This window comes from Astatotilapia calliptera, chromosome 3 (assembly GCF_900246225.1).
Source record: "Astatotilapia calliptera chromosome 3, fAstCal1.2, whole genome shotgun sequence".
NCBI lineage: Eukaryota > Metazoa > Chordata > Actinopteri > Cichliformes > Cichlidae > Astatotilapia > Astatotilapia calliptera.
The window spans coordinates 14152549-14430136 of NC_039304.1; the positions used below are offsets into that span (position 1 = coordinate 14152549).

At 41.1% G+C, this 277588-nt stretch overlaps 2 protein-coding genes across 28 annotated transcripts in view; both read left to right on the top strand.

Moving 5' to 3' along the window:
* LOC113018655 (adhesion G protein-coupled receptor L3) overlaps nucleotides 1-3357 on the top strand; it is a 265269-nt gene extending 261912 nt beyond the window's left edge. For 20 of the 26 annotated variants that reach the window (XM_026161921.1, XM_026161925.1, XM_026161923.1 and 17 more), the window contains one exon: nucleotides 493-3357. In XM_026161921.1, the coding sequence (XP_026017706.1) occupies nucleotides 493-1442 (950 nt within the window). In that variant the 3' untranslated portion in view covers nucleotides 1443-3357. The remainder of the gene's footprint in view (nucleotides 1-492) is intronic. The other 6 variants (XM_026161934.1, XM_026161936.1, XM_026161935.1 and 3 more) reach the window with 1 other exon arrangement.
* A 56442-nt stretch (nucleotides 3358-59799) lies between these two features.
* Nucleotides 59800-243280, top strand: LOC113018657 (ATP-binding cassette sub-family A member 1). 2 transcript variants are annotated; one of them, XM_026161949.1, is made up of 50 exons: nucleotides 59800-60053; nucleotides 69741-69870; nucleotides 77721-77814; nucleotides 77967-78108; nucleotides 78537-78664; nucleotides 80692-80810; nucleotides 81453-81650; nucleotides 86041-86127; nucleotides 86221-86416; nucleotides 100841-100980; nucleotides 101712-101828; nucleotides 106356-106553; nucleotides 109058-109263; nucleotides 113636-113812; nucleotides 122331-122553; nucleotides 127014-127235; nucleotides 130251-130455; nucleotides 130726-130842; nucleotides 131378-131549; nucleotides 134168-134299; nucleotides 134923-135062; nucleotides 135669-135806; nucleotides 143315-143535; nucleotides 144503-144578; nucleotides 147160-147365; nucleotides 149600-149648; nucleotides 150260-150367; nucleotides 150520-150543; nucleotides 151094-151233; nucleotides 155175-155302; nucleotides 160050-160148; nucleotides 160749-160938; nucleotides 173719-173813; nucleotides 177096-177201; nucleotides 181474-181548; nucleotides 184576-184745; nucleotides 191421-191598; nucleotides 192725-192840; nucleotides 195514-195658; nucleotides 201104-201227; nucleotides 204336-204465; nucleotides 204864-204984; nucleotides 215572-215634; nucleotides 217000-217106; nucleotides 220680-220821; nucleotides 221773-221907; nucleotides 223474-223577; nucleotides 225330-225422; nucleotides 235994-236237; nucleotides 241889-243280. In XM_026161949.1, exons 2-50 carry the CDS (start codon nucleotides 69805-69807, stop codon nucleotides 242015-242017), a joined length of 6735 nt encoding a protein of 2244 aa, XP_026017734.1. In that variant the 5' UTR covers nucleotides 59800-60053; nucleotides 69741-69804; the 3' UTR covers nucleotides 242018-243280. The 2 variants fall into 2 exon arrangements, with proteins under 2 accessions (XP_026017734.1, XP_026017735.1); XM_026161950.1 differs by lacking the exons at nucleotides 59800-60053; nucleotides 69741-69870; nucleotides 122331-122553 and adding exons at nucleotides 77280-77342; nucleotides 126133-126355.
* The last annotated feature ends 34308 nt before the right edge of the window (nucleotides 243281-277588 follow it).

The window sequence follows — 277588 nt, forward strand, 5'->3', positions numbered from 1 at the left end:
TATGCATTTTTACAATGTTGTTTCTAAATGCTCACATGGGACAATATGGTTGGGATCCAAATTCTACAACTGGTGTTCCGGTTTGTGTTTCACTTTTAAGAGTTAATTGCATGGCTTCGATGTGTCCGTTGTCTCTGCCTGCACGCGTTTTGTGCTTTTGTGCCGTGCTCGAAGTTTGGTGCTGTCTGGTATCGCACATGTATCAATGTCTTCATCACTGCCATCATTTAATTGTTGATTTCCATGAAAATGAAGTAAGTCTTGGTATTGAATACAATTTTTAAAAGAAGGTAAGTGTGAGCTCATAGGATTTTACTGTAAACTGTGTGCTTTAATTAAAAATGCTAATCCAGGCCTTTACGTCCGAGTGCATTTCATAGAACTGGGAGGGTTGGTGATTTGATGGCTGCTGATAAAAACAGCATTTATGTCTCACAAGAGTTCACTGTTCTCATTCAGCTGCTATATCCCTACTCATCTTTGTCATTCCAGAGGGAATCCTGAACAATGCCCGGGATACAAGTGTCATGGATACTCTACCACTGAATGGTAACCATGGCAACAGTTATAGCATTGCCAGCGCTGAGTACATGAGTGACTGCGTCCAGATCATTGATCGGGGCTATAACCACAAGGAGACGACCCTGGAAAAGAAGATCCTAAAAGAGCTCACCTCCAATTACATCCCCTCCTACCTCAACAATTCCCACGAGCGCTCAAGCGAGCAGAATCGGAACCTCATGAATAAGCTGGTCAATAATGTTAGCAATGGCGGCAAGGACGGCGGCTACGGGATGGGCTTGGGCGTAGGGATGGGCATGAATGTCGCGCTGGGCCTTGATGACCATTCCACCTTTGTCCCCCACCACGACGAAGGCCTCGGTTTGGAGTTGATACGCGAGGAGTCGAACGCCCCGCTGTTGCCGCAGAGGCCGCCCCCATCCCTGCAGGCGGTGGACAACCTTCACAATCACCTCCACCAGTCGGCACCCCCACCCCTGCCGCTGCCGCACCACCCCTTCTCGTCCGCCAGCGCTTCCTCCTCGTCTCGAAGGAGGATCCCCCAGGAGAACAGCGAAAGCTTCTTCCCTTTACTCACCAACGAGCACACTGAGGACGAAGGCTCGTCGCCCAGCCACAGCCACCAGAGAGACTCCCTCTACACCAGCATGCCCATGCTGCCCGGCCTGCCCAACGTGTCCGGAGAATCGGCAGATGGCTCCAAGGATGGCGGCGACGCCAAGAGCCCGGAGGCCAGCTCGGACGACGTTTACTACAAAAGCATGCCCAACTTGGGCTCACGTAACCACCTCCATCAGCTGCATTCCTACTACCAGCTAGGGCGGGGCAGTAGTGATGGCTTCATTGTTCCCCCCAACAGAGAGGATCTATCTCCAGAAGAGGCCCAGCAGGAGCCCTCGCACCTAGTCACCAGCCTATAGGCCCGAACCCCCTCCCACCCGTGCCCATTGTATTCTCGCAGTCCTCTACTCTTCCCCCGTGTGCCCTTGGTCCATCAGTCGTTGGAAGTGGTAGCCTTTATTCTCTTTATTCTGTGTCCCGAAGACTGAGGCGGAGGAAGGAACTGTACCCTCGCTGTAACCGACCATAAGCAGGATAATAATTGCTACGAATGCGGTGGTGGGGGGCGTCGTCGGCAGTTAATATGTGACTCTATTTAGTTAGACACTGCAGAAGGTTGATGTTGTGCCCCCTCTCCTCCACTCGTCGCCCCCAACCCACACACCGAACACCCCACAACACCACATCCACCCCGTCCCCTCCCAAACCCTGTGTGGTTTGCCGTGTTTTGTCTCGTTGTGAAAAGAGACAATTACTCACACAGGATTTTTAGGTCTCAGAGATATAGTGTTGACAGTCTACAGGAACTGCATACCCCTAAAGTTTGAAACTGAAGACTTCACCAGAATTAAAACGAAACAAAAAACAAAAAAAAGACTATTTTATTATACTTCTGTATCTATATTGACTTTTTGAGAGATTTTTTTCCTCTTTGGTGAGTTGCAGCACATTTTGTTTGCTGAAGTGTCCCTTCAATGAAAAAAAAAGACAAAAACCACACATATACGCACACACACATTTTGGACAGTTACCATAAAGGAATTATTGATTGTATGCTTTTAAGCATAACTGTTCTTTTTTTTTTTGTTGTTTGTTTTTGTTTCTTTCTTTGATTTTACTGTAATTCCAGTTGTTAAAAGAGGGAGAAAAAAACTAATAAGAGAATTGCGAGATATTTCTATGTAACTGTACAGATAACTAGCATTGCACATAATAGTATGCTTTTTTTCCCGTTCCAAGCGAACCCTTTTGTCTCTGTAAATGTAGTGATTAGGAGCAATTTTGTTCTCTTGTGCTGGCCCTTCTGGGCTTTTGGTGCCAGTCTGTTTTTTTTCTTTCTCTTTTATCACTTTCTGAGAAATGACCATCGAAATAGGAGCAAAATTACACAAAAAATACCACAAGAACACACTTATCGTGCCGCATTTTCGTGAACCGTATTCACCTTTCTTTTTCAGGTCTGTTTTTTTTTTATTATTATTATTTCCGCCTGGTTCGTTTTCTCTTTCGTTTTCTTTTTTTTTTTACTGTGTAGATAGCAGAGCTCTGATTCACAGATTGTCAAGGAGACAGAATCAGTCCAATTTAATCACGAGGTGTCCCTCAGAAAGTTTATAGTGCATCCTGCATCTATATTGGCATTCAGAAAACACTTGTGCTTCTCAGAAAGAGAACAAATTGAACCTTGATGAGCACTAGACACTTGTGCAAAAAAAACAAAGAAAGATGGCTGTTTTACTTATTAAAGAAAGAGCTTTTGAAGTGAGAAAAACTGGAAGTGTTTTTCTTTTTCTTCCTCAAGGAGAAAATCTATTTATTTATTTGTTAAATAAACAGTAATAAAGGATGGGAGCAAGTTTAGCAGCAAAAAGAAGTTTTTCTTATTGGCTATAATTATGGCTTCTTATTTATTCTTTTTTTTTGTATTGGTTTCCGAGTTGAATGACCTCATAACTAATATTTGTTGTAACAGTGAAACTTGTTTGCCAACAAATAAATTACTGATTAAGATTTATCATGTAGCTATGACAAAAGTGCTGGTGTTTTGTCTGAGTCCCGGGACACTTTTGTATGGATAACAGCCGAAGACCTCCAAATAACGGAACGATCGAGTCTTTTCTTACTTCTGAGTTCGTATTCGTCATTAGCCCTCTGTCCATTTTAGTGCCAAGTCAGTTTTGGCCCCGGCATCAGTGGATGTGCTCTGTATGCTCTGGTCTGCTTTATAATAGAAGCAGTGGTTTCATAAGCTGTAATAAATATTTCAATATCATTGCTGTTGTAACCAATGGATTCTTTACAGATACGGTGTGCTTGATGTGATATTGATAAGCTGCGCTGGAGTTGTGAGAGTAAAGTGGACCGCAGACCGCTTGAAAACAAGTGAGCAGCCTTACCTCTGAGTAACAGTAGCAACTGAAGGCAGTCGATGTTTATACACTTATTGGACAGGATTTGTTGGTTGGACTTTACTAAGAGCTTTTTTGTATTAAAAAAGAAACAAAAAGGCAAAAAACCCTTAATGACCGTCTAGTCAACCTTAGCTTGTTTTATATTTGATTTTAAAGGTTAAGCAACTCTTACCTGAACTTGTGGCATTATTATGAGATCATAGAGCAGAGTGACATCTGTGAGATCACACATAGAGCACAAAGACAAAGCACAATTAAGGCTGAGCATTTATACTGAGGCAGTAGGACATTAGGTAATGGCAGGATGCTTACATGTGCGTTGATGACTCATGCACTCACTTTGATAGGTACACCTTGCTTTTATCGATTCAAACCCCCTTTTTGCCTTCAGTGCTGCCTTAATTCTTCATGCCACAGATTCAGCAAGCTGCTAGAAACCTTTCTCAGAGTTTTTTGCCCATATTGACACAATAGCATCACACAGTTGGTACAGATATGTTTGCCGAACATCCATCACACCAGTCTTTCATTTCAACACATCCCAAAGATGCTCTATTCCATTGGAGTACAGGGAACTCATTGTTCTGATCATGAAACCAGTTTAAGATTATTTGACATGGTGTGTTATCCTGCTGGAAGCAGCCACCAAGCAGCTATAGGTACACTTTGTTCATAAAGGCATGGACATGGCAACAGTCAGGTAGGCTGTGGCATTTAAATAAATCTCAGCTGATACTTTGGAGCCCAAAGTGCAGAGAAAATATCCCCCACACCGTTACACCACCAACAACCTGAAACGCTGATACGTAGCAGGATGGGTCCGTGCTTTCATGCTGTTTACACCAAATTCTGACTCTGGGACTCTTCAGACCAGGCATCGTTAATTTTGGTGAGCTTGTGTGAATTGTAGCCTCTTTTTCCTCGTCTTAACTGATAGGAGAGGCAGACAGTGCGGTCTTCTGCAGCTGTAGCTAATCTGCTTCAGGGTTCGATGTTTTTGTGCTTTCAGAAATGCTCCTCTGCATACCTTGGTTCTAACATGTGGTTACTTGAGTTACTGTTGTCTTTCTCTCCGCTACAAGCAGTCTTGCCAGTCTCCTCTGTTCACTGGGATCAACTTTTTTTTTTCACTGGATGTTTTCTCTTTTTCGGACTTTTCTCTGTACTCTAAAGAAGGTTGTGTGGGAAAAATCCCTGATGATCAGCAGTTTCTGAAATTCTCAGACCAGCCCGTCTGCCACCAACAACAAGTCACCTAAATCATCTTTCTTCCCTATTTGGATGCTCGATTTGAACTTCAGCAAGGAAATGTGCATCTTTTTAGGCCTATGAGTCACATTTATTTGCTAACATGTAGCTAACTGTAGCTTTATAACAAAAAAAAAATCAAAAATGGTCGTCTGGTGCAACGAAATCTCATATTTTTAACATTCTGAAGGCATTTTCTTCAGTTTGAGCTCGCAGTTGCATATTGTGGGACCTACTGTTTCCCCCTCTAGTCAGAGATGGCTTTCAGAGTATGACTGTAGCCTTCAAGTGTCTGAAAAGTGAAGCCAATACGGAGATGCATTCTTACTGATGGCTAGCAGTGGATGATTCATCTTATTTAAAAACAGAAGTCTGGTTTTATGGATGTCTATGAGAAGATGGACTCAATGGACACTTACTTGAGTTCATGATCTATATTGTTAGCTTCAGGTTTGACCAAATACAAAGGTTTATTTTTTCCCCAGTACAGTCAAAAATTAAAGTAGGGGATTCTTTAGGGAGGACCTAAAATCCAGTTGACAAGTTGCTATATGTGTCCCTTCTCAGAGATTTCCATCTCTGGCTTGTCACATCTGGTTTCAAAACACCAGGATGACGATAGCGATAGCTTCCCCACAGGATTTCACCAACCAGTGGATGATGACAGGTGGTTACATCTATACCTGAAATGGCCACTGTTCATCCAGACAACATAACAGTGCTTTCTTTGGGTCCTCAGCAATACACACACTCCAAGTGTGACGAAATACTTGTTAGGTAAAGTGATGGGCAAACAAACATACAGCCGTTCCTTTGCTTATCAGATCAGATGATTGGGTGTAGTGAAAATGGTGTTGCTCATAGTGACTCACTTAGAGGATTATTACCCAGCTCTGCAGTTTTGGTCATTTTCTTCTTCAGAAAAACTCTGCTGTGCTGCAGCAAACAGCACACCAAGAGTTAAGAACTAGCTTTTGAAAGCAGCAGAGCCATTAGTTACTAAAAAGCCACACTTTCCCTCGAGATTCGGTTAACACCTATAAGTAAATATTGGACTTACATTAGCTGGCCTAAAACACAACTCCTAATGGATGTTAATGGCTCTGTGTGTGCTGCTTGTGTATAGGTGGTGTGCTTGCAGCTTGTTTCGTGTGACAAAACAAACAAATGTTAGCATCAGATAAAAACATACCACAAGAGGAAACTGAAACCTGTCGGAGTGTGTCAAAGAACTGAATGATGCTTTGATATTGATCAGATTTTTAGCTACAACATGCGGGAAAGTGGGATGTTTTAAGGCCGTGGAGCGATTATTGACCACGCTGGGGATAAACTATTCAGAAACATGCATCTCCCATGCACTGTCGGCTTATCGGTTTTTGACACTTAGCTTGTTAGCTAACATAAACAAATGTTTTCGATTGTTTCTACTTACATGAAGAATTTCACTCTTTCACATTAAACAAATATGTAGAAACATCCTGTCTCAGAGTGATCCTGACAATTAAGGATGAATTTACTATTTCTAGGTTGGACTGCTGTTATTCGGTATTCATCATTAACGCCTTGAAAAGCCTTCAGTTGATCCAAAATGCTGCACCGAGAGCACTGACAGGGATAATAAAGAGAGAGCATATCTCTCCTATATTGGTTTCTCTTCATTGGCTGTCTGTTGAATCCAGAGTCTAATTAAAATTCTTTCTCCTCACATACAAGGTCTTGAATAATCAGGCCCCGTCTTATACCAAAGCCCTCATAGCATGCTTCCTAGGATATTTAAAAGCAGAATGGGAGGCTTTCAGGCTCCTCTTCAGGGGGAACCAGCTCCCAGTTTGGAGAGGCAGATAGACCGACCTCACTATTTTTAAGGTTATGCTTAAAAGATTTTGAAAAAGCTTATAGTTAGGACTGGATCACATGACCCTGAATCCTTCCTTGCAATAGGCCTAGGCTGCTGGGGGCTTCCCATGATCCCCTGATATGACTGTTGGTGTTGTTTTTTTAATTCATTCACTTATTTTCAGTCTCCATGTATTTATACACCATTCTCCATATAATCAATAGTAATCATTCGTGTTTTGTCCTGTCTTACTACCCTCATCCCGAACTGGTGGTGGCTGCTCCTCCCTGAGCCTGGTTCTGCTGGAGGTTTCTTCCTGTTAAAAGGAAGATTTTCCTTCCCGCTGTTGCCACGTGCTTACTCATAGAAGGTCGTTTGATGAGTTTTTTTCTATATTACTGTAGGGTGTTTACCATCAGAGATGGGCAGTAACACGTTACTTGTAACGTGATTACTTTTTTCAAGTAACGAGTAAAGTAAGGGATTACTATTGCAAAAACAGTAATTAGATTACCGTTACTTTCCCGTAGGAACGCTGCGTTACTAAAACCGTGATTTTTTTGCGAGAATGTCTCATGACAGTGATGTAAGCGAGTGCGCTGTTAGTGACAACAGCTGTGTGCAGATCAACAGTGGATCACATATCGATTGTGGGAGAGAGTATGAGTGTGCAGCGTTTAAAGCGTGGAAGTACTGACCTTACTTTGAGTTTGATTCCATAAAAAGTGACAAAAACATTAGCGTCCGTTGTGCGTGGGAAGAAAACTTCTTTTTACAGCGAAAACAACCCCTAAACTTCCAAGCAAGCACCGAGTGCGCAACGACGTAATGGGAAACTCAGAGAAACTCGAGGATTCTTCCACTGACCGCTGCGGCACACCTGCACCAGGGTAAACCTCCGCCTACCGCAGTCCTGCTTTACAGGTGAAAATAGAGCAACAGGACCGCTGAGTCTTTGACTTTATTTTTCTGCTGTGTTTTACTTGCATCTATTTGAAAGAGTGAGTGTAAACACAAAAAATATTTTATTTTATGTGCTGGAATGTGCAGAAAATAGGTTTAAATGTTAAACTAATTTATTCCAGTCAGAGAATGTTGCATATAATTAAATTTTTGCTTGATGCATAAAGTTAAAAGATTAAAACTAATAAAACAAGTTTAAAAAGAGACTTTTCCATTTGATTACATTTTGTATGATGGATTATGTAGAAAAAGTAGAATTGGGCTGAAAGATCTATCGCTTTATCACCTCTTCAGGTTGTAAATCGTGTTTTTAAAAAGTAACTAAGTAATTAATTACTTTTGAAAATAAGTAATCAGTAAAGTAACGGGATTACTTTTTTGGGGAAGTAATCAGTAATTAGTTACTGATTACTTTTTTCAAGTAACTTGACCAACACTGGTTACCATACAATATAAAGCTACTTAAGGTGACTTTTTTTGTGAATTGGTGCTATATAAAGAAATAAAACTGCACTAAACTGAAAAATGTTAGCTTGTTGCAGTAAATGTACAACATCCTTTTATCCCTTATTTAATTCAGCTCTCTTGGCAGGGCTGGTTTGTGGATGCCTACAGTTTTATGTGGCTCAGTTGGTTACAGCGGTTAGCTAAACCAGTCAGTGTGTTGGAAAAGTAAAGGGTAAAAATAAGGAGACAAACAGGTGCATCCAGCAGCAGACGCTGATAATGATTAAAGTTTCATTTTTCATTATAAAGAGGCATTTGATTGAATGTTCATACTGAAAGCAAAACTTAATGCACATTCTAATATATTCTTTCACTGGACTATTTACAAACAGACAGGTGACTTTGTGAACATTAAATTAAGACTTAGATCATTTGCAGATTCTGTAGAATAATTGATTAAACCAAACCTAAAGATTGTATAACTACAGTTATTAACAGATTCTTCAAATGCAAGTTTTTGGAGCTGAAGACATTCCCACTGGGGTAATGAACTCATTAAATTACCATGTGATAAACAGACCAAGGCTTATTTCTGTCTCACCATGTGTGCTTATTATATTTTACTCTGTCCTGCATGTAAAGTAGCTGTTGCAGGGAGACTGTGGGGGGAGATCAGCCTATTTTCACAGAGCTGGAACTGTGATGGATGGCTGAGTCATTGTGAGAAATTGCCAAAGATGTGGCGCTCCTCTTATTACAGCCAGGATCTCGGGTCGCAAGATAAAGGATGAAGGGGGCTTCAGCTCTAGCACTTTTGCAAGCCCGCATGCTTAAGCATGGCTCTCTTTACTTGGAAATATGACCGAAAGTGCTCTGGACATCACCGCCGCGTGACATTGACTGGCATTTGCAGTCCCCGCGGAGTTCATGAAATGTGCTGAAGATGTGACTGGGCCCCTACCCACTTTATAAACGAGCCCTGATGCTGACCAGGGACGTGCTCACGTGGCACAAAATGCACTGTGGAATTAGCAGTGGCTTGTTCCCCCTGGCTTGAGACACTCGTGCCCACAGATATTTAGTGACACATGCAGAGATAGAGGTTTCTTTCGATTTTTGTTTTGAAGCCCGACATTATGCTTTGTTAACACTGTTTACCCAAGTGAGAATATTTTCTGCCTGCCACAAATGTATATTGATTTTGCCGGCTAGGCCATCAGACCTTAGATTGAAATCTTTAATTGCTAAATGTTTTCTGCTTACCTCCCTAACTACAAAATAAGTGTTGACATGTGCTCACAGCTCTTAAAATAGGGCACTTTGGAGCTTCTACAGGAAGATTCAATATACACTGTAAGTGCTTAGAGTTTCTTTTGAAAGCACCGCACAGTTTTTAAATTACTTTTAAATGAAATGAGATTAAATGATACATACGTGCTGTTATCATTTTTGTGTTTCACAGGTTAAAAGAGGCTGAAAACACTGACAGATGTACACATCTTTTAACCTCCAGGGGATGTTTCATTGGCCAGTCCATGTGATTGGAGGTATCCTTGTTGCTGACGTCATCCTCCTCCTCCAGCTCTTACCAGCGTTCCAGTTCTCCTAATCGCTTCATCCATAGCTGATTTATTTTATTGTTAGCATAAATGAATTTCAGCAAATGCAAATCAGTAGCCTATATCCTCATTTCTTCATTTAGCTGCATACAGTATATTAAATCTCCCAGTTTTGGCCTCTCTCATGGTTAATGTTAACTCTACAGCAGACAGGAAAACGAAGAATACGTTTAAGTGTACCTTTTTTGCTTTCTGTGGTCTACTTTTCGTTCCGCATCTTTTAAACCAGTATTAACTGAGGAAGGAAAGGTAGAGCAGAAACAGTGTGGCTGCACTGATAAGGACAAGTGTCCATTTGTGAGCCGTCTGGTCGAGGAGATGGTATTGGAAAACTTGTCTGGCGGCTCGTGTTGTGTCATTACGAGCAGCCGTGTATGTGTGAGTTCACGTCTGTGAGCGAGGACACAAGCCTGCGTGGATGTTTGCTTGTGTGTGTAGGGGGGGTAGAAACACCTGCATGCCGTGTGAACAACAGCATGTGAGTAGCTGAGATGTGATAATATAAAATGGCACATTTCATATCTTGCCTACTATTGAAAAATCAATGGCTGAATGCCTGGCAGAATTCCAAATGAAAGGTGAATCAATGTCATCTACAGCTATGTGTATTGGGACGACCTGACAGCCTCAGCACATAAAATAAAATAAGCTACTTCTTCTTCTTCTTCTTCTTCTTTTTAGCAGCCCACATTGATTTAAAATAGGGTGTTTGGAACGTCTCAGCTTCTGGACCTTGGTGGCCCAATGTACAATACTGCAAACTTTGGGGATTTTTATTAGCAATAGGGGAAAGGGGTTGTGGTCTTCAATCCACACAACCAAGTTTAAGACACCTTGATTAATGATCCTCACATGAACATAATGCTTTCTACCAAATTACTATGTTCATTTTAATTTTCAAATGTTAGTTTTTGTTTAGGATGAGCTCTTATCAGTGTTGCAAGTAATTTTAGAAGAAGAACAGTTGTTCAAGGGAAGAAAGATTATCTTGGGAAGTGTTAGAAATATTACTGGTCTTTTTTCTCTCTTAATTTGTAATTGAACTAAACAGGCTGAATGGCTTAATATCATTAAGTAATGAATATGAAATCTTTGGAGATGATAGTAGCACAAATGCTGCTAGCAAGTTTTAATTTGTCGTCCTGCCCACCTGCTCCTGTTGAGCTCGACTCCAAAAGAAAAAGAGTTTATCACATTATGAGTTTTCTGCTGGTTTATTTTTAATATTGTTTTACAGGATGTAACCTCATCATCTATCCCGCTGTTTAGAGAGAGAAAAAGAGATGGAGATCCTAAATTGTGGCTAAAAACAAGCTAACCTAGCTTGTTGTCCTCGGGTCAAAAATGACGACTAGGTGTATGGCAAACAAGTGTATGGGACAACACAAGGGTTATAAACAAGCTAACCTAGTACATTGGGCTAAGCTAACCTAGCTTGTTTTTAGCCATAAAACTAGCTAACCTACACAGAAAAGTGTTTTAGCACATGGCTGTCACAGCACATATGAAAAACTTGCATGTTTGAAAACTAATTTGGGCAAGGTGTATGCTTTAGTGAAACAGGAGATAACAATATGTGTTACTGAGCAACCAGGTCTCATAACAACATGTGAAATAGTCACAAAAAGGCAGCCGGTTTTTCATGTTCATGGACATAAATGGTCAAGTTCTTTTGTGTGCGAGTGCACAAATTTGTAAGTAATATATTTCAACTAAATTTTCTTTCCCGTCTGAACCAAGCCAGCAATCGCCATAGCAACCAAGAAAGCAAAGATTTGAAAGAGTGGCAATCATTGTATTTTATGCTACAGTAACACTGGGGAAAACAGTGGTTGGAGACCATGGCAGGACCAAAATTATTGTGACCGTTTGCAATGGACTTGCTGCCTGCTATCAGTCTGCAGCTGAATGGGGTCAAAGAGCAATTAATTCAATCTGTTTGTGATAATATTGTGACATATGAGCCAGAATTGTATTCAGATTCAAAACAAAAATTCAGACATTTTTCCACAAATAGTGATGGAGTTAAGGAGTTATGGCAATGGCATTGGTTGTGAACATAGGTGGTGACCCTATTTTGGAGAAAAGTAAAACTGAGTTGTTGTTGTTTTTTTTCCTTGTTCCATGACTGCAAAGACTTCGAAAAACAATTTAACATCAAAACCAGAATTAAATATTCTGAGTGACTGGGGTCAGAGTTGGGGTTAGGGATAGGGTATTGGCACAGATGAAGTGAACAAGGTCAACTTTCTGGCTCAGTGACATGAATGAACTCTCTTGTTTCTCCCTCTGCCTCCCTCTAAGTGTTGTTTTAAGGTCACGTTAAAATTGTGGCTACAGTTGCTATAATTAAATGTAAACACTGGAAGCTGGCTAGCAGCAGTTTTAAATGTCTGTAATGTGCTAGAAAGTAGTTAAAATTTCCTATCACAATTTCCCAGGGACCAAGGCGACATCATTAAGTGTCTGCTTTGTGGAACCAGCAGTGAAGATATTCAGTTCACTGTCATAGAAGAGGTTGAGTCATGGTGCTAATTAGCATTAGATCTGCTACAGCAACCTTTTACATGGGTGCTTTAGTCACTTCAGAGTGTGTTTCTGTTATTTTTATTTTCTTGTGTATCCTGCGCATGTTTTCATAAATCACATGGCGTCATCTTTGCATATCCGTATGCCCTTGTGCATTGTTCCATATCTTAAAGTCACTCCCAGTAGCTTTACTGACTTTTGTTCACTCGTAAATACACTTCATTGTGTCCCATCATTGCCTGGCTTTATGACTGAAGGGATAAGCAGCAAAACCTCTTGTACCTCTTAAACGCCTGACTATATCACAACACTTACTCGCCCGGGAGAAGCAAACAGGCCCCTCATGCCACGGGCAAACAGGTTACGTGACATTCACGAGAATCCTCTGTGAGTTCATTTGGAAGATCATTTGCGGTGCGCAGGCCACAGGAGGAGAAGCACGCGAAGCCTGGAAAGCGGTAATGGCTGCCCTGGGAATTTTTTGAAGTGTTACTTCAGGTCGCGGGATGAGTGTGCTATACATAACCGAGATGACTACTGCAGCATGATGTCGTTTTACTTAATTCTAGGTATGGTCTCAGTGGTCTGAAAGCTTTTAGTTCAGTTCAGCTGCAGTGCTGTTTACACTCAGGCTGGCTGTGACTTGAACACGTTGACCTTGGATAACTGAACTGGATCACAGATAGCAGTTTATTATTATAGTGTTTTAGATTACATACTGTACAGTTAGAGCTGGGATTAATAAATGGACTGTATGCAGGCATGCTTATGTTTCCTAAAATCTTATTATAATCCACAAACTGTATCTTTTTTTGTCCGCAAACTCCACCCACGCAATCACAAGTTGACCGACCAAAACTGCCACACAGGTGCATCTTAGGGTTCTGAAGGTTCTCATCTGTATCAGATAATATGACATCATCATGCTGCCTAGCAACCGCATACCATCAGACTAGATTTGTAGCATTTGTTCACCTAGAACACTTTAGAAAAGAACCTTATCCTTTTAATTTCACAACAGTAACATCTAATTTAGCAAATACTCAATACTCATTCTTGATATCTGCAAATAGCAGTGTTTTTGGCGTCAGTTTTACAGCACGTTAACTGATGAAGTCAAGTTTACGGTTAAGATTTAATGGCTCCACAGTGTAGTGATTAGCATCATTTTCATAACATGCAAAGGATCCCTGGTTTGAGACCAGGAAGAGCCACACACCCCTGGGACAGTTATTCATTTTTTACAACATCAGCCACCTCACATTGCTCTGTAAGTTAAAAAAAAACAAACCTACAATAACAGAGAGAAAACCCATCAGATCAGACGATCCAATAATGAGCAAACACTTGGCAATAGTGGGAAGAGAAAACTCCCGTTTGACAGGAAGAAACCTGCAGAACCAGGGAGGAGGACGACCGTTTGGGGGTGTGGAGAGGGTGACGGGACAAAAGAACACACCATGGAAGAAAGCCAGAGTTTCATACTAACTAATGACTAAATGCAAAGTGGTGTATGAACAAATAGGGAGTGAAGAGGTGAGTGAAGGCAAAAAGTATTGTAATTTGACAACAGTAACATCAAATTTATCAGATGAATGTCAGGAAGAGCATCTGGTATAAAAATATGTGCCAAATCAATTATGTAGATCCATCTGCTGTGATGATATGTGAGAATGCGATGTGAATAAGGCAGCAGCTGAAAGAATAAGATTAGAAGTTTTATGTCTGATAAATAACTGTGTAAATGTATTGATGGCACTGGAATATCAATGTGAAATAGCCCCCACTTTTCCCCGCATCATATCATCTTCCTGCTTTTTTTCAGATTAATTTAATTTACAGGTACAAATAAAACTTAACCTCAATGACAATGAAGTTATTCTATAGTTCTTTTACTATATGGGTGTTTATTGGGCTGAACAATTGTATACATTTTGAATTATGCACTTAATCGGAGTGTTGTAGTGCATTTATGTTATAGACAAAGGAGCAATGGTGTAGTCTCTTAAACATACATAGGTGCAAATACATTTTGCAGCTTATAAACAAGCAATCAGCAGCATAATTATCTTCCATTCATTTATATAAACAACATCTGCTACTTCTATTTTTTTACTTTTCACAATTAGTTCAGTATATCTGTTCACCAAACGGTGCAGTAGCACAGGCACATACTGGTAAACATAATCTACACACTAATTATTTGTATTTAAAACTAAACACTTCAATGTAAAGTTTTATATTTTAAATATATTTTTCAAATGATATTTTTTAATATGGAATATACTCCAATACAGTCAATTAAATTTTTTTGAAAGCACATTTTAGCTTCTGTGAGGCCGAGATGGCATCAGATCAATAAAAGCTGCAAGTCAGTGTACTCTGCAAAATGAAAATATTATTACAGTTTTCTGTCATTTGAAAGACCAGATTATTAATTTTGAAAAACTGACATAATCACTTAGTAATGGATCTGAAACCTGCTTGGCCCCTGTTGTACTTTGACAGTGCGTCGGTAGAAGCGGGGGCTTGTTATAATTTTTGGTGGGTCAGTGTTACAAATTTTGTTGCCGCAAGGTTGTGACAGCGATAATGACAGTGTAATTATGCTCTCCTGCACCTCCTAGATGAATGATAAAAAAATCCGGTGATAAAGGTAAAATAGTTCTGTCTCCAAGCCAGATGGCGCTCTGTGATGAGGTCTGGCTTGCAGTCAAGGTGGATAACAGACAAGCCAGTGCTCTGAAGAGCCAATGGGTTCCATACTCATCATCGCACACCCGCATCCCCCCCCCCTCTCCCGCCTCCATCCATCCATCCCACCTCTATGGCCAATCAACAAAGATAATCTTTTGAATTAAGAGAAAAAATCCAGGGTGAACACTTTGATGAGATAAGTACCCTTTGTCAGTGCAGCCAATGGTATTTTAATTAAATATATGAACACATGGTCCTGCCCCAGATGCTCAAGTCTAAACAAAAGATAGCATCATCTAATCAAAGCATGGCCCTGAGTGTTTCAAGGGCAGAATTATTTTCTATTAGGGCCCTTCTCCTTAGGGGCTGAGCCAATTTTCTTTATTATGATAGAATCAGCATACTGTAGATTGAATGTGGCGATAGTGTCACGGCAGGCTAGGTGGCCGGTCCCAGATGCACCACCAGCATTTTAAAACCTTTGAACATACAGCCATGTCCACACTGCAGATATTTTCCTTTATTGTTTTCTATCTTTGGCCGAAAGGGAAAGAAGAAAGCGGAGAGTTTCCTGATGTTAGCCAACACGAAGGCCATGTGTAGCTTAAATAATCTTACAGATCCATTAATCTCTTGACCTAGCTTGATAATAATCAGCGTTCCTGGGAAATATGCTATTGAGAGCCCAGATAAGGCAGTCTGCTGTTGGAGGTCTATGTTTCAATGTACTAATCACTGGCATGGAAACATTTTAGAGCCAAAAATGAAGGAATAATTAAATAAATGTAAAAAGAAAGGACAAATCCCACCCAAACTATTATTTGCAGCCCCAGCTAGAATGCTACAAAATATTCCTCTGGATTCTCTGTGGATACTGTTGATTGGATACTGCTGCGATCCAGCAATTTAATGAGATCTCCTAAAGGGATGCTCTCACTAATGTGCACACATCTGCTTTCATCACAGGGGCTGGATATGGCTCGATGCTAATACCAACACCGTGGTATATCATGGATGCTAGCACATAGCGGCACGCAGTTAGATACAAATGATGAAGTTGTAAAGTGCCATGTTTTCTAATCTGGTCACCGGGCAACCTGGTTCAGTCTGCACTTCTTGGATGAGCGAAGGTGAACTCTGGATTCTAAAAGATGAAAGCTGCACAAAAACAGGAATTTCCTGATTTCATATCACTTAGTGTTTGACTCTGTTATGCTTTTAGGTTCGTTTGGTTTTCTTTTTAATAAATGGTTACACATTCTTATAACACAGGTGTAATTTTATTCAACTCTAATTGCGTTTTATGATTAAGGTAACAGTGCAACAGACTCTGTTTTCACAGCCTGACAGGGAAGTATTTTAGTATAAATATGCAATTGCATTCTGCACAATAGAAGACGATTGCAGGGAGTCAGAGGATTTGTGCAATGATTAAGCAGTTTGATTTCAGATGTTGAACTAAGAATTCAAGACTAATTGGCTGCTTCTGGTTTTCTTTTTTCCTTTTTGGGTTGGCTTAATTTCAATCAATGGCTCTCTAGGAGAGGACGGTGAGTCAATTGCTCTAAAGTCCAGGTATATTTAGAGTGAATGTACTTGAGAGTGCAAATATATGTTTGCATTGGATCTGCTACAAAAATGCAATTATCCTACTCTTAAAAATCCAGTCGGTGCAGTATTTAGGTACATTGCTATACTACAGATGTAGTAGCTCACTACTACACGAGTGCAATGTTGCAAAGAGGCAGCAAGTATCCAATCAAAGCCTGCTTGGTGTTAACATCTAGTTAACGTTCAGATGTTTCATTAACACAAATCATCTTCGCACTGTAAGGTGTCCGTGTTCGCATACAGGGCTATGCTGTATTTTGGTAATCATAGAGAAATATGCAGTGAAAGTGCTAGCGACGAAACCAAACAATGAATATCAGTCTCTCATTTGGACTTAAAATAACTCTGCTGGCATTTTACATTCAGCTCCCGCGCTGGGTCACTGATGAATGTTTGGCTGTCTACTTGAGTGAGACGCAGCTGCTAATGTGAAACAACAGAGCTGATCCAGATATAAATATGGCGGAGAGGACACAGGTTTTTCAGCAGTATTAAATCCCCTTTGTGTCGTGTTTAATGTTGTTTCCTGATCAGTGTTTCTTGTCAGAACTGCCGCTGTTACCACCTTGCCACCTTAGAACACACATGCATCAACACTACAATGAGCGGGTGGAGGGAGGTTTGGAGTCTTCTCTCACCCCCATTCTCTGTGGCCTGCTGGAGCGGGGGGGCTAGGAGGAGGAGTTGGCCGTCCGATTGGGGTCTGGAATGTGGGGCCTCCCTGCTGCTGCGGAGTCGGGGCGGTCTGCTTCTCCCCACCGCAGGGAAAAGGGTAACACTACCTGGGTCTGGGTGCAGTTCCCCCCTCCAGGGGCAAGGGTACCTAGACCCGGTTTGTAGAGTACGCTTGGGGAGTGTGATCGTGTATACAGCGTCTCTTTATGTCTGTCTCCACGTTGGTTGAGTGTGGAGTGAGTGCATATGAGAGCATGAGGGTGGGAATGGATGTTTGTGTCTGTGTGTGCCTGTATGTCTGTGTCTATATGTCAGGTTGGGTGTCAGGCGCCACCTCTCTGGGGACATCTCAGGCCCTCCAAGGTTTGGAGGCCTATGTCCCCCCACCACTTCCCCTTCCAGTGGCAGACACCCTCAGACATCGGTGCGTTGGTGGTTCTTTGTGTCCGGGGATGGGCGTCCAGGTACACACCGGCTCACTCCTTGGTGGCTGCTTATGGGTGGGGTGCCCTTGGCCTCTCGGCCTGGGGCTCGGTCACTCAGGCACGGCTGGCTGCCGGCGGAGCTCATGGGCGCGTCACTGCAACCTCCCCTGGCTTCTGCTCCGCGGCTGCTGAGTGAGCCCTCATCTGGGACTCTCCTCAGCTCTTTCTGGGACAGTGGCGCGGCTGCCCCTCTGTTGGTCTTCCTTGGTCTCTTGTGTTCTGGGGGCCTCTGGATGTCTGGAGTTTTGATCTCCTCCATACCTGCTTCATGCCCTGGAGGACGGGGCTGTGGCCCCCCCACACCCTCTAGCAGATCATTACATGAAGGAACCTTTTAAATACAAGCGCATTCATGCTCACAGGTGTACACACTAGAGATGGACCGATCCGATATTACGTATTGGTATCGGTCCGATACTGACCTAAATTACTGGATCGGATATCGGAGAAAAATAAAAAATGTAATCCGATCCATTAAATATCACGAAAACACCTCACAAAACTTGCAACACGCCGTAACTCACCTCAGAACGTTAGCACGTCGGAGCAGTATGCATCACGTGATAGAGCGGCTGTGGCATGCGGGACCTGTCGGTGGTCTGGATAGCATGTGGAGCTTCGCTAGCAACCCGGCATTTCATCTCCGACAAAGTTATCCCGAGAGAAGTAAAGCAAGTGTGTAAGTCCATCTCTGAATGTTTGTAAAGCATTCCTGCGTTAAGCTTAACAAGCGACTGCCTCTCCTGCTGCTACTTCAATCATGAAACTGCTTAATGATCAGCTGATCGGCTTTTCTGTCGGGAGTCCGTCTCTCTTGTTTGTTTTTGGCCCACTTTGCACCAGAAAGAGGAAACCAGCGGCTGAACAGCAGCAGCACGTTTAAGCTTGATCAGCTGTTGTTAGAATTTATTTAAAATTACTTTCTACTCGAGGATCTTTTTCTACGCAGCTGACGGCTGTAACTGTGCAGGGGCGGATCTAGCAAAGTTTAGCCAGGGGGGCCGATAGGGCATGAACAGGGAAAAGGGGGCACAAAGACATACTTTTCTTTCTTATTCTCATTTAAAATGTCTAGCTTTTAATAAATAATTATCTGACACCCAAAGTTTTAATCTGATGTAAAATGAATAGAAGTCCATTACTGTATATAGTGACTATTAAGTCTAATATATACCCTAGTAAGCTATAGTACTTTTTCCTTTGTGAAGGTACCATCTGTGCCGTCTGCAATTTTGTTGAAGAAAGATGTTGAATCTATTTAATATTTCTTGAAAAATAATTGATTTCTATGCATTTTTTTTCACACTGCATCAAATTAAAGTTGATTACGTCGATTAAGCATCATGAGATGGAGCGTGAGAGGTGGTTCCCTATTTTTTATTTATTTATTTTTGTTGTTGCTGGGAGTTGGAACCCTATTAGTTAGGTTGCTTAATATTTACGCTAAGTACTCTTTAAAATACCAGAATAGGGAGGATGGTGTAGGTTTAAGTTTATTAGATTGATCAGTATTGCTGAACTATGAAACATTTTTTTTTGCAATCAGGTATAACAGAATAGCTTTAGTGTAGTTGTTGTTTTAAACTTGAGTATGAACTTATACAAAATGCAGCAAGATATTTAAAAAACAGTTTTGTTGATTAAAAAACACTATATCAGATTCATATCGGTATCGGCAGATATCCAAATTTATGATATCGGTATCGGACATAAAAAAGTGGTATCGTGCCATCTCTAGTACACACAGGTGCTCGCACACACAAACTACACCCTTTTTGGCTGCTACCTCAAAGCACACTGTGCGCTGTCGATCTTACGTGCTGCACAATAATGTTTAACATTTAGTATTTACTGTTATATTCCCATAGATCATTGTGATGTTGTTTATTATGTTGCTCTTTTTTTTTTCCTTCTGCTTGTTTTCTTTTTTCTTTCTCAACGGGTGATCCAGGTGATTGATATATGTATTTTTTGTCTGCTTATTTTGTTGGCTTTTGTTTTTTTTGCCCTTTATCCCCGTCCCTCTTCCCCGCTGTTTTTCTTTCCCGCTTTCTTTCTCCCTTTCTTTTCCTCAGTCAAGTCTGTCCCGTATGCAAGTGAAAATAAAAAATAAAATAAACAATGAAAGGTGAATCAAATAGACCATTACGGCAAGGCTGGGATGGTCCATTTGGTAAAGTAAATCCGTTGGGCATCTTTCTTTGCTTTTAGACAATAATTCTGATGGCAAAAGAGCCAAACAAAAAAAAAGACCCCCACCTACGTGGCCACTGTAACAGCAGGAGCAGCACTGAGCTCACAGTGAAACAAGAAAGAAGGAAAAAGTGACGGAAAGTGCTGACTTTGTAATTTTGAGGTATTATTTAGATGTTAATATACTTTTGGTTAATCTCTGAAAAAATGCCCTAACTAAATATTACTCTCTGTTGTACCGAACATTTATTTTCCACTGTTTTTATCAGTCAGCTCAGGTTTAACTGTGACTTTTTGTGGTGACATTATCTTCCAGCAAAACATAATTACATAATTAGCCTTTTTTCATGTTTGAATGTGATCAGAAGGATGTGATTAAATCGGGATTTAGTTTTATTTCCAAGTCTTGAATAAAACTAATTTCGAGGCAGAATGCCAGCGTTAAACTATTTACCGCAGTTGGACAGTGAGCAAAAGAAAATATCCCGATGGATTATCTTTCACTACAAATCCTATTTGTCACTAGTTGGGAGAGCGCCCTGTAATCTGCTACAAAAGGACAAACTTCCTCATGCTTACATGCAGTTATATTGCACTGTCTGTAGCTGATGTGTAGATGAGAGGCTTTCGGAGTTATATAAAAATAATAATACATAAAAAGAAAACTCAAAACCTCATTTCATGCACTTTTGGGATGGTTGTGCAATGGAATAACGTTAGCTGGTGCTGTTACGCACGCACAAGTGAATGTTTTCATATAGATAGCGTGCGTTACCGTATCTACGCTGGGTCTTCACCTTGAGGGTAGCCATTGATTTCCATTCCAAATCTGTAAAGCATGAAAATCAACTTGAGACCTCACGCGTGGCTTTGGTAATCCTTTACAGGGGTTAACGCCTCTTTTTTATTACTCTTATCAATTTTTTTCCCATTAGCATTAATGTGATGCAGCACTAGTTTGCTGAAAATGATCCAGTACCTTTTCTTTTTAATCCGATGCTACTTCCAAAGGTAGATGATGTACTATGCAGCAGTAATGGAACATAAACAAGAGTGGATACGAAGGCCGCTGTAATCGAACTCAAGCACTCACCGTGCTGGCTGTGCAAATGAATGGGAATCTAGTGCTGCCGCTAATGCAACTGATACTATGTAATTATAAGAAAAATAAATCTGCAGTCAGGATTAAATGATAATCTGGTTATCATGATGCACGAGTGTTTTTGATATGAATCATCTTGCACGAGACATGCTTAGTTCCTACTCATCACACTTCTGAAGGATTTACTGCGTATCGAGCTCTAAGTCATGTTCATCCATCCTGTCGGAGACTAAATGCGTTTACAGGGACTTGCAGGCAAAACCAAACTTAATTCTTGTACAGTGTAAAGGGCAACGAACACAGTTATTTTTTATTTCAGATCCATGGGTCTTGTATCAAAATGTCACAGGGTGGTTGTGTGTGTGTGTGTGTGTGTGTGTGTGTGTGTGTGTGTGTGTGTGTGTGTGTGTGTGTGTGGGAGGGGTCAATAAGTTTCTCTGAATGACTGAAGCAGAAGTTGTGGTTCCCTTTAATGAAGCAAGAAAACAGTTTATCTGGCTAGATTGACTTTAGCCAATTACTTTAAGGGTTTTCCTTAATCAATAAAATACCACTAGTGTGTGTTTATGTGTGTTTGTGTGTGTGTGTGTCTTTACCAGCTTCTGTGGTTGAGCAGTATAGATTTTATTATACTAGATTTGCCTTAGAAGTGCAACACTTTCTGCTCTGTGCCACCGCCTCAGTGGATAAGAAGTGGTCGAGTGGACAGCGTTTTCAGCGTGTTCGGTACTTTTTCATTATGTTTTGTGAAAGTGTGTTTTGTAACCGCTCTGTTAGCTCTAAGCAGCAGCTGTCAAAACTAGATGCCCGCTGGCTCTTTTTATGAGAACACATCCATAAGATTAAAGTGCACCCCCACCCCCCTTCCTACCCCACAGATAAGCTTTGTTTTGCTCAAGAGGTGCCGTGGCATAAGGGTAACATAAAAAAAAAAATCACATTTCATATGAACATCTGCACAATAGCCCTTTCTTCTCTATGCAAGGATGACCTTGTAAGATCGAAAACCCCGATACGGCGCAGAGAGGATGCTCCAAATTAAAGCTTTGCACAGGAAATTGAACTGTCAGACGGATGGAGAGGGAGAAGGAGCTACTTTGTAATATAGTTGATTGTTATGCTGAGGGCCTGCTTGTGCAAATGTCACACTTAATGGCAGTAATACTGTATGATATACTGTACGTGAAAAAGAAAGATACAATGCAGACTCTTATCGCGGCAATTCATTGTAGAGATGCGCTTGTGTATTCTTGTTTACATTCATGATATCCAGTCGTGGGAACAGGAATATTTTTGCAGTTTTGCAGTCCTGTGAAAAACTAGTAAACATGTGAATTAATAGCTTATAGATCCAAATTTAGCAGCAATAACTTGAAGGAATCATTTTCTGACTTAATCAGTCTCATTTTGGCTTCAGTTCATTGAAATTTAAGGGTGTTCTTTTGTGCACAGCTCTCTGAAGGTCTTACCACAGTGTTTTAATTGGGTTCAAGTGTGCACCTTGACTGGCCCATTGCAGCCCCACAGTTCTAGCTTGGACAGATGGCCTCACATTTGAGGAAATTTGGTTTTATATAAGAGTTGTTTACAAACCTTCATGTATTTGTCAGGGAGTGATTGCAGTTTCAGAGTTACGACTGTTTGGAGACAGGTTGCCTTCCACCAGACATCCTGTACAATTGCCTTGCTACTTGCAATTGGTTACCCCATGTGAAAAAGGTTGATGTAATCACTGGACAACCACCGATTTCTTATTTACCTCATCACAAATCGGGTGCTATCCTGTTTGTACTCTAGTGTGACTGAAACATGAGGCATTTCAGTGAAAAATATCCTCCCAGTAACTGCTAAAGGTTAAAAAAATAAGTCATTTATTTACACTGTAGTTTTGCCTCTGAACTGTTTTTCTTTCTGAAAAAAAAAGTTAGATTGGATTTGGACTTTGTTAAGAGACTGCATCATAGTGCCAAGTGGCTCTTTGAGGTGACAAAAATGATAAGAAAATATCACCAAAGTACAATAATCCAATATTTGGAATTACCCAGAAACACAGGCTTCTGGTGCCTAACAGTTTATCTGTGCAGTTGTTGAAGCCATTTGATTTTTGTCAGCTCCCTGGTTGATACTCGTCTCTCTTCTGTTTTTGTGGTTTGTGAGCCTGTCAGGTCAAATCCATCCCGTTTGACAGTGGCAGATAAGAAAACAAAGAGCAAAAACAGTGACAATGATACTTTTCGAAGCCTTTTTGTATTTTCACACACTGAAATTAAAATCCTCAGCCAAAATATAAAGTTTTGGATTGGTTAATATAAAAAAAATATGTTGCTTCTTCAACACTTTGTTGAAGATTTTTCATAACAGTGCAGCTATTTACCCTTCAGTTTGGACATGATGTTTTTTTCCCACGTGCCTTTTTCATTTACTCCACTACTCCATCAACTTCTGCAAAAGTTGCATTGTCTTAGAATAGCTATATCATTGTATCATGTATATCCTAATGACTAATTTTTATCTTTTTCTGCTAGATTTTGTACACATTTTATTATTTAGATTTTTTCCCTATTCAACTAAATTATCAAAACAGAGCAGAACACTTTCAGAAATCGTGATATTATATGACCCTGTTGCCGCAACATTAGCACAACTGCCATGACCTTACATTGTCTGCTGAGATACGACTTTAAGTCAAACTCACCTTTCTTCCATCTAACTTGAAGTAATGACCCCAAAGCTTGCAAAGATCTATTTCAATTCAGAGCCATGGCCTCATTTATATCGTAGACAGCTGTGGTATTCTCTTCGCTAAGATAACCAAACCATGACAAGTCTCCAAGCCTCTGACAATACAGCATTTGTAGTAGACCATACATGAGTGAACCAAATGGCCTTGTCTTGGGAGCAATTTAGGGCAACAAATGGCCCACTGGATGGAAAGAGTTCCAACTATTATTATTGTGGAAAGTACAGCCGTAGTCCCTGTTTATAGTGTTTATAGCAATACAAATATATTTATGAAATACAATGTCTACAATTTTAGCACATAGAAGAAATTGCACTCCAATGTATAACTCCTACAACAATATAATAATTTTAAGACCTTGAGTTGTAAACTAAAAAAAGAGTCAAAACCTTGAGAGATGTCCTACAGTGCATTTTGTGTAATAGCAATTCTGGCTTGTCCTTTATGTAAGTGATGACCGAAATTAGGATCTAACTAAATCTGCAATAAGCTCCTATATTAGGATGAAGCTCCCATAGGACAAATGATGTGCCTGCATTAAATTAAGAGCCTTCTGATGCCATCATATCACCCAGAGCATCTGTGTCTGTGTTTCCATAATTATAAATGTGCCACTAAGAGAGTTTTAAAGGCAATCTATGCTGCTGCTCCTTCAGTAGTTCAGTGCAAATAGTGTCAATTAAGTGTGTTTCCCAACAGGCCACCTAGATGATAAGTGAATTGATTAAATTGTACATTTGAATGCGTTTTTTCATTGTTTGCTTGAAGCATGGGCAATTATAGCCTTATTCGGTCCTTGGACTTGCTAGGAAGAAAATTGCATTGTTTATATCTTTTCAATATTGTCTTCTTAAAGTGTTAACGCCATTTGGAGAGGATCAGAGTGGGGAAATGATACAAAGTTAGCAAACTCAAAGATGAACAATAGCATGCATGAAGCTGGATTTGTAGAAGCATAGCTGTTGTAATATTAACTAACCCAATAACCTAACCTTGAAAAGTGATCAAAGGCAAACAAAATTATCCAAATAACTAGCTGAACAGTGATCAAAGTGAAGAAGTCCTGTGCTTTGACATGTACTCTGTTGCTACAACATGCTATGCTAATGCTACGCTATGTCTGGCTATGGGCACAAGGGAAGGCTTTGTCATTGTCCTTTTTTTTGGCCTTTGCAGTTTGGAGGAAATGGTCTGTCCTTTATTTTCCTTGCCCAGTTAGCTCTTAAACCTACTTTGTTTTCCAGTGCTTGTAAAGTCTGATGCTGGCTCAAGCTACACTTCTTTACACTTAGTTAGCATTGTGTACTTCGCTAATGAGGAGTCGTGGATCGCTGCCATGAGGAATCAGTTCAGTGTGTCTGTTCCTAGCAGACCACATAGTTAAGGCAGCAAGACCCTTCGCCCAGAGGTCAGAGCTGATTAAAGGCTCCAGCATGATATTGCACTGGTTCTGCATTAGTGCTGCTCAGAGCTTTGCGGAATCAAAACTCTGTATGAACATCTCCATCTATATATTGTATCTGTCTACTGTTGCGTTGGGTCAGTGTCAAAAAGACCAAGAAATGTTAAAGGACCTTTTTGATAATGGGGTGCCACAAGCTGTTAAAATGTAACTTAACTCTGTTGATTTTACTGTAAACCTTCTACCATTCAGCAGCTCACTGCACATGGAGTATCACCCAGACGTAACTCAGAGCATGTTGGTGGACTGCTTGCATAAACACTGAGGAGGATTAGAAGTAGTCATCCTGTAATACTGCTCACATAAGATCAAAGAGTAAGTTTTTCTTGGACAGTGTTGCTCTTGTTTTATTTATTTATTTATTTTATTTATTTATTTTTTAGAAAGAGGGGCAATACATATTAATGAACATTTTAACAAATGTAAATATGCCAGATTATCGCCTTGGGCTAATTTCCATCTGCAGACCCTCTGGCAGGTTGGTGTTAAACACAAGTTAGTAAAAACATACAGAGACACTATTTACAGGTCATGTGACAAGGACAAAAACAGTGATCACATTATACTAGAACAAACAATGACAAGGAGAGTGGACACAGAGGACAGTATAGATAACAATAACGGAAACACATCAATTATATTGCACAAACCCCAGTATTGTACATGCCCAAACCATCGTGATATTGCGTTCACCCATTGCACTAACAGTTGTTTCCCTTTTTGTAATACACTAACTCTTTTTCCCGTCCAATATAAAACATGATTATTAAACATGATTACATATTTGTGTGTCCCTCAGCCGCCCTTTTAAGTGACTCTTAAAGATGGGTAGACTTGTACTTTCCCTCACTGACAGTGGAAGACTATTCCAGAAGCTCACTCCCTGATATGACAGAGCATTCTGTGAAAAGGTGGTCCGCCTGAGTGCCAGTTCACAATCACCTCTAACAGTGGCTCGAGTCAGTCGAGACCCGGCAACACTGCTAGACTTTTGTTTAATAAAATCACTCATTGGTGGAGGCGCCAGACCATGTATAACTTTGTATATTAGACAGGCAGATTTAAATAATTTGAAATTAGTAAAATTTAAAAACTTGTATTTTTCTAAAATTTGACAATGGTGATATGAAAAAGGTTTTTTATCTAATATTTTCAATGCTCTTTTGTAGCATACTTCAATTGGCCCAATAGCAGCAGAGCTCGTATAGGACCAACTTGTAATACAATATTCAATATGAGCCAGTATCATAGAATGCAGGAATGTAATCGCTGCTGTGTCTGTTAATGATGTGCGGATATGTCTAAAGTTCTGTATATTAACATTTACAGTTTTCACTACTTTTTTAATGTGTTTTTTAAAGGATAATTTAGAGTCTAGTAGCACTCCCAAATACTTAAATTCCTCAACATTAATGAATTCTTGTGCACCCAAGCAGACTTTTACTGCAGCCACGGTTGTTTTAGGTTTACTAAAAAACATTGATACAGTCTTTTTAAAATTAAGGCACAAGCATGAGTCATTCAGCCATTTTTGTAAATCATGTAATGCCAGTGAAAGCTGATGGGCTGCATCATCAGCAGTTTTGGCTTGCGTAAAAATTACCGTATCATCTGCATACATAATCCTGTCCACATTTTTGCACACATTAGGCAAGTCATTTACATAAAGTGAAAATAACAGGGGGCCTAGAATTGAACCCTGGGGGACACCTTGCGTACAGTAAAGATAGGGTGACTTGCTATTCTTTATTTGCACGCATTGTTTTCTATCTGATAGATAAGACTGTATCCATTTAACAGTGTGATTACTAAAGTTAAATGTCGACAGTCTAGACAAGAGCTTAAGATGATTCACAGTGTCAAACGAACGCTTGAAATCAAGAAAAACAGCCGCAACATAACTGCTCTTGTCTAAGTAAGATTTCACTCTCTCAACAAAAACACAGACAACCGTTTCAGTTGAATGAAGAGTGCGAAATCCGAATTGCATAGGGTGCAAACCCGGATTGGAGTCATTAAGATGTTTGATGATAGAGTTAGCAACCCACTTTTCTGCTATCTTTGAAAAGATAGGGAGTATGCTAATAGGTCGATAATTAGCAGGGTCTGTTTTATCACCCGATTTATAAATTGGTGTAACTTTTGCCACCTTCCAACTCAGAGGAACGACTGTCTGCGTGATTGATAAATTAATAAGATGGGTCACAGGCACCAAAAAACAAGATTTATAATGCTTCAAGAAATTGGTATCAAATCCAAACTCATCCCTTGCTGTGGGGTAGAACATTTTGGCATGTTTCCATCAAACAAAAAGTTCTTGGTGCTTGGTGTTCCTGGATGATCTTTTAATAACCTATCATGACACTACTACCCTAATTAGTTGTTAGACTTTCTAAAAAGTTTTACACTGTTATTGTTGAGGGTTTTTTTTTTTAGGCAGCACACAACATTTCTAATCTTTTCCTGCCCCTTTGCCATCCTCATTGATACATGCTGCTTGCTGTAAATCCAAAAAAAGCATATCTTTCTTAACATAAAATATCCTGAAGTAAATTTTTTTCCCAAACATTTAATATGATGCCTCTGTGCTATTTGAATTCTGTTTTTATCTACATTTTAGCAGAGCTTCCAGCTTTTCCCCCCCAGATATTCTGTACCACATCAAACAGGCTAACCGAGCCGCAGAGCCACTTGACACATTCAAAGTTTTACCTTTTTTTGTGTGGAAGTTTCAACTAAAGGTGTCCGTTATCCAATATCACATAAATAATTCATCACTGTGATGTTCTGGGTAATTTGTCTGTGAGTTCAGGGTGCCACTGCACAGACATTAAAGGCAAGCATCCAGCTATAATAAGTACAACTTCATTGAATTCTAATTTGTCATTCCGCCACCAAACGCGACCATTAGAGGAAATGGATAGCTATTTAATTGTCCTACTGTGGCTATACTTCAGTACTTTCACTGACAGTAGTGTCCAAAGCCTTGCTGAATTACCTCCTCTTGCTTTATTTTGATTTGACATCACCATTAAACTCGTCACCTTTTGCACCCTTCTTCCTTTACCTCAAGTCTCTGCCGCTCTTACTGGTATTTCTCTATAAGGATTATACAAAGGTGTGAATCTTATGTCCCTTAAGGGATACTTACTGTTATTAGCTGAAAGCATTTAAGGTGAGCTAAGACATGTGCACACGCTTTAGTTTTTAGTGCGGTTCATACAGTAGTGTCTGTGTAGGTTCTCAGTCATCCAGGTCATGGTAGTCCAAGGAGCTTGGAAAGAAAGTGGCTGGACTTCTTTTTGACGTAATCTTTACGTTTTTGAAGATGAAGAAGTACAGAACAGAGACTTCTCAATAGACTTTTTAAAAAGAATTCTCAAAACAAAGTCTTATTTCTACCTATCATGTGTATTGCTTATTTCCTGGTGTTTTTTCTCCTGATTCTCAGAAATTATTTGTAGCTGGAACATAAAGTGTCCCAGGACACAACAGTGTTCCAGTTTCTTGTGGAGAGAGATGATAGACACCCATGCCCACATCTACATAAATGGCACAGCTCTTTAACGGGTCTCCAGCTTCAAGTTCTTGGGGACCCACATCTCTGAGAATCTGTCCTGGTCAACTAACATTTCCAGCCTGGTCAAGAAAGCCCATCAGCGGCTCTTTTTCTTGAGGACACTGAGGAAGAACCGCCTGCCTACTGACATACTGGGTAAGTTCTACCCCTGTGTGATAGAGAAAAAACTGATAACAAGCAAAGTCACATGAGATTTTGGTCCACCATGACATACTATCTCGAAAGGCTTCATCTTTCATGCATGACAATAATCCCAAACACATTGCAGTAAAAATATACTTGGATAGAAAAACACACAATGCACTCTTTCAGTCATAGACTAGCCTCTCCAAACCTCAGTGTTATTGAAGCATTGTGGTATCATCTTGACAGAGAACAGAACAAACGGCAGCCAACATCAAGGAAGAACTTTGAATGTCCTTCAGAAAGCTTGTAGAACTATTCCTGAAGACTATAGGTGCATCTATTTCCCATATTTCCCCCAAAATGAAGGGTGACTTAAGACTTTTGCACAGCACTCTAGTTGTAATTCTTGTTCTAGAAGCATCATTTACAGATGCCGCTTTGGGTGTCTAATGTTCCCAAAACATTTTATTTCCCATTTCTTTTTTTTAATTCATCGAAGTTAAGATTAATTTGTATGCAATATCATGTTCTCCACAGCGTCTGCTGGGAACTCTGAACGCAATCATAAGCCAGCATGATCTTAATTATTAAAACTCCATATTCTTTATTGGCTTAATAGTCCTGGTTCAGACCCTGGCATCCTCCAACACATGAAGCCAATGAACAGTTCATCAAATTGACCGATCCGGAAAAGGAAACGGCGTTTAGCAGCATGATTAACAGGGTCAATATGCAGCTGGCAGGGGGGACGAGCTAAAACGTCATTCTAATCGTGACGATACTCGTGCGAGAAATGAGAGCAAATTATTTCATTAGGAGTTTTGAGCATGCTGCTGCAATGCATTTAATAAATAAATAAAACTCTCAAACCCTGTGTTTGTAAGGGTTCCAGGCACAATCGCTGCTGTGCAGGGAGCTCAAAAGGAAGAATGTCTGTCAGTTCACACGGCTGTTTCCCCAGAGGACGAAGTCATAATGGCAGAGAATGTACAATGTTTTACTCTGGAAACAGCACGCCATCAGTGTCAGTGCTTGTGAACTTTGCATTTTTTATACGCTGTCATGTTTTGTCAGTGTCTCGGGATGCAGGGTTTGGTTTTGTGTCTCTTTGTGTGTGCCGAGGCAAGTTTGTGCATCGGGCGCTGATTAGGCAAGTCCACGGCTAATATAACCGCATTGGAAAAATGTTTTTGTTCACAGACCGCCTGGCAGAAATGGCAGCTCATCCAAGTGCCGGTGTATTTGTCACAAGTAATTAATTTTTCTCCCATAAAAAAACGCCCACTGGGACGATGGAAAAGGTGGGTTCATTAACCTTCCTCACCCGAGCTTCCTGTGGCACTTTACAACGCATTGGCTGCTGGTTCCTCCAACTGCCCGTAGCAGAAAATGTGCAGGAATGAAATGCTTTTCTTCCGAGACGGCTGTTTTTTGCTCGGGGAATAAAAAGGATTTGCTTGGCATCGTGGTCCAAAATTTATGTATTTATTTTTTAACATTTTATTACAGCACTTTCACACTTTCTTCTTTCTTTACCGGAGACACGACCGAAGACATTTTGGACCCCACCCTTTCTCTTTTTTTTCCTGTTTTCTTATCCTATCATGCCTCCCCAGTTTCTCTCTAATCTCTCTTCTCTCCCTGCACCTTCACTTCCTTTTGCTGGGTTTGGATTTTGAGTCACTTTTTTCCTCCTAGTGTTTATTTCAAATTGACATTTCGTGGTGTTTAATCTCCAGGGGGGAACAATGGGTACATTCTACTACACAGAGTGATATGAAAAGCCCCAGAACTTGTGAATGTGAAGTGAGAGACAGAATAAAACAAATAAATGAGTATCTCAGACTGGCCCAGGATTCTGGTGACAGGAAAACCACAGTGGTGGGCAATTTTGTATTTCAGCTTGAGAGTGTTCTCTTCTTTCTGTAACTTTATTTCATTTTTTCCCCTTTTTGTCTTTTATTGTCAGCTTGCAGCCTGCCTGCTCCAGCGCTGCTGAAATATTCACAGATAATATCAGAAGCAGCAGAAAGAACTTTGTTAAAAGGAAAGGCAGGGGCACGTGCACTTGTGCCCTCCCATTGTGCATGCATGTAGATCATTATTTGACAGGCACCCTGACAGCTTGACTTGCTCTGTAGAGAAAGAAATTGACTTGTTTATATATTGTGAGCAAACCAGATGATGGGTTGCAACCAGTGTGGCTGCCTGTGAGCAGTGCAGGAACCTCTGAATATATTCTTGTAATGTAATGTCAAGCTGCAAGCCAGTGGTCAAGAAAAATTAACCGTGTACACATGAATTCCCTCTGTCCCCTCTGAAATGTTGTTGTTTTAAAATAGAAATCAGAATTACCTGAAAATGTACGTATAAAAAGTTCCAGTAAATGTACGAGTTACTTTTGGAACCTGAGCAATTATTGACGGATCTAATTGCTTTTGTAGAGTGTGCCTAATTAGAAGAATAAATACGCTCCTGGCAAAAAGACAAAGCCAGTCCTGCGTTTAAAGACTTTAAATGCATGTGCACATTTTATTTTTCAAACTCAGTGCTCCCTCAGTACATCAAATACAGAATTCTTACCCATTAAAATAATCCCTTTTTTCATCCATACCCATGTTCCTCTTTATTGCCCACAGAGCTGCAGTTCCTGTGGCTATAATTATCATTTCACTTTGACTTGCAACATGGCAATGAATTCCTCGCTGTGGTCCGACCTTTTTCTGTTTCAGTGCAACAGAATCTCTTTTCTGTGTGTGTGTGTTTTTTTTAAATTAAGTCTTGTATTCATGGTTTTCACATGATGTCACATCATTATAGGAACACCCACCCGGAGGGGAAAACAGGGCCTTTTTCGCCCCATTTCTCTACATCTGTTTTTACTGCAACTGTTTCGTGCAAGGCAAAAACTATCGACGCGCAACCAAAATCCTCCTCGTCTGCAGTGAGTAAATTCGACCAATTCCCCCTTTTCTTCACAGAAAGGACGCAAGTAAGCCATTGACTGTATATAAAAAATGGCAGTAGAAACAGTGACATCACACACACACTGGATCTGGATGTCTATTTTAGTCTTAATAGTCTAACACACTGCAAGCGATTTGCTCGTTGATTCGCTCCCAGTTAGTAGCATTCCAGGCTCCAGTTGCCTAGGTGACCCTCTACTTATTATAGGGTGACCTGCTAGTAAATACATTAAAGTATAATATATTTACTGCCGGTATTCCTCACTCTCATTGGTAGTCTCTTCAGTGACTAATCTAAAAGGTTATAGAGAGAGTCCCGCTCACTTAGCGTCAGCAGCAGTTACCTGTAGTCGCTGGGAATTGCCAAACTTCAGTCACTTTTTATGCTCTCTGGTCGCCGCAAATCACTCCTAGTGTGTACTTGGCTTTAATATCAAGATTCTCGCTATCACCAGGTTAGTTTTTCTGAGCTCAACTTACTTGGAAGATAAGGTGGAGTACTAAGTTATCAGCAAACTGCTAGCATTAGCTACTAAAAATAGCAGCTACTAAAAGGATATACCTGCAATGCCTGCTGTAGATAACTGTTAGCTACAGCAGGCATGTGAAATAAGTTTTATTAGATTGGCAAGCAGGTATTGTGTTAACTAAAGTATTGCTGCTCCCTACTACAATGACCATGATACAAACCTTGGCTCAATTTAGACAGCTAATGTTAGCTAATTAGCTCACACGCATGCTTTGTCATTCAAGAATTGTCTTGTCTTTCCTGAGATGGAGTCATTATCAACTGATCCATTTTCGACATACTTACTCAGCGTACTTTTGTGGCTGTTCATTTTGGCAGCAGAATATGAGGTGGGATTCTCCACAAGATATATATAAAATATTACCAGCACAGAGGTCTGGCAGAATAATCTACTGTGAACTGCCGTGATTATTTCTGTACATGGATTACAAAAGCTTGAAGTTTGTTCACATATGTTTTTTTCATCTTTATTTGAAGACACAATCTAAATATTTGTGGTGTGAAGCATATGGAAAATAAATTGGCAGGCCTAAGAAGTAGTTCAGTGGAGTGATGGACCACTATTTTTGCCTTCCAGGGGTCTGCAGTGGTTAGGTTCACAGCAAGAGAGTCCTCGGTTGAAATCCACTGGCCTGTTGAGGTTTGTATGCTTTCCCTGTGCTCGTGTGAGTCCTCCCCCGGTACGTCGGTTTCACATATGAAATTAGAAAATAAAGTTTATTTTTTGGCAAACACACTTGAGAAGTGTCATCTTGTTGTATAGTGAGTATGAGAAAACGCTCTCACTTTAATTTTATTAGTGTTACCAGGCTGTATCTCTCCATATAGCTTTACTGGGTATTAGCACTATTAAATTACAGTCGGTTTAGAAGTCTCTCTCGGCTGAAGTGTTTATGAGAGTTGTACCTGATGGCATAATATCTGAAGCAGATGGGCTGATCTTGGCTCTTTTACTTGGAAGACATATTTGAAGGTGGTATATTAAGTCTCTGTGCACTACTTGCAGCTCAGACTTGGCTCCACCGAAAGTCATTCATCTTCACAGTCATCACTCACATCATTCACAGTCATCTCACTACCCCTAAACCCCAAGGGTGTTGAGGGGGAGACTCAGAGAGATTCTGAAGGCTCCACGCATGGGACCATTATCAGAGCACAGTAATGGATTACCTCAATGGTCAGCCTGTCACGGTCAATGTTTGCCCTGACATTTCATGTAAAGTTCTCGTCCCCTGGTGAAACATTGCAGCAGCCTGGATTGTCTTGCCAAATTGGTTGTCACAGTGTGTGCACTATAATCCCATCCTTTTTCTTTTTGCCTGTCTGTCCTCATATCTTGCCAGTAAGGTTACATGTTTTTTTTTTATATTTATTTTGACAGTGGTAAAGCTGAAAGATAGCACACAGTAATGTCATCAACAAAATGCGTACGGAGGCACCAGGTAATTACTGGCACATCTTCACTGTCTGTGGAGGTCTGCTTGTTTGCTCAGCGTGCAGCTCTAACTGTTAGCTACAGCAGGATGAATTTTATGGATTTTGGTGTGGGGTTTTTTTCTTATGAAATAGAAGGAATAAATTCAGTGTTACGTTTAAAAATACGTTTAGGTAGATACTACCATGATATCTAACATGACTTATGTTTGACATGCATTCAGAAGTTTTGTCCACAAGCTAAAAATGCAAATCTTCAAAAAAATCGAAGGTGACACCTTACAAATAATGTATCATACATTAATATTGGCATTGTAGTTTTTCTGTTAAAAGCTTTTCATTTTGGCTGGTCCAACGAGGCAATAATTCAGTGAAAGTGGTGGATATTCAAATGCTAATAACGTGAAGGATGTGCTTAAAGATATTGATGACAGATAATAAAAGAGAAGAAAATTGGCTTTGGACAGATGAGGTATAATGCTGTGTTGGTTATTTTCCCATTAAGCATTTGTGCCTTTTCTTTATAATGTTGGGTAACACTTTATTTTTTGTGATTGGTCAGGAGAGAAGAACTCTAGCATGTGCTGTAGCATATATTTAGCATGCTAGCACATGTTATTTCAGGTGTGATTTCAGAAGATTTGGCCTGTGCAGCCATGCTAATGTTTATCAGTCTCTTAACTGTCATAACTGTGTGATGTGTGCTTCTCATGTGCATTGCTTTTTTTTTAAAGAAATGCACAGGTAACTTCCCTTTACCATTTAGAGCTAACTCACCTCTGTTAGCTTTAGCATTTTCATTGCTACGAGCTGTCATTAGTCACTGGAATATGTGTGATGGTAGCTAGGACATGCTGACAGATGTCAAATGTAGATATTGTTTACAAGACTGTATGATACAAACTTATCTCTAGCATTTAATTTTATTCATTCACAGTAAATTGCTTTGTTCCCAAATATTGAAGCTATCTGTATCTAAGCTCTTATAACATTGTGGGAACTTTTTTCTATCCTCTTTGCAGCAGGTGCATCCTCAGCTGTTTGTAAAAATGGTTAATTTCAAATCCATTTGCTGTATGTTTCAGGAAGCTGATAATTGGTATATGGATGGGAAAGGCATTTTATTTAGGTGACGGCAATGATGTGAGGTAATCTAACAGGACTTGTCATGTTTTAGGTCTTAATTGAAACTGAGGGAGATGTCAGTCTAAGACTGTGCTAGTTGTCTGTCAGTATTTAGGGTAAGATTGGTTCAGTGAGCAGACATCAGCAGGCCGGTTGTGTGTAAAGCAATTTATATATTTTCACTAGAGTCTGTTAAATCGCCTGTTTGCATCTCTGTGGCAGGGCAATTCCAGAAATGGCACCCTTAGACTTTTCCTTTTTGAAATTCTTCTCATGGACAGCATCATCTCCAGGAAAGGTATTGTGCAGCTCATGGTACAGAAAATCACCACAGGCAAAATGACTTTGACATTGCTCCATAGTACAGGCAATGGAGGGTGACATATCCAATATCAAGAGAGTGGCAGGGCTAAATATTTTTGTCAGGCTAGTGGCTTTACTGTGGAGAGATGTGGATGAAGGGTTCATTTGGGTGCGGATTTGAAAACAGCATTTTGGAGACCAACTCCAGGTGAATGTATGTTTTCTTTCTATGGTCCTTGTTGTCTGCAATGGCAGGTCTCTGGAGGACAAATGTGAAGGCTTTTGTATTATTTCAAAATACACTTGATAGTTTGAAAGGTAAAAGTAATGTCAATGTCACAAGCCTTTCATGCCTCTGTTATCAGAGATCTAAATACATACATAGTACTTACACCACAGCTTGTAACTTTAAAATTAAGTTTACATATATATTTAATATGTGGTTTTCTACACAAAATATCGCATCTAATGTATTAATTTCATTTCCATTCGTTATGAAGGAAGAATTGAAATCTTCACTTCTTGAAAGTCAAATTTAATTCCGACAATTTATTTTGTTCTGAATTTGAAGCACAAAATGTTAAACCACAAAGAGACTGACTTACTTAAAAAAAGGAAGAATCAATCCATCTACCCAGTTCCAGCTTGGTAGAATTTAAAGATTTGCAAGTTAAATACTCAAAGTCTTGCCACTAAAATCGAAGGAAGCCACATTATTCTTCAGCATTTTGATAGCACATTAATACAAATGGAAGTAGAGTTGTTTTAATCTGCATTGTGTAACCCAAATGAAGTGGAACTCTAGCATTTTACATGTTGTTGAGTGATGTATCTGTACACCGATCAGGAATAACACCTGCCTAGTATTGTGTTGGACCCTGTTTTGCTGCCAAAACAGCCCTGACCTGTCGAGGACCCCACTACACCCCATAACGTGTGCTGAGGTATCTGCACCAAGCAAGCTACAGATCCTTTAAGTCCTGTAAGGTGAGGTGGGGGTCTCTATGTTTGTCCAGCACATCCCAAACACTCGATCTGATCGAGATGTGAGGGATTTGGAGACCAAGTCAACAAATCAAACCCGTGACCAGACCACCTTCTTCCATTTCCCTGATGCCCACATTATTGGTCATAAAGTTAGGCCTGATCAGTGTTCACAAAACAGTGATATAAAAAGATTGCTCTACAGCAGGGGTGCCCAATCCCGGTCCTCGAGAGCTACCGTCCTGCAGCTTTTAGATGCATCCCTACTCCAACACAGCTGAATCAAATGGTTTGATTACCTCTTCAGCATGCCATCGTGTTTGGCAAAGGCCTGATAACAAGCCATTCATTTGATTCAGCTGTGTTGGAGTAGGGATGCATCTAAAAGCTGCAGGATAGTAGCTCTCGAGGACCGGGATTGGGCACCCCTGCTCTACAGCATTGTTTGAAACTCTGTGTAACTCTGTTTCTTTCCTTAGTGTTGTGCTACTTGTGACCTGTGGTTTTGTAGTACGCAAAATGGCTTGAACATGGCTTAGTGAATCATCCTGTAAACCAGCGGCCCCCCAACCTTTTTTAGGCCACGGACCAGTTTAATGTCAGACAGTATTTTCACGGACCAGCCAAAATAAAATGATACAACCCATATGGAAAAGATATATATAAATCTTATAAAGTTTGTATCTGTCTTGTGTGAAACTTGTATGAAAACCATACAAGAGTGAAAACAGATATAAGATCCCTTGAAAAATTATATAATGAAACTTGTATGTTTTTGATACTTAGTAAAACAATGTATGAAAGTAATGAGAAAGTGGCCACTTTCATGAGTAATCACATATAAGTTTTTACTATTTCTTTTCCATATGGGAACCAAGGGAAAAACTGTGGTATTTTGTAAATATAATAGTAAACGTGAATTCACTGTGTAATTGTGTAACTTTATTAGTAGGATCCTCTTGAAATGCGCCAACAACATTGACAGTAACATCTCCGTCTCTGCCCCTTAATGCTCTCTGGTTGCTATGGTAACGTGTAAATATTTCTTTCAAAATAAGACGCACAACTACAACACGGGAAAAGTCCCAGGAAAACCGAGTTAATGATAAAAACCCTGAAAATCATCAATTTCACACCCGAGCCTCAACTCTCGCGACCCGGTACCAAACAACTCATGGAGCGGTACCGGTCTGTAAACCATGATGACAGTACCACTAAGCTGTGTTTTTTTTTCCAAAGAGATGAGATGAGAGACGAACAAGGCAGATCCCTGGCTTCATAGATAAAGTGTTGTCCAAGTCCTGTGGGAGATGGGACAGCATCATTAGTCATTGTTGGAGACCCCTGTGTATACTAAGGCCATACTGCCAGAGGAGATGTACTATCACTCTGGTGCCCACGCTGGGTGTTACTGGGGCCTATGGATTTTCAGCACTTTGTACACTCGGTGACTTTGGCATTATTGGTGTTTTTTTTCTTTTCTTTTGAATACAACTGTGTTTATATATATCTCACAGTTCAGTCTGTGTTAGTGTACTGCTCTGCATCTTCGCCATCATCTGTCCACCTCTGCTGTGCTTGAACCATAACTTGTTACATGGTGGTTTCAGCCGGCTCTGCTTTTTACACCGGGCCACAAGTCAACTTCCTGCTGGGATAACAGCCCGGAGAGTGTGTCATAGTGGAGGAAATAACCTGGACAAATCGATGGACTTTTCTTTCTTTCTTTTTTTTTTTTTGAAATGCCAATCAGACTTTGAACAGAGAGCAATTTGGATCAGCCCGAGCTGTCTCTGCTGTGAGGTGTGAGGCCAAGGTCAAACCTTTTAGATATCCTTTGTCACCCAGAGAAAAGCAAGACAAAAACATGACAAGAAAGAACGCTAGTAAAAATGTGTAAGAGAAAATAAAATATATACTGTGCGGACCTTTTGTTTCACCCTTTTGTGCTAGTTTGCCAGCCTCCACCACAGTTAATTTATAGCTTTAGGCGACGTAACCTGCACGAACAAGTGAACCGTGAGAGTGTAACAGCTTGCATGCTAGCTTTCTTTCCACCAAAGTAAATTAATACAAATGGTGTAAAACTTGGCTTAATTTCCTTGTGCTGCCCTGGTGCGTTGCAGATACACCATATACTTATATTGCTGGGAATGACTTGTCATTACTCTTCCTAGTAGGAGTGCCTACTTAAGAAATCCAGGGAAAACTGCATCCGTGCAGACACTGATCCAACCAGTGTTCCAGTGCCGGTCTTTATTAAGAGACTGATGCAGCTCCTGCAAACATCCTCCAGCCAGTTTATCCACCTGTTATCGACGTTTCCCTCATGCAGAGAGGCGAATCTGAGAAACCTCTTGTTCTCAAATACAGCATGAAAAGATACAAGTCAATTTCCCATATTGCCAGCTAGAGCTCAAGGCTGCAACATCGCGCTGAGATCAATTTATAACATCTGTGTTTGTGTGAGCCTGGTCCCGTTGGAGAACATTATGAATACGCAGCATTTAAGATGACTTTACAGTTTATTTGCAGCCGGGCCTCAGCGAGTCTCCTTTTCACACATGAAACCTGAACAAATCTTGCTTCGCGCGGCAGATTAGGACGGCAGTTTTTGGCAATCATTATACGTGTTCATGTGTGGAAGAATTCCACGTCTATTCACACATAAAATGTGTTCAGGGTAGATTAGAGGTTTTTACACATCACCTCAGTGGCAGCACAGTAGCAGCGCTAAAGAATAGAAAATAATAATTTAAAAAATGAGAACTACATTTTCAGATTTTTCTTTTTTCCTACTATAGTCTAAATGTAGATTCTGATGTTTGCTAATAGTTCAGGACTTTTGTGTCGTCAGATCTTATTCTGAGTTGGTGTATTAAAACTAAAACAGTGCTTCGGTAAGCTAGATAATTGTTCAATGTGAGTATGTTTTTATTGTACCAGACATATAAACTGTTACTGCTTTCAAAAGGAGCGAATTATCATTTCTCATTCATATTTATTAAAAGAATAAGGATAATCTTACTGCCACAGACTTATATGCAAAACAACTTAAAAATGAAATTATTTTTAAACACTAGTCTGAAGAGATGTGGACCCATTTGCTATCTTTTCTGTCTGTATTGTTTGCCACATAGTGCAATTAATATAATCGTGTTTTGCGTTGTTTGTTCTATTTTTTTTATTTTTCCCAAAAGCCTTTCTCATTTCTAAATTCCCACTTTCGATGGTCCTTATCATATAAACTTTATCAAGGCTAGACTTAAAAGCTCCGGCGGCCTTCGGTTAAATCGACCACAGCAACAACTTGATCTTCTTCAATTTATGTGGAGAGAAAACGGAGGAAAGTATCCTCGAATATGCTCTCACAAAACAAGTTGAACTCACAGTTTTTTGTGTGCGGTGCATTATGAATTACCGTCAAACAGAGATCATTATTGTAGTATGATTGTGCGCGATGACATAGCGCGTCGGTCCTGTTAGCTGGAGTTCAGTGCGCAACACCTATTTGCACAATGCCCAACATGCCAGACTGTATTAGTATTTCATAGTGGGTTATTGCAGTGCAGATCAATTTGACCAGTGCTGATGAAAAGCCCATGCAGGCTAAGGAAAAATATAATACCCTCCTTTAGTCGTTCTCCTGGCGGTACAGCCGCTGTGACCTGCTCTCTGCCATTTCCTGACACACAATTAAATTCCAGAAGAGCTGTGACTCTTGCCTATATAGACAGTCGTGCCTACCATTACAGGAAATAGCAATTAAGTGCTAAATTAACTTATAGCAGCACTTAGTGTAACCTATTATTCAAAAGGTAATTGTAATAAGTTAACAACGAGAGAACGTAAGTAGTTCTATCAAAGATAATTACCTAATGTCTAAAATCCCGTCTTCATACCAACTCAAAGGAGGGCTCGGTGGATTTTGGACAGGTGAGAAACAGAAACAAATGAATCAAATACCCACTATAGTGTTTTTAGGCTGGCTGTCTTTGGATTTCTAAAGGTGTGGCAAAATAATAAGAAACACACAATCACATAACTTGTTATTTCCTTTTTTGATTGTTTTCAATTGACTTTTACTGCTAATTAACTGCCAATAATTCACTGGCTTACATCTGTATATTTTTAAGTAGTTTGTGCTGCAATCTCTGTGGCAGCTTATTCTTTGTGCAGCACATTGTGCTTCCACAAAGGATGAAATGTGCTACGAACGAAATTTTGCAAGCTTGCTTCGGTTGTTTCTTGGACATAGTCCCTATATATGCATCTCCTTTCTACCCAGTATGAGCACTCAAAGAGCTTTCTGTTTCAAGTCTCATTCACCCGATCATCTATATCTAACATTTTTATCTAACAATCACACTCTGAATGATGAACTGGGGGAACTCACGGTCTTCCATCTTGTCTGAGGATACTTTGACACATGGATACTGTAAGAATAGCGGGGGGATCGATCCACGACCAGTGAAGTGTCCCATTTAAGGACCTAGTGCCAAATCTGGCCTTTCACAGTTTTGAATCCAGCATGCAAATGACCTGTAGGTTCTTAATACACTTATAGATCTGCTCTATTTTCTGTGTTGGTGCATGCACTCTGTTCAAAGGCTAAGCTAAACAAACAGGTGCTTCTTCTGAGCAGACGCTAGCTAACAAAGTGCAAAAAAAAAAAAAAAAGTAACGTTAATGCTGAAGGGAGGCAGTTTAATGTGAAGATGGAGATGTTTGTAAAGGGAGGCCTGTTTGTCCTTTTGTCACTAGACAATTTCTGTTTTTAAAAGATCGTATTGTCGTTTTGGTGTTTGTCCACACACTCAAACGCCGATATGAAGACAGACGAGGCGCTGATGCGAAATGAACGGAGGTATACAACTGCAGCACGGCATGTTTATTCAAGTCAAATCTCAAAGTGATGTAACTATAAAGGCAGGCTTCATATGTGCAGCCAGTTGCATGGCAGACGTAGAGGCTTTATGGTACAGGTGAAGTACATGATCAAAGCTCTTTCGCTTTAATGAAACTTCCTACACACCTACTGAGTTGTCATGTTCACACCCGTGAAACAGGCTCGGGAAGACTTGTAGATATATGTGCATATAAAACATTCATTACTTTACTTTCACATCAGGATATATTTGGGTTTATCGAGTGCCCTATACTACCAGTAATGTCATATTCATGCTTGGAAAACAGGTTGTTTGTATTGGCTGTATGGTAGCTTCCTGCAGAACTCTAATCAGATGCTTTATTCTCAGATACTGAGATGCATTTCACTTCCTTTAAGCATACTGATAAACCACTACAAGTTCCTGATTTCAGTCTGTGTTGGACTGTAAGTATCAGTTTAATAAAGATCAGATTGTGTAATGAACGCCAGGCCTGCTTCAACTAGTGAGCTAAGTATAGGCAATGCCGCATAGCGTGTACCTTTGTACGTGTCTTAATGAGTCATTTAAGTGCCAGCGATTACTTTTTTAATTCATCAGTTTAATTTATTTCTAATGAATGAGTAATCAGGGAATGAAAGTGACTGACAAGTTGATCTGAGTAGCACAGTTATGAGAGCTTTGAAATATTATTTCTCTCTAACTAATTACATGTAATGACCACCTTAATATCAGTAATAGCGTTCTGACTTATTATCGGTTTGACAGCTTAAGGTTTCTGTGAATAAAGGGAGTAATTGGTGCAAAAATGTGAACAGGTTAAACATGTGAACAACAACAAAAAAAATCACTTCAGAGATTTTCAGTGGAAATTACTTTGTGTAGTTCATGAAGTCAAAAAAAAAAGTTTTCAGAAGAAGTTGTTAAAAGAAAACTTTTAAAACTGCAAGCCCGCTGTTGCCATCATTTTAAGCCATCTGTGTTCGAAGTATACACTCACCAGCCACTTTGCTCTCTGGTGCAGAGTTTTGCCTTCAGAAATGTCTCATTTCTTTGTTGCACGGCTTCAACAAGGTGCTGGTCCATATTGACGCGATAGCATCACACCGCTGCTGCACATCCATGATGTGAATCTCCCGTTTCACCACATCCCAAAGGTGCTCTATTGGATTGAGATTGGATCTGGTGACTGTGGGGGACATTTGAGTACAGTGAACTCATTGTCATGTTCAAGAAATCACTTTGAGATGAATTGAACTTTGTGACATGGTGTGTTATACTGCTGGAAGCAGCCATCGGAAGATGGGTACACTGTGTTCCTGAAGAGATGGACTTGGTCAAAAGCAATATTCAGGAAGGCTGTGGTGTTCAAACAATGCTCAGGCACTACTAAGGCACCCAACGTGTGCCAAGAACACAAAACCACCACCAGCAGCAGCTTGAAGCACTGATACAAGCTAGGGAACATCCATTATTTTTAAATGCTGTTTACTCCAAATACCCATCAGTTTTCTGTTGTTTAAATTTGGTGAACCTGTGCAAACTGTAGCCTCAGTTTCCTGTTCTTCTCTAACAGCAGTGACACCCGATGTGCTCTTCTGCTGCCCATCTGCTTCAACGTTTGACATGCTGTGCATTCAGAGATGCTCTTCTGCATACCTTGGTTGTAACTAGTGGTTATTTGAGTTAGTGTTGCCTTCTTACCACCTCAAAGCAATCTCATTTGAACTCTGGCATCAATAAGGCATTTCCACCCAGAGAACTGCTGCTCTCTGGATAGTTTCTGGTTTTTGGACCATCCTCTATAAATGCTAAAGATAGTTGTGTGGGAAAATCCCTGTAGATCAGCGGTCCCAAACCTTTTTCGTGCCACAGACCGGTTATGTCCGACAGTTTTTTCACAGACCGGCCTTTAAGGTGTTGCGGATAAATACAACAAATAAAAACAGTACTGGTACCAAAAAAATACGATTTATTCATAACACACGGGAAAAGTCCCAGGGAAACCGAGTTAATGCTAAAAATCATTTAAAAAAAATAACAATAAAAGCCCTAAAAACCATAAATTTCACACCCGTGCCTCAACTCTTGTGGCCCGGTACTAAACAACTCACATTGGGGACCGCTGCTGTAGATTTTTCCAATCCTTAGACCAGCACGTCTGGTTCAAAGCCACTTAAACCACCTTTCTTGTCCATTCTGATGCTCAGCTTCAACTTCAGCAGGTCATTGTGACCATGTATAAATCCATCAACTTGCTGCCAGATGATTCAAAGTATTCATGAGCAAACAGTTGAACAGGTGTGCCTAACTTAGGGGTCTGTGACTGAACATTACTCACCAAACTGTTTTGAAAATACTGCTATGCAGCTTTTCATGTGTTTCATTCATGTAGTCTTCATTGCATAATGCCTTGGCCAGTATATTCTGTAATCACACACTGCGGGTTTATTCGCCTGGTTTGTAGACTTTTGATGTAGCAGCTCCCACGCTGTGAAAATTTTCCTACAAAAACCCTTCAATACAACAAATATACAAAGGTGTTTTTTTGTTGGCTTCACTGGAATAGCTGCAGATGTTTTGTGCTGCGACCCAATTTTATTTATTTTAACAGCACTTAATGAAACATGCGACCCCTGCAAGGTTACACAATTTAACTCGATGAACACCCCTGTCTTATCTCTGCCTCATTTCTATAAAAGCATAAAGTTGCAGTTTAGAAGCTAATTTGACGGTTGTACTAATTGACATTAATACATGCCCATTTGTGTCTGAGTTGGTGCAGAGCTTACTCCGGGAACATGGCCTACCATTAGCACTCTGCCATTTTCTTTGATGTGGAATCATAAACAGCAAGCACGGCGCACTACTCACCAAATTAAAACACTAATTCTCTTTGAAGGTTTTACAGTATGATAAATAATTTTGAAGTTGTGTATAGTGTCCAGAGCAAGCCCCTAAATTTCTCTCCGTCACCACAATGGCCTCTTACGGTTTGTCTACTTTTAAGCAGTTTGTATGCTGAGTAATGGGAAAACAGAGATGTACGTATGTGACCCTTTCTCACCTCAACAGGGTGCCCCATGTTTCCGTGTGCGAGCCTCTTACTACTTTTAGCAGTTCTGGTAATTAGATATTGAACCAAGGTGCTCCCACAATAGCTGAAAATAAAGCTGGAGATGAAAGAAGATTGAAACAGCAAAGGAGTTGATTAGTGATGGGTCTGTAACCAAAAAGGGGACTGTGGTTCCATCACTTGCTTTTCTCTTAGATGTTTGTAGGGTTGGTTAACTTTTGGTTTTGTCTCTTAGAAAGCCTTTTCTCGCTGACCTACAGTGATCGCTCAAGATCTCAGAGGATATTGTTCTTATCCAGGTTGGTTTTATTTGAACAAAACACGGGTTGATCCCTGAGACATGAGTTATAAGCATTGCTCATAAAGTTCTGTGATGAAGCCTCGGTTACGTGGGGACATTTAGTGCAAATGCATCCTTCTCCAGACCGAGACAGCCTTTGTCTGCTGATCCAGTGTGAAAAAAACAACAAACTTCTGACAGTTTCTTCTGTCCGGGTATACTTCAGCGCACAGCACTGCTTTATAGATTCAATAAGGCTTGTGCAAAATGTCCAGTGATCTCATTATCTTTTCTTTTTTATAAGGTCCTTTGAAGAGGCTCTAAAAAATAGCTCTGTTATCAGCACTCATAATGAGCTCCAGGCTTACTGGAGAGAGATCGGAGCATGAAGCCTTTCTCCCATTGTTTCATCTAGAAGTAATCGATACCCAATCAAATCTTATTTTTATTTAGTCTTGTAAAGGAATGATTTGGTAGTACTTTCACATTGTTGGCAACATGACCGGAGGCACCTATTGCAGGGTGGACATGAATAGGATGTTCAGCATATAGTATAGTATGCTATACAGTTTGCTACCTAGCTTAATCATCATTGTTATTCTATATTTACTTTATTAACAGGACAGTACAAAGAGTTGCCATCAATCTAGGAAGAAAATAAGCGAAACAACAGTTAAGATTAATATGAATACCAGTATGCAACCACTCTGGTCATTGGCATTGGGGTCACCTGCCCAGTAGTGGTCTGTGTTACTGCAAACTTTAGTATGGATTTGATACCAAGTAAATACAGGGCCAGTATTGCTGACACTAATACTGACACTTTTAACTTAAAAACCCAGCTTATGCATAGGGGAAACCAAAGTGCAACACAAAAACTAATCTGCTAGCTGCTCCCAATGTAGGTCCAAACCACAAGTTTTGCAGTTTCACGACAACAGAATACTTTATTTATCGTTAGAGGTAGGAAACATCAGGTTGGGCACAGCCAAAAAAAACCCAAAACAGTCTAGAAGGAAAACACAAATAACTTGCCTATCATGAAGAGTACTCAACTAAACACACAGCCTGATTGGAAACAGGGAGTTGGACCACTCGAGTCCTGACGGGTCCCAATTTTCAGCCAATGATCGGAAGCGAAAATGAACAATGCTACCCTCAGGTGTGAAAGAGCTGAAGGAATACACAAAATTACGACCTGGCTCTTTACAGGGGAGAGCATTGACCACTAAATCACTGTGATTTTTTACTCTCAACAATAATTAGTTAAAACACTAAAACACACCATCCATTCAGTCGCACTAGTACTGGTCCGATACCATTGGTCTGTGTCGGTATTGCCAATATTATGATTGACCCACCCCTACTGCTCAGCCAGTTGAGGTATGCTGGCATCCATCTAGTTTTATTATTAGCCATAGCAGCTAGCCTCCACCTTAATCACAACAGCTAATGTGGCTATCGTTAATTAAAACAGCTCACATTAACTGGCTAGGGACTTGGTGGAGTTAGGTGTTAAGTGGAGGAGGCAGAGGCAGCGTTGTTGATATTAATATCGCTGGAAATCTAATAGTTTTTCAAATTCTTCACTTTATATTTAACAGTGATTCAAATTTCACTCACCGATGCAAATTTGACAAATATATGAACATATATACAAAAATGTATATGCTACAATCAGCAGTAATGGTATGAAGAAGAAAATTATGATTGTAATTTTTCTATTGATCGATATCAGCCCAGACTGTGATACTCCAGATCGTCTGGTTTTATTGAGTTTGCTGTCTCGACACATCGGCAATCACACATGATTTCTGATAGCCGAAGATGTTTATTATGATTCATGTGATATTTGTACACTGAGAAGCATTTAACACTTGTTTTTTTTAATGGCGTGATGGAAGAGTCTGAACCCGCGAGCAGGTTTATTTGTGGGGCTCCATTTGTTTTGTGGCTTCAACTGATTCCTGATTCTCTGTCATTCACAACCTGGGGGAGTCATTTTAGAAGGCAGAGGCTGATGAATGGGATATCAACGGGATGCTGTAGAAAATGATTATGTGTTACGCAGCAGAGACAGCAGTTGTATCTCAGCTGCAGCACAAACTGGAAAATGACAGATTTACCAGATAGTAGGAAAAGACGAAATTATAAATTAAAGATCTTTGCGTTTGGGGAAGAGCCCACCACTGTCCACATTTTCTACACCTCTACTCTGGAGAATACACCAAAGGAGACACTTAATAAAAGCACAATGATTTTAATCAATGAAAGTGATTCCCTGTTGTTTTTACCTTTAATAATAAAAGTCAAAACTGTCAAAACTTGGTGGATTTCTTTTCCCACCTCCACTCTAAAAATCCCTCTAATATCTCTGTCACCCATCAAATTCTCAGAATTATTCAAGAAATACCAAATTAGCTGCCGAGAACTTGGATGTCATCTTTCATTCAACTCCAAAGGTTTGTGCAATCCTATTTTCATCAAGACTGATTCAAAAGGCATGCGAGGCATCTTCAAATTGGGCATGTTTTGACAGGGAACAAGTGACTTCTTCTGCGTAATAAATCTTGGATTGAGTGTTGTAGGTCTTCATATCCTGAGCCGTTCATTCCCTGCAGCTAATTCAGCATTCAGCTGCCAAGTTTTTGACAAGATGTTGAAAAAGAGACCAAATTAGTCATTTTTACAGCACCGTAATTGGCTTCTGGATTTAGATTATTTTTTAATTACCTTCAAACAAACATCTTTTTTTAGGAGCTTCTGCTGTTTATGACCTCAGATAAAGACGCGTACCCGAGCTGCCTGCTCGACACTTAAAGACGCTGAAGCATTAATGATTGTTGTCAAACCTAAAGAGTATTGTTTTCAATCTATTTTTTAAAAAGTAAAAGTGTGGCATGAATGAAGACAGGAAGATGTCACCTGTCACCAACAAAACAGCCACTCAGTGTCTATGCTTAAACTTTTTGGGGTGATTTTTTATTCTTGTCCATCTGCCAAAGGTTTTTTTTCACTCACATCTACAGTGCTGTGCAAAAGTCTTGAGCCATTCCTGATTTCTTTATATTTTGCTTCCAAGGTGCCACTTTTTTGCATTCGTAAAGTGGTGTTGAGCAACAGCTTCCAGTTTTTCTTTGTTCACTCACTTTTAGTCCAGTGCTTGTACCCGATCATTTTCAGAGGAACGGGGTTTGTTTGTTTAGCTATTTGAGTCATTCAAGCCTAAACATGTACCAAACTCAAGGGGTGAACCAGTGTTGTGTCTACACAAAACAGACAACTTGGCAAAGAAACAATCCTAAATTTTATCTTTAGGCATTTTGTTACTGGCAGCCGGTCAGAAACACATAATTTGTTCCCATTTCTTTAGTTGAATTTCTGGAAATTGCCATTTTTTTCCTGAATAGTATATTAGTATAGTATAGTACTAGTTGAGTATATTAGACCAATGGCCAATATTTATGCCACAGCTGCCCTGAATTAACAGTATTGTTAATTACTAAAATCATTGTCGGTGTTTCTTTAATGGAATATGTGAGATCTTTAATCAAAATTATATTTTTAATGCTAAAATATAAAAGTTGTTATGAACGTAACGTGAGCGTTCGCTGTGTGGTTTGGAATCGCTCCGAACGATTAGAAACAGCAAGATGGAGACGGATAACTTTCTTAGCAGCCTCTTTACTCTCAGCGCACCGCAACAACGAAAAACACTTCCTGTGTGCAGCCCTCATGAATACTTCACTGGCCAATCAGAAGCCAGGAAATCCTATACTTGGATCAATGCAGGGAAAACAACTAGGTAGATTCAACACATACTCATTACTGCTTTGAACATGCATGTGTAAACATCCAGATGTGTAAACATGTAAATATCAGAACTAGGGCTGCCACGATTAGTCAACTAGTCACGATTACGTCGACTATCAAAATCGTCGACGACTGATTTAATAGTCGACGCGTCGTTTGAAGCTTTGTAAGATCACAAAAGACGCAGGAATAAGTAGTAGGATTTAAGAGTGTAATAATTATTACACAGAGAATTATTTTCTCAGAGAAGTCCAGTGTGCTGCTTCAAATTTGGGTATAAAAAAGGGAATTCATTCATTTTTTGTTAAACTAGATTTTTAAAGAATTTGAAAATATTTGCGTTTTCTCGTTACCTGAAATATCTCAGCACTGTGCGCAGTTTGTCCTTAAAAATGTTCAGCATACCGCACAAATGGAGGACAAAAGAAGTGGCAGACTGAAAAACACATATATATACAGCAGATGAGCAGTATCTGAAAGAAGAAACAGAAACAGGAAAAACAACCCAGGAAGGACTTGAGAGATACACCTGGGCCTTGAGCTGATTTATCTACTGTTCACTGAAGCCTCATCAGAAATGGTCTCAGTGGAAGGGTGGCTGTCAAGAAGCTACTGCACATTTGTCTTGCAAAATATAAAATAATCAGTGATGCCTCAAGACTCACGTATGTATTTAAAACCAACCAAACACAAGAAACTAAAGCTATAGTGCAGCGGCTCTCCAAAGCACTTCATATTCTACGTTTTCCAGGTTCATTCATTAGCCTAGATAAGGTCAAAATCCGTGCGTCTGTGCCGGATAATGACTGAGAGAGTTTCCACCTGCAAGCGGCATAAAGAGTGTATTAAGAATAGTGCTGTGATGATTATTTTGAAAACAGTCTGGGACAGAGAAACCCATCTGTCAGTTGGGCCCTGGTGAGCAACTGTTTGGATAATGCAGATAAGGTTGACGGATAAGTATACTAAGGTAAATTTACTTTCAGACCCTGTGTGGGGTTAAGAGTACCGCGTGGAGCTCGTAGTGCTGCTAAGTATATCTGTTTGTTGTCTAAGTGTCTTTGTGTACGGATCGTGTGAAAAGATTAATAATGTAGCGGCACACGGCACCAACACTTTATACAGTATGGATGTTAATATCCTGATAAGTGAGCGGCAGGTGAATTTCATTTCTGTGAAACTAAAACTTCTCTTATTTTCAAAATTGTGTAGTTAGTTTTGGGTTTTAATGTCGTGTGCTTTCCTCTTGAGTTCCCTATTTGTTTCTTTTAATGGTGAAGATTAGATATTTTCAAAAAAGGCACAAACACTCCACAATACAAGGAGGGATACAGATTTAAAAACAAAATTGTATTCGTAGTGCAGCTTTTAACTTTAATGCATGGTGTATTTTGTTGCTTTTTGCTTTGAAAACTAAGATTGTAAATTGGCTCGATGGCTTTATTTTGGAAAAATGAGAGAATAAAAAAGTTTGGATTGTATCACAGAAATCACACCTGCTTTGCAAAATACTCTTTAACAAGCTTGTCTGAGCGACTTACCCAATTTGCAGATCTTGTAAATCAGTCAGCTTTGACAGTTAGCATATGCAAAGCAATTCAGCGCTGTGTTTCTGGAGATGGGCAGCACAGCCTACAGGTTCCCAATGTGAGCTGAGCCCCCTCTGTGACTACGTGGGTGTCCTCTGGGTGAGTGTAAATTGGCCATAGGTGTGTATGTGGGAGTGTATTGCTGTCTGGCTGTGGTGGACTGGCAGCCTGTCCCAGATGTACCACACCTCTCACCCTAAAGTCAGCTGGGATGGCCTCGAGCTCCCCGAGGTCCTGAACTGCATAAGCGGTGAAGAAAATGGGCAGATGTACGTATGTTTCTTGAGTCAAGATGGGCATCAAGGCCATCAATAATAAATGCAGAATTCACTTAACCCAGCTATTGATAACACTCTGACACTGATAACATCAGCATTGCATCCTGCATCCCGAAAGACTTGTTAGCATCGTTTTAGTCTGATGGAAATATCCACCCGTACATGTGGGTACTCTACCTAGCCAAGCCGGTGGGGCAGAACCGTCTACTGCAGATGATACCTGTGCTGACTTTGGCCCCATCAATACTGCTGGCACAGAACAGCCTTGGCATTGTTGTTCCTGTCGTTTCTCCATGCCAGTGTAGCAGCAGGTGTCACACCTGGCTGTGGTCTGGCAGTCTATTAGCCCATTGATCACCGGCTGTCCGCATGCGCAGAGAAGGAAAGTCCCTCTCAGTTTTCCTATCACTGGTTCCTGTTGCTGCAAACATGCAATCGTACACTTCCTGGAAAACACGGACTCACTCAAAAGCAGTTTTCATGCAGGCGTGCACTGAGAGTAATGCTTGCCCTTTTTTGACGATGGCTGTAGAGTGGCAAAGTTATGAGCCCTCACTGGTTTTCCATGATGAGCATAAACATAAAAGGATGTGCAAATTACACAGTTATGTTTTGGATACAAGGACAAGAACTCATAGAACTCATAGAATGCTTTTATCTTTTACTTGGGCACTGAAAGCATGTTTCAGTGAGCAACTCTGGATTCAGTATTTTGCCCCAGGCATGCACGACTGGGGTTGAACCATTAACCATCCTATTAGTTGATGCCTTGCTCTACCCTCTGAACCCCAGCTACCACAGTGAGCCACAGATGAACGTGAAGTCATAAAAACCAGGCAAAATGTATTTTATATGCCTTCTATAATTCTCAGTTTTAATTCTGATAATTTAAATCCCTATTTGAACACTGAGGGGGAACAAAAGACAATCATCTGTAATGATCCGTTTCAGTGTAAAATTCCCGTACTTGCTAACTTTGTGGAACTTTAACCACAAGTCAGAATTAATTTCCATTTTGAAGAGCTAATTATGAACATCGAGCTGAATGAGGTTTCTCAAAATAGCATCACAACAGAATCGCAGCTACCTGTTATTTTGCCATTCAAATGATGTGCGGGAGCGACACACACACGAGGCTTTGCCCAGATCAGGATGGATGTTTCTGCTTTATTTTACAATGGCCCAGATTTCACCATCCATACAGCAGCCATTCAGATCATTGTCAGTTCAGATTAACTTTATTTTTTCAGGATGAAAGAAAACCTGAACCCTTGAGCCCACAGCGAGGAAATCCCACGGCTATATTTGTTTTCTTTCTTTTTGCTGCCATGGTTTTTTGTCCGCCTGTCTCCTCAGATGGAAGAGTCACTGTAAATTAGTACATAGCTATTCTGGAGCATCACATTTATGTCATGATTAACTACAGGAGGTGGACTCAGAAGGAGGCACTCACGAGTGTGAAGGAATTTCTTGTAAACCAAAGATTACCTAAAGCTTCTGCATTTTTTTTTTTTTACACCAAGCCTGACACACCCTTCCCAGGGATTTTAGACTCTTCCCTGTATTAAATAAGGGATCTTTTGCATGTTAGGCAAATGCTTTAACCACTACACTAGGATGCCTCTCCTTCCAAAATCCTAAATGGCAGGTGATTCTTTAGGCTAGAGGAAGGCAGACTGTACATAGTGGAAAGTATCTTGAGAATCAAGGGGAGCGAGTGACCTGACTGGGGAGTCTTCTGGATGCAGACGGGGAATAGGCAAGCAGGTAAGTAAACAGGTGAGAAACCTAATTTTCTTTCTTTTCCTTTGCAAGTTTTTCGGAAGTCACTTGTAACAGGTGTGTTTCCTAAGACAAAAATATTACTCCTTAGCCACAAGCACCGGGAGAGGAACCAGAGAGAGAGGACGAAAATCCATATTATGAAGCTAATGATAAGTAATGCACACAAAAAACTAGAGCCTGATTACTGCTACTAGAGCAATAGTGGTCTGCATGAGCATGGAAGAATGAGTCGCTGTGGATGATCAGGAAATACGGGAGACAGATATGGGGACTAGAGCTGTGCGATACTCGAAATTTTGGTGTTGATTCTACACCAAGTAAATATAGGGCCAGTAAAGCCAACGCTAATACCGATACCAAGACCGATACTTGACCTTGATACGTGGCCTTATAAAGGCAGTGTATGTAGGGGAGTCATGATTTATGAGACACATTGTCAGTTTGCTGAATCTGACCATAAATGAATGACCACTCAGATATTTGAAGTTTACACAGCTACATTCTTGAGTGCAAATATGCTAAAAGTATATTTTGCGACCCAGAAAGAGTAATAAGAGTAATATTAAAACTAAGTAGCTGCAGTAGTAGTAGCTATTGTTGAAAACTGGAACTGGCTGGACCATTCTGGGATATGGTGGGTCCGGGGGATTTTCGGGAGGGGCACTGAAATTTGGGATTCTCATGGAAAAATCGGGAGGGTTGGCATGTATGTATATAATTAAACTTGACATTCAACACAAAAGGCTTATTTTGCTGTAGTTCATATTTGAGGCGAATTTGAAAAGAGAAACCTAAAATAAAATCAACTCCGCCCATCCCTACTTATGACTGAAGCACGGGACGACCTGCTGATGCCCCTCCTCCTGATCCAGCAACCTCCAACCTATAGAGAGGGAGGGAGCACATCGGTATATGTGTGGCGCCACAATGACACTATTCATGGGGTAGGAAGGGGTCACTTAATACTGAAATTGATATAAATCATGTGCGTCCACCAGATCTCATTCTGGTCGAACACTTTCTGTACAGGAGTCTTATTTTGGAGGGGTGAAGTGTTGTACAGTGTTTCCCTACTCATTAAAATCATTAAAGTCCTAAACAATCAGTGCAAAACACTGATTCAGAAGCTTTATAATACTTTTTCCTTTAATTCACCGCCTGCTTGTTTTCCTATTCACAGCATCTTCCTCTGATTTGGTGGGAAAAGGTGACATCACTGAATACCTGAGTGTCCGAGTCCTCGTTTGACTCCTCATGAACAATAACGCTGCAATCTCACCTTGATCAAAAATGTAGCTTTAAAGTACATGGCTGATGTAAAAGTGACCGGCGTCCTTGGTGTTTTTCCTCACACCATGTTCCCACTGTGGCGATGTCAAAATAGAGCACGTAAGTTGTTTTTTCTTTTTAAATCGTTGCTCTGCCTCTGCACAGTCTGTGTGGGCTGTGCTGGCTAAAGTCGAAACAAACACAATTGTAGCCATGGCCAGTAGGCAGGAAGAGGCAACAGCATCTGTCGAGTGAGGCTGTTATTTGTTTACCTCAACTTCTCTGGTTTTTCGTCTCCCCAGGACACTTCTCCACCTGCTTGGAAGGAAGAAATAACACAGGATGGAAAGCCAAAAATGCCAGCTGTGACCCTACGGGGCTGTCAAACATCCATCCGTTGCCGGCCTTCGTCGGCTGTCCGTTTTTGTCCAGATTAGCGCGGTTAACAGTCATCTGAGTGCATACTACTCACCTCATCAGCCAGGAGAGTTGGAAGCGTAGTGTGAAGAGTCCAGGCGATATCTCTCAGAGGCTCTCAGTCTGGCTTTTCTCCCCCCACGAGTCTTTAGTAAGCAGCCTGAGCTATCGACTTGGGCATTCATCTGTAATCATTTCTCTTATTTAGCTGAAATTGATTGAAATGAAGCACACACACAGGGGTCTAGCCGAGTAAGAGTGCCAGCTTGAACTTTGATGCACATAAAAAAAAGTCAGTGGGTGAACTTTTCTGCTCTTCAGTTTCCCCCGGGGCAATACAATCAATAAGGGTTGCAAAGCAGCTTGTTACTCCATCCACTAGGTCGTGTGGTGACGAATCATTTTACTTGGGTAAATCACAGCAAACATTACCTCTCTCTGAGTAGTTGGATGGTATAAAGCAGAGAGGCAAGGATAGTGGGAACGTCTCGTCTCTCTTTAATGTTCATTCTCATTTTTGAAGGGGGGAAAAGGATTTCTTTCCTCTAAATGCCCCATTAGTTTTATCATTTAATCCGGCCCTGTTTCATCTGTTCCTCTGCATTATTTCAGAGTCTGCTCTCCGTCCATCTTTCTGCGCAGACACGCCAAAGACGGTAAATAATGCACCGGCACAGAGCTCCTCGGAGATGAAAAACCATTCAATTAATAGTTTGCTACGCTGAATATCTGCTTTCATTATTACCTCTTCCACTACTTTTTGCTTTACTTCTCGCACACCCGTCGGTCTGAGGCCCCTGGCTCATTTCTTCTTGTCAGGTATGGATTGTGTTCCCATTATCATTTTTGCTCCTTAAGGTATGCAAGAGGCAAATGACAAGGTAACGCTGTTGCAAATGTTCCCCGTGTTTTTCATTAGCATGGCTAGACTAATGCAGGGTTTACTGACCTGGGAACAGCAGGTGTACTCCACTGCGCTGGCACCTTCAAGCGGCAGCACTTCATTAGTCGAAGCAATTACTTTTGGGCAGTCGGTGTTTCACCTGGGTTCCATGAGTGTGAATGTCTGTAACTAATTGAGAGTATGGACCTACACGGACCTACACAGGCAAGTCACACTGACCCTTGAGTGATTGTGCGGGAAAGAAAAGTTTTCTATAGTTTTAAAAGACGACTGAGGACAAAAGACCTTGATCACAGTAGTAACAAACCCTAAAATAAATATTTTAGGCACCATTTATATATACATATATATATATATATATATATATATATATATATATATGTATATATATATATATATATATATATATATATATATATATATATATATGTATGTATGTATGTATATATATGTATGTATGTATGTATATATATGTATGTATGTATGTATATATATGTATGTATGTATGTATATATATGTATGTATGTATGTATATATATGTATGTATATATATATATATATATATATATATATATATATATATATATATATATATCTCTACCAAGGAGATGCTCTGTCCCCACTGCTATTCTGCATAGGCCTGAACCCCCTCAGTGAGATCATTAACAAGACTGGCTACGGATACCGACTACGGAACGGAGCAGTTGTCAGCCACCTCCTGTACATGGATGACATCAAGCTGTATGCCAAGAGTGAACGAGACATCGATTCACTGATCCACACTACCAGGCTATACAGCAATGACATTGGAATGTCGTTCGGACTGGAGAAGTGTAGTCGGATGGTAACAAAGAGAGGGAAGGTAGTCAGAACTGAGGGGATTGAACTACCAGAAGGCAACATTGCAGACATAGAGGACAGTTACAAGTACCTGGGGATCCCGCAGGCAAATGGGAACCATGAAGAGGCCGCTAGAAAGGCTGCAACCACCAAGTACCTGCAGAGGGTCAGGCAAGTCCTGAGGAGTCAGCTGAATGGTAAGAACAAGATCCGGGCCATCAACACGTACGCCCTGCCCGTGATCAGGTACCCTGCTGGGGTAATAGGCTGGCCAAAGGAGGAGATAGAAGCCACTGTCCAGCACCCTGAGGCTGTACGCTAAGCGGAAGGAAGGGGGCCGGGGACTGGTGAGTGTCAGCACCACAGTCCAGGATGAGACAACGAACATCCAAGAATACATTGGGAAGATGGCCCCAACTGACCGAGTGCTCAGTGAATACCTCAGGCAGCAGAAACCCAAGAAAGAGGAGGGAGACGAGGAACCATCATGGAAGGACAGGCCCCTGCACGGTATGTACCACCGGCAGATAGAGGAGGTGGCTGATATCCAGAAATCCTACCAGTGGCTGGACAAAGCTGGACTGAAAGACAGCACAGAGGCACTAATCATGGCAGCACAAGAACAAGCTCTGAGCACAAGATCCATAGAGGCTGGGGTCTATCACACCAGGCAAGACCCCAGGTGCAGGCTGTGTAAAGATGCCCCAGAGACAATCCAGCACATAACAGCAGGGTGCAAGATGCTAGCAGGCAAGGCATACATGGAACGCCATAACCAAGTGGCCGGCATAGTGTACAGGAACATCTGTGCCGAGTATAACCTGGAAGTCCCGAGGTCAAAATGGGAGATGCCCCCAAGGGTGGTGGAGAATGACCGAGCTAAGATCCTGTGGGACTTCCAGATACAGACGGACAAAATGGTGGTGGCTAACCAACCGGACATAGTGGTGGTAGACAAACAGAAGAAGATGGCCGTAGTGATCGATGTAGCGGTTCCGAATGACAGCAATATCAGGAAGAAGGAACACGAGAAGCTGGAGAAATACCAAGGGCTCAGAGAAGAGCTCGAGAGGATGTGGAGGGTGAAGGTAACGGTGGTCCCCGTGGTAATCGGAGCACTAGGTGCGGTGACTCCCAAGCTAGGCGAGTGGCTCCAGCAGATCCCGGGAAAAACATCGGAGATCTCTGTCCAGAAGAGCGCAGCCCTGGGAACAGCTAAGATACTGCGCAGGACCCTCAAGCTCCCAGGCCTCTGGTAGAGGACCCGAGCTTGAAGGATAAACCGCCCGCAGGGGCGTGCTGGGTGTTTTTTATATATATATATATATATATATATATATATATATACATACACAGGTCCTGAGGAATGGCTTCTTAGAATAGTGTAATAAAGTCAAATGGGATCCTGCACCTTAATTATCATTATAAGTTCATTAAATGCTTACAGTTGATGGTTTGGAGCATTTTTTTTACAATGACAGAAGTACTGCCTTCAGCTTCACAGAAAATTACATTTTATCAGATCCTTTCACATTTTCTGATCATTCATTAGTGTTTTAAAGTTAAAGTTTACTCCTTTTTAAAAAAAAATAAATAAAAGGTCATAATTAAGAACAATGTCGGCAGTAATTAGCAGTTACAGCCAGAAGGTATACATGTTTTATGTTTTTGAACTGCAGGGTGTATCAAAGAGAATCATCCGATCTCAGAGTGCTGTAACTCTGCAGCCATTCACCGGTAACAATCGAAACAGGAAGCAGTCATTCCGGGCAGACATTCCCAAATTTAATTCCATTACAGTCTATTTCAAACTCCAACAATCTTCATCCCCCCCTAACCCTTTGATCGCAGTTCCGATTGTGACCTGGACTTAATTTGAAGTGTTTGATTTTCCATTAAAAGCCTTACTTCCACTCCCTGTGTGCCAATCAGAATTGTAAATATGTCAAATCTTTAAGTGCATGAATTTGTTTTATTAGTTAGATTTTTCTATGTGAATATTTAATTGAGAGTATAAACTAAAAAAAATATTTTGAAGTGATTATTTTTTATTTGCTTGCTTAAACAGGTGACCTGCTGTATATACTGATAGGCTACTGGAGGGGCCTGGGATTGACATTATCATAATGAATAAAATTATGAATGGCACTGTGCTGTCAGGTTGTGACCCAGTGTGCAACACCATCTGGAAAGTATCTGATTGCCAGTCATGCATTTTTCAGCATGGCAATGATCCCAAACACACTGCCAGAGCAGTGAACACACAGTAGAGCACCATCATCATTTGTATCGATCTCTCGTTACAGGTGCTGTTTGTTTTGTATTAGTCTGTAGGTTTTATAGTTACAGCTCTCTGCTTCCCTCATGTTCCCTTCTCTAGCATTAGGTGTTCCCGTTATGTTACTTCCTGTTTTATTTTGATAGTCTTTATCTCATGTGTTCGTTTTAGTTTTACTTTCCTCAGTCTCTCCAATTGTTTGCACCTGTGAGTTCCCCGCAGCTGTGTGTTATGTACCCTTGTTTCTGCTTGTTGTCGCTTTTACTGTGTTTGCTGTGTTGTTCTGTCGTCCCCTGTGGTTCCCAAGTTCCTGGTATTTCCCCCAGCGTTTCCTCTGCTTATCCACGGACTTGTTATTTAGTTGCCTGTTACGCCTACGATTAATGTTCATCTGTATTTTGATCCTAGCCAGCTCACGACTCTGCTCTGGGCGTCCTCGTTCACCATTAACCATGACAACTATCAGTCATGGACTGACCTTTTAAGAGCCCGGACCTCAACATTATTAAAGCAGTGTGGGATCGTCTTGACAGAGAAGTCAACAAAAAACAGCCAACATCCAAAGCTGACTAAGAGAGTTCCTAGGCGATGACTTTCAAGCTTGTTAGAGTCGTACAAACTTTCTTTTGTTTTATATACTGTACTTCCATCTCTGTTTGCACATGTGCCTTTAGATTTCTCCATCTGTTTCTCATGTTCCTAGCAAAACCTAAGGAAATGTGGGTATTTTAACTTTTGCACATAGCCATAAACTAGGTTATTAAAATATGCAAACAGCAGATGCACAGACATTTCAAAAATCACAAATCAGTCAGATGGGCTAACATTGCGAACACAGAAAGGAGCACAGTTCCTACTTCTTTATTTTTACTTTTTTGGAATCAGATTTGGCTTTAGGGTCAAAGCTGTTGAATTATCACCTCAGCGGTGAGTGAATCCTAAACTGAGAGGCTGTCGGCTAGGGGCCTGTTCCTGTAAATGCTCTCACTCTCTTGCAGTAGTGCCGTGTCATACTCCATACCAAGGAAACACAGGGGCAGTAATGCCAATACTGATGCCGATACTTTTAACCTGTAATGTAGGGGAGAGCTTTTCAGATTCTGAGCACATTTGACAAATAAATCACTGTGAGCTTTACTTTCCAAAATAATTAGCTAAATGTGCCTGCCTCTGAAGTACCTTGGGTCAAATGTGTGTTTTCCGCCTGTGTTTAAGGCAATAAAAAAATAGACATGACAGTCATTACAAAAAGGCTCAGACATTTTTCATCGTGCATGTTTAAAGTACAGTTTTTCATTCCCAACATTACAATTAATTTAACACAGTTCAGTAGGATACACGCTGAACTAAGAGGACAGGGTCAAAGTATCGACCATCTAGCACTAGTATCGATCTGATACCAATATCATCTATCTTACACCCCATGTTATTCAAAAACCTGACTGGGCATCATGTAGTAGCTGGCAATTGTCTGACATTAAAACATTACTGGACAGCAGCCTTCACATGAACTATATATAATATAATATAATATAATATAATATAATATAATATAATATAATATAATATAATATAATATCTTTGGGCTACAAGGAAGAAAAAAATGTTTTGCTGAGGTGTTTCCGGATCAGTTATAAAATATCACCCTCTATATTTGTCTGTGAGACCTCTATATTTATTTCCTGACTACCTTCTCGGTAAACACCCATCTCATCTCCGTATTTATATCCTCCCAGTGCACCTTTGGCATTACTCTTTATCTACACAATAATAAACTCTTACGTCTCCTTGTTACCTAATTATATGGTTGCTGTAAAACCCTACGGTCGACGCGCATAGCTGCATATCCCATGTGACGCCTTCGGCTGATTATCAACAACATCATCAACGTTTTCACTTTGGCTCTGTCTCGGTAAATAAATGCTCTCCCCGTGATCCCATCTGGTCTCAAACCGCTCTCATCGCAGCTCGACTTATTAAAATAAAGATGAATGTTTCCGACTAATGAGATCATGAATAATTTCAGCTCAGTCAACAGGTGACCAAATTTGAAAGTTTGCTGCGAGGCACCCCGCGAGACAAACGCGCACAATGCCACAACAAGGGAAGCCAAATGTAAGGCCAGTGCTCCCGTTCACCTTCTCTCGCCTCTCCGGGTGACTGAGACAGGACTACAAGACGCAGACATATGCGCTCTGCTGCGGGCCTCGGCTTTAAGGGAGCGCGCTGTGCAATGTGCACCACCTGTGCGCTTACCGGCTGTAGCTACAGTCGCTACGACAGGCTCAGCGGAGGTCATTTGCATACTTTATGATTCCAGGTAAAAGGGGACAGCGATCATGAGAGACAGGCGGGGAATGAGAGAGAGAGAGAGATTGCAAAAGGCTTTCTGCGTCAGTCATAAGGGCTGCCAGTTAAAACTGCTCTTAATCCATCTGTAAGCCCCAAGATGTGCTGATGGGTGAAAGCCAAGCAACTTTGAGGTAGGTTGTTCTTCTTCTTTCTGAGAGGGTGAGAGTTTGTTTTTCCTCTAACAGGACACGTGTTTTGTGATGCTGTCTTTCTGGTGTTCTTCTGCGGGTTTTTTTCTTTTTCTTTTTTTGTAGCTTGCTCTCTCTACTCCCGAGGCTAGCCCAGGCTCAGACTCTGGGAAGCCAAACACACTCCTCTCCTTTTTATTCCCCCTCCTGTCTTGCCTGCAGCGGATAAAACAGAGCGCCCAGAGAAGCGATTATCTTAGTGGGGAAAAAATAATAATAAACTCTTCTGGAGGCTGGCTACATTTAAAATATCAATAAAGAGGGCTGAGTAGGATATAAGGGATTACAGTTTATACCTATTTGGGGGGTTTTGTTTTACATAATAACCAAATAACATGAAATACTTGCTGTTTAGTGTTTGGTGTCAGGGAACTTAAACGTCCTCATCCTACAGGTGGACAGATCGAATATCATAGTATCGATACCACCACTGCTATTGGTATTATAATGATCAATACTTTGTTTGTATACTCCAAGTTCAGTATGTAGCCCACTGAAATCATGGCACACTGCTCTCCGCTACATAAGCTGCTTTTATAAAGAAAAAGTATCGGTATTGGTATCAGCATACTGACCCTGCATTTATTCTGTATTGATGTCAGATTGATACCACAATTTGCAGGATGGCACAGCACTAGCGTAACAGCTGAGTTAAAAGGGAGTCAAAGTGAACTTTAACCCATGCTGAGCAACCTTACTCCCATGCTAATGATTTACTCAGTGCCAGGGCTGCTTCGACAGCCAGCGAGCTAAGTATAAGCAATGCCGCATAGCGTGCACCTTTGTACCTGTCTTAATGAGTCATTTAAGCGCCAGCGATTACTGTTTTTTAATTCATCAGTTTAATTTATATCTAATGAATGAGTAATCAGGGCCTGAAAATGACTGACAAGTTGATCCGAGTAGATGAGAGCTTAGAAGTATTACTTCCCTCTAACTAATTACATGTAATGACCGCTTTAATATCAGTAATAGCGTTCTGACTTATAATCAGTTTGACAGCTTAAGGTTTGTGTGAATAAAGGGAGTAATTGGTGCAAAAATCAGATGCAGGTTAAACAGGTGAACAAAAAAATGTTTTGTCCAGCGTGCAGATCACAAGGACGTAAAAAAGTTTTCAGAAGAAGTTGTTAAAAGAAAACTTGATGTAAACTAGCACTGCAATCCCACTGATGCCATCAGCAAAACCCCTGATTAGGCTGATCATTTCAATTTAAGCCATCTGTGTTAGAAGGATACACTCAGTGCCTACTTTGCTCTCTAGTTTACAGTTTTAGAAATGACTTGATTTATTGTGGCACAGATTAAACAAGGTGCTTTAAACATTCCTGAGAGATTTGTGTTTATGTGGACAGATGTGAATCTCGTGCTCCGCCACAAATCTACCGGAGGTTTCTTTCTGGTAAAAGGAAGTTTTTCCTTCCCACTGTTGCCAAAGCGCTTGCTCATAGGGCGTTGTGTGATTAATAGGGCTCCTTTCCAATAATGTAGCGTCTTGACCTTGTGATAAAAGGCACCTTGAGGTGACTCGTCTTGTTATTTGGCGCTATATAAAAGACCAAAACACAAACATCTTCTGATGATGCAGAGCTGAGCTCTTTCTTTGAAGTGTGTGCTTTATTTATTCTCAGAAAATAGCTTGTCAAGCTAATTCTGCAACAGCATACTCATGTCAAACCATCTTCTAAAGCAAAGGCATAATGGGTAGATGTCCTTGTCAGCCTAGTAAGTAAATAGATGTGTAGTGCTTTTTCTTCTTCTCTTTATAATAGATTCTCTCTTTACAGTGTGCCGACTGTAGAGAGAAGTATTTCGTTTATTTAGTGCATCATACTGATATTATCTTATCCAGAGTGTTCCAGAAGGGCTCATTATTTACATCTGATGTTGAGTTCTTTTCCTAACATCTAACGCTGTGCTGCGTGTAAGAAGACCGACCTTGCTGCAGTTTTCAGAAGCTTATGTGTACAACTGTGAGCAGTGGGGTCAAGAATCTCTTTTAATACCACATCCAGTAGGGCTCTCTACTTACATTGCTGAGATTTCTATGTGTGGCTCTAAAAGAAAATTAAGATCCATTTTTGGGTCGCTTGGCAGAGCTGGCACAGGGACAGGCAGGAGACTTGCCTGAGGGAGAGCACAGGGAGGGGACTACTTGCTGGTGAGGTGCAGTGTTAGAGTGATAGCAATGCAAAGAGAAATGGCAGATTCTTGCAGCTTCATCACTTCGATCCTTGTGTCCTACAGCTGGATATAGGTTAACAGGTGAAGGCCAGATGGGTCTTCATCCTTGCATCCGCACGTTATGCCGTTTGTATTGGAAATATGCGGAAATATGTACTAGTTATTACAGCAGGCAGGACTAAAAGCAACAAAACTAAGGTTTTGGCATTTGCAGCTAGTGTTAATACATCAAGCCGATTGGGAAAAGGAAAGATGTATACATTTATACATCTGGCTAAACGTAATGCAGTCTGACATAGTAGTTCTCCGGAAGCTAAAGCAGCCACCTTGAAATTATTCCAAACTCTATCAAGGTTATAATGTTTTAAACAGTTTTATAGAGGTGTTAATTCCATTTTGCAAGATGTACTTGCAAGACGCTGTTAAATTGCATTGCATTACAGAGAGAGGTAATATAAATGGGATGGCAGAAATGTTCGTCAGTGCAACACAAAACACCTGAACAGGAATACAAACGATAACCTCCAAAGCGTGCACAGAGTTTGATAATGTGCATTGATCTGACGAAGGTGTTTTGTTTTGTTAGTGTTTTGAAAGACAGTGAGATCATCAACCTTGAGCTAAAATGACCAAGACTGGAGACAAGCAGCTTGAGAGCCCAGGGTTTCTGTGACTCTCAAACTCACAATGCAACAAATGGAAGCCCTGCATTTAGCAGCGTTTTAAGGGGAGAAAAGAGGTTTTGGAGCATTCTGAGGATATGAATGGACCAAGGAGAAGTGGATTATGGAGTGGCTTTAAAAGTTTCTGTGGACATTTTAATGTTGTCTTTTACCGTGAAACTGGGTCTGAATCCATTGTAGTCGCCATGAATTCAAACTGCAGTTTTCTGTGAAGCAGGTAGAATAAAACGTTTCAGTCCTTTTATGGATGTTGAGTAAAAGTTGAGTGCACCTCAAGTGCAGAACTGTTGATAAAAGAAACCGTTTACCCAGGTTACTTTTTTGGGCGGGGGGAGACTGACGTTATGATGCTACTACATGTGATAATGCTTTCCTCAGCTATCAGTAATGTAGGTATTGCAGTATGATACCCACATTAACGAGATCACCACAATATAGCTATTCTGTCATACTCGATACAAAGCAATATCTGTCATGTCATTGCGCCTTAAAAAAACAGGAACCAGGTATTGTGTATGCATTCACTGCCAGCTGGGTCACTCTTTTAAATGTTACCCTCTTTCATCACGAGACGTTGTGACTGGCAAATCAAATTGTGTGGGAATTTATTGAGCTTGTGCATGATTTAAGAAAATCACAAGTGTATTGACAACTCCATCATAACAGCAAATAGTACAACATATTTTCTAGTGCTGTCAGCGTTAATCTCGTTAAAATGACGTTAACGCCATAGCCGCATTAACACGGCAAATCGGCGCTAACGCATTGACGAGCTAACTGAGCTAACTGCGCTAACGCATTGACGAGCTAACTGAGCTAACTGCGCTAACGCATTGACGAGCTAACTGAGCTAACTGCGCTAACGCGTTGATGCCGTGCAGCCCCACGCACCGGGCGATCCACGCTAACTCGCTAACGGAGATTTGCCGTGTTAATGCAGTTACGTCATTTTAACGAGATTAACGCTGACAGCGCCAGTATTTTCATATAACAAATAATAATTAAAAACAATGTGCTGCAAAATCTGAATCAAAGCAACACATGCATGTTCAAAATGTGTACGTGTAAAGACATACAAACAAAATCAGCCATATAGTTAGACATTCATTCCAAACTATACACTTCCATACACACAAACAGATTGAAACTATAGCTCATAATTAAGGGGAAGAGATGGAAATGGAAAGTAAAAATTCGGCTTTGTGAAGAAGGACATAAATTTTAGACTTTTAGCTGCATTTTCACTAGTCTCAAATAAATACAGGGCCAATACTTTTAACTCATAAAGGCATCTTATGTAAAACGGAGCAGTGTGTCGTGATTTATGAGAATCGTCATCAATTTGCCAAATCTGAACACAGTTTAATGACCACTAAATCACTGTGATTTTTAATTAGTTAATACAAGAAAACTCAGCTTTCAGTTTTCATGCATTTTTAAGCTGCGACAGAAAGTGCCTGTCTCTAAAGCACTTTCTGTTGTTTAAATGTGCTGTATAAAAACATTATTATTATTCTTTTTTTAAAAGTTCATGTTAGACATATTTTTTTTATTATCAGAAACTAATAAAAATATTCCATTAATTTATTTGGAATATATTTATTCATTTTTATTTTTATTTATCTTTCTTGACCTCACTGTCTCTGCCTTTACCTGCAACAATGCTTGTGATCAGTGTGTGAATAGGCAGTGCACGTAAGCTGTAAACAAATTTCCCTTTTGTGGGATGAATAAAGTTATCTCAATTTGAATGTTAGTTATTGATTTGGTATCGATACTATCAGTAGTTTGATCGTCCTCCCACCCTAATAAAAATGTGTTTTGAGGAGTTGTTTAAAACAAATCAACAAGCTCAGAGTGTGATCGCCTCTGGTTTCAAAATCAAAGCGCGGGACGGTTAGGAGATAGAGCGTCAGAGAGGTCTCAAAAGCTGTGAATATGAACAGAGGCCTGTCCTTGTGGAGCTTTATATGTTAATAATCCGATTTTCATAAGGGGGAATCTGCACCAACTGGAGACGAGCCATGGAGCACTGAGAGATCCAGGCGGGAGAAGATTAAAATGTACTAAATCAATACTTTCCCCCACTCTCAGTGTTTTGCATCACAAAGCTGTGATTATGAAGTCAGAGTTTTTTCTTCTATATTCAAATGTGATCCAAAATTGCAGGTGTCAGTTTTAAGGATCCTTTGAACACCTTTGATAAGCTTTAATTGAGTGCTCCCCTGTTATCTTGATATAGCGCTATCTCTTTGAACACCAGTGATTGGTGTATTGGTGTCTAATGGAGTAAAGCAGCACGATTGAGGCGTCGTGCTTGTCGGTGTAGCAGCTGCACTTAATACAAATAGTACCTTTTCCCCAGACTTGCCTTCTCCGCTGTATGATTTCCCGCTGTAGCAAAGTTGTATGGAGCTTGCGATCGAGATACTTGGAGGGGAAAAAAGACGGATTGGACAAAGGAGCGCAGGGACCATTATACCCTTCACAAGGCTATGGCGACCCCCTTGTAACTGATGTTGCAGTCATTTGCTGCTGTCCTCTGCTCTCATGCTCTATGACAAATATCTGTTTTCTCTTTCCATCATCCTAAGGGCTGAAATAATGCACTTTGCTGTCCCTACTCCCCAAATGCCAGGCATGCATCAGCACTTATATCCTCTCAATACGCTCCTTTCTTTTTCTTCTTTTCCTTTTTTCCCCCAGCGCTGTATTCTTTCCCTTTTCTCTCATTCCTTGATTTTTTTTCTTGGGGCTTTCTTTGGAGCTAATGATACAGCGAAAAGCTGATGCCGGCGCCTGATGGCCGTAGTCTTGTGAAGACAAAAAAATAAAAAGAGAAAGAACTCATTTCAATTATTCTTTGTGCTCCAAGTCGTAGATTAAAATGATGATCTGGAAAACACTTCACTTGTATGGTTTTTGTTCTCCGGAGAACTGTGTTCGCTGTGTTTCGCAACACTGCGGCTGCAATGCAAATCACAATCAGACTCCTCTCTTGTTACTTGTTATCTCTTCTTTAGATGTGGGATCGGAAGAGACTCCTTGAGCTCGGGCTTTTCCACAACGCTCACCCACACACGCCGTCTTTCACAGACAAATCTCTCTCTCTTTGTTTCTTTTTCCTAGATACCAATGCAATTCACACACACAGATTTTTCTGACATATGGCTCAAGTCTATTCTGAGAGATGTTGTTTACCCTTCATGCCTGACGTGATTTCAGATTGGAGGTGGTGCCAAGCTGTCCTTCTCCTGCGTGCTACATATGAAGGCGAGGCTTGAAAGCTGGGCGAGACAAATCGACAGACCAATTACGAAAGCATTTGATGCACTCAAGTGCCCATGCGTGCTCTAGGCCTCCGTGTCATGACCGAGGTCATCGGGCGCTTGTAGAGGTCCGAAACGATCTCCTTAAAAATACACACGAACCGTGAAATATTGAGCAGCGCACTACAAGAAAAACTGCTTGCGTGTCTGATCGTAACCCATTTATCTCTGAACAATATGGATAGTTTGCCAGCAGCAGTAACGGCGTGATTCACTTAAATTGCCCTCTATAATAATATAACTTGGCATTGGTGGAAAAACTGAATTTAAGTGAGGAGATTCTGTGCTTCCTCTCACCAATATTCTCTAACTGATTATCGAATGGCCTTGAGCGCTCCCATTCTTTTGCCCATTAGAGCACTTATTTGGGCGTTTGGAAGGCCGCATCCATTTTCTCATGACGGTAAATAAAACATCCATGAAGTAGCATTAAATAATGTAGACGCATGTGGAGGAGATGGAACCTGTGCAGGAGGAGGAACTGGAGCGTTAACAGGTGGCACATTTGTCAGGACTACCCGTGGGCTAAAAGGCTCATCCGAATCCCTGCCTTCCTCACCTAGGGCAGGTGCCTGGGTCTTAAATGTCTTCACAGAACATGAGATGAAGTGCTCGGAAACATGTTTTGAGCACAGATGGGTAACATAACATGGGTGTTAAATATTAATACATTTCTCTGACTCAACACGTACAGATCTGTGTGTGTGCCTGTCGTTTAACTGGCAAATACGTGTTTGGAAAATGTCATTTCGGGCACAAGGATAGGAAATTTGCTTAGTTTTTGTATTTGGTGGTTTGGACTGCAAGAATACAAAACTAAACTAGGAGGTACTTGAAGCTAAACAAGCGGGCAGAACAGGCTGCTGGTGAATGAGAGATATCGCGACAAGGAAGAAGTGAAAACAAGGGGCTTAAATACTCACAAGATCATCAAGACACAGCTGGGAAAGACGAGGCGCAGCTGAACAGAATCAACTAAGAAGCAAGAGGGAAGCAAAACTGGACACAAACACACTCAGAGCGTGAGACTACCAAAATAAAACAGAAAACACACATTGAATTTGACAAAGTAAGGTCAAAGTAAGCATGAAAAGGCAAAACTTGACTTAAATATTATATAACAGAAACACAGACTGGGCATGGGGGAACAGAGAGCCAGAAACATTTGAGAATAACAAAGAAAAATATGAATACAAAATGATTAAAACCTAAACAAAGCAAAGGTAATATTTACACTGAAAACTACAACAAGGTCAAATGGGAAACATTAAACAGAAAAATGAGTCAGAAAATGCAGGACAGCCGGGAGTCAACTGCTTAAGATTAAAACTGACACTGAAACGTTTAAAAGTTACATTTTCAAACAGTAAAAACGAAACCGAAATAACAAAGTCCACTCTGGCAACTAAACTGAAAGTAAACTGAAAACAAAAGAAATTCAAAATTAAATTAAAAAAAAGAAAACTACGTTGAAAATCCAAAACTATAGCTTTCGGGCATCAGGATACGTCTGTCTGCTGTCTTCTTTTTTTTTTGGATCACCCGTCACTACTTATTCTAGAGCAGGGGTGTCAAACATAAGGTCCACGGGCCAGAATCGCCCTGCCAATCAGCCCAAAGGACACCTTTGGAAAATGTGAAGAATGACATAAATTTTAGACATTTAGCTGCATTTTCACAAGTCCTATGCAGTTAAAGCAGTATTTCATTGCCATGTACAAAACAACAACAACAAAAAAATCTGAGATGCTGAAATTGCTCTTCTGTCCTTATATTAAAATATCTCAGGTGTTAGTTAACGTTTAGTTAACGTTCAGTCATCCGGGCTTCTTAACATCAAAGCGGACGTCACAGGGTCCACAGTGCAAAATGACTTTGACGTCCCAGTCCTAGAGTGTTGGTCGGGTTTTACTCACACGTAACAGATTTGTACTCGAACTGTGCTCAAAGTCAAGGTCACATTTGTGGATTTACAGGCGATTTATAGGCAGTTAACTTGGATGGATTGCGGTCCTGATAAGATGTTGCATCGCTGCCATTCTGGTTTCTTGGTTCTTTTGTTGTGTTTTTAAGTATCTTACCCACATATTTTCCCCATGTTTTCGACATCTGGTCATCTTCATCACTGCTTGTCTTATCTTGATTTCCCATTTCTTAAACTGTGTGCCCAGAGTTCATTCAGTTTCACCTGTAAAGTTCTGTTTTTTTACTATCCTACCTTTCCACTCGTGGCCTGTCAGTCCACCTGTTTGCTTATCGCCTGTGTTCATCGCTCATGCAAACAGTCACACCAGCGTGATGGAGCAAGTTTGTCATCAACACCTGCAGAAAGTTTTGCATATGGGCCCTTACCTTTTGTAACTATGATACTGTAGGTGTATAAGTATTAAATATGTTTGCATTTAAGAAAAATGCAGAATAAATAAATTATTAATATATTATGGAAAAATGTTACATGTTTATTTCATGTATTGTTTGTAAATGTTTACAGATGATGTATGACTTCATCAGTAAAGTTATCACATTTTGCAGTGTGCTCTCTAACAGAAAATCATGTATGTGTGAGTCCTCCACTGTTTTCTTTTAATATATTATAAATGTTTATGTTAAATGTGTGCGTGCCCAGCTGCTGCGGTTATATGTGTAGCCAAATTGACCATTCTTACATTAATTGCTCGCATAAAAACTGTAAATTGATGTAGAAACGCAGGCTAATGCCCGTACGTAGGAATCCGTAGGCATATGTTACACCTGAGCATGTGCCTTTTCTTTGAACGCATGAAACTAAGCGGACTGATTCGGATGCCACGACGAGCAGATAAATTAACTGTAGTCAGTGGGAGGACTGTCAGCTGTGGAGTTTTTAATAAAGGTCATACTTGATGTAGCAGTGTAAAAATGACACAGCAGACCTATTTGTTTATTATCTGTGTAATCAGGGGTGAGTAGATAGTAAAATATGTAATAAATATTTTATGGCAGTCTTTGGTCCACATGAAAAGTGATGCAGTTGCCCATGTATTTTTCCCCCCTGACTTTTATTGTTCTCTGGTCACTAAAGAGACTGATTAATAGACAGGGAATTTGCACAAGTGTAGTCAATGAGGCAAAGACTAGAGTCTACGTTCCTCCTTTAAAGGCAAAACAACAGCAAAAAAAGAGATTTTGCTTTGATATACTTGTTTAATAAGCAGTATATATAAAACACCCTCACGGTCCTTAATAAAGACTCTTTGACTGCTAGACCCGAACTGCGTAACCTCCACGAGCTGAGCCCCCATCCTGAGATGTGCTGAGTGTAGGTGATAATAATTCTTAGAACAGGTGCTGCACCATAAGCCCCAAGGCCTGGGGAAGTGAATGATTAGTGGCACTCCCCCAAGATGCATTGCTCTTCTGTATTAAAACCAAACTCTGCCTTTTATTCCCTCCAGGGTTTATTAAGTGGGCCAGTTGCCATAGCGACGCTTTGGCAGGATATTGCCAGGATAAGCCGTAATGGGTCTCCTGACGCAGTTCACTCTGCTCCTGTGGAAGAACTTCACTCTACGGAAGAGACAAAAGGTACACTTCTGTGCACTAACACCACCACCACCACCGCTTTGCAAATCAACCTATATCTGCTAAAATTGGTCAGCAATGGAGAGAAAATGAGGATGTGGTCCCAGGGTTGTGTTATCAAGGGCGACTAAGTTATTCATGGGAGGGAAAGGTAATAGGAGGGATTTACTAGGAAAATTGTCTACTATAGAAGTAAGCCCCTTTAACTCTCCCCTTAGAGAACAAGAACAATCTTACCTTAATGCCGACCAATTCAAAGTGTCACCTTCAATTTTTGGTGATCCATCTCCTGTGCATGTTATGTCACATTGGCTGGATTTTACTTCTAACAAAGCCAGTCTTTGGCCCAGTGGAAATGAATAGGGAGTGACAAATGTTAAACACTTTGTTTGAAGGGCAAATTTTCTTTCTGTTCTCCAACGAACGACCTGACCACTGTTACCCATAAAGAGTAGTGTCATTACAGTTTACGAAAACATGACCACACAATTAAAGGTTATTCATTTTCACTTTTCAAGCAATACGCCAAATTTTCTTTCTCATATCTCTGCTGCCCTCGGATTTAAGTACAGAAGGGAACTACTATCACTGACTACAGTTCAGCTGACATTTTTGCTGTTTTCATTCCTTCACTGACAGACACGTCCACCGCTTCACCTTAAGCTGTTAGGTTTTTTAGGTGTTGTGCATTCATGAGCATTTTCAGCACTTTAAGTGCTCATAAAGGGACTCAACTTAACATCAGATGTTTTCAGCAATTACACCTCGTCTGATTTCACCTGCTTTTGCTTCTTATGTTAAGTCAGCACTTCAAGCTTGTTATCAAGTTATGATAACAACAAGTGTGGCCAGCTGTAATGTCACTATAGAGACACTATAGAGACCAATTCCAATTTCCAATTATTTTCCAAGTGTGTCATGCCAATAAGAATTTGCCACTATAACAAAGCAAAATCTACTTTTCTTAAATGCTAAATATTATTTTCAAATTAAAAAAAGTTATGAAACTTAAACTTTAACTGTTACAGGACTTAAACTGTAAAGTTACAGGATCTTCTCTCATTGAAACAACTCAGTCAATCAATCAAATCTTTATTTCAAACATTTATGTAACAAGTGCTCATACACATTAAAAAAAACCCCACATAAATGCCAAGTCGAAGACGAACAACAAAATATTGACCATTTCCTGTTTGAAAGGGACGAGGAGGACGCAAATGCTGTTTCCTACCCCTATCTGGCTCATCTTATATATCTGTTTTGTTTTGGCACTTACCACACAAGACACTTTATCCATTTCAAGAGTTAGCAGCTGAATTTTTCTTGAAAATTGTGCACACTTCTCTTGAAGCATTTCTAATTTAAGTAAAAATAATAAAGCTTTAGATTTATAAGAAACAATATCAGAATTCTTTTCATATGAATGCGAGCCTAGTAAATGTATTTCATTCAGAAAACTTTTTCAAACAATTGTCCCTTGCTCGCGTACGTGGGCGGACATAATTGCCTGCCGTATCACCCGCACTGACCAGCAGTTCACATGCTGCGGGAAGATAACAGTTGCAGCGGCATTCCAAGGGCCTCGACCGGTTGTCAAGGAATCTTGTAAGCCTTGTTAGAGGCAGATATTGCTGCTGTAGAAAGCTGCAATGTGTTTGATTTATACCCTCGCAGTCGCATCCGCCCACTTGTTTTGTTGGGGGTTCGAGCGCAGCGGTGTGCCTGTTACCTGAGCAGAACAAACGACATCTTCAGACATTTCATCAAAGTTCGTACTTTCTTGGAATAACTCAAGGCAAAGTCATTTGCAATTTTACAACTTTATTTCTGGGAAACGTTCCTCCCTTGTTAATTTTACAAACCAGCAGAAAGAACAGTGTGGGCTCTTTTTGTAACAGGGAGAAATATGCAACTACTTTTCCTCAATAATATGTAAGAGGACAGCAGCGGTTTTGTGCATGGGATGTAGGATATTTGGCCAATGTCAACATGAAATATTGTTATTAGACAAAACCAGTGGGAGTTAGCAAGGACAATGGTGCTTCTGGAGGGCTTGTGGAGGTTAATGACCAATTATATGAATGCCTCACCAAGCATTTTAAGATTTTATAACAGGCATGAAACTGATTTTATGGTCCAGCATTCCACATAATTTCATAGGAGAAGATTATCTATTCACAAAGACTCTAGTGTCCGATGGCAAATGCCTGGGGAGCCAGACATTGAGAAAGTCCCCCATGATCTGTGTTCCCTCTCCCGGCCTTTTCTTTGGCATACATTATGATAATTCACCCTCTCAGCAGAGCTACATCCTCACTGGCACATAGACTAGAAGGAATTAAAGGTCTACATTTTAAATTCTATCTAGTTTCTTTGAAATATATGCAACGTGATTTTCTGCAGTTTTATTCATTGACAAATTCTACAACTGAAGATTCACTATATCCCTAAATGCCAAGTGAACTAAATGAAATGTGCTCAGACTCACTTATAAGGTCTCCATGGTGCCACGGCAAAGCAAGCAATATATATTATTGCATTTTCTTCACCTCTGCCTGCTCTGCGCTTTAATCATGAAGATAATAACGGATGTCTTCACTTATTATCTGGATGTGCTGTCAAATACAAAGTCCGAACATTTTGCAGAAGCGCTAATAGGGGGGAGTTTGCTGACTGAGGCTCTCCAGCCGTTTGCTCTAAGCTGGTTACTTTAACAGAAACGCTGGGAGTGCATGAAGATTGGGAGTTGGTGAGTGATGAATGTAACAAGGGCCATGCAAACCCCAGCTGGCAGGAAGTTGGCACTTACAAGTCAAGGAAGAATGAGCTGAAGTTTTAACAGTTCGATTTTTATATATGCTGTGTAATTATTTGTGGAGAAGCATATAACTCTGCTGAAACCACTTCATAGCAGGCTTTGTGTTAGAGCGTGTGTTACCCTCACTTGACACGTAAAGAAACGTTCACATTGACAGCACTGTAAGAGTTACCGTGTAGGTGAGTTTGGTAAAGGTGTAAGCTTGAACCTGTAATAACTATAATAAAAAAAGACTAGGTACTGATCAGACACGATATTAAAACCACTGAGAAGTGAAATGAATGACACTCATTATTTTGTTCCAGTGGCACCTGTGAAAGGGTGGGCTGCATTAGGTAGCAAGTGAGTAGGCTTGTTCTTGAAGTTTATGCGTTAGAAGCAGAAACAGGTGGTTGAATCATCTGTAAAACACTAAAACAGCTTCTTGGCTCTCTGGTTAGTGCGTACAAAAAGAGGTGCAATGAACAACCAGCAAACCCATGAGGGTTTATTGATGCATGTAGGGAGCAAAGGCTGTGCTGTGCAGCTACTATAGCACAAACCTTAAAGCTGGCTATGATGGAGCCATGTCAGAAAACACAGACACATATGCATGTCCCTGTGCACTTCTGATAGTAGCTACAATGGAGAGCAATGGAAGCAGGCATGTTTTTTAAGCAGGGAGGGGTTGGCGAGTGGCTGCTAGCAGAGGCAATGCAGTTCAGTGCAGTCAGTTTTCTGCTGAAAAACATTAGGCCATGATGGTTTTAATGTTGTGGCCGACTGGTGTATGTATTATACTAAGTTAAAATGAAAAGCTGTCGTGTCACATGGGGCACTTTCCTGCTAGCAGGCATAAAGTGGTTGTATTAAAGTAAGAAAATGGTTGACATTCTTCATCCAGGAGAGGATTGAGTGGGCAAGGCGATGATAAGGAGTGAGTGATAGCTTAAGCTTGGGGAGTCACAAGCAGAGACTCCTCTCTCAATCTTATGCTTAGTATCTACATTGTAAATATACTGGGAGATGAAAAGTCTCACCTATTCAGGGCATGAAGTTATTTTCTGTCAATCTTTAATGGTTCTTGACTCAGAAATCAGCATTATAGGCTTTGCAGAAAATATATGTATATATAGCAATAGACATGTACGTCTTTGAATAATAATTTCAAATTGTAAACAACTCGGTAGCTTTGAAGTTTTAATTAATATAATCAGTGTTTTTTCTGCAGAACACCGCCAACACCTGCTGCTAGTCACTGGCATTAGAGTGTTTTTATGATTGAGTTAGACAGCTGGTGCCCTTAGTCTACAGCTCAAACTCCAATTAGCTAAGCTTGACATATAGATTGGAAATAGAGAAACAATTAAATTCAATTTTCAATTCAATTTTATTTATATAGCACCAAATCACAACAAAAGTCACCTCAAGGTGCTTCATAGATACAGAGAAAAACCCAACATTCATATGACCATATGGCCATCTGCTGCGACCGGTTGGGGTGAGAGAAGGAAGACAGGATAAAAGACATGCTGTGGAAGAGAGACAGAGGTTTATATCAGATATGATTCAATGCAGAGAGGTCTATTAACACATAGTGAGTGAGAAAGGTGACTGGAAAGGAAAAACTCAATGCATCATGGGAATCCCCGGCAGCCTACGTCTATTGCAGCATAACTAAGGGAGGATTCAGGGTCACCTGGTCCAGCCCTAACTATATGCTTTAGCAAAAAGGAAAGTTTTAAGCCTAATCTTAAAAGTAGAGATAGTGTCTGTCTCCCGAATCCAAACTGGAAGCTGGTTCCACAGAAGAGGGGCCTGAAAACTGAAGGCTCTCCCTCCCATTCTACTTTTAAATACTCTAGGAACAACAAGTAGGCCTGCAGAGCAAGAGCGAAGTGCTCTAATAGGGTGATATGGTACTACAAGGTCATTAAGATAAGATGGGGCATGATTATTTAAGACCTTGTATGTGAGGAGCAGGGTTTTGAATTCAATTCTGGATTTAACAGGAAGCCAATGAAGGGAAGCCAAAACAGGAGAAATCTGCTCTCTCTTTCTAGTCCCTGTCAGTACTCTTGCTGCAGCATTTGGATTAGCTGAAGGCTTTTCAGTGAGTTTTTAGGACATCCTGATAATAATGAATTACAGTAGTCCAGCCTGGAAGTAATAAATGCATGAACTAGTTTTTCAGCGTCACTCTGAGACAGGAAATTTCGAACTTTAGAGATGTTGCGCAAATGGAAGAAAGCAGTCTTACATATTTGTTTAATATGTGCGTTGAAGGACATGTCCTGGTCAAAAATGACTCCAAGGTTCCTCACAGTATTACTGGAGGCCAAGGTAATGCCATCCAGAGTAAGAATCTGCTTAGATACCATATTTCTAAGCTTTTCAGGGCCGAGTACAATAACCTCAGTTTGATCTGAATGAAGAAGCAGAAAGTTAGCGGCCATCCAGGTCTTTATGTCTTTAAGACATTCCTGCAGTTTAACTAATTGGTGTGTGTTATCTGGCTTCATGGACAGATAGAGATGGGTGTCATCTGCATAGCAGTGAAAATGTATGCTATGGCAATACATGTCTATGTTTAAACTGTGACAAAACTATCAATAAAAATTACAGTGTCAAAAAAAAGAAAATGTATGCTATGTCTTCTAATGATACTGCCTAAGGGAAGCATGTATAATGTAAACAGAATTGGTCATAGCACTGAATCCTGTGGAACTCCATAATTAACCTAATAATTGTGAAGAGGACTCTCCATTTACATGAACAAACTGGAGTCTATTAGATAGATATGATACAAACCACTGCAGTGCAGTACCTGTAATACCTACAGCGTGTTCTAATCGCTCTAATAGGATATTATGGTCGACAGTATCGAATGCTGCACTGAGGTCTAGCAGGACAAGCACAGAGATGAGTCCACTGTCAGAGGCCATAAGAAGATCATTTGTAACCTTCACTAAAGCTGTTTCTGTGCTGTGATGAGCTCTGAAACCTGACTGAAACTCTTCAAATAAACCATTCCTCTGCAGATGATCAGTTAGCTGTTTGACAACTACTCTTTCAAGGATTTTTGATATGAAAGGAAGGTTGGAGATTGGCCTATAATTAGCTAAGACTGCTGGGTCTAGAGATGGCTTTTTGAGTAAAGGTTTAACTACAGCCAGCTTGAAGGCCTGTGGTACATAGCCGATTATTAGAGATAGGTTGATCATATTCAAGATCGAAGAATTAATTAATGGCAGGACTTCTTTGAGCAGTTTTGCAGGAATGGGGTCTAAAAGACACGTTGATGGTTTGGAGGAAGTAATTATTGAAGTTAACTCAGAAAGATCAATTAGAGAAAAAGAGTCTAACTTAACATCAATGGTACTAAGAGTAGCTGTAGATAATATTACATTTGTGGGATGATTATTGGTAATTTTTTCTCTAATGATAAAAATTTTATTTGTGAAGAAGTTCATGAAGTCATTACTAGTTAACGTTAAAGGGATGGTTGGCTCAAAAGAGCTCTGACTTTTTGTCAGCCTGGCTACAGTGCTGAAGAGAAACCTGGGGTTGTTCTTATTTTCTTCAATCAGTGATGAATAGTAAGATGTTCTGGCTTTGCGGAGGGCTTTCTTATAAAGCAGCAAACTATTTCTCCAGGCTAAATGATGATCTTCTAAACTTGTGACACGCCATTTCCTCTCCAGCTTACGAGTCATCTGCTTTAGGGTACGTGTTTTAGAATTATACCACGGAGTAAGGTACTTCTGATTAGAGACCTTAGTTTTCACAGGAGCTACAGTATCCAGAGTCGTACGTAGTGAGGAGGTGAAATTATTAACAAGATAATCGACCTCTGTTGGGGTAGTGTTCAGATAGCTGCTCTGCTCTATGTTGGTACAGGGCATTGAAGATGATAACAGTGGGTGGATTATATTCTTAAACTTAGTTACAGCGCTTTCAGAAAGACATCTAGTGTGATAAAGTCTACTCTCCACTGCTGTGTAATCAATTATTGTAAATGTAAATGTTATCAGGAAATGATCAGACAGGAGAGGGTTTTCAGGAAACACTGTTAAATGTTCAGTTTCTATGCCATATGTTAAAACAAGATCTAGAGTGTGATTAAAGTGGTGGGTGGGTTCTTTTACAGTTTGAGAGAAGCGAATTGAGTCTAATAACAGATTAAATGCCATGTTGAGGCTGTCATTTTTAGCATCTACATGGATGTTAAAATCACCCACAATAATTATTTTATCTGAGCTGAGCACTAAATCAGATAAAAAGTCTGAGAAATCAGAGAGAAACTCTGTGTAAAGCCCAGGTGGACGATAGATGATAACAAGTAAGGCTGGTTTCTGAGTTTCACAGCTGGGGTGGACGAGGCTAAGCATCAGGCTTTCAAATGAATTAAAAGTATGTCTTGGTCTTTCCTTAATTAATAGGCTGGTGTGAAAAATTGCTGCCACAAACGCCCCCCTCGGCCTGTGCTTTGAGATTTCTGGTAGTTAGAACGACTCGGGGGTGTTGATTCATTTAAACTAACATAATCATCCTGCTGCAACCAGGTTTATGTAATGCAGAGTAAATTGATTTGTTGATCAATTATTAAGTCATGTACTAACAGAGACTTGGAGGAGAGAGACCTAATATTTAACAGCTACCTTGGTTCTGTCCAGAGGTAATAAAATAAGCTGGTATCTCATTAATTTAATCCATACCAAACCAGGGGTAAAAAAAAGTTTGTATTTTAAGCTTTATTGTCTTGCTAAGCTAAGCTAACCTGCTATAGGTAAGCTAATATACTTGCTAAGCTAAGCTAACCTGCTATAGGTAAGTTAATATACTTGCTAAGCTAAGCTAACCTGCTATAGGTAAGCTAATATACTTGCTAAGCTAAGCTAACCTGCTATAGGTAAGCTAATATACTTGCTAAGCTAAGCTAACCTGCTATAGTTAAGTTAATATACTTGCTAAGCAAGCAAAGAAATCAGTAGATTTAGACACGCTATCATTCACAGCAAATTAATCAAATGAAAATACCTTTTCCTTTGTGTAGGTGCGACTGGTCATTGAAATACTGTGGCCTCTGTTTCTCTTCTTCATACTGGTGGGGGTGCGGACCACTACGCAACCAATTTACAAAGGCCAATGTAAGTACAAGCCTAGTTGCAATAATACATTTTGTTTTGTGAATCCATTAACAACTTTTAACTCGTCAACTTTTTGCAGATTTTGGACAAGAAAAAAGAAATGTCATGAACACGGTTAGATTAATAAGTATTCATCTCTATTCCTTTCAAAGGTCACTACCCTAATAAAGCCATGCCATCAGCTGGTGTGATTCCCTGGATTCAGGGTATGGTGTGCAACCTTGAAAATCCCTGTTTGCCTTATCCAACTCCAGGAGAGACACCAGGCCAAGTCAATAACTTCGACAACTCCATGTATGTACTGGGATGTTCTTTTTCTGTCTTTTAGGAATTTATAAACGAGGCATGATTACGAAGTTTTGGGAATGGGCCACTAAAAATCTAAAGCTCAGCTGATTTGGCTGATATTCTGTTCAAGATCATCTTCTCGTGCACCTCTGGACAGTTTTCTGCACAGCAACTATTTTTAGATAATTCAATCACTCCGTAAATGTCCCACATTTTGAATTTGCACACGTTAGCATACTAGCATATGTCGCAGTTTTACCGTCACATCCTGGGGGACAATTTCACAAGACACTACCACGTAGATGTCAAAAAATGATGTGCATTCTTCATGTCTCTTAGCGTGATGCACTGCGCTTAGATTAGAAACTGTTGATATTGATATTTTTAAGAACATTTAGAGTAAATGTTTGTTTTTTCTCTTTTCAATTCACCAGAATTTCTGGGATGTTGATAGAGCTGCAGACTTCCCTAGTGGACAAATCTATTCTCAGCAGGGCCCAGCTGCTAGCAAATGGTGTTGACCAGTGGGCTTCAATTTTGTCACAGCCTAACTCCGCTAATGGTAAGTTCAGTGGTACCGCTAATGGTCATTTGATTATTGAAATCTTGATGAGCTATATCAAAAACCTATTTTGAAGCCATTATCAGGAAATACTGCAGAAACTGGTGACGAGCGACAAGGTCAAGGGGTGCATTTTTCTTTTTAGGCATCAGAGTTTTGCTGGTACTGACTAATGCTTCAAAATATAATTGATATAATAAATAATCAGCATCAGCAACAATCACTCTGCTTTGCCTTTGTTAAGTACTCTCCATCAAGAAAAGTATCCCCTTCATGAGGATGACAAGTTGGAGGATTTGTTATTCCCCTTTATCCCTCAAAAACAATGGCGTGTGATTATTTATGATGCAATTTGCCATCCAGACTGACAGATCGTTTGTCTTGATAAGTTGCTGCTTTGCATTAGGCTCATTTAGCCTGATGATATTCAGATTTTCATACAGCACCTAATTTGCAAAAAGGCAAAGCGGGGGTGGGCGGGTGAGGGGGGAGCGAGGTTTCTGCTGTTCAACAAACGGCTCGTGGGCCATTTGCATTTAGGGGTCGCTGGCTTGTAATATACAAGATTAAATCCATCAGAGATCTAAGCCGGGGTGTAATTAATGGGACTCGCTGTCTGAGGCGGGAGCACAAAAGGTCACTAACAAGAATGGGGAATGGAGTACTATCAAAACACTACGCTAGCAAAGGTGATTGTGTTGTCCTCCTCTTTGTTTCTTTCTTTTTTTAAGCCACGGGTTGATTAAAAACACTCCGGTGGTCTCCTCAATCAGAAAGCCAACGGTGTTCGGGAAGAGCGCGGAGCATGTTCTGCTTCCTCGTAATCTAACCCTGTCAGTCCCTCCTGATGCCCCTGTAGTGATGGGGAGCATAATAATATGTGCTCAGCGGGGGTCGCGAGGCCTTGTATAAGGTTAGCTTCGTGTATCAAAGTGTGTAATTATTTCCAGTTATTTTCACCAAACATTCATACTAATTGAACCCTGAATGGCCCGGCACAAGTGACTTCCTCCCTTTCCTCCCCCATCCAGATAATTGACTGACTTGCCTGTAGTACAAATACAAAAGTGATCATTTAATTACATTATGTCCCCCTCCCTCACCCCCCCCTCCACCCCCGGCCCTCCGCGTCAGTCGCAAATGTTGGAGGCCCAGCAAGCAGAGAGTGCATGCTGAATAGTATGGTGTTGTTAGCAGGATCCCTGCTACGGTGACTGTCAGCGTGCAGCGAGGACTGGTTTAGAAACGTCCTCTTTTTTTAAATGCTATCTGTTGGCTGCTAATCAGGAGAAAATGGCTGGTTAACAATCTGGTACATGTTTAGCAACAAATTGTCTCCCCTCACACACTCGTGCAGCTCAAGTGTTCACCCCCTACTTGTGCCAGTGAAGGATTTAATTGCAACTGTCATCTCATTTAAACTGAAATTTATCAGGCTGTAATGCCACTCAAAGCAACAGGCATAACAAAACCAAATCAGAGTCTTCGCTCCTGCTTTTCCACTTTGTTCTGAGACCTGCACACATAGAGATACACAGGAGGTTTTCTTATTTTTATAGATTTAATGTTGTAGTGTAACATTTTCCTCACTGGCTGCACTGCAGTGATTTTGAAGACAGAGACTTAAGCTTTAACCTTGTCCTTTCAACAACAGAATAAATCCTCTGGTGCTTTGTGTGGACTGACCTTCCGTGGTGAAAGGGCTGCTACCCTGTTAGGTTTGGCTCTCCTTCATGTTTGGCATTGGTGTCCATTAGGGCAAATGGCACACTCGGCGCACAGATTTCTGCATGCATTCCCATTTGTTTAGAGTAGTATAGAAACCAAACACAGAACGGAGGCAGAGACATACAGCCTGTTGGCTGCAGAATATCTGCAGTGCAGATGGTGAGCGAGGAGGACTCATAGCCAAAGCTATCAAAACAAGGCTTGTGTCAAAAAGGAGCCAATCAAATGTTGATGCATATAAAACAGCAGCTTTTTAAAAAAGTAACACTAACTCTATATTTCTCTTTAAACTCATCCAGTCATCCTGAGGAATATTCTACGAGACAATGAAACTTTCTCCACACATCTGAAACAAGATTTATCGGTGCCAACAGCGGTGGCTGAAAGCCTCATGAATGCCCGGATTCAGATCAATCCAGTAAGTATCGCTACCAGCACGGTGGTAGTGTGTTAAGAATCCCAGCTAATTAGGAATATGGGACAACAGCTTTTTTGTGTAAATAGAGGAATTTAGATTTTACTAAAAAAGTTCAAAACAGCAAATGCGCTGCAAGCGCTGCACTCGGAAAGATGAGGGTGAAACAGCAGGTGGCACTCCTTCTGACATCGTAATCAAAGTGTTCTCAAGTTTTTGTTTGACAAAATGTAATTTAAAGCCGGCTGCAGTAGAAATCACAGTTGTCTGCAAATGTTCTTCGTCTGATAGCAAGTCTTATCAAAAAAGATGAAGTGGGCTCCGGTAGCACCTGAATACAGTGTGGACAGGAAGATAAAGATCTTACAGAAGTTTACGTGTGCTTGCTATTGTTTGTGTCTATCACACTTTTTGCTTTTGCCACTGTGGTGCACGAAGTTCTGCTTTTTTTGTATAAATATCTGTGGATTTAAAAACACATTTAAAATCAAAGCAGTATTTTAGCTCCTGTTCCGAAAAGCGATTTAGCATACCATCTGCTTGCACAGCAACCCAAAGGATACTACACATAATTAAATAAAATATGGTCAGATCCAAAGTTCTTCTGTTTGCCAACTTTTGCCGAGGCTGTTATTTATTTTTCAGATGATGGGCATCCTGAGGCCAGACAGCCTGAGGAGCATCCTGTGTGAGGGGACAGATCTGGATCAGTATGTCCAATTTAGAAGCCAAGCTGAAAAGAAGGCTTTTCAGAATGTCAGCTGCTCCCTGACTCCACAGCAGCTGATTAACACCCAGCAAGTACTCCTGCAAAACCTGGATGCAAGGAAAGTGCTCTCTGAGGTGAGCTGTCCCCCCACAGGTCTCACAACTTTTAAAATTTCTGTTTGATGGGACTTGAAGAAGTTTTTGCATAGTAAGTTGGACCCAATTAACAACAACTGAAGGGATAGTGCATTGTTGGAAAAGTATTTACACTGATTGGGCATTTAAAAAGCCCTAATTCCTTCTTTGCAAGGTCACCTACATCTAGCATTCTTACAAATTATGCTGTCTGGTCTAATGAAGGTGCCATTAAAAATTTAAAATGAAGCTTTTGTAATGTGTCAGCCACTGCTGGTGCACTTGAAACACAATTTCGGATGATGTATTTTGACCTCTGTGTGCTCACCTTATATAAGGAAATGTTAATACATGTCTGATCCTGCATCTGTTATAAATACGTTACATTTATAAACAAGTATTTTGGGACAGGAACAGTGTCAAACAGTCAAAATTGGCATTTAAGAACTTTTTGCTGTTTATTTTTGATGTAACACAAACACTCATGATGCACCACATCAACGGGAGAATATTGTAGCCCTTCATTCTCAGAATACTTGTCCCTTTTAAAGACTAATTACTCCAATGGATCATTGTTTGCCCCAGTCACACAGACCTGACAGCCACATGTTGCTAGGGATAAACGTGTATTCCTGCGTGTTACTGGTCATAAAAAATGCACTCCGGCACTCTTTGCAATCCGGTCGTTAAGTGATGACGTGACAAATCCTACTTCCGGGCCTAAAGTAGTCTGCGTTTAATATGGCTTTTGTGTTGTTAACATGTTTAATGTTATGTATTTTCTTCTATTTAATCTCAAAAAGCTCCTAAAACAATCAGTGATCACTGTTGACCTCCCTCGGCTTTTATTACCGCTAATCATTTATTTAAGCTCAGTTTTTAAAACCTTAGGATGTAACTACAGCCCAGCCCATGCAGCAGTATATGAATGACTAACCTCGTATTGTGGATGGATTATCTCAGTTGTTCTCCTGGCTGAAGTTTGGTCCTTTTACAGCATCCTGCCATGCGATTACATTTGTTCCTGACCACCGAGAACACTCACGTTAACTTTTATCGAGTGGAAAAAAAGTTAGCTTGTTTATATTATGCTAACATAGCTGTGTCGCTAGCGGTCACGTAGCACATCATTATATACCAGCTAGCCAAACTTCAGTAACCCTACAAACGTCACTGCTGTTTAGTTTTCTGTCTTCATTTATGCTGGAAGTGATAACAGAGCTGTACGTTTTAATTTGTTTCCAAAACCCGCAGTCAGGACATGCTATATTGTATTTAGATAGAAGCTAGCGAGCTAACGTCCTGCTAACTTCTAACTCCGTTAAATGTCATAAATTCCGTTTTCATGGATGCCTGGATGTTAAACTCAATTGTTACACCTGGTAGAGCAGAACGCTGATCATTTTATTAAAGATGAAAGACTTTAGACAGTTCTTAACTCTCAATAATGCCATAGACGTCAGACTTAACGACCGGATTGCTTTGGTTGCTAGCAGCCGCCTGTATTTCGCATGGTCGACATCAACTTGTCTACAGTCACACACTAGCTGCTCTCTGAGCAGCAGTCAAACAAGTGTGTTACCAAATGAAAACGGATACAAATGTGATAGTTTCAACCACAAACAGCATGTTTGCTGCAGGAAGGCACAGCTTTGTAGGACTCAGTTCCTGGTTTGTGTCACACTTTATCAAGTTTCAATACAACTGGAAGAAGTTGGTGTTGTCCATGCGCACTATGAGTGACCACAGTAATCTGCACCCCTAGCAGTCAATGCCCACTCACCAGGGAATACACATTGTTCTTTAGCAACTGGAGATTGCCATGGTATCACCTTCTAGGCTGCATAGCTATTGATTGGTGTAGCTAGTTTTTTTCCTTTTAGTATGTCCAGATGTTGTTATGGCTAACAGGTTACATCCAAGTTTAATTTAATGCCCACCCACTGGGACATCATGCTGACATTGTCAGTTAGAGCCAGACGTCACTCATACTGAAGATCAGTTGCGTATAGCCGTAGCAAAATAAAATGAATATAAAATACTTGACCTTATGTTACATATTTATTATTAGCAACTTCTCAAGTAAAGTTAGACATTTATGCACCAAGCTGCTGTTTTACAAACTCTACAGTTTATTTGTAGAGGGTGGGAAAGAAAGGTTTGCCTAACCCCCCACCGCTGAGTTAATCTTTCTAATCCACGAGGCTATCCTGTCCGCCTGTGTTGGTGTAATTGATGGTTATGGTCATTAATTATTGGCTGTGATGTTGTGAAGTTCATGCCTAAGCAAAAATGAAATGCCAGAATTTCCCATTCTTCCTTTTGCATTTTCCGTGTGGGAGTTGAACTCAATACTCGCCCTAAATTGAGACCTAAGTAATAAAAAGCAAACGTTGAAGGACAAGATAATATTTATGGATATTCTTTCTGTATGTCTTATTTGAGTTTACTTTAATTACTGTGAAATTGAAATAAAGACAAATATATTCTGTGTCAGCCAGCTGGGTTAATTTAAAAGTTAAATGTTAGGTTTCTCCGACTGACTTTGAAAGATGAAGAAAATGTAAATCTCGCTAATAAGTCCTTCAAGGCCAAATGTAGTTTCATGCCTTACGTTCTGAGGCAGAGCTAACTGGTGAAATTGGTACATGTAATCTTTAATAGTTAGTTACAAAAGCACAATCTAGTAATTAACATGTCACTCATAAGCACATCCCTAATAACCTCTAAACTGGACTACAATGAATAATAGTAGATTATTTGTTTGAGATCCAGCCAGTAGATTAATGACTCATAAGGTGATGATTATTATGATTAATAATGATGATAATGATTATTTTAGATTTAGCTATGAACTTAGACAATGAGCTACTTTTTCATTATGAAATATATTAGTTTTACATGCTAAGTAGTGACTCAGTAAGTTCCTCATTATGTTAGGATTACTTCTCCGTTCGCCACTGCCTTTGAAAACTGTTGCGTTTTCCAGCAATTTCACTGGAACACATGTGATCAGATGAGACTTTGTTTGAAACAATGTTTACTTGAATTCTATTAAATCTTTCTGTTCCCTTTTGAGGTGATGAAAGTGTGCACTTTTCTTTGACTTTATCTTTGAGAGAAAATGCTGTATATGGGACAGCAAATCCAATAAATAAGTGATAAGGCAGGAAGTTCACAGGAGAGAGCATTTGAACAATTTAAGCCCACGGGCACTTTCAGACGTAGAGAAAAGAAGAGGCCGGACAAGATACGGTGGAAAAGCTCTTTAGTGCCTCAAGCAGATGGATGGGAAAGAGCATCAGGCCTTCGCACTTAAGGCTCGACGTTGCTGATTGATTGCGATAACAACAGTAACATAAGGGAAAGAACGAGTGAAGAAGTCAGAGTTTATCACTGAGGTAGTGATTGCCCAGGGGTAATTTGGATGTTTTCTTTTTACAAGGTTGAGGGTGGATTTTTTTGGAAATAATATCAGGATGTAATGTGCGTGAACGACAGTGAATGAAAAGCATTCCTCATTTTTGTCTTGGTGTTTTGATTCAATCCGAGTACGTGTGGTTTCTCCGATGGATGGTTGGATGGACCATCTATCCATGTATTTTCTTACCCTTATCCAATTCAGGGTCACTGGGGTAGGGCTGGAGCCTCTTGTTTTTAGAGTCAACTCACCATCTGAGACTTCAGAAAGACAGAGAGCTTGACAAATCTGTTTTGTTGCTATGGCTCACCTTAATGTGACACTGTTGTAATCTCTCCCTCTCACTCTACCATCACTGAGAGGGGGATTTTCAGACGTTTTTGCCATAAAACAGTCTCTGTCTCGTCTCCGTGCCTCGTCCTCCACTCAGTCACTAACAGTAAAAGTGATCCTCGGCGAAGCACTCGAAAATCGATGAGTAGGCAGGCTGCTGCTGACGGTGAGCATCAGACCACTTCTTTTTTAGCATTTGAGTTTTATTTAGAAACTCAGCCGCAGCGTTGCGCCTTGATGCATGAAAATGGCAGTGGTTGAAAGGGCATGCCATTTAACTCTTCTAATTAGGCTCACACTGGACACCTTCATAATGTCACTGAAACGCACAGTAGCACTTGTCATTTTAATGTAACTTTTACTAGCTTGAGCTAGGATGGTGATGCTCGGATTCAACTTACATGTCAAAATGGAAAGAAATGGCGCGTGTTCCCAATATAACGGCACTTAAATTAAAAGGGTTGATTCTGAATTAGTGTTTTTAGCTAAAATGTGGATTTCACTTAAGAGTCGGGGTGTAGAAATCATGCCCACGATAGTTGGAGGACTTCTAAAAGTACACTTTTTAAAAAAGTAGTGCTCAATATTATTCCCAGCACATATTTATATTTATTGTTTTGTTTGGTCCTTTTTAAGCTTCCAGCAGCTTTGAACCTGAATGCAGCAGACGCGGCGACGCTGATAGGAAAAACCACTGCAAATGCTTTACCGCTGATTGAGGAGGTTAGTGCTTGTAACACGTACACGTGAAATGACTGGTTGTTTTTTGTGTTTCTTTTGCTTAAAAATGATTCGTCCTTACTTTGATATTTCCAGGTGGCCAGGTTGCAGAACTCCACGGCCTTTAAGGCTGCTAGTTCACTGAATTTCCAAGGCGACCTGATTGGCAGTATCAATATGTTTCTGTGTGGAAAGCAGCCTGACTCCAATTCCACCAATATGACCCTCGGTTTACTCTCACCTAGACAGATGGCTAACAAGACGTCAATTTCCATTACGGGCAACAGTTCAGGTAAGTGCTGCAGCAAGCTCCTTTATAAAGCAAAGCTGTCACACAGGACTTTTGTCCTAATCATTTATCTGCATTTTAGCTCGACAGCACAGTAGGCGGTCATGGTAGCTGGGAAATGGAGAATATTCACAAGGCAGTGGCGCATAATGTGCAGCATCACGGGACACTGCGATTGATTTGCTGTAATTTTGCTGCCGCGGACATACTGCGTGGCTGTGTAGTGTTTGAAAAATGAGAAAGAGCTGAGAGTTGAGCTCGATCAGTATGTGCACAGGATGTCTGACCAGTCAAATGGAGTTTTCTTTTTGTTCTGTAGGGATTTTGATATTTGGCATAAAAATGCAGTACACATGCATCATTCAAATAACTGCTGTACATCTGATGAGTCACACAGTGCAGAACTACAGAAGGTAAGAACCAGTACTTCCTGTAGTGGAAATGTCGGTGCAGGTGGGAAATTTTTTTTTGAATTGCACAGTGCAGTCAGCTGTGCACAGGATGTGACCAATTGTGCAGATCCAGGAAAAGGCACCTGTGGCACAGTTGGCATCAGAGCTGAACTGGGTTTGATTAGGAAGGCATGTGTCAGAGGCCGGTCACAGCCATAGCTAATCAAACCAGCTTTTCTCAGTCCGTTTAGAAGCCGCGTACTCCCTGCCCCGACGTGACGATGTTTTCTTAATGGGAATGAAAATCCAGACCAGCTTCTCCCATGTGGAAGCTTATGTTATTGCCTGGGTGGCGCTTTGGCACCAGGCGCAAATATATGACATCTTAAAAATGAACATATGGCAGTCTTAACTTCCCACAGAGGACAGATGGTGTCACTAGCACTTTTTTGGGGGAGATCTGAGCCAGTTTGTTTATTTATTTATTTTTTGTAATATTTAGAAAGGGAAGACAAGCATGGCAGCCATATTGTCAGCATTTGTGCTCAAATTCTCCTGTGCTGTTATGGATTTGGCTGCAGTTGTAGTTGTTTGTAGTGAGTTTGTAGTTGAAGTTAAAGTCGTCTGCAACTGAAGAACAGCCAAGTTCAAGCTGGGTGAGAAATATATATCGAAAAAACACAAAAAGTTACACTCCCCAGTTTAAGTAAACTTGGACCAACTTAAAACCATCCAGCTCAATTCTTCAGTTTTTGCCAAATCAACAGAAATCATCTGAAAGCAGTGGTTTGTTGACAACTTGGTGATTTATTTTGATCGAAAAAAGCGAACTGTAGAAATTTGTAGAGATTTTCCTACATAGCTAGAAGTGCTATGGCTAGTGCACCATTGTTTCTCATACCTCATCCATACTGAGTAGTGTATAAACACGGTAACATGGTTCGTAGTTGTCTTGACAGCCAGATATGCGTACCTTGCAGCAGTGTGCTCCTTATTAAGGAGTTACTCCAAGTAGCCACATTGGAAGAAAGTGTGGTATCTTCACTCAGCTTTAAAAATCTGCACCTCGCCCACCTTCAGCATGCGTCAGCAGGTGACTGTGTGGATGGGCTCCTCTGCAAAATGCGAGTGAAACAGATATACAACTGCAAAATGCAAATAGCTAATGTAGAAACTGATGAATATATTCTATAAATGATGCAACATGAAACATGCCCCAACAAAATTCACGGGATATTTTCTTTAAGCAGGCACCCTGTTATTGTTTCATACTGCAGCGTATGTTTTTAGTAGACCGAAGGTAGAGTAGTGTGCAGAATGTGGTTCACCATTGTCTTGCTGAAATAAACAATAGTTCCCAAAGACATTAACTTTATGGTAGCACGTGTTGCTTCAAAACTATAAGCACTAATACATCATCACAGACTGAGAATGGACTGATCCCATATTTCGACCATCCAGGTCCAGATGTTGTTGACAACGAGCCGCTCTGTGGACTGATCCAGTCAGTTCAGCTTACTTTTTATAGTTTGAAGTTAGAGAGCTAATGTAGCATAGAAGAAGCTTAAAAAGCAAACCGACAGCAGTTTGGAGGCATTTAAACTCGAGCGATCCCAACGGCATTTTTAAAAATCCACACACTGATTCTGTCTTCATGACTGAAAAGCTCTGACGGCGATGACGCTCTCTCCGTCTCTCCTTCTTGCTTGTTCACCCTTGCTGTCGTTGTGCTCGGTGTAGCACTTGTTTGGAAGCTTTTACTGCACTTACCGTAACGTAGCGCTTGTTGTTGCCAGCTCCATTAACATTATTTCACTTCATCTGTCTGTTGTTAGTTCCTCTCCACATGCTGTGTGCGTTTGTGTGTGTGTGAAGGAGAGATTGATCAGATGGCAGGACAGTCTATCCCAAATGAGATCATGCCACGAGGCTGGCAGAAGCATCCTTCTCCTCTATTTTATGTTATGTTATTCATTTGCATGGCAGAATTTTCCATCTAGGTTTATTGACTTTTAAAGAAATTGTTCCTGAGTCACTTAACGGATTTCCTCTCCTGTAGCTCAGTTGTTCGCTCTCACAGCTAGAAGGCTTTGTGTTGTGTGTCTGTGTTGTTTGCTTTTTCTCCTTGTCCCTGTGTGAGTCTCCTCCTGGTGCTCCCTCGCCCTCACACATCCCAAAGACGATGATGATTCCTGGGTTAACTGGTTATTCTAAACTGGCCACGGCTGTGGATGTAAGCGAAAATTGTCTGACTCTCTGTGTTAGCTCAAGAACTGTTCAAAGCTCGCCTCGCATCTTACCCAGTGTCAGCTGGGATAGGTTCCAGCCGCACGGCTAAGAAAATGAATGTCTGGACGCGTCGAAGCAGTGGTGTCACAGTGCGGCTCTTTACCAGGTTGTTGCCTTGTTTTTCTTGTCTCCCAAGTAGGCCATGTTTTTGCAACTTGGCTCATGTATTTTCTCATTAACTGTGGAAAGAAGTGGCAGTACATCATTTAGTTTCTATTGCTTGTTGAAGCATTCTCGGATTAGCAGGTGGATTAAAGTTATTTGAACTGTCATAGTCTACCTGGCAACAGTCCGAAAACTTTGTGTGTTTTTCTCACAGCAGGACGGCGACCGTTATGGATAACCCAACACCTGGATGTTTAAAAGAAGACCTGGCCAGACCATGTGTCTGATCTTGATTTATGGGTGGATCCTTTAAGACTAACAGACTCTTTTTTTAATCATTTGCACCTGCTTAAGCGCACCTGAATCTATTTTTATATATTTAAAGGATGGTAGCTTTAACCACATGGGGATAAACATGTTTTAGCTGGATAAAAGTACCACAATTGTAAAAGTTTAAAGTTTTGGACTAATTCTATAAATATAAAAATATGTGTATGTATAAATATGAGTGAATCCATATAGGTGCAATTATATACAGTGGTAAACAAATTTATTATTAGGCCACCGCCCAATGTAAGGTGATTACCAAAATCCTTTTTATATTTCTTGATCCACCAGTATGCACGCGCTTACTCAAAATGACGTTTTAAGCCCAAATATAATTACTGTAATTTGTGAAATTTGAAGTTTTAGAAAAAAGCAGAAGAAATTAGTAAAGCGTATTAATATTTTTAAAATTAAAATGCCAAATCACAGCTATTTACCTTCATTCCTGACATTAGTTTTAGTGGTTGAATAATGAATTTCTGACTGATTGTGGGTATAAAAATGTGAATTCGATAGTTAATTTGAAAATAACGAATAAATTTCTTGAATAAAACATCTTTCTTGATTTTAATACAGACACAGAGACATAATTTAGATAAAGGAAACAGAAGGAATTAATTATCTCTCTGCATTTGGTCCATGGTGAGCGTGTAGTACTTTGCGCCCATAGTGTAATTGCTGTCTACGTAAGTGCATAAATGTATAATTTATAAAGCTGCAGTGCGTTATTCTGTTTTAATGCATTTAATTCAGTTGGATGGTTCTAGATTACGTTACTTGTTATTTTTTAATGTAACACTGCCCCCAGCACAAATGACAGCTCAGAGAAAATCACTACTAGGTGATGCTATCTTTAATAAAACTCCAAACATGTTTCTTCCATAAAATCCTCGAGAACGAGAGCTTTAGTGTAACTTCCTACAGCCGCACGCTCATTAGAGACCGTGCAGCGCTGTTTCATTAAATGTCTTTTCTTTGGAGAAAACTGCACAAAATGAGATTTTAATAAGAAGCCTCTAGTCCCTGGGAAAAAAGTTACACCGTTAAGTGGGATTGCATGCTAGTGTCGGTGCAAATTAGCGGAAACATCGCCTCTTCCTTACGTGGTAGGCAGTAACATCTCTGTTAGCATGCTAATGGCTGTTTTGCATTTGCTGTGCTATTTCTTTGTGTTGGGTATGTACAGCTAAATGGATCTGGAATATGCAGTGTGTCTGCGTAATGGCCAATTACAACTCCTTTGTAAGTGTAAAAGTACACTCAAAGGAACAGTGAAATAGCAACAATAAAGGCCAGCGCTGAGGTTTTGTTAACAGCTCTGTAATGTCCCCTTCTCAATTAATTGTTGATGGTGACTTCTGCGGCGATATGAGGAAGAGTTGGTGCGGTAGCTGTTCTTACGTAACAGCGAAAGGGAATTGAAGGTTGTTTCAGTTTGTGAAGTAAAAAGGTGTCTCTGCAAATCATGTACTGACGTTATGCATTATGTAGGGAGATTTGTCAGATGTTGGGGGTTTTTTCATGCTCATGTTCAAATTTTTTAATTATTAAAGTGGATGTTATCTCAGGTAATCCCTCTTCTCTGCAAACAGAAGCTGATCGGCCTCTTTACGCAATAGTGAACAATCTGTGATGCACAAACAATCTTCTCTTGATTTATCAAAATAACCCCGTCATTGTCACGGTCCTGATTTTGCTGTGGGGATTTGACATTTACTGATTGTCTTGAGACTTGCACTTACAGTCCTCTGAGTATTTTCCCATCGATATATCTCTTTGAATAATTGGCAGCCTTTAGTTCTAGTTTAACCACATCTATTTTGCTGTAGCCGGCGAAGAGAAAATCCAGATCCATGGTGACAGAGTGAGAGTGGCTCTCGTTGTGCTGCTGAAAGTCAAAAGAGGCCTCTCTGTGTCTGATATGAGAGCGCGCATCAATAAGATTTATTCAAGCTTATTTGAGTCTCTGCTGAAATGCAGCAACACAGCACTATTTGTACTGCTTGTAAGAAATAAGTGCTGTTTTATTGATGCAGGGGGGTAGTTCACTTATGACTGACATATTTGGTGTATGTGTGTGCTGTACCTGTATGGATCTGTGCACCCAGTGTGTGTGTCTGCTTCAGGTTCTTCCTTTCATGAAATGCATAAAATATGAGTAATGCATGCTCAGAAGATAATACAACAGCATGTGCAAGACTGTGTTTGTGTGCGCGCACGCGTGTGTGTATCACGGGCATTCGTGGTGCTTCGACAGCGCTGTCTCACTGTTGTGCAGAATTGAGCCCATCTCCAGGGTGCAACTCAAATTGATTAAATTTGCCAGGTAAGTTGAGGGGTTGACTTGAGGCTCCAAGCAATTATTTGACTGTGGCTAAACCTGGTGTAAAGAACAGATTTTCTTGTTCTTTCAGGCTGCTGTTTTGTAATAAAGCAAAGTTCTGTTATCAAAAAAAAGAAAGAAAAAAGGAGTACACAGCCCTGGAGAATACCTAACCTATGTAATCCGATGCTCCCTGTAGCCCACAGAATATTCAACTGATATATCTTAACCTGATATATCGCATTAGACCTAGAGCTATATGCATTTGTCACTGCCATCTCTAATCACGTTATATTGCTGAGTGAAGCTGTCTGCTCATATCATGTTATAACCCCTTTCATTATCAGATGTATTTATGTCTGTATTTATGAAATAAGGTTTCCAGAGATTTAAATAAAATCTACATGTTAGAGACACTCTGTGAATATTAGTGCTGGGTATAGGGATGCATATATTGCTGTTAGTGGAGGATATTCTCAGAGCACCAGTGGAAAGTCTGCATGACTGAGTGATGAAGCGGGTTGGAGTGACTCACAGCTGCATGACTTCACCGCATCCCATCCGGTGAAAGGCCGCTGCCTCTTAAAGGTAGTTTCCTAACATTATTGGCCTTTGGCCCTTTTAAAATGACACATTTGTCACTTGTGACAGAAATAATTTTTCCTTTTCAGGTTGTTACAGCAGCTGTGTCACAGCCGGAGCAGGTGGTTACGACTCAGAATGAGAACCACTGAGTTTGAAGAGGGGAAAAAAACACATTAGCTTAATCACATCATAGAATATGAACACAAAGACAGGTGGAAATAGTCCCGACTCTTTGGCTTTTTTGGGGGATATAATTTAACGGAAACCTCTGCATTATTGTTGGTCATTTATAGGTACACTACCGTATTTTTCGGACCATCAGGCGCGCGGGATTATAAGGCGCACTATCGACAAACGGGTCTGTTTTCATACATAAGGCGCACCGGATTATAAAGTGCATTACATGAAACAAAACAGTCAGATAAGTCAAACTTTACTCAGCTCATTCCTCTTGCTTCCTCCACTTCTGTACCATTCATTCATTAATGTTTAATTCTCTGGTAGCTGCTCTATAAACACTGGAACAACAGTATATGTTGTTGCAGTGTTTTTCTAATTTTTACTATGTAACTTTGCACTGTCCACTTTCTGCTGTAACAAAACAAATTTCCCACGTGTGGTACTAATAAAGGTTATCTTATCTTACATGAATGACTAACCTCATATTGTGGCTGGATTATCTCAGTTGTTCTCTGCTACTGAAGTTTGGTCCCTTTACAGCAATTTTCCATGCGATTGCATTTGTCAAAAAAACATCAGGAACTTTAATCAAGTGGAAAAAAGTTAGCGTTCACTCTCCAGGTTCACTGTCTTATGCTTTGGTATGCTAACATAGCTGTGTCGCTAGCGATCACTAGCACAGCATTATATAGCATCTAGCCCAACTTCAGTAACCCTACAAACGTCACTATTGTGTAGTTTTCTGTCTTCATTCATCTTGGAAGTGATAGCAGAGCTGCACGTTTTTATTTTTTTCCAGAAATCTCTCGGTCAGAACATGCTATATTATGTTTAGGTAACTAGCGAAACCAGCGAGCTAACTTCCTGCTAACTTCTAACTCCGTTAAATTGAATAAATTCTGTTTTCATGGATGCCTGGATGTTAAATGTAATTGTTACACCTGGTAAAGCAGCAAGGCTGCTCATTTTATTAAAGATGAAAGAAGTTACAGTGTTCGTTTGGGACCTGACGTGGACGGAGTGTTGGACCCAGATTACTATGAGCCGGGAGGCTCCTGACTATGGTAGCCATTAGGGCTGGGCCATATTATACCGTTCACGGTAATACCGGTATAATGTTAGGCAACGATAGGAAAATGAAATATCGCGATAGAATATGAGTAAAACGCGCATGCGCAGTGCCTTTGTTTTCATACGCACATGGCTGATTGTTGAGTGAAACAGATGAACCAGAATTGGTTTGTAAAAATGGTGCAACTTCAGTGATGTGGAACTGGTTTGGTGTTTGTCCTTCAGATACACGACAAAGCACATTTTTTTTGCAGAACATGCAAGCGGCCGTCGTTATTGTCGGACTAAGATGCTCTTAAATCTGGGAGTAATCTGGGTCCTAAACTCCGTATCGTTCAGGTCAAACAACACTGCAGCATCACTGAGAGTTAAAAACTGTCTAAATTCTTTCATCTTTAATAAAACGATCAGCATTGCTGCTTTACCAGGTGTAACTATGAAGTTTAACTTCCAGGCATCCATGAAAACAAAATTTATTACATTTAACGGAGTTAGAAGTTAGCAGGAAGCTAGCGGAAGTTAGCTCGCTAGTTTCGCTAGTTACCTTAGCATGATATAGCATGTTCTGACTGAGAGATTTCTGAAAAAAATCAAACGTACAGCTCTGCTATCACTTCCAACATAAATGAAGACAGGAAACTAAACAGCAATGACGTTTGTAAGGTTACTGAAGTTGGGCTAGCTGGTATATAATGATGTGCTATGTGATCGCTAGCGACACAGCTATGTTAGCATAACATAAACAGTGAAGCTGGAGGACGAACACTAACACTTTTCCACTTATAAAAGTTAACGTTAAGGTTCCTGATAGTTAGAGACAAATGCAGTCGCATGGCAGGATGCTGTAAACGGACCAAACTTCAGTCAGGAGAACAACTGAGATAATCCATCCACAATACAAGGTTAGTCATTACTATACTGCAACAACATGGGAATAGAGCAGCTGCCAGAGAATTCAACATTAATGAATCAATGGTACAGAAGTGGAGGAAGCAAGAAGAATGAGTTGAATAAAGTTTGATTTATCTGACTGCTTTGTTTCGCTTAATGTGCCTTATAATCCCGTGCACCTTATGGTCCGAAAAATGCGTACTGCACACTGCAGTTTAATGTTGCAAAGCACCTCTTTTTAACTTCAGTGGATATTATACATGGTTATGCTCAGGATATGTCAGCCCATTTCTACTGGAAATGCTTTTTGGTTAAACTTTCAGCAAGGAATTTGCATTTGCACTGTTACATTTTTATAAAGCTTTAATGTACATAAAAACCAGCTTCTTGTTTAAGTGAAAATAAATGAAAGGTTGTCTTTTTGCGCTAGTAATGTTGTGGAGTTGTATTTTGTCTCGCATCAATTATATCGTCGGTTATATCGTTATCGCAAATTTTCAAATATATATCGTGATAAATATTTTTGGCCATATCGCCCTGCTCTAGTAGCCATAACACTCAGACAATCCATCAAGCGGTGCGGCTTCGTAGCTTAGCAAAGTCCTACTAAAACATTTTTTGACAGATTTTTGAGTGCTGTGTACCACATAAAATTGGTTCAAGGTCAGTAAACACAGCCAGAATTCATAGATAAGGCGCACCAGATTATAAGGTGCACTGCCGATTTTTGAGAAAATTAAAGGATTTTACGTGCGCCTTATAGTGCGGAAAATACGGTACTTAAAAGTGTATTTCCAGCTTGCAAGAGAATTTTAAAGCAACCTAAAATAAAATGACAGTCCTAGTTATGGACTTCAGAACCTGTTTGGTGGGTATCATTTTTTTCTCTGCAGGAAAACCCTGTTCGCCATCAGGAAACATAGCTTTTAAAATCATAGCATGGAATTAAGATATTTTGTCTTGTCGTCTAAATACGCCTGCAAGTGTCCTAAGGCGTGCTCAGGGAGGACAGAAGCCTGAAGGGCAAAAGCTTGTTTGATCTTGATTTTCAGCATAAATACTGGCTGTGAAAGAGAGGCCTCTCAATCCTTCTGACTTTTGGGGTTTAAGCAGGTGGTGTCAGGAAAGTCAAAATAGTGACATCGAGTTTTGCCCCTTTAATGTTGGCTCTTCCTATCACAGCAGAACTCCTGCTCATTGTGTGTTATTATAATAGTAATCATGGTCAGTATTAGACACCACATGTACTGTATATGCTTGGAACCATTAGTGCCAAGTTGCACCTGCAGGATAACACTGCAGTCTGCCTAAAAACATGGCATCTGGAAAGGTTTTAAGTTAATTCTGATGTGGTGAATTGTAGTGGTGCAGAGCGGGGTCATGTTAATAATCCATTAAAATTTGGCTTATATCCACCAAAGTCTTCAAGGTCAACCTAATGATTTATTGGTTGAAAACTGATAAAATCCATATATAACTGAGCAACTATGTTCTTTAAAGTGTGCTGTGCATTGTCAAAATATAGAAAGTATATTATATATAGTGTATATATAGAAAGTGTATTAAAATGTAAGATATCATATCACATATGACCTCTGACCTCTCTTGTAAGATCAATAGATTGAGCTGAAGGTCACAGATCAGTGATAATAATGCTATATAAAGATCTTTTAAACCACATCTCTTATTCTCTGTATTGACAACAAGTAGACATATAGGGGATGATATATGGGGATTCTAAATATCACTTTACAGTTTGCATCCATACATCACGTAACATTTGACCTCTGACCTTAGTTTTACATTTTACATCTTCCTTTTTATATTCAAGTTGACCCCAAAATGTGTTTATGTCTTTAAAGAAAGAGAAAGAGAATGAGCTGCTTAGTTAGTTACAACTATATTGGAGTATAATATTATATAATAAGCTTCAATTATTCATGTGCCGTTACTTACAAATCAATGCCTATTATCCATTACCTACTCTCAGATAATGTCTGTGTAATCAAAGTACACATCGGTCATGCTACATTGATTTTTACTGCACTATAAACTTAGTAAAGTACGTTTAAAAAGAACAAAGAAAACAAAATGAATATATACAAAACACAATACTGTTCCCTTAAAAGTAAAAAGCACTGTATATGTGTAGGTGATTGAGACTTTCCAGTTAAAATGTGTTGAGTGCTTAGTTAGAGTAGAAAAGCTCTCACCTGTTAAATCCAGCCGGCACCGTCATGAACACAAGAAGGTGAAACAGTCACCAGGAGAAAGACGCTACTGTTTTCAATGATTCACTCATAGCAGCTCTACTTTATTACAAACCACATATATAAACCTACAAATGCCAATATGGCAACACATAGCATGACACTCATCTACTTCCTGCACATATTTGTATAGTCTCTTATCCTATAAACTATGGATTATTATCTAGAAACATAGCTACATTTTTGGTATTTTTAAATGATTAAAACTATTAACAATACATCCAAAGCACATTTAGGTTATTCCGTACTGGATAGGAATGCTTCATATGATTTTATTTGGGCTGGGAGACGATCAGGTTTCTCTGTCCTCTATTTCAATCCCCGTGAGTTGCTGTATCAGTCTGTTCGGCTGTTATCTGCAGATGACAGTGGTGTCTCCTTCTACGGAAAATCTACTGCAAGCCCTTTCATCTTACAAGCACGAACTTCATATTTTTCTTAAATGCAGAAAAATCTTCCAATTTGTAGTCACTTTTTTCCCCCCCGGAGACATCTAACAGCCTATTGTACAGAGCTACCGAGCTATGCGCCACACATATGCCCTGTCTTTCAAGCGTTGCGATTGCAGGAGGTGGCATCTGCGTGTGCACTGTGTGGCAGGAACAGCTGGTCAGACCCAGACTAAGGGGTGGCCATTAGCTCTCAGCGCACTGACCTCACAGGAGCACCTGGAAGAGACGGCCAGCAGGCAGAAAGGCTAACGTTTAATTGCACTGAAAATGCTAAAATGTCCCCGGTGGGGGAAATAGTTGCCCCGGTGAGATGAGAGGAGAAAAGGGGGTGTGTTGCAGTCTTGACAAGGGAAAAATGAGAGAGGACTGGAAAAAGCACTGATGTAATGACAGGTGTCAGGACAAAAGGCACAGTTAGCAATAGAGGCAGAGAGCTATATTGACTGGCAGATGACACACTAAAGTGATCAGCCGTTTGATGGAGTGCCAAACTCCGGGAATAACACGTTTTCAGTCAGAACAATCCCGACACAGCCTAAAAACAAGCTGTCTAACCCCTGCAGATTCTCTTGCTTGCAGCGCAGGTCCTCATGTAACTTATTCAAGACTCTACCAACCTGGCAATATTCATGTTGGCAGATATGTTAAATAAGTAATGATCCTACCGCTGCTGAGCATATTGACTTTTTTTCCTCTAGAAGCTTTTTCTTATGTCCTCAGGTCTGCGTGTTTTTTTTCTCCCTCTTTGTGATTTTAAGTAATAATTGATGCTTTTCTCCTCATAAATACTTTGCCGTGACTAAATCAATATCAATTACTTAAAGGTTTTCCTTTGATAGGACAGCGCAGGGCATTTCCAGGAAATATTCTCGCTAACATCTCGTAGATTAGAAAGCAAACAACCATCGTTTCACAATCATTGCAATAACTGCTCACGTTGTGTGTTATTCCTTTACAGTTCAGCTCTTTGGTTAAATATTGATAGATTACGCCGCTGAGATGGCTTTATGTAGATGTAAAGTAAGATAAAACAATAATAAGCCATCGCTGGAGCTTTCTTGTGACTCATGTTACAGAAAGGAGTAGAAAAAAGCAAACGACGAACTCATCATTCGAACTCTGTCGGTGCGCATGACCCTTATAAAACTGGCATTTACGAGCCTCTCCCAACAGTGTGCTGAAATATTGCTTTTATATTGTGCAAACTACAGTGAGATCTGTAGGGTCAACGTTCTTGTAAAAAATTCTGTGAAATAAGGCCAGGAAACAGATTTAAGACTCACTTTAACCTCTTGAGTGAGTCAGTGGAACGGTCAAACATGAATCCTTAAATGTGCAGCAGGCTGGAATATAACGTTTTAACAGACATCTCACTGTCAAACCTAAAGACTGGATATTAAATCTGAAGCATTCTTTGTAACGGCCAGCAGGAGGCGACAACTCTGGTTGCTACCATTATTAGCATGTAGCGTCCCTCTGTTTCTCAGACTCACATTCGTCATGTCCACTTTCAAAATACCAAAATATTCAGTGTTTATTTTTGATTTTCTTAGGTTAGATAACGTTAAGTTCTTGTAATATTATTTAGTTAGGGTTTAGTTGAGTTTTAGTCTAGGTTATGTTTCACTTATGTCTCCGTGTTTGTGTCTTTTCCTGTCTTCTGTGTTAGCCTGCCGTGTCCTCATTGTTTAACGTTTAGTTATGTCCCTGTGTTCTGTGTAGTTATTGTCTGCGTATTTCATGTTGTCAAGCTTGTGTTGTCATGTTTACATCTGTCCATGTTTCATGTTTTATTTTGAAAGTTTTGTGTTCCCATGTTCAGTGTGTTTAGTTTTGCTTCCCCTGTGGTGTCAGGTTCAGCTGTGTCAGCTGTGTTTCCCAGATGTTTCTTTTCCCCTCATTACCCTTCTGTGTATTTAAGTCCTCTGTCTTCGTCTGTTCAGGGTCAGGTCATCTGTTTGTCTTGCATCACGTCTCTCCAGGTTTCAGGTTGTTTGTCATGTGGTTTTTTTTTTTCACACGCCAGAGTTCCACTTCCACCTTTTAGATTCATCTTCATGGTCATTCTTTCTTGTCACAGTTTTCATAGTTAATCTTAGTTTGTTCCCAGTTTAGCTTTTAGTTTTATTTTATGTTCATGTATCTTTAGCCAAATAAATGGCTCGCCTTTGGTTATACTGAGTTTACTCTCCCGTGTCTGTTGGATCAGCTCCGCAAACATACTGGCTGCACAGCCGTGACACAGTGGGAGGTTTTGCAGTGTCTACAGTAAGCAATGAGCGATATCGCTGTCCACTCTCTGTTTTAAGTACTGGCCAATCAGACGAGCATAGACCACACCTCTTAATCTTTAAATTCAAGTATTTTCAGTCCCATTGCTACAGGCATATAAAATTAAGCTAGCTAGCTCACTGGATTGAAGTATAATACTGTAATGGGATGCCACTCACTGACTGGTCATAAAATATCTTCCGACTAGATATTCCGCAATCAAATGTGACGGGTATTATTGGAGAGTGGAAGCATTTAGGAACCACAGCAACTCATCCAGCAATGTAATGTCAGACCAGATAAAGTTACAGAGCAGGGTTAGTACCTCAGTAACTGCAGGCATCCAAACCTCATCTGGCATTAACATCAGCACAAAAGTTGTGTGCTGGGAGCGTCAATACAATTTAATTGAATTAGACTCTGAGCAGCTCTTGTACATGCAAACAGTACTTTTGGTTGTGCAGTGTATGCTCTGTGTTGTTTGTTGTTTCCTATACTGTACATTACACTTTTGATCTGGTTGGAAGTGGCAAAAATGCATAACTGGCCAAAGCAGGGGCTAGGTTTTCCAGTCCTGGAAGTGGGAAGGGAGCAGAAAAGTTTTTTGTTCAAAGGAATTAAACACATGTTACCTAGCTCATTTTTAATCAAGACTACATTAAGGAATCATTAGTATCAGTTCTGTTCTGAAAGGCAGTGATTGCATCAATACTGCCTATATGGTGCAGATGCGATCATTTGGCACGCTGAATACAGTAATGTACAGTTGTTCACATTCTTTACCGTGTTTTACAGTATCAATATAAATCAGTCTGCTCTTGTTGCATCAGTGAAAATCATTATATCCACCTTCAAAACTTTTCTTCTCCTTTTTAACAGCAGTGAACTTTTTAAACTACATAAATGTGTAATCAAACTGTTATTAGTACTATAAGTATTAATGAATACAACAGCTGAAAAGACCAGGAAGATTTTCTGAAACCTCTCATGTTCATATTTGTTCAAACTCTGCTGAGAACAAGTACCAAGAGGTCTGTTTTCGTAGCCACGTTTGAATTTTAACCTCGTGTACAATATTTATCATGTTTGCTTCTCGGGCGCTTCAATTCTGTGATTTTTGCACAGATCAAATAACTTGTCTCTCCTCTTTCCCCCAGTCCCATGAAAAAGCATGAATCCAGTATGCACAGAGGAGTTTGAGATTTAGAGTTGTTTTCGTAGTCTTGCCATGACTTTCCCTGTCTTCTCCCCTCACCTCCTCTGTACCGTAGATGCTTTTTGTCAGACTCTTGTCGACACCCTGGAGAGCACACCTGGTCTGCGCTACATTTGGAGCACCTTCAAGCCATTATTGCAGGGGAAAGTCCTCTACACACCTGATACACCTGCTGCTCGTCTCCTGGTGAAAGAAGTAGGTCTAGAGGGAAAAAGAAAGGTTTCTATATGTATGCTGACTTTTTGTGAACTTGAAAAGAATATATTGCTCTGGTCAGTTTAAGTTTGCAATGAAAGGTTCAAGCCACTATATCTATATTTATATATTCTTTTCTAAATTAAGAGTTAGCATGCAAATATATGTAAATCTTGCATACATAGGACCAGACTAATTACTGGTAGAAGGTGCCTGCAATCTGTCTATGAAAACAAAAAAGGAGGATGTCACGCATTAGTGCAGAGCTGGAAAATAAAACATTTAATCAGAGGGCTTGTTCATGCAATGCAATAAATATATATTGTTTTCAAAGACATGACATTTGTGCATGAGATTTGCATCGTTTTGATAGCTGCGTAACCAAAACAAACAACAGACATGCTGTGAGAATTTTGCATTGAAAATACATAACGAGCATGAGGAAAACCTGCCGACTTCACAGCGAGCGGCCCGGTGTTGGCGCAGGAGGCCCTCTTCACTCCAGACATAGTCGGGGTGTTTACAAGTGAATGTTCAGTGGTAAATAACCCCATTTACATTCAACACCGCGGGGGGGATGGCAGTGTTACAGTGTGATGAGTTCCCAGGGAGATTAGCTGAAAGTGCAGTTGTGGAGTGCTTTCATGTTTGTATTGGCGCAGCGAGTATGTTTTCGGTGAGAAGGTGAGACAAATGTGTAAAATTATAGATTATTGTTTTCTGTGTTTCAGGCAAATAGGACCTTTAACGCCTTGGCTATGTTAAGGGAGCTGGCTGACTCTTGGGATGAACTCGGACCGCGTGTTTGGGATTTTCTGCAAAATAGCTCACAAGTCAATACAATACGGGTGAGACTCTCGATGGTTGTTTATTTTATGTAATGTTGCACACATTACCATGGTTGGTTTGTACAGTATGTTAAACATGGTCAAAGTTTCTGAACTTTACATTGCTGGCTTTTTTGTTTTTTACTACTCTTGGATTTGTGACATCATAGAGCAGGGATGTCTCACTCATGTACACTGTGGGACGCATAGCATAGCATCTTTATTTATAACGCACTTTACATCCAACAATGTTGGCCAAAGTGCTACAAATATAAAGCAAAGAGAAAACAGTTCAAATTACATATAGAATATCTTAAAATTCAAAATAATATAATTAATAAGAAACTAATTAAGAGACATCAACAAGTCCTGCTGTTCTGAAAGCCAAGGTAAATAAATGTGTTTTAAGACGTGATTTAAAAACAGATAAGGAAGGTGCCTGTCTAACATGTGAAAGCAACTCATTCCACAATCTTGGTGCTGCCGCAGCAAACGCCCGATCCCCTCTGAGCTCACGATTTGTCCTGGGCACGCTCAGGAGGAGCTGGTCTGCCGACCTGAGGGACCGGGAAGGTATGTATGGATGAAGAAGCTCAGAGAGGTACAGAGGGGCAGCATTGGACAAACATTTAAAAACAAATAAAAGCAGCTTAAAATGGATCCTAAAACGCACGGGCAGCCAATGAAGTGCATATAAAAATGGGGCGATATGCTCGCATCTACGAGTGCCGGTTAAAAGACTGCAGTGGAAAAACAGAAGATCGACTCACCCCAAATAAAGAGAATTACAGTAATCCAGCCGAAGGGTTACAAAAGCATGGATTACTGTTTCAAATTGCTGTCGCACAAGAAACTGCTTAATACAGCCTACTTTGATCTTAAGTGGAGTGGATCATCTCCCCAACATAGCTCCACATAAAAAGTCACCAGCAAACTTGGTGATGAGATTTACTGAAAATAAAAAATTCTGAAAAATACAAAAAAATGCAAAACGACCTCCTTCACTCTCTTTTTGCAGTAGAGCTAAATGAAGAAAACAGTAAACATACATTAGTGTCTTTTATAATTACTGCGGTGTGTTTTTTTCTCTTTGAACGATGAGCCTTACATCTGCTGCAGGTGAGAATGTACATGCTGTGTACATCATTTATTCACACCTTCTGTTAAATGTGGAGAGTGAGAGAGGAAAGTAATTATGGATAAGTGCAGGATAATTTTCATCCTAGCAGAAAGGATTATCTATAGAAGTAAAGGACACGGACTTCTCTCTCTTCCACCCTCTCCTCTCCTCCCTCTATTTTGCCTCTCGCCGTATTTCCTTGACACTGACATTACTCCAGTGTCACTCCAAATGAGCTTATAGGCAGCTGGAGGGAAGCAGACATTGGGAGCTCCATATAGCTAGGGTATTCATTACCCTAGCCCTAACCTTTACACAAATGGACCAGCAATCCTCCTTTGTCTTCATTTTCTCCCCACCCAGCCCTCTCCCTTTCTCTCCCTCTGTCCACCTCTCGTTCCGAAGCCGGTGGCTTCCGAGGTTTGTCATCTTCAGAGGTCATTCAAGGTCACGGACAAGCTTTCGTTTGATGGACCAATTGCCGTCGCCACCACAACTACATCTGAGTTGGGTGATTTAGGGTGTTAAGATGAATAAAAGGAAATACCGAGCACAAGACAGCTTAGACATAAGAGTATTTGGGAATACTTTTTGCCTTTACATAGTTATAATCTGCAGGATTACAGTTCTGGTTGCTTCAGTGACACCTGTAGGTACTGGTTGAATAAGTGCTGTTTGATAGTGCATGTAAACATCAGCCCCTTTAACAGAGGCACAACAGAAAATCTTAAAGCCCATTCCTCTGAGCGAGGGCCACTTACTGTCACATTATGGATGTTACTCTTCCCGTACTCAATTATCCGCTTACAAATGTATTACAAGAGCATGCAGAGAACACAACGGCCACAAAGGGCAACTTTGACCTTCAGATGAAGGTCTTAGCTAACCTGGGTACTCATGTAAGATAAGATAAGATAAGATAAACCTTTATTAGTCCCACAGGTGGGAAATTTTCTTGGTCACGGCAGAAAGTGGACAGTGCAAAGTTGAGAGCAGCAAAAATTAAGAAAAAACAATAAAATATTCAGTAAAAGGACTAGATGTTATAATCCCTGACAAGGCATTGCTTTAAATGGAGAAAATCTTGAGGGATAATAATAATGGATTGCATTTATGTAGCGCTTTTCGAGACCCTCAAAGCGCTTTGCAATACCACTATTCATTCACTCTCACATTCACACACTGGTGGAGGCAAACTGCAGTTGTAGCCACAGCTGCCCTGGGGCAGACTGACAGAAGCGAGGCTGCCATGTTGCGCCATCGGCCCCTCTGGCCAACACCAGTAGGTGGTAGGTGAATTGTCTTGCCCAAGGACACAACGACCAAGACAGACAGAGCTGGGGATCGAAACGGCAACCTTCCAGTTACAAGATGAACTTCCCAACCCCCCTGAACCACAGTCGCCCAAAACCTAACCATGGCTGTTGGGATGGCTGTTATGAGGAAAGGCAGCCCAGAAACTTTACCAGCGGCACACATCGTTGTGTGCTTTAACTTTCAGTCTTTTACTTGAGCTAATCTGCCATTTTTTTCCTTGGTTAGGTTTGGGAATTGGATTCTGATCTAGATTATCATATTAAAATTTGGGACACATCGTCAGTAGTGGACCTTGGATTCATCGGGTGTTTCGGCCATTATCACTAGACACCCTCATCCAAGGAGGCCCTGCCAGGGTTGATCAGGCCCCGGAGTGTGTCACTGGTTTATGTTAAATTGTTATAAAATAAAATAAAATTTAACATGATATATTGAAAACTGTGGACGCTAGCCTGCTAACAAACAGACAGACAGACAAACAAACATACAGAATCTGGATTAAGTTCTCTCCATGGACCCGATATTTCACCTTATCTTTACAGTTCAATTCTTCACTTCATCACATGACCAACAAGGTTAAAGGGCACATCTGTGTGGTTTAAAATGCCACTGAACATTACGCACCGGACTACGTGTTTAAGCGCATGCAGCAGTAGGCGGATGAAGAGATGAACTACTGAACCGGATAAAAAGTTACGGTCAATTTGCCAGCATAACTCTCTCTTACTGCACTTTCAGAACGGCTCCGATTTTTTTTATTTCCTCAAAAGACAATTTTGATGGATCGTGTCCTTAACGTAGCCACCACGATGATAGATGTACTGATTTTTTTTAAAGGTCACACGCAGTGCAGAGATTACTTAATTTGACACTTTGTCCTTAGGTTAAGCAGAATATGATCAAAAGTGTTGACACTGAAATGCCACTGAGCACAGTGGGCAGAATATATCTGCACTGTAGAGGCCACTTTGTTCAATTGACGCGCAGCGCCCTTTGCTGACCAAAAGTCAGGCTCCGCATCGTCCACTTTGAAATGGTCACCACATTTAGCCGCAGCACGAGGGTCACATTTTAAAAAAGCTATATTAAATGGGTGATTTCATTGTGGGTTTGAAGTGAATTTTCCCCGTTCTTCTTATCAGTGTTTTAATTTTACTTTGATGTAAAACTGTCATTACAGGAACGGTGTCAGTTTAATACTTGGGTGTTAATATCAGAGCAACTGGAAAGCGAAGGAACGCTGTGTGAGAGAGGGAGGGGAGTGACTGTGGTGCTGTAACTTGAGGGCAAACACATGTAAACCAATAGATGGGAGTCAAATAGCCTTATTCTCAAAGGGTTATTTCATAAGAAGCTTAGAAATGGTTATTTCTCTAAACAAAACAAAATACATATTCATGTAACGTGCTGTATGTAAGTGGGCCATTACTGCTGCAGCAAGGTTCAGTTTTCCTCCGCTTCTCAGCGTATTATCTTTATGAATTGGGTGCGTGATTATGGAAATTGCGTCTTGATCTATGACCCGAGATGAATGTAAGTCACACACATGTTCCTTACCATGTTAGTGAAAGGGAATTGAAGGGGAGGACCTGCGCCTTTATCTCTTTCATGGTGTGTACACGCGGCCTTGTTTGTGCATTTCCAGGGAGGAGATTTGATTTGCATTTGTTCTCTCTGTGGGTCCTAATACATCTGTACCATGCAAATGCATTTTTTTTGTGCACGTACACACCCTGTGCTGTAAATGAGCTTCATGGCCATAGAGGAGAATAGCTGATGTGCATCTTAGAGCCGCAAGTACAACACTGCCATCTATCTTAATGCTGTTAATTAATTCTGCAGAAAAATGAATGTCAGCTCCAGCAAAGAGTAAAGCTGCCCCTCCCCCATCCTTTTTATCATCCCTTCTTTTTTTCTTTATTTCTCTTTTTTTTTAAGGCTTTTGATTCTCATAAATATTCATTTGCATTCATACCACATTAATTTGAAGCCTCTAACAGGTGGCCATTGTAACCAACTCATTTAAATGTTAGTTATTCCCTCAATAACGCGGATGAGAAACCCTAAATCCTAGAATATAAATAAACCCGTCTTCTTGCTTTCAAAATCAGGCTCTGCTGGTGAATCCTGTGTTTGCTGGAACCCTCAAGGCGCCTCTCAATGGCACAGGGTGGACACCTGAGCTGCTGGCCAACTTCCTGTACAACGGGCCTCCAGAAGATCGTCCACCCGGCATGCCACCCAGCGACTGGCGGAACGTCTACAACTCCACCTCGGAAATGCTGAAGCTTCTCTCCACTTTCTTGCGTGTATGTAATTTATCTGCTTGTGCTTTGTTGTAAATGCAAAACACCTCATAAATCCGGCTTCCACAGGGTTTCGCGACCTCTCCAGTGAAGTGAAAGATTTTCTAAGAGTGGGCTGTTCTTTGACATTTAAGTTTTTTTAAACATAATTCTCGCCCTTCCACCTCTATTCTTTCTTTGCCTTTCCTTTAGTTATTTTTGTTTATCTGATATTACCCGTGTGATTTCTTTGGCTGGAGTTGCTTTATAACCTTTGAAGTAGTCAAGCAAAATTGCTTTTTAGTAAAATCAGTGAGAGCTTTCTTTTTGGGTGGGTGGGGGTGGGGGGGGGGGGGTGGGGGGGTTGAAGAAAACAGCTCTTTTCTTGTGTATCCTTGCGCTGCTATTGTTCAAGCCAAAATCAAGACATCAGTTTTTTTGTTTTCTTCAAATCTTGCTCTCAAACTCAACTTTTGAGTCATTAGAAAACAGGCCTCTAGTGTTCATTAAACTTGAAGAACCTTGACTTAAAGAACTGTCAAATGCACAGCAAGGTCTACCACAGCATCCCTTCCCTGGTAATCATATAGCAATATTGCTATGGGCTAGTGAACCATCCAGAGTTAACATTCATCCTGTATATTGATTGTGCCACAGTTCAAAGCAAAATTGTTCTTTCTCCAAATTGCACGATCAAATATATGCACAAAGCCCAACCTCGCCCCACTCCTGCCCTCCCATATACACACACACGCACAATATCAATCCGAGCACAGGTAAAATGACAGCTTAGGTCCCTCAGGATTTGCCGTACACGGACAATAAAATTCCACTGTAATGCAATCTATTTTCTGCCCTAATGGAAATTGCATTGCTCAGAATGGATAAGGAGCACTTATCAGACAGCCTTTACTGCAGCGATCGCTTGTCTGGATGCGTACATGTTTAGGGAAATGACATATTTTTTAGGATTGGCATTGCAAAGACGCTAAAAGGTCATTAAGACAATGTAGTCGTGCATTTAGTTCCATACATGGTGGATGCTTTATGTACACAACAAGGGAACTGAACAGAAAATACTAATGGCTAACATTATTTAAACCTGATTTTCTTACTTTTCAGTCACTGGTCAACAAAACCAACTACAATCCTTTATTAGTGCAAATCGATAGCTTTAGCATACATGGGCAGGAGGAGGCTAACAAGTTTCCAATGTGCAGACACAGGACATTAGAGGAAAATTGTGTGTTCGCCAAATGAGTCATTTGTATCCTTGAAATGATTTCTTGGTGTGAGCCAATTACTTTCTAAAGATTAAAACCCAACAATTTGTGCTCATTTTCAAATTGGCATGGCTCCTCTCTCTGTGTTGCCACCACCAGCATTAACACTAAAGACTCAGGCTGCATCTTTCTTAATTTTTTTTTAAATAGAGGCAAATTAGAGCCTCAAATTGCATGTCATTTCTTTCATAAACCTGTTTAATCCAACAGTGCCGAGATTTATAAAACATTAAGACGGGAGAAACAAACCTATAAATAGCATAAAAGGTCATTATGAAAATGCGCTGCCATGTCTTCGTAACTCTGGGGACAGAACTTAATCGCTGGCTTTAGATGAAACTCCTCTGGTGCTTACTGGGAATGTTGTGCCGCACTAATCTTATTTAAACATTAAGGGCACTTGAGGATGACACGACTGTATGAGCTGTTATAACTTTTGAAGCCTCATTAACATGGGCAGATAAAGTTGATTTGTAGCAGCACAAATAGCTGATTAAACATAGATTGGAAAGGCTCCAAAGGACGTTTGTAAATGCAGAAGAATCAGGTTCACCGAGTACATCTGTATGAAAAACATTGTGCCTACAAATAGGTTTGAATAAAGACGCTGTTAAAAAAATAAATTGTTTGCTCAAATGATGTGTTGGGTAGCATGAGGCCGCTGTTACTAGGATTAGCTACAGCTTGTACAGCTTGTCCCTATATTTCATTTAGCACTTGTCCAAACTTTGGGCCCGTGGAGCTCTTCACTGCTCTAATATCCTCCAGTATGTGCTGAACAAATGGTGTTGTTTGTGATATTTCTTTCCTACCATAGTGGGATATACAATACAGATTCCTGAGGGGAGAGATGATAAAACTATTGCAGCATTGAGATGTGTGGACAGCTGTCAGGTGTGACTGCCTCCCAGGATGGCTAGCTCATTATCGTCTCGTGAAACAGGGGGACAAGGCTACCGAGCAAGGGAACGCTAGCAAGGGTGGATCTCATTTGCTTGTCTCTACTGAAACTCAAAACATTTCCCACCCCCTGGCATCTCCAGATAATTTGGAACTGCACTCTGTGTTGTTTAGTCACTAGCTGAATCATACTTTCTTTTCTAAATATCCATCTGCCTTTCTCCCAGTGAGCTCCTGCCTGCCTTTTGTGGCTGCTGAAAGACTGCAAAAACAGAATGGTTTACTGTAAATATAATAGGATGTTAGAAAAGTAAGACATTTGTGTGGGTCTGTGTTTGCTGACAGTGTTTGGATCTGGACAAGTTTGAGGCGGCCTCCACTGAAGGCCAACTGGTGAATAGAGCGCTGGATCTTTTGACAAACGGTACGTTCTGGGCCGGGATTGTCTTTGAAAACCTCCAGCTGAACTCCAGCCTCCCACCTCCTTATGTCAAGTACAAAATCCGCATGGATGTTGATGAAGTAGAAAGTACCAGGACAGTAAGGAGAAGGTATGTAACACTGTTATAAAAACCCGTTCTTTTTGCTGAATACCAAATGACTTTAACCTAATTTTATATTTTGTGTGCCATTTCTTCTGTCCCACATTTGATTGATGTCTCTGTTTGGTTCTTTGACAATACTAGACTAAAGAACTTGATGCCATATGTGTATATGTATATTAGGGGTGCAACGATACACAAAATTCATGGTTCGGTTCGATACTTTGGTGTCACGGTTCGATATTATTTCGATACAAAAAAATGTTCATGCTTTTTTAATTTGTCATTTATTAAAATTATAAATATATATTTTAACTCAAAAGTACAGTTTTTAAATTTAATGTTGCTGAAACAACAAAATAATAAAAAAAATAAATCTATCTGATTGAGAAATCACTCATCTTTGGAAAAGAGAGTTTATTACAGAGAAATGGCTCTTTCCAAAACAAAAGCTGTACTATACGCTTCTTCTGGGCTATATTCTCAGCAGCATATGAAACATATCAGGTCCCCGTAAGGAGAATCGTGTGCTAACGTCTGTCTAAATGACTCGGGTAAAGTTTGTAGCATGCGTGCTTGTTGTTTTTTGTCTTTGCACTAGGATGATGTCGGAGTAAACGTGCAGTCATATTCGTTGTGTTCCCACTAGTGCTGTCAGCGTTAATCTTGTTAAAATGACATTAACGACATAACGCGCAAATCTCCGTTAACAAGTTACCACGGCTCGCCCCGTGAGTGGGGCTGGACGGCGTCAATGCGTTAACAAGCTAACTGTGCTAACGCACTAGTTCCCACCAATTGAGCATTGTGTGGCACATCCGACACACTTTTACTTTTGTCCATGACGCACTTACCATCAGGGTCACGCTTCACATGAAAACCAAGATAGTTCCAAACGCCAGATCTGAATGAGGGTGGGGGAGGTTCAGTTTCGGTTAGTGTTGAGGCAGTAGCCATGTTGCAACAAGCTTAGCTTCTGTCTTGCTAGCTTGCGCTGCACTCAGTGGATCTGCGCTCAACAGTGCAGCCTAGGCGGAGTAGTCGAACGCAGATTCACTGAGCGCTCAACACAGACAGCATCGTCAGAAGAAAAGTTGATAAAATAAATAAAAATTTTTGTATTGTTCGATACATATGCGTACCGAACCGAAAGCACTGTATCGAACGGTTCAATATCGATACGAGTATTGTTGCACCCCTAATATATATATGTATATATTAGGGGTGCAACGATACACAAAATTCACGGTTCGGTTCGGTTCGATACTTTGGTGTCACGGTTCGATATTTTTTCGATACAAAAAAATGTTCATGCCTTTTTAATTTGTCATTTATTAAATTATAAATATATATTTTAACTCAAAAGTACAGTTTTTAAATTTAACCCTAACCCTTGTGCGTGTTTTTTATTTTGACAGCGAATGCGCACCTGCGGACCACTTATGTGCAGCCCTGGTTATTTAGCTCGTCATATTGCAGCCACAGAAATTCTTTTGTCCATGAAACCATAAAGCTGCACTTTCTTTTTGCCTTATAGTCTGATTTGTCATAACTTCTCCGTTTTGTGGTAAGCTTTTCTTTGGCTGTCACTTCTTCACCCTGACCTGGCTTATTTGGCTCAGCAGAACTAAAATATATATCTGTCTGTGAAGGTTCTCAATCATCCAGGTCATCGTAGTCAAATATAAATCCTGCTGCTTTTACACACGCACTCACATAAGCTCAGCGATTCTCTGCGCGATCAACCTCTCACATGTTTAAGCTGCGGGAGATTTCACTTGTCATGTTTGCATAGTAAGCTAACGATTAATAAGACGATGTCAGAGGAATTGGTGCGCAAATTATCATCACTCACAGATCAGTGCTGTCGCTCTCTATACACAGTTCACACGATTGCAAAGTGAAAGCAAAAAAACAAGCGCAAATTCAAACGCGATTTCAATATGTCACATATTGACAGTGGCTCACCGATGCCAATGACATAATTACCCAGCTACATTTCTGAAAGAATGCAAAAGCATTGACATATATTTTTATGCCCGACGGGCAGGGAAGAGATAGATTTTGGTAGCCCGACTGAAAAAATCGCTAGCCCCAGGACGTCAGGCTAGCGATATTGCAAGCCCTGTATCTGATTGAGGAATCACTCATCTTTGGAAAAGAGAGTTTATTACAGAGAAATGTAATAAACTCTCTTTTCTGGGCTATATTCTCAGCAGCATAAGGAGAATCATGTGCTAACAGCTGTCTAAATGACTCGGCTAAAGTTAGTAGCATGCTTGCTTTTTTTTGTCTGCTTCCACTTGTCTTTGCACTAGGATGATGTCGGCGTAAATGTGCAGTCATATTCGTTGTGTTCCCACTAGTGCTTTCAGGTTAATCTCGTTGAAATGACCTTAACGCCACAACACGGCAAATCTCCGTTAACGAGCTACCGCCGATCGCTCCGTGCATGGGGCTAGACGGCCAACACGTTAACGAGCTAACTGCGCTAACACACTAGTTCCCACCTATGTAATTGAGCATTGCATGGCACATCCAACATACTGTTTTACTTTAGTCCATGACTCGCTTACCTTCAGGGTCATACGTCACATGAAAACCAAAATAATTCCAAACGCCAGATCTGAATGAGAGTGGGGGAGGTGCCCTGCGCTCTTCCTTCTGACTATGCTGTCTGTGTTGAGCGCTCAGTGGATCTGCGCTCGACAGTGCAGCCTAGGCGGAGTAGTCGAACCCAGATTCACTGAGCGCTCAACACAGACAGCATAGTCAGAAGGAAAGTTGATAAAATAAATTACAAATGTTGTATTGTTCGATACATATGCGTACCGAACCGAAAGCACTGTATCGAACGGTTCAATATCGATACGAATATCGTTGCACCCCTAGTATATATATATATATGGGTAAATATTACGCTATAAAGCCAGAAGTTCAACAAAGCCAGGCTTTCTTTGCACTGGCTGGCTCAACAGAACTTTAAATCCCAGTAGGAGATAACAGTTGTCATGAGAGCAGTTATCAAGCCAAGCTCACACAATAAGTGGCGTTTTACATGTAAAACTTTTTTTCTGTGCAAAATGATCCCTATGAGTGTCACCTACTTCAATCGCAGACGTCATCAGATGATGATGATAAAATGGGGATAAAAATCTATAAACAACATGAAAAATGGAACAGTAAAATGCAACACTGTTGCAAATAAGATGAGATATTAATGCTCCAGAAAGTCATTAATCTCAGGATGTAGCGCACAGAGCAATAAAATAAACAGTTTAATTGTAGTTAATGCTGAGTGCTGCTCTTCTTGCTGCTGTTTATTTCTAATGCGATGGCTGCAGAGTTGAGCTCTGAAACTTTAAACTTCATACATTTAATCATTAGATGTTACTGTCCTATAGCCTAATAAAGGACATATAGAAATAGTTTGGTCAGCAGATCAAGGAAAAACAAATTTTATTGCCTGAGTTGCTACTCGGTGAGTTTTCTGAGCTTTAGTAGCTGCAATTCCAGTAGATTAAAACAGACTATCTTTAGCAGCTTGATACTCTCCATACTGCATCTATACATCAGTGCACAGTTTGCACTGCTGTAACTTCACAGCTGGGTTTCATTTATAATGTAAGGTAAAGCTTGAGAATTAGCACATATAAAACAAAAACTAAGCTGTCAATGAAAGAAGAAACAGATTTTTAACCAAAACTCTGAACATAACCTGCTCACTCCTACCCAGGTTATATGTTTAGCACAGGCTACCATAGTAATTTAGTGCAACAAGAGCCACTTTTATGACACAGAAAACTGACTTTAAGCTTCACCAAGTGTCACCATTAATGATCCCTTTTAAAGAACCTGCCTTTATTTTCTCCCCATTTCAAATCTGAATGCTAATCAAGCTTTCATTTAAAGCTATAAGGCTGTGATAGGCAGTCTCCAGCAGACGTTATGACCCATCGTAGCACAGATGTAAATGACCAAATTAATTATCATCCAGTTCTATTTAGTGTTTTAGTACATTACAATGAGCATACACAATACCGGGGCTCCGAACCATGTAAATGGAACCAGACCATAATTAGTGTTATTAATTATACCTTGTTTTCTCTGAAATTACAAAGCTTATGTAAAAGTGGCTGGTATATCTTCTCCTTAGACTCATGAGCAGAAAGCTGAAAATATTTGTCAGGTGTAAGTCTAGATATATAAAAAACAGTGGATCCTTGTCCTGTCAAGCAATCAGGTCTTTATAAATAAAGTTCCTGTTGCTCTATATAACCTCTAAAATAACTTATAATCTCGGGTAGTATTTCTGACCATTCTGGTTGTAGTTTACTTGCCCTTTGCTAAGACACATCATGGTCTGTCTTCTTTTAATAAGGTCATGGTCTCCCGGAGCCAGAGACAACCCCTATAACGACCTGCGCTATATATGGGGAGGCTTCGCCTACCTGCAGGATATGATTGACCATGGCATTATACGGGCGCACACCTCAAAAACCCAACCACTGGGAGTTTTTGCCCAGCAAATGCCGTATCCTTGCTATGTGGATGACGCGTGAGTACAAAAGCATTGTTTTTTCTTTTCTGTCAGCCTTGTAAATAGAGGAAGAGGGAAGAGAAATACAGCAACACAATGACTTTCCACTCTGTGCCACCACACAGTTCTCCTCAGTCTCTAAGCCTAGACCTATCAGATTCCCCCTTGGAAAGCTGTTTAGTTCTATTTGTGTAACTTGCCATTTATTTATTTTATGTGTTTCCCTTCTGCTGTCACAGATCACAGACGTAGGCTCTAAGACGGGGAGCACCCTTAATTGTGTCATTGTTAAAAGTAAATAGTGAAACTCTGAAATCTAAGAGTAAATGTAGTCATGAATTGATTTTCTGCAAGAGGGAGGAAACGAGTGAAACTTAGCGAGTGGAAAAGAGAGAGGCCAAACTATTGATTTTAGTCAAACCACAGGAAATTCCTGAATAGTTGGTGGATGCTGAATTATTTAAGCAACCACTTTGAATGCCTTCCTTTTTTGTACTTCCTTTTCAACAAAGTGAGCGTAGAGCAGCGCACGTGCAACACAGCTCCATTGCATGCAAGGATTGATAGCAGCCTTCCCTCTGTGTTCTTGATGTATTTATTGATATCGCTGGCTTCTATCGTGTTTGATCATCCACCCGGGGACACAAACGACGTGGTATCACACTCAATCTTCTACGCCCATAATTTCCTCCGAGTCCAGGAAAAAAAAATCTCCTATTCGCAAAACATTATAATCCCCATTAATAAAGGAAAAACCCAGCAATGCCACCAAGAGAAAAGATAATTACCAGTGAGATTTAAGACCAACAACACAATACCCACACTTTCAGTACACGCAAAGTTATTCTCGACCCATGGGCAAATGCATTTCCAGAAATTAGGAATCTAATTTTAAAGTATTATGTGGTTTGGGTAGCACAAGATTTTCAGTAAATCAACCTTCTGGGGGTTACAGGGAACATGAAAATGATGACTTCATATGTGGGCTGCAAAACTCTACAAGCCTGCTGTTGAACAGTTTTGAAGAATATTGCCCTGCGTGATGTATTTGTCTCGGAGAAATGAGAAACAAAACAAAACAGAGACATTTTGCTGATAGGTGATTTAGTGTAAACTACTAAACCCAGTGGAAACGTTCATTTAAAAGGTGTATTGTCATTTAAAGTTATCCATACTAAAGCATCACATTAGTAAGCATTAAGGTTCATGGTTAACGTGAGCTTTAGAAATGCATCTGTGTAGTGTAGTGGTAAGACTCCACACCTTTGAATCACAAGTTCGATTCCCACCCTGTATCCAGTAAGGGTCCTGGCCAGATCCGCATGCTAAAACCAAGCCCTGGAATGGTGCGTCTTTGTCTGGAGCTCTACATGTTGTCATAATTGTTCTGCAACGCATAGCATGAAAAAAATACATTATGTTGCAGAATTTAAAAACTAGTATGTGCCTGTACAAGGCTTTTGTTAATAGGGGGTCATTTTGGCCACAGGAGCTTAGTTACACTTTATGTACGTTAAAATCCCACGATGACAGTGCGTTTCATTTATAGCCAAACTTGAGCCTGACTTTACTTCAGTTGCTTTTCCACTTTAAACATCTTAAAAGTAGCATTATTTAATGAGGTTATCTTGCTAAACAAAGTGTTTGCTTTTGTAATAATAATCCAAAATACTGTGAAATAATCTTCTTTCAGTGGACAGAATTTCCCATGGACCTCCATACAGCCCTAACACGATTAGCATAGAGTATGTTTGTTATCACTGGAACTATGGCAAGCCCAGGCAAAAGAAGGAACCAAAAGACATCCCATACACTGTTCAACCCCCAGAATACAGCTTTGTTAGCACTAACCCTCCTAAACCGGTGCAGTGACCATTGTTGATTAGTCGCTCAACACCACCCTCAAACAAGAGGACAGCTACACACTGGATTTCACGTCATGAACTCGCATCATGAACAATAACAGTGAGGATCCAGCAGAACTGCAGAAATTTATAACACTGTAAATAAAACATTAGCGTCAGCACCTACAATCAGTCCTTGCACTATTTGCCCCTCCCCTTAGACTCCAACAGTACTTTTTTGCCCTTTGGAGCAGCTTATACCCTAAAGCTGTTCAAACTTTATAATTATCAAGCCGTGTAATGTGTTTCAGAGCTCCCATTGGCACAAACATAAAGTGGGTGGGACTAAAGGACACAATGAGCATGTTCGGATGCAGTTAATGGCTTCCATCTTTGATATACAGCATTCTTTTATGATACAGAACCCGACTTTTCACTGAAAACGACTCCGAGAACCACCAAGAATACAAAACCTGCAGATGGAAAATGACTCTACTTGTTTTTATCACTATAGTAACAACAGCTAGCAGATTTTATTTTTTAAGATTGCTGTTAATCCACGAAATCAGAGCCACAATTTCCCTCTGGTCAGCTTTTTGCTGTGATCTTAAATTAGACAGTCATGGTGCAGCTTATTGGTACACATTGGCCTCTTTGCTTCAGCGGACATCTTCCTTAAAAACAAAGGATTAATAATTACAGATGATAAAAAGGAGCCGTAAACCACAGCAGTACCCCCTCATTCACTCCACCATTTACTCTTTCCTCTGCAGAGACATTTGGGCATTTCTATGAATTATTAACACTCGAAAACTGCTTTTTCTGTTATAAATAATAGAGAGTGAAATCACACAAAGGCAGATGCGCTTAGACACGGAGAGGCATGATGGGGAGGAACTTTGCTTGTAATTGTTTTCATCGTGAACTGCGTGTTACCAGGCAGAAAGAAGGAAAGGACACTGCGCATTTAGATGGCTATTAGTTCTTATTTCTGATTTTAAAATGTTAAAATAGTCTTTGGATGAATCATGTCCTGTTCAGAAAGTAGTGCTCTCCACCTAGAAGGCATATGATGTGTTGTATAAATGCATGGCATAAAAAATACAGTTTTAAAGTATAATATGTTTTAGTATTTCGGTTTTTTTTTTCTTCACATTGGTGGTGATTTAGTTTGAGTATATGATATTAATACAACAGGAAATGTTATGACAACAGCCCAGGAAGCCGTTGCCAATGACATCCTTAGTTTCTGTCAGACCGTATCGTCATTTTTTTATTATCTTTGTAGGTCTGCTTTTAATCTCACGTAAACAATATTTCTACTCCGCTGATAAACTTCAGCTAAGAAGCCAGTATTATCTGCGCTGACCCCCAACCCTCATCATCAGACCTGCCTCGCAAATAATTTCCTTTTCGTGTCCCTCATTTCCTCCTAGCTTTTGGCAGCGGCGCGCGCTCAACGAGCTACGAGCAATCTGGACTCCTTCAGCCACAGCTGACCCTGTTGGCATTTTGAAATTGAGATAACTAAACTGCATTAGCTCCCACTGTCTTCATATTCACACTGTGTACAGGACTGCAATGACAGTGCAGGATAAAGCCTGACCCCTGCGGGCTCCGATAGCACATAAACAGACCGTTTATCAGCGGCCTCTGAGCCATTGCAGGCTCTTGAATCAGAGGCATGCCTTGTTTGGATCCTAAGGCTGTGCTCCCCATCAATAGGTCTTTCACATTCACATGGGTTTAATGTTAGATAATAGTGGCCGGCACTGAACGTGCCAAATATGCAAGGATGTGTTGGGGAATACGCTTTTGTCCATCTTCAGTGGCTAATTAACCCGACGTGTGCACCGTTACTACTGAGAGGGCCTGAAAAAGCCGAGCATAATTAGAACATCTGACGCTTGTAACAAGCAAAAATCTGCAATTGATGTTTTGTTTCATGTTTATAGTGTTTCTGTGCTGTGCAGCGACAAGCTGTATTAATGATATCAGAAAATATTCCCAGCATGACTCCCTGTACACTGAAAGAGCCTTTTGTCACCGCGGCTGAAAAGAAGCTTTTAATGCTGGATAGTGTAATTCCAGCTTCCCAAAAATCATTTCTCCCTGTTTACAGGGGATGGGGAACAGAAGGTGCATGTATTGATTTGGTGTCTAATACAAAATACAAAAAAATACATCTGACAGCAGGATACTGGGGAATTTTTTGTTGCAAAAACTCTGTGCAGTGTGCAGAAATTGACATACTGGTTAAAACTATACTCCAGTTCCAGATGACAGTTTTTCTTAATGGTTTAGATATACGGTTGGCCCAGCATCACACTCAAGCCCAGAGAAGGATGCTGCTTCAGCTGATCAATCTACTGTTCACTGAAGCCTCATTAGAAATGGTCTGAGTGGAAAAATTGCTGTGAAAAAGCAATTCTTAAGTAATGGAAACTGCCAAAATTATACAGCAAGTCTTATAGAGCAGCGGCCCCCACCCACCGGGCCACGGACCGGTACCGGTCTGTGAGTCGTTTGGTACTGGGCCGCGAGAGTTGAGGCTCGGGTGTGAAATTTATGGTTTTCAGGGTTTTTATTGTTTTTTGTCGTTATTTTGTTATTGTTTTTATCGTTTCCCTGGGTCTTTTCCCTTGTGTTATGACTAAATCTTCTCTTTTTTGATACCGGTACTGGTGTTATTTTGTTGTATTTATCCGCGACACATTAAAGGCCGGTCCGTGAAAATATTGTCAGACATAAATCAGTCCGTGGCGCAAAATGGTTGGGGAGCGCTGTTATAGACGGATGAATCTAAATGTGAAATTTTTGGTGTAAACTATCATCAGTATGTACAGAGGAGGTACAATAACAGTGAGAGTGTGAGGGCGTATGGTGGAGGCTCTCCCACAGCTTGGGGATCCATTCCAACCAGCCATGTTAAAAATCTTGTCAAAATTGATGTTATTATGAAAGAAGGAAAGGTCTGACGTATGGTGACCAATAAATTCTAAAAAGCATCAGATGATTCCCAACAGACACTAAAAGAAAACACAGTGGGACACCATCAGTCATGGATTGGCCTCCCCAGAGCCCGGACCTCAACTTTATTGAAGCAGAATAGGATCAAAGCCAAGATCTAAAGAAACGTTTTAAATGTCCTTAAAGAACTTAAAGAAATTAGATGCTACTAACAGAATTTAGGCCATGTCACCAAATATTGACTTTTAGGCTTATTAGAATTGTACAAACTCCTTTGCCTCATATACTGTATTTGTTTCAATAAATCCCTGCACCCATTCCTATTTTCCTAGAAAAATATAGAAAACGTGGGGTAGCTCAAGACTGCTCTTTAATTAAAAAAAGACGTATTTTTACTCTATGCACTGTGTAAAACACCACTCCTTTCTGTTCTTTATTTTCTTGTATTAAAAGCATTCATCCAAACAAATCAGCACTTAGGGAAATCAAATTGCAGCTTTCAAACGTTTGTTGACAGTGTTTTAGAAAAATCACCGGGAGTAGAAGAAGCAATTCGTTTGAACCACCCCCAAAAGCATTTTATTTCATTCCTGAGTGGGAATGCTGCAAATCATGTATTCCCACAAATATACAAATATACAGGCATTTGAAAGTGTGCAAACTCCTCTTCAGTGTGTTTAGTAAATTTGCAAAATTATTAAAATCAGAAGCTAAAATGTATATTTTAAATTTTTAAAAAGGCACACAGCTTTGGATATAACATCCTGTGGTTCACACTCAATCATCCCACTGCCACAAACTTCCAGGAGCTCTCTGTAGAAATGTCTGATGAAATTGTTGCAAAGGATAGGTCAGGGGAAGAATATAAACCCATTTCTATGTCTTGTAGTGTTCCCAGGAGCACAGTGGCTTCAGTAATTGTGAACTGAAAGACGTTTGAAACCATCCAGACTCCACCTTGGGTTAGCTATTTGGCCAAAGTGAGTAAGCAAGCAAGAAGGGCCTTGGTCAAGAGGCCAGTGGTCTCTCTAATAGTGCTTCACAAGTCCTCTGCAGAGATGGGAGACCTGCCAGAATTATGACCATCTCAGCAGCAGCACTCCATCAGACCTCTATGGCAGTAGTAGCTAGTTGGAAAGCACTTTTAAGACAAGGACATACGATGACCCACTTTGAGTGTGCCAACAGTGAAATCTGTCTGAGAACATGAACAAAAAGATTCTTTGGTGAGATTACATGAGTGCTGACCTCTTGGAAAGTCATCACCTGGCTGCTTCCATCCCTCCACTGAACCATTGTGTTGGTGTTTCATGTGTGATTACAACTAAACACAGACCGACACATAAAGAACATCTGCTCTGGCATGCAGGCTGAGACTGGGACGATGGTTCAGAGCACACATTAGTTAGTGCACGTTATAAGGAAGCAAAGCCGCAGACTAATATAATATGGATAAGTCAAATCTAAAACTGTAAAATATAAAAAAGAATCAGTAGCACTTTAAAATAATGTCACACTATTAAGCATTATTAAGGTATTAGGAAGCGCTTAATTCATCATTTATTTAGCATTACGCCTCCTTAGTATGCCATTTAAAAATTATATTATTATATTATTATGACTTTGATTATGATTAGGATAGTATTAAATGGCATACTCAGGAGGAGTAATGCTAAATAAATGATGATCTTAGAAATACATTTTTACTTAGTCTGAACTCTGTGAACATGATCCACCTTAAATTTTATTTATTTGATATATTGATTTTTATTTGTTACAAGTCTTAGTTTCTTCTTTTCTTTTTTCTTTTATATTTAGTATTGTGAAACCAGCACATCACCATCAGTTGTTATCATCTTTAATACTTTAGTCTTTCTCTAAAAGAAGACGGATTTTAAAATTGTATGTTTTGTAAGTCTAATACATAAATTGGTAATGCAATTCTGCTTTTCTGTGTCTGATCTTGCTGTTAAAAATGAAAAACAGCATGCATTTACATCCTCTTTGTGTCAGAACATAGATAGGTATTTTTTAAAATTGTGGTAGCTTAAAAGTAATCCATATGTATAAATATAAACCCGTTTTCTTCTATGAATTTCTCAGTTGAATGAATTTAACAATATATCTTTTTTGAAACTGAGACAAAAACCTATTTTTATTTTTTTATTTTATTTTTTTTACTATAGTTCTCTATTCTCCCGGGAGGCTGTGCTCTGCTATCTCTCGATTTACTGAGGAATCAGTCTTCTAGCTTTCCTAAATTTAGGTCAGCCTGCCAATGTAATGGGAGCCCTGTAACACAGACCTGCCTGGAGTTCTATTACTTAAGCAAGTTTGATCGATCCGCAAATGTATAATTCAAAAGCATCTGGTGGCAAGGTTGTCAGAGTCAGACACAGTGTGCATGACTGATTTCTCTGCCTCCGGTGTGAGAAGTCACAGAAGGAGTTAACTCATGCAGACTGTCAGCTGTTACAGAGATGTTAGGGTAGAATCGGGAGCAGATAATGCCTGAATTAGTATTCACCTTGAAGCACTCGCTACTTGAGGCTGCTTACCTCCCTAGAAAAGGTGCTAATGTATCAATTTGCTCAGTGTATTGATTCTGTGATCTCCTCAAGTGGAATTTTTGGGGTTCAAAGAAGAGATTTTATTTATGTAATCTTATATAGGATTTTAGATTTAGTTGCTCTGGTGTCTGAGCCTCTTGAAACTCTGTGTCAACCAATCCTTTCCTGCAGCGTTCCAGACCTCGTTTGAAAAGTGATCCATCCCGCGAGGGCAAGCGAGCATCCACAAAAAGCAAGCGTGTCTCTCTCTCTCTGTCGTTCAGGCTCTCGTGTAGCAGAGCTTCCTTCACGGTTTAAACGCTTATTTTTATTAAGTGTCCAGAACTTTTACACATGTTTGTGAAATGTCGTCATAGAAAAAAAAGGGAAATAAACACAGGTTTAAGAAAACAATTAGCAGCTGTTTGAAAATTGAAAGCAAGACAGAAATAACATTCAAAATCACCTCTTCAACAGCACTTATGCAGAGCTAACTAGCAATTAAGTGAAGTACTTGTTTGAGGTAAGTGTTCGAACTTGGCAAGTCTTAAAAATAACTTGTCAGGACTCGCAGGAGATATTTATTCTAAAGCAGCTCCGTGCTCTCAAACACAGCACGTTCACTTTGTGCTTCATCCGTTCATCTGTGCTCAGCGCTGCTTTGCTTGCATTACACCCTCAATATTTATGGAATGCAAACACAAGCGGTGTGTAGAGTTTATACTTTGTCAGAATGTATTTGATATCTCTCCTTCACTGTCTAATAAAGCAAAGGAAGCACTTTGTTATATTGGCAGTGGGGAAGATATTGACATGGCATTTTGGTGGCATTATAGAGCCGGTTTAATATCCCCTTATTGTGTTGTAACAGCATCAAATCATACATCATCTCTGGCATGAGGTGAAGCACTAAATGCCCAATTGAGCTGATGCACCAAGTTTATAAAAGGTTAGCTCGGCGTAAAAATGAAAACACCTCAAAGGTATTGAGCCAGGCTGTAACAGAAGTTAAAATTTGAAAAAATGTAGGTGGAGAATAAATAAAACAAAATGTATATGATGTAAAAAAGCATCTGGACATCATTTCGTGCATGGAGAATGAGTAATTGTGAAGAATGTCCTCTTGTAGCGTAGTAGTTCTGATGTTCTTTGCTCGTTCTCTCCTGTACCCAGCTTCATTCGGAGTATTGGAAGCATTCTCCCCATGTTCCTGATACTGGCCTTCATGTACACCGTGTGCATGACCATCAAGGGTTTGGTGCTGGAGAAGGAACTCCGGCTCAAGGAAGTACTGCGCGCTGTTGGTGTGCAAAACGGCGCTCTTTGGTTTTCAGTGCTCACGGAGAACATTGTTCTGCTAGTCGTTCCCTGTGCGCTCATAAGTGTCATGGTTAAGGTCAGTAGAAAGGAGTCGCTCGGTGAAAAGCAGCCAAACACAAAGCATACGATGTAAGGATGTATGATACATTAAAACACTATAAATTCACAGTGCTGCTACGTCAGACCAAGAAAAAATACACATCCAGTAAATTTACTGTCCTTGGTCACAAGTTGTTCGGGTCACGACATTGTTTATGCTTTGTGTTTTGCTAAGCCCGCCGTTGTTAATCAGAATGAATTGCCGTGCACAGAATCAAATCACGACGGATGATTCTTGGATGATTAGGCCTCTCCTGCTAATGAAATCAGCACGCAACACAATCCTGCAAGATGTATTTAAAATTCAAGATGTAATCGCGACCTGCTTTTAATCTGAGAAATGCATTTTTATCATTCAGTAGCCAAGAAAATGGATATTTACTCTTTTTTTGCCACTTGGATGTTGCACGCTAATTTTACATGACATTTAATTTTAACTGTAAGGGGAGGGTGAGGGTAGTACCTGACATATACTTGATGCACCAGTGTGGACCTCAGTATTCTTTGCAGCCCTGTATCTGGACAGCTAAGACAAATTAAAACAAGTAATACTAAAAGCTGGCCTAAACAAAACTGCATTCCTCGGATAGAATTTGAAAGAACAGCAGAGATAGCGCCGCTTTATATAGTTTAATTATTTAACAGTATTTACATTTGCTGTATCTGATATTCTGCCAGCCATCTAATACATTTGTAATGTACACTGGGTCAATAAAATGAAAACAACAGTACAATCGAGTAGTGCACCCTCTGCACTGCAGAGCTCCTGGTGTATAATGAATTGTAAGTTTAATCATCAGGTAGGTGTAACATCACGTCATAAACAAAAGAAGATGCTATTATTCCCAAAGAGGGTAAAGAAGCAATAGGCATGCACGATTATGTCTTTCTTTGTTAGCAAGTATCTAAATATGAGAAATGAAAATAGTTGTTTGACTCCACATCTATTGATCTGGTTGCTTATCAGCGTGAGCCATCCACAGCTTGAAAAAATCAATTAAGAAATAACAAGAAATCAGCGTTATCATAAAAAAGGAGGCCGTTCACGCCTTTGATGGCGCACAATGGCAGCAGCGCCGTTGTTGGTCTCCTTTAGCTAGAGCGTGTTCTTCAACAGCCCCTTGTTTTGTAGGCGTAGTTAATGAAATAAAAAAGGATGGTTATTTAAGATTGGCCTAATCAATTTTTGCAGTTTAATTGGAAAATGTGGCTGGTAAATAAAAAGTGATATTTGAACAGCTGGATGAAATGTAATTTCCCATCAGCCTAATGTGTTTGCAAGCCATCAACAATTTGTAAACATTAATAACAATAAATTGAGTTAGTCGAGTGCCTTGGAGGAGCAACTGCACGCGGGATGTGTATTCAGATCACGGGCCCATTCTAAATGATAATTTCACAGCCATTTTCAGCACATTAATAATAATAGCAAATCAAATGGTAATTATCATAAGGCTGTATCTGGATTAGGTGTGACAACAACCGGTTTTGTCATCTGCACCTGAGTCCTCTGTCATTTTACACTTGTTTCCTCTTTCATTACGGAGGAAGTAATGCGTTTACCGTTTGGCATCCAGATGGATGTATTTACACACTTGGTTCTTATCTGAAATCAGCTGAATCAAGTTGTTTATTTGATGAGATTTTGGGCTACTAAAACTAACACCGATCAGCGCGAATCAATACGCATTTACTCTCCCGAGCAGTGTATTGTTCTTGTTCCCATAACACGAAATCACCTTGCAAAATGTTTTGATGTGTTTGCGCTCGGTCATTAAAACCGGATTAATTTGTTGTGCAGAAGAGCTGAAAAAAAGAGAGCAAACGACAACGTCAGAGACCACCTTCACAGTCGGAAAGGCCACTGATATCTGATTAATAACTCGGGCACACACAACAAAATAAATAAAAAGTAAAACTACTTGTTAAAGTGCGAGTGGTGAAACACGACTCTTAAATGTTTTAAAAGTACTTTTATTTCATTCTCTGTTATGTAGTTCCCTTGTTGATTAGCAATCTAAATACAAAACCTGTGTTAAAAACATACAGAGCTTTTATATGATAAACTAGCAATTAACATGAAAAACATCCAAACGTATACATTACTGCTACAAAAAAGGATTTTATGATTTTATTACATACTCAATGAAAATTGTAATTGCAGCATTTTTACTTACATCTCGCAATGTTCAATTTTTCACTTTAACGTGTTTTTTTTCAGCTTCTGGAGTAAAAAATGTAACAAATGTATTTCATCTACAAAAATAAGTACTTGGTGTGAAAAGGACTGCCTTTAGCTGTTGTTTTAGCCCCTTTCAGGTCATTGTTTTGGTTTTATTCCCCTGCAGTTTGCTTCATGCAATCGTTTATAACTGCAAGCAGCTGCATTCAGCAAAAAGAAGAATAAAACCCTGTATTCTTAAATTCTAGCACCAACACCGATTTAGTGTTTGAATGTTGGTTTTACATTCATTGTTCAATTTTTAATTACCCAGTGTTGACTAAAAAGTTAGATGTATAGACTTAAAAGTTGAGATTGTCCACAGACTGCATATAATAAGGAACGTAGCCGCCCCACAGTCACCCACTGGTTTATTGACTGTATTTCTGAAGCCTCTTTTTAAAGATTTTGACCATCACCACCTTGTTTTTTTTGACACGCAAGCAGTCCTGTGTTGCCAAAACATCCAATCGCAAAGCGTACCCTGCTCTGTCCTTTGTTTTACCCTAAATATCACCATCATTTATAAGACTATATATAAGACTTTAAACTTATTTAAAAAACATCGAGAGTTTTCAGTAAGGTCATAAATGAGCTCTATAGGATTTTCTCATAGACCTAGATCATTTGTAGCATGCAGTTTGTAGTATTGTCAGTGTCGTTGTTTCCACTGCCGCCCAGCTGGATAAGCGATGCTAATTAAACTCAGAAAGAAAAAAAAATCCACCCAACAAGCCAAAAAAGCCATCTAGTTTCCCTTCTTCATCTAGTTGAGTCATGTCTGGCAAAAGGCCACGTGTGACCTCTTCACTGGAAAAGGGAAATGACAAGAGCTTGTAATGGAAATCTTCAAGGGACCGTTATTACACGCAGTATGAGGAGCAGTACATTCAATCCAAGCTTCAAAGAATAAATGGGTGAACGCCTGCATGACATTTTTGTCAGCGACCCTCGCGTGACCCCGCCCTTCCACACATCTCACAACTTATCACTTTCCAGCGCTGACCTTTCTATATCAGCCACTTCTTAGAATTTGACTTGCGCAGTGACTAGATTGACTTTTTCTTATTTAGAAATTATTTTTTTTACACTTTAAGGACATTTTTCTTGCACACAATGAGCAAAACATAAAAATAGTTGCCTGATTTGTGTATATATAGTGTATGATGTGAATGGAAAATTGATTATTCAAAGAATTAATGCTATTACGTAGAAGTCACAAAGTATGCAGATTTAAGAAAATGGAAAAAAAGTGCGATATTATCGCCAGTTACTGTGCAGATTTAACACCAGATTTAAGTATCTGGGCTGGGCTGGCTTCTCTCCACCTTTCAGGTTCCTCCGTTCGCTGGGAAGCTCCCTCCCCTTATACATGACTTTAGCCTGGATCTACTCTGTCGCCATGATCATTAAGGGTATCGTTGCAGAGAAAGAAGCCAGGCTTAAGGAGACAATGAGGATCATGGGCTTGAGAAGCGACATCTATTGGCTGAGCTGGGCAGTTTCCAGTGTGCTGCTGCTGGCTGTCAGCTCTCTCCTCCTTACCCTTATACTCAAGGTGATTCCACAATGATTAAACAATGATTCACTGAGGAGGACCCACAACTACTTTTAGAGAGTTTTTATTTATTTATTTTTTGCTTATCAAGAACTCCTGAAGGTTCATGATAAATTGTTAATCAGGAGTGAAACCTAAGCACTAAAAGAAGATAATTTTACTGTGATGCTAACACAAGTTCATTTAGGCCGTCTAAATGTAGAAGCTCTACAATGAACAATCGTACAACTCCCTCAAACGGCGTCCTCTGTAAAGATGTGAATCGTAATTGCATTCGTTACAATAGCACCATTATCCCAAGAGTTCAAGTGGCTCTTTGAATTAAATTTTGACGAAGAAATCAGCATCACTGCTCACTGAGGGAGTCTGGTTCATTTGCGAGGAGCTCTCTAAAACTAGACAAGGGTCCTCCTTCAAAGTGGCAGAGTGAAAGAGTGACATGTTTAGGGATTTTTTAGATTATGTTATACAATATACAGTCAGCTGAGAAAATATGCCAGAGGATCGTCAAACAGCTTTCACTCTGAATCCTCCTGCTTGCTTGATTCTGCAATGATAACCTCCTGGATTCTCCACCTGTTTGTTATTGGATATCAAATTACATGTTTACTTTCCTCTGTTATTTTCCCCCCACTCCCACTCAATTCTTTTCACACAGTACGGCAAAATCCTCCAATACAGCGACCCCTCAGTGATCTTTGTCTTCTTCCTGGTGTTCTGCGTGGCCACCATCTCTCAGTGCTTCTTCATTAGCGTCTTCTTCTCTAAGGCCAACTTAGCAGCGGCGTGCGGTGGCCTCATCTACTTTGTCCTCTACCTGCCGCACGTCCTCTGCTACGCCTGGAGGGACGTGATGGGTTTCGGGGCCAAGGTTGCTGTGGTAAGACCGTCTTTAGCTGACACAGTTTTTAATATCTCCCCCTGCTGTTATTATACATGAGGGCTGACTGTACTCTGAGTTATATTCCCAGGTTGTGTTTTCTCGCCACTATAATCACACCGTGTCAGTCAGAGTTGCTTGTTTTTAAAAGAAATCTCGTTCTTATGCCTTTTAAATCCAAAAAGAAATAACTTTGACTTCACTGGTGCAGCTTGTTATGAAAGGAAGCTTTTTTCGTCTCCCGATAATAAGGTGCGAGCCTTCAAGATGAATTAAAGGGTCCAGTGACATTAAAATTACTACAAATTGTATTTATTGTCCATAATGTGACAATGAATTGTTTGCTGCTTGTTGAGGCTGACATATTTCGCACAATACTAAAGATTTCTTTATAAAACAAACAAAAAAACGGGCATGCTCAAGTGACAGAAACATGAGACGTTTACCTGAAAGAAGAGACGAGGAAGTTGTTGATTTTTCTCCCATCCTCAGAGGGATAAAGATAAATTGTGTACCATTGCTCAACTTTCAGTGTAGCCTTTCTGCGTGACCTTTATGGTAGCGCTGGTATCATTTGTCCTCGAGCTGTCTTTTGCAGACAAAGGCAATATCTTGAATCTTCATTGCAGCGTGTGCAAGTGCGTCTTCACAGAATTTTAATCAGGCCCGCCTTTTCTTTCATGTCACTTCGAGCGATGCGGTACCAGCCGTGGGTGGCCGGTCTTGTGTATCGTAGTTATCAATTTTTTGACATGGCGGCAATCAATAATATCTTACGCTGGGAGCTGATAGAAGTCACCCCTGCTTTTATCTTCGGAAACTGTTTGCTCACCTTGTTTTTGCGCAAACAAGCTGTTCCAGCACGTCGACCCGAAATTGCCTGTCTTTGAGTAGATCCTTTAAAACAAAGTAATTTTGTTGGGGGGTTTTTTGAAAGAAAACTTTTCCTTCAGTTTCTTTTCACAGAATGCATGCAGGCGAGGTAGGTATTTTACATATAAAGCACAGCAAACCTTATTTAATCTCTACACAAAGAGCCATTGCTTGGTTCTCCCCTGGCGCTGAGATTTTTCTCCCCTGCTCCAAGTAGATGGATAGCCCTCTAGCCCTCTAATTAGCATGAGCAATGTTCCTCTGACCAAACCGCTATCCAGTTCATCCCGGCACTTTATCAGAGATGTGTGTGTATATTGTGTGTGTGTGCAGGTTCTCTCTTTCTCCCAGGTCGGATGAAACTACCTCGTGCAAGGGCATGCAAATTCTCCCCCACGTTGTCCTTGATAATGAAGTCCTTAATCGTAATCGAATTTCAAAAGATCACCTGAATTCATATGAAGAGTTTTTGATTGGAGCCGTGTGGCAAAGGAGAGCCGGAGGCAGTGTATCAAGAAGAGGGCCACTATAGTACAGGGTGCAGACTGCTGTATCCTCTCTTACCTCCGTTTTTTTTTAAAGAGGTAGAAACAAGAGAGGGCCCACAAGTTCTTTCATGTTCTGGAAATCTGCAGATCTTTTCAATTAATCATCCTGTCCTGGAAAATCTTCCTGTGGAATGAATCGGTAAATTCACCTATACAACCAGGTCTACAGTGGTGCGGTGAATCTTCAGATTTTCAGCATATTGTTAAGTATTCTTTGGGCCTCCTCTGGGGCTGCAGCTGAGGGTTATTTTTATTATCAGTCAAGGTGGGCACAGGCTTAGTTTTGCATTTGTGAAGTAGCCGGCAGCATTGAGGCGGACGGGGAATGAGCGGAAAGAGAAATGCCACGCAACAAAAGCACCCAGCTGTGTGCTGTGCGCCTTAAGCAGCTATCAGAGTATCCTGCTGGTCTCCAATTCATTCGCTGTCCATCACTTTACAGGTGGACAAACTTTGTGCGCAGCCATTTTCATGAATTGTGCTCGTGCAGTTTTTAAAGGAAGTGCATCTGTGTCTGCTGTACTTGTGGAGGGTGGCTTACGAAAAGACTTCGAAAGAGTGACCTTGCAACAGTGGGTTTTTTTTGTCTGCAGCCGACTGAATGATGGCTGAATCTGCCGTTTGACACGTGTTCAATAGAACGGGCTTCTTTTGTCTGCCTCCCAACTCGTGCCCTTTCCCCAAAGCCAAAGGAGTGGCTCCTGTCATTTCGTCAGCCATTCATAGAGAGGTCAAGGATAGGTGCCGACTAGCCCTCCTGTCAGCGCTCATCTACTGACTGATGGGCGGATGGTGACTAGAGGACATCACAGAAAGTTGCCCAGCAGTGGTCGCAGCCAGACTAGCGGTTTGGCATCAGCGCAGAGCTTTTCAGATTGTCTGTCTGGTAGTGTAACATCAGGTTTATCGTCTCCATGATGATTCGCCTCTAAAGCCTCAGCAAACACTTCTGCCGGAGTATAAATGCTGCGAGCAAATGAGGCGTGATCAAACAGCTGGCAGGCAACATGGCAATGCAGAGTGAGAGGCCATGGCAGATGATGTCGTCCGGGCAAAGCATCATTTGCAGTTTCCTACTGTGGGAAAGATCCAACATATCTTTGTTTGTCACAGACTCGTTTTAGTGTCCATCCTGTCTAAAGTTAGTCCTGAGATATGCAAACAAAGATTAGCATTTTCCCTTTTTTTTCAAGTTTAATAAGTTGTACATGTAACCCTTCCTCTGGTTTTCCCCCCCGACAGGGCTCGAGTGCTGTGAGGATACTGTATCCTAAGAATGAGTACTGACACTTTAAAAATCATGGAATCATGCCGAAGATGTATCACTGCCTCTTTTTTAAATCTATTTTCTGAACGTGTGGTGTCTAAGCATTTTGTATGTAATGTCAGTATTTGTGTTGGGCTGAGAGTTAAGACGATGAGAGGCTAGCGGCCCTCGTTTAAGTCTTTACACAACACTAATAACTAGCAGCTAGCTTGCTCTTCTCTACACACCATTTAGTTATTTTTAGTTAGTTTGAACTTTCTGTAATCTCTTGAGAAAACAAAATAAGCAAACTATTAATGATTTCAATGGCATATCCTTCATTCCCAGAGTTTATTGTCATGTGTGGCATTTGGATACGGCTGCGAGAACTTTTCTAAATTTGAGGAGCAAGGCGTCGGTATTCAGTGGCACAACATCGCCAAGAGTCCAGAAGATGGGGGACGCTACACCTTCATCACATCTATCATCATGATGCTTATTGATGCTGTTTTATACTGGGTGCTCACTTGGTACATTGAAAATGTCTTTCCAGGTATATTTTTGTTTTTGTTGAATGATTTTGTTGATGCTTTTTTTTTTAAACATTTTTTTGGTTCGTGTTGTTGTCGTTGTTGTGTAAAAATACAATGATGCGCTCAAATATCCAGGGGCATAGACTTTATGCTTTCCTCAGAGACTGTAGTTTAAAGAGCTCAGGATTTGTGCCAGGCTGTCAGGAGGAAACCTACATTGTAAAGTACCATATTCCCTTAAGCCAGGCCAATATTAAAATGTGAATAATGATCTCGGAAACTGATCCCAGGTCAATATGGAATCCCTAAGCCATGGTACTTCCCTTTTACTGCATCTTATTGGCGTGGAACGGCACCCGTGATTGATGATAAGCCCAGTTTGCTGACAGACTCCAACGTACACAACGGTAAACCCGACCTTCATATCTCACCTTTGCGGTGTGATGTATGTGACATGTCAAGTTTTTATGTGCAGCGTTTGTGACATTCTCACAAGTTTGTTCATGTGCTGGTTAGTTGGTTTAGAGACTCAAACATTAGTGGCTTACTTGTCATGTACGGCAACAACAGAGTTTCACTATGTTAGTCTTAAGTTAGCAATTTGCTAAAAAACTAACAAAACACAATTTCCAGTTAGCATGGAGGCTACTTTGGTTTGGTTGTTGTGTTCTGAACATTGTGGTTTCATCTTCCTGTTTTACTATATGGATTGTAAGTTTATTTGACACATAACATTGAGTTTATATTTTGTGTTTGCAAATGAAATCACCTTAATGATCAGTTAAATGTTTTATTTCAGCATTTATGATCAGCTAATGCTGCTGATTTAATGTGCCTTTTAAACACATTTATTCATATTAGAGATTCCATTTCGCCTGCTTTTTTGCTTTTGTGTTTCATAAGTGTGTGTGTGTTTATACTGGTTTGCATTTCTGTCTGAAGAGCATATGGAGAAACCGCCACCTAATATGACAGCAGGCGTGTCAATCCAGAATCTTGTCAAAATCTACAAGACTGGAAAGAAGCTCGCCGTGGACGGACTGAGCGTGGACTTCTACGAGAACCAGATCACATCGTTTCTTGGCCACAATGGAGCTGGAAAAACAACCACAATGTGAGCTGAATGATGTAACTCTGACATGTTTCGCTGTTTGGCTCAGTGTTCATTTCACTTCACGAGCTTCAGCTGATCTATAGTGTACACAATGCCGACTGTACTCCAGCCACATCATTTAAGTGGTCTCTGCTTTCGAAGAGTGGCCTCCTCTGTGAGGGCGTTTGTCACAGAGACTCAGCTGTTGTGTTGATAGTGGGAGCGATCTAATTGCTGTTTAAAAAATAGCAAAAAAAAGGTTGGAAGGGGTTTAGGACGACAGGAAATAAATGAAAGCCACTCGGCCAGAAAGTATGAGCGACAGAGAGAGCAAGTGATGCAAGACTAAGGGGCTAGAGGGAAGACATCCGTGCAGAGCGACTGGAACGAAACATAACAGATCACAATAAGAGAAAGGACAGTGGAAGGACTCTGTCGCACACATAAGAGCTTGCTGAGGCTTTTGCAGAGCACAGTAGCCATCAGTGACATGCAGTATTACAGTACAGTTAATAAAACACAAAAACATTTCCAAGCTGTTCATAGTTTTAACTTTTAATTTAATATTTCTGCATTTTTCTTAGTGTTAAATAGTCTGACGCAGTATTTTTTTTCAACAGTTTTTGATATACTTTATTTGATTATACTTTAGGGAAATAAAATTAGAACATCCTTAATAAATAGGACCTATTGAGTAGAATGCTATATATTTATAACACATGTCTGTTTGCTCATGAACTCCTCCTACCCTATCAGGACTAGAGCAGCCTAATTTTGCACACGTGCCTCTATATGGTAAATGGCCTGTATTTGTATAGCGCTCTTACTAGTCCCTAAGGACCCCAAAGCGCTTTACACAACCAGTCATCCACCCATTCACACACTGGTGATGGCAAGCTACATTGTAATGAAATAATGTCATCATGTTGTCTACCCTGGAGCTAAGATGACCAATTTTTAGTACTGAACCACCAATAACACCATGAAAGCTTTATAATCTATTTAATGAGAGTAACATCTAATTTATATCTGCAATTAGATGACTACAATGGCATTTACTGTACAGTGGTACAGCAGGATGTGAGCACTGCAGAGACCCACACATGGGGATATATTTACACAATCAGTTTCATATTTATCATTTAGTTATTTATTTTTTTGGTTTTTCCCAGTGTGATTACGTAAATCAGTCCAGCGACGCCATGAACAGACCAAACAGTTCTGTAGCATGGGAATGTGCCGGTAACTCAAATGTTAAAATGGCCCAAATGTTACAGCAGATGTAAACATGTCTACAGCATGACTTATAGAGTAGTTTGTTCCACTTTGTGACAACTGGACAAGTGGTGACTCAGATGCTTAAATGATTATATTGCTTATAGTTAGCATTACCAATGCTCAACACTGAATGGGTGCCAAACTAATCAAATCCAAATCACCTGAAACTGGACCTCTCAACCATGTTTGTGGTGTGTAGGCCTTTATGTTTATGTTAGTTTACCAGTCCCACGTGCAGCTCTACTGTATGAAAGGCATTTTTGTCCAGTATAGGGTAGTTGCAAGGCAATGCAATGGCATGATAATATATCATATGTTTCATAACATTCAGGTTTCCTGTATAAATACTAGATGTTATTGTCATATTAATAAAATGAAACACAGGTATTCAGAAGATTCATAAGAAGTAAAATTAGATTAGAAAAGTTATGTAGAAAACACAATTTCCATCCTCGTGTGGAGCCCTCTGTCCTATTGCTGATTTTTTAAAACTGTTTTACAAAGTGGCAAAAAGTATTTAGACTTTTTACTGAAGTAAAAGTTACAATGCTACTTATGTAGCGTATATGCTAACTATATTTAAAATGACTAATGTAAATGCACCCATCATGTGGAATTAAGCGTTTTAGAATCATATACATGATGTTATTGGATCAGAATTATTGATCCATTGATGGGTGTGTCACTTTAATGTTGCAGCTGTTCATGATTTTATTCTATAATTACTGCTTGGTAGCTTCAGCTATAATGATGCAATAAATCTGCATTATAATAAGTAACTAAAGCTTTCAAAAATTAGTAAATGGTATGAAGTTCTATAATTAAATTAAAAATATAGAGGGGTAAAAGCAGAAAGCTGCCTAACATAGAAAAGCTTAAAGTACAAGTACTTGAGACCTCATTAAACATGCCTGAGTAAATGCAATCAGCTGCATTGCTGCTAAGCTCTCAGTAGAGGGCGTTGGGGATTTCAAGATTAACAGAACTCTAGACCAGGGGGCCAATCATATTTCATAGGGGTTGGTGCCACCCAATGCCCCCCTTCTGGACACACCCCTGACAGACATATTTTGAGTATTATAGTAAAATACTTCAAACTGACAGCCTCTCCAGTCATTATGTGCTCAGCTTTGATGGGGCAGTCTATGGATACACCTTGGCAACCATGTTTGCGAGCATTAGGTATTTTTGAGGCTACAGACCAATGGGCAACATCATGTTAGTTAAACGTATCTTTAGTCTGTGTTTCCCGCAGAGAGCTTTAATTTTCGTGCACTGGAAGCTCAATAACTCTGTTTATTAAGCAAAGATAATGTTAACAGCAACCAAAATGGATCACTTTTGTTCTTTTTTCTCTGTAGGTCTATTCTGACTGGACTGTTTCCACCTACATCGGGAACGGCTCTCATCAATGGCTACGACATTCGCACTGACATGGACAGTATCCGGACGTACTTGGGAATGTGTCCGCAGCATAATGTCTTATTCAATGAGTGAGTGACTTTAGCAGAGAGCTGTGCATTCACGTCCTGTGCTGGCCGTTGGTTTAATCGTGTTTCAACTGTATGAAAATTAAAAATGTATTACACCGCAGATCGATCACATAACAAGAGTTTGCCTTATGTTCCCCATCAACACTTCCCTTTCCTTTTCCTTTTAAAATTTAAAATGACCTTCCCTTCCTTGGCCCAGCCAGAAGTCTCCTAATGACATCATTCCCGACCATTATTCTATTTTTCTGTTTAACTTTTGAATCATCCTTTTCTTCTCTCTCACTCCACAAACTGATTACGTGAAACTAGACGCAAGCCTTACATCATAATTATGGCTGAGCACCTGCAAATTACTTTCATTAATATTAATTCCAGAGAGTGAAAGCATCTATATTAAGTAGGGTTAAAATATTCATGCAAACACGGAGGAAGGCATTACGACCTATCACAGCCTCACCTGTGAAGCAGCCACGAAACATTGATGCATGTAAGACTTTATTACGTAAGACTTTGTTTTAGTTCACGGACGTTTAATTAGGAAAATGTCTCGAAAAATACATTAATACTCCATATCGCCAGGCGTCAGTTTAGCAGGCGTTGTGATGTCATGTCCACCTTTCCAGGCTGACAGTGGAAGAGCACATTTACTTCTACGCCCGGCTCAAAGGACGCAGTCGCCAAGAGGTTAAAACTGAGATGGATCAGATGATTAAGGACGTCGGTTTGCCACACAAACGGAAAGAACTTGCCAAGAACCTGTCGGGTGAGTCTGTATGTTAATGTATGTTGCTGTATCCTATTGTGCGCACATGTCAATTTAGCCGTTGACGTGTCCTCCGTGCATTAGTTTCCCCTGGGAAGGAATATTACGCGTAGCTTATCCTGTCTATTCAGGATATATTGCTCCTATACCACACATTCACTGTACCTGTGTGTCACAGGTTGTAATTCATTGTCTGGGGGTCATGAGCAAGTCCTACTTGATAAATTGTCCCCAGTCATGGATTGCTTGTGAGCAAAATCACTGAAATATGACTTTCAAGGTTGATCTATCCTGACATTTCCACTACATTAGCACTACAGTGGATGCATTTTGAAGAGCTAAGCGAGTACAGACTGCAATAATGCTAGGACGGTGTATCTACTTCTCTGCCATCAATCATTTTATGGCATTACTTTAAAAGATGGAAAGATAGATTTTGGTATATTCCGTAATCATTCTTCAATATTGTGCCCATTTTGCATGTGAAACCTTATTGTGACAGATGTTCGGGCAGGATTTGCAACGCGTTACAAGCTGAACGGCTCTTACACTAGCTTGTGCATTCCTTCAGGCCGTGATGTGTTTTTAAGCTGTGCTGTCTTACAGGTGGCATGCAGAGAAAGCTGTCCGTGGCCATCGCGTTCGTGGGTGGCTCGAAAATCATCATCTTAGATGAACCTACAGCAGGAGTGGACCCCTATGCCCGCAGGGGTATCTGGGAACTGCTGTTAAAGTACAAACAAGGTATGAGATCAGAGGTAAAAACCGAGGCTCCACTAAAAGCTTTGAAGCCCCCTTATGTTTGTAGAATTGACCAGAATGCGCAAAGCACATGTTTGATTTGTCTCAAACCGAGAAAGTTTCCAAAACTGAGCCCAGCTCAAAGTAAACTTTAAACTGACGAGGCTGAAACACGTCCAGCGCGAGAGCTGTTAAGGTAATGAAGCGGCCGGTTCCCTGTGATGTAATTCTTCTTTAGCCTCGCTGTGGGTGACACTCAATCATGGACGGGGAGAAATTGTGAATCGTACTTAAACAGATTGGAACGCGAGCGAAGACAAGTAAATCCAAGAAGAAGCTTTAATTGACATGGCTATTTAACAGAGTCCGTAATTGTCTGCCAAACCAGTCAGCTTGTCACTCTGTGTCCATAATATACTTTGTGGTTGCTGGTGGCTGTAAGCAGGACATGGACGTTATAGTAACACATTCTCTCAACAGATGTCTAAATGTTTAATGTGCATTGAGCGACATCCTGCCCTCTCTATGCCATTAGCTTTTCTCTCTCTCTCTCTAATCAAGTCTTCACTCCAATTGGGAGCCTGAGATAACTCCGTTATAATGAGAACCCCCTGCATATGGGCCGGTTGAGTGAGTCATGTTTTTGTGTCTCTCCACTCTTATTTGCACCGCAGTGTTACTAAGGTTTGTCATTAAGCAACAAAAAAGGCTACAGGCGGTCTATTTGTGTGAAAAAGCTTTAGGCTGATGCTGGACTTAATGCTGCGCTTCTTTACAGCTAATTAAGTGTGCAGTCCCCCCCCCCCCTCACACACACACACACACAGAGACAGGTTGACCGCGATGCTCCAAGGGGGTGTTTTTTTTTGTGTGTGTTAAATTCACTTGGGGCTTATTTGGTTAGTGGCAGCTGAAAACTGTTAAAACCTGTCAAGATGCAGAGGAACACGAATGTGGTGTGCGTGCTCCTGCAGCTCAAATTAAACCCTCAGTGCATGTTTAAGTCAAGTACTGGATATTCATCAAAAAGCTAAAATTACAAGCTGGTCGATTTATGCATTTCAGGTGGGTTTTAATGGCTGTTCTGTCATATTTCATTTGAAAATTACTGCAGAAGGTGACGATTTAAAGTAAAAATTAGCAAATTATGAATTTTTAATTATTATCCATTACAGGAAGTTGATTACTATTAAATTACCCCGGTCATTATGCTGTAAAATGGGCCTTGAGGATGATATTAATATAATGGATATTATACATTTTGTGTTCGCCTCATGACAGCCGGGATAGGCTCGAGTGGAAGTTCTCCAGGTGTAAATGCCTTGTTGATGCCAAAGTTCAGGGGAGAATGGCCAGACTGCTTTAAGGTGAAGGCAAGGCAACAGTTATACAGATAACCACTTGTTACAGCCAAGCTAAGCAGAAGAGCATCTCTGAACCTTGAAGCAGATGGGCTATTACAGCAGAAGACCACACGGGGTGCCACTTCTGTCAGCTAAGAGCACAAAACTGAGGCTACAGTTTACACAGGTTCAACAATAGACTATTTGACTTTTTATATTAGATTATTCTCTAATTCTCTTGCAAAATTCAGATGGTAGGAACTTGGTGTAAAGAACATGAAAGCATGGATCCATCTTGATTTATTTCAATCTGGTCTTTAAGTCTGACGTCATTAGCCGTGCCTGGGCCCAAACTCCGCTGCAGGTCGCTAAGTCACACGATCACTGTGGCATCACTGAGAGTTAAAAACTGTCTAAATCCTTTCATCTGTAATGAAATGATCAGAGTTGCTGCTCTACCAGGTGTAACAATTAAGTTTAACATCCAGGCATCCATGAAAACAGAATTTATGAAATTCTAACGTTAGCAGGGAGTTAGCTTGCTAGTTTCCATCTAAATATAATATACCATGTTCTGACTGAGGGATATTTCTGAAACAAATTAAGACATACAGCTCTGCTATCATTGCCGAAATAAATAAAGACAGGAAGGTAAACAGCAGTGACATTAGTTGAGTTACTGAAGTTTGGCTAGCTCGTATATAACAATGTGCTACGTGATCGCTAGCAACACAGCTATGTTAGCATAATATAAACTGTGAAGCTGGAGGATGAACGCTAACTTTTTTCCACTCAATAAAAGTTAACTTGAGGGTTTCCGAAGGTTCTGGACAAATGCAATCGCATAGCAGGATGCTGTAAACGGACCAAACTTCAGTCAAAAGAACAGCTGAGAAAATCCATCCATAGTACAAGGTTAGTCAATAATATACTGCTGCATGAGCTGGGCTGTAGTTACATGGTAAGGTTCTAAAATCTGAGCTTTGAATTGATTAGCGGTAATAAAAACCGAGAGAGGCCGACGGTGATCACTGACTGTTTTTCTGATTTTTAGGGGCTTGTTGAGATTAAATAGAACAAGATACAAAGCATTAAAACATGTAAAAAACACAAACGCATTATTAAACGTGGAGTAGTTTGGGCCCAGAAGCAGGATTCATCACGTCATCACTTAAAGACCGGATAGTTTTATGGCACACTTTGGGTCCCTTAGTGCCTAATAGCATTGTTTCAGTACCACAGCCAGTACCTGAGTATTGAGTAAGTCCGTCCCTTTATCACAAAGCTCAGATCATCTCAAACTAGTTTCTTGAACATGATGATGAGTTCTCTTTACTCAAATGACCTCCACAATATCCAGATCTCGATCCAAGAGCACCTTTTGGATGGGCTGGAATCATAGATGTGCAGCAACTGTGTTGTGACAAAAATCTCTGAGGAATGTTTCCAGCACCTTGTTGAATGTTCCCCATGAATAATTAAGGCAGGTCTGAAGGCAAAAAAGAGTTCCAGCCTGGTACTAGGAAGCTGTACCTAATAACAGCTACTATATATTTTATAATATGTATCTAATATATCCAAGGATTTCACATTTTTACATATTTTTTTTACCAGGTGATATGAGCAGTAATGCAAAAGTAGTAAATATGGACAATACAAGTAAGTCATTAATGAGAGTTTAATCAGAATGAAATGCCAAAAATGCCACGAGCAGTACATCACAGTGTTACCTTTAATCCTTCCCTGACGGCAAGAACTGTGAGAAGCGATGTGCATTCAGCGTTTCAGAAGACCGAGAGCGAATATTTTCACACTTCTGTAACACGAGAGAGAGACTGATGTATAGATTTTGACAAGGCATGTGAGAAAAATGGCGCGCCGCTAAAGTGAAAATAAATAATGAATAATTATTAGGAGCGTGTAAAAATAATTTACCTGTCAGTCTGCAGTCTAATTTTCTTCTATTGTATATGTGTTTATTGACAAATGTCAAGTATGCTTGCAACAGCCCCCTTTATTGTTGACTGTGAGTGCGGTGGTGTTTATTTTAGTACTGTATACAGTGCATTTTTGACAGGAGCACACAATAATGCGTGGTTGAAGGCAGTAGTGCAGTGCATATAGCATAAAAACATATCACTGGTTGTTTTTATGCCATGCTAGTTCTTGAGGTTCAAGCTCCTCACAATCACTGCACCGTGAGTCTTTCAGCTGGTGTAACTTTTAAGCCGTGTTACAGTGAACATAGCGTCATCTGGTTATTCTAACTCCCCCGGACGGGCTGTAAACGGCGTGAAGGTAATTTCAAAATTTATTGATCTGAATTGATTGCCACAAACAGCCGTTAATACGGTTTTGTCCAGTAATTCATCTTACTGCCGACGCACATAATATCTGTCCAGCCTTTCCCACCACTGTGAAATCCATTTCTATCAACGTGATTTAGAGGGAAGGAAGCTAAATAAAAGAACCCAGATTTTCCAGCCTCACTTTTCTGTGCGCAGTGCGAGTACTAGCAATTTACCTGAGCACACCCAACTCCATTTGATATATCACTTTGCGCTGTAATGCACCGCAACACACTATAAATCAGAATACCTATGTGGGCCATCTGCAGTCCAAACACATTTATTTTTCTCCCAACTCACAGATGATGCAGTGCTTTTTGATTTTTTTTTTCCCCCCTCTCCCCTTATAAACCACAACAAATCCCCAGGAAAATCATCTGAAAGTTTGAGCATCCCAAACAAAATGAGCTGGCGCAGTCAAAGTAAACCTCAAATCTCCTCAGCCCTCCCCCTTCATAAGCGTAGCTTTCTTCCTGCGTATGTTAAATTGACTGGGTTGCGGGCTTTGATTCAACTCGGGCATTTTGCTGGAGTTTATATAGAGTGAGATCCAGACTTGCTTGGCATAGGATAAAGCAGCAATACTTAACTGAGAAGGGATGGATTTAGCAGCTCAGCTGGTGGCAGTGCTAAGAGTGGGCGGAGGGGGTGGAGGATGAAAAGGTGGGGTAATAGTTGGCCAAGCAAAAATGCCCACCTTGGGCTGCGGTAGATGACCTCTGAATGTGTCCTTGTTTTTTGGGATGGTGTGACCTGTGCAGGATACAGGCGCACATTTAACAAGCTCAGTGTAAAAACAGCCCTGCTCAGCAGAGGCGCCTGACCTTTTCCACAAAACGCTCAGAAATTCAGCAAAGAGGTGACGTGCTATGTACTAGATGTTTCTTCCAAACTGGCTTCTCTTTGTTTCTCTCATCTAACACTCTCACAAAAACCTAAATGTTCAGGTGTTACTGTATTTTAATGGCTTCATAGTACCATAGAGCGCTTATAGAGCACTTCATTCTCAGAGTGAAGGTTCACTGGAGTTCCCAGGCAGATACACCTCTAACATTTCTGGGATTGGGCTTAAAATGTTCCTTTTATTAAAGCTCATAGTTAGGGCTGCAATCCCATGATGCATTATGCACTTCTCATATAGTAGCATTCACTTCACTGTTCAGTAAAATTAATTTCATAATAGATTTCAATAAAAAGTTATTTACTTAGGAACAAAGTGGATGTATTCAAATTATTATGTATGTAAACGGTTATAACCTGTTATTGTGATGTCATAATAAAGTCCCTATACAATTAGTCAACTATAGACAAAAAGGTTGCCGTGCCAACATGTTCTTGCAACTCGGAAAACCTTTTGTCATTTTAAGCATCTTTATATGGCATTATTATCACTTAGACCTTCAGATTTGTTCTGTTGACCTTGAAGGAGAGGTCAGAGGTCAAATGTGACTTATAAAAAGAATCGTATGAAGATTTAATATATGTTGACAATGCACAGCACACTTGTAAGAATCTTAGTTTCTAAATTATAAGGCTTTTTGGCACTTTTTGACCAATAAATCATGACCCCGCTCTACACGCCTACAAAGCTTTGTCAGAATTCATTCGATAACTGTAAACCAGCCATCAGTACTACAGGAAAGGTTGAGAGATTATAACAACCAGTAGGAATCGTTCTCCAGCACTGAATGTCACATCAGTGGGTTCAATGGTTATACCATTATTTGATCCTGATAGACAATTTTGATTGATCCACCAGTCGATACGGTGCCATCCACGGCGCTTTTCCACTAGCGTGGGAACAAATCTGTTATTAAGTATCATTTATTGAGTCTTTTGGCCTCAGCAGTTCAAAGAAATTAAGACACACCACTCTGGCAGCTCACTTTTAAGCAGGTTTCTTTCATAACAATATTACACGTGTCAGGTTAAATGTTTTTTTTTTCAGCTTTAAAACATGGCAGGATCAAAAGTTACCCTGTGATACCGCTTTCATACAGACTGCAGAGACACGACCACGCTGTGACTTCATTATAGATCTAGCCCTTTTCTTCTGATTACCGGGGTACGTGATAATTAATATGTGTTATCTGATACAGCATGATATGAAAGGATAAGAACACCTGTGAATAATCTTGCAATGCATGCTTTAGTTGTCAGTGCAATTGGGCTCAGTTTGACGCCTCTCGAATCAAAGGACTCGCAGAACAAAAGGGAGAGCTGGAATAAAATGTGGTCTCATAGAAACGCTCGAAAGTAGGCTTAGGGTGGCCTTTATCATCATTTTAATTTTGTCCCAGATTCACGCCCACGCACTCTTCTGGAGTTTGCTTTGTTGCCATGCGGATAAGCACGAGTAAAAAAAGAGAAGAAGAAAAAAACACAGTGGGATCAACAATCCGGAGATAAGTGACTACCACGCAGATTGGGATGTTGGCTTGATTTGAACAGTTTTGATCCGTGGAATCCTTTCTTGTGCTGCTTATGCTTAATGATGACAGTTGTTGAAACAAACAAGGTCCAAACTGAAAAGAAATGGTTCAAACAGCTTTTTCTTTAATTAAAAAGAAAGCTTTGACTTGTTTTCTGCACATCATCTTCACACACGAGCGTGCACGACGTTGCTCGTCCCATTCAGGCGACGCCGTCCCAGCTAGGGCTGGGTATCGTCACTGATTTCTAGAATCGATTTGATTCCGATTCACGAGGTCCTGAATCGATTCGATCCACGATTCAATTCAATTTGAATCGGGGAAATTTTGCCTCAGACAGTCAGAAATATTATAATTCAGATCAGTACATTTACATATTTTTGTATCTATAAAAAGGAAGCTGACACTCGCAAGACTTTATCAAAGGTGTAATCACACCACAGCAGGTGCCTTTGTGTCACAGTAGCTGAAGATAAAACACAGAAAAACATGAAGGTGGTTTTCCTGGCCTGGATTTTATAAAAATATTCTGCAGTAGATCAAAAACGAAACAAAACCATTAATCAAAATATGAACATTACCTCTGAAGTTACAGCGGTTTTATTAGAGACACAGCGTTTTGCATTTTGCATCATTTTAAAAAGTTTAAATTTGTTCAGAAGCCTATTGAACGGCAGAAATTAGGTTTTCTTTTCGGAAGTAAGTAAAAGGAAAAGAAAAACAGCGGCCGACAGCGCTGTAAACAACGGTAGACTTGTGCGTAACAAGCAAGTGAATAATGCAGAAAACAGATTTCGGGGATAGACAGGAAACTGTTCTTGAAGTACACTGAGAGAGAGAGAGAGAGAGAGCTGTGCATGAAGTGTGATTTTATTGTGGTGGAAGCAAAACAGTAAAAGTCAGAGTGAATTCTTGACGATGTTTATGTGAAGCAAAGTTTGGATCTTCTTTTGCTGCTGGTTCGGTCAATAATGTTTGGAGAGAGATAAAACTAACAGCTTTAGAATCAGCGTAAAAAGGGCGTAAACACAAAGCGCGGATCCGCCGAAACATCAGAATCAGCGAGCTGTCGGCTTTCAGCCGTGTCCGTGCCGTCGGGTGAGAAAGGCGACATCTCACCGATTCTGATCCGCGGGTCTGCGCTTTGTGTTTACGTCTTTGTGCAGAAGCTGCTCTCATTTACTGTTTTAAATGTTTGCTGGTTGTTGAAATTTTGTGACGTTTCACCTGAGATTCTGGAATTTCGGGCAAAATACATTTATATAAAAAAATCGATTCAAGATTTTAATGAATCGATATCACGTTATCCAAGCCAGAATCGATTTTAATCGATGAATCGATTATTAAAACCCACCCCTAGTCCCAGCCTCTCTCTGTTCCCCCTGCAGGCCGCACCATCATTCTGTCCACGCACCACATGGACGAGGCAGACATCTTAGGTGATCGCATTGCCATCATCTCCCACGGCAAGATGCGTTGCTGCGGCTCCTCCATCTTCCTGAAGAAATGCTTCGGCAGCGGCTACTACCTCACTCTGGTCAGAGACGGGAGCGGAAAGATGACAGCTCAGCGTAACGGCATCATCAGTCAGGCCAAAGGGGGGAAGAAAGTAAGCGCGCTTTAGGTCTTCAAACTTACTGAGAGGAAACTTACTTTAGCAGTGTTTTGATTGATAATTGTGATAATCTGCTCACACAGTGAGTGAGGCCACTTTTTTAAGGCCTTAGAGGACTTTAGATCTTTACAATCTTATTATTTAATTTAATGTTAAATCCTGCAAAATAAGGATTTTCAGCAGCAAGCACTTTGGCACAGCAGTAACCTCTTTCTCATCTGTTATTGACCAGCCTCTGACTTTCCAGAGTGCTCTCTTTCTCCTTTTACCACCCTCCCCCCCCCTAATGATCTGTATTTAGTCTGCCCCAGCATGAGAATTGGCATGCGCCTACGTGCTGGATGATACTAATTGTCGCGGGGGAGAGGGGTGCTTCTCGCGTTCGCTCGCCAATGGTGCCTCGCACGCTTAGTTTTAATCAATTGGAGCAAATGAACAAGATGCACCGGTGCCAGCAGGGCGAGAGCGATTACCATTTGTCTGCCGAGTCTTCGAGGTGAGCGAAGTCATTTGTTTAAGAGAAAGAAACAAACGTGGAAACACCTTCGTGGGCGAGGTAGCGATTCAGCCCTCCTCCTTGTCCCCTGGATGTCATTTTGGTAATTAATAGGGAGAGTTTGCAATTACACACCTTTAACTGCTAAAAAAAAAAAAAAGTTTAATTGCCCCGATCTCATTTCCTTGTGATTGAACTCCATAAAGAGAAGCAGCCTTTTAAAAAATGTTTAACCTTTTTTTGTGCGCATGTCTTTGGCTGAACGACGGTGGCTTCATATTCCATTACAGGCTGACAGCATTATCTGTTGACGCATGCATGCGGCTTTATTTAGAGCAATTAAATAGAAACTTGTGGATGCCCGTTATTTGATTAATGCAAGACAGGAGTTGTCAGCGAGGCACTGTTCATCATTCTAAGAGGTAAGGCCTGATAAGGCCTTTCTAATCCAATTCTGATTAACAGGAGACAGACTGTCCTTTGAGCAGCAGCCCAGATGAAGGATTTGGCAGCCAAAGCTGGAGCAACTCTGATCCATCAGGTACCAACTATCTCCGTTTACTGTCTGTCATGTATTATGATTATTACCTTGTAAAACAGATGTTGCATGAACATTTTTATATAGTTCCTTTATATAGTTTTTAAAAACACACACAATTTTCAATGTGCGGTTTATTGGAGCGCATGCCAGTTCATCCTTTCTGAACCAGGAGAAAATAAAATCAACTCGTCATTACCAAACTAACAGATAAAACATTAAAGTATCTCCCCTCAAGATGGTTTTCAGATGTGCTGCTAGAGGGCATAAATAAAGTGATGAATTCATGTGGCGATAGTAGGATTTTTAGGATAAGAGAGATTAGAAATCTTTGAAACGCTGAAGTGTACTTTGACTAAAACGTCTTGCATGGTGTGAGAGGTTTCTGGTGATTTAACGCTGATCTTGATCTCTTGCAGCGGTAGTGACTTGTGCGTCTTGTTAGTTGAACTCCAAAGCAGTGCTGATTGTCAACAGCCAGTGACACATTACTCACCTGTTCTCGTAAAGCGTTAAGCCGGAGCGTTCAGTGGCAGCGGGGCCAACTTGCCTGTTTAGCTCTTAGATCCACTCTTCACTTACACTTAAAGATCTTTTCAGTTTTAATCTGCAAGCAGCGATTAAGAAGTTTCACAACTCAGTTTTAAAGAAGCACTCGATTTGATTTTTGCCCATTCTCCTCACTCCCTGAAAGTCCCATTCTGTTTGCACACGAGGATCTACTGAGCTTAAACTTAAGCGAAGAGGAAAAATCTGCTTTGGTGTCAATCTCATCTGACCTGGCCGAGTCTGAGGCCCAGACGACAAACAGAAGAAGAGGTGAAGGTGATGCGTTGTGCTGCGAGAGTGACGAGGAGCATGCTGGATTCAGGATTTTGACTTTCACAGGCTTTGTGTGCCTCGATTTCAGTTATACATTTATATTTGCTCTGCTAGTTTATTACCCCGACTGTTCTGTAATAGTAAAATATAACGTTTTCATTAATTCACAGAAAATGTCATTTTTTCCTGTGGACTCACTGTAAAAAAACTACAAACATAAAAAAGAAACCAGATAGCTGTGTAACTGATGGCGGGAAAACAGGAATATTTATATAATTTAATCCATTATTATTATTATTTATCATTAGTTTAGGTGTAGTATGAATGGCAGTTCGGGCTTTATCAATAAGAAAAGCTGTGAAACTTATGAAAATACATTTAAACGTTAAAAATCTATAAACTCCTTCGTATTATCTAAAGATGTACAGTGAGCTCGTTTAGAGTCTTTTTTTGGGCCGATTCTGGCCCCCGGACCTTATGTTTGACACCCCAGATTTACAGTGGGCGGTATATGGAGTTTTTCCTGGCGATGTGACTTTTTTACTGCTTTATTTTCTGCTTGTATTTTCTTGTTACTTTATATCTATATTTGCCCGTTTGACATGAAACAGTCAACCCCGCGGCGTCAGGTTGTCGCTGTAGTTCCACTGTAACGTCCTGACACTTCTCGGGCGTCTCGTTTGGTGGCAATGATCTGGTCTCATCAAACAACAGCTCCACTGCGTGAGGGCACGGATATTTGGCAACACAATCATTGCTCACGGCACAACCTACTCACCAAATTGCCTCTCTATCATTTTTTCGTCTTCCCCGAAGAAGTGTGGCATACGCACAAGAACACAAGAGGACAGAATGGGATTTTTAGGTAGGGTCGTGGAACGTGCTCCACGTGTAGTTCGTTTTCTCCAGCTGCTATTTTTCTTATAATGTTCTGCTTTATACATGATATTCTATCATTTGCTTGACACAAGTTTTGACTATGTTAAATATAGAAATGTTGAGAAACTGCAGAAATAGAGCAGATTAGTGCCCAACCAAATCTTCTGCTGGTTATTTGATTTGTTTTGATCATTCTCGGGCCTTGATCGCGTAAACAAAAGGTGCCCAATGCAAGTCATGATCAGAAGCAAACTCTAGAGCAGGCTCCAGGTTATTATGCATGGAAATAAAATCAGAATCAAACCTGCTGCTTCCTTTAAAAGGATTATATTTAAGACTGCTGATATAAGTCAGAAAATCCCATGAAATAAAATCACATTTCCTCAAGTGACAGCTCATTTCTCTTTATTGACAGACACAGGCAAGCAGAGCAAAACATACTTACGATTTCTCAAATATTTTCGACTGGTGTGAACCAGAGCCATTTACTTCTTCATAAAGGACCAGTGGTTGTTGAGCTGCAGTAATTATATATGAGAGGCTTTGGATCAATAATGGATGTGGTGCATTCTGCAACACTGTCTGCATAGATTCTCACTATAGAGATGGGTTCAGAATGGATGAGATGGGGGAATAAGGTCCACTGATCTGCTACAGTGCTTTTAAATGTCACCTCATCAGGTGTGTTGTGATTGCAATATGTTGCACGGCGGTTTTTAAAGGATTTCACTGGTGAAGTTTCTCTGTGTGAACGCTGAGTTTGAAAGATGCTGTTGTTTAAATATTATACGTCTCCGCAGCCCTCAGTGCCGCCGGTTCAGCTTCAGCTCTTTCCCCGTCTTTAGGAGTTGTTTTGGCATAATTTTTGTGACTTTCCATCCAGCAAATTTGTCAGCAGTGGGTCAGCTCGTGCAAAGACACGTCCCTGAGGCAATCTTCCTGGAAAGCATCGGTCAGGAGATCACCTACATCCTGCCCTACGGAGGAGCTAAAGATGGGACCTTTGGCACGCTCTTCCGAGAGCTCGACCGAGCCATGGCCGACCTTGGCCTCACCAGCTATGGCATCTCGGACACCACCCTGGAGGAGGTAATCTAAACATGGGACGGCCTTGTGCATATGTGTCATTTTTATAAATTCACTTTGCATCATATTTTTCTATTTAAAATCTCCTTACTAATTTCATAGCAATTTGGAAATATGATGACTTTATTTTGCTAGGAAGGTACAGGCACTGAAAAACAGCAAAACCAGTTTGACTAAGAGTTCAGACTGTGTGGTCACACCTTTCTAGCTTGTTAGAATTTCAAGCTTTTATTGTCATGTCTTCAGAAAAGTACTTGCTGAAATTCAGCCCCAAACCACGACAGAGTTTTACAGACGGGTGTAGTCACTCACTGTTGTCTCGCCTGACCTCGATGTACAGATTTTTGATTCATCACTCCGTCAGACTGATTGTAATTTAGCATATTTGAGCCTTTTCTTCTCGTTTCCCTTCTTAACATCCACTCTCCCACTTAGACCATTTCTGATGAGGCTTCAGATGGATCAACTGAAGGGTCAGAGGCCATTTTTTTTAAGAATTTGTTTTTGTTAGGAGCCCTGCGACAGACTGGCTACCTGTCCAGGCTGTACCTTGCCTCTCGCCCTAAAATAGCTGGGATAGGCTCCAGCCTATGGATGGATGGACTTTGTAAGGCTTCTTTTGTCCTCTGTTTTTGAGGACATACGGTTTCCCCATCAAACTGTGTTATCGTTAGTATTTTCTCATAGATTGCACTAAATAAATTTTTGCAAATGATGTTTTTGTGACAGAAAAAAGAAACAGCACTGGCTCATCCATTGAGTTATGCCTGAATGATTCATAGGTCAGTGTCAAGAGCATCAAGAAACCAAACATTCCTCTGAAAATGTTCAGGTACAAGGACTGGACGGAAAGTGAGCGAAATAGCAGCCGGTGTTCAAAGAGGAACTTTAAACCTTGAAAGCAAATTATAAAGAAAAGAGTGGTGGCTCAAGACTTCTGCACAGTACCGTAGTAGAACTTTTTTTGTTTTTCTCTTCTCAGTGATAATGGAAAAAAATGATTTGCAGACTTTTTGTAAATCTCACCCAAAACAAGTAAACACTATAATAAACCAACCTTTTTACATTTTAGCCAATAACCTGAGCTGTGGGTCTATTATTCACTCTTTCCTTCAGATCCTGTTAGTGATTTCTCTTTCTTCTACTAAGACACCGTTAATGATGAAAACCATATCTAATTTTAGAGCAAACAAATTCGTAGTGATTGATAAATTTTGGATGAACGTGCTCAATGTGGTTTTAACCAGACCAACACTGGTCTGCTTTCTAAAATTCTCCAGCGCGGTTTGATCGCCATTAGATTTTCCTCACATATTGTCCTGCTCCCTTCCTCGTTTTCACGTCATACACTTTTTTTCAAAACCATGACTCACCATCATGATATAAGAAAAAAATAATAAAAGACTTTCTCTTTGAACTAATATGTAAGCGTCATATTGTAGATTGCAAATCAATGTTCCCCAGAAGCACTGACCCATAAACAAATGACTCAAGCAGCATGTTTGCCACGCAGGCCCGTCTTGGATTATAAAGCCGAGTGACTCTTCCCTAATGCTCTTCATGTAAGGCCGACATGCATTAAACACTCACGGCCTGCGGGCGATGTGAATAATTCCTTTTGAATTCCCATAATTCAGCCACACCATGGTTATTTCATCCATCCATGTTTTCTTTTGAAGTCCAAACGCTCTGAAACACGCAGTTATTCGCTACGTGTGAAAATAAAACAGGAACTGACAAGGCATTGGCGTTAATAAAGTAACGCATAAAAATAATATAGCTTTTCATACTGCTTTATGATGTCAGAGCTTGTATTTGGCACCCCCTGAATAAAATAATTCAACACATCAAATAACATTCAGTCTCCCAGCAGCGTGCCTTTTGAGAGGTCAAATGATGAAACGTAGCCTAACTCGTACACCCAAAAATGCTCACAAATAGGGAGAGTTATTTATTTCGCTGTGTAACCTGGATTCATAAATAAAGTCAAGGAGGGCGCTTCGCTTAGAAACTCCACTCGGCAGGTGTTCAAGTAAAGGTTGTGATCTGTGGATGCACATCTGTGATGTGATTCTGAACAGAAACCTTAGAGCGAGCACTCCAACATATGTAGAGGTTTATTTGTTAAGCATATTTTTGATTTGTTTATTAGAAAAAAATAGCCACACAGTCGCTCAGTTAATGCTCCACAACTGCAGTATATAGATAATGTGCCTAATATGTTCTGTTCTTTACAGATATTCCTTAAAGTGGCGGAAGACACTGGAGTGGATGCAGATATACAACGTAAGTGGACCAATAAACACCACACTGTGCTATCATTATGATGTAGACACATCAACAAACTATAAATGTATGATTGTCAGTGTTAATGGGTTAGAAAATTTCTGTCAAATAAACAAAATACATTTCTGTGAGGGGCGCTTGATTGTCCGTCATTAATGCACGACTGCATTAATGACGATGAACTAAGCGCACGTTCACTGGCTTCTCAGGCCACGAGTCACTTTTATAGCAGTACTTGCAAAAGATGACTCAGATGTAGGTAGAAGTTATTTTCCTTGGTTTGGGTTCGTCTGCTGCAGTAGAGAAGGACGACTGAAATAAAAAAGACACGGCGCTTTCCAGCTCTGCTTTCATGTGTCACTGATTGACCTCAATGGCTAAATCTCCCGTTCCCATCTTTTCACAGTTTTTGTTTGCAGCCATTGCCGAGCAACCTCACTTATCGGCCTAATCTCAAAAAATCGGATTTCCTCGTGTTCCTGAAACACCTGGGTTTGTGCTTTTGCAGGGAATAATATGGCGTCTTGCAGTGCAGGTTGCTGTTCTTATTGTTATTTATAACCCTAAATTGGGTCAGGCCATAACAACATATCTTATTTGTATTCCCACAGCGACAAAGGAGCTGTTTGTGAGAGACAGCAAAAGAAGGTCCCGCGAAGCCAAGAGGAACAGCATTGCCAGCGTCCACTCAAAAACTGAGCAAACCACCGGGAAGAGTGGCAAGTCCTTCAAATTTATCACAGATTATTTTTTTTTAAATTGGGCAAACATAGATTTATTAGCAATATTTTAAATTTAAGAGTTTTAAAAGCTCGTTAAATGAACTGCACTTCCTGTTTAAATCTTGGTCTTTTTTTTGTTTCTCATCTAGAAAAGTTCACAAGTAAAGTTGAAGGTAAATACTCTGTTTTGTCCTCAATGGTTTGATCTTTACAACTGTTATTTTTTTCACACCACATCCTTTGTTTCTCAGTTATTAATTTGATATAGTTTGGCTTCAGTTTGATTGTTTCCCCTCAGGTGAGACAGCATAATACCAAGAAAAACTCACTTTCAAGCAGGCTTCCCTTTCACTACACATTATCTCACCTGTTTTTCACTCCTTAAATGTGTGCCTTGCATCACAAAACTGGCCTTTGATTCAAGCTTTTTTGTAAATTTTCACAGTGAATCCTGTAAAGAAAAGAAAAGTGCTTCTTAATAATGAAAATATGTAAAACAAAAGGTGTCCACGGCCTGTGTTTGTCAGTGTTTTCCTTTTGAGTCAGGCCTAGATACATGAAATGAGTAAAATTGCCACTTTGAGGAATGAGCTAGTGCTGCTGGCCAGTTTAACACTTAAGTTATATTTGATCAGCCCATTAGTGGTGCTGAAAAGCATTCTCAGCAGATCTTTTACATAGGCATAGATGATAAATAATGCTGAAGGTTAACGCCTATTCCAGACATAAGGAAGAGCCCCAGTGACAGCGGGAGGGGATCCGCGGTCATCACCGGATGGAAGCTGATCAGACAGCAGTTCCTGGCGCTCTTTATTAAGCGCTTCCACCACGCCCGAAGGAGCCGCAAAGGACTCATTGCCCAGGTAATGGCCTCAGTCTGTCATATTGATGGATTGAAGGGTTATGCTAGTAGGGTTGCATGGGAGGATCAAGGTAGGATTGCGCAAAATACATGTTAGCTTTCAAAATCAGTTAATGGCATATGTGATAGAGTGAGCTCATTTAAAACCTGGATGGAAGACTCATCCATCTTGATGGAGTCAATAGTTACGGGGTTTAAAATGTTGGGAGAGAAATCGAAACTGACGGCAGAATATGAGCGTTGAAAGATGTGAACGGCGGCGTCCAGGATGATGTAGCGTCGTGTCAGTAAAGTGCACGTCCGATGATCATCTCTATCTCCCCGACGGCACACGTGGGTGTACCAAAAGCACGCCCACAGGACAAAAGTCAGGCTGCGATTGGTGCGGTGGAGGAGGTTTGAGTGTTTGGATCCAATCAGTCAGTTTCTGTAACTGGAAAAGAAAATGTCAATATCTGAGTCCAGGTATATATTTTTCAGTGTCAGCGTCGCACTTTGAAAGAACAGCACGTCTGCAGGCGGGAAGCCGTGAATCCGTTTGTGTGCTGGCTTCAGTTAGCGCCATCAGTTTCACCTGATCGCCCTGATTGGCACCAGAAAGCCAAAGTGACACCCATGATTTGTTTTTCCTTCATTCCACCGCGTGCTAATCATGTGCTTTCATTAGCCACGTATTAAATGCAATCGCATAACAATTACAGAGACGACAGATTGCCGTTAGCTTATTAAGTGTATGTCTATGTTATTTTGCTCCTCATAAACATAATTTCAGAAGTCAAAACCAATAAGCAGACGTAATTTAAACAAGTCAAAACCAATTTCAGTAAACAGCAGTTTTCCAGGTACTTCGTTGATTATTTTCTCAACTTGTAAAAAGTGTGTTCTGACCTAAAGTGTGCTTGCGCTCACACGCGCGCACAAACTCCTTGCGTACGTAGACGTCGTGCCGTTGCATCATATGTGACAGCAGCCGTTGTGGGGAACTAACCGTAGCTGAAAACTAAAGAGTGCAGCTCATCCTTTCCTGTGTGAGAGGAAGGAGGAGAGAGGAGGAGAGCGAGCAGTGTTTCACCTTTGCGAGGTGCGGGCTCTTCTTGTAATTTGCTGCAGTACCAGCCCCCCATTAGTCACTGTCAATCTCGGACGTCCCTCTTTAGTGGGGACGCAGAGCAGGAATAGAAGGATAAGTGTGTGAATGCGGATGTACAAGGGAGCACATTGTCTGCAAGGGCACACCTCACGGCTCTTCCTCTTTATTCATTTGGTTAAAGGGTTTCTTCCCCCCCCCCCCCCCGCCCTGTCATGTCAACAGCTCCCATTGTCAGCAGATATGATTGTGTAGTGAGGTAATCTGCTCCAATACAAATGGTTAGGGGAATATAAAAGAGATTGCAGCGAGAAACACAAAAGGAGTGATTTATGGGGCTGGAAGTTGGGGACGGGTGAGTCTTGGCAGTGTCAGAATCGGGCAGAGGCGGTTATTGGTTATGTTGTGGCGCCGAGGACTTGAAGGCTTCTCGTGTTTGGGGCTCACTCTGAACTGAACTGACTGCAACTCCCCATTTAAGCACTAACAGGAAAATAGTTGATAAAGTATTAATTTGTTCAGTTTAACTGTGTTTTTCTTTTTGTTTAAAGTTGTGGATATCAACTTTTATTAGCAATAACAAGCACTTTAGTGGGCTAATCTTATACTGGGGCTTGAGCTTGGTGCAGTTCATACCCTTTATTTAATGTTCTTCTGATTGGCTGCCCCTCTAAAACAGAAGCAGTCAATACAACAGCCGCTTGTTACAACCAAGGTATGCAGAAGAGCATCTCTGAGCCTTTAAGCAGATGGCTACAGCAACAGAAGACCACACAACGGGTGACACTAATGTCAACTAAGAACAGAAAACTGAGGCTACAGTTTACACGGGCTCACCAAACTTGAGCAATAGAAGGCGGGAAAGACGCTCTATCTGCTTTTGATTAACAATGCGAGATAAATAAATAAACACAAAAGCATGGATCCATTCTGTCTTGTATCAATGGTTCAGGTGCCGATCTTCTGACGGATACTTCCAGCAGGTAAAGCCTAACCATCTCCATCTGGATTCCTCAACATGACAGTTCACTGCACTCACAGTCACCAGCTCTCCCTCCAACAGAGCACCTTTGGGATGCCCTGAAACGTGAGATTGACATCACAGATTTGCAGCAACTGTGCGACGCTTTCATGTCAACGTGGACCAAAATCTCTGAGGAGTGTTTCCAGCACCTTGTTGAATGTTCACCAAATGTCTAATCCTGTCCTAGCAAGGTGTACCTAAAGTTACCATATACCATGGAAAACAAGGAAAAACATAATATCCCTCTTTAAGACTGCAGAAAAATATTCAATGAGCTGCTATTATCCACTTTAATGCAAGCTGTGGCATTAAATTTATTATTCACCGGTGTAATTGGATTGACACGAATGGTTGTTTTGTAATGAGGCTTTTGACTTTGCTGCAAAAAGAAAAACACACACACACACCACAACACAACACATCTTATTCAACTTGTGTTTTTACCCATTTTGCATATAATCCCATCCTCTACTTTAAATCCCCTCCAAACTTGAGAATGCGATAAACTCATGCATTGTTCATGTGAGTGCTTTGGCTTTGTGAGCATAATGACTTCTCCCTGTTTTTTTGCCGATTTCTCTCAATGGAAGAAGTGCCAGCTGTCACCTGCAATTACTGCCGAGAGAGGGAGGGAGAGCGAGGGAGCAACAGAACAAGAATAGTTCCTTCTCTCTGCGGTCTGCCATTAAGCTTTTCAGTCTCATTGCTGCTCTTTATCTTCCCTCCAAGCACATTTCCGTGGCCATGGCTCCATGTAGTAAATTCAGGATTTCAATTGTAGCATCTTGAATTGGCCTTGCAAATTGCATGCCCTGCAATTAATCAAGTGTGTGCAAACCTCCCCTTTGCTGCCGAGCGCACCCCGACCTATGAATGATTAAACAGTAAAGATATCTCGCACCCCCCCCCCCCCACACATACACAGACCTTTTCGTCAGCTCTAACAATATAATGAAAAGCAAATTACATGATGAAGAAAAGAGGATTTGGAGGGTGGTGGGTGGGGGGTAGTATTGTTGCAGCGTCTGGTTTTTTTTTAAAACACACACACACACACACCCTCAAGACAAGAGAATTGCGAGAAACTAATTACATCAGAGTGGCCAGATGATGGTGGCAGTGTTGGAAGTGTTTAATCAAACTCATAAAGCATGGAGAAGTGCCCAAACAAGTTGGCGGGGAGCATATTAATGTGTACACATTATTGCGTCGGTGCCCCGCCGCTGTAGATCGCATCAGTCCGGACCGCGCCACGTGGAATGCAATAACAGCGCGGCGGCTCGGTGGAGACGCGGCGGTGAAATCGATCTCTCGTCGACCGTTCCGAGTGCATAAAACGCGCGCGTGGGTCGCACGTGCAGGGATCCTAAAACGATGCATAATAATGATTGTTTGTGTTTGTTTAAAAGGAATGTGGCTCCGACTCCGTCCACCCGCTGCGTGCTGTGACGTTATATTGGCGATAAAACGAATACAACTCGCTTCCTGCATCTGTGCAGGAACTGTGCAGCACATCCATGATTAAATGGAACTTCAAGGCTTTAAAATTTTAAAAAAAAAAAAGGAAGCATGAAGGATTTGTGTTTCTGATTTTGCTCGAGAAACTTTGGCGAGTCGTAAAACTGTTTCAGTTTCGTTACTTTCTCCTTTTTTTTATCTGCTGCAATTATTTCCCTAGACTTCAGCGAAATCTGTTTTAATTGATTTCTGTTACATTTTGCTTCAAAAGAGTAAGATAAATGTCTGGGGCAGAGCAGAAACTGTTAAAAGGAAAAAAAAGAAAGTCGTTTTTGTTTTTTTTTGACTGTTAAATTTGTCACCATCCTCCTAGGTGGTCTTGCCTGCTTTTTTTGTCTGCCTGTCTCTGATCTTCTCCCTCATCGTCCCGCCGTTCACCGAATTTCCACCCCTGGAGCTGCAGCCCTGGATGTATGGCCTGCCTCAAACCACCTTCTATAGGTAACGTGTTTAAGATGTAGTAATGATTTGTGGTTTTTCTTCGGGTATCAGTTAAAATGGCATTTTAATCGAGTTCACCCCAGATTCTAATTTAGATTTGAGCCTTAACAACAACCTGTGATTTATTTTAGATTTTTTTTAAGTTTAGGAGATACTGCTGCTGAATGATGTCATACAACAGTAACATCAGTAAGGTTATTGCAGTTTCATGAAACCGAATCAACGTGATTTTCACAGCGAAGGAATCTTCTAACAAATGATCTGTACTGTTATCCGAGGCAGATGGGGTCTGAATAATTTAAGGGAGCAGTGGGTAGTTGTAATAGCAGACATGGTTGAGTAGATAAACAACACACTCTGCAACTGTGTAGGAAAGTTCAACTTCAAAGATGGAAAAATCAAAGCGCAAAAAATACAAAAATGTTACAGAAACGGGCCTCGCCGTTTCATTTCTGAGAGATGATCTCGCCGAGGACGTCGATCTGGACACCGCCCGTCCTCGGCTGCCGTTCAGCATCATTGCAAATAAATGGCAAAGCTTGTGACAAGGCCCGGCTCCAGTGGACTTTGAAAGCACTTCAGGAGGCGCGTGCGGCGCGCTGATATGCACCACTGTAAATCACTCCATCTAATATTGCTGCTTTGGTGTTGTTACCACAGCGCCCATTGTAAGCGCATCGTGTAAATGGACTGGTGCTTATATAGAGCTTCTCCTCTAATTGCGCTCTCAAAGCACATTTCATTACAAGCCCCATTCACCAAATCACACACACACAGATCCATACGGTGCTTACTCTATGGCCCCAGCACCTGGACTGAGCCGGGCGACTCGGGTTAGATGGCCTCTAATAACTCCTGAGCCACAGCCGCCCACGGTGATGTCATAGCTTTGCAACTTTGGGGAAGGAGGATGGAAAATAATTGCAGAAATACTTTTGGAAGTCAGGTGAAGTGAAAAGTAAATGTTGCCTTTGGACTTAATTTACCATTTTTTTTGTCTTTTATTATTATTATTCTCTCCACTTTACAGCTTTTCTTTTGTTAGTTTTAGGCAACAGTAATACTTAAATTATGGAACAACCCATGCTTTTGAATAGATTTGTTAGAAAAGCCTGAAGGCGTACTGAAGTATTTCTCCAATTTTCTTCCCCCCCCCCGCCCGAGCCTCAAGGATGATGATGATGGTGATGAGCTGGTAGTTAAATACCTCCACGTTCACACAAAATTGCTGTAACATGACCCTTTCGATGTAACAACCTGAGTGCTGCAACAATTTAATCAACATTTGCAGCTTCCGTCAAGGCCAGCGAACTACTCGTAATTCATCCTGCGCTCCTGTGACGAAGAGGTGTTTGTTAGTTATTCAGCCTACAGGTGTTTCATTTCCCACTGAGGCACTTTGAGGAAATTCGCTCAGAGGATATCGAGGCATAATAGGTAATAAGTGTTGCCTCGTGAGAAAGTGGCTCGTTCAAGACAGAAACAAAGCTGTTGGTCGGAGTGAAGATATGATGTAATATAGAGCCTGCATTCTAGTCATCTGGATCATAAACTTTAGATTTTAGTTCTGTTTTATTTCCGTTACCACTAACTGAAACATTTTAATGCTCTTTTGCAGCAGAATTTTATGGTTGCTTTCATAACACTTTATGTAATTACAAATGACACTTCCTGCAGATTCAGTTTACATGACTTACTTTACCCTCCTGCATCAGTTTACTCTGCTACGTTTTGTGCTGCTATGAAGTATACGCACGTCTTTCTTTAGACCACAGTTTTGACATCACATGCTGGACAGGTTAAATATATAAACAGGCATTTTTTTTGATGATTTCTGACGAGGTGGGGTAAACCCTGGACAGACAGCTGTGAGGAGAAACAGCTAACCCTTTTTCTAGTTTTCATGCAACCTGTCCAGGATGTACCCAAGTGGATAGATGGATGGAGTCACCAGAGTCTTCCTAAAACTTAAAACTGACGGCATTGTTAGCAGCAGCCCTAGAACTTGTCACCGCACTGAGAGCTGCTAATAAGTCATTTAAAAAGTCTTTTAAAATGTACAGTGAGGTTTTAGGTGATTCTCACATACACGAAAGGCCATTTAAAAAATGCAACTGAACCATTGCCTTTGCCAAAATGCAGTGCTGTCTCTCTCCGTGGTGCTGAAACAGACCTAAGTGTGAGCCTCGCTCTGTCCGTGGTGCTAATTCATTCAAGTCTCTTTCCACAGTGCTGAAATCCAAAACATGCTGTATAAAATAAAAAATAAAAACAAAACATGATTTAGATGTGAAGTGACTTTATTATTTTTAAATATATGCTCATTTAAAATTTTAATAGTTGGGACATTTGCTCTGTGGACCAACAGGGTTTTTTTTTTTCTATTCTGTGTCGTCACGTGGCCTTCATTTGACTTTCTGCAGTTATCTTCAGTTCATCTATGCTGTGTCATTTTGACTAGATAAACTCTTCATTAGTTCCGCTGTTTCTGTGTGTATGCACAAGTCTTCGTTTTACAACCGTCCAATAGTTTTATTATCTTTAATAACATGGTAACCCAGCCATTGTTAATAGCAAAACAGATGGCTGCACATAATCCATTTTTACAATCGGACCACTTCAATCGCGCTCGCTGGTGGCCAAGAAAATGACCGCGTGACCTTCACGGAGACGCCTCTAAATGAGACAATGAACACTGTATTAATCCAAACGGTTGGCCGGGCTGTGGCTACAGCTGGCAGGAAGCCATCGCTGTGGTCTCTATGAAACACTGTGCTTTAACTCCCACAGTACCCTTAAGATAAAGGGCAGCGTGTGTGTGGTTAGTAATGAGAACAGGACTGGAATGTGAAGACTGTTTAACTGAGACCGGGCTTAGATATGTACAGGACACTGGGATAATAATGAAAGGCTTCGAGGAGCCCGTACTGTACACAGAATCTCGATCAGGCTCATATCGGCTCGTGCTTGCACTGAGCTTGGGCTATAGACATAATCGCTTTACAGTCGATAATGTTTAAATGAGTGATGTCAAAGAAGTTTTGACTCTCTGGCCGAAAACGGAGTTGGTAAACTCTGAGATTTTTCTCTCATTCTCAGTTAAGATAACTCCAGCAGCACCGAGCATTGCTATTGAGCGTTTCAACACATCGAATCCTCGAGGCAGCGTGTTTCATTTCTTCTCAGGAGTTCTTGAATGTAAAGATTTGTTTGGCATTAATGGTCACTCCAATTTTCTCTTCTTTGTCAATATGGAAAATGAATTAGACGGCACTCTAAATGTCCCAATCAAGTGCTGCAGGAGACGATAGACAGGACTTCTAAAACAAATATCTATAGAACCTCAGATACTGGTTTTTCTGATTGAACTAGCTCTGAAGTTTCACTTGATTTAACAGATTTATAACAGTCATGTTGTTTTGGACCTTATAAAAGGTCTTAAAAGTCACATAATGTTACTGCTCTTCAGTCTTTTATATATATAAACTGATGTATATACATACACAAAACTATTAACAATAAATTATTATTAATTATGACATACAAAAACTAATGTAATGGTTGTATCTCATGCCTAAACAAAACAAATCCCAGATGCCCGGGACTGTCTGGGAGTTTCATTTTGGCAATACACTGGTGGAACGTGTGTGATGATGATAGCTAAGACTCCCTGCTTCCTGCTCTTTACTCTGTGGAAGTGGGAAGATGCTCATTTAACAAGAAATACCTTGAGAATACACAACTGGCGATTAGACTGCCAGTTATAGAGTGAGGAGCTTGGTCTCAGAGTAGAGTTGCTACTCCTCCACACTGAAAGAAGCCAGTTGAGGTGGTTTGGGTATCAGATCAGGATGTCTTCTGGACAACTCCTAGGTCTAGGTGAAGTTTTTCAGGCATGTCATACTAGGAGGGGGCCTTAAGTCAGGGGTGTCCAACTCCAGGCCTCGAGGGCTGGTGTCCTGCAGGGTTCAGATATCACCCTGGTCAGCACGGCTGAATCAAATGATTAGTTCATTACCAGGCCTCTGGAGAACTTCAAGACATGTTGAGGAGGTAATCTAACCATTTAAGTCAGCTTGCTGGATCAAGGACGCGTCTAAAACCTGCAGGACACCGACCCTTGAGGCCTGGAGTTGGACACCCCTGCCTTAGGGTAGACCCACAACATGCTTAGACCGCTGCCGCCATGACCTGGACTAGATAAGAGTCAGAAAAAGGATGGATGGATGGACACCGACATGACTTTAAGCTGGTGAATTAACACTTCCCCTGCTAGAGTAAAAGTGTTGACCCATCCTTCATGATTTGTATTTTGCTTCCAAAAAGTCGGGTTTTAAAGAATTTTGTCTTCACTGACCTCTAAATCACACAAGCATTAAAAAACCATCAGCCTGTCACAAAAACACTGTTTATTTCTGAATGTGTTGCCTTATAACGAGCAGATTTTCAGTCGTGATTTGTGCACAGTTTGGCCTAAAAGGGACATTAAAACAGTCTTTAAATTTTACTTTACCCGTAGACACCCTGTTCTCATGTTCCCCATTATGCAGCGATTCTGCCACAACAGGCCATTGTCCAAGTTCATTCTCTTTCATAATGCCTATTTAATTCTTGTTTGTCTGTTTTATTGACATTGTGACAGACTGGCTGGCGCTCATGGATTAAATTGCTATGTGGACCTTCTGTGAGAGATTAAACTGAAATATTTAATGAGGAATTTTTCATTATTTTATGTTGAATTTTACAGCAACGATGGGCCAGGAAATATGGAGGTGTCCCAGGTGGTGGAAAGCTTGTTGAACAAGCCTGGCTTTGGGACACGCTGCATGAAAGGAGACCCTATACCGTAAGTAGGCTGGGTATACACGAGTCGCAAATTAAGAATCCAGCCAAACATCAAAACCAAACGATACTGACAGAGTCTGAATCTTTGCAAGCTGTGTATGTTTGGCGAGTTGTTATGCATGCGTGTATCAGCCTCTTTCCGACAAATCCAGCAGCAGGCATGGAGCTAGGAAAAAAAAATGCTTGGCAGGATTTTGAAAACCAATTTGTAAAAACAAATTTGATCAATAAATAATGAGCTTTCTCTGCAGTCTTGATCAGGATAAGCTGAATAATGAATACCTGTTTAAACCTATGAGATGGAAATATTAAAGCGTTCGGAGTCCTCGGAAGTTCTTGTTTACGGCAGCTGCTCTGAATGGCCTGTTGTGCATGCATTATTAAAACACAAACTGTAATCTTTTAATTAAGTGGTTATTTTCCAGGAGTCTTAAAAATACAAAGCTGTATTAAAACGATGATAAAGCTTTGCTACTGTTATGATTTATCCCCCAAACACCACCAGTGTTTAAGAAAAAGTGGAAATAAGGCATACAGTGATGGATGTAGGTGACAGGGGTGATCGGTTGCCGGTGAAATATTCATGTTCATTTTCCTGCAGGAATCTACCTTGTTCCTCCACGGGGTCTGATTGGTTCACTCCCTCCGTGGATCAGTCAGTCGCTGACATCTTTCTGAATGGAAACTGGAGCATGTCTAACCCCTCCCCCGGCTGCGAGTGCGGCACTCCTAAACGGACAATGATGTTGCCCGACTGCCCGCCCGGCGCGGGCGGCCTTCCTCCGCCACAGGTTAGTGTCCGACTCCGGAAATCGTGTCTCTCTGTGGTGCAGTGGGTCGATCGGTCCGTACTGTATGTGAATTTATAGATTTATGAGATCGATCATGTGCAACAGTGAATGTGTCAGTATCTCTCTGAGGTCTGTTGAGCGAGACATGGAGCCGCTGCCTATTCAGGGGCCACTGTACCCAGCTGGATGTGTAGCGTTCTTTCCCCCTTTTTGGTAAAATGCATACATTTACTGAATGTGTGTCATGGAGGGATAAGCTGCAGTAAGAGAGCGGAGTGGTCTAAATGTAAAAAAATAAAAAATAACTCAGTGACACAACAGCACAATAAAAATGCTTATCATGGAAGCTTTTGGCTTGCAGTCTGAAAGTCCCAGTCAGCATCATTTTGATTTGAGAACGTAAAGGTACTTACTAACAAGGAATTTGCATTGCATTGCAAAATGTAAATCAGCCTTTTGTGCTGCTTCCCTTTTTGTGAACTAGCGAGCATGCATGAAAATGGGACCAAAATTGATTCTACTGAAAATATACCGACTTGGCCATTGCAAGTGATTCAGCTTGTTCCACACACCTGTTAAAATTCTCTTTAAATAAACCCATAGTGTGTCCTTTCAGATATACCCCAACTTTGCTACCTTGTAGAGTCCCTTAGGACATTTCATAGCATGCAGTTCCCAAATAGAATCTGCAAAGGACCTCACCTTTTCTGCTCAAACTCCAAAGTCCTGAGCACTTTGGCTCTACACGTCAATCCGGTCGTTAAGTGATGACGTGACGAATCCTCTTCCGGGCCTAAAGTAGTCTGCGTTTAATATGGCTTTTGTGTTGTTAACATGTTTAATGTTTTGTATTTTCTTCTAGTTAATCTCAAAAAGCTCCTAAAACAGTCAGTGATCACTGTTGACCTCCCTCGGCTTTGATTACCGCTAATCATTTATTTAAGCTCAGTTTTTAAAACCTTAGGCTGTAACTGCAGCCCAGCCCATGCAGCAGTATATGAATGACTAACCTCGTATTGTGGATGGATTATCTCAGTTGTTCTCCTGGCTGAAGTTTGGTCCTTTTACAGCATCCTGCCATGCGATTACATTTGTTCCTGACCACCGAGAACACTCACGTTAACTTTTATCGAGTGGAAAAAAAGTTATCTTGTTTATATTATGCTAACATAGCTGTGTCGCTAGCGGTCACGTAGCACAACATTATATACCAGCTAGCCCAACTTCAGTAACCCTACAAACGTCACTGCTGTTTAGTTTTCTGTCTTCATTTATGTTGGAAGTGATAACAGAGCTGTACGTTTTAATTTGTTTCCAAAACCCCGCAGTCAGGACATGCTATATTGTATTTAGATAGAAGCTAGCGAGCTAACTATCTGCTAACTTCTAACTCCGTTAAATGTCATAAATTCCGTTTTCATGGATGCCTGGATGTTAAACTCAATTGTTACACCTGGTAGAGCAGAAAGCTGATCATTTTATTAAAGATGAAAGACTTTAGACAGTTTTTCAACTCTCAGTAATGCCATAGTGATCGTTTGATATATGGACCTGCAGCGGAGTTTAGGTCCAGACACGGCTAGTGACGTCAGACTTAACGACCGGATAGCAATACTCTATGGACCATAACTTTAACACTACACATGGCAGCTGGGGCAAATGTTGCATGGACCTGACCTGAAGGGGTTTGATCCAGGCTGGGATCGATTGACAAGTTAGAGACACAGCATCATTGTCTACCAGCTGCCACCTGCTGACTGAACCAATCACGGCACAGAGTGAAAGCGGTGTCTCATTTGGAGCTAAATGATTTGCACTGCTGTCTCCCAATGATAATGAGAAATCTAAGCTTGACAGAGAATGGCTGGAGAATCTGTCACTGCACTCCAATGTCATTTTTATTAGAGATGGCTTTGTCTGTTTGCTCAGGCTTTGTGGCATGTGCCTGCATTTTAAGAGATTAGAATTTGAATGGCTCATGGCTAACCCCGGCTAAATCTGCCAATATTTTCTTCCTCTTGGAGACTTATGACGGTTGAGAATTTGTTTGTAGTAGTTTACCCTAGATAGAGGGTGGAAATGAGCAGGGGAGTGTTGATTGCTAATGCCTGAGGTTTGGCTTTGAAGTATTACAATTACAGAAGCTAATTCGCAGTTTTACATTTGGATCTTTATTTCTAGACGTGGAGGTCTGTGCTGATTAGTCCTGCAAGGCTGAGTGTCTGCATATTGTTATTATTTTTTTAATTTCTCCCGGTTTTGCATGGGCTTGCGTTGACAATGACATGCTACTTCTGGATGCTGGATAATACTTTGGTGAGTGGGCAGCCCAGTAATTACTGTTTTTCCCCTGGAGGTTTGAAGGTAAGCCAGCAGATACCAACTTCCCATGGCATCTACATTGATCGTGACATCAGATTTTTTTATTCTACAATTTTCAAACACTGTTGATCAAAATGTCTTTAACGCAAACACCAGAAATAACTCATGTTGGTGAGCTAGCTCAGGTAGCCTCACAGGTTTCTTCCTGTTAAAAGGGAGTTTTTCCTTCCCGCTGTCACCAAAGCACTTGTTTTGATAGATTATTTGATTGTTGGGGTTTTCTCTGTTTTCTTTGTGTGATAATGGAGTCTTTACCACTCAATATAAAACACTTAGGGAAGTTTTGTTGTGATTTGTTGCTATATAAATAACATTTAGTTGAATTGAAGTGAACTGAGAGAAACAAAACAGTAAATTTCCTCAGTGAGGTTTAAGGTGTCAACTTCTGTGGGTTAGGTTTTAAACAGCAATTGCAATATCAGTTTTTCAAAGCACTTATAGCCTTGGTTCAGTGATGAGAAAAATTACAATACTAATTGAGGCACATGAACTGAAATGGTTTAATTTGATAATTGCTGTGACATTTCCTCTTAAACCTTTGATGCATTTGGAGACGTCATATTGGAAGTGCTAAGAGACCGTGGTTAAAAAAAGGGTAAAACTGCAAAGTCGATAACCTCCAACAAGCACGACATTAAATGATATTCTCTAAAACTACTGGGCTCATTTGCCGCTCATTTATTCCCCTACCTTATTCCTTTCACTCCCCCTATATACAGCACCACTCTGCAATCAGTGCACTTTCACACTCTGCATTGATCTGTAGTTCTTTGTTGAACTTGTGAGTCTCGCCGTGTGCTCCTTTCCACGACACGGCCCTCCAGGGCCATTTAAAAGGAGCACCTGTCCACGAATCATGCTAAAGGATGATCGCTGAGACAGTAAAACAAGAGTAGTGCCCTTTGTGTAACCTTTTCCCATCCCTGATGTTCCGTCTTAGCTCATGACAGCACTGTCAGGAGTCCCCCATTTGTTGAGGCGTTATTCTTGTCTTTGTATCCTCCCGATAGCCCCGCTAAGCTATGAAGGGCTTTCTTTCCCAAGCCTAATTTTTCATTTTTGCTCTTTTCCCCTTATCTCCTTGTGCTTCTCAATTTTCAAACAACCCCTGTCCTTTTTCTTGCTCCTACTTTGGTGCTTAACTGAATTTCTACTTTATCGTGTCGTACTGTAAGTGGCTGGTCATTTTAGTACACTTAGCCACAGTAAAAAGACCATTTGTGAAGGCCAGTTTTGGCCTGCATCTTGTTAAATTCACTTGTGTCATTTCTCATTTATTTATAAAATCGAATTTGTTCCAATCCAGGTCCTGTAAATGGACTTTACTTTTTCCACAGAAACAACCTTGAGGATTTTAAGTTTTTATTGTACAATCTGCCACTAAAATTATTTTAAAGTTAGGATGAGAATAGAGCAGATGGAGAAGTAAAGATAGTGGAGAATCGGACAACGATAGAAAAGAGGAACCCATTAGATGTGCATCCCTCTAGCACAGTAGCACCACCAATGGCACAAATGACACAAAGGCCTGTAATTTCTAGATGTCCAAATTGTACGACTATACTTATCCGGTCGTTAAGTCTGACGTCACTAGCCGTGTCTGGGCCTAAACTCCGCTGCAGGTCCATATATCAAACGATCACTATGGCATTACTGAGAGTTGAAAAACTGTCTAAAGTCTTTCATCTTTAATAAAATGATCAGCGTTCTGCTCTACCAGGTGTAACAATTGAGTTTAACATCCAGGCATCCATGAAAATGGAATTTATGACATTTAATGGAGTTAGAAGTTAGCAGGAAGTTAGCTCGCTAGCTTCTATCTAAATACAATATAGCATGTCCTGACTGCGGGGTTTTGGAAACAAATTAAAACGTACAGCTCTGCTATCACTTCCAACATAAATGAAGACAGCAAACTAAACAGCAGTGACGTTTGTAGGGTTACTGAAGTTGGGCTAGCTGCTATATAATGATGTGCTACGTGACCGCTAGCGACACAGCTATGTTAGCATAATATAAACAAGCTAACCTTTTTTCCACTCGATAAAAGTTAACGTGACTGTTCTCGGTGGTCAGGAACAAATGTAATCGCATGGCAGGATGCTGTAAAAGGACCAAACTTCAGCCAGGAGAACAACTGAGATAATCCATCCACAATACGAGGTTAGTCATTCATATACTGCTGCATGGGCTGGGCTGTAGTTACATCCTAAGGTTTTAAAAACTGAGCTTAAATAAATGATTAGCGGTAATAAAAGCCGAGGGAGGTCAACAGTGATCACTGACTGTTTTAGGAGCTTTTTGAGATCAAATAGAAGAAAATACAAAACATTAAACATGTTAACAACACAAAAGCCATATTAAACGCAGACTACTTTAGGCCCGGAAGTAGGATTCGTCACGTCATCACTTAACGACCGGATAAACAAGCCATGGCTGTGTCATGGAACAGAAATTGCAAGAGGAAGTTTAAAAAAAATCTGACTTTGAGAGTCACAAACATGAGAAATCAGGAATTGCAGAACAAGCCACAGTAGCAGTAATCACAGTGGCCAAACTAATCGACACCAAGGACATCCTAAAAAACATACAAGCAGGTGCCTCACACTCAGGCATAAGGGCATTCTGCAGAAAGTGAAATTACTTTGAGTTCACACAGCATGAAGGACACGGCGTATACAGACAGAAGATTAGACTTCGCTAAACATCATGAAAAGCAGTCTGATTAGTATTGGGAGCACATTCTTTGGCCAGATGAAACCGTGATAAATTAGTGCAATGATGTGGTTCACATGCTTTCACCTGGCCGGGACTTAGCGCAGTGAAATGCAAAATCCTGAAGTATATCACAGAGATCGGTGTGTGGCGATAACTAGCTGAGTGCAAAACAAGCGCAGAGACTGTGGGGTGCATTCATCAGCCTCATCCCCTGAGAAAAGCAGCTCCCACTCAATCAACGATCTTTGCAGACTTCACTTAGACACGCGTGATTCTCCTCACATTGCATTTGTCTGCGATGCATCACGAATATGAATTTAACCAAACATTTGCCACCCACTTTCATTTTCTGGCAATCAATTATTAGATAAGGCACGAAGGAATTAAAGTAAGATTGTGAGAGACAAGCCAGGAATATTTCCTAAAGACAACCAAGCAGCGATTTCTACAGAAGTGAGTGAACAGTGAACAAAAACAGCTTAAATAGTAGCTTTAGTTTCTTGGACATTAGGGAGGTATTTTGCTGGGAAAATAGCTTCATTTAATTGTTAAACACTGCAGTTTAGTTTTTATACAGGATTGCAAAAAGGTCATAGACACTGTACACAAGTTTCTAATCAGGAAAAAAGGGAAAAGTGTGACTTTGCTATCATGAAACGCAGAGATTGAGGAGCCAGAATGCAGACTGTGAAGACAGACTGAATTAACTAAAAGCAAACCTTTATTTAGGCATATGCAGATGATAAAAACAAAACGAAGCCAAGAAGCAAACAAAAAAGCAGACAGGAACAGACACAACAAACGACAAAGGGGAGACAAAACTATTATATACACACAGACAGAGTGATCAGGTAATTGAAAAGAGGAGGGTGACGAGACGAAGCTGAAAACAATCCAGACAATCAAGACAAGAGGAGAGAAGCAAACTAATGCTTTGTTCCCGATGCCTCGGAAGTTGGACGTTGAAGCTCGGGATTGACGTCACTCAGTTTGCTTCAGCAGTAAAGTCAAAAAAGCTAGGAAAAAACTGACTTCTTTACTTCTTAGCTAAACCATACGTGCAGTAAATGCACATCAGAACAATACTTAGTTTTGTGTACGTAAAAACACTGCGGCAGCACGTCCTGGTCAATGCTTTGTAACAACAGCGATGCAGCAAATTAAAAGTTTTATCCTTTCACTGCTGTTTACTTTCAGTGCCGTCTCTGATTATCGACTCAGGGTTGGTGGAGATGCTCCAACCGTCCGGGTTGGAAATCTCAGAAATTCAGTTTAAATACGACCTACCTGGAAATTTGCACAATCCTCGTATCTCCCATCCTAAGATTTAGTGCTGTGGTTGAGGGTAAAAGTTACACATTAATTATTTAAAAAATAAAATGTTTGAATTGCAGGGGGAAAAAAGCTTGTTATGATGTAAACACAAATATAGTAAATTGTTAGTGAGTTTTTAGTTATGTAAGAGCCGATATCCCACTGTTAAACCTGCACAGGTGCTTATCCACTTCTCTTGTATAGAACTGTGACCCCTAGCCCTCGACACTTCCTTCTCCAACCTCTGAAGCCTCCCTGCTGTTAACTGCAAGTCTACCAGTGGGTCAAAACATAGGCTTTAGTGTTTGGTATACAGTGTAGTACATAAGGTCGTGGCCACTCTCTTAGTGTTACCGTCCACAGTGGTATCCGGTACGAGCATCATTTTTCACGTGGAGAATTGCTGCCTGTGACGATTTATAATATCATCACAGATACAGAGATATCCGGACATATATAAACAATTGAACTTCTGCATATCACGTCCTCGCTGCATCGTTTACCTGTTGACAGTAGCAGGTTGCACTAAATTGATGTTACTCCGAGGCATGGACCACCCGTGGAAGCCGAACACATCATGAGGATGTGTTCCCTTTGACCGGAAAGCCTCCCATGTTGAATAAATCATGACAAAGCGTGCTGGCTTCACAGTACTTTTCTTTTTTATCTTTCATCCTGCCGAACCTCCGAATATGCCCTTGAGAAACTACAGAAAATACAAAAGAGAAAAAAGCGTGGACATGGCACCGCAGGAGGTAGTGTGAAATCATTGTTTCCATGGTAATGGCAGGCAACAGTAAGCCCTCTATCAATTCTAAGGTATTGACTCTCATTCGCTGGTGATATTTAACCTTCAAAGATGAATAGGCAGTCATGCGTGCGGAGGAATTGATAAAGCCGCCACTTTCAATGTATTACGATTGATGTCTTTATCATTTGGAGGCTGGCCTAACTACGGCTTGTTTGCAAATTACTCTCCTTGGCCTCATCTATCAGGCTATTGAAGTAGGGCATTGGATAGAGGAAAAAAGGGATAATTCTACATGGGAAATACAACTAGTATTGTGTAACTTTGCTTCTTGGTTTAAGAATTTGCTTAAAAACAAATGCCTTCAAGTGTTTGTTGAACTGAATTTATAATGTAACACAACCCCTGACTTCTCGCTGGTCTGTTCAGTGAGGGTCGGCGAGTCCGCTGTATTTGCAGCATCTTATGTAGTAATTTATTCATGCGGTTCAGTAAAACAATAATGAATCCATAAACCTTACATATGAGGGCACGTTTTGTCTCTGACAACAGCTGTTGAAGGAATAAATCCAGTTAAGTGCTGATCAGCTCCAAACCCCACCAGGTCATCCTCAGCCAATGGCAAACGCAGCATACTGGCACATCCTTTCTCTGCGGGACCCTGCAGATTTGTCACTTTGACTCCAAGCGCACACAGATTCATTTTGGTGTAAAACGACCTGTCCATGGCCTCCTTCTCAGCAGAAAGCAAGAGATGCTCAAAAACAAAAGCAGAAAGGTCATTGACTCGTGAGGCGAGGCAAACGGAGGGTGAGGAAGTCCCTTTGTTGCAGCTAAACAGAAGGAAAAGGGATTTTAGATGAAATTCTTTCACCGGGCTTGTATGCTTGCAGCTCAGTCTTTCATGTGGGGCTTTTGGTTGTGGTTAGTAGGTGCCTGTTTGTAAGCCAGGACCGTTAGCTATTAGCTAATGCTCCTGTTCAGCACAATTTAAACTGATGTGATCCTATTGGACATAATCATGCAGGACAATGAGCATGTTGAGCTGAAAAACGTCGCTCATGTATGTGATGTGACACGGGTACACATGAGTATACAACTGGCCACCTGCCACTAGCAACACATCAGGTTATAACGAGCTGAAGGAGCTCACAACAATGTAGAAGTTTGTGTGTATGATGATTCAGCAATACATCGCTTCCCTTTGTGCTACCATGACGTTATGATTATTAATACATTGAAAGTAAACCAAAAGTTTCAAATATGCAGTGCTGTGCAAAAGCCAGACTTTTTTCCTTTTTGTGATTTTTTTTTTTTTTTTTTTTTTTTTTTTAAGTCCTTTAGCCTTTCTGAAAATCTTTCAGCGCTTTTCTTGGGACATTCTTTCCTTTTTCTCTCATGTTCAGCCCAGTTTTCGTATCTGACCAATGGTACACCAGAATCAATTTTAAATAGCATCTTTAGGCACTTTGTTCCGAGCAGCCGCTTGCAAAAAATAAAAAATAAAAAAATCATTTGTTCCCATTTCTTTAGTTGAATCTACAAAAAAATGTCAAAGAGAGCACAGTTTGACAGACATAAAATTGTATTTTTGCACCAACAAGATGATTCCCAAAGAGCTATTAAATGAAAAGTTGACATGTGTCCTTAAAAACTTGAGGAAATTGGATAAGTGAAGGACAAAAGAAGAACTATCAAGCCTGAAAAAAAATATAACTACAGCAGATGAAAATGATCTGAAAGTCATGTCCTTGAGAAATATGGGGGGAAATCTAGCAAAGACCTGACAGAGGATGTGAGAGATGCATCGTCCTCTTCAGTGGAGGGACAAAAGGGGCTGAGGTATGCCAGATTACACAGGAGCTTGATTGGAAATCATTGACAACAGTTTTTATGGAGTTCTGAATCCAAATGTGACATTCTTGAATCAAATCATTGATTGCGGCACCGTTAGCTAATGGTGTTAGCTGTGTTAGTTAGCGCTAACTGTGTTAGTTAGCGGTGTTAGCTATTAGCCATTAGCTATACGTTGAGTATCTACAGCCATCTGTAAAATGGCGTTTGGCGCTAACTGTGTTAGTTAGCGGTGTTAGCTATTAGTCAAAGGAGCTTGCAAAGAAAAGCGTCTGGACTTCTTTAAGATGCTTGAAGATGTTTCACCTCTCATCCGAGAAGCTTCTTCAGTTCTAAGGTCAAATGGTGGAAAGTCCCAGATTTAAACCTAGTGGGAGTGACCTCCCACAGAGGGACAAAAGGACCCCCTGATGATCCTCTAATCGCCTGAGCCAAGGTGTGAAACTGGGTGTGGGTCCCAATCAGCCAGAGTTTCGGGTGTGTTCATTGTGAAACCTGGCCCCACCTTATCATACGAATTCCTGAGGTCAGATGGCCCAGGATGTGAGTGGGCGTTAAGGCGTCTGGGAAGGGATCTCAAAACTGGATTATAGATGGCAGAGAGTTGGTGTCGTAAACCACCGCCTCTGTTCAAAGATGGTCGCTCACAGTGGACATAGATGGCTTCTTTCACTCCTCTTTCAAACCATCTGTCCTCTCTGTCCAAAATGTGAACATTGGCATCCTCGAAAGAGTGTCCTTTATCCTTAAGATGCAGATGGACTGCTGAGTCTTGTCCTGTGGAGGTGGCTCTTCTTGACTGAGAACCTTCACAGACATGTTAGCTATTAGCCATTAGCTATACGGTGAGTGTCTACGGCCATCTTTAAAACATGGTGGAGGCTCTGTCATGGTTTGGGGCTCAAAGAAGTGGGAAGTGGGAAGAAGTTCTGATTGGCAACAGCTTCTTTTTTCAGCATTAAATGAGTAAAAGCATACCCGGATAGAAAAGCATACAGCTGAACACTCTCAGTCATGGATTAGCCTCCCCAGAGCCTGAACTTTAACATTATTGAATCATTATCTTCTTCCATTACACAAGTATCATCATGCATTGACACTTGCGGTAGTATTAAATGTTGCAGAACTGCTGTATTGTAATGCTATTGATTGTTATAGTGAGTATTGTGATATTGTGGCATGACTAACTCTGTATTCCCCATTCTCCACAGTATTCAGTGGCAAAACAGGTGACTGTACGATTTGACATATTTAAGCAAGGAAGATTCTTCCCCGAGATTGCTTTTCTTTGTGCGCACCAGATAAAACTCACCTTTGAGGAGCAGCACGATGTAACCGGTGGCAAGATTAATATGAACACAGCACGCTCTCTTATCTCTCCAGTGCTCGAGTATGCCAGCTCATTCAACAGATTTGATTACTCCTCAGTTTACATTTCCCTCACCCCTTCTTGCTTACCTAGCTATCAAGCTGGAGAACTGATGTCGTGCAGAATGCCAAACAGACTGAAGCTGTTTCCAGGTAATGAACAAGAGATGCAGACCCAGGTATTACACAATCGCATAATGTCCCCATTTCAGTCTTTTTGATGGGGGATATGGACGAAGGCCAAAATAATTAGACCCATGCCGACTGTATGCCCGGGTATAAACTCATTGTACACACAGTGGAGTGTAAAGCTCTTTTTTTTTTTTCCTTGGTTTTGTTTGTTTCTCAGTTCCTGTGGCTTTTTCGAAAGGGAAGCATGTTTGTTCAGAGATAAACCAAGGTTGCTGTGCTGTTCCTCCCCCTTATCTCTGATTCATAAGCCAGATGGGTCCTCTTCTTCCTCTACATTCTCCTTCTGCTTGTTTTTTTTTTTTTTTTTTGCCTTGCAATTTGAGTTCTCCGCCTCCTTTTCTTTCTCCCATGTCCAATTTTGAATTTAGCCTTCCATCTTCCATAAAATTCTCCTCCTTTGCTTCCCTCTCCCATTTGATTTTTAACAGTTTCTCTAATCTCTCTTCAGAGCATCAAAAAAATCAAAAAACTATTGATTTGGTGCGTTTTAGAGCGATTCATGGACGCAGAGCCTTCTAAAGCAGCGGGCCCCAACCCCCGTGAGTCATTTGGTACCCGGCCGCGAGAGTGAGACTCGGGTGTGAAATGTATGGTTTTCAGGGTTTTTATCGGTTTTTAGCGTTATTTTGTTATCGTTTTTTACGTTAACTCGGTTTTCCTGGGTCTTTTCACGTGTGTTATGAATAAATCTTATTTTTTTTCGGTACCGGTACTGGTTTTATTTTGTTGTATTCATCCGCGACACCTTAAAGGCCGGTCCGTGAAAATATTGTCGGGCACAAACCGGTCCGTGGCGCAAAAAAGGTTGGGGACCGCTGCTCTAAAGTAATCTGACATATAATACAAGTGAGAAAGAATGAGTGTAATATGTATAGAGGTACATACTATGTTTGCCCAAAGCTCACACATCAAGCTGTTTGTACACAAGGGCAGATAACCAGTGTAGCTGGGGTGGGTGGCGTTGGTAAACTGCATTTCAGTCCAGGGGTCTCAATTGCACTTTATCAAGGATCACTCTACTAATTAGCAGTGTTAGCTCTTTAAATAAGCAGGGCTAAAGCAGCTTGGGGTCGTTTTGTGTGTGTGTGTGTGTGTGTGTGTGTGTGCATCACTCTGCACAAGGTGGAGTGTATTCATAGCAATGTGTCGCACCCTCGCTTAATTGGTTGTTTGAATGTACCCATTTATCCACAGAAGGGTATCTAATTAGGGTCCTTTGACATTAGAAACAGCTTTCCCCAGCTTTGGCAGGGGTGTAGATTTCAGCCAGGCTTCCCATAGCCAGGCTTAATTGACTATTATGATAAGAGTTGGGGGGAATGTGCTCCACGGTGGAGTGGATAGATACCACATGCAGAACGCTCTCTAGCTTTGTTGGGGTTTTTTAATGGATGAGTTTTTTCTGGGGCGGGTCAGCCGGAGTCTGCCTGTCTGTCTGTGGTCAGCCTTTCCACTCAGGATGCTCCACGGCACGCGGGCAAAGCAAAGTGCTTTTATATCCTTTCAGACAGTAAATAAAATAAAAGCCACTGCACCTGTTTTGCATGAGCCTGCATCAACAAACATTGCCTTTAGGATATCTCTGCATTATTAAAGCTACACAGTGTTTGGGAAAGGTCTTCTGCATCTTAAACTCAAAGCTGCTCGAAGCCATGTTTCTATATTAACGATGGATCGCCTGACTCAGTACAATGCACAGAGTGTCAGTGGTGCTGACAAACCCGCGGACGATTATTACCGAGTAGTTCCATGGGGCATTTTCAGCTCATTGCTTTGCTTTTATGGTCTGCAGCTTTAACGTGTCGCTCTTATGAATCTCATTTTTAGCAGCAGGAGGCCGTTGCCTTCAGTGAAAATAAAGGCCTCCGATCACCCCAGCTGTCCAGCAGAAACAGCAGCAAATCAGCAAGCAGCTTCTATTAGCAGGGTCGAAAGGAGAGTGGCTATTGCAGCTACATTCGTCAGCTGGCCAGAAACACGTCTTTTAATATATCTGTTTGCTAGCACCTCCCCGAACCAACCAGTATGTTATTGGTACGGGGAGGTACCAATAACATATTTATGAGGTGATAAATCTGAGTCGGTCTTGTTTTTGGTGCCACCAAGTGGTCCAGAAAACACTATTTTGACCCAAATAACAAACCAATAGTTTTTAAAAAATGCTTCAATTCAACTGTTTGTTTTTTTTTTTGTTTTTTTCACAGAGGATACAGAACACGACAGACACCTTGCTGAATTTAACCGGACGGAATATGACGGACTTCCTGGTCAAGACTTTTGAGAAGTCTGGTAAAACAAGGTAACGTTTATAACTGTGTTTGCTGTTGTGAATGGCGGTGTGTCTATCTTTAGAAGATCAGCAACGGTAACATGAGCAAAAGGTCCTGCACGTCGTGCTGTCGTTCCCATCCTCGTCGTTATGCAGTTATCGTGTTCGAGCAAATCCTGCCTGGCCGCTCTGTGATGCACTTCCCTTAACCTGTCATCTCAGTGCGTGAAACCATAAAGAGCAAACTGTCAGTGAGAGGAATGATTAATTGTAAGCGTTAGGCTGGTGTGTTTGCTCAGCCCTGTTTCATCACGATTCCAGAGCGTGTTGGACATGTACACGTATTTCCTCTGTGCAGTGTGTGCTCGTGCTGTATATGTATAGCACAGGGGTCGGCAACCTGCGGCTCCGGAGCCGCATGCGGCTCTTTAGTCTTTATTTTGCGGCTCCAGGTGGTTTGGGAGAATAAATTAGAAGTAATTAGCTGAAGTGTCTTTTATTTGTGTTTAGTTCTTTTTTTAACTTGTAGTTCTAAATTGGAAGATTATTGTGATTTTGAAATATAAAAACAAAATTATTTCTTCTTTTTTTTTTCATCGCGCAAAATAAGCGTCGCACTAGCAGAAGCCGGTGTACTCGCCGAAACGCCGTGCATATATCGAGACTTTCGACCCCAGGTAGGCCAATTATGGATCTTCGGATCCACATTATGTCGGCAGCTGTTCCCCACCGTGAACTATGTTAAAAACAAACACCGCTCACGCCTCACAGACGACAGCTTACAGTCCTGCGTGAAGATGAAAGTGACTTCGTACCACGGCAGACCCGCTGCTTTTCAGCATCTCTTTATCGACCACTTTTCACACACGGTTGCTGTACGCAGACAGCCGGCTGTAGCTTTTCTGCTCACAGCCCGACAACACAACAGCATAGACGGCACAGACGTTAAGGCGGCGAGGCGTGATTGCGGGTGCCGCTCAGGTGCGTCCGCCTCCCCTGCAGCGGCGCTGCAGACCACGCCCCGCCACACACATTAACCAGGTAAAATACATATTTAGGCATAATTTTGCAAATGTATATTTTTCATTTTTCAGCAGCATAGTGCTTTTTTCTAATTACTTTTTAAAAGTCAGGTCAAGGCTCCAAAAGCCCAAAGGCGATATAAGGGTGGCGGCTCACAACAGTTTTTGTTTGCTGGATCATTTTAGTTCAGCTGGGTGTCTTTCCTTTTGTTATATTTCTTTAAGAGTTCAAAATGTGTTAATTACATAAATAAAATGTAATTTTCTCTGTAGCACTTCATGGATTTCATAAGCAACACACCTTAGTTGCTCTGTGGATTCTTTTAAAAAGCAGTTAAAAACGTTTCTGTTCAAACAAGCTTTTTGTTGATCTACATATTTTATATTCTTTACATTATTTACATTTGATCTGTTAAACTGTGTATAATTTCTATTGATTGTATCGTTTATTTTAATATTTGTGTACAGCGCTTTGTGATGTCTGTCTGTGAAAAGCACTTAATAAATAAACTTTACTTACTTACTTTAGTTGTTCACACAAAGCATAAAGGTAAAAAAACAATATATACAGTGTTATCTTCATTTTAGATTTTAAAAAGTATTTGCGGCTCCCAGTGTTTTCTTTTGCGTGGAAACCGGGTCCAAGTGGCTCTTTGGGTGTTAAAGGTTGCTGACCCCTGGTCTAGCATATGCGGCGCGAGCGCAAGAATGCACATCCACGTGTGTGTGTGCCCAGGGGTGTAAACGTGAGGGGTGTATTGAAATTGTCAACTTGCTGTGAGCCTGGAAAAAGCGATAAATTGAAGCATCATTTTCATCTGCAATTTTGGAAAGCTGATAAAAAAGCTCTTCCTTCAGGGCAGAGAAAAAATTGATGGACAGAGTCCAGATGGAGCTTCTAAGGCAGGGGTGTGAAACACAAGGCCTGGGGGCCAGAATCTAGCCGGCAAAGATTCCAATCCGGCCCACTGGACAGCTTTGGGAAATGTGATGTAGGGCATGAATTTGGAACTTTTTATAGACTTTTTACTATGTTTTCATAGGGTTTTCCTGCTGGTAAAGAGCTCCCTTAGGGCCATTCATATACACCAAACTAATTGAGTAAGCAATTATAATAAATAAATTATAGTTACAATTTACGATTTACTGTTGAAATCTGCTTTTTTCCCAAATGGTCCCACAGTTGAAAAGCTTAGATTTCTTAGAATTTAAGTCCAAAGAGTCACACTGACAAATGTCTTTCCTTTGCTACAGCAGCATTTCTTTATCACGTTGACAAACTCTTAAAATTGCACTTCTTTATTGTTTCTACTTCTTTAGATATTTAGATAAATGCGAGTTAAACTTCTTTACACTGACAGGCCGTTTACACTCATCCAGCCAACGATGTAAAATGAGTTTGACATCCCTGATCTAAGCGGTCGATTTGCCTTTAATTTGTTGGAGATAGTGGCTCATTTCCAGATTCCACATTGGAATTGATACCAATATTTATCATATAAACTTCGGTGAACTTGAAAAAAATAGTTGTGAACGCAGCTTGGAGTGCTTTAATATGGCCTGTAACATGCTAATGAGCAAGCAGCATTGGCGTGACTCTGAGGGGGAGCCACAGCCGCAGGTCCCATCATCACAATGTTATATCACAAGCTGACCTCGAAAAGGTTTCACTTAAAAGTAATTTCACGTAGTCATTTTCCGGGGCGCCTCTGTAGCCTTAATAGTAAGGATGCAAACCGAGCAACCGAATCGTCCCCGATTTCACTGTCGGCTGAGTGGACCCTCCAGCCTTACTCCCCCACCCTCACTTCCTGTCTATCACCACCGCTGCGCTCAGATGAAGGCGTCTATACCAAACTAATACAAATGTTATAAGCAGCGATGCGATTGTCTGTTTTATTGGATCGTATTAAGCCCGTATGTCTAATGAATGTTTCTTAGGCAATAACTTGTGACACGAGCAGAGTAATAATAGTGTTTCACATTTCTCCTATGCCCCTGATATAATGAGGACCTAAAAAAAAAGCGAGACAGAAATAGTGTTGTGAAAGCTCAGGGTGAAAAAACCGCATGTAGTAATTACAGTGTGTGTGTGATCATGCTGTTGGGGGGGGATGTGCTGAGGCTTCCCTATATGTGTGTGAGTTAATTCATGTGTGATTACCATGATAACTGCACATGAGGTCTTAGCTGATTTGTTGATTTATTTGCACAGGCATGAAAGTAGATGCCTTTAAAGAGAGAGAGAGTGTGTGTGCGTGCATTTCTGATTACTTTCCTGACACTGCAGGTACGGAGGGATCTCCGTCGGAGCAATCAACTCTCAAGTTCGTGTGACGGAGGCAGCAATCACGGATACATTCAGAGATCTAAAAGGCCTATTCAGTTCAGCTCAGGTATGTGATAAATATTGGCATTCACAAAGTCAAACTTGTTGACACCACTGGATTATTTGAATTTCTTTTATGGTGTAGAAAAGTAGTACAATGTAGTGCAAGGCCAGAAGTTGTACTGTTGGAAAATATCCCATGGGCATCTACAAAGACACACAAAACCTTGAAATTCGTTTTTTTTTTTTTTCCATCTTTCTGTTCCTGCACCACATACTGTACATTAAAATGATGGCAACAAGAAAAGACCAGCCTCAGATCAGCAGTGTGATGATACCTGAAATGTCTTTGAAAAAGAGGAAATTTGTTGCACTATTTGTTTATCCTTTGTAAGAGCATTACAGGCATGGCTCAAGGTCACGTGAGTCTGGTCTGCAACTTTGCTCTAGAGTCAGTTATCCACCCAAATATTACAGGCATTGCCATGAAATCTTCCAGGCAGACCCCCCCCATGCTGACTCCTGTTAACATTCTGTATTTTGAAACCAAGTGTCTGCAGCATCGGACGCTTTACCACAGACATTGTACCTAGAAGCCTTTGAAAATCCTCATATAATAATATAACATAACATTATAATATAATATAAGCACATTCTAACTGTACTATCACACTTTATTTAGTAGTACATTAATGAGGCGCAACAAGCTGTGGCCTACTTTGTATCAATTTAGACAAACTTGTAAAAAGCACCATAAAAACACTAGTCTACTACACCTCACACAGAAATTGACTTTATTCAAGCTCCACAGCAGCGTCAACACAGACATAGCACCACACATCCCAAACAGCAAAGTGATTTTAATTCCCAATAAAGCTTGCAATATATGACTAAATGAAATACCCAGTAACTAACAAGTGCAAACGTGGATACATTTGTTATTATTGTGCATTAAAACTGTGTGACCTGTTGCATGCTGACTTGAGTTCACAGTGCAGTTTTCTTGTTATAAGCAATAACTGACCCTCTTATAAAGTACAGCTGTGTTAACAAAAGACCCTTTAAATATGTTTCCTTCAAGCGCACCATTTAAATTTCTAATAAAGTATATAATCATATAATTGGATCTCACATTGTTCTAGGTAGTGCACTACTACTGATTAGGCCTTAATTTAAATGTAAGGTAGCTAATTAGGATATGAGCGTGTTTATTTACCGTCTAATAAAGAACATTTTCATCCTAGTTGTGTTTCGCTTGATTCAAAACAAGTTTTATTACATTCAACATAAACCGATTCACGACAGATTCTTCTAAATTTCTACTTTTTAATCTACTGTCATAATCAGGATATTTAACATGTCCAGCAGGTTGATTTATAACTAAAACGCTTCAAAGCTACTCCCAACACTGCTTCCAGGTTCTCCTTGAACCTTTATCAGTGTAAAAAGTGCCACAGCCGTCTTTGTATAAACATTGCTTCGGTGCTCATTCATCTATAGAAATGACAAATAAATAAACTGCAAGCCATCATCAGCGTCGTGTTACGACCCAGCGCTAAATGTTTGTAGCAGTTTTGTGAGTGAAGAGGCTGCTCTCCCTCCTGTCAAGGCTGCGGCTCGCCGCTTTTATTTTGACTGCGCCGCTCCTAATTGGAGCGTTGAGTTCTTTATTCAGACAGCTTTGTATCTTGGATACCGGTGATGTCACTCGCGGTGGACTTTTGGACTCCGCTGATTTCTCGAACAATTGAGAGAGAGAGGACCGAATTCAAAAGGAAGGAGGAGGTTTAATTCCTTCAGATCCATTTTGTTGAGTGTCCATGGCAACAAGCTGCTATTGTCTGAGCGCCGCTGTGAATAAATCGAAAAATCTTGTGCACAAGATCGCACAATCCGGCAAATCCGCTCCCCATACCGCATTACTTAACCTTCTTATTAATGAAGTTCATTCAGTTTCAGGGTTTTCTTTTCTGTATTCTTTAACTTCTTCCATTCAGTCTGCTCAGTGCCTGCATCAGGATTCAAACTCTTAGGAATGTGTAGTGTTTTCTTAAAATTCATGCCCACTCACTTGTCACCTCCCCGTGCCTCTCCCTCTGTCTCGCTCCCTCAGAGTCTGTCGTTAACATTTTAAATTTTGGACGTTCAAACTACACCGTCGCTTTGCCCCCGGGGGTCTCCGGTCTCATCCCTCACCGAGGCTCTCTCCTCTTCTCTCCCCAGAACCTCGACGCTAATGTGACTTTAATTTGTGCAGCAGCGATGATGTAACTCTAATGGCCGGGCATTAGCCGTCCCAGCTCTGCATTCCTTGTTATTAAAGTGCTACACTGTCCTTGGGAAATGTCTGCTTCTCTTCTGCTGCCCCTGCTGCTGCTCTGCAGGCGTTGCGACGTGAGACTCTTAACTGGAAGTAACGTGTTTTTGCACTCGCAGCCACCTGCGCCAACTGGGAAGTGGGCTTTGAAATTTCTGTTTCATTGCATTTTCTATGTCTAGCAGGTAGAAAATGGAGCTCTGAGAAGCAGGAGGCGGTGGGAATGGAAAGAACAAGAGAGGCTGTGCGGTGGGAAGTGTATAATTAAGAACCCCCACCCTCCCCCCGCCTCAGAGGAGCCACTGTTTCATGTAGATAGCGTTAATGATACGCAGCTCCCCGAAATGCTTGCGTAACCCATTTTTATTATTTAAATTATTCACAGGAACAAGCCCCTTAATTTAATAAACTGTAAACTTCTCCCCGGCAGATTCCTGGAACACACACATATTAACACACTTGCCACACAGGCCGTTTGACCGCTGAACTACGCGGGCCGATTTTGGAAAAATCGCCGCACACTCGAGTGGCTTTATTGCCGCGTCGTGAGCCACTGCACCGATGGGGTCCTCTGGCCAAACCAGCCTTGTCATTGTCCTTGAGCGGGGGAGAGTTTGTCAAGGATTAGACGCGGCCAGCCGCTGGCAGGCACACTTCTCATCCCGTCCTCAGTGACGGCTAATCCTCAGGACGGCTTCCTATTTGGAGCCACTTGGCACAACTCAAACCCGAGTGAAGGGAAAACAGGAAACACGGGCAGAGGTCGCCCGTGCTGCTGCTTTAGGACGAAAGCAGAAGACTTGTTCTCCGCCTCGAGTACGAATAAGTAATGAGCTGGAACAGAGGGGGATGTTATTTAGCGCTCTCCTCTTATTTCAGGGTGCATTGCTGAAATGATGTGTAAACACTGTGTTTAGGCGCAGATGTTTCCAGATGTTTCTAAAGCCAGCCACAAGGTGCTAAACAATTGGATGAGTTTTGAACAGAGAGAAAAAAAAAGAAAGAGGCACAGTATGATCTCCTCGGCCCGTTGTCCTCAGGTAACCGTCTGAGCCGAGCGGCTGGAGAGATCTCTTTTCTCTCTTTCCCCCCCCCCCCCTTCCCACTCCCACTCTCTCTGTTTCGCTGCAGACAGCCACTCACACCTGAGCACCTTCCTGCATTCTCGGGATGTCTTTCTTGATTTTTCTCCTCTTATTTTTCCCCGCCGCCCCGCCCCTCGCTCTCCAGTTGTCACCTTCACTTTGCCTCCGTAAACCTCTCCTCCTCACTCCGTGCCACGTTCGCTGCCCCTCCTCTTCCACAGCCCCTCTGATGAAGGCAGAAGTCCAACAGGAGGTCCATTTGCATTTATATCACACATGTAATGTGCTCAGTAGTCTTATGGCCGGGGCCGAACAGCATGGTATCAACACGACACTTTGGGAATGGCACGCCTGTCATCTCGAGCCCTCATCCCAAGGCTCATTTCACATGAAACATGAGTGCAGCAGAGGAGATTTTAATGCAACCTGTCCGGGCTACCATTGCTCTCCCTCCCTCCCATTTTCATCACCTCACCACAAAGCCCGGCTGACACTCTGAAAATCATCCCTGTGCTTGTGTTTTATTTGCGACTAAACCCTCTCCCACCCCCTTAAAGCCGATTGGTTCATTTGGTATGTAGGCTGCTTGCGTGAACTGTGAATCTTTGTGTCATGCCCACCCCCTGCCATCTTTTACAATTATTTTACATAATTTAATAAAGCAGTAATGTCGAAAAGAGGGGGGGAAAAAAAGTAACAAGAACAACAAGGGGACACCCCCAACCTTAACCCCACCCCCTCCACCGCCACCCCTCAAGTCGGAGGAAAATAAATGGTTCAGCACACCCCCAAAAGGCTCCCTGGAAATCCTGATTCTCATGTCTCTCTCTCCCTTCTCCCTCATGTTTTTGCATTTCAAAGAGCAGCGGTGGTCTTCCGAGTGTGTCCAATTAAGTCTCCCAACTCATTTCTTATTTCTTGTTTTCCTCTTCATTAGGATAACGTGACTGATCAGCTCTACCAAAGCGCTGAGACGCTGCTCAAGAACCTGGGAACCAGGGACAACGTCAAGGTATTGTTGTGAATGTACATTACACCGAACACGGGATGAACGTTTAGCGACCGCAGAGGTGAAATCAGCCTCGTGCGGTGCAAAAACAGGCTACAGAGGCAGCGAATACCCAAACACAAGGCCACCAACTCATCTATCTCACTCAAGCCAAATGCTTGATATAGAATTGTGATGCTTTAACTGCATAATGAGCCTCATTGTGGGTTAAGACCTGTATAACTGAATTTAAATCAAAAGCAGACAGTGCTATAAATAATTTAGCAGCTACATCCTGGTGATTTAGTCTCTAACTAAACTAAAGAAAAAAATGTGATCACTTGTTGCTATTCTGAAGCCTTTCTGTTCTGCTGTGCTAAACATAAAAAAACCCACAAAAAAACCTGCTAACCCAAACTTGAGCTTTCCAAGCGGCGATAAATGAATTTGTGTTTCCATTTTCCATCTGGTAATGAATTAAAAAGGAGTCTTGAAGTAAGTAAGCGCGCTCTGCGAGTTGAGTACATTTGTGTTTAATGCTGAAATACTGCTGAAGCTGTCCTATAAAAGTGTCTCACACTTATATTTCTCATTCTGAGGGAAGAAAATTTGCTTCTCCCCCAGAAGCACTTTGATGCTTAAAGTAGTTTCAGAAGTGGAAATGTGGCTTGCCATCATATCTTACATATTTTTCGCTCTATCACCCTCATGTATTTAGCAGACAGGCTTAGCTTACGATCTGTTATCTTGCATACATCAAATGGTATTTTAGCTGTAGACCTTTCAGAAACTGCTGGATGGGAGGAAAAAAACAAAAAACAAAAAGAACAAAACAGAAAATAATATCTATTTTTGTCGATCTCCTCTTGTGAGATACAAGAAGAAGAAAGGAGAACACAGCAGCAAGCAGACAGAAAGAAACGTGTGTGTGTGTGTGTGTGTGTGTGTGTGTGTGTGTGTGTGTGTGTGTGTGTGTGTGTGTGTGTGTGTGTGTGTGTGTGTGTGTGTTTCTCCACGTCCTCCTCTGTGATGCGGTGCTATGTTGGGCTGACACTCAAACACCATCCACTCTTAATTAGCGCTGCACTATCAGCAGGGAGCTCTCCCTCTCACTCCAACTCTCTTTCATCCATTCTTTTTCTTCTACAAGCAGCCTCAAACTCAGGGAATCACTTACAGTAGAAACAGAAGGCACGCTCAGAAATACAGGACAGGAAATAGCGTTGGGAATGTGCATCAGTAGCAATAATGTACCGTACATCTCACTGTGCACGCGTGCTGCACAAAGATCTGAAGGACCAACACTGTCTCATCAATGTGCTTATTAGACTACTGAGTTCAGATGCCAGAGTCGTACACAAGGTGCCCTGTGATGCACTGACAGGCCGGTGAGAGGTAACCACTTTATTCTAGAGACTTACAGTACTGTGCAAAAGTCTTGAGCCACCCCATAATTCTTTCTTATAGTTCTCTTAAAACAATAGTCCTCCCAACTTTTTGAAGGTTTTTTCTTTTTAGACATTGGCTGCTTTTTCACTCACTGTAAGTCCAGTCTTATCTGACCATTATTGGTTTAAGCCACTTAACACTGACCTATGAATCATTCAAGCATCAAAAATGCACCTAACTGAAGGAAGGAATCAGTGTTGTGACTTTATATACTGTTTTACTAGAAGCCTGTAAAACAAACAAACATATTCTTTCAATTTCTTTAGTCCAATATATGAAAGAAATTGCAAAAAAACAAACAACTTTTACAAGATCTGCGCTGAAAGTCAGTGATACAGAGATAAAACAGTGAGTGTCTACAGCCATCTGTAAAACACGGTGGAGGCTCTGTCATGATTTGGGATGCATTTTAATCAGTGATGTTGGGGATCTAGTCAAAATCGATGGAAATATGAAAGTACCATCAGATTTGATCCGCAATGCAACACCATCTGGAAATGACCATCTGTCGTTGATTGGAAATGGCTTGACAATAGCATGATCCCACACACACACAGTGCTAATGCCGTAAAAGCAGACCTGCCAACATCCAAAGAAGAGCTTTGGATGTGCTTCAAGAAGCCCGGAGATCTATTCCTGAAGATTACTTCAAGAAATGACAAGAAAGCTGCCTCAGAGAGTTCAGACTGTGTCAAAGAATAAAGGCAGTCATGCCAGATACTGACTTTCAATGTGTGTTTTCACATTTCAATAAATTTCCTGCTAAATGTTCCAATTTTCTATGAAAATATAAAGAAATGATGGGTGGCTAAAAACATTTGCACAGCACTATACTCGCTGCATTAGGAGGCTGTAGCAGAGCTCATGATAGTCAGCCCAGAGATTATGACTCACATCCCTTTGGGACCTTTTTGTTTTGCTCTTTTTATTGACTGAAAGAATAAAAAGCCGTTTTTTGTCTTTTTACTCACGCTTCTAGAGTTTCACACAAGGAACTCTGCACGTTACCGTGCACTAATGCCACAACCTGCTGCGCCAGGCTCCACATCTGAAGTGCACCTCGTGCATAAAGCGAGCCACATCAGCAGCTTGGATAAGCAGCATTAATTGACGCCCCGCTAATGAGATCCGGATAGTAGTAAATCCGTAAATGACACAGACAACTCTTTACAGTGGTGATATTTGCCCTTTCTTCTGTTACGCTAAAGTGTTCACACTGTGTTTGCTTTCTGGTACTTTTGTTGGTGTCACGTTGATGCTAAAACACACCCAGCAGACAGATTCTGCCCTGATCTTTTATTCACTACCTCACTGGGTAGTTAATTTCTCCCTTTTCCAAAGAAAGCCACCTCAGAATTAAGAGGGCACATCCTTCATCACTGACCTGTTCCACAGTTTTAAAAAAAGTAAAGATTAGAATTGAATCTTCACTTCTCCACGTCATCTCTCGGTTATCTCTCCCTTCATAACCTGCCTGTTTTATTTTATTTTTCCTATTATTTGTCCACGAGTCTTACCTGATGTAGTTGCTAGGAGACATGGGAAGCAAATGCAAACCCCTCTACATGCTGTTCTCTGTACCAATTGTCTGTTCTACTGCAGGTGTGGTTCTACAACCAGCTGCGGCACGCCGTGGCGTCCTTCTTTAGCGTGGCCAACAACGGCATCCTGAGAGGAAATCTGCCAGCGGGACAGGACCCGCGCCAGTACGGCATCTCCGTCACCAATCACCCCCTCAACCTCAGCAAAGAGCAGCTCGCCAGTGCGGCCATGTGAGTCATCGGGCAAAAAAACAGGGGTTAAAGCTTTCTTCTTAACCTCTATTAAGTTTTTGTTTGGGTCCATATTAGGAACAGGGCTTCTCAAATACTGAATAGTACATCATTTGGTTAGTATAACTGTCCAGAAAGGTAGTGTAGTGTTAGTACCTCACAAGAAGAGTAAAAATGTTCTGCATTTGAACTTGCTGAACTTTGTAGAGTTTGCATGTTCAAGTCCAAAAAAATAAAATCAACAACTCACGCACATGGAGTAAAACTGTGACTCCACATTACCTTTAGATGTGGATGTGAGCCTGAGCCTTGGTTTGACTTCAAGCACAAGCTACTAACGGTATACTGGGAGAAAAGCCCCTAGCCTGCAGTTTTCTCCCAGCCTTTTGACGCGCGCAGCTACGACGATGCATTTTCTCGTGTTTGAAAGAGCCGCTTTTTAATTTTCTGACACTGCATTATGAGATGCAGAAGAAAGAGACTGATGCTGACCGGGGAACCGCGACAGATAAGGCAAAGAGAGAGAGGGAGAGAGGAATGAAGTGAGGGGGAAGAAAAACAGCATAGACTGAGGGAAAGCAGATGAGTGGGAGACAATAAAGTAGACAGCAGAGAACAGACAGACAGATAAATGAGGGATCGCTTCGAGTGTGCGTAGATTTGGAGGCCCATGGGAGTTCCTCACGAGGGTGTACCATTCCCTCCCCGCATGCTTTATCTTAGGGCGGATTTCTATGAGAGCTGGAGATTAATGACGTGCTAAATCATAATATATTGGCTCATACCATTCGGATATAATTGCTTTCTGTGTACGGCTCTGTGTTGTGTTCACAGCTAGTGTCTTTGAGCTGGATTGTATCCCGTAATGTCATCAATTTCCCGTTTGCGGTCCTCAGTGTGAGCGGCACATCTACTGTAAAGTAGTTAGATTACGTCCCTCTGCAGCACATCATCATACAGTGCCACGACCACAGCTCAGTAACTGCATTTCCATTCCACTTTCCCCCCGCTGCTCCAGCTCTCTCCCTCGGTCAGGTGTTTATGTGGTGATCAGGTGCTGACGACAGGCCTGAGTTAGAGAGGGGAAGACAGCGCCGTGGTTAGGGATAATTACGATATCCTGTAGGTTCAGGATGAGCCTCTTCTGCTCTCTCTAGCAGCCCGTGCAGAGCGTGAAGACTGCAATTTATGAACTGAGATTTTCAGATTGCCTCGGACACTCCTTCACCGCTGAATAAGAGCGGACATTGTAGGAGAGGAAAGGGCTATGGCTTCTAGAGCACCTGACTCAGCACAATTTGAAGCTCCACTTATCGAAATGTATATTTTATGACTATGGATCAGATGGCAGCGTGCGATACGAAAGTTTTTTTTATATTTACAAACTGTAAACAGATCTTATAAAGTGGCAGCATGTAGCATCGGTAAGCTAGCAGACAGAGAGTTGTGCACATTAAAATCGAACTGAAGCGAGTAAATATTGTACTTATGTTCATTTGGTAGCCAAAAGCACACCTCTTTTTTAACTCAGAGCGGTTTTTAAGGGGGGTTTAGACTTTACAGTTACAGTACTGTGCAAAACTCTTGAGCCACCCCTCTTACACATGCAATACAGCACATTTCTCCCTGTTTCCCTTCCTTACGCACAACTTCTTCACAGCTTTCCTTCCAATAAGCCCATTTCTGTTGAACAGTAGATGAATCAGCTGATGTCTCTTAGGTCCTGTGTCTGGTCTTTGCTGTATATTTTTTTCACTGTTTCTTAAGGACATTGCTTTTAGATACTGCACATCTGCTGTAAGTAGTTTTTAGATTTTCCACTTCCTCTTTTTGTCCTCCACTTGTCCTATTTCCACACTTTTTAGGAATAGCCTAGTTGGTGCAAAAATACAATTTTGGGCCTGTCAAGTGTGTTATCTTTGTAATTTTTCATAATCTCAGCTACAGAAATGTGAACAAATGTTGAACAACAAATGTTTTCTGCCCTGAAAATGGTCAAGTACAAGGACTGAATATGAGTGAAAAAGAAGCCAATGGCAATGTCCAAAGAAAAACTCGGAGAAAGACCAGTTAATTGCAGCGAGCCAAAAAAGCCACAGTCACCAAAGGCCAAAAAAAGTATCCCGCCCATCCTGTCAAAATATTCTGAAATGCACCAACCTCGGCCTTAAATGAATCCCTGTCACTGACACTTCCACAATGTTATGGTGAGACCGCAGCTAAACCTGCAATTTCGATAATAATTCATCCCCATTGACTTGCTCCCTTGCTAGCTTTTGGACACCAGTATTTCACTGCACCGTCTAATTTGAAGTGACACTCCCCTCTAGTGTACTTCACAGCCTATTTCAATGCAAGCGATGTCATGAGCCACAAAATTGTGAAGGGCTGCGCAGGTGGAAAGAAAGTCGACGCTTACACCCACAGAAATTACCACTTCATTCCCACAAGGTCTCCGTGCTTTATCTCGCATCGGCACAGAAATGGAGCCTCCCGAAATGTCAGCGTTGGCACCGTTTCATTATTGCATTGCTTCTTAATTGCTGGGGAACATCAATTTGGCAACTGACAAAAATGTCTCATCTTGCCGCGCTTTTGAATTTGATGTGTAATTTATTTGCAATCAACGAATTATGACACTTTCTGTTCTTGCTGCTGTGCAAAAGTATACTATTGATAACGTGCACATCACACAGCTTACCCTATGATTGTCTCTGGAGCTCTCTACCTGCATGTTGCTTTATAATAGAAATAATGACCGGAGTGTTGTACAGCCAATTTGTTATCTTGTGTTTTTAGCATCTTTTCAGCATAACAATCCCCTGCAGCCACTCTAAATAAAATAATAATAATAATGAAAACTTAAGGAAGGCAACACAAACTATAAAGCTTTACTCCCACTGCACATCTTCCCTGCACTTGCATTAGTAGTTAATTAGCAGATTGCTTGTCCTCTTTTCACAGCAATTAACCACCTTCAAGCATTCAGCCTGCGATCATTCACAGCTTTGTCCCCTACATTACCTCCCCACCCAAACAGAGCACGCAGCCCTTGAAAACTGCTAGAAATGTGGGCTGGCACGCACTGCTGTTAATGATTTCATATTTACGTGTTCTAATTGCGCCTGGTTGGCGATGATAAATATGGACATGTAGCCACGCAGGGTAACTTATTTCATATGCTAATTAAGCAGCGGGAAGACTCGTGAAAGATTATCAGGAGGCAAGGGGTGAGGATTTGGGAGGGTTGTGGGGGCAGTTGGGGTGGTCAGAGTCACAGATCGCAGTTTTATCCAATGCTAAATGAGCAGACGCAGTAAAGGACACTTCCAAAGGTAGCGTGGCATAAATAAAGACGCACGGCAGGGGAAATTTGAGAGATTTGTGTGTGACACGGATATTGTTGCGGATGAATAAGTCTTCTAAGATTTTAGGATGTGCTGTTGGACAAGCTGGAAAGAGACAAAAAGGAGCCCTAAACGTGTCGTAGTTTCAGAAGGCCGGTGACATTTAAAAGCTTCTTTTTTAAAAATTCTATCAGGTACAAACAGCAATCAGTCAGTGCTGTAAAAGCTAGGCTAATGTAGACATCAATACTAACAAGAACATTGAAACGTTAGTTATCTGACTTATTTTTGCAGGTGTAGCGGAATTAGTTTAAATGCATCGTTGCCTAGTGTTAAATTTGATTATGTCTTAATTACAGGAAATGAGCCAAAAGTTGTTTTGACATTGTTTCAAGTGTCATCAGGCTCATTTCCTGATAACAGACCTGCTGATTTTTAACAGAAACTCTTAAAACTGGTTTTATACACACAAAAGACTGAATTTCTCCCACAGGACAGTCCGGACTCTTCCACGGCTGTTCTTTATTGTCACTGATGTCACAGCAGTGATGGCCTTGTGAATGATATTAGAGGTAGTAAATAGTGCGTTCTCATGAAAATAGAAAACCAAGTGCGCCCATATTCCCCAAGAAGTACATTAAAATACAGTGAATACCTCATAAGGATGGAAAACCGAAGGTTCATGGACTGCAGTTCTGTATTTCATAAAGTCTGTTATTATATGTGTTATATCTCTCATACTGCAGTTCATGTGGATGATTTTATCCAAAGCACCTTACAGGCCCCGGGGACTTACTCCGTAGCTTTGAAAACCTAGTAGGTGCCACAGACTGATAAAAGATGGACGTAGCAAAAATGTGATGTGAATCAGAAAGTACCCAACACCTCAGTTACACTGAAGTAAAAATAGGATGGGAACCTTCTTGTGATTAGGGAAAATTTGTGGTTGCCCAGTGAATGCACTGACTTTTGTTGCCATCGGAGGTAGATTGCAAGTAGTTGGGATGTCCAGAGGTTGTGCCAGCAACACTGATTACACAGGTCACCTGGTGGGAGGAAACTTGTCTCCAAACTGTCACAGTCTGTCTCAGTTTAGCAAATAAGTGGAAGTTGCTTTGAAGATGGCAACTGACTGCGAGTGGTCACAGACATTTCAAAAGCAGGGATCGTGACATTCTGCTGCACGGCAACATCTGTTTTTCCCCAGTGTGACTGCAGCATTACACCTACATTCTTTCTAATGGCCAGCAGGGGGCGATTTCTCTCAATGCAAAATAATTTTGGGTTCTATAGAAATCTGTTGGAAAACGACCCTTTGGACTGTGACCTCGGTATACAGGGAGTGCAGAATTATTAGGCAAATGAGTATTTTGTCCACATCATCCTCTTCATGCATGTTGTCTTACTCCAAGCTGTATAGGCTCGAAAGCCTACTACCAATTAAGCATATTAGGTGATGTGCATCTCTGTAATGAGAAGGGGTGTGGTCTAATGACATCAACACCCTATATCAGGTGTGCATAATTATTAGGCAACGTCCTTTCCTTTGGCAAAATGGGTCAAAAGAAGGACTTGACAGGCTCAGAAAAGTCAAAAGTAGTGAGATATCTTGCAGAGGGATGCAGCAGTCTCAAAATTGCAAAGCTTCTGAAGCGTGATCATCGAACAATCAAGCGTTTCATTCAAAATAGTCAACAGGGTCGCAAGAAGCGTGTGGAAAAACCAAGGCGCAAAATAACTGCCCATGAACTGAGAAAAGTCAAGCGTGCAGCTGCCAAGATGCCACTTGCCACCAGTTTGGCCATATTTCAGAGCTGCAACATCACTGGAGTGCCCAAAAGCACAAGGTGTGCAATACTCAGAGACATGGCCAAGGTAAGAAAGGCTGAAAGACGACCGCCACTGAACAAGACACACAAGCTGAAACGTCAAGACTGGGCCAAGAAATATCTCAAGACTGCTTTTTCTAAGGTTTTATGGACTGATGAAATGAGAGTGAGTCTTGATGGGCCCGTGGCTGGATTGGTAAAGGGCAGAGAGCTCCAGTCCGACTCAGACGCCAGCAAGGTGGAGGTGGAGTACTGGTTTGGGCTGGTATCATCAAAGAGGAGCTTGTGGGGCCTTTTCGGGTTGAGGATGGAGTCAAGCTCAACTCCCAGTCCTACTGCCAGTTTCTGGAAGACACCTTCTTCAAGCAGTGGTACAGGAAGAAGTCTGCATCCTTCAAGAAAAACATGATTTTCATGCAGGACAATGCTCCATCACACGCGTCCAAGTACTCCACAGCGTGGCTGGCAAGAAAGGGTATAAAAGAAGAAAAACTAATGACATGGCCTCCTTGTTCACCTGATCTGAACCCCATTGAGAACCTGTGGTCCATCATCAAATGTGAGATTTACAAGGAGGGAAAACAGTACACCTCTCTGAACAGTGTCTGGGAGGCTGTGGTTGCTGTTGCACGCAATGTTGATGGTGAACAGATCAAAACACTGACAGAATCCATGGATGGCAGGCTTTTGAGTGTCCTTGCAAAGAAAGGTGGCTATATTGGTCGCTGATTTGTTTTTGTTTTGTTTTTGAATGTCAGAAATGTATATTTGTGAATGTGGAGATGTTATATTGGTTTCACTGGTAAAAATAAATAATTGAAATGGGTATATATTTGTTTTTTGTTAAGTTTCCTAATAATTATGCACAGTAATAGTCACCTGCACACACAGATATCCCCCTAAAATAGCTAAAACTAAAAACTACTTCCAAAAACATTCAGCTTTGATATTAATGAGTTTTTTGGGTTCATTGAGAACATGGTTGTTGTTCAATAATAAAATTATTCCTCAAAAATACAACTTGCCTAATAATTCTGCACTCCCTGTATATGTTCCTGATAGGTTTATAGTCCCTTGCTTGTCTATAATCTCAGGAGGTCTGTCTGCGGACCTGTGCAGGCGGAGGCCGACACAGTCCTATTTTATGTCCCTCAGTTTCTCAGTCAGATCATCAAGTCTCTTTAAAAACACTAAGATGGTGACAGTCACAATCCTAAGCTCAACATGAACATGAAACTAAAAGAGTTTAAAACTAAAGGGTCACGGTAGCTGTGTCCATCTTTTATATACAGCCTGTGATAGTAGACAGAATGTAAATTCTAATGATTTTCTTTGTGTGCTCCATATATTTTTAAAGCCAACGTAGTCTACATCACCTCAGAATCAAACTTTATATTTAGCCCCATGGACAAAGTTTAATATCCACTTTCTTTTGCCCTGGTAGACCCCTAATAGCTCGCCAGTCAACTTTTTCTATGCTGTGTCCTCTTCAATCACAGGGCCACAACCTCCACTGACGTCGTGGTGTCCATCTGCGTTATCTTTGCCATGTCCTTCATCCCTGCCAGCTTTGTCCTCTTCCTAATCCAAGAGAGGGTGAACAAAGCCAAGCATCTGCAATTTGTCAGTGGAGTAAACCCAGCTGTCTACTGGTTGGCCAATTTTGCCTGGGACATGGTAAGTACCAGCTTTATCTGACAGCTGTGTCTGCGCCTCAAATATTCTCTCTTTCTGAAGCTTCGGCTCTGTTACCTGACCCATTAAAGCCAGGTAAATACTGTGTAATATATGCTATAATGTGATTCACCCCAGCAGTTTTCGCCTGCTTTATTTTATACTACCCTTGTAATATACTACTTTGGGCCTTTTTTTGCCCACCTAAGGCTAAATGTAAAAATATCCATCCACTGTAATTGACAATGTAGCTTTGACACTGCTGGCTACTGGGAAAAGCTTCACCTGAGACAGTTATTGGCTGAGGCGTAATTATCGACAGCAGCTGCCCCTGCTGGTTATGCTCAACAGGCTTACCGGCAGTTTCCCCGAGGCATAATGGAAGTAAACATTTCATCAGGTACCTTTGGTAAAGAAATTGCATCAGGACACTCATCATTATGGTGGATAAATGCTGTCTGGGTGGAAGACAAATGCACCTAAGGAGCCTGTCTAATGATTCTTGCCCGAAGCTCCCCGCATTACCATGCACGCTCTATCAACAATAAGGATATTACAGTGAATCTAGTCTGAAAGCTCTTTAATATTTCAGTCTAAACTTTTTCTGTAATAAACATGTATCATTGTAACCTGATACATTGTATGTCTATTATCTGCAGTATTCCATTTATTCGCCAGGGGGGATATTAATCCGAAGGGTGATTATATAATAATAGCATCATCAGTTATGTTTGTTTACTTCTGTAGGGGGAAAAAAAGTCGGCTAGTAAAAAGCGTGCTGTCTGGTTTGATTTGAAGTTGAATGGATTTAAACAATCGTTGGATAAATATTAGTCTTAGATCAAAATTTTATAGAGCCATTGTACATGCATCCAATTCAGCGTGTCACTGAGCGACCGCTTGCTTCAAACACACGAGAATCAGATGGCTGTTATTCACTGGATTAATTAGAAAACTAAAGCCGGATACATTCGCTAATTAAAAAGTCATCTACACATTTTATAATTACACGGTCTTTCAGTTGGCGTAAAAAAAAAAAGTCATAACGCTTTAATGGAGTCGTAACCACCCTAAAGAGTGACTTTTTTAAGCCTGTGCTTTATTTTGACGTGTGTGTTTGTGTTTACAGTGTAACTACATCGTCCCCTGCTTCATCGTGATTGTGATCTTCCTCGCCTTCCAACAAAAAGCCTATGTTTCCCCTCCTAACCTGCCGGCTTTGATCCTCTTGCTTATTTTTTATGGGTGAGTAAATGACATATTTCAGAGTAGCTCAGAGAATTATGGCGTGCCCAGATTTCTGGGATGGGCTGTCTTTTAATATTCATTGATTGACTTCTGAACACTTCAGGTATCCACAATAGAAAGCTGTCATAGTAGTGCAGGTATTGGCTGAAATGTAAGTTCTTGGTACGCACTGTAATATTTTGTTGCCCTACCTTTAGCTCCGATGACGGCACGTTAGAGGTTTGCCGTGACAACGTAAAGGGATTAAGATCTCAGTGGGGTTAAGGTGAGGTCTCCGCTGTGGTGGTCGATCCATCTGTGAAAAGGACGTTTTACTTTCACTGAACCCATCTTTCACAATTTGAGCCCGATAAATCCTGGCATTATCATCTTGGAACATGTCCACGCCGTCGGAAAGAAGAAGAAATTCATTAATGGAGAAACTCTGGTCGATCAGTAAATGCAGGTAGTTAGCTGACTGCGTTTTTGAGGAGATAATGTTGCTGAACCTTGACCAGTTGAAGCAACCTGAGATCAGGCTTTTACTGTAAGCACGAGGCGTGATGATGCATCACTTCACCTGCCTCTCTTCTTAACCTGATGTGCCCGGCACTCAGGAACAGGGTAAATCTGGACTCATCAGACCACATGACTGTTCTCCATCGCTCCACAGTCCAACCTTTAAACATCCCTGGTGAACTGAATTGTTTTTTTCCCCAAGTAGCCAAACTGATAAGTGGTTTTCTTAAGGCCAGACAACTGTTTAGTCCTGATCCCTGGAGTTCTCTTTACATTGTGTGTGTATAAATGCTTTTACTTAGCTGCGAGTTCAACTATTAATTTGACCTCTGATCATGATCAGTCATGATTTTCACATTTCTTCTTTGAGTCCCTTCAGCCTTTTGTACTGTGTTGAATAGTTTAACCCAATTTTAATAGTTTTAGTAAACTTCTGAATTGTGTTGTTTGCTTGATACAGACCATTAAATCTGACCCTTCTGAAACAGAGAACATCTTTTCCACGACCACAGGATGTGTCTTTTTACGTGGTTGTTTAAGAAATGAGAAGCTACTCACTTCAGTCAGTCAGTCAAGGTTAAATAAGCTGTTTCCAGCTGAAACGTGTCATTATATTACATTTTAGAGATCAACCCAGGTAAAAAATACAGGGAGCAACAGACCTGTTCAACTCACACGTGCAACTTTAACACTTGATTAAAGTTTACCTTCAAAGTTTGTGTTGTTATTCATTGTTGAACCAGCCTTTCCACGCTGTAGGAGAACTTTAAAAGTGATCTGGCACTACCTCAGAATCACCAGCTAAGAAGCATTAGCTCACTTCCACGCTGCTTACACTTCCTTTGTTCATTTGAACTATTAAGACTTTCCCAAATGAAGATGACATTTGGCAACTTCCCCTCCCCCATACACTTAATGAAGAGTTTTGACACCTCACGAAATGTCAGTAAATATGTGGTATGATGACCATTTGAACAGGTTCTAGCAGGTAGTAAGCTGTACAGGTAAAGACTACCCTTTTGTTGCATAACCAGTCATTTTGTCCTAAAAGCCGGCTTGAAGTATGACAGAAACCATTCAGTTCAGAAAAAGGGGACAAGGGTTTCTCCTTTTAGGTGTCCGAGGGGTAAATAGTTATCTGCGACAGTGTCAAAAAGCCCCACAAAGCCAGAGTAATCGAAGAACTGACGTTTATGCCACTAATCTTTAATTCATATCTCCAATTCAATCCAGTGCGTTTATTACAACGTATTTTATACATTTTTTGCAATAGTTTGTACTTTGTGTAATACTTATACTACGTCCATTGAAAGATGCACCAGTGCACACAAATAAGTTAGTAATACTAGTCATTGGAAGTGACACACACCAAACCCTAAGCCTAACTATGATCACGTCCTAATCCCCAACCCTGACCCTGACCCTAACCACATCGGTCGGCTTTTTCCACCCTGCAAACCTATGACATCGTAACATTGATGATGATTGGTCACTTGCAATGTTGCAACTGGACCAACATTGGTTTTGATGATCCAGGAAGAACACCACCGCAGGGATATCAGATACAGCTATGGCACATAGTGAAGGAGACATGCTGTGTAGCTTAGCTCGTACAAACAGGTCTGTGTGCTTCTCAGAGTGAGGCTGCAGTCTGTTTCCAAAGATTCCTAATCTAAAAAGAACTGAATCAGAAAGTTACACATACGCCTCTGAAGTAGGTCAAACTGAAACTCCAGCACTTGAGTAAATGTAATGAGATCAAAACGTGTTACTTTCAAATTACATTCAAAGGTCTGGTTATATGACAGGGGTTTGCACCGTGGCACCACAACACCAGTGCCTCACTTGATCTGCTTGTGATACCGAGCTTGAACCGCTGACTGCCGAGCGTGGGCAGCATTCAGTTGGCAGTGCTTTCATGGGTCACTTACTGAAAATGCAAATGATCAGAGGAGGCCATCAAATGGCACAGCTGACCTGGTAATCCGCATTTGTGAATCGAAAATAGCAAGGATTCAGTAGCTGCTAGCATGATATTTGCCGTTATACAAATTGCCCTCGGAGAGTTTAACGAGCATGGATCGCACTGGAGATCACCTTTGTTATTTTAATTTCTATATTTTATATTTTGTAACACTGTTTTACTTTGTTTTGTGTGGTTTTTTTTTTAAGCTGGGCTATCACGCCCATGATGTACCCGTTCTCCTTCATCTTCAGCGTGCCCAGCACAGCTTACGTGGTGCTGACCTGCATCAACCTCTTCATTGGTATTAACAGCAGCGTGGCCACCTTTATCATGGAGCTCTTCGATGATGATGTAAGTGTCACCCTCACCACACGCTCACACGCTCACACACGCATACAGAGTCTGTGCAGACGGAAAAGTAGGAGACACACATGCATGCATGCACATTTTTAACGCGACAGGCGGCACACTTCCTGTGAAACAGCAGGCGCAGACTTTCAGGCTCCATAAAAATGATATTTATGCAGAAGCTATAGCTGCGGATGGCTAATTGACTTGAATCATAGATAAACGCTCAGTGTTTTTCCATTTTTTTCTCCAAAGCAAAGGCTTTCACGCGCGTGGGTGGGGTGTGTGCCCACCTGGTATAACTTTTAATATATTTCCTTTATCCTCTCGAGGATTTTTCAAAGGAATTATTTTGCCTATTCTTTTTAATGTTAAATCGTTTGCTGAGAATTGGGTCTTCAGAGAACTTTGCTCATCCATCTTTCAGCAAGTGTTCATTTTAACTGCAAGCTGCTCCAGTCTCAGTGGAATGAAAAGACAAAGACACCAAAAACGAGCTAAATAAGAAATACAGAGCTCGGTTTGGAGAGAGACAGACTGTCAGTCATTGTACTGTTTTATTAGAATTTAAATCAATTACGTAAAAAAGAAAATATCTGAATACGCAATGTGTGCAAGCAGCCAGGACTCAGACAGAACAACCTCAAGTTTTTTAAACGATTTCTCTACTTTTCTGACATCTTTCTCGTTTGTTCTCTGATCTGAATACGTCCAAACACATTTGCAGCCTTAATTGTTATTTGCACGATTCCCACGCATCGCCCGCTCTCTCATTTGGTTTTTTCCCACCTCACCACGTATTTTTAGCCTCGTGCTGATCAGTCATCCCTTGTCAACAGACACAAGAGCACGGTGCGGTGCCGAGCTGCGTTTGCATCTGACGCTTCATCAGAATGTCTCCCACATCCCCGATCTGCCACTTCAGACGCAGCGTAATGTCGTCTCAAAGACTCTTGCCTCTGCGCGGTCTGCCCCCTCCGACACGCCTGCCTGCGACTTGATCTTCTGGCGCCCGCTCCGTGATGGCATGGGATGTTTCCTGTCTCCTAACGAGGCGGCCTCATTTGCATCGTGATTTCATTATCGCCGACATTCATCATCAATTTGTATTTTTCACGAGCGCGTCTCTCCTCTAAGAAAGTCACTGTGGTCATTTTGTTGTGTCTGCATTCTCTTTATTTATTGATGCGACGTTAGCGGAGCGTATTACTCATAAAGGGCGCCATTCCCGATAATTTAATGGACAGCGCTTTGCCCACGGGCCGGTGTAAAGGGACGGATTTACTGCCCATTTCGCTCGATTGAGGCATTAGGAGCAGCGTGTTTCTCTGAGACTCGATGGGGACGGAGGTCCGAGATAATTCTGCTAATCTGACCCGATTTCGCCGCCGATAAGAGTCTGACGGGTCAACATCAATCAACTCACATGTTACAGCTCTCCAGGTTTCCATGTCTCCCCCAGTTCAGAGCTGATATCTCCCCGGAACAGACTCTTCACAAACTAGCTAGCGCAGATATGACAGTGCCCCGACGTGCTCCAGTTCAACAGAAACGGCAGATCCTGCACATGACAGCTCTATCCAGCCTTCTCCTCTCGCAGCTTCTGCGATTTCAAAGCTGCGCCTCATCACTTTCAGGCTCCTCTGCGGCGGCGGCGGCGATATTTAAACAGTGTCGCTCAAAAGCAAAGCTTCCGGCTTTCAGTCTGTTTTCTCTTTTCAAGCACTGGGTGAATCTAGATCCCTTTTGGGCATAGCACCATTTTTCCAGGGGGAGAAAATGGGAAGAAGGGAAAAAAAATAAGAGTAGCAGAGTGGGAAAGCAGCGCTGCAGTGTTATAGACTTGGTGCCCTAGTTTTGTCTTGAGACCAATGGGAGATTTTCTTTCCCTCAGGACTGTCCAACTCCCTGTGGATTGCATCAATCCCAGCCTGCCTTGTACGCTTGAAGCGCTGTCTGAGTCAATACTTCCACCACGTGCCTCTAAGAGATAACCGCAGGCACCCATAGATTTTTCCAGGATAAATGTATCGGTGTGGCGGCGTGGCCAGGTACCGCTTACCTCATGTAGTGTAATTGGAGTACATTGTTTTAAGTCCAGAAGAATTTATCGACGCTGTGTTTAAAACAGGCAAAGGTTTAATGTAGTCGATTGCTCACGACAGAACTCCTACAGTATCTCAAAACCACAGGAATATCATCTCTTGAAAAATGTCTTCCCCAGCTGTTTGAGCCATACATCCTCTGCTTGTCTGCTTTCATTGTGATTCGCAGCATTATGAATGAAGCCACGCTGTGGGAATAAGCACGTGTAGGGATATGGGTCAGATAAGCACAGCGCAGACAATACCACCTTTAAAAACCATTTGAAAATGATTTATGGGCACATAGCGCAAACACAAGGGGGGAAATTGTCCGGCGTTTTATCTTCTTCGACAAAGAACCTCTTAGATCTCCTTGATGAACACCCAGTCAGGAGGAGATATGTTATTTCATGTATCGATCTCAAATTAGGTCTCGCTGCTTTTTGCATTCCTCTGCCAGATGGATGGGCTGCTCTCTGCCAAGGTCATAGCTGTTGTTTATTTATTTGACTTTCTTATCTCTGTTTAGGCTTAGTGTTGAATGTAAAGAATAGAGGTGCCTTTAGCAAATCCCCCGATGCTTGCATTTGAGTGGTTACATACATTGTGAACATCCTGGGGGATAAAAATATGTTTGCAAACGCCAAGAAAAGAACGTTAGTTTCAACTTTGAGGGTAAACTTGTTTTCTGCTACAGCAAATTGTTGCAGTAAAGTATATCTTTCCTCCATATACTGTCAGTAAAGGCAATCAAGTAATTGGCTAAAGAGAAAATACTAATACGCAAATATAAATTAGTGATTTAAATGATACCATTTAACCATTTTTCTCCTTAGTAAGCAGGGTTCAAGTGTTCAAAAAAATGTAACCAGTAACAAGATGCACCAATTTTTGTTGAATATGCATTGTTATTGCAGCTCTTCTTACCCTCCTGTCCTCAAGCAAATGTATAAGTGTAGATAAAAGAAATGATGAATTGCTGCTGAACATCTAAAGACGTCTAAAGGTTTGCGTCGACATCGTGATCAATGAGACCTTTTCATCACGGTCTTGGATCTGCCCGAGAGAACTAGGCCAGCAAACACTTATTGTAGTGTGTAAGTTTGTAAGTTGGATTGTTGCTCGTCATTTCTTGTTGCGAGAATTATTATACAGTAAAAATCTTAGAGTGTTTTATTACTATTCCATTTTATTTTTATCAATGACAAGGACCTTTCATACAAAGTATCCCCATATAGTCATGGGAAAAAGAAAAGTACACCTATGGTTGTAGATATCCTTTGCGACACATTTTCACTCTGTTGTAGATTCGATTGGAATCTTTGTCCTGCTAAATGATCCAGTTTCAGCCAAGCTTTTGCAGACCGATGGTCTCACATTTGGAAGACATTTGTTTTGCAGTCCTGTGGCTGTAAAACAAGCCCAAATCATCACCCCTCCACCACCGTGCTTCACAGTTTATTCCCCCTCAGTCTCCATTAAGCAGTAATTGGAGAGCCAAACCTCTAAACTCATATAGAAGCAGTGAGGGTGGAGTTTTTGTTAAATGATGAATGGCTGTGTATATGTCATGTTTTGTAGTTCATCCGAGGTTGCATTTGCATGATTTTAAGCCCTGATACATCAAACCTTAGAACTGACACAGAGTGTACTTTCTCTTTAGCATGGCCGCAGATCTTTAGCTATATTTGGAGCTACTGTACACTAGTATCTTTGTCCCCTTTGTGATCAGATTTGTTCCTGGCTCCAATGATCACAGGGATAAGGAGAAGCAGTGAAAGCAAGAGTGCAAAAGCTAGATAGGATCAGTAATACATCTGTCTGCTGAATATGGAAGCAGCATGTGGTTAGCTTAGTATGAAGGCAGGAAGGAGCTAGCTTGAGGACGCCTGTAAGTTACTAAAGCAAGGCAGATATACAGCAGCAGCACCATATGTATTCTTAATGTGCACAGGCTAAATGTGCCCCCACACCTCCTTGGGAGAAAACAAAGTCTTGTCAACAGTTTTATTTATTTATTTATTTTCTTTGTCTGCCTTTCCCCCTCGATCACGGTCTCACTCCCCACCTGCTAATATCTGACAGAGTATGTTGTCTTATTTAAAAAGTGTCATGTTTTACTTGCATTTACACAATAAGCTGACATCCAGTAAAAGTGCAGACTGAAATATCTTTAAATCTGGCTTTTTATTAAGGCTGGCAGACTCATAAGGCCTCACACTCGCATTGTAACTGCCAATTGAAAGCTTAGTCACTGAAACTAATTTCACAGAGCTGTTACACGCATGCATGAATAAATTCTGTGACAATAATGGCCATCATTTGGAAATCTTGCACACAGCTTTAACAAATCGCACCTCTGCTGCCGCCCCACCCAATCTCGCAGGCTCGCCCAGAAAACAGAAATGATGAATTTGTAGTCTCTATCCATGTATGCAAGAGCTTTGAAGACTATGCAGCAATAGAGCACTATGCATAATGCATGAACTCGGTTGTGAAGCCACAGTAATATGTTGCCCTTTTGCTCTGCCTTCTCCTGTTTTACCCCCTCTCCTGTACTTCCTTCCTCGCTTGTGCCAGTCCGTTACAGCCTGGTCCGCTGTGTCTTAATTGAATTAATTGTTGCTTTTGTACTTTATTAAGCTGTCAGTGTTCTAACCACCGGCAGGTCAACTGTGGAGAGAAAGGAACTGTACAATTTGAGAAAGGAAAAAAAGTTGTTTTGTGGAAATACGCTGTCAAGATAAGACTTTATTTCTGCCTATGCCTTGTGAAACACTGAAACAATATGCTTTGGGTTTGTGTTTCTGTCTTTTTGTTGTTGTGGTGGTATGCTTTATCAGAAGAACCAAAAGAAGACAGAGTACCTGTGCTTTTCTTCCTCCCACCTGTGACTCTTTGGTGTCTGGGTGTTTCCTTTAGCTTTAGTTATGATTTTAAGGATGAGCATCTGCTTCCCTGAGCATCAACTCATCTGTTTGTGTTTGCACATACTGAGCTCTACTGTACGTGCTCCTCCCCAGAGATCACACGGTACGTTCCCTTACGTCTCCTAAATTCCAGCATCGAGAAGGTAGATGAACCTTGATGCACCGAGTTCCCTCGGCATGCTATTTGGTGCACCGCAATACACCCGCGCTCAGCGTGCAAGCACAGCGCAGGATGTTTGCTAATTATGTGCACTTCCATCAGGGAGCTTCAAGCTATTTTCCAAAGCTCTCACTCTGGCTCTGCTGATTCAGGCCTAGAATTGTCAACATATTGAGCTTGTAACTGTGCAATTCCCAGTCAGGGTTTAAATATCCAAAACGTCCTCGTGCCACTAATGTGTATCCTGTGTGTCTGTGTGCATTTTTCTCAACAGAATATCACCCACATCAACAACATAGTGAAGCAGGTGCTGCTGATATTCCCACACTTCTGTCTGGGCAGAGGGCTGATTGACATGGCCAAGAACCAGGCAACGGCCACACTCTTCAGCAACTTTGGTGAGAGGATGATATCATAGTATGGAATACAGAAAGGACTAAACTGTTTCACACAGTAGTGCTAGATTTTAAGATGTGAAATGGGTTCGTGTGTTTTTGGACAGTGACACCACAGTGGTCAATGAAGATGTGATTGAAGGCCAGACGTTCAGGTTTAATTCAAGGGGTTCGGCAAAGGTACTGCATTAACAGTTCGGGAATCATATTTTTATGCAGTCCCTGATTTTTAGCGGCTTAAATTTCATTGTCTTGTGAGGCCTTTTCCCTAGAACTCTAATATGAGGTCCAAAGGGACATAGATGTAAATAAGGGAGGCCATCATTAGGCTGAAACCCCCCCAAAATCCAGCAGAAACACCACAAGGCCCGAAAGACCACAGAAGAAAGTGGATGATCTTTCCATAGTTAAGAAAATTCCCTTCACAAGATCCAGCTAAGTTGAGACCACTCTCAACGAGCTAGGTATGCAATCGTCAAAGTCTACAATCAAGATGCAAACCACTGGTTACACTCGATTGATTGATTAATTAATTGGGGGAAAAAATCCTTTGGACAAATGAAAACAAAATGAATGCGAATGAGGATAATGCGAAGAGAAAACAATAAAGAGAGGAAAGAGCAGCTGACGAGCCGTAGCATACTGTATCATCTGTTAAACGTGGAGGGAACACATGGGCTGAAGTGCACAGGGCTGTACTCTCTGCTCAGATTCAGCCAAATGCTGCAAAACTGCTTCTCAGTGCAAATGGACCAAAACCAACCCGAGAGTTTCACACAGAACAAATGGGATGTTCTTAAGTAGAAAAGTCATTCACTGGATCCCAACCCAACAGAGCATACTGTTTTAGTTACTGAAGGTAAACGTGAATGCAGCAAAGAGCTGCAAACCAGCAGCAACTGAAGGCGGCTGCAGTAAAGGCCTTAGCAGAGCTTCTCAAGGGAGGACACACAGCATGAGTTTGAGACTCAGTATGGAAAGCATTTTCATTGAAATATTAAAAAAAATCTTTATATTTGAAAAGATGCTAGCTTGTACAATTAATTTTGAGGCTCTGAAAATGGGGGATTATGTCTAAAAATGACAGTTAACATAAATTTTTTGCAAAACCCACCAAATTAAATCTGAAAGCCGGCGCTTCAATCACATCTTATTTGATTTAAAATCCACTGTGATGGCGTACGGAGGCAAAATGACAGAAATTTTGTCCAAGTTAGTGCAAAGTACCCGTAGATTACATCCGGTTAGATTCATTTGGCTCTAAATGGATGTCATCTAAGGGTACTTTGCATAGTAAGCTCAATACTTTACAGCATTTCAGCGAGAGAGAGAAAAAGCATCAGTCTCCTCTTTGGGAAACGCTTGGCAGACATTCCTTTTTAACGGGATAAAATCTGAACCAGACTCAGGTCGGGGCAGCTGTCTTGCCTCCACATGTTGGGGTGAGAGGAGAGCAGAGTGAGAAAAGATGAGTGTTGGAGAAATAACAGGCAATAAACACTGGGCAGGTTGGTAGGGCCAATAACCGCAGATCAGAAACACGAAGACCGTATCTGCAGAAAGGTGAAGGAGAGGGAGCACAGGGAGGGGGAAAAAGACCACAACAGAATAAAAACACAAGTTAGTGACATGTACAGGTAATGCATGGGCAGAGAAAGCTAGCTCAGCGTGTAAAGCGGATTAGCAAAAAAAGAAGAAGAAAAAAAGAGCGCTGGTATATTTATAAAACCCTTTAAAACATGCTTATCTCACCCAGGTGCCTCAAAGTGCCACCGATTTTACCAGACTCGGTTTCCTCTCACTCAGCAGTCAGCTGCAGCACCTAATTTATCACAGCGGACCGCTTGTATAAATTTCCATCCTGCTCTCCTATACTTTGTGCCTCTTAAAATATTTAGAGCAACTTGCGCCGCAGATTTCTTCCATTTTACTTGCAAACCTCGCCGTTGTCTTTTAGTAAACAACAACAAACGCAACTGCACCGCGTGCTGCTCTGAAAACAGCCAGAATAAATGTTCTGTGGATCTTTGCAACGAAACATTTGCATAACCCGTTTCTGCATCACAGTCGCCCACCACACTGCTCTGTTCTCTGTTACACTGGCAAATGACTGGAGCCTTTAAGTTATTGGAATACCATAAAATATTGCTAGAAATGTACACGCCATCCAAAAATATAATAATAATAGCCCACAAAGGAGCATTTATATGGCCCTGTGTCTCGTATTCCACCCGTTTCTCCACTGATACGATGCTATTTCGTTCTAAACGTTAGTTCTCCAATATTTGACCAGAAACGCACCTCCCTAGTGTCCACTACAGCTGCACACTCTGCATGAGTTAAATTTAGACAGGATAGGGAAAAAAACAGTGTAATGGTGTTTGTGGAGGTGGAGCCGGTATTGAGGAGGTCATCAAGAAGCAAAGAGGCACATGCAAGAGGAAAAAGGGGTCTTATCTGTGGAGAGATGGAGCAGGAAATAGCGGTTTGAGGAATCATTTGCGGCGGCGGTTGGAGAGAAGGAAGAGAAAAGCAATCACAACTTAAAAAGGCTAGTGTGGAAAGGGGCTATTTACCCGAGAATGAGACTGAAAGCTCTTTTCGTTTTTCTTGTCTCCTTTGCACCCCCCACCCCCGCCCCACCCTTGGCCTAAAGGGCTGTAGAAGCCGTGAGGGAGAGGGAAAGAGAGCAGATATGATAATGGTTAGAGTGCTGGGCTGTCAACGGTTTACTTTACTTGCATGTTCATTAGCCAAAAAATACAAATATGGCTTCAACATGAAAAGTACAGGATGTCAGCAATTTCTTCCCATGACATAGGTGACAGCATTTATTTTTTTTATTATTATGCAAAGGCTAAGTGGCTTTTTAAACTGCCGCCTTTCACCAACAAATGCGTCTCAGCAACACCAGCGTCTGACAAAGACACATTTGGCTGTCCGTGAACGAAAACACATCTGCTTATTTCCCTTTTGTTTTGACAGCGTGTCCGTTAACTCATCCTCGGGGCTCGCTGTTAAGGGTTGGAAGTTACTGTGACGTGACACGTGGAAATAATCTGTGTAATTACCTGCTTTTCTCCTGTGTGCGTCTGCTAATTTTCTTATCAGGGGAGGACCGTTTCAAGAACCCGCTGAGCTGGGAAATGGTGGGCAAGAACCTTTGTGCCATGTCCATCCAGGGAATTGTCATGTTTGCCGTTACAATCCTCATCCAGTATAAATTCTTCTGCAAACCAAGGTGACTGTAAGAAACTTTAAAACAAAAAAACAAAAAGAAAAAAACAACTCTTCCTTGTGTTTTGTCAGATAAACAAATCCTCTCCTGTTCGCAGCTGTTAGGATTAGTAATACGCTCTATATTGACTTTATATGAAACATCTGTTGCTCTGCAAATGTGTTTTACCAAATTCAAACCAATTATGTCTTTCTTTCTTTTTTTCCACTCTTTTTTTGTAGTGTTTTGTACTCTAAAAGCGAGGTTGCCATAGGAACTAATGCCCGTGGCTTCATCTATTTATGAAAATTGCAGAGATTGTTTCATTGAGCTTAAACTTTGACCAACATAATTTGTCACACGAGTTCGTGTTAATTTTAATGAAGGGTATTATGCCAACTGTGTTTGACTCTCTCTGCTAGACTTATTTCAGGGAAGTGGCTGCCTGCGGAGGAAGAGGATATCGATGTTGCCAGGGAACGAAGGCGGGTGTATGAAGGCGAAGCCCGGAGCGACCTTCTGAGGATCTGTGACCTCACTAAGGTATCCAGCTTTGGTGCTTTATACATTTTCAGTGAGGTTTTTTCCATTCTGTTCTTGCTCGTACTTGATTTAATTTTGTTCCATCGCCTCTTTGTAAAAAGTGTAATTGTGTTTAAGCCTCATCTTACCAACTGGGGCCTGTATTTTTTTTTCTTTTTGTAATATCTGAGTTTTTTTTTTTTTTAAATTGTTCCAATATTTTATCACTTTTGTCAGTCAGTTTGTTCCCCACAAATTTACCCTGCCATGGAGGTTATGTTTTCAGTGTTTGCATGTCATTATTCTGCCTGAAAACATGATAACTCGAAAGGTTTTGAATGAATTCTGATAAAACTTTGTAGGGGTGGAGAGTGGGGTCGTTTTAACAGCCCATTCAAATTTGCCCGACATCCACCGATGTCTTCAAGGTCAACTTAACAATTTATTGGTAGAAAATTAACAAAACGCCTTAAAAATGAGAAACTATGAGTCTTACAAGTGTGCTGTGTTAACCTATAGAAAGTCATGTATAAAGATTCAAAAGTCACGTCACCTGTGACCTCTGATCCTTCCTTCAAGGTCAAAAGATTAATTTGAAGGTCACAGTGGCAATAATGCTTGATCGAGCTATTGAAAACTGTTTCTTACTGCCATTGTTGCATTGACAACATGCAGGCATACAGGGAATGAGGACCAATGACCTCTTTTTCAAAGTCAAATAAGGTCAAAATGTCTTTTATCTTTAAACCTGCTTAAAATCCTCTTGCCTTGTAAAGGTAACGTTTAGTAAATATGATGTCACATTTGAGATGCAGCTGGATCTACTGTATCTGAGAAAGTTGACCTCTGCCACTGATTCTGTTCATAATATTTATGGACAGAATATCTAGGCGCAGCCAAGAAACTCTAGGTGGAGGGCGAAGAGTTTGGGTATCTTGTCTCTGCTTTTTACAGATGATGTGTTTCTTTTGGCTTCATCGAACCGTGATCTCCAGCAGCCTGCACTGAGGCTGTTTGCAGCCAAGAGTGAAGCAGGTGGGATGAGAATTAGCAACTCTAAGTTCAGGGCCGTGGTTCTTAGCTGGAAAAGAGTAGAGTGGCCGCTCTGGGTCAGGAATGAGTTGCTGCCCCAAGTGATGGAGTTTGTCTTGTGCTTTGTTCGTGAGTGGGGAGAGTGGTGTGGGAGATTGGCAGACAGACTGGTGCCGTCTTGGCAGTGATGCTGATATTGTACTGGCCTGTTTTGGTGAAGAGTGAGCTAACCGTGACGGTGAAGCTGTCAATTTACCAATGAAGCTTCATTCCTACCCTCACCTGTGGCCGTGGGCTCTGAGTAGTGACCGAATGAATGAGATCGTGGATTTCAGCAGCGGAAGCAAGTTTCCTCGGGAGGGCATCTGGGCTCGGCCTTACAGGAGCTCGGTCATTCAGAGCAGAGCCGCTACTCCTCTGCATGAAAAGGATCCAGTTGAGATGGTTTAGCCATCTGACCAGGATGCCTCCTGGGAACCTCCTAGGTGAGGTGTTACAGGCTTGTAACGCAGACCCAGGACCTGCTGGAGAGATTAGATCTCTGGAGTTGCTAGTTTTGTGTTTCAATTATTTTATATTGGGGTCAAAATGAGCTTGGTTGGTTTTACAATAACAGGGTACTCATGAAGATTGTACTTGGGATATTGAGTGCAAAGATTTGAACTGAAATGTTGAATAATAAACTCTCAGAATAATAATAATGATCTCTCTTTTTCCTTATATGTCATTAATTGCATAACTAATAATACTCAAAGAAGAAATTTGGTTTGATGATGGACCTTCATCCTGTAACCTCTCACCTTTTCTTGCAACCTGATAAATTCACCCTGCCCTCTGCATGTCCTCGGCTTCTTATTTTATGACTTACTGCTATAGATTATGTTAATGTTTACTTTTTTATATGTGGAAAATTGTGTAGTCCACCTACAATACTTTTTGCAACACTCAATACCTATATTTCTGAATCATTATGCATCATTGTACTCAAATACTTTAGTTCACCTGAATATGTGGACGTGTGTGGGCGAAGTTTACTCCCTTCATGTGCTCGAGCAATATTCTTTTCCAGGCCAAATGGGAAAGACAGGTTGGTAGCCTGCAGCTGTGCGCTATCACAAACATCATAAGTGGGCACAAGAACCAAACAAGATTACACTTTTAGAGGTGGAAAGGGTGTGCGCTCCTATGTAGCTCTGGCCCTCCTTCCCTCGGTGTGTGTGAGACTGAGCATACTGTGGCGGTGCGAGCCTCAACACCACCAAGATTAACGTCTCATCCACTGGCAGATGTTCCCTCCCTGCGGGCAGCGTGGCAGCAGGAAGTGTCACCACAGCAGCCTGCTTTGCAGCTCCAGTGCCGACAGCTGGACGATCTAACAGCCTTTTGCTTCTTACCACCTCTCTTCGCTCCTTTACTCCCTCGGTCTGCTCATTCTCACCATACTTAATCTCTCACTCGTTGCTCACGAAACACAGTTGTGCGCCACACTCCCTAGGGTAATTACTGAACAAAACAGTTGGATGGGTAATGTATTACAAATCATCTTCAAAGGCAAAAAAGTTGGGCCGGGTTGTAGGAATGCTAGTTGTTCAGCTAAGAGTTGTAGAGCTAACGTCTTTAAAGTTCTTAAAATCATTGTTGCAAATGTGCCTTTCAAACAGTATGAAAGTATTCACTCGGTTTGGCTGAAATAGTCTGCTGTCGACAAGCACTTCAGTTATTACTCATGTGCACGTTCGCAGTTGACAGCACGTCTACGAGATGAGACACAGTGGCCCATCGCCACACAAACACAGCGGAGCATTGGCAGAAGGCATCAGGATTCTTCCTGCAGTGCCCTCATTGACTCCCTCCACAGCTGTGCCCCATCCATTGGGGGGGTGTAGATAATAAAATGATCAATGAGCACATGGCTTTGGTGGCCATGTGCCACAGGCTGGGTCCTGTCATAAATCTGAGCATGCCTCTGAAGCGATCGACAGGCCATCAATCATCTGTCAGATACCTGCTCCTCCCCTTCCTTATCCTGCTGCACTAAACAGGAGCGTTTTGCTATGCGCCCCACCTGGTAGCCTCCACTTAGCTGCTGCATTAGCGTCGACACCATAATCGATGGAAGTGTGTCCGTCTGTGAGCATTTTCCAGGCCCAGTGCTGTCAGTTTAACCTTCCAGTCACTCACTGAGATGACAGGGAAAGTTTCAAGGAACCTTGTGACAGCTGTTTGGATTAAGGAGAATGAGTGATGAGTGGCACCTTGGCATACTACAAGTGTGCTAATGTGCTAATGTGTATTGAGGGCATTTAAGTCGTTCAAATGAGGCTCCTTTGGCAAGAGCTCTTGGTTTTACATTTAGAGAGGGCGTACATTTGTCTACAAAAACATTTATACATAGATTCAACTGTTCATTAGCCTAAAACCTATTTACCCATTTTTGAGTGATTACCAGACTCGACTTAAGTGATTTTGAGGTTTTTCAGCTTTTTTCCAAAAAGTATATTTTCTGGCAGTTTTCCCTTTCTTAAATTTCATCTTAAAAGGCAAACTAGAGCCTGCTTGTGACTCCATTTGCATCGTGTTAATAATTTAAATTTTTTAGACTCACACCAGTTAATCAGGCATGGCAGTAACTCAGTGCCTTTAAGTCTGTGTAGGTTCTCAGTCATCCAGGTCATTGTAGTCTAAGGCAGTGTTTCCCAACCTTTAGAATAGAATAGAATAGAATAGAATAGCTTTTTATTGTCACTGTTACAGGAACAATGAAAGGCAGTTTGGCATTTCTCCATGTGTGTGAAGTCCACAATAGCTTAAGTATTTACACAATAACAGACAAATTGTACATTTACACAAGAAAGATATGTACAAGTTATATATACACCTGCAAACATACACGCACATACATACATATATGCATCCGTACATACATACACATACATATTTCCACATACATGCTTACATCTATATACATACACATACATGCCATCTAACTAGCAGGTGCATTGAGAGTGTGATCAGTGATATTGCACATTGAGTGGGGGGGGGGGGGGGGGGGCCTTCATCGGTGTAGGAATTTTCTCCAGGACCCAGGTCAGATTGACTATTGTTTCTTTTCAAATATTTATCTATCAAATATTTATCGCTGCGTTGTCTTCTTCGTCTTTATCATCTCTAGTGGAAGAGAATGTCATTATTCAGCCTGTTACTCAAGCTGATCGCTTAGAGTACTAATCAGGTGGAACCAGATAATCTTCCACAGCACACCTGATCATTTCTCACGGCACACCTATGTGCCGCAGCACAGTGGTTGGGAAACACTGGTCTAAGGAGCTTGGAAAGTAAGCGACTGGACTTCTTTAAGTTACTTGAAGAATTTCACCTCTCATCCGAGAAGCTTCTTCAGTTCTAAAACCAAATGGTGCAGAGTCCCAGGTATTTAAACCCTAGTGGGAGCTGTCCGTTAGGAGAGTCAATGACCCACTATTGGTCATGTGCCTCATCACATAAGACAAGGTGTGAAAAATGGCGTGGGTCATTATCATCATTATTTCAAGTAAAACCATGGTGAGACCTTACCTCACCCTATCACGTGACTTATTGAGACCACCTGACACAAGATGTTAGGGGGTTGAGGCGCAGGGAAGGGATCTTTTTAGGCCTCTTTTACTCCTCTTACAAACCAAGCTCATTACCCTCAGTACCTTTAGGCATGTTGGCGTGGTGAAGACAACCAGCTGAAGTTTCAACATAAGCACGAGAATGGGCAAGAAATGCACTGAGGCTACAATTCACCAAAATTGGACTATAGGAGATTGGAAAAATGTTGTGTAATGGTGTGGGGGATATTTTCTTGGCATGCTTTGGGTCTCTTAGTACCAGTTAAGCATTGTTTAAATGTCGCAGTCAACCTGAATGTTCTTGCTGACCATGTCCAGTGGCGGTCCTAGCCTGTTTAGCGCCCTGGGCGAACACTCCCTCTGCTGCCCCCCGTTTCTCGTTTCGCCTCCTCTACTTTTCTCTTTTTTCTAAACTGAGCACCTGATGGCTTTGAACTTTTTTGTCCATCTTCCATTGGTTTTAATTTTGCACTGCAGTATGAACACCCATCCCCCAACCCGAGGATCACCACAACATAACCTAACAGACCTACACCTTAGTTCACAGATTGACCCTGTCTAAGGTGTATTTCTGGGATTTCACACAACCCAGGATTCAAATCATGAATACATAATGGGCTTGGATTTACAACATTATGAATGAAATGTGCTCTATTTGGAAGCAGCCGCCCCCCTCCCCTTTCGACGGGTTGTGTGTGAGACTTTAAATCATCAAACTGTAAATTTTAAATTGTTATTGCTCCCTTTACCCCGAGTCCTAAAGTGTATATTTATTTTCTTACTCTTCTTATATTTATTGTTTGTTTACTTGCACTGCTGTAACTGGAGCCTCGCCGTCTCGTCTCTCTATATACTGGACTGTATGTAGCGGACATGACAATAAAGTTTACTTTGACTTCAGCAGCGAGCAGGTGCACCGAGGGCTCTCGCGCTCACTTTATAGAATTTCGAAAAAACATCGGCGCAAATTATAAGTCTGTATCATGATGTCTGGTGTTTTCGTGTTTGTTGGTTTGATTTTATTTTGTTTTATTTTGCAAGTTGGTTATTAGATGCTGCTCCAGCCAGCCAGAGAATCCCCCGCCAAGCAGCAGGCGCACCTCGCAAACGGAGGGCGCCCTTACTCCCAGAAAATGGGCGATAGAAAACCGATCGGTGCCTATGCTATTCCCAATATACGCTGGCATGACGTCGGGGCAGCATGAGTACGAGCAATTTATTTATTTTTTTAACCGATGCCCATGATGCCGCCCCCCACCACGATGCTGCCCCGGGCAACCGCCCGTGTCGCCTGTATCAAAAACCGCTACTGACCAGGTCCATCCCTTTACAAGCCTGTACCATCTTGTGATGGCTGCTTCCAGCAGGATAAAAACCATTTACCAAAGTTCAAATCATCTCAAACTGGCTTCTTAATGAGTTCACTGTCATTTCCAGAAGTTTGTACTTGTTCAAGACGTGAAGAGTGGTGAGATCGAAGGGTACACGTTCTTTTAACAGGGCTGTGAAGGTAAAAGGTGTCAAAAAATGTGAACCTTTGCACTGTGAGTCATGATCTGCAGTACTGTTTAAAAAAGAAAAAGGACCGTAAGTGTACATGGTTTAGCCGGAAATGCAGCATTTGAAACTCAAGACTTGAGATGTTAAAACCTAAATCTGTATTTTAGCTTTTTAGGTGCCGACATCCTATTTTCAAAGCCGTCTCATCTGATTAGATGTCGGTCTGCTTATCATGACAGCTGCAGCGGTACTCGAGCCAGAGGGGAATTATCCTTTAATTGCCTTCCTCCATACATATATCTCTCGCTTTGATGTAGCTTTAGCACCTAAAACTATCACTGAAAGGTAGTATATGTAATCCAGATTGATAAATATTGAGTGCAGCTGCCAGATGGTGCTGGAAAAATGATGGATCTGTGCTACTCCTGCTTTTATCAGATGCTTTTGATGTGCCAACTGTGTAATAAATGTAATGTCATTGTTTGTCAGACTTAAATGGCAGACTGAAATTCGCATTTACTTCGGATACAAAGTTTTAAAATACCAAGAAATGTAACATTCATACTAACAAAAATTTAGCAACACGTTTTTGTTCCAGTGCAGCTCTCCAATACGAGAACATAACCATGCACAACACTCACAGAGAAGTCTTTTTTCAGCTTTTATGAAACCAAAACAGACACTCTTAACTCAAAAGGGCACAGTGCTGTCCTTGATTTTGAATGCTAAATATCTTAAACTGTCACACTCTCCAGTAAGAACAAAGGCCTTGTCTTGTCTTTCCACATGAGAACAAAGCAACACTGATTCCAAGTCACATTGAAAGCATACACAACCCATATGTAGCCTTCAAAGTAGAAGGGCACCAAAATAAATGCTTAATTTTGTTGGATGTTCATGATTTTTGTTTAGAATTTAACAAAACATTTTCATTTGAAGTAGATGTTTCTATATTTTGCATTTGTCAGAAAAAAGATGAAAGTAAATCTATGGGAAGCCACCTTTTTATTGAAAGTGTAACCACACAGCCTCGACATGATGCTGACTCTTGTTGAAGATATGATTCTAGTTCTGATTGGAACTTGTGTGGTCAATCAAATGGTCTGTCTTGGTTTGGACAGGCATTGATTGCGATGAGATGTTAAACATTAAATATATATTAAATATACTGGTTATTTTTTTCCTCCCCATACAGCAACAACAATATCTTAAAGCAGGATAACGCCAAAAAAAGTCTCCTCTGCCTACCCAATTATAATCAAATATTCCACCTACAATTAAAGCTAAAATATGTTAGTTTAGTGAAGCTAACAGACAAACAAAGCAATTATATGGCAAATATAATAGAACAATGCATATCTAAAACACTATATATTACCTTTAGGCATTGGTGGAGTCCTCAGCATAGCATAAAGGAGGTTTAACTTGCCAGAGCTTATATCTAAACCATATGTTAGTTTCAGCAAGTATGCCACCAAAAAATAATACTAAAGTAAGATCACAGCCTATCTAAGATGTTCATATCTATCACTTTACCCACTGGTTTATCTTCATGTCTCACATTTGACATTTTTCTGTTGCTAACGATTCTGCTGGCTAGCTTGGTTAGCCATTCAGTGTTATACTAAGTGGGACACTAATTTTGGCTAGCATAAACAGGCTTAGAAATGTAAATGGTAAATGGCCTGTATTTGTATAGTGCTTTTACTAGTCCCTAAGGACCCCAAAGCGCTTTACACAACCAGTCATCCACCCATTCACACACACATTAACACACTGGTGATGGCAAGCTACATTGTAGCCTCAGCCACCCTGGGGCGCACTGACAGAGGCGAGGCTGCCGGACACTGGCGCCACCGGGCCCTCTGACCACCACCAGTAGGCAATGGGTGAAGTGTCTTGCCCAAGGACAGAACGACCGAGACTGTCCAAGCCAATTACAAGGCGAACTCCGAACTCTTCAGCCACGATCACGATTCAAATGTACTCACTTGAAAAATTGAAGAACAAGTTCCTTTTTGTCTAGATCCAGTAAACCCTGAAAAACATGCTTCCCACCTGTGGCTGAAAACAAGCCATACTTTTAGGTCTTAATAATTTAAACATTAAAAATGTAGCAGTTCTCTATCCACTGTCTCTCGACACTATTAAATATTTCTTAGCTACAGAAGTATAGAGATAATCTCTTTACTCATTGAAGCCAATTTCTAATATAATATGTTTTCTGCTCTTATTTGTTTGCTTGTTTGTTTGTTTTTTTGACTGGACCATATTTAGACAAGAAGAGAGTTTTAATGATACCGCTGGCTAGCTTGGTTAGCATGTCAGTGTTTTCTAAAGGGGAAGCTAATTTGGCTAGCACAAACAGGCTTAAATGACATACTCACCAGTGTTGCCAACTCAGCGACTTTGTCGCTATATTTAGCGAGTTTTCAGACCCCCCTAGCGACTTTTTTTCTAAAAAGCGACAAATCTGGCGACTTTTTCTGGTGTTATTGGAGACTTATTTATGACGACTTTTTGACGTGAAAGCGGGTATCACTTTTACTCTCAACAAGCAGCGGGTGCTGCCGTGGGCACCTCGCCTGTTCCAAAGCGCTCACGGGCGGAGGATAGTCCTCCCCCAGCTGCTATCAGGGCAGAAGACGTTCACACCTGTGCGTCCAAACTGCAAATGAATCGCGCATGAGCGAAGCCGCTGCTTTCGCACTGACTGTACCGCAGTCAGTTTTTCTTTTACTGTTATGCTGTTTTGTGGATCACAAGGTTTAAAACTACTTATAAACACACACACACACAAAGTAACTCCACCAGAGTGCCTATTTCGGGTCACTTTTGCCGGTCCAAGCCCGGATAAAGGAGCAAGGTTGGAATTGTGACATTAAAAAGAACAATAATTGCTAAAATAAATTTAATTTGTAGTTCTAAATAAATTCTAAATGCATTTAGGACGTTTTTTACTCACTTTGTCTCTTCCACGATGTTATTTCTCTCTCCAACAACGTAGGTTACAATTATATTAGCATGACCAATTATGCAAATTAGCGACTTCTTGCAACTTTTAGGACAGCCAATAGCGATTTTCCTTAATCAGGAGTTGGCAACACTGATACTCACTTTAGAAACTGAACAACAGGTTCATTATTGTCTACAACCAGTGAACCTGAAAAAAAGGTCTCCGCCTGTAACTCTAACTGGTAACTCAGCTAACCACCCCCAAAGGAAAATATACTTTTAGGTCTTAATAATTAAACAGTAAAAATATATCAGTGTTCACTACTTATTCAGCGTTTCGCTATCTCTTCACACTCTTAATTATTCCTTACCTTTACTCATAGACCTCTGGTTATAATATAACCATGTGTTCTCAATTTGTTTGAAAAAAAAGAGAAAGAAACCAAATTAAGCAAAATTGTTTTTAGGTACAGAAAGCAACCAAAAAGGGTCTGCTGAAGGCTAATTTGCTGACTTTATCTAGCAAAAATTTAATTTGTATTATTTTTTTAATGTGAATTATTAGTTCAAATATATTTTGTGGTTTGGGAATTTTTTTCAGATTTTGAAAGTTTGAGAACAACTGCCTTACAGTTTTTACTAACCAGCAAATTATCTGTATTTCTTTTGTAAAGCTGCTGTAAATCTGTATCATTAGTTTGCTCTCAAGTTTTCATTTTTGGGGAATAAGCCTCAAGTGGCCATTTGAAGAACTGCAGATTTTTACACCTTGACATCAGTTTTGTTTTTCAATCGAGGATGTTGTTGTATGAGCTAAATGTAATTTCACAATTAAGATTCAACCCAAGAACTCCTTGATGCAAGCAGCCGTTCTCCAAAAATGATGAGGTCGTTTAATCTTCCATTTAATTGACAATTTGTGTTGAGCGGTCTTATTAAACTGGGTTTAAGACTTCTTTAACAGAAAAGATGGCGTGCTTTTTCACCAAGGTCGTCACACTGTATTTCGAGGCCAGTGAATGTGGCCGAATGCGCTGTCCATGCATAAAATAAAATGCTGGTCATCTAGTGACAGTGTGTTGATGGTTATTGAGGTTGCTAAAGTGGTACTCAAAGTCAAGACAGATTTGCTCATGAATGCTGTCACTGCAGCCACAAATACTCATTTTTATGTCCTCTCCCTCTCTCCTCTGCGCAAGTGTCTAACTTTTTTTTTAATAGCTTTTCCCATCTGGCTCACTCTAAATGTTGCAAATTATCCCTTCTTGTTAAAATTTGTTTCCTTCGCGTTCTCTCACACTCTCTCTCTCTTTTTTCCACCTGCTTCTTCCATCTCACTTCCTCCCTGCTGCTCTGGCCTATCGCTCCATATTTTCTCATGCCATCCTCTTTGCTATCTTTCTCACTGTCTGCTTCCCACACTCCCATTGCCTCCCACCTTCTCGCCTTCTTTCTCTCCTTTCCTCTTGCTGGTTGGTTGATTCATTTTATTGTCTGCTCCCTGCAGGTATACCCTCGGAAGAGCACCCCCGCTGTGGACAGGCTATGTGTGGGCGTTCCTGCCGCAGAGGTGAGCCAGATGCTGCTGTATCACACAAGCACCTTCTCAAGTAGATTGTCTGTTTGCACTTCTCCGTGTTGTGGGGCTTTTTTTTAACAATCGTACTTTTGATTACTTCGCAAAAATCAGTTTCTGCAGAAAATAAAATATGAATGACATGAATTGTCCGACAGTACTGACTCACGAGAGCACGAGGGCATTGAGTTGGGCGATTGCACTGACAGTGCGAGTGTATTTCTTGACAGTTTGAGAGTGTTTGGCTCAGTGTTTTCTCAGAGTCAAATCAAAATATCTTCCACTCTTCTCAAAGAAGACATTAGTAGGAACAGTGATCTCCTTATCAGGCTTGTTTGTGTAGTCATACTACAGCTAAGCATGTCTCTACTAAAGATACAAGCAGGAAAGAAATGGGTGTTGTGTAGCAGCAGCATGTGGACTCAGTGATTGTTGAGTTCTGTGCACTTGGCAGGAGGAAACCAAACAGGCCAACGCCACGGAGGGAACTGGACAACTTATCTGTGTAAAACTCATTATATCATGTGGGATATCACACACACACACACTCACTGTCACACGCAGCGTAGCACTAGAAGCTTGATTTAAACATAATCTCAAATGCTGACAGGCTTTCGTGCTCGGCGGGCTTTCCGCTAGTATCCTATCCTCCCTTCCAATGTTGACTCAAAGCCCAATGTAAATGCCAGTGGAATATTGTGATTCACGGGGCTCTGCTGATCACACACTGCATTTCCATGCATTATTTACATCAAGCTTAGCTCTCTGTGCATTTGCAAGCACAGGTCACAAACAAGCAGGGATCAATGAATGACAGAAATCAAATATTTATGTCCGAGCCAGAGCACCTAAGGCGGGTCACATGACCGCGGGGCTCTGCGGGGACAACTTCCTGCCACATGCCCTCTAGAGGGAAGTAAAATCAGCAGCATCAGGAAATAAAAAACAGAGAGAGAGAGGGTGGTGTTTGTTGTAGCAATTTACAGAGTGAGGAAGAAATGCTTTGGGAGTGTTTTTTTATTTAGTTTTTTTAGTATTTGTTCCTGTGCGCCTGCCGTGTTGATTTACAGTCTTGTTGTTTTGTTTGCACACAGAATATATCAATTTGTTATTTTGCTAAACATCGAAGCAGTCGAGCATGCAATATAAACTGCAGTCCCAGTTACACGCAGCAGACGAGTATTTGCACAGTCTATAGGTAAACTTCATTAAACGTGTTAATGAGTGGTATTTATTATAAAAACCTGCATGCTATAAACTGGAAATGTCATCCCAGGCTGGTTTCCCCTGCCTGTTTTTCAATGACAACGTAAAACACTGTTTTCCCTAACGGACGCCCCCGCTCATTGTCCCCGCCAGTGTTTCGGCTTGCTGGGAATCAACGGAGCTGGAAAAACCACCACGTTCAAGATGCTGACAGGAGACATCCCAGTCTCCAGTGGAGAGGCCTTCCTAAATGGATACAGGTGAGGCCCTAACTCCCACTAGTGCACCAAGTACCTCATCATAATTAGCCACCTAGGAAGGCTGCTCAGATGGGGATCGAGCTGTATTTTTTTTATAGCTCACATCCTGTTCCACAGCTACATTCATTCTCTGTAATACCGCTTTCTATTTTTCCATCTCCGGCACTCTCACTGTCTTTGTTTTTCCCAGCTATGCAGTTCCACTATCTGTTATACATTTGGCTGTCTCTGCCTCTCCTTCAGCTTTGGTTTTCTCTCCTTACTCTGAGATTCTCAGAAATGCTGAAGACTCGGCTCTCGCCTTTTCCCCCTCCTTACCTCTTGTACAGCTTACACATATTTCATTCCTTTTCATATCCTCACCCTGCACCCTGCTCTGTTTTTTTTTTGTCTCAGCCTTGCAATATCAGTGGTAAGAAATCTTTGTACATGCCAAAAACAAAAAAAATAAAAAATACCCTGACATTCGAGCACTTGAGAGAAAGAAAGTTTGCTCTTCCTTATTTTTAGGAACAAACAACCGTGTTCCGTTGCCTTGGCGCGCATCTCTTAAGGCGGCACGGCAGAGTGCGGTTGAGCCGCGGCTGTTCATTCGCACGTCTTGCAATTGACTTTGTGTTCAACGAAAAACAAGCGGCGAAGAGAGCAGTGCTTTGCTCAGCAGTGTTTATGTTGATTAATGTAGGTACAAAGGAGATCAGAGAAAAATCTAAAAAGAAAACTAAAAAGAAAAGGAAAAACAGATGTGATTACACCCACTCTGTTTTCAGCTCATTATGCTTTCTGTGCATTGGCAAGAACGATTAGTAGAAGAGAAAAGGCAGCTTCTCTTAAATGGAAGTTTATGCTCTCATGGCAGTCGTCCCTCTTGTCTGCGTCTGTGGGCTCACAGAAAATAGCAATGCCTGCATTTAGCATGCTTTTACTGTTCAGGAAAAGCTAGCATGCTAACCGCAGCAGGTGGCTCATTAGCTGCCATTATTTGATGAAGACCAAGAAGGAAGTGGATTACCTCAGTTAACACAGAGACGCTAATGCACATCATCACATTTATAAGTATGTATTTGGGCTAATTAACCCCTCTTGTTGATATCCTCAGTCTTCAAAGATCATCCAGAGTTTAGAGGTTTTAGTCTCTATACTAAGCTAACAGCAGTGTAGTCTGTGCAAACCCAGTGCCAAAATTGTTGAGATGATGCGTAATATGTAAATAACAACAGAATACAATGATTTGGAAATCCCATAAGCCAAAATTCTATTCAAAATAGAAAACATATCAAATGTTTAAACTGAGAAAATAAAGTGAAAGCTCCTGACTGCAGGCCAGTTCTGCACTTGGACTCTTCTACTCCAAAGTCATGTTGTTGCAGTATGTGGTTTAAGGTTGTTCTGCTATAATATGCAAGGCCTTGAAAAAGATGCTGTCTGGAGGGGAGCATACGTTCCTCTAAGACCTGTTTATAAAACACAGCGCTGACTGTGTTTTTCCAGATGTGCAAGCCAGACTGGATGGGGCCTCTCCTCTTTAGTCTGGCAGACACAGCATCCATGTTTTCCAGAGAGAACAGTTTTCAACTTTGTCTCCAACCAATTCAGTGAGCTTTGGCTGTAATGTCATTATAGAGCCTTAACCTGCATTTGTGGATCGCGCGGTGAACTGAGACAGCACACAGTGATTTCTGGAAGCGCTTTTGAGCACGTGCAGTGATTTCCGTAACAGAATCATACCTGTTTTTAATGCAGTGCCCGCAGGTCCAAAGATCATCTGCAGCCAGTGGAGATTTTTGACCCTGTCACTTACATACAGAGATTTCTCCAAATTCTTGGGATATTTAAAAACAATTCTGTACTGTACATGGTGATATAGTCAGTGTGTTACAATGTGTCTTACAGCCGCAACTGTTCTAGAAATGTGTTGGTGCCATTAACTTTAAAATAAGCAAATATCTTTCTTAAAATATAACATTTGACATGCTTTCTGCAGCACGTTCTCATGGCAACACGTAACATACAGACACGTGTGACAAATTGTCGGTATGTTATGTGAGCATGGCATGAGAGCCAGATGGAATGAATCTTTACGTCCTCATCATGAATCGCTTTAGATTACACTGTGATCGGGTTAAGGTTATGGTGAGGGCTGGAATGGAGGACTGGGGCCTCAGTTCAAAGCGTCGATTATCACCGCGAGTGCATTCTATTAATTTTAATTGAGAACCCGTAGCGCTTCATAACGACATGGAAAGGTACTTTTCCCGTTACTATGAGACGTGTCGGACAGTGGGAACGGGCATGCTCTGGTTCTATTGTAAACAAGATATGGATTAATGAGATTTGTAAACAATTGTTTTCAGTTTTCCATTTGACAGTTTTTCCAACTTTCTCAGGAATTGTATTTGTATTTCCAAAGCATTTTCTGGCTTATGGCACTTCCCCTCTTGTGGCCAGATGCTGCACATAAATTCCCAGCCTTATTTGTGATGGAAAATAATGTTCAAATTCAGTCCCAAATCCATGATAGATGAAACAGAAAAGCAAAAGTGAAATCATTAATTAGTTATGACTTTTGTGAATATGATTTTCTCTATTGAAAAAAAGAAATACAGTAGAAACCAGGGCATTAAGAGTCTTTAAACTTGGGGCCAAGAGATCCTTTTTACAAATGAAATACAGCCAGACGCTTTGGATAAATCTGACACCGACAGAGCCTAACAGCGGTTAGCTCGGAGCAGCTGTTTAGCTCATAGCGAGTCAGTCACTCTTGAAAATGTTATTGCAAAAAGAAGAAACTTGAACTCATGCGGTGTGATGGTACGTTTTAAGCCTGTTTCATGGATGCTTCTGATTGGAGGTCTGCAAGCTTTAATGTTCATGACATGAAAGAACACTGAAGCATTAACAGACTTAAATAGTAGCACTGTAGTGGTGCTTTAATTATCAAAGGACTATTGCTCACTGTAATTGTGAACTTTTACTCAGAGCTAGAACTCAACATATAATTAGATTAATGGAGTTTTCGGTTCACAACACGACCTTGTTGAGCTCTAGCGGACTCCAAGCAGCAGGTGAAAGAGATTTCAAGTGAACATTTGTTGAATGTTACTAAGAAAATAAGAGAAAAAAATGCTGCGAAAAACATTTGTTGCTGCTGCTGAAGGTGAAAGTATTAATATAAGAAAATGTTTTCTGTGTATTTGTGTTTGTATTTGATAAAACAGAGAATGTGTGTTGGGGACATTTACTTAAGACTGCAAATACAGGATGTGAAATGAACCCGTCTGCTGCTTTATGATAGTCTGGAGGAATTTCACTGAGGGTTGACTGGCTCACCTCTGCTCCTCTAATTCTTTTAAGTTATTGTGAATATCTGACAACTTTACTTTCTACGCCAGTTTGAATCTTCTCCTCTAAAACCCAGCTTGACGTCTACTTCAGTTATGTTGCTGTTTGCTGTACAGCTTTCGTCTCTTTGTGTTTCATGTCTTTGTGCTGCATGAAGACTGCATGTAATACAGTCTTCAGATATTTTATTAGAAACACGAAGGTCACCCAGCGTTTGTGTTTCTTCCGCAGCATCCGAACTGAGATGAGGTCCGTGCACCAGAACATGGGCTATTGCCCCCAGTTTGATGCTCTCGATGAGCTGCTGACTGGACGAGAGCATGTGGAATTTTACGCCCGGCTACGAGGGGTACCGGCAAGAGAGGTCGCCATGGTAATCTTCTTAATTGAAGCCTTTGTTTCACTCCTGGCTAATGGTGTGCATCACCACATCTGCACCTTGGCTGGTACCAAGTATAGACTAGATAGAAAGCTATTGAAACAGCATCACTATATTTCTTTAGTTTTAGATTATTATGTTTGTTTGTTTGTTTGTTTGCTGCACCGAACAGAGTGCATCTAAAATGCATGTAGGGCAAAGTGAAGTACATGTCAAAGTGATAGATAACCTCTATGAGAGAAGCCATACATAATGAAAAATGGCCAGTAGAAGAAAAGGAGCAGCTTGTGGGTTATGGCTCTGCATTATTCACAATGCCCAGTGGTGTGGCCCGCCCTAGGCGGCCTCCCCGCACTCCTCACACTGCCCGCTTCTCCAGCACTCAGATCAAAAGAGGAAAAGGCTGCCGGTGACCACAGGCCTCAGACCTGGTGCCAGGGCTTTGATGCCTTAGCTTCAGTGCAAAGGGACAGTTCTGTGCGGCTAACAAAGCTCTTAACTTCGCTGCAAAAATTTCCTCACTGCAAATTCTTTTTTTTTTTTTAATTTCTTTTTTTTTTTTTTGCAATGGCAAGTCTCCATCCAAACAAAGTCCCTGTGCCTTATTTGCATAATCAATAAACAAATGCATCCACGTGCATGAAAGGAATTCATTGGTGGTCCTGCAGCCTTCATTTAGTGCAGCATGCACATCCACAGCTCTGGCCACGCTCCTGCTTTCTTGTGTTTGATGAGATGTTGTTGAAAACAGTAAAGTACCTCCACAGACCTGCCATTAAAGTCTCACGGTGACACCAGCTGTCACGCCCTGTCCTTGAAAAACCACACAGCTCACATATAATAGTCAAAATATCATCCATCACGCTATCATGAGTCCAGTGATGGGGCTCAGGTGAACACTCCTCTCAACACCACAATGGCTGCTCTGTTTTCTCTCCTCCATAGGTGGCTGAGTGGGGGGTCCAGAAGTTGGGGCTAGCCAAATATTCCAACAAATCAGCAGGAACCTACAGCGGCGGGAACAAGCGCAAACTTTCTACAGCGATAGCCCTGATCGGCTGTCCTCCAGTGATTTTTCTGGTGAGATTCAGCTTTATTGATATTGTGTATGTGGTGTACAGCATAAGCTGTTTTCTCTTTAAATACACACATGCAGCAGCGTGAATACGACAGGTTAGAACGTCTAGTAAAAGAAGAAAGAATAAGATACTGATCAGACTTGCAAACCCTTACTGAAGGATTTTTTAAGTAGATTAATTGCGGATGAGCAGGCTGTGCATCTCAGAGGTCACTCAGTGGTCGTGTTTTAATTCAATTTCATTTTCCGGGAAAAAGCACCGGTCCTTTTGGAAAAATGTGGAGCAGACAGAATTGTGTTTGCACATATTAAGTCCTTCTTCATCAGATCTTAAAACCGAGAGCCAACACACCCGTGGAAGAATAATGGAGGAGTGACCCAGAATGTGCCGTGCCGCCTGTTTTCAATTTATGTGTATTAGGAAGTCGTGCCGTGGCATTATGAGGGACAAACGTCAGCGGCCTTAAGCACTTGGAGCTTCACACGGGCTTGCTTAATTAAAAACCTTTCATTATGATTTTTGCAAAGCTTCCGCAAATCCAGTCAGCGTATCACATGGTCTGATGTGATTTCCTGAGCTTTGATGGCAAAATAAGATGTAAAAATCTACACTTTAATGCCTGTTTTCGCCCTCCTTCCCCCCAAAAATGTCTCCAACTATTCAACATTATTCCTGTTTCATTTGCTGCCCGTCAGCTGTAATTAACACATTACTTTGTTTCATTTGCAGCAGTTCATTGGATTACGGTGCTAATAATAATTTTATTTAAGTAATGACTCCATCCATGTTAAATTAAAGATGTAAAGGAGTAATCTTTCCAGACGTTTCTGCCTCAATTTGTAAGCTATCAAGCTGCACTGTGCTAAACCTTGAGCCAGGCTAGCCTTCGTTCCAAGTCAGCGGGGGACCCTGTGTTGTCAGCTCCCCGTGTCAATTTCGCCACTGCGCGCGAGCCCAATGAGCCCAGGCGGCCTTGAGGCAGCGCCACATAGAGTTTGCACGGGGGCACATTGGGCACGGCGATGGAAATGTCCGTGGGATTTGTGGGATTCTGCTAGCGAGGATAGAACCAGGCGCGGAACGAAGCCAGCCTGTGGACCGAGTACTGTCGATGTCTAATCAGGCATGGACAGACAAGCCCCGAGGAAAAAGAAGCAGCGAGTGACTGAGATGTGTGAGCGTGCGCCGTGCTGCGCTGGTGTGTGCTGGTGTGTGCTTCATGTTTATGTTCCCATCATGTGAACATGGGTCTGGTCAGAATTCGCCTTTGTAGTGCAGAGCTTATATAGCTCTCGGCTGCGCTGAGCAGATTCAGCGGCCTTCGGCACAGATTGGACCACAGCTCCAAAAATATTCCCTCTCGTGATGTTTTGATGATGACGATCGGAAAGAGCTTTGTGATACTAGAGCCTAAAAATCCATGTGTTTTTTTCCCCCCCTTTTCATTTCATCACTTCTCTGAAATCACACCGATCCACAGCTTACCTGCTTGCGTGCACTGCCTGACAGCTCATTCTTAAAAGAAGCGCCTGGGTGGAACTGACTGAAAGCTTTTTGTTCATTGCAGGATGAGCCGACCACCGGGATGGACCCCAAAGCCCGACGCTTCCTGTGGGACTGCATCCTGAGCGTCATCAGAGAGGGACGCTCAGTCGTTCTCACGTCACACAGGTGCAACATCGCATTTATTTGATGCATTCACACCAAGATGGAGTCAAAATATTTTGACTCTTCACCAGGGAAAGCACAGCACCCAAACAGTCCACCAATGAAAGCGAGCTATAAATATTGTAATTATAATTGATTGGAGCCACACTTTAGTTGAAAGGTATTGTTTCCTGTGTGGCAGTTAATATTGGCTGCCAGAAACACACTGGCTGCTATAAAGCAGTCATGGGGCATATTGACTGACTGCCGCTTTTTTTTTTTCTTCTTTTTTCGCCTCTGTGAAAAGAGAAACTGTCAATATCAGTGCTGGAGTCTTTTCATTATCCAAGGCTTCCCGGAGCAAAGTTAAGTTTACTATTTCTTCTGTAGCGCTGGCCACCAATTTAAGATATGGCGGGTTTTTTCTGTCTTTTCTTTTAGCAGAGTTGAAAAATTAAAAGCCACATTTCTCCGGGAAACCCACGACGGTGACGGCCCGAGTCGATATGGAACATTTAACAATTTGCTGCCTGTTTGTTTGACCGTTTACCAAACCCGAGTCGTATGTGAGGCTGGCAGGCAGCGCCTATGGAATGAATGATTCTTATTACACGTGCTGCTTTCGTGGAGCGTTTGGCGTTTGGCGTCCCGGGCACGCCGGCTGAGCTGCATCCAATCGTCCATGTCATGACCAGGTGGTTTTGTTTTGTTAAGTGGCGCGCTCGCCAGGTTTTTACAAAGTCATAATCCTAATTGCGTCATTCCTCAGAAAGGCATTGCAGGTTCTGCCCCGGATACAAATGACTCGTGCTCACTCGCGACGCCGAGCGAGATAAAAAATTAGAGGGTGAGAACTACAGATGGGCCCTTCGTCTCCCTCTGATTACTGAATTTGCTGTACGCTTTAGATGCTCAAATTTGAACTGGGAGTCAACATGAGTGGGTGAGTGAAGGTGTGAGTCCACGTGGTCCAAAACAAGAGCACTCAGAGAGCGCCGCCCCTCTGAAAGGAAGGGGCTGTACTTAAACTTTGATGTTTTAAGCTGATGTCAGCATAAGTTATATGGAGATCCCCAATAATGACAACTGCATCGTTTTCATGAATCATTTGTGCTGATGTCAGGAGTGTTAATGGAAACCTAGTGTAGTATATTAAACTTTTTGTGAAGTCGTATAATGTTGCATTAAAAAATAGCATTTTAAAGAGTTCAAACAAAGAAAGTGCTCATGTCCTCCAATCACTATTATATTGCTTTAAAGTTTAGAGATGATCAAATAGAAACTAAAGCTTTTAATCAATTTGTGTGACCCTGACCTTTGACCTGTGCCCTTGAATCATTATTTTCTCATCTTCACCCATATGGTTGGAGCAGAGTTGGCTAAAAACCTGAGATTTTAAGACTGATTCATGAAGTGAGTAATTTTTAAAAAATCTCTGTCATCACTGTGATGTTGTACAGCTCTCTCCATGCCCTTTCATATGAGATATTACTCAATATGGTTTCTCAATTTTTTTTTTTAAACTTGGGTGCTAACAATGATGGTCATGATCAAATGTTTAGCCAAACTTGGTGCTCGTTACCCTGAACGCCTCGTATATTGTTGTGGAATTTAAAGATGATCCTTAAAAAATCGTGGCTAATCTAAAGTTTTCATCGATTTTCACATTTGATGTGATCTTGACCTGAGTTTCAGAAGTTAAAGACATAGACAAAGGCATTTTTTACAATTATTTGTTTTTGCTACTTCACGAGTCTCCTCTCTTTCTTTCAATAGCATGGAGGAGTGTGAAGCGTTGTGCACACGCATGGCCATCATGGTAAATGGTCGCTTCAAGTGCCTCGGGAGCATCCAGCATCTGAAGAGCAGGTAAGGGATGTTTTGGGGGTTTTTGCCACTAAAACAAAGACGGAGAAGAGGAGAAAGAATTAAACCGCAGAAATCTTTGAAGTAACTTGAGTTGAGATGAAAGAAATCGCTGTCTCCCACTGAGGAGCTCTGTTATTTATACTGTGTATATAAATAACACAAAACGGTGTGTATTGATAATAAAAAGAATATAGGAGTAGCTTTACGTTTTTAAGGAAGAATGAGAAACCTTGCTTATACTACCTGGATTGTTTCATTAAGAAGGAGCTCAAGAGGAGAGCCACAAAAATGAACATTCGCTCTCGTGCTGCGATGCTACAAATGTTAGGCAGCATGTTCGTCAGGGTGCTGCTAGTCGACAGGGCTGACCGTACTGATGATACTAAAACTTCAGTGTTGATAGCAGTAATGCATATAATGTATGATAATCTGAAAAATTAGTGTGTGATTGCAGTTTGTATAGTTAAGGCTACAAACTCTGTCACTGTCTTCATGCATCTTAATTTTGCCAAAAAAGACGAAACACAAAACACCAAGTCATGGATGATTTGACTGACAGATTATAGATATGACAGAAATACTGTTACTGTGATTGTTTTTCATTCCATCATAAATGTGAAATGACTCATTTGTAATATGTTTGCTTAGTTAATCATGTTTTATTTAGCAGGTAAAAATAAACACATGTTAATGCTGTAAACGACCCATAGCCGTAGAGTTCCGGTATGTGGTGACGTCCTTCTCTTCTCATCGCCTTCATTTCATACCTTGATGTGGTCTTTCTCTTTTAAATTTTCTCCATATACGCACTCATCAGCCACTTCTTTAGGTATACCCTTTCATTTGCACGTACAAATATCCAATTAGCCAACCACATGCTCGCAACTTAATGCATTTAGGCATGCAGCCATGGTTAAGACGGGATGCTGAAGTTTATCCTGAGCGTGAGAATGGAGGAGAATGGTGATTGAAGAGAGTTGTTGGTCCTGAGTGTTTCATAAACTGCTGATCTCGTGGGATATTTCCACACAGCCATCTCTAGGGTTTACAGAGTCTGAAAATGAGAACATATTCACTGAGCAGCAGTTCTGCCGCTTGATATCAGACAGCAGAAGAATATGGACAGACTGCTTTAAGCTGAGATATTTCTCAAATAAACACTTTTTTTAACCTCTCCAAATGTCACCAAAATTGGACAACAGAAGGTTACAGAAATGTTTCCTGATCTGATGATTCTCAATTTCTGCTGCCGTGATTTTGGCATAAAAAACATGAAAGCATCATGTTATTGGCGGTGTAATGGTATGTTGTACCATCTTCTGATGGCTGCTTCCAGCATGATAACTGTGCACCGTGTTACAAAGCTTAGATCATCTCAAAATGGTTCACTGTACTCACAGTCATCCAATAGCGCACCTTTGGCATGTAGTGGAAGAGGAGATTCACATCGTGGATGTGCAGCACCTGTGTGATGCTGTCATGTCAGTATGGACCAAAATCATGCTGTGAAGAATTGAGGCTAATATGAAGGCAAAGGGGGTCCAAAGTGGTACTGACAAGGTATAGGTGTAGAAAACGTGGCTGCTGAGTATATACACATCTGCGATCATGATTATGATGATATTTACCCATAGTAACCGTGAAAGCTCTAACCTCATATATTCAGACAGAAGACTAAGTAGTCGTTTATTTTCCATATTGGCTGCACTGTATTGATTTTACCTGAAAAGACGCAGTCACGTATGCTGGGCTGGCGTTTCCGTTCCAGATCTTTCGCCATTACCTCAAATTCACGTTTGTTTCTCTTCTCGCACATTCTGTTTCCGTCGTCTCTGTCCTTATTCACAGCGTGAGCGGCCATTGATATTCGTCAGGGCTTTTAATGGGTTTCTTACATCTCTCCATCATAGATATCCCCTGCTGTTAACTCTTAGCGCTCAGGTCTGCTCTCTGATATTCATCTGACATTTTCCAAGTCCAGCACGTACGCCCCGAGCCCTGCATGTAACAGTGAGGCCAATCCATTACCTTAGCTACAGTGTTGTGACATTATTATTACCACTCCTTTGTGCAAGCTGGTAACTGGAAGAACATTACACACACACACACACACACACAAGCACTGCATTCATGACAGGAATATGTCGTGGCAATCTCTGGGTGCAGGGAAAGATCAATACACCTGGGATGAGGGGTGGAGCAGACCATTTTTCAAGTTGTGCGGGGGATTAGCAGAAACGCCTGCAGGAGCAAGGAGGGGTCACCGGTGTCAAGGGTATTTCCCATCAAGTATGTTAATGTCATACAAAACATCTGGGCTTTTAGATCACTACGGGGAGGGAATAGGTAGATTATAGATGGTGATTAAAAAAAAGAGTGAGAATTGGGGGTGATAGGAGCTAAGAGACAGAGGACCGGAGAGGGAGAGCAATCAGGCCCGCCCAGATGTTCGTTGATCCTGCGTGTCAATTGCATCCTGCCGGTAGGGGCACGGGCAGGGTGGGTTAAATAATGCATGAACTGCACAGGAAGTATAGGACGGGTAAGAGCCTCCAGAGCATGGGTGGAGTCTGGAGAGGGGATGGACGAGGGATGAGGACAGAGGATTAACACGTGTCCTACTTAACTCCACGTGATATCAGGTAAAAGGGACTCACTTCACAAGACAAGCGAACGAGAGGAAAGTCAGATAAGCGTGACGTCTGCCTTTTTTTATTGGGTGGGGGGGGGGCACTTTTATTTTAGATCTCACATGGACAATTTACATGCCGCAGAAATGCTATCGCTCAGTTCTCGCCACGCAGTGAATAATTTCTAATTAAGCATCCCTATCTCCGCTGCGCTTGCTGTAATTAATGTTTCATGAGGTGTGGGACCCCGTTAATGACTGAAAAGGCAATTAAGGAATGTCTTCTCTGTTTTCTTTTCTCGTCACTATCCTGCCACATGTTTGTGCTGTCATGTTGTGAGACACACACACACACACAACTCACCCTTGAATAGCCATCATTTTGTATATGCCTCCACATTCTGGCTCTAATGGGGAAATGAAGGGGCTGTTTTTCACAAGTGCACAAGCAGCTGCCAGTCAGACCAGCGGGGGTTGAAGTACGGGGTGGGGTGGGGACATTGTAATGGTGGTGCACGCAGTTGTCACACGGCGCGAGCGGATGACCTGCAAATCTGGGGGGGTGGAGGGAGCTCCTTCCCTGTCCCATTTTCCCATCTCTTTTTCATCACAAACCCTCGAGAGGAGTGCAGATCTCTCTCCACGGGGGCAGCACTCACATTTTGACCCCCTGTTGCTCGCATGTAATACATGCTCACCCCTACCACATTCTCAACTCTTGCTCCCACCCGTCACCTCCCCCGACTGACTCTTCTCCTTCAGAAGCCTCTCACCCTATTACTCTTATTTATTCCCGACTCTCTACGAAGGTGGCGAGGCTTTCAGCCCAGTCATCCAAGTCCTTGTTAGCACTGCCCCCTTTAGTTCGACAGCACGCGTGTATTTATCACACAGATGCCCTTCTGCTGCCGCACCCACCCCTGCCTTTGGCGTATTAGTCAACCCTCAAATGAGCCAAAATGGCCCATTTTAGACCACTAGAGACGTAGTCAGTGTGCGAGAGGAGCTGAAGATTCGGTAGGGTGGTGCGTTTCAGAGAAATAGGGCAGCCATCTCGAGTAGCCTCTCCATTATCTTCCACCATGGGTGTTAAAAACACCCTGACTTTTTTTTTTTTAAACCTGCCCTGGCATTGAGCCGCTCAAATCAATCACACTTCTAGAAATTTATGAAAGGCTGATGGGCATGGGGAGAAATAAATAAGTATAAAATGCACAAGGGGCTGTAAATAGGGCTTCAGTCTAGCAGCATGCTAGTCTGAAGGTTCCCAGGTGTTAAGTAAACCCAAATGAAGTGGAGGAACCAATAAAAGCAGCTTCAAAGCTCCCCTATAATCTTGTCAGTTTGGAAGGACACCCACTAGCCTTTGCAGGATTTTTCACTGATTGATATCATTCATATCCCCACTTCACCGAGTAGCTGCGGTAAGCACACCCCACAGCCTCCAGTCAGATTTTCTCCTTGCTTAAAGCACATCATGAAATAAAACTAGGATGCAAAGTGCCTTAAATGCATTAAGGTAATGTGCTTCGAGCGCTGAGGAGTTTTTTACAAGAGCCGTGTAGAAAAGTTTGGATCCATCCCCCCACCCGAAGTTGACGTTAAGAGAAGTCCAATAAACTCGCCTCCCACTCACTCTGCGTCAGCTCTGCAGGTGCGCCATTAACTAAATAGTTTACGGTTTTTAAGTGCATGTCACCCGCGGAGATGAATGACAAAATAATTCTCTTTACAGTGTACAGTGCGTCGCCAGTGCAGGTGTCATTTAGCCTGCCAGAACATTGGCGGTCACAGATGAGGTGCAGTATACGTCCCATCCATATGTATTTGTTCAAGATGAGCAACATTTGATTGTGGATTGATAGCAAATAACCAAAAGTGATGAATTGCACAGGTGACGCTTTTATCAATATTATTAATTTCGGTTTATGAAGCTCATGCTTATTGAAAATGCAGTAGTCATAACTTTTACAAGCCACAGGATGGCCTTCATATGAGCCCATGCCAGTGCCTTGTAAATACATCTTAGATATTTCTTGCCATGCAATCACACAGGTAAATTAAAGTAACACCAAAGGTGACCTTGTGTGTTCATTTACAGTTCCATAATTTACTCTAAGACTCTGCTACAGTAACTTTAAGTGATTCACAGCTCAATAGTTATCTCATCTCGGGCCTTCGTTTTGAGGCAACTTTCCTCCGATTGGCTGCCCCTCACAAACTGCTTTAAGCTGCAGTTTTGCTGTCGAGGAGTGTTCCCTGTGACGTCACAAAAATGTATCTTTTTTTTTTTCTTGGTAGCCTGAAGCCAGCTCTTTTAGGTCATAGAGAACATTTGGACACACGTGACATCATTAATTGAAACTTTGTAACAGTTTCATATGAGCGCACCCCTAACAGTAACATAGTCTCTCTTTAAATTCTAAGGTTTTACATATAATCTGGTGCTCAGCAGGTCAATGCAATCTCAGATAAACAACAACACGGGGCAATTACGTCATGTCATTATTTATTTAACCAAACAAAGCCAAAATGCAGAAGTAGAGTGAAACGCTGAGCGCAGCCTTACTTAATTTTAAGATCAGTTTTTTATTATATACCTATGCATAACACCTTAGCACTGATAAAGGATGTTTTTAATAAGACACTATGTGATAGTTTGAACTCATTCATACTTTGAGTTTTATTTAAAGCTGATTTAAGTCAATATACACTGATGAGGCATAACATTATGACCATCTGTCATGAGATGATCTGTCATTTGGCTGCCAAAACAGCCGTGACCCACTGAGGCATGGACTCCACTAGTCCCCTGAAGGTGTGCTGTGGTATCTGCACTAAGTGTTAGCAACAGGTCCTTTAAGTCAGGCTTGGTCAACTCCAGGCCTCGAGGGCCGGTGTCCTGCAGGTTTTAGATCTCGCCCTGGGTCTACACACCTGAATCAAAGGATTAGTTCATTACCAGGCCTCTGGAGAACTTCAAGACATGTTGAGGAGGTAATTTAGCCATGTTAATCAGCTGTGTTGGATCAAGGACACATCTAAAACGTGCAGGACACCGGCCCTCGAGGCCTGGACACCACTGCTTTAAGTCCTGTAAGTTGTGAGGTGGAGCCTCCATAGACCTAGACTTGTTTGTCTAGTACATCACACAGGTGCTCGATTAGGGTCTGGGGAATTTGGAGGCCAAGTCAACACCTCAAAGCCGCCATAGTCTCCTCAAACCATTCCTGAACAAGTGGGCTCTTCAGGTGTGTGCAGCTGAGCACTCTGCATACCATGTTGTTATGCCGTACGTTAGGATGCTCTCTATGGTGGCTCTGTAAAATGTCACCAGCAGCCTCTCCTCCAGGTTGTTCCTGTAAAATGATTCATCAGAGCAGATGAAGAAAATCTCACAAGAGCTTCAGTTTGGAGATACTCTGACTCAGTCGTTAGGCCATCACAGTTTCCCCTCAAACTCGCCTAAATCCTCATGATTGCCCATTTTCCCTGCTTCTACCAGCAACTTTCAGGACAAAATATTCTAATATATCCAGGTGCCACAATGGAGACATAACCAGTGTTATTAACGTCACTAAAAAAGTCCATAATGTTAAAGCCTGATCGATGTATATGCTCTTAAGTATCGTACGAGAGATCCACAGCGCACTATTCCATCTACAACAGTAACTTAAAAATCCCAGTTTCCTTGTCTGCATGCATGCACACAGCCAACAGAAGCTCCCGTTCAGGTCTTAATTTTAAACATGAGGATACTGCAGTGTCATCATGTGCTCTGTTAGCACACAAGCAAGGATACACATCTACAGACAGGAAAATACACTTTGCAAATTGAAAAAGAATATTAGCAAGCAAACACGGATATAAACAATGCATGTTTGATACAGGCTTTGAAATGTATTTTATGAGAAAGGTAATATATTCACATTATGCTGATTTATTCTTTTGCCTTTTGTTTGTTTTGTTTTCGGCAAAGAAAATTGCTAAGGGGGACTCAAATTTACAGTAGGTTTCGATATTTTTTGTCACTTCTATTTTTTTATGGCTCCCTAAATTGCAGTTTAACTGGACAGAGATTGCCCATGCATCCCTCTGTCCTTACACTGTTAATGGAGCCTCTGCCTCGAGCTCTTTTAGCTTCTCCTCCAGGAGCTAAGAAACTTTTTTGGATGACTTCCTGCCTGATCAAAGCATCAGACCACCCAAGCCATAACGTGACCTCATGCCCTCCGTTCCCCCCACCCCGCGGACACAAATACAAGGTTTGGCAGTGGTGAGGGTGACCTTTCCAGACTCCCTCAGATGAAGTAAGGCAGCCGAATTATTTCCTGCCTGTCATGCCCTTATCTGTGTCTGGCTGTTGTTTGTTTTAAATTACACGGAAGAACGACTTTCCAGCGGACCAGGGCGAAGGAGAGGATCGAGGCAGAATAATGAAAATGAAGAAGCGAGAACTGCGCCGCAGACATTACAGCGGCTCTGCCATGCTGTGTTGCGCCGCTGTATCGTATCTCTAATGTAAAATATTATGAAAGGATTAGCTGTGACAAAGTGGTGCAGTCATGACTGTAAATATAATCCCTTCATTATTTTCTCGCGAGCTATATTCAACCCCAAGTAGCACAGATCTCGCTTTTAGTTTCTATGTCGCCAGTTTAAAGTTAATTATTGTTTCACACATGCAGCGCCATTGTTATGACCACGCCAAGCAGTGCAAGCTCTGTTTGTTGATAGCTGAGCTTACCTTTCCCCCAACGCAGCCAGAGTTTAATTGAGGAGAGCCAAGACAGACAGTGTATCAGAGATTAAATAGCGTGTTTTGATGTGAATACAGAAACAGAGAAATGCTGGTTTGGTTTTTGTGGGTTTTTTACACAAAGTACTGCCCGTAGCTTCTGTTTTGCTCCTGCAATGAAGGAAAGACAAAGAGAGACAGAATGGGGGGGAAGATAATTCATAAGGCATTTTATCTCCGTCATTACTGTAAACTGTTCAACTAAATGCTTTCTTGGCCTGTTGGATCTTTGCAAAAAAATGTTTTTGCACCTAGCTGATCATGAGAGCTGCTAGATACAATAAACACGCAGAGATTGTGGTCACAGACTTGACAATATGAGCTGAGCCTGAAAGCCTGGTCAAACGTTATAGGCTCGTGGTACTTGGACTACAAATGGACACCAAAGCAACTTCAGTTACCAAGAATCCTTGGAAATACTATATATGCATGTGCAGACTGTTGTTTATAAAAATGAGCCAAGTTGTGATATACTAGTTTCTCTCTTGGGGACACCAGTAACCATGCTGAAGAACAGTTCAATTCAAGGTGCTTTATGTTGTAAGGTAAAGACGCTACAATAATACAGAGAAACCCCCCAAAAAGTGCTTGGTGACAGTGGGAAGGAAAAACTCCCTTTTAACAGGAAGCAACCTCTGGCAGAACCAGGCTCAGGGAGGGGCGGGGCCATCTATCCCGACTGTTTGAGGGTGAGGGGAGGGAGACAGGACAGACAGTTATATGCATGGATATATATTGTATTTACATAATAACATAGCCCATAATTAAATTTAACTGTAAATTCTAGTCTTTACAATCTTCAACAGCACTGAGGTTTTTAGAGGGAGGAGTGGGGTGGTGGGGTTATTATTAAACTAATCCCATAATAACAGGATTGTAATGCTGTCCAGCTTGATCGTGCACACTCTAGAGGAGCAGAGCGTGGTGACATTATGTTATTCTTACGCAGGGATTGTGAGGAAAACATTTGTTTCACATTAGAAGCTGCAAATAATTTAAGCACCCAGAGGACTCGCAACACAGCGCGCGAGTCCTCTGTAGCTTACAGAAAGCCAATGTGGGATGAAAACATACACATTTCTAACCGGATCTCTTGGCGAGCAGATTCACAGTTAGTCTTTGGGCTCAGCACTTGGCCAAGATAAGTACACTTGGGTTTTCACGCGACTGACTATTAAAAACTATTAATCTGTGAAACAGCCAGTTTTGTATGAACCTTTCATGGTGGAAAGAACCAAATAGATGCGTAGCAAAAGCAAAGTATTTCATAGCAGAGCTGAGAGCAGGGATTAATCCAGTGTGGAGTAACATCTTGAATGGTCAAAGGGTTGCCCAAGCAGTAACACGCTGATACTTGTAAGCCACCCACTGTACTATCCACATGCAGTGCACTACATAATATGTTTTAGAGATACATGGGGATGCTTTTGATCACCCGTGGTGTGCAGCCCCTGAGGAGATCACAGCACAGGCACAGTTCTCAGATCCTCCCTGTTGGTCGGCCGGTTGGATGGAGGCTGTTGTTGTTGTTGTTGTGGACGGACAACATGCTAGCATGCGCCATAGCATTGCAGTATGTGGCTTAACTGAGTCCTTGCTGTGATAAGACCCACTTTTGAAAGGAGCATTAGAAACTCTTATGCATTCTTAATGAAAATGAGTATTAAATAAGAGTTGCCATCAATAATTTATACAAAGTTGCATCAGGCCTGGACTGTGGCTCCTCAACTGAGAATGATTGAACTGAAGGTGTGCTGCAACCCATCCTGGGTGTGCGATGCATTTCTCAGAACTAGCACAGAACTTTGCTTCCTGTCTCTCTGGGAGCATGTAGGCCTGTAGTTTATTCACCATATCTCTAATTGTCACTAAGGGAGCCCCTGACTTTAATTGCATGTAGCTTCACACTAGCCGCAATGGACGTTTCCATGAGTAAATCCAACATTAGGGAATTAATTAGGCAGAAAACAATGGGTCATCAGAGTGCTAACGACAGAATAACAAGGCACAGAGTTTTATTTGGTGCTCACCAGACACAGCACACATTCGGAAAGATGTAGAATGCTAATTAACTTTAGAGCTTAGCTATGACCCATTTTCATTTGTGCCAACACTTTATGTCCAGGATATTGTTCGTAGCGGTGTTGCATTCTGACACATTTTCAAAAATGGCATGCTGACTGTTCAGTGGAGCATACTTTTGTTAATGTACCCTCTCATGTATGATGACTTATTTTGCTGTTTTTCTCAGCATGCTTTAGACAAAGTTTGTATGTTCAGATTATTAGAGAAGCATTTAATTATTTATTTTCACGCACTGCTATTTTACGGTTAGCGAAACAAACAAGCTCATTAAGACCATATCTAGAATTGTTACCAAACAATACAAACAGTTCACTGGATATGTAAGCGCCCAGAAGACACGTGTGAGTCGTCAGAGGTGTCATCAGAAGTGTCATAATGAATCTCCTTTACCTCCGTTTTGTTCTGCAGCAACTTCCTGAGGGAAGTCGCTGTCTCTTTAGCCGCTCGATGCTCGAGTCTGTACTCCAGATAGTGGCTTACCCTCTCTACTTGATGCTGGGTTGGTGAATTGTAACAGCTTCCTGGCTGAAAACAGATTCTCATTTGGTGCAAGGTTGCTGAGAGCAGTGAAACTGAACCAAAATAGTGACGTGGCAGGCAGTGAAATCAAATCATTTAGCAAAAAGATGCTAAAAGAGTCTATGGGGGGCAGCATGGCATGGCAGCACTTCGTCAACCAAATGAATGCTTTCTTTTATATTAGTTACACACATAATTTGGAAAATACATTTTTTTTCTATCCGCTACCAACATACTTGTTAAAGTTGAGCTGGCTTTGCGGTTCGCTGTGTCTGACTCACCTGCTCCTCCTGCTTACTTAATCCAGGAAGCTAGAAATGGCTGGGAAACATGAGCGCAATTCCGTTTTCAATACTTCATTTATATTCCTTCTCCTTCCTGGCACGTCTGTTTGTTCTAGTACACATCCCTGTTCTCTGTCGCGCTATGGCATGACAACAGGAGAGGAGAGATCATTATTTGGCACTAACACGCTTGTTTGCGGCTCTTCTCTTTTTTGTCTGGCACTAAATGTGTCATAATGACCTCTCTTTTTTTTAGATTTGGTGATGGCTACACTGTGATTGTGAGGGTCGGTGGCTCTCCGCCCGCACTGAAGCCAGTCGAGGACTTCGTCCAGAAGACCTTTCCGGGCAGCGTTCTCAAAGAGAAGCATCACAACACGCTGCAGTATCAGTTCCCACACGCACAGGGAGCTTTGGCCAATATCTTCAGCCAGTTCACCAGGCATCAGCGGAGGCTGCGTGTGGAGGACTACTCGGTGTCCCAGACAACTTTGGATCAGGTGAGGTGGAAAAAAGGAAAAAAAAAGAAAACATATGCAGTTGGGCACTAACACAATTTTGTTGTTTTGGCTTGATTTTCAATCAAGTGAAACGATCACAATTCATTATTATAATTATGCATCATGGATTTCAATAGTGTTTCAATAGTTGGACAAACTCATAGGATTGCTTTTCATACTTGGATGAAAATCACTTGACTGTTTGAAGTCGAGAACTCTGAGATCAGATGACTGACTTGGCCGTTTATTTTCTAGTGAGAAACTCCTGAGTTACTTTTGCAGAATACTTTGGGTTATTATTCTTTCTGCCTCATCCGTCCTTGAGTGTAACCAGTGCTTTGCACCTTGTTGGAAACCCTCTGTAAGTCCATTCATGAAGGCGTCTCTTGATTGTAGACTTTGACAATGATATGCCTACGTCCACGAGAGTGTTCTTGACTTGATTAGCTGTTGTGGAGGAGTTTTTCTAAACTGTGGAGAAAAAAAAATCATACCCTATACTGACTCCCTTTTGGGGCCAGCCTCTAAGTATCACCTTGATGAACTGCACTTTTTTACCTCTTCTGTGGTTGCAGCTCTGGAGGTTTCCTCTTGTGTAGTAGGCAGTCATGATCCTCTTTAATCCGTAATAAAGAAAAAAGTAATATGAGAGATGTGAGATCTCTGCTTGGAAAGAAGTAAGGTAAGAGCGTAAACTTGGTTTACTGTTAAATGATGCATTTTTAAGTGTTTTGATACCTTCAAGCAGCACATGAAAATTGAAAGCAAAGATCAAGCATAAAAGTCGAAACAAAAGTAACATCCAGAGGCAGCTTTGAAAAGTGTCACAGCTCAAATCTGTGAAATGTGATTATGATGAAACTGACTGTTGTTGCTGCGTTGAGCTGGAAGCACTCTGCCCATCTTCTGTATATAAGAACAGCTTGAGCCTTCCACTAGGTGGTGCAGGCCGATGCAAAAGCGATGCACCAACTAAATTTAGTGTGATTCTACAAGCCTACTGTAATTCTGTTGCTGCTCCCTTTTAATGGCTCACTAGCTCATCAATCAATGCATTGACCATTTTAGGTGCTCCTGTTTAATGCAGGTCTGCCCAGTAGCGGATAAGATTTAAAGATCTATCATTGTCTACACATTGTTTTCTGCCATTTAGGCTGTCAGACAGACCAATGAGGAGTGCACTGAGTTTGGACGGCCAAGATTGTTCAGCCGCCAGCTACCAGTATTGATCCCAAATCTGGACTGATTATATAAAACTCGTGCAGCCAGTATCTTTTTATTTTATTTTATTCCAGCCAGAGTGCACTAGCTCAGCTTACTGATTGGCGAGATAAACCGAGCGCTGCGTGTTGCGGACTGGATTCACCTTGTGTTTTCCAAACAGCCCCAGGGACCTAATGCAATCAGGCAGTGAGTGGCAAGTACGTGTGTGTCTTCCAAACCCACCATTAGCTCAGCAGCAGATGACCATGTGGGAGGTGAGAGTAACCTCTGAGGGGTCCAGAAAGGTCATCTTTCCACTCCGCCACGGGTGAAAAAAGAAAAGCCTTAAAAAAGAGAAACAACAAAATTGACACAGATGCGTTGAATTGTCTGTTCGTTCAGTTGTGCAATGTCACGACTGGATTTAAATCGAATTATGTCTTATAAAGGACACTGCACAGATGATCAACTTGTAGATTACCCATAATTCAAAATAAATCAGTCTTCTGCAGAATCTTTAAGTAAAATCTGCCCTTTAGGAGTGTCAAATTTAATGAAAAGCTCAATGCTTCAATTTGGCCTGCAAGGTTTTTTTCTTTTTCCATAAAGCGTTTTTAACAGGACTTCACAGATCAGCGGTGAACCTTGCATAATATCTGTTTTAACATTTATGTCTTCTTGCCCCACATTCTGCTCTGGTCAATATTTACCAGATCAGAGGCAGTAAATAAATCATTCTTGGACCAGCAGGTCACAGTATTAACACACAGACGGGGGGAGGGCTGGAGAACCTGTGGAGACCCAGACAGTCACCTTTCAGCTGGTGATTTATAGAGAGGAGCCTTGACCTACAGTATAACACCCAACTTGCACTACAATTAATATTGATCCGCACGGCCTTGAGCTCAGGCGTTAATGCTGATGGCCAGGACAGTGCAGGGCAGGGATTTAAAAGGAAAATGTGACTTTCACAATGGTCTCGTAGAAGCGGCTTCTGCAGAAACGAGAAACGTTTGCGGCCTTTTCTGGCACCGTCGCCGAAGCACTAATGGAGCAGCCGACCTTTTCGATCCATATATCATCCGATATGTATGCATGTGTTGATTATAAAGTTTCTTTACTTAGGTCCCCTCTTTCAGTATTTTTTTAAACGCGCTTTTATTTCACAACGCGCCTGTGAACCGATACTACCTCACGCTTGTGAACAAATGAAACAGACAATATTCTGCATATTTTGATGTTTTTAAGCAACGTTGTTGTTTGAGTTAGCGTCCACTTTTTTTTCAAGCATCAAACATTTTTTGACCTCCCAGCTTTAGTCAAATAATCTGGGAGACAAAGTTGGAATTTGAAAACAGGGAAGCATTTAGCCGCAGCGTTAGCATGTACTAAAAACAAAGCGTAAGAATAAGAAATACCAATTCAGATATTCCTCCACAAATCATGATGTAGTCCCTGCAGGATGACAATATATTTGCAAAATGGCAAAAGCATTAGGCACCCTAATAATAATAATAATAATGATAACTGGTAACCAATTGAACCGAGTCCCATGTTGCAAAGAAGCGCATCGAAAATGTGTACCTGCACTCGGCCAAAAGTGTACAAATTCAGAGCTGTCGCTGGATAAGCAGTGATTTTTTTCCTACTGCTGTAGTATTTATAATCAAGTGTGACTGACCCATCACTCACCTGATAACCCTGATACTGCTGCGACTCATGATGATTGTTCAGAAGCGTTAAATACTGGTTTGTTCACACAATTAAAATCTTCCACTTTTAGACATTGTGAGAGATTCTGTTTGGGATCTTGAGATGAGCAGGAATATTTTAATGACATGTAACGAATGTAAAAACAGCCAGTTTAAATTCTGCAAGGACTTCTTTGATGTATAGCTGAGGTTAATTGGCTGATTCGCGTCCTTCCCCTTCTGGGTTCTGCCTCAGTGGGTACCAAATAAACACCCCAGCGCACCCCTATAATGTAATTAATGCCTGTATCCATCTGTTATTAAGAAAATGCCACTCAGCAGCGCTGGTGCATGACGTTCAGGTCATGAATGGATGGTTGGCTAAATGCAGAAAGTGAACATTACGAAATAATCACACCGCAGCGCACCGGAGGAATTTAGCCATGCTTGTCTCAGTCAAAAAATGGCTGCATCATTAAAGCTCCCACGCTCAGTTTTGCAGAAAGTTCAAGACAAACAGCACTTTGCAATTCTGCTGCACAACTACGCAGCCTTGACTATGAATATGAAATGCTGTGCATGCCTCAGCACATCAAGCCAGTGAGTCAGAGGCCAGCAGAGGTGGGCGGAGGGTGCATTTGTTGTCATTCTTATCCTCGTATTTATTCTCTGCTGAGAAGATGTCTTGACAACGGTGACCTTGATACACGCTGCTGATGTTATGACATTACTAGCTCAATGAGCTTACACTTAGCAGCTTCTCTATAAGGAAGTTTTATCCACGTAGTTACACTATTCAGTAAAAAATGACTGTTCATGTGGTTTTATTGTTATTATTAAAGTTTTCTTTAACCATTCAGTTCAGGCTTATTTATATAGGGCCAAATCACAACAGTCTCCTCAATGCATTTTATTCTTTAAGGTATAAAGCACTTTGTGATGGCAGGAAAGAAAAAAACTCCCAGAGGACAGAGAAAGGATAAATAGCAAAAACCTGAAGATCAGATCAGATCATTTTAACTTTATGACAGGAAGTATCTTTGTTTGAATCAGAGTAACATGGCTTTTTAGTTTAACCCTGTGTGGTGAAAGAGCGTACGTCACCTCTTCAGCTGCTCACGTGCTCTGTGGCCAATAGATATCAGCGTGATTCTGTTTAGGCGCATGACGTTAGATCGCAGAGGAACCAGAAAAACACATTGTGCATATTCATGTCCTGAACTGAGCCAAGAATTCTCTCATAATGAATGTCTGCATGGAAGACAGATCTACTTAAATGTCTAGATAGGCTAATTAATGTTCCCGCGAGCAGGAGAGAAAAGCACCTGCTGTCACACAACATCGTGTCTTGTTTAACCTAAAACATGGAAACAAAACAGGCAAAATCATTTAATTATATGTTTGGAAGTGAAATATACTTTGTGCTCACACATGGAGTTTGTGTGGATTACACATCAAGTCATTCTTGATCTTTATGGACTGTGAAACCATAGATAGATAGAAGCTTTTGCTTTCAGCAGAAGTTGGTATGTAGTTAATTTTTTGTCTGTGTGCTCGGCACGATTTAAAAATGCCGGCAGGTGTTTTTGGGCTCCTCTTTGTTGCTAAAATAGACTGATCACCTGCTAGCTTCAATTCAAGGCTGAACACGGGAATAACTAATGGTATCAATATTCTCATCTAACTCTCAGGAAGAAAGCAAACTGCTGTAGTTCTCAAACGTCAGACTCTAGATGTATACGGCACATAAAACGAGGTCATTACTTTAGCGATAGAAAAGCCGTATTTTCACTAGTGAAGACATGTTGTCAGTAATGACAACGTAAATATATCAGAGTAATTGGCAAATGTATGTCCTTTGTTCAAAAGATGGAAGTTAATGCTAATAAAGACTTCATTACCATTAAATTATAAGGTTTCAGATTATATTCACCGGTTAATTAAAAACAGAAGCCTCAAAGGCTGACTGGATAGATCTCTATTACCCGTCTGAGCTTCAATAAAACAAAAGAGGGTTGTTTTTAAGCCCAGAAGAACAGGCTACTAATGTTTATTTCTCTTCATCCATGGCCTTCTGCATGTGCTTATTTGCTATTTGATTTAGCAAGTGTGTATCTGTGAAGAAAGGTTTAATTGATAGGGCCTCTGAGTAGCTGCTGATGGGATTGGCTTGGAGGACAATTTTATTTATTTTCCATTTAGATTTTAAGTGCAATCTAGTAATTCGTGTGTCCTGTTATATTCACACAGCCAATGAAAATGGTTAAATGGAAAAGCAATGCTCTTATCATTTTATATGATCCGCTTTGTTGCCTTTTTTTCCTCTCCCTCTCCGTCTGCAGAGAGTCTTTGTGTAGCTTTACCGCCGATGCTAAGAGACTAAAACGCCCGCTCGCCTGTGATGTTTACAGCACAATGAAATACACACTGCTTTTTATGAACGCCATAGGATTGATTTCGTCTGACATTAAATGGGCATCACAGAGAGAAGAATGATTGTTTTATTCTCTTTCTCTGCTGGTCAAAGATGTCAAACTGACATTCACTGTGTGAGCCGAGACGCTTGCTTGATGCTCCGTAGCCCTCGACTGGCATCTCATTCTCATGCACCCCGTCGTCCGTGCCGCTATTTCTGTTTGTTTTAAAGGCAGAGGGTGGGGAGAGAGCGCAAACGAGAAGTGTCCACGGGCCCTTCAGCAGAAGTTTATTATCTTGCCTTTGCTTTTAAGTACTTTCTTCTCCTCATTTGTATTCCAGGTCTTTGTGAATTTTGCGAGGCAGCAGCACGATGAAGAGGACTCTGAGGCCTATAGCAACCCGGTGGATGTTTCAGACGAGCTGCCGTTGGAGTATCTGAGGAGCTCCCAAGGAGCAGAAAAGGTGTAACGCGCACAAGAAAAGAACCGCATCTACAGTCGTCCAGCGATATGCCTTTAAAATAAGGGAATCTGCAGTACTTGCACTGGCAACCAAATGAGTTCCTAACCTAATTTAGCTTTAATTACTAAATATAGCATGCCCCTGCTTTCAGGGTTTATCAGCAGGCTTGCAAAGTTTCCAATTATTCATGATGTTTTCCATAAGTGTCCCTCGCCAAGCCAGTTTTTTAACTCATTTACAAATGCCTGATTTTGTAGCCTTCCTTTCATTCTGACACCGTAAATAGTTGGTTACAGTGAATGCTACTGCAAAGTTTGTGGAGTTTTCTAGAACTCCCTGGTTTGACACAAGAAGGGCAGGTTGCTGCACTAGAATCGTGACGTATTCAACTCGATTATCCAAATTCTTCAACATGCAGAGTCAATCAATTTACATTTAAAATAAAATAATTATTTTTCTTTTTTACCACACAGGCTGATTTCCATTTGACTAAAACCAACTTTAAGAGCAAAGCCTGACAAAAATGACTTAATAAGATTGTAGGTGCGAGTGCAGGAAATGCTGTATTTCACAAAGGTTAAACAACTGAAATAACACCACTTTGGTTTTGTTTGCACATTTATTGTAGATCATTCCACCACATCTCCCCCTGTGCTTCCCCTAGCATTACAAATTGCACGGCACTACCTCAGCCTTGACCTTCAGACTGACTGATGCTTTAGACTCCTATCATTTGTTTACATTTGCTGCTGATTGAACAAAGATAAATCAACTCAAAAAGTCTAAAGCAGCAGTTAGTTTCAGGCTGCCATCCCAGCTGCTGATAGGCACTCCAGTGATAAATAACTACTCTGCCACATGTATTGGCTTTGTATCTGAAGGAGCCTACAATTAGCTGTAGATGGTGTTCAATAACAAGCACTGAGTTTGCAGCAGTGGCTGTCGAACATGTTGCTCCTGCAAGAAAGGTGCTAAATGTTTGCACCGGCCAAAGCTTGCAGGGCTTTATCTCTATTATATGTAGGCATCAGGAATGTAATCGAGCGCACGTCAAATGTTTCATGAGATTTAGCAATGAATGTGTGAGCAAAAACACATTTTTATTTATATTGTGTTAGCTTATAAGGCCTTAAATTTTAAGATCCTTCTGCTGTATTTTTGCTGGCTTTGGCACAGTTCACCTTCTACATAAGTAGTTCTGCCTCTGAAGATGTGGTCATAATCTTAACTCATTCACTGCCAATGGCTGGCAGTGAATGAGTTAAACCCATTGACTCATTCACTGCAATTGACGGCTATAGACGTCAATGGCAGTGAATGAGTTAATCACACATAATCCTGTTTTCTTTTTATACTTTAAGTTGCATTGATCAGATACGGGTACCTAGCTAGCTAAGCTTGTTAGCTTCCTTCTTAGCCACGGACGCAATGCTTGGTTACTCAAAGCTAACTTGCCATACTTGCTAGCATTTTAGCCATAGCTAAATACCAGATGTGATGACACATGGGTGAATCTAAGACATCTATTGTAGGACACAGCATAAGCACAAAGGAAACTGAGATAGATTTTCTTATTTTTATATAGGACCAAAATTTGCATAAAAACTAGCATAAACTCAGGACTTCACGGAGTTCAAGTGAGAATGTTTGTCCTTTTCTAGACTTCTGTACAATTGTTCCTTTTTTGCAACTCGAGGAGTCACCCCCTGCTGGTCACTGGAAGAGATTTGCAACATCCATCTTTTAAATACAGTCTATGTTATCACTCATTCCTTTAGCATGTAAAGCCTTTGTTTGGTCTGGGAAATAGCTGATTGCGTTACTTAAATTTTCAACCACCTATGGTATCAAGAATGCGTAAAAACTACAGAAATATATTTTTTAATGTATTTTTTTAAAGTTATTACATCATACAATTAAATTGTACAGACATATGTAAACTTTGGGCAAACTGTACACCTTATACTCCATTTCCCAAGTAAAAGTTAACTCAGGAAGGTTTTGTGTGCAATACTTAAATGCTTATACAGAGAGTGACATTTAGTTCTGTCTTTTACTGTATGTACTGTGCGACATCAAGAGGTTATGTCACTGTCTCGTGCAGCTTGCGCTCGCATTACGTTGCGCTTTTGTGTTCAGGATGTAAATAAGTCCACACTTCACTCCTCACAGGCTTTCTTGTTTGCTTTCAGAGCCTGACATAATTTGTATGCTTTGCTAAGTCCTCACATTACTATCATGCACGTTGCAAAAATAATGAATCCTGTTTGCACTGAATATTGCTCTATGCCAAGACAAGTGATTAAACATTTGCACAAACTGTAAGGCGACTTTGACTCGGTGTTTGTTCACTGCCGTATTTGTCCAACGAATCACCGAGTTCCAGTTTGAAAGTCTCTCTAGTTCAACTTCCTGCATGCTGTCTTATTGTTGTGTCCTTCCTTTCACTATTTCGCGTCTTTCACTCTGCGCGAAGGTGCCAGCTGCAGGCTCATATTTTGTTTTGTCTCTCATACATTCGTAACATCAACCGAGTCCATGGGACGCCAGAATTCAAACCGCACCACACTGGGTAAGGCTTTTTATTTCACATTTAGCAGAGTGGCTCCTTCTCAAGGGCGAACAGACATTTTGTCTGCCAGATGCCTGCAAATGAATTTATTTTGCTGTCAGACTATCACACAGACTCTTTTAGCGCGTGGGCTTCCAATTTATTTATTGTACTTTTTTTTCTTTTCAAACCAATTTAAAGCTAGTATACCTGAAGTTGGACCAATTCTTCTCCCAGTTTCATTTCACTATCACAAAACATCACAGCATATGTAGTTTTTCTTTTCAGACACAGTGTCTACCAAGATTAAGACGTCTCATTTGTGTCTAGTAAAACATTTCTCACACCCCTCTCAAGAGAAACCCTCGACTCACCTCCTTAACTATCATCTGTAATTTTCTGTCCAATTTATAAAGATAATTGAGGCATTTTTCTGTTTTCTAGCTCAGGTGCTAATGTATTTGTTTTTGTTTGTTGAGAGGCTTAGAAAGTGTCTGCTCCAGATTTCACTACATAAAAAATACAGCATGTTTCTAACTTAAATACAATATATCTTTTTTTTTTTACTTGAGTATGTTGTGTTCATATTTGCAAGTACTTTTCTTCTTAGGATATGTTCTTAGACACACTTCTGCACATCGTTACTTCTCACGTTTCACCTTGTTACCATCCATCCGTCTTTCCATCCATCACTGAGGTGTTCCCAATCCAGCTGATAATATCAACTGGCTGATATTATCAGCTGGAATATCAGCCAGCTGACCCTTGGGTCTCCTTCCAGTCACACCCAGATCACTTCAAATAGGAGGTGTCCAAGAGGCAATGTAGTCAGAACAACTTCCTCTGTTCCTCATCTGAGTTCATCACCCTATCTGTAAAGGGGAGCCCGGACGCCCCCTTCTTTCGGTCACAGCCCACAAGGCAGAGGGTGGCAATGTAGATTGACCAGTAAATTGACAGCTTTACTTTCACACCAGTCTGTCTCCTGCTCCTTCCCTCCATCACTCATGAAGAAGCACGAAAGATAGTAGATAATTCCATAAAAGTTATGAATAGAATAAAGGTCAGCACTGGCAGAGTCCAACACCTTTGCCTTACTGTGGAAACGGGGGGACCTTAATATGTATGCTCTTAAGCAGGGGTTAATTAAGTAACTGACCAGGAGAGCTGATTGTCTGGGGCTAAACAGAAAGAATACCTTAAATGTGTTAAAAGCATTATCTTTAGGTAAAAGATATTTAATTTTACTTACCGTCTGATACAAACACATTAGATGGACTACAGTTTGTCTCCCACCCATCAACCCAAACCAGTCACGCTGCCCCTACCTCAACCAGGTATTATCAAAGGCTTCTTCCTGTTAAAGGAGAGTTTTTCCTTCCCACTGTCGCCAAGTGCTTTCTCTCATCTGGTTGTATTAGTCTTCTCTGTCATTGTAGGGTTTTAATGTTACGTTGTGATCTTGCGCTATATAAATAAAACTGAATTGTATTGACTTTAACAAGAAATAGTGCAAGAAATGTGAGTATATAGACATTTTTTATTTAAGAGTAGAGCATAAAAAGCATCCTGACGACACCTGGGCTGTGGGTTGTACACGGTACTGTGGCAGCACTGTCATGACTTCAACAGGGTTAGCGAAGCTGCATCTCGACGTCTCGAGCTGACTGTCACCAGGTTGATGGAGACACCCCGGGACATGAGAAATCCCTGGCTCAAAGTGTGTCATACTTTATTGTCCTAATGGGGACTATACTTTCAAACATGAACATCATATTGTAGTCAAGACTTGAAACTAGAAATTAAGACCTTAAACGAAGAGACGAGCTACAGAATTGATGAACTGAGCACCAAGTAGGGTAACTTTCCTCAAAGGTTTACAACAAGAGTCGAAACTCCCTGCTGGCTGTGACAAAGAACATAAGTTTGAGACTCCCTAAAGCTACGTCTGTCTCTTACATACAGTCTGAAGAAACCAAACTTAATAACAATGACACTAAATCCAACAAAAGGTAGCTATGCAAAGAGACAATTGAGGCCGATTAACGAAGGCCACTTATTGTGCCTCAGGAAGTAGAGTGGATTGCGTACTAATAGGAAGGTAGACGGTTTGATCCCCAGCTCCTCTAGTCAGCTTGTCAAAGTATCCTTGGACAAGATACTGAACCTCGAGTTGCCTCTGATGCATCAGTGTGAATGTGGGGAAAAGTGTTTAGTGGCTTGTAAGAATGAGTAAATGAAGTTTGAAGTAAAAAAAAATGAATAAATAGAAGTGGTTTCTACTCAACTGGAGTAGAAAAGTATCATATAAGTACAAGTCCTAAATTAGCTGACATGTTTGCCAAGGACCAGAAATGCAGTTGTGTCAGTGTGTTAATGCAAAGAATATAAAAAGCAAAGATTTCATTTAGAGCTACATTTGATCTCTTCTCTGATGTGATCGCACATTTTAAAAGAAAACATCCACTCTGTGGTAGTTTGTAGGTTATTATTTGGTATGAAATGATGAATGGAAAAACACCCAAGCAGTACAAGCAATTTCCATTTCAAAGACTCCACTCCTAATTTAAAGTTTTAGGCGTCGGGTTTGTCGTTGTTTCTTTTTCCAGTATTTCCTTTCTCAATAAATAATTTTTGTAAAACCGGTTAACTTTAAAAGACGAGTTTGTAAACAAGCATATATTATCCTCATAGCTGGTCTTTATCAGTCACGATGTACACAAAATACTCTCCGCCATCACTGAGCATTTGGCCAATCTTGGTGTCAAGTACAAGATTACAATAAAAAGCATTGTCAGTTGGAACGGGAAGATTACAGGAGTTAGAGGAGATTCAATGATCTGCTCGACAGGCAAGCTTTATAAAAGCCCCTGCCATTCTTTCAGGCTGTAATCATTCTCCGTGCTCTGAGTTTGCTGTTCTTGCTTCAGGGTGCCTTTTATAGGCGGCATAGAGTAGCTAGAAATTGGTACAATATCTTTGTTCATTCTCTCTTTTTTTTTTCCAGTGAAACTACTTCTGAGAACTTTTTTTCTATCTAGAATACTTAAAAAAATTTGAGCTATTTTTGTGCTTCTCACTTTGAGAGTCTGTCTCAGTGCCATGTTTTTCTTGGTTTCTCACAGCAGCTAAAACAGCAGCTAAAACCCAAGCGTAAAACATTATAGACATTAGGAGGTTTTATACAGTCAAATCTTAATCACAGGGTAGAAGTTGTTCTTTTTTACTTCTTACTTCACAATATCATGTTTCACCAGTCATGATGAGAATGTTTTTTCCTGCCTGCTTCTTCAGACTAACGCAACAATACCCTTAAAAGTTGTGGACTACATTTGAATCTGGACAACAAAAGGAAAAGATAAAGATTTACAAAAACATCTCTTATTCTATCCTTCCTAAAAGTCAAACATCCAGGAGTTGTTGTATAGAAAGACTATTTATAAACTGGCATCCTGACGCCACTTTTTTGAATGTACTAGCTTTTATGCTGCTAGCATGCAGGTTTTTATGGACGAGACCCTTTTATGGATGAGATTAGCTGGATTATCAGCTAATGCTAGCAGGCTTGGTTAGCATGCTTCAACCATAAACGGCACTGTGTTACACCACTCCAGGACAACTTGGTGTAAACAGCAAACCCAGTTTATTTGGGTACTCCAGAACCATGGCTTTCACATACAGAACCCAAGAATACTCTCTTCTCTTTTTTTTACGGAACATTTTTTTATTTTCTTTTTGCCGTGACTGCCCTCTACTGGTGGAAAACATGTAGCAGCCAAAAACCCAAACATATAGCTGAATAGCCCAAATACCAACAGATTTATGCAATAGGGCTTTGGAGCGTGATGTCACGGGGGTGGGCGTGGAAAGGATTTTGGCCCGATCCGCCATTTTGGGGGTCTAAGTAAGGAGCGAAAGCATGGCCATGGTTCGTACTTGCTGTGCGGTCGGCTGCAATGTTCAATCTTACGACCGGCACGGGAATAAGTTTGGATTGTCTTTTTATGCTTTCCCAACCTGGAAGCAACATGAAGGAGCTCATGTATCGGATATTACCAAACGAAGGCGTCTAGCCTGGATAGCAGCCGTGAGACGAGCTGATATCAAGTTCTGTTACGTCTCCAGATATCAGTTGGTGTGCTCAAGACATTTTCATTCCGGTAAGTTCTAAATATGTTCACATCACACTTTATAGCTGAATAATATCATCGTTGGTGGTCTCAGAAGTTATAGAAATTGCGATCAAACATAGAATGGAGTGACTTGATTGGTTGATGTAAAGACAAATGAAATGAGACAGGAAGGACACAAATTGGCGTTAATAATTTACCCGATTATCAATGTGTTAACTTGCATGTACTTTACAATTATGGGCATATAATATGATAACGATATTTTAGCAGTTAAAAGCAGCTCAAAAGAAAACGGACGGTATAGAGACCGATTGCGTCCAGAGGCGAAGCAGCGGTACTTGAAAAAAAATAGAGTGCATCGCAAATCTGGACCCATTTGAAATACGGCAGTGGAGTAAAGACCCAGACGACTTACCGCCACTGTCCTACCCCGATATCTTCACGTATCTTGTTTGTGGAGTAAGCGCTTACACAGCGAACCAGTTTCGTAATTACAAGTCACTGGAGGCGCACATCCAATTTACAAATGGCTGGGTGCAAGATTTGGCTATTTTCAAGCCGCCAAACTCTGAGTACGTCGTCAAAGTAAGTCAGCTGGAGTGCACCGAGTGAAATAGCCATTTTCCACCCCCCACCATAATTAATGTTACACATTTATCATTTAACCTCTGGGGGGTCCTAGAAAAATGCATACACTATCAGGCTTAGAGGCACAAAACGACCACGCCCTAAAAAGCGCTGTAAAAAATTTATATATTAATATTTTTTTCCACTTTAAATTAGCCAGTCTTTTAGACCTACTTCTCCTTGAAATATTCATATCAAGTTTTAATTACATTTCGCTGATTTTAACCCTTTATATCCCGGTTTCGTCACATGAGCGCACTGCTTTTTTTGCCCCAAAAAACAAAAAACTTGAATATTTTCCAAAAAAAAACATTTGAGGTAATATTCAATTGTTATTATAATTAGGCCTTTAGATGGACCAAAGATTGGCACTAACAATCATTTTGACCTGCCATTATTTTTCTTGCAGGAGCACATTAAAAAAAATGCATCCAAAGGACAATTCCCCAAAAAGTGCACTGTAAAAAATTTATATTCATTTTTTTTCCACTTTAAATTGGTCAGTCTTTTAAAACTACTTCTCCCTGAAATATTCATATAAAGTTTTAATTACATTTTCGTTGTTTTAACCCTTTAAATCCCAGTTGTATTACATGAGTGCCCTGTTTTTTTGCCCCAAAAAACAAAAAACAAAATATTAAAAAAAAACAAAAACATTTGAAATAATATTTGATTGTTATTATAATTAGGCCTTTAGATGGATCAAAGATTGGCACCAATATTTATTTCGATCGACTTTTAATTTTTTTTTTAGGACCAGAAAATGGTCCCCAGGGGGCGAAGCGTCTGCTGCTTCCCAGGAGGAGTGCCTCAATCGCGGGTGTGCCTCGCGCAGCCGCGGGGGCATATTGTTTGGTCTCCGTATTTCCAGCACACACGTCCGATACCACGTGACAACAAATACGTCATTTCCTGTTGATTAAAAAAAAATGCACCGTCTAACCGATCTGGGGTCAGAAATGGTCCCAAACGAGCAGCGGCCCAAGCTGCTGCTGCATGCGGGGAATCAGTGTGCCTCTTCCGGGTGTCTGTCTCGAGCAGACCGCTGGAAAAGGTGGATGTTCGAGTAGGCGTCAAAGGTGGAGCAATGGCGCCACCCGGTGGCCAAATAAAAAAATTACAATTCTAAGGCCTCTAGTGCAAAATGAAACCGAAAGTTAAGCCATCACCCGGACGTTAATTTTAAAAATTCTGCAATAAAAAAAAGCGTTTATGGGTTTTAATGGGCACAAATCGACCACTAAGCACAATAGTGTAAGTTTATCGCTAGCTTAGCCACTGAAGCTAATTTCCGGAAGTCATACTGAAATTTTAACAGTAAATGTGACCGAACTTTTTTTTGCAGACTTTCGCTATATTCCATTCAACACAGTGCAAATGGCGTGTAAACGAACAATGAAAAATGGCACAAATCAACCCAAGACCACCCAGAGGTTAAGCATGTTTCTTGTCGTCGTCGTTCCAACACAGTGTGTTTGTTTTGATTCGTAGACCCCGAAAATGGAGCTGCGCTCCCACAATGCATTGCGGCATGACGTCAACTCCAAAGCCCTATGTTTTAGACATATTTTAGCTTTACACTTTACCAAGTGCTACAGCTGCAATGCACAGACACAGATATCTGCTAATTTGTGCTAATTAACGGACTAATAAAATACTAGCATGTCACTTAGCCAAATAAAAACAGATACTAAAACTACAATATACACGCAATGGACAGTTTGATGGCAGTGTGATGTGTCCAGTGGAAGCTTCAATACAGTGGCCTGACCTACTTTTAGAGCCAGGAACTGCAGTTTTTAGGAGAAAAGTGATATTTTGTGGTTAAACTTTAATGATGCTGCAAGTTTAAGACCTATGAGGTGTTTTTTTTTTCTTCCTCAAACTACAGAAACTGTACTTGTGTTCATGCTCAGTTCTTCTCCTGTTACTTTGCACTGTTCTGTGAAAAATAATGCATGTTGTGTTTTGTGCGATTTCCTGCATGAAACAGCCGTTATTTCCAGGAACGGGAAGATTTTCAGGGGAAAGAAAAAGTTTTTATTTTTCAGATACGTAACACAACGTGCTTTTGGAAATCAACAATGTAAGTGTTTTAAGATTCACTCAAAAGTATTAGGCAATGATCATTTTTGCTACTGTTTCTCCTGAGGTAGTGTAAATTCTGAAAAAACATCTCTCACACCTTGAGTCGGCTGCATGTGCAATCATTTAAAAGATGATATAACATCTCTTAAATTCAATAATTGAAATGACTCCAGAGTGCCAGTAGTGGGATGATAATTTTTAAACAGGCCTCATGCTGTAGCCAATTGAGGTTTTTACAACTGACATGTGGATTTTAATATTAACCTTGCTGATTTTTTTGATAAATACACTGGGCAGCTCACCAGGTTTTTTTAAAGCAGGATCCCGATGAACGACCTTTGAAGGCTTCAGTACGCAAATTATTATTTTTCTTTAACTGGATTTTAACAAATTAAAAATAAACGGCCTGTGGCAAGAACAATGTGTTGCCTGAAGCTGTGTACATCAAAGCAAAAAGCTGACATTTGGGAATTGCTACCACTAGTTGCCCTTTTAAGCCTTTATTGTGATCAGAAGACTATTTTAAAAGCTAATTATTCTGAGTTGATATTTCTTTTCACTTTGAACTTATTCCAAGTGTTTGTTTGATGTTTTCTTATTTTAGTCATGTATTCATTTTTTAAGAACTTTGTTGGAAAGTATGCCTAGACTTCCACATGCAGAGAGGAGGTATGCTAATAATGGATTTAATGGTCAGCGCTCTAAAAGTGTCCAAAAATTCTCAAAAATTTTTTTTTTCAAATGTTCTTTTTTCTTTTTTTTGTGATGTTTCGTGGGTATCAGGGTGAAATTAAAAATCATAAGCAATTTGATTTTTAAAGGTTTTTCATTATTCTGCTTGAATTTTGTAGATAAAAATTAACTGAATGAGGCTATTGCCCACAGCCATGGCACCCTAAAAGCAGAAATGATTTTTTGCGCCCAGTACTCAAATGCAGGCCTCACCAGTGAAGGGGCGGTAGACCACCATCTGATGGTATTGATAGTCCAGAACTTTGAGACACTGGACCTCTTCAAGCCTGTTGGAGCATTTTTATTGGATTGCTTGGATATCCAAGAGGTTTTTGTGAGTGAAATTCTAGTATTTTATTAGTCCCTTATTAGCCCATTGCATGCATCTATTTAAGTTCATCTGCCTGCCTGCTGCTGCACAACTGCAAGTGGCTTTGCAACCCACCCCCACCACAGCTCCTCCTTTTCCACCTTTCTGTGTTTTTTCACTAAATCAGACTGATATCTGTCATCAGTGATGCCTGCTTTGTTCTGTGCATAACCATCCCAGCAAACAGAAATACCACAGATGGAAACAGCAATCTTCTTTTGACCACAGCAGTCCTGACTACAACTCTACAACTGACTACATTCAAAAAATGTGGATCCAGGATGTCAAAGTAAATAGCTTTTAAGCAAGGGTATAACCGGCCCTCTCATCTTCTGTACCACCGTGGTAGACTGGAGTCTGTTTTTCAAACTTGACATTTGCAGAAAGACTGAAAAAAAAATCTTTCTGTTGCCTGCCAGCGGTGTTGCAAATTCAGCCGACAATCGAGTCAAACAATCGTTCTGCCATCATTTTCTCTCCACCGTGAATGAAAAGGCTTGATAAGAAGGACCAAGACAGATAAGCTGAGCTACAGCATAGAGAAGGTAACTATTTCTTTTACATTTTTTGCAGAGAAGACAATTGGACATGTAGGAAAAGCATTTAGTGCTTATAACACACTTAATGATACCTGAATTTGATTAATCTGCGTCAGGGTCTTTGCACTGTTTCTCCTGAAGCACTGCCACACTGTCATGGCTGCTGAATACATCCGTGACATCGTTAACGTTTTAAGTAACACTTGAACTTGACAGCAAAAGAGATGAATAAAAGTCTCACATGTACCACATCCAAGGCTCTGGGTTTGTGAAGGCCGTGGAAGTAAGTTTCAGAATCCCACTGCAAGAAAAGTAGAAGCAGGCATTTCTTTGGCTCAAGCCTCTGCAGTGGACGTTGTGTTTCTTTGTCCAGACTAGCTGCTGTTTGTTCTCCGTACAGTAAACCCCATCACAGGTTGTTCCTGTCTGCAGCTGGTCCAGAGTATCACCCTTTTCTTGGGCTCCACTGTGGAAAAACTTCTTTTTTTCTTAAAGATACGGTGTAGCTTCTCAATTATTTCTCCCTGATTTGTCTTTATAGTAGTTGTTGCAGTTGAGTGTTAGTCATGGATATTTCTGGATTTTCTGAGTTAGGGTTATGTCGTTAATCCCCCAAGCCCCCCATGAAGTGCAGCACTCACTGATTTTTTGCAAAGAGCATTGCTTTTGACCGTTCTAAGCAAGTGCATAGCTTTGTTGTGTCTCTTCGATGTGTGACCCTTGTGGCAGCTGGTGCTGAGGTTCAGTGGGTGGGATGCTGTAATGATGCACTCTGTCGCTGGATTCATTTTAATCGAATCTTTAACAAGGCAGGAATGCAGCAGAAATTGTGGCACTTTTAGTCTAAGGGCTATTCAAGCTACACCATATGCTTTTATTCTTCTTCTTTTTTTTTTAGCAGCCACACACCTCTCTGGGGCTTCACGCTGGGGGATGATGAGGGCTGGAGCTTGCTCTACAGGCCTCTATTCTTTTTTGATTGGTGTTCATTTAGGATCTCCTGCAGAGATGAATGCTGCTACACGGCCGCAAAGTCAGAGACATTTCTCACCGCCCTCCAGCTATTCCTTTTCCCCCCCCCTGTCCGGCCACCGCGCCCATACCGCTGCGCGTGTTTACTGAAGGTGGTGGGTGGAGTTCAAATGAACTGTCAGCTGCGCTGACTGATTGTGGCCATTTTAATAATTTAGCTTTCTTTAAGTCACCTTTGCAATCAGCGAAGAAGTCTTTTCCTTCACAATTCATTACATCATGTCTCCCTTGGACTTGCTTAGTTTATACAAATTATGTTTTCCAAGGTAGGGGGAGGTTGATTGGATTGTACACTTCCACAATTATATCAATGAAATATTAATCATCCACAGACACTTTAGGGACAAACAATCAGATGCGGTACATAAATTCATTTGTCTTGTGCACGTTTTTTAATCTCCCTCTTTTTCTTTTGCAACACCCAGCAAATATATTTCCACAGTGGATTTTATGGCTTTTTACCTGCAGGTTTCACTGCAGGCCCACAGAAAATGCACCACTCATACAGTGTAAGCGTGACTGAATGCCAAGGCTGTTTTACTTATACAATGAAAAACTTGTTGCCCTCACATACTACATTCCATTCAGCTGATGGTTAAAGCTTTTTTCTGTTACTCATCAAACCCAAGGATGTTACGTGACTTATCGTGAGTCAGTTTTTTGCATTTTCCAGTCGGTTCCAAATTAAAAAAACAACAAAAAAACACCTGCCTGCTGACAAAAATGATGCGTATTTGCTGCTAATTTGTGACAACAAATATGCTTTGAGGCGGCATTTTGTCATCTAACCATCTGTTCAAGAGCTATCCGGTCGTTAAGTCTGACGTCACTAGCCGTGTCTGGGCCTAAACTGCGCTGCAGGTCCATATATCAAACGATCACTATGGCATTACTGATAGTTGAAAAACTGTCTAAAGTCTTTCATCTTTAATAAAATGATCAGCGTTCTGCTCTACCGGGTGTAACAATTGAGTTTAACATCCAGGCATCCATGAAAACGGAATTTATGACATTTAACGGAGTTAGAAGTTAGCAGGGAGTTAGCTCGCTAGCTTCTATCTAAATACAATATAGCATGTCCTGACTGCGGGGTTTTGGAAACATATTAAAACGTACAGCTCTGTTATCACTTCCAACATAAATGAAGACAGAAAACTAAACAGCAGTGACGTTTGTAGGGTTACTGAAGTTTGGCTAGCTGGTATATAATGATGTGCTACGTGACCGCTAGCGACATAGCTATGTTAGCATAATATAAACAAGCTAACTTTTTTTCCACTCGATAAAAGTTAACGTGAGTGTTCTCGGTGGTCAGGAACAAATGTAATCTCATGGCAGGATGCTGTAAAAGGACCAAACTTCAGCCAGGAGAACAACTGAGATAATCCATCCACAATACGAGGTTAGTCATTCATATACTGCTGCATGGGCTGGGCTGTAGTTACGTCCTAAGGTTTTAAAAACTGAGCTTAAATAAATGATTAGCGGTAATAAAAGCCGAGGGAGGTCAACAGTGATCACTGACTGTTTTAGGAGCTTTTTGAGATTAAATAGAAGAAAATACAAAACATTAAACATGTTAACAACACAAAAGCCATATTAAACGCAGACTACTTTAGACCCGGAAGTAGGATTCGTCACGTCATCATTTAACGACCGGATACTGTACTTCATGAGATAAACTAACTCTTAAACACTTGAATTAAAAAAAATTCAGGCAGCGTCCATTGCAGTCGGAAGCCGTGAAAACAACTGTAAGCCCGATGACAAGAAATATATCCAAACCACCTGAAACTCGGGTCTCCAGCAGAACACTTGGCAAATCTGAAGTGGATCAGATGAACAGTTGTTGGGGTAGGTGAAGAACAGGTGGACAGACATACAGAGATTTGTCAGATTATTAGCAGGATGTTCACATAATTCAGGCATACATGAAACAATCAGCCACAACATCGAAACCATCTTTGTTTTGTTGTACAGCCTGCGTTTGTGCCAAAGCATCTCTAACCTGTTTTGGCACAGACACAGTGCATGATAATAGTATCCTGTGGGTGTTGGCAGTGGATCTTTACTGGCCTCCGAGGAATCCATTTGTCCTGGTCATCCTGCGACACTTTTGCTGTTGTGCCCTTGAGCCGATCATGAATAGCTTTAGGACTGTGGCAGGGTGCAGTGTCCTGCTGTTGGGGGCTATTGTTGCCGGGGTGAGTGCTTGGTCTGTAACAATGTTTTTGTGGGTGATGCAGGTCTAACTAACATCCAGATGAATGCCAGGTTTCTCAGGAGACCATTGCATTGTTAGGACATGATCAATACTCACCACAGATTTTAATCCTGTAGCTGATTATTGTACAATATATATTCATAGTGTGAAAAAGAACATTTTCACAGGACTTTATACAAACCATGATTCGGTAGCTTGTAGAACCTCCTTTGAGTTTTCTATGTGACTTTGTCAGTCTCTTTGTTGTCGATGAACATTGCTACAGTTTATTGAGGTTTTTGGCCATCTGTTCATGTGTAGCTCTCTTAAGGTAATGCCACGGTGTTTTCAGTTTCAGGTGGAGTCTAGACTTTGACTGGATCATTGCAACACTTTGATTTTTCTTTCCCTTTTTCAGTCATTATGTTGCTGTGCATGAGATTATTGTCCTGTTGCATGATTCAATTTCAGCAAAGGTTTAGGTGTCAGAAAGATGTCCTCACATCTGACTTCAGAATACTTTGGTATATGGAGGAGTTTGACTTCGAGGTGCGCAGGTCCTGTGGCTGGAAAACAAGACCAAATCATCACCTCTCCACCACCGTGCTCCATAGCTGGCACAAGGTGTTTTTGGTGATATGTTTTGGTTTTCACCAAACACGGTGCTGCTCATTATACCAAAACTCCACTTTGGTCCCAACCATTTTTAGAAAGAAGAGGCTTTCTCCTGGCAGCTCTTCCAAACAAGCCATACTTTCATCTTTCTAATTGTACATCATGAACGTTAACGTTCAACATGCTAACTGAGGTCTGAGTCTGAGCTGTACCTCCTGGGAGTTTTTGCAGTGCACAGGTGAATGCTCCAGACCAGGAAACTGACAAACCCTCTGCTTTTATAAAGGTGCTCACGCTCGCTGATGATCAGTTAATTAAGGACATTTGATTATAAGCACCTACCTGCTGCATTCCCTCTTAATTCCTATGGAAACAGTGAGGCTGTACTTTCCCTGTGTCATTTTTTTTTTACACATGTTCACTATGTCTGTCAAAATAGCTTTGTGGTAAACAATGTAAGCATATTTTATATCCGTCCAGGTTAGATTGTCTTCATCTATTTTACTTTTTACAATCGGGGGGTAATGTGAGATATGGGGGGTGAGGAGTGTTTGTTGAACTGAACCAGGACTCCGCAACAAAACTCATGATTGATTAACTTGCTGTGTGGAGTTTCTGTAGCCTGCGGGGTCCATAAAGGTTGGAGGGTTTGGCTGTTGGATGAGCCAAAACAAATCTGATTGCAAAACCCTGTGACATCAGTAATGCATGCTGGACTTTTTGTATGCTGCGCCCACAGCAAATTGTTACTGAGATGCAGGCCAGAACACATGATAAAATAACTTAATCATGTTTTTGTCAGGCCGTAGTACAGATCACTCGTGTCCTTTCAATAAGGCATGCTTGTAGATGCGAGTACTATTTTGAGAATGAATATTTTTTTTGACATATTTCTCTCTGTTCTCGCTCCCAGATTCCTCCCCTGTCATCGTGTTCAGTTTGTTTTATTGTGTTTTCTTGTCCATTAAAGACTGCCTTGAAGTCTCAACAGCGGTCGTGACTTTGTTTGTAACCTTGTCTGAAAAGCGATACGCTTGCTTGAAAAGGCAGCAGTGCTCTCGTTGACAATAGAGGCGAAATAACGAGCAGGCTCTCACTGCCTCTCGCCACTTCAAAACCTCACTGTCTAATGGGCTGGTGAAGATACTCGTTTTTGTTTTTTTTTTTTCTTCCAACAAGGTTGCTGGAGGAAAGGAAGGGGGAGTAAAAAAAACAGAGGGGAAAGCAAAACCGAAGGAGAGTTCACGGCCCAGACTCTCTCGTGCCCTTCTGTCCCCCCTCCTCTCCTCCTAATGCCTCCTAGCGCTTTCCAATCTGTTTTGCGGCCGGGCATGCTACCCCGCCACTCCCAGTGTTTATCCGACATCACGAAGGGTTTCGGCTTCCCCCGATTCGCTGACAGCCCGAACCCTTCAGTGTGCACACAAGCCAACTTCAGCAGATGACAAAGTGCTGCCCGGGCTGTCGGCAGAACCACGCGGCTCCCAGCATGCTTTGCCCTCACCACGTCACCTACCTGGTCTGGCACAGACTCAGCCCGGGAGACCGCCTCATTATTCACTTTGACAGGGTTTTATGACCCAGCAGCTACACCCGGGCTTGTTCTGGGAGCACGAGCAGATGCTTGATTCAGTAGCTACGGCACTGTTATCGAACTGTAGATGACTATGGAAGCATGAATATCTGTAGTAAGGAAGAAAGTAGTTAGTCGGGGTTGTGGTCTGTGTTTATTTTAGCACAGAGCAGTTCTTGTTGGTGCTGACACCACAGGTAGCATTTGAAACATTACAATAAAATACAAATTTAAACTGGATTGCTATTCAGAGCAGGGTTAGTTATGAAGAAAGCAGGGAAAGAACCTATTAATGCACCACACACATCTGCCTGTGGGTGCATACTGATCAGCAAAGCTTGACTGAGCACAGGATGACTCACCCAGGTCTTTATTTTGATGGGGCAATTCAGGGGCGCACTTGAAGAGCCACCCAGCCGTCCCTTTGGTCTCGAGTCTGTTTCCAGAGACGGCCTGTTGCCGAGGCTTGTGGCAGCACCGAAATGTTTCCACAGGCAAAAGGTTTCTTTTCCTCCAACACATTTTCTCACCCCTCTTACATCAAATGAGATTTGACCTTACCGTCATTGGAATACAAAGTATGCAAGACAGAGGGCCAACTGTTTAAAGGCAGATCCGAATGGGGGTGCCACAGCTTGGAAACTAACAGTATCAGCACGCTGCACTCCCACTGATAAGCGCAGTCGGCTAAAAAGGAAAGAGATACATATGTTTACCATCACTATACTTTGCTGCATCAGGAAAAAAACAGTAAGGACGTGCAAAATGGCTGACCTTCAAAATGCTGCAGCAGCAGTACAAATAATCCCGGCTTTCTTATTGAGATCACTAAAGGCAACATCTGAAAGAAGGCAGCTCTAATATCTTAATAGAAAAAGATCAAAACATTCAAGTGTAGTTTGCTGAACTGAAATTATCGCTCTGTACTTTCATCTGCATTTTTCACTCCTTTTTTTTTGAAACAGTAACTCCGTGCCCTTATAGCTAACTCATTTCTTGTCCTGTAAACAGGGAATAAATTATGTGATGCACGCAGAATGCAGAGAGGAAAAAAGTAAATACGGTGGAAATATCCTAATGTATGGTCTTAGTAAACTTCCATATTTTGCTGCATCATTTTAGCATGTGCGTGCTTGCATGTAGGTCTGTATCTGTAGGTCTGACAGTGTACAGCGCCAGTAAAAGGAAAGGCCGATCGATCAGCGGGAGCTTAACAGCTTGACTCAGAGCACGTTTTGACTTGCTGCTATGTGCTCTTCGGGATTTCTGAGCCGTGGTTATTCTATCACTGAATTGTAAAGTCCAAACTTCAGACATGCTGGCTGAGCCCAGTAGACTATGATCTTACAAAGTCTAAAATTTGCAGGGCTGCTTAGTTGATGTGGGTAAACAAACCCATTACAAATCCTTCTAGAAACAAGCCTTATCATCTGGCCGCTATCTCTGTATCTTCAGGATAACAAAACCCAGGCCCTAAATGACTGCGAAGAGGGCCGTTAGTTTGATTTTATAAAGAGCAGACCTCGTATGCTAATTTCCAGTTGCATAATTTTGTTCTTGGATGAGTCACTTTCCATGACTCACAGGTCAAAATAAAACTCATGTAGTTTATACAAGGCCCCTAAGTTTATTCACTCTTTTAAACCAGCAGTTTAAAGTTACAGTGTTTCACCATTAGATGTCAGTAGATTGCGGAGTGTAGTCGGCTGTCTTTATTACCCCTCCCCATTCCAGTTCACAAACAGGTTTTAGTCCAGCAACAGAGATCAAATGATTAAATTTATAGTGTACCCCATAACAAGTGTGGCTGGCTAGCATGTTTCTACCACTGTTTGGACCAGATGCAAATTGTTTAGCTTAAGATGTTTAGCTGAGTTGAGATGTTAATGATACACAGAAATGGTGGTAAGTGCTACTCTTAGCCTTTATTAGCATCTGTTAGCTGCTGTTAGCTGCTGTTAGTCTCTGTTAGCCGCTGTTAGTATCTGTTAGCCTCTGTTAGCTGCTGAGCCACAGTTAGTATCTGTTAGCCTCTGTTAGCTGCTGTTAGTTACGGTTAGTATCTGTTAGCCGCTGTGAAACTGTCTTTAAAGTGAATGTACTTTTGTTCGACTCCGATACTTAGCGAATAACCTCTCATGGGATGTGAGATTGGAATCAAACTGTTGAGCAGAGGGAAAGTGTGATTATTGGGACACTCAAGCCTAACATTAGCTAGCGTGTAACCAGCTGTTGTTGTTTAGTCAACTGTCCAGTGACAGGAGGGTCCCATGTTGAATCTGCTGTTTAATTGTGATAATATCAGGAATAAATTAGCATGTTTATGCATGTTTTTGTGTGTTGGCTTTCAGTTTAGGATACGATATTCCTGCCAACGAATAATTAAAACAGTGATTATCAGCAGCATCAGTGCAAAAACAAAATTGTTATCCATTTGAGCTGCTGACTGGCTGTTGAAGGCATGGACAAATCATGTTTGGCGGTACAGACTTCTCCATGAATTCCTATTCAGGATTCACTGCTGTTTCTCTCTCATAATCTCTCTGGTCATAATCAAATCTTCAAGAGGTTATACTCAAAGGATTTCTCCCTTGTCTGGGCTTTTGCTTTCAAGAGAAAGCATTTGAATGAAATTGTAATACAGAGCTGTCAAAATGAATTAGCAGCAACTTCCAGACATTTTGATTGTCATCTAGAGAGTTCACGACCAGATGAGCTCCCTGCCATTGTCAGCAAGGATTGAAGACCTTGTTCCAGACCTTATTTCAAAGACAAGAGCAAGTCTTTATCACCTGGTGTCTTTTATGATCATATCAGCAGAGCAGTGAACTGTGAGAAATCTCACTAGTACAGACTAGCAGACTCAGTGGAAGTCCACACAGACACCACACCAAATATTCGCTTGAGAGACTCTGCAGACTAGATGAATTTTGGCAAAAGCCTGCTCTAACCCTTCTGCAGAGCCCACAAGTCAGCAACTCTGGGCAAGCGTGTACTTTTTGGGATTCAGCATGACTTCTCTCTTCGTCGCCCCGAGTTGTCGCAAAGCACCTGAAGGATGCAAAGAAACAAGAGGCCCAAGAAAAAGACGCTCAAGTGACCGACTTCAGCTCCGTTGCCCCCAAATCCCAGCATCAACCGGAGTGACAAGCTTAATGTTTTTGTTCTTGACGCCTCACGCTTGAGTGACTGATTTATTTATAGAGGTTTCGTATATGCCTGTAGGTAAAAAAGAAAATTAACTGATGTGTGTTTTCAGTTTCTTTTTCAGCTTTCGAGGAGCAGGAGTAAAGAAAAGGTTTTCGATCCGACAGCATCAGCAGTGCGAAGCAGTAAACGCTCGCTCTGCCACCTGATTGTGATGGATTTTGATGGTATCGCCTTTCATGCTTTCTTGGGGTGAAATAAAGCATTGTCAAAACAACGTCTTCAATTTTCTTTGCGTCTCGTCATCGTGTTTATGTTTCATGTTTTTGTGTACGGTGGATTGCAGCAGAGAGCGAGAGAGAAAGACAGAAAATCCCCTCACCGCCTTATGGGACAGTAAGAAGTTCAACTGAAGCCTCTGAAGAAGATCTCAAATCTCTAATTCTGGTGTGATGATTATTTGCAAGCATAAGACTTTTTTCTACTCGGTGCAGGAAAAAACTGAAGCAAAGCAGCAATAGCAACTACTTTTTCCTCAAATTATCCCCAATAATTGCTTTTCGGAGTCCTGTTATTCGTTATCAACCCAGACCACATTTTTAGAGCCATTCGCTGACTGCTGCAACCTGTGCATGTTCTTATCTTAACCTCTCTAGTTAGACAGTTAATCAAACCACTTAGCTTGTCAAACGGATCACCTGAAACCGTGCACAATGGCTCTCGGCTTAGAGGGAAAGAGAGGTTTGCAAAAGCGGGGTGTGTTTGTTTGGTCCCGGCTTTGCAGCTGGCTGTTTGTGTTTCTACCAGCTTTGATTGCTGTGCTCCAGCCCACTTGGCATCCCACATCACTGGAATACATTGACAGCGGAGAAGAGGAGGCGATGCTCCTCTGCACGAAGTTGTCTCTGAGGATAGGGCCAAGTGAAGAGAGACAGAGAGGAGAGAAATGTGTAACATTCGCTCTGTGTTTCTATAAATAAACACCCCGGTGGCATCACGAGGTGCAAGTCAACAGTAATCGTAACCCAACTTCTCATTAGGTGGTTCAGATAAGCTCTGTCTGATGTGACGGGGGTGGTGGTGGTGGTGGGGGGGGATGTTAATTTCTCATATTTCCTTTATTTTAAAAATGTCTTTAAAGACGGGTGAATAAGAGCCTCATTATTAATAGACAGGGAATTGGAACTGTCCAACTGGTCTTTCTCAGAAAAATAACTATTTAAAATAACCACGATCGTAGCGCACAGTCAAAGGAAGTACTTTTTCTTTTGCTTTTTTAAACATTTGAGTGAAAAACGAGCAACAGTTTGCACAAATCACCATGAGAAAGCAGCATTAGATGGATATGAGGAGACAAATAGGGGTCATTACGAGACAGAGAGGAAAAATAGGTATGGCAAAGCAAAAGCTCCTTGAGAGCGAGCGGCCTTACCATTCATTATGTGAGGCCACAATGGGCCTGAATCCTGCTTCGTTAGACATCTTTCCATTTTACATCAAGATTGTTCAAGGAAGCAGAAATTCACCGAAAAAGCAAAACATTACCAGGAAATCATTTTTTTTCTCCCCTGCCTGCAGTTATTATCAAAACCAAGAAATGGTGTTCCTCATAATCGCTCTCATTGTACAGAAATACAGATCAGATACTCTATATGGTACTTTCAATGCCATGTCACTTAAAGCTGCATTAGACAGGATGAAAAGAAAAAGCAGAATATGAAACCAAAGGTCATGATTTCAGTAAGAACTGGCAGACCCGAAAGTGCAGAATGCATACAGCCAATTCTCTGTTCAGGAATTTTAATCAACTTAAAGAATGGACTCGAAGGCATCGACCGATCTGAGAAGAGCAGGCCAACGTTAAAGTGGTGTGAAAAGAACGGCCAGTGAGTTTCCAGAGGTGAAGCTGGCTTATGACTGACTGGTGGCTCAGAAGAAAAACAGAGCTGGAGGTAAATACCAGCAACTAAATGCAAAGGAAGAAAGGCCAACCTTGAAATGAGAAAGTAGGCAGATGAGCCGCTCCTCATATATTGCAGGTGAGCGGTTGGTGACGAGAAGCAGGTGTGCCATCCGGGGAACCAGCTGGAGCCGTAAGTAGACACGCCTCCGGGAGGCCCTCACAACCTCAGGGAAAACGGTTTCCTCTCAGGAAGAGCAGGTGTGCTCCAAACATCAGATTTCTCCTGGTGCAATAAATAGGTAAAAGTGGAGCCTCGCAGTGTGTGAGCTGTGGATTTTCTCTTTCTGAAACTGTCTGTACACACACACACATACACACACACACACACAGACCGAGGTATACTCAAGGTCCCCGACCACTCTTTCTCCTGCGTGCGCTTCATTATTGACAAGCCAAGGCTGTATTTGAGTTTTGCAAAGGATCTGAACCTCACTTTCTCCCCACTTTTGAAAGTTACTACCATTAACCCAGTAGATCAGTACTTCTTACTACTTTAAAAGACTTCTTTGCTTTTCAGTTGAAAAGATCTAAAAAGCATCTCTTCATAGGCTAGATTTCCCAAAGCCCCGAGGAGCTGCCAGGGCCTCGTTCCCTCTCTGACCTTTTGAATTACAGTCCTCAGAAGTTATCATTGCTTTTAGATTCAGTGGTAGCAAAAACATGGTGGGTACTCCATCTTTATTCGCAATAGACTGACATAAGATATCAATGGATAAAAAATAGGCGTTCAAGTTTAGCTCATTTTTTATTTTCACTTCAGTTTTATTTAAGCGCTGAAGACCAGTGTTGGTCAAGTTACTTGAAAAAAGTAATCAGTAACTAATTACTGATTACTTCCCCCAAAAGTAATCCCGTTACTTTACTGATTACTCAGTTACTTAGTTACTTTTTAAAAACACGATTTACAACCTGAAGAGGTGATAAAGCGATAGAGCTTTCAGCCCAATTCTACTTTTTCTACATAATCCATCATACAAAATGTAATCAAATGGAAAAGTCTCTTTTTTTAACTTGTTTTATTAGTTTTAATCTTTTAACTTTATGCATCAAGCAAAAATTTAATTATATGCAACATTCTCTGACTGGAATAAATTAGTTTAACATTTAAACCTATTTTCTGCACATTCCAGCACATAAAATAAAATATTTTTTGTGTTTACACTCACTCTTTCAAATAGATGCAAGTAAAACACAGCAGAAAATATATAAAGTCAAAGACTCAGCGGTCCTGTTGCTCTATTTTCACCTGTAAAGCAGGACTGAGGTAGGCGGAGGTTTATCCTGGTGCAGGTGTGCCGCGGTCAGTTGAAGGATCCGCGACTTTCTCTGAGTTTCCCATTACGTCGTAGCGCACTCGGTGCTTGCTTGGAAGTTTAGGGGTTTTTTTTCGCTGTAAAAAGAAGTTTTCTTCCCACGCACGATGGACGCTAATGTTTTTGTCACTTTTTATGGAATCAAACTCAAAGTAAGGTCAGTACTTCCACACTTTAAACGCTGCACGCTCATACTCTCTCCCACAATCGATATGTGATCCACTGTTGATCTGCACACAGCTGTTGTCACGAACGTGGCACGTGAGACATTCTTGCAAAAAATCACGGTTTTAGTAACGCAGTAACGCAGCGTTCCTACGGGAAAGTAACGGTAATCTAATTACAGTTTTTGCAATAGTAATCCCTTACTTTACTCGTTACTTGAAAAAGTAATCAGGTTAATCAGGTTACAGTAACGCGTTACAAGTAACGCGTTACTGCCCATCTCTGCTGAAGACCCTACAACAATACAACTAAAGCAATTAAATTAACCCACTTGGCAACGGTGGGAAGGAAAACCTCCCGTTTAAAAAGAACCAGGCTCAGGGAGAGTCAGCGATCTGCAACGACCGGTTAAATTCAGAATAAGCCTGCCATCATTTAGCCTTTACTGTCTGAATTGCAATGCCAATCTTGCTGTGATGGTCAAAATCCAAAGTCTTTTTAGGCTTTGAGGGAACGGTTTGATATTTTATGTCGAATTGGTTTCTTGAATTAGACGAGTAGACTGATGCCACGCGGTGTTTCTGTAGTAGGTGCTGAACTGGAGCCCACTGGAGACAATTAGTGGAGCTTGGCTTAAAGGCTGTCGGCTGCAGTGACTTCCTCAACTTTTGTCACATTTGGTTCGTAAGCAACCAGTCGAGACTCTGCAAACTATGTGACACCCTGAAAACCACAAAGGACACACATCCTGTTAATTACTGAGCCTCACAGGTACGTGCAGACACATTTTTCTTTTAAACTTTTGCTATAACCTAGCTATCACCCTCCAGCTGTTGCTTCATACTAATCGCACAGGCATGAGAGTGGTATTGATCTGCTCGTTGCACTCTCCTGCAAGAATGCAAAGAGCCATGTTTTTGGAGCCATATGTCCAATCCCTTAATTAGGGCTGCCGTGGAGATATCTGGCAGTTTGTTGTACAACCACTTATTTGTGTTATTTCCCAGCAAAAGCTTTATTTTTATGTTCCATGATCTCTTAGAGTGGAAATTGACAGCGAGCTGCAAAGCAGCTAGACTTGGTAACTGCGGCTATACCCAAAAGATACACAGGTCTCTGTGCTGACCCGTCTCCAAATCACTATCTGTGCAGTGTAAATTTGATCTGTTATCTCCCGACAGAACCAACCATCTTCATGAATGTCATCTAGGTCTGATGACATTCATGAAGACGGACACTTTTAATATTCAACGGGTGACAACTTCACATGGACTTGCACCCTCGGTATCGTTCAGAAGCTTCTAGTGGGTCTTCTTCAGCCTCTCACACATGCACACACGCTCCTCGCTCTCCTGCTGTTGCTGGACAGAAGGGGACATCTTGGATGACATTCTGGAGCAGATGCAAAGACTCCATTACGGTTGCCCCCACCATTCCACGGCCACATTTCCTCTGTCAGCGTAAACACAGCAATGAGATTCTAAGGGAGGTGACCAAGAGCTTGGCCTCATCCCCCGGCGCAATCTGTTTTCAGGAACGGCGGAGCAGACGCGTGGCTGCGTTAGGCAAATGCGCTCCCACAGACACAAAGAGCGCCGTGCCATATGGTCGCGCTCCATAATGAGGGTCATTAATGTGTGGCTGAAATGAGTGATTGACGTGCGGCGGGGCGCGCTGAGTGGCAGGTCCATCCGCATTCGAAAAGACGGAGATGACAGCGTGTCAAGGCCGCACGGGTGAAAGCACGCGGGCGCAGGTTCTCTTCTGATGAGCCGCTGACAATGTCAGAGCTTTCACCTGGCGTGACCGACCCATCTGGATGAGACGATTGAATTGTGGTGGATTTTTATGTTAAAAAGTTTAAGGAGCTTTTCTGCTTCCTACCCCACCACCTCTTTTTTTGTCTGAAATATTATTGATGCCATTTTAGTCTAGTCTGTTCTTCTCGGTTTGGAGTGCTGTCACGGCTCGATATGATTATATTTAGGCCCTTTCGCAGGCAAAGGAGTCAGGGGACTTTGAATAGTGGAGGCAGATACCTCGAAATACAGCAGACTTTTATTGGACTCTAGAAACAGCTCCTACTGAGAACAGTCCAGAAGATGAATGGCAAGCTTAACCTCTTTCTGAGGTACAGCTCTTACTAATTGGTGCTTCTGACAGCAGCTAGTGCATTATAAAGGGCCGTTCTTACATTAATAAACAGCTGGACGTACACAGCATAAATATATCAACCTGCAACCTCAGTGCTGAATCTTTCAAAAGCAGCATAGTTTTACTTCACAGTCTCTTTCACATTTGATCCATTTTTAAAGATAAAATGACGTTAGTGTATATAAGGAGGAATCAACATCACTAACTTTTCATCAGGAAGTAATTTGGCACCTTGGCAGCTGTTTCTCAAGGACAAAACAGCAGCAGCAGCTCACAGGCAAAAATTATCTTTGCCCAAATAAAGGTAAAAAAAAAAAAAGCAGATGGACAGCATGACTGCTAAAGTTTCCTCCTCACTTTTCTTTTGTTAAAAAGTTAGCTGCTCTAAAAAGGTGGATCTCAGTATAATTGATTGTGCTTAGAGAAAGGAAAAGAAAGTCTCTAATGAAACAAACTTCTGAAAAACAAACTTTGTTAATGCCAGCTAAATTTTCACGTTTCATTTCCAGATTCCTCAGGCAGGACCTGAAAAACATTTTTTATTACCTACAGAACATGCCCCTGGTTCAATTCTTTTAAAAAATGCCATTTCTAATATTGGATACTTGTATTTCCAGCTTTCAGTGTGCCAAGCAGTAACTTTTAGGCAAACATTTAGCTGTTTATTAGAACTGCAAATCAATATCTACCTGAGCGTCTGGCTGCTCTTACCTGAACTTATTAGGTCGTATCTGCTGTGACAAGAGCCAGACTGATGTTTCCAGCCATAGATAAAATGATTGAGCTGTAATAAATCAGATTACTTTGGGTTATATGTGGGGAAACAAATAGCCGCTTCGGTGATTATACACAACCAAATAAATGTTTCTTCTTGTCAACTTACAGGAAAATTGGAAAGCTCATAAAAAAATAAAGAGCAGGGCAAAATCAATAACGCAACAAATATTGGTCTGCATTTGGATTTGGATTACTGGTGCATTTCAACCTGGCAGCCACTTTTCTCAAGTATCAAAATGTTTGTAAGTTTAGTTTATGACAGAGGCTTTAAAAGCATTTTCTTTTAAAATGCATGTGGGTGTATGAGGTTTCTTTTTTACCAGTACCTTAATACTCTTGTAATAATTTCCAAGGTGGTTTCAAATGCAATATGCTATTATCGGTGAGGGACATTTCAACCTGAGGATGGTTGCATATGCAAGGACACATTAAGAACGATGCCATTTAAGGCAGGATTTCTGTGTGTTGCTAAACATTAACCATTTGTTTCAATGTCAGAACTTCACTATAATCAGCTTGTTGGATTTCTAATTCCTCTGCTGCATGTGGACAATCTCTGTGATCATTTTATTGCATGCACTCGCCAGACACTTTATAACGTACACGCTGCTAGTACCTTTTTCCTTTAGAGCAGCCTTAATCCTTTGTTGCTCAGATTTAACAAGGTGCTGGAAACAATCCTCAGACATTTTGGTCCATATTGATGTGATAGCATCACACAGTTGCTGCAGATTTGTCAGCATCCATGATGTGAATCTCCTGTTGCACCACATCCCAAAGGCGCTGGGTTTGATTGAGATCGGGAGTGTGCCAAGCAAAACCACCAGCCAGCAGCAGCCTGAAGTGCTGATACAAGGCAGGATAGATCCATGATTTTATTTCTAAATCATGTCATTTTCCAGTTGTTGCAGCAGCCAACATTTTTACAATCTTCTACTATCCAGTTTTAGCGTGTCTGTTTGAATTGTAGCGTCAGTTTTCTCTTATTTGCTGATAGGAGTGGCATGCAGTGTGGTTTTCTGCTGCTGGAGACCATCTGCTTCAAAGCGTTGTGCATTCTGAGATTCTGTTTTGCATACTTTGGTTGTAACAAGTAGTTATTTGCGTTTCCCTTGCCTTGCTATCAGCCCAAACCAGTCTGACAATTCTCCTCTGAAAAGATAAATAATCATCATCTCAAAGAATATAACATTCCAAAGATATTTCTTTCAACAGGCCTAAAACTATGTAGATGCAATATTTAATCAGTGATTTCCTTTAGTCACCTAAAGAGTAAAGAGCTAGCTTATAGTAGCATAAAGAAAAGAGTTAGCTTATGTTAGCATGGAGGCTAGCAGCCTAACAGTGTAATGATGCAAGATGACAACTGGAAATCACAGTTTACCTCTCACTATTAGGTTTTATTTATCTAGAGTCATAAAGTCATGAATAATAACAGTCAGAAAGTTTCTGTTCGTGGTCCAGAAGTAGTCCAGCATATAGGCCCCATAAATGAACAATTTCTAGCTTTTAAGAATGAAATAAAACTAATATAAAATGAATGAGAGTGAGAGAGTGCTGGCAGAAATCAATGTTTCCTCCTATTTCCAGTGTAAGCTAACGGTCACGTTGCTGTATCTTCTCATTGAAAGGTAAGACAGCTGTATCAATCAGCTTATATGTGTAAAAAATTATTTTAAGTGTGAAATATCCATTTAGCTTAGCTTAGCATGAACACTAGAAATAAGGGACACCTCTATGGGGGCACTTGCTTTTGTTTTCTCACCCCAACTGTGTCGTAGCACAGCCCTGAGCCTGGTTCTGTCGGAGGTTTCTTCCTGTTAAAAGGGAGTTTTTCCTTCCCACTGTCGCCAAAGTGCTTGCTCATAGGTGGTCGTGTGATCGTTGGGCTTTTCTCTGTATGTATTATTATAGGGTCTACCTTACACTATAAAGCACCTTGAGGTGATTGTTGTTGTGATTGATTGTGCTATATAAATAAATAAAATTGAATAGAATTTTCCTGGATCTTTACAAAGGTGAAGAAATCTCAACTTAATACTCAAGTCCAGCCTATCGCCACCCATAAAACTATAGCTTGTGGGGCCTTTGTATGCATAAAAGAAAGATGATATAACATTATAGAATGCTGGCAGATGTATTTCATTTTTAAAAGGCATATTCAAAGTTTTCACCTGTTTACAGTCTTTATGGCAAGCTGTTTATCATAGGACTACATTATCTTATTAACAGAAAGATATGAGGTTTATCAGTCTGCTTATTTCACGCTCTGCATGAAGGCAATTTGCATATTTCCCCACAGACAAAACTTTTACTAGTACAAGGATTGGCACGTAGTAGTCCTGAAAGTTAACGTTTCTTTTTAACTATAATTTTACTGGGAAGGAGACTTCATCAAGGCGACCAGCCATCAAGATTCTCTAAATTATGATTACTTGAAGAAGGCTTTCCAGGCAGTTCGTAATGCCAACGCGATGAACTGGGCCACTGAGGTCTTTTGATTGCAAGAGAATTGCAGGGACCGGTGAAAAGCAAAGCCCAGGTCCCAGCATGTGGGTCCAAGGGCACATGATTGACATTTCCAAAGACCTCTAGGGCCACAGTGAGAGCCTAAAAGCTGCCGGATTTCCAGCCGTGTGAGCGGCCCCCTCGAATGCCCATCAAAGCCGAGGCTGTGTGTGTTCCACCCACATTAGGCATCTCCCACTGTCAGGGAGACATTAACAAGGCAGGTTGTGCTCTGTCCTCTTCACTCAAACACCTGGCTTTTCCTGTTGACTGTTCAAGACATTCTGTCTGTGAGCTTCCTGGGAAGAGGTGATGGACGGGGCATCGCTGCCTTCAGGAGTCCTAACACACATTTTCCAACCTTGCTGCCATTGCTGCGACTGCTTTCACTGCTGTGATATTGAAAAGTTAAAAAAAAAAAAAAAGAGTGCCACCTGGTGACAGCGTGCCTCGGCGCTCTGAATGTGAGGTCATTAAGTTGATCGAAAACGGTTATCTCACTCTCCGATTGGTTCCCAATGGTTACAGTTCAGCAGTGACAGTCATTTAGCAAATTAAACACTGAGTAGAAGTGGAACTCGAGAAGCAGACCTCACCCCCGCAAAGTCAACCTGATGCCCAAAGTCTTTTTTGTTTTTCTCACTTTGTCAGACAGCCTATGGGGAAATTAACTGATGAAATCATGCTGGCAACAGGGTTGCTATAGAAACTTCACATATAGGCTGGAGTTTGTCACCAGAGAAAAAGCAGGAGAGAGAGAGAGAGAGAGGTGGCTGTGTTGAATGCTCACAGGAGAGGCATCAAAGGTGAAGTCATTTGCAACACAACATTAATGCCGTGGTTTATTTCTTCTCTTCCTTCCTCGCCGCAATAATCCCTTCACATCATCAGGCCTAGCTGCAGAAACCGGAGAGGAGGGCTGTTTTCACCCTGCAGCACAGTCTATCATAAATATTAAGGTAGACACTATGATTTTTTATTATGAGATTATGAACTGGATTCGACAATGAATTATACCTATTACCTGTGAACAAAACACTCTTTGCTGTCAGGGCGCCTTTGTGTATCTCAGTAAATCACTTTGGAAATAGCATGTTTCTGTTGAACTGTCCAACTGTGAGAAGTGTCAAGGTACATACTGACACTGTATTGTCGAAATGCTGCACACATCTTGATCAGATGTTCTGTTACTGGCCCCTAGTGGTTCAGGTCAGAAGTAAGACTGCAGCAACACAATGACTTGAGTCACGTTTGTGGAGTACAGTACAATATAGAGACAAGTTAAAGACCCACAAGACAAAACTAAAACCAGAGGAAAACATGTTTGTTTCCCAAACTGATTGAAAATAGTCAAATGGTTGTGCTGGTTGTTCATTAGCCTGTGACAGAGAATAACCAGACATGTTTGGTTTCAAGACAAAATGAGGAGACTGAGAGGAAGTGTCGAACAGACGGCCTGACTTTGAGGCAGAATGTGTCAAATCAGTAATTTCTTGTATTGCCTGGACTTTAAAAACAAGAAAAAAAATCCATCCTTACCAACATGTGGGGGCAGGTGCAGGGCAGAATAAAATTAACATAGAAAAGAATTACAGGTCTGTAAACTGGAGAATTTCCTTATTAATACATTTTGATCTGACAGCAGGGTGACACCTTAAATCACATGTGATGGGTCACATGACCACGACCAATGATTCTTATATCCAATCAGAATCAGAGGTCTTATATAGGACAAACTGCTGATAAATAAATAATCTACTATTGACACATATTATGTTTATGTAGAGCGATATCTCCACATGCAGGTGCCACCAAAATATCACTTAAATTTTTTTTCCCTTGAAAACCTGTACATTAAAGTCAGATCAAGACGGGTCTTATCCTTTCTCTATAAAAGTTAAAATTCTTACAGCTGAATTTAGTAAAAGAAAAAAAAATGAGAACAACAACAACAACAAAAAGCTGTATTTTTATGCTATGTATTGTTACATATATGCATCTATGACTTTGCAGTCATGGAAAGCAAATATCAGGGTGGTGAATTCAGTATAATCAAAATTGTGCTGCTATTTACCTTACACCTATTTACCTGGGGACCAGCTGTATATTTTTATTTTATATATTTATATTTAATTTTGGAATCTATCTTTCCATGATTAATAGTAGTGATGTGCGATACCACTGATTTCCTTTCCGATCGATACCAAGTAATATTCAGGGTGGTATCGACGATACTGATCCGATACCGATACTTTATTTTATTTATTGTATCTCAAATTATAGCATGATAATGATTACAGGACATCAGATTACTTGTTCTTATCACTTAATAATGCAGGGTTCATCATATAGAAATAAAAAAACGAAAGTTGTGCCTATTTGAACACCTTGCCTGCCTGCAGCACTAAAGGACTCCGTGAGAGAGGTCTGTCTCGCCCTAGCAGCACCTGCCCCTGTCCTCCTCTTCAGTTCGCCTCAATACGCTCGTCATATTCTGTGATATGATTTACTCTGAGGTGTTTCACAAGGTTAGTGATGTTGCCACAACCATACATGCCAACCCTCCCGATTTTTCCAGGAGAATACCGAATTTCAGTGCCCCTCCAGAAAATCTCCCGGAGCCACCATTCTCCCGAATTTCTCCCGATTTTCCACCCGGACAACAAAATTGAAAAACCATATCGCAGAATTCATAGCGGGCCCAGCCAATTCCAGTTTCCAGATACTTAGTTTTAATATCACTCTTATTTCTCTTTCTGGGTTGCAAAAAAACTTTTAGCATATTTTCAGGTGAGAATGTAGCTGTGTAAACTTCAGATATATGAGCCGACTTCAAACCCCCGCGGTCTTTTGCTACTCAGGTTAAACATGTATAAGTCACTTTGATAACTTAAAAATGTTATTGTTTGGCTTTTTCACTGTTTTATTTGTTCGTGAGTAAATCGGTTTGGCTGAGATTAAAGTTATTAGATTAGATTAAATTAAATTTCACTTTATTAATCCCTCGGGAGGGTTCTTCCAGGGTTTTCACACAGCTGAATAAACGTCAAACAGAAAATGGTTAAACAGAAGTGTGAGACGGTCGAGAGTTTACGCCAGCGCCCGGTTATATTTTAGATAGCAAGGAGCAGACGGCAGAGCTTCACTCCACCGAGGGAGCCTGTGACGTACTACCCGGCTTAATTTAGACCGCGAAGGCCGGGTCCTAAGCAGCCTCTGAATTTGGACACCCCCGCTGTTTCCGGGCCGGCCAATAATAACGGTGATATTTAACGTATTTTATCTGATAAATAAACACTGTACAATTTATTTATCATAAACTGTTTTAGCTCTCCCAGACTTTCATTTACACCAACTTTCTGGTGATTGGCTTCTCCTCGTAGCCAAAAGGTGGGCGGGGCAGCTGTGCTCATAGTGACATCAAGAAAAAGCCAAGAATAAAAAAAAAATGTCTAAAATGGATCTTTTAGAGCATTTTGAATTACATACCCTGACCTCGATTTTTCTACTCTGTTTAATACGAGCGTCCTCAGAAATACACCGACATCCTTCATTAGATCTCATTTCAGTTTAAGACTGGATGATAAAAAATGTACCTGTAGAGAACAGAGATTAAAAGTGATTAAATGGTGGAATTCATTTATAATCGGTTGCAGTTGCTTCGGCCCTGATTTATGGCTGTCAAAGTCCATCCTAATTTCAGTCTGGGTGACAGTGAGTGTCGGCACTAGTCAGACTTTAGGCTCTGACATGAGAGATGCAGCACTGTCTGCCATCCCTCACTCTTTCCTCCCACCAGTCTTGATCCTCCTCCTCCCATCCCGCTCCCCTTCTTCGTACCGATGTGACTTTTAGAGGAGAGGAGTGAACATTGTCATTGCATATCTCTATCAAGTATCAGTACCCCTCCTTCCCCCCCCCTTAAAAAGAGTCTTCTGAAAAAAAAAGAGGGGAGGAAAAAAAGTCTGTTTATTTCTGCCCGTTCTCGTCAGACTGCCAGTGGGTATAAGCAAATGTTTGCAGGGAGTGTGAGCATGCACACAAGCGCACGATGAGGCGTTCAAAGCCAGATGCAGCCGAATTGAGACTCTCACACAGACACACTCTCCCCCTGCTGCGTTTTCACATTGTAAACAAACGCACAATACTCTCCCCACCTCTTTCTGTAGTTATTGTCGGCAGAGTGACGCCTCACTTGGATCCAAGCTTTCTTAGAATAAACCTTACCTGAAGTCGAGCGAGAGAGAGAGTCAGAAAGTTGGAATGTCACCTTCTGTTAGTTGGCATCTCTGCTGGGAGGGCTACGAGAGTGCAATGGGGCACAGTGGGGGCCTCTCTGAACCTTAGCTCGGGGACAGATGGCAGGTTTGGACCCTTGAACCTGCTAATGAGCGGGTCGTGCCAAGCGGTGTAGGACACGGGGCTATAGGTCAGGTTGCTCCATCAAAGCCGCGGTCCGTCGTGTCAACGGGGTGATGCCACGCCCAGCTGCATAGCTGGCGGTAATATAGAGTACAGTAGTTAACGACTTATATTGGCTTTCTTGTGACCTGAATTAAAAACTGTCAGACACAAGCTGCCATTTTTATTGCCAAGGTGATTCATTCTTTATCAATTGTATGTACCTGCAAAAATTCACAGCTGGTAAAACACTAAAAAAATTGTTTCATTTACATAACATGTTTTGCTATTAGACTCAAAAGCTCTCACAAACTTTAAAGGGTGAAAGTTACAGAGTTTAAAACAAACCTCACAAGGGTTGGCCACTGACATTAGCATCTAAAATCTGGGCACTCCACACCACCAATAATAAAGCAAGAGGGTATGCTCTTACATTATTCATATATTCATACATCACATTAAAAGCACAAACAGTAGTTTGTTTTTTAGTTTATTTGATATAAAAAAAATTCTACTTATAAAAGGGCCTTGAGGTGACTGTTCTTGTGATTTAGCGCTAAACAAATAAAATCAAGGTGAATAAATATATGTAGTTTGCGTTGCCCCGCCATCTTGAATACAGTGGCCAAGAGTGTTTTATGTGGTTAGCTTTGAGTCCTCAGCTAGAGTAGAAAAGCGCTATATAAGAACTAGTTCAGTTTTCCTAAAAAACACACTTTCCCTCTGATAAACGTTCTCACATCGTGTGAGTTATTTCGCATCAGTGTAAACATCAGTAGTAAAAAAGTTTTTGCTAACGCCGGTTAACAGCAGCTAGTGTTAGCTGCTGTTAGCAGTTGGCTAGCACGGTTTTCCTTATGCTAGCCAGTGTTGGCTAGCATAAGGAAAACCGCATCGCTTAGCAACAGAAAAGTTCAAGATATCCTCAACAATTCACCTCAGTATAGCTGCCAGCAGACAGAAGTGGGCTTCACTGACTAACCAGTGCTTTTCAGACTGCAAGTTTTACTGCTTGTTTCAGAGTAAATACAGGGTTATGCATGTGAATTGGGATAGGTATGAAAAACAGACCTCAGTTGACTGCCATCTGCAATCTACTGATATCTACCATGTTTTTTTTTTTACATACTGTAACTTTAAATAATTTTTCTACCATAACTTGTTTTTGCAAAGCCATTTTTCAGTTTTTATTGCAGACACAACGCACGCTTCAACTGTAAGAAATCGTATGTGCTTTGTGAAACAATTATAAACAGATTTTCAAAGTCATGCTTATGTATGAGTTCTCGTAATGTTATTCTACACAGCAATAATCTATAACCAAATAATAATAAGTGACCCCCCCAAAAAAAGTTGCATTTAGATAAGGATATATTGAGACTCCCCAAACTACAAAATGAGTCAGTCTGGCCACCCTTATTCAAAATGTCTGGCTCTGTGTGTAATATGGCCTCATCTTGTTGTATGAGATGGAAAAATTCACAACCCTTGTAAATACACGTTAAAGTAAGCTTAAATGTGAAAAAAAAAAAATTAAGATCAAGTTGATTTTGCTAAATCAAGCAGCCATTTTTATTCAGAATGTATTGTTTTCCTTAGAGTTCGGCATGGAAATACTGTCTCAGGAAACCATAAATGTACATTTTGTTGAAACATATTAGCGTTGATCAATTTGCTTCACATTTGGATGGCACTGAAAAACATAACGAGACTGTGAAATGTACATTGATTTGTAATTCCAAGCTTAAAGTAACTTGGGAGGCTGCCAAATTCTATCAAGTGGAGTGAGCTTTTTTCTTAAAGCAAACCTAATTTTCTGAAATTGTTAATTCATCATCCAGCATTTTAATGCTTGGGAAAAGTACCAGTAGTTATCTTCCACAATGTGAGCTGAAGTAAGACTCATTTGCTGAGTCAAATGAACCAAGAATGATGCAGAAAGAATCGGGCTGTTGTTTAGTGGTAATGACTTTATGAGGCACTGTCAGAAATTGCCTGACCACAAAGGTATGATAGAAGCACATAAAAATATATAAATGACCTAACGTTTCTGCAGAGAAGTGGCGTCTAGTTTTCTTTGGAGGTGCAAATCAGTTAAACAGCCCCTATTGCCCTGATTTTAATTTAGTTTTATTTATATAGCATCAATTCATAACATAACACAATAAGGTTCTCTATATTGTAAGGTAGAGCATGACCCCCTGTGTGCAAGCACTTAGCCACAGTGGGAAGGAAGAACTCCCTTTCAACAGGAAGAAACCTCCAGCAGGACTAGGCTCAAGGAGGGGGCAGCCATCTGACCATTTGGGGGTGAGGTGGAAAAAGAAACGAGCAGAAAGAGACAGAACATAGTGAGACTGTTGTTCTGCATCAGTAAAGCAACACCGAACTCTGGAACAAACGATATGAGGCTACTTAAAAAAAAAAACCAGAAGTGTCAGTGCAACCATGGGCAGAAGGTGTAACGCTTTTTTTTTTTCACTTTGAACATATAGCTGTGTTATATTAAATAACATTTCATGCACTGAAAGCTAATGGCTTTCCCATGTACCTCACATTGGTTTGGTCCACTGTTTACTCTAAACAAAGGACGTCATTTTCTTCCATACTGCTTGGTATAAATAAATATATTCACTGTTGTAACCAGACTATATTTTATTAGCTCTGTCATTAAATCTAGTGCTTC

Excerpts from the sequence above, each read along its gene's own strand:
- LOC113018657 (XM_026161949.1), top strand. The coding sequence starts at position 69,805 with ATGGGTCTCCTGACGCAGTTCACTCTGCTCCTGTGGAAGAACTTCACT. Across the intron at positions 86,128-86,220 it reads CTTTACCGCTGATTGAGGAG|GTGGCCAGGTTGCAGAACTC; the intron begins GTTAGTGCTTGT and ends TGATATTTCCAG. Across the intron at positions 155,303-160,049 it reads CCTCAAACCACCTTCTATAG|CAACGATGGGCCAGGAAATA; the intron begins GTAACGTGTTTA and ends TGAATTTTACAG.